This window comes from Rhinatrema bivittatum, chromosome 8 (genome assembly GCF_901001135.1).
Source record: "Rhinatrema bivittatum chromosome 8, aRhiBiv1.1, whole genome shotgun sequence".
Taxonomy (NCBI): domain Eukaryota; kingdom Metazoa; phylum Chordata; class Amphibia; order Gymnophiona; family Rhinatrematidae; genus Rhinatrema; species Rhinatrema bivittatum.
This window is the reverse complement of record NC_042622.1, coordinates 187,373,344-187,649,439: the sequence shown is the minus strand read 5'-3', so window position 1 is coordinate 187,649,439 and position 276,096 is coordinate 187,373,344. Positions and strand designations below refer to the sequence as shown.

Below are 276,096 nucleotides of genomic sequence, written 5' to 3'. Positions count from 1 at the left end.
CCCATCGCAATCAATTCTTGTCTATATAACAAAAACTCTCTTCTTCTTGCCTGTGTTGTAATTGATAAATCAGGGAAGATCTTTACCAAACTTTCATGGAACATGATAGGGTACTTGCCAAAGTATTGTTTCATAACATTATTAAGATCAGTTAAATTAAGAAAAGTTACCACTAGTGTTCCCCTATCTATTATCAAGTTATTAGTACTTTCAAGAAAATTTGTGAGGTTGCCTTGAAAAGGCATTTCCTCTGTTATTAAGTTTGGGTCTTTCTTGGGAAGAAAATAGCAATGACTAATAACTGGGATTTCATTTTCTAGAAAATTCACTGCTTCTATCAAAAACCTCCTTAACGTTTCCATCAATGTCTGCCCAACCACCCTAGGGAAATTGAGCAGACGAAGATTTAATCGTTTGCTATTGTTTTCAAAAATTTCAATTCTTGTAGATAGTGAATCTCTGTCCTTTGCTACCAAAGCTTGAAATTCCGAATTCTTTTTCTCCCTGTCTTCTAATAAGATTCTTTCCTCAGATTTTTTAACTATATCACGGATTTCCATAATATCCTGCTGACCTTTCCCTGCCATTGTGTCCACCTTCCTGTCTAACCCTTTTATATCTGTGGACATTTTAGTCATGATGTCCCAAAGCAGTTCCAATGTTACCACAGCAGGGGCGTTCAGGAGTCTCTATGGGGCCACCAACTGAGACTTGATCTCGTATCTCATTTCCAGTCCCTCCTATGATGTTCTCAATATGGGGTTGTGACTCAATTATATTGAGTTCCTCAGGTGAGTCCATTCTGAGACCCTCTGTTACCCTACACAAGGGTGGTCTATCCAGATTCGGGCTCAGTGATGCCTCCTCCATGGACTCTGATACTCCTCCCAAAGTACCTGAGCCAGCGGTATCCTTGGTCACTGGGGTTAATGCAGGTGCTGACAAAAAAGAACTATATCCTGTTGAATTGGTGACGGAGGGAAATTATACAAGGGGGAAGGGAGGGGAACACCCTTATTCTCCCCTTCCGTTTTGGCGGCATCTTAAAGAATCTTAAATTACTTTTACAACAGAAGGTTCGTTCTTTGGAACAATGTCAAAAAGTTACTTGCCTCTGTGGCAGCAGACACTCCGGCAGGGCTTCACCTCCAAACCTCTCAACACCGAACTAAGCCGAACAAAGCTGCGTGCCGGCGACGGTGGCGCGCCTAAAGAGACGCTGTTCTTATAGCGTCTCTCGGCCCCTCCCGATGACGTCGGGGTAGCTGCCAGTAAACCAGGAAATGGTAATAGAAGCTCTCCGGGTGCTTTTCCTCCACCGAAATCGCTGCAGCTCAGGTACCTCTGGACGCCGCTCTTATAGCGTCTCTCGGCCCCTCCCGATGATGTCGGGGTAGCTGCCAGTAAACCAGGAAATGGTAATAGAAGCTCTCCGGGTGCTTTTCCTCCACCGAAATCGCTGCAGCTCAGGTACCTCTGGACGCCGCTCTTATAGCGTCTCTCGGCCCCTCCTGATGACGTCGGGTAGCTGCCAGTAAACCAGGAAATGGTAATAGAAGCTCTCCGGGTGCTTTTCCTCCACCGAAATCGCTGCAGCTCAGGTACCTCTGGACGCCGCTCTTATAGCGTCTCTCGGCCCCTCCCGATGACGTCGGGGTAGCTGCCAGTAAACCAGGAAATGGTAATAGAAGCTCTCCGGGTGCTTTTCCTCCACCGAAATCGCTGCCGGTAGTTAAGATTTAATGCTAAAAAATGCAGAGGCATGCATTTAGGATGCAAAAACCCAAGGGACTCGGAGGGGCAATTACATTCCAGGGGGAGTGTACTCAGGGGGGCAGCGGCTGTGATGGAAGGGAGCCCAGGACAGGTAGCAGCAAAGGGTCTTTGTAGCCTCCATGTGGGAGGTTCAGCAGGTCTGGATACGGGTCCCAAGGCAGATCCCACCCCCAAATCTCAAACCCCTGGCTGAAAGCACCCGCATCAACTGGACCTGGATGAGAACTGCAGATTCCCAGCAGAGAGAACAGACAGGAAATGTCCAACACGTCCCCATGGGTAAAGTTTTGGAAAGATTGCCAACTTTTGAAAAAATATTGAAAGTCGTGAATGTCTTTAATTTATTTTTAAAAAATTTCTGAATCGGTCTTTTCCATTAAAAAAATTAATCGCTTCCTCTTTCCCTTAGGGAGGTGCACTTACATTCTAGGGGCAGTGTACTCAGGAGGGCAGCGGCTGCGATGGAAGGGGGCCCAGGACAGGTAGCAGCGAGAGGTCTATCTAGCCGCCATGTGGGAGGTTCAGCAGGGGACCCAAAGCAGATCCCACATCCCAACCCAAATTTCAAACAGGCTGAAAGCTGCCCTGCTGGGCGAGAACAATGGATGTCCCGACTCTGGACTTCCAAGGTTGGGACATCCATGTTGAGCACGTCCAACTCTCCCAGGAGGGCAGCTTTCAGCCTGTGGTTTGAAATTTGGAGTGGGATGTGGGATCTTCTTTGGGACCCCTATCCAGACCTGCTGAACCTCCCACATGGTGATTATAAAAGACCTCTCGCTGCTACCTGTCCTGGGCCCCCTTCCATCACAGCCGCTGCCCTCCTGAGTACACTGCCCCTAGAATGTAATTGCAGCACCCGAAGGGTACGAGGAAGCGATTTATTTTTAAATTGAAAAGACCGATTCAGAATTTTTTTTTAAAATAAATTAAAGACAGAGATTAAATGAAAAAGAACTTCAAAGTACAGTCTTCTGAGGAAAAAAAATCACTTACAAAAATGTGCACTACTTCGGTACCAGCCGAAATTACTTAGAAAGCCAGTCTAGGATGCAGTATATGGCATTATTTATCAATAAGAAAACAACTAGTAGGTCTCAGACCTGCATGCCTACAGCCCACCCATGTTAACCTTGTGCCCACCCAAAAAGCAATTCTGGTTACGCCACTGGGGGGTACGCGTGTATATTATGCACATACCCCTTTGAAAATCTGCCCCTAAGTGCCTTACCCTTTTTGCTGCTTTCCAAATTCGGGCATCTCAGCTTGATATCCCCTCTAACTTGTGTCAGCACTATTTGAAGGCTCAGGAGGAATTGTCTCTGTCTGATTTTACTAAGCCCGGTCCTTCCCAGCATGAAAAGGGAATGCAAAAAGAGCTACCAGAGGTTTTGCCTGAATTTGGGGCTCCCCTAACTAGTTTATCAGCAGGGGAAAGTAGTTCAGTGGGCGCAGAACAGATGCCCCCTGGTTTTGGCATGTGCCCCTCTGCCTTTTCTTGGGTGGAAAGGACTTTCTTCAAGCACAGCCGAAGGCCCTGGCCAATCTTAACAGTTCAGGATTGCAGGCTGTGGATTCCTGTGCACATGGTGTTGCAGATAAGCATCAGCATGCATCTAGACCTGCTGCGGGTCATGCCATTAGGGACCCAGATGGCAAGGAAGATGAAGCCAATCCTTACTCCTTGGAGGATGGGAAAATTCCTCTGGAGCTGGAACCATATAGAACTATGTTGTGTTTCTTTCCCAGAGATGAGTTTCAGGCTCTGATTTCCAAGACATTGAAGATGCTGGGAGTTACCGGGGTCTGATTCCATGTCTGAGCCACAGAAAGATCTCATTTTGATTTCTTTGCATAAAGCCTCATTTTTCTTCCCTGTTATGGAGGCTATTCAAGAATTGATTGATCTTGAATGAGGCGCCCCGGAAACTAAAATTAAAGAGGACGAGCCTTGGAAGGACTGTACCCCCTGGATCCGGCTGCAAGAGAGCAATTGCACTTTCCGAAAATGGATGTGCTTGTGTGTGCCATCACCAAATGGACGACTATCCCTGTAGAAGGGGGAGCGGCATTGAAGGATGCACAAGATAGATAGAATTAAGGCCATCCTTAAGAAGGCCTTTGAAGCGATGGAAATTAATTTGCAAATACCTTCTTGTTGCTCCCTGCTGGCTCGATGAGTCAGTGAGTCTGGGGTGAATTCCAGGGCAGTGATGGAACCGGCAGCCGCCTTTTTGGCAGATGCAAGCTATGAAAGGAAAAGGAAAGGAGGAAAGGAAAGGAAAGGAAAAGGAAAGGAGGAGCAGAGGAGATATGATACAGACTTTCAGATACTTGAAAGGTTTTAATGATCCAAAGGCAACGACAAACCTTTACCATAAGAAAAAAATCAGCAGAACCAGGGGTCACGATTTGAAGCTCCAGGGAGGAAGATTCAGAACCAATGTCAGGAAGTATTTCTTCACGGAGAGGGTGGTGGATGCCTGGAATGCCCTTCCGGAGGAAGTGGTGAAGACCAGAACTGTGAAGGACTTCAAAGGTGCGTGGGATAAACACTGTGGATCCATAAAGTCAAGAGGCCGCCAATGAAGAGTGGGTGACTCGCCAGAATGATGGCTACTGCCTGGACACAATACCCTTATTCAATAAACATACACATGGTTACTGTGACTCCAACATCACTCTAAGCTTCAACAGCAAGAGGAAATGTGGAAAAAAGGATTTGCACTCACAAAGCTGGGAGTAGCTGGCTTGTTACGGCGGTTACTACCCCAAACCAAATGTGCCTGATACTTCACTTTCGATGCACATCCAGCATAGCTCTCTGCTCCAACGGCAGGGGAAAAGAAAAACTGATACTTCACGCATACCCAGCATAGCTTCAACGGCAGGGGAGAAGAAAAAAGGATTCACACTCACAAAGCGGGGAGTAGCTGGCTTGTTACGGCGGTTACTACCCCAAACCAAATGTGCCTGATACTTCACTTTAGATGCATATCCAGCATAGCTCTCTGCTTCAACGGCAGGGGAGAAGAAAAACAACCAATAAGGGCTGTATAACATAGTCTGGGTTAAAACAAATAAGCATGGGTGTAGCTTGCTTATTGCGGCGGTTACTACCCCTACTACCCCCTAACTAATCAAGCTTGATATTTCACTTGGATGCAGCTCCATCACTGCTCTCTATATTAATGGTGGGGGAGGAAGGGAAATAGAACCAAGAGCTAAAAGAAACAGATAAGTATGAGAGAAAAAATGTGTGAAGCTTGCTGGGCAGACTGGATGGGCCGTTTGGTCTTCTTCTGCCGTCATTTCTATGTTTCTATGTTTCTATGATTTAGTTCACATTTCAGCCAGAGGGATGGCTTCGGTAATAGCGACCAGGTGTCAGCTTTGGCTCAGGAATTGGTCGGCCGATACAATTTCAAAGTCTAATCTTACAAAATTGGCTTTTAAAGGATCACTCTTGTTTGGGAGTGAGCTGGAAAAAAATGGGCAATAAGTGGGGTGAGGCCCAGGTTCCTCAGTTACCAGAGGATAAGAAGCAGACGCCATGCTCCTTCGGCATGAAAGGTCATGCTAAGGGATTCAGACGCTTTCAACCCTACAGAGGAGCGTCTTCTCAGATGACTTGGCTTTTGGGTAAGTCTCAGTCCTTTCATCCCAGGCAGCCCAGAAGGGGCGCAGGTTCGGGTAGTGGTGTCCCCCGAGCCTCTCAATGAAGGTGTATCAACCCACCCCTCAGGAACAGGAGATAGGGAATTGCCTGACTTTTTTTTTTTTTATTGGAGGTGGGTCAAGATCACGTCAGACCAGTGGGTTCTGGAGGTGATAAGGAATGGGTACGCTCTTCAGTTTCTCAGTGTCCCTCGGGACGTTTTCATGGTGTCTCCCTGCAACTCTCTGCAGAAGAGACAAACATTGTCAAGACTCCTCAGCCTGCAGACTGTAGGTCCAGTGCCTATGTCACAAGAAAATATGGGCTGATATTCCATTTATTTTGTTGTGCCCAAGAAGGAGAGCTCTTTTTGCCCTACCCTTCATCTCAAGGGAAAAAACAGTCATTTGCGGGTGACTCATTTTTGCATGGATAATGGCAGGACAGTTGGGGAAGTATCTGACATCTCTGGATTTGTTGGAGGCATACCTTCATATTCCCATCCGTCTGGAACATCAATGGTTTCTGCATTTTGCTGTTTTGGGGTGACATTGTCAGTTTTTGAGTGCTGCTTTTTAGGTTGGTGGTGGTTACGGCATTATTGAGAAAGGATGGCATTCCGGTTCACTCATACTTAGACAATTGGCTGATTTGGGCCAAGAATCTGGAAGAGATCTCATGCAAGTTAATCTCCTTGCTACAGGAACTAGGTTGGGTGGTAAACTTGGTCAAAAGCAATCTACAGCCATCTCAGACACTGGAATATCTCGGTGTGCAGTTCGACATAAAGCAAGGCAGGGTGTTCCTGCTGGAGGGCCGTATTCAGAAGCTGATGGTGCAGATGCAACTATTGACAGAAACAATATGCCTGACAGTGTGGTGTTATCTATAGGCGCTCAGGTTGATGGCGGCCACCCTAGAGGTGGTTCCATTGACAAGGGCTCATACGCATCCTTTTCAGTGCACTCTGCTACCTCGGAGTGCACAGTCTCAAGACTATTTGATACAGCTCCACCTACTGGCAGAGATCAGCATACAACTGCAGTGGTGGTTGCAAGCGGACCATCTAAGGAAGGAGGTTTCCCTACAATCACCGGACTGGCTGTTACTCTCGACGGATGTGAACCTCCAAGGTTGGGGGGGCTCACTGTTAGGAGTTGACAGCGCAGGGGTGTTGGAGTACAGAAGAGACTATCTAGAGCATCAATCGGCTGGAAGCCTGGGCTGGCTGGTTGGCATGCTTATGATTAGTCGACTGATTACAGGGTCAAGCGATCCAGATAATGTCAGTCAATGCAACGACAGTGGCTTATATCAATTGCCAGGGAGGAACCAAGAGCCAGCAAGAATGTCACAGGAAATAGCCCAACTCATGGAATGGGTGGAAGTGCTTCTTCAGGAGATATCATCCTCTTACACTGCAGGAAAAGACAATATAAGAGCTTACTTTCTTAGCAGACAGAGTATGGACCAAGGAGAATGGGAATTGTGAACGAAGTGTTCCAGTTCATAATGGATTGCTGGGGCCTCCCGTTTCCAGATCTGCTGGTGACATCTCACACTGTGAAAGTTCCTCACTTCTTCAGTCACAGGCAAGATCAAACGTCCTTGGGCATCAATGCCTTTGTGCAGGAGTGGCCGGAGGGCAAATTCCTATATGCTTTTCCCCCGTGGCCCATGATTTGGAGGATTGGGCCATGGGGGAAAACTTGTGCTTCTGGTGGCACAAATTTGGCCCAGGAGGCCATGGTATGCAGATTTGCGAAGGCTCCTGGTGGACTCTTCTATCCCATTCACAGGATTCTGCTCCAGCAGGATCCTGTTCTTCATGAAGATCCAACTCGATTTTGCCTCACAGTATGGCTCTTGAGAGGGCTCGGTTGCTGAAATGTGGATATTCTACTGGGGTGATTACCACCTTGCTACAAGCAAGAAAGTTCTCCACTTCCTTAGCTTATATGCAGGTTTGGCGAGTATTTGAGGCTTGTTGTGAGGATCGAGGGGTTCATCTTCATTCGGTTAAGATCCAGCTCATTTTGGAATTTTTGCAGGATGGATTGAGAAAAGGGTTGGCCCTTAATTCATTGAATTAAGGTGGTGGCTCCTGCCTGTTTCCAAGGTCAAGTGGATGGTGGACCCTTGTCAGCTCATCCAGATGTGGCTCGTTTCTTAAAAGGGGTGAAGCATCTTTGTCCTCCCCTGCAGTTGCCAGTGCCCATGTGGAGTCTTAATTTGGTTTTGGATTTTCTGGTGGGTCCCACTTTTCAACCACTGCGTAGACTTTCCTTGCAGTTACTTATCTTGAAAACAGTATTTCTTATGGCAAATTATTCTGCGTGTAGAGCTCCGAACTGCAGGCCTTGTCTTGCCAGAAACCATTCCTGCGAGGGATTAGAGAACAAAGCTAAGAATATTATTATGTCCTTGCATGGATCCATGGTGTGACCGAATCTTGAGAATTGTGTGCCATTCGAGCTGCCCCATCTCAAAAAGGACATAGCAAACATAGACAAGGTACAAAGAAGAGTGACAAAAATGATAAAGGGGATGGAAAGCTCATTAATGGAGAAAGGCTAAACAGATTCGGGCTCTTTAGCATGGAAAAGAGACAACTCAGAGGTGACATAATTGAAATTTATAAAATCATGAGTGGGGTGGAATGGGTAAATAGGAAACAGCTATTTACCCTTTTAAACAAATATTGGTTTTTTAATCAAACATTATAGTGTTTCTTTTTTATTTTGCTTTTTGTGTCTGGTCATCTGCATCCCCCCCCCCCCCCCCCCACCCCACCCAGTTGGCTTAGCCTACAGATGTGGATCAAGTCATCTGCCACTGCATCTTGTACTTACATTCACAGTTTTGCAGTTTTCTCCTGTCACTGCGGCTCCTCCCATTCCCTTGCTGCCGAGCACACCTCTGATCATTTCCTTATTTTTTTGCTTCCCTTTTTACAATTACATTCCCTTTTTACATTTTACATCCCTTTTTAACTGTACATTAGCAATAGATTTCTGTTCAATTTCAATACCAATGGCCTTGCTAGATTTGGAGACAACCTACCAGTACATCCTCAACCAGTATGCTTTTAATTAATTTATTTTTTGTGTAGGTTCTTCTTTTTTTTTTTTTTATATTGGGTGTAATTGTAGCACTCAAATATTAATGGTATTAGCCTTAGGTACAAATTTAATGAGCAGCAAACGTTCAGCTGTAGAATCCAGAAAACCAAAAGCAGAAAGTAAACAATGTAAAGCACTTTTAAGCCTCATTATTAAACAATCTGTGGTGAATTTTAAGCAAGATCGTGTTTTAAGAAATTGGGTATTAATTCTCAGGAGGACTTACCAGCTATTCTTGCCAAGTTATTAATAATATGATTTCATTGCATGCTATGGTTTGCCAGTTCAGATACATGCCTGCACCCACCTCTAGGACAGCTGATTTTTTCTATGATCAAAAAGGACAGCTGCCTTTGGCCCCCTGCATAACAAGGTATCCAAAACGCAAGCCACTTAATATAAGATCTTTTAAAAAAAAAAGGCAGGTACACATGCTGTATCTGTCCATCAAAAACAGACATTCAAATGATCAAATCCCACATGGGGTCGGCTGGCTTAATAGATCTCACTTCTACACATTTGACCTCATGGCTTTCATTATCAGTTGCTGTCAGCATTCTTTTTGGCCTCTGAAAGGTGAATAGTGTCAAAGATGCAAATCACAGCTATGTAAAAGCAGATATTGGGGAGGTATTTCACAGTAAAAAAAAAAAGAGAGAGAGAGATATCAAGAACATGGAGGAGGAGAAGCAATCATAAATGCACCATCATTGCCTTCTATGGCCATCCATCTCCATGTCTGCAAACACACACGTGAATGAGTTTGCACCTCCTTCACCAGGAGATCTTACATCCAACTATATTTACTCCAGCCTGAGATGGGCAGGTCCAGGCCAGAGCATTGCTGCAGGTAAACGGTTCCCCTCTTTCTTCCTATTGGGGCAATTTTAAAAACAATTTTACACTTTAAAACAAAAAAATTGGAAAGCTAGACTGAACAAAGCCTCTTCTTTTATTCAGCCCAATAACACACCCATATGAATAGTTTTTTTTAACAACTCTTCCCCTAAACACCGCCTAACTTTTGGCATTTAAAAGCTGCTTTTTAAGGACCAGTGCTGCTAGCCACTCTCATCCTAAAATAATTCTTACATTCACAACAGCGGTCTATGGGCCTAGCACTTGTTACACACCCTTTCTCACTAATTTTCTTCCAATTAATGTGGAACTAATATGAATCACTAAGGGGATTATGCATGCTTGGTTTCCCAAGAGGGTGGAATACAATGGAAGACGATGACAAAAGCTGTCTAGGATTTATTTATTTATTTATTTATTTATTGTTTTTGTTATACCGAGTTTCATGACAGGCATCACATCAACCCGGTTTACGGGCTATCTTGCAGATGGTTATGCTCTATGGCTAGCAGCTGGGACATATCCTTGCTAGGGTGGACAGGAATAAATAGGCAGACTGGGTGGGTCAGTTGGCTTTTTTTCTTCTGTCATCTACTATGCTGCAGTGTACATACTACACAATTTCTAAATGCATGCAGATCTGTGTGTACAAATCAGTCAATCCTCACACAGGTGAATTTTCAAAGGAGTTACCCATGTAAATGTAATATACTATCATAGCAATTTTCAAAAGTCATTTACCTAAATTATCGAGTAGATTTTTAAAAGCCTTATGCGCGCCGGGCAAATTTTTAAATGGGCCCGGCCACGCCTGTAAACCCTGGTAGGCGAATAAGTGCCGGGGCCTAAAAAGGAGGTGGTTCGGGGGGCGGGGAGGGGTGGATCTGGAGGCGGCCGGTACAGCAGCCATTTGCCGCTGTGCCAGGGAAGCGCGCACCAGCAGTTGGCCGGCGCGCACAAGTTGCTTCTGCTCCAATGAAACAAAAAAAAAAAAGAAAGGTAGGAGAACAGGTTTAGGGGGTGGGGAGGAGAGGAGAAGAGGGAGAGAGTATGGGTAAGGGGGTAGGGAAGTTCCCTCCCAGTGTATTCCTTAATTGGAGCAGACTGGGAGGGAACTTGGGGTGGCCCGATTGTGTCGCCGCGTGTAATCTTATAAAATTGGTGTCCCCCCCCCCCACATGCTGCCCGCACATGCATGCGCGGATTATAAAATCCCGTGCGCATATGCGCGCAGTCATGGGATTTTATAATATGCGCGTGTTGCGCGTGCATGTTATAAAATTGGAGCGTCCATCTGTGCGCGCTCTAGGAAGCGTGTGCACATGGACGCACACGCGCACCTTTTAAAATCTACCCCAAGTGCACTTAACGTAGGTAAAACCTATGGACAATTCAATGGCGTGTATTGTAGCAATTTTCAAAAGCCCACTTATACAGGTAAAGTGCATTTACAGTGCAAAATGCAGTTTTAAGTATGTAAATGCTTTTGAAAATCAGGCTTTATCCTTTCATAAATCAATGCTATGCATTGAAGTTAATTTGCATTTTAATTATCTCCTTCCCCCTCCCCATTTCCCATTGCATCCCTCCCTTCTTATGTTTTGAAGTTATAACATTCCTTGTAAAGCTTTTATGCTACATTTACTTTTTTATGTAAACCGATATGATCCCAACGAATGTCGGTCTAGAAAAACCTTAAATAAATAAATAAATAAATAAATAAATAAAATGTATACTCAGGACTGTAAGGAGCTCGCAAGACGCAGACAGTGCTAGCATCTGATCAACCACATTAGCAAGAGTAAGTAGGACTCATAGTACTAAATAGCACTGCTGCACAACTACATGTGCATCACACCATCCCTTGCACATGTATTTCACTCACACCACATGCCCACCTCCACCTGCAGGTCACCACTCATAACTCCTCTAGCATACAGAACACATATATAAAGTAACAATAGGCATGAATTTAACTAAAACCAAAAAATACAATATAAAAACCTTAAATATTAAATGAAAACTACTTCACTGCTGGCTCCAGGGAAGGATGATATAATTATCTGGGACTGGGCTCTTGATATACCCTGTCCAGCTCCCCACCCCTGCCTTATAGCCTATTGATTGCAATGGGATGGAGCTGGGATGCACAAGCACGTTGGAACCTATTTAAATGAGGCTGTTTGGTAACTAAAATGTTACATCAACATATGGGCAAACTCTTCCCTTCCTTTACCCAATTCCAGAGGTTGGTGATGCCTGGAAAACTGATAATGTATAGTTTAGTTCTAAATGGGGGTCAAACCCCTTCCAAAAAACTTTTTCTTGTTTTTCCTAAGATAATAAGGGCCTCCAAGACACATGTTTTTAAGATAGGACATAATTATTTTTATTTCAAAGGCAGCAAATAACTTTCTGCCGGAAATCTTTCCAAGTCACAAATTTCAGTGAATGGAGCACAGTGTTATTGTTAACTACTTAAAATCCCATAAAATTACTTCCCCAAGGGAAAATCAGAATTTGAAATGTCAATCCCAGGAGCTTTCTTGATGCATAGCTCAATGCCTGGCTACTAGAGAATGATAAGGGTTCATGCACAGCCTTGAGTAGTCTCCTTAATATACTAGAACATAATTTCATAAGGTTCTGTGGGATGATATTCAAAATGATGTAGCTGGCAGATTAAGATGTTAATGCACAAGGAAAGGGCGGAGTAAACAGCACACACATATAGGTAAATAACAACAAAATAATGTGTGGCAAAGAGTTATGCTGAGCAATAACAGTTAACAAAATGATTTTTTATTTTTACATATGCACACATCAATTATGCACAGTGTGAAAATCTACGGTATTATACAATATTATATAAACACGGGACCCCCAACACGGCCGTGTTTCGCATCAGGGTTGCGTCAGGGGGACCAGAATTTTCATGATTCTTTGTTGGGGTCCCGTGTTTATATAATATTGTATACCGTGGATTTTCACACTGTGCATAATTGATGTGTGCATATGTAAAAATAAAAAATCATTTTGTTAACTGTTATTGCTCAGCATAACTCTTTGCCACGCATTATTTTGTTGTTAGAGTAAGATGTTAGCCAGCTAGATTCCTGAGGTGAAAATTTCTCCACTGAATGGCCAAAAAGAGCCACCTGGCTTTATTATCGGGCTCCCATATTATTAAACAAAACACCATTACGCAGGTCTTTAGTTGCCAACAGTATATTAAACTTTTGCTCTTTCAGTCTCAGTTTAATTAAACCCAACATCGGTGATTTGCTGACCATCCAGGCAGCAGGCTGCAGCATAATCAGCTGGGCCTTCGCTGGAATAGGTGGCTGCAGCAGTATCGGCCGGGTCCGTGCAGAGAAAGGAGGAGGCTTCTGCATCAGTGGGAAGGTGAGATTGAAAAAAAAAACCGCTACTGCTGCCTGCACCTTGCATGTTCTGGTGAGAGACACGGACTTTGTGTATGTGTGAGAGACAGCATGTCTGTGTGTGAGAGGCAGAGCATGCGTACGCGTTTAACAGCATGTGTGTGTCTACATGTGTATGAGAAACAACATGTGTGCGTGTGTGTGTACGTGCATGTGACAGCGTGTGTATGTGAGACAGGCCATGTATAAACGTGTAGTGTATGTGTGATGATGTGTGTGAGTTAGAGAGAAATAGCATGTGTGTGATGCAAATTGTGTGCGTGAGACAGAGCATGAGTATGTGTGCGTGCATGAGAGAGAAGCTGCACGGACCAAGAAGGAAGCTGCTGTTGCCTGAATGCTCCAGGGAGAGAAGGAGTATGTGAAAGAGCATGTGCATGTGTGTATGAGACACGCTGTGTGGGCCCAAGCAGGAAGCTGCTGCTGCCTGTATGTTCCAGGAAAAGAGAGAGCATGTGTGTATGAGGAAGCATGTAAAGATGCATATGTGTGTATGTGTATTTGAGAGCACATATGGAGAGAGAGAGCATGTGTGTGTTGAAGAATGTGTATGTGAGAAAGAGACGAAAGTTAGTGCACACTTCCTCCTCCCCCCACCCCACACTAATCCATGACAATCTCAGGGTGACTGGAAATCAAACGTTCCCAGGTATGAAGAATGGGAAATTTATAATCCTTGTTTGTTTTCTTTATTGGGTATTATTTATTGTGTCTGCTATTTTGAAATATTTTATTGATGTTTGGGAAATTTTAAAATAATTCTATATCGGATATTCTTTTTTCATCTATTTACAAATATTTACTCTTGCTATGAGTATGGTTTTACTATTATGATGTTTTATATTTCTTGATTTCATTGTTTGATGTTTTATATGGAATGATGATATTTCTGTTTTTTCATAGTGTGAGCTACATAGAAAATCTGGCTTGTTGCAGTTTCAAGTTGAGTTTGTCTACGTTTCTATTTAGATTTTATAGTCTCTTTAGTCACAATGCATGAGATGAGAATACAGGAAGTGCTAGCACTGCAAGTGTTGAATTATCACGAGTGTTGAATTATCTTAGGGTCAGCATATGAGGAGAAGCTGCAGAACAGCTGCTCTTCACAAAGAAGGTGCAGACTGGGAGCAGCAGCAGTGTAGGAGGAATGACCCATGGACTATGACTGAATGGTTTGCATGAGTGTGTGAGTGAATGGGAGGCTGCCTGTGATGTGTGTGTGTGTGAATGGGAGCCTGCTTGGGATGGATGGGTGTATGAATGGCAGCCTGTCTGGGTTGCATATGAGTATGTGTGTGTGTGAATGGGAGGCTGCCTGCAATGGGTGTGTGAATGGGAGGCTACCTGGGATGGGTATGTGAATGGGAACCTGCCTGGGAGGGTGGGGGTGGAGGTGTGCTGTGTGTGTGTGTGTGTGCCCATGCATACATGGGAGTCTTCCTGGGATGGGCAGGGGGTGTGTGGTTAAGAATGGGAGCCTACCTGGGATTTGGGTGGATGTGAATAGGAGCCTGCGTGGGGTGTGTGGATGTAAATGGGAGCTTGTCTGGGGTGTGTGTGTGAGAGAGAATGGGAGCTTGGGTTGTGTGTGAGAGAGAATGGGAGCTTATCTGGATTGTGTGTATGAAAGAGAGTGAGAGAGAGAGAGTGTGTGTGTGTGTGTGTGTGTGAGACAGAGAGAATGGGTGCTACAGGTGGATTCCAACCTGCCAGCAGCTGAAATGAAGATGAGGGTCTAATGCTGCTGGTAGATCCCAACCAAAGAAGAGTGGAGACGCCTGTGGGGTTTTTCTGAGAAGGCATGTATGTGTATATGAGCTTGTGTGTGTGTGTGTGTGTGTGTATATATATATATATAAGAAAGAGAGGAGAAAGTTTATGCATCCCGTTCCCACTAATCCATGACAATCTCAGGGTGACTGTAAATCAAAAGTTCCCAGGTATGGAGAGCATGAATTTTTAAAATCCTTTTTCATTTTATTTGTCAGGTGTTATTTGATGTGTCTGCTGTTTTGAAATATTTTATTGGTATTTGGGACATTTTAAAAACTTGTGTATGAGTTTTTAATTATTTGATCTTTATTCATCAGCTTTTTTTTAAATAATATTATTAGTATGTTTTTAGCATTATGATTATGTATTTATTGTATTTAAGAACATAAGATCATAAGAAAATGCCATACTGGGTCAGACCAAGGGTCCATCAAGCCCAGCATCCTGTTTCCAACAGTGGCCAATTCAGGCCATAAGAACCTGCCAAGTACCCAAAAAATAAGTCTATTCCATGTTACCATTGCTAATGGCGGTGGCTATTCTCTAAGTGAACTTAATAGCAGGTAATGGACTTCTCCATTTCTTGATTTTATTGTTTGATGTTTGAGGAATAGTGATGGTTCTGTTTTTTCATTGTTGCACTGCATACAGTGTCTGGCTTCCTGCGGTTTCCAGTTCAGTTTTTGTCTGCATGTTTGTTTATCTATTTTATGGTTGCTCTATTCTGTATTTGATGAGGGTCTGTTTATGTTCTGCATGTGTGACTGAGGTGAGGCATTCTCCTAATAGGAAGTGTATTTGGACTTTCAGAGGGTCAAGTCTACACCCAACACACATCACAATAGGCCTAATACGTCCGGGTTCCCAGTGTCTTTTTTGCAGGGATTTCTGGTTGGCATCACAGCAGTGCATGCAAATATAATGTGATATTTTTACCTCTGAATACTGTACTTTGATATTTTTAATATATAATATAAATGCATAACTCTTAACTGTGTGTGTAGAATGGGGCAGGGTGTGTCTGTGCAAGGCTATAAGTTTCGCTTAGGGCACGATGATGTCAGTTTTTAAAGTTTGTATCACTGAAGGGAGCTAGGAGTTTTTTTGGTGGGCCCAGGACAGAGAATGAATGAACGGGGGGGGGGAGATGAGGGGGACAGCACAATAATTGTTTGCACAAAGCAGCAAAAAAGCTAGCGCCAGCCCTGTGCATGAAGGACCAAGTCGAGGTATTCTGCTAGCAGAGGGGTTCTCAACCCAGTCCTCAGGACACATCTAGCCAGTTAGGTTATTAGAATATTCACAATAAATATGCATGAGATACATTTGCATGCACTGCCTCCATTATATGCAGAACTATATCATGCATATTCATTGAAACCCTGACTGGCTAGGTATGTCCCGAGGAGTAGGTTGAGAATCACTGTCACTAGCGTGTAGGGATCTATAGCAACTTGGCTTGTTCTGTTTGCCTAATAGAAGGTATACTGATGTTTTAGGGCCTAGTATAATATTTGTAATGTTGCCTTTTCATAGGTAGGATTGAAACTATTGAGTGCTGTTTTGGTATGGAACATTTACTATATTGTAATTGTAATTCACTTTTTTTCAGAGGATCCATTGTCACTTTGTTTTTCAGCATCAAATTAAAGTCAGCACAATTTTTAGATCTCTACAGTAAATTAGCCCAAAGGCTGTACGAAAATGGCTGTATTCTGTGCTGTGCTGTGTCTGGGTCCCTCAGCAAGCTGTGAGTGCAACTTAAGAAGAGATCAGTGAAGGGTGAGGTTGATGGATGCACTCATATTTTCATTAACATTTGAAAAAAAGACCAGTGCACCCATAATACACATGTGCAGACACAATTAATGGAATGCATGCATCTATTACTCCTGGGGGAATTCAGCGCAAAAAAATTTAAAATTCTGCGCACAAAAACTGAAAATTCTGCGCACAAAAACTGAAAATTCTGCAAAATTCTGCAAACTTTATATTGGTCAAAATAATACAATTTATTGAAGCATCTACTAATTCAAGGTGCACCTTGAATTAGTAGATGCTTCAATAAAGTAAATTCTAGCACTTTAAAAAAAGAAAAAAAATATTTTTCAGAATGTTTGGAGCAAGAGACAATAAATGATTATATGAGAATTGCTCAGAATTGCAGGCGAGAGACAGCAGATTATAATTCTTTGAGCATGTGCTGATGATATTGTCTCTTGTCTTGAATTAAATTGTGGTAATAGGATTATATTCTATTTCCCTTTCTTTTCGCTTGTATTTTGAGTGATTACTACGAGAGGAGGTTGCTTCTGGTTTTGTGATTATAAGTCTTTAAGTAATTACATTTTAAATTATTAAAGAAAAAGGTTATTACTTAAAGTTGCAGAATTTTAAATATTTTGAGCAGAATTTCCCTAGACATTCACTGTGAGAGTGTACCTTCCACATACACACCCCCTCATATAGGCTCCCTCACTCTCTCGCACACACACATATCCCCTCATATAGGTTCCCTCTCTGAAACCTACACTCAAGCATCCCCCGCCCTCCCCCTCTTACCAACCAAGCTGTCTTTCGCACTCCCCCACACCCCCTCTCCTCTCTCACACACACATTCTCTCTCACCGGCATCCCCCCACCCCCAATCCCCTCTTACCAGCCATGCTCTCTGTCACCCCCCCCACCTCTCTCACACACACATTCTCTCTCACCGGCATCCCCTCCCCCATGCTCTCTCTCACACCTTCCTGCTCTCTCTCACACCTTCCTGCTCTCTCTCACCCTCCCCTCCCCGGCACACATTCTCTCTCACAAGCATGCTGCGGGACCTGCACTGTTCACGGTGAAGATGCAGGCCTGGCGCGCTATTCGCAGCACACGGGGGCCTTCCATTTTCGCCTTAAGCAGAAAATAGCAGCAGAGACCCCGGCATGCCGTGAACAGAACGCGTCCTGTGGCACATGCTCCATTCACGGCAAAGATGAAGGCCTGGGCACGCCGATCGCGGCACACGGGGGTCTTCCCTTTTTGCTGCGAACGGCACGCCGGGCCTTCATCTTCGCCGCGAACAGAGCGTGTGCTGCAGGATGCGCTCCGTTCGTGGCATGCCAGGATCTCCTCTGCTATTTTCTGCCTGTCCCACGATGGTCCCACGATCTAGCAACACCCCTGAACAGAGATAGCTGAAAAGGGGTCATCAGCTATCTCACACACAAAAAAAGACATTTATGTGTGCAGTGAAACTGTTTGTCTGGCATCCCTTTTCTCTCAAAAAGAAAGGAAATAGGAGGCCAAGATTTTTTTTAAGTTTAATTAGTATTGTTTAGTTTTTGTTGTTTATTTATTTTATGAGGCCACCATATTTCTTGGCTCTCCCACCCTGATAGCCAGGGTGGATGAAAGAGCATGGAAAGAGAAAATCCAGGCAGATATAAATGATGACACCTCTGTTCCTCAGCTGCAAGTCACCGAGCTGTTTACAAGGGTGCAACAGAATGGTGGTTCATTGGTCCCAGTAACCTTGATAGATGTCTCCCCCCCCCCCCCCCATTACTTTTACAGCATGAGCTGGGACCAGCAACTCAGTTCAGTGCTGCACGCTGCCATGCAAAAGGACCTGGGTTCGATTTCTGGCTCAGATCTTCTGCTTCCCAAATCAGCAAAGACCTGGGATGCCATGAAGGCAGCATTCACAGCCCCTAGAGTGGGAGGGAGACCTCAGTCATTGGAGTTAGGACCCATGGTTGTAGGGTTCCAGCAGGAGCCCTGGTGCATGCCCTCCCCTGGCTAGGAACTACTGCTGTGATGCTTGGACTAAAGTAAGTTGGGAGGAGATATAAAGCAGTGGCAAAAAAAAAACAAACTTCAGTTAGTTGCAGATAAAGGCTCCTGGCAACAGGTGCCAGCTCCAGTTCCAATTGAGCTGTGGGTATCAAGGAACAGATGGAGAAGGCTGGGTCACAAGAATCCCCATGTTCTGGATCAATCGCACTGACACTAGAAATGTTGAGCAAGGATTTTATTTACCTGGTTTGCTTCTTTCATACATAGGTTTCCATGCAAAGATTGCTTACTTAAAAATAATACTAATCGTGTATTTTAAAAACTAGTCATTTGCATACGTCCAGTGATAATGAAGACAAGGAAGAGGCATATCCTAACGCTGCACTCCAACATGCTTAATTCATTGGAAGCGTTTACTGAATTTCCGTGTTTATGGATCCAAAAACAATTCTCATTTAGAGTTGCAAAACATGCAGCCAGCTTGATCCCAAACAGATGGTGGCTAAATGAGGTTTAATTAAAGACTGAGTGCTCGGAATCAAACAAGTTGTACAAAATACATTGAAACATGAGAGAGATTGTGCATAAACAGCATCTGTGTTATTAGGAAACTCTGTTTAGGCTTAGCTGCTACTGTCATGCCTTATAGCGCATTTCAATGGAACTTTGAATTTAAGCTTTGGGGGATTTTCCTATCAATTTTGTCAGTCATGCATTTTAACAAGCAGGTCTTCAGCTGCATAAACTCCCCCCAGCGTCCCCCATCTTGCTGGCTGAGGCCTTCTTACCCACAGCTGGAATGCTCTCTTTGTGCCACGCATTTGCAAACTGTGCCCACAAGAGGGCGAATAGTACCAGACCCAGGACAGTGGCATTTGTGTTCAAGTTGCAATTTAAAAAGGCTCATTTTTGGCTCTGATTCTGACAGGATGGGCATCGGGTCACAGAGGACTTTTAAAAATGTGAGTTGGCAGTGGCTCCTCTGAACAATACGCTACCCATAAGGTTACCAGCAGGCAGAACCCAACTGTTGCAGCCATTGTGAAGTCGTATTAATTGGGACAACATTAATTGGAAAGGATTGTTTTTCTTTTCTTTCTTTTATATGACCGATGCAAAGAGTACTAATTAGTAACTGCAGTGAAAACTTAAGAGTATTAATATATGGCCAGGTAATCACTGCCTTGGAGAAGGGCTGGAACCTCATCTTAGGGATTTCTTTTGTTGCTTTGGGGGGGGGGGGGGGAGGGTCCTTTAAGATCTATTCTTTCATATCCCATATTTTAGTACGTATCCCCCTACTTTCAACACATTTAGGGATGTGGTGTGCTTTTAAAACCATAGGGAAACACAAAAAGTGTTTCATTTTGTGTCATTCTCAATCCAAAATGAAACAAAAGCATTTTATTTCGTCTTTGTTGTTTTAGTGTGCGCTAAAATGATTTGGTGTAGGCTCAAAACGACAACAATGAAATAAAAAGCCGAAACAAAAAAATCAAATGTAAAATAAATAAATAAATAAATTGTTCTCTACAAACGTTCGTTAGGCAACAATGTACAATTTAAAGTCAGATGTAATGGAGACAATAAAAGTGGCTTGTTACCAAGAAACTGAAAGTGCCATGATGCAGTGTAGGTGATCTACCTGTGTCCAGAATTAAAGGAGGAATGTCGAGCACAGGATAAGAAAGCCACGCTGATACTTTACTGGTGCAATAGATCACACTGAAATCTTGTAGATGGACAACTGGAGCTAAGTGGAAAGGCTGGGGGGGCTTGTCCAGCCAGCTGCCTTTAACGTAGCAGTGGGCAGGCAGCTCCTCGAGCGGAGAAACGGGGGGTGGGGGTGGTGTTTGAGGCAGGTTGCTTTGGCAACCTACATTTGAAATCTATTCCGGTGCCTGATTGGTCAGGCTTGTTTTTTGCTGTTTCGGCGGGCTTTATTTATTTCCACGTGACAGTTGCCTCACTTTTGGGGAAGGTAACTATCGGGTAGATTTTTTCTTCTCATTCCCCTGCTAATTCCTCTGTCGGGTGTCAACCCATGCTTTTTTCCTATGTCTTCCTTCAGATGTTCCCTGTCCTCCGGGCCCCCTCATCTGGTGGACCCACCGCCCGTCCCTCCCTTCCCCCTTTCCTTCAGCTATTTTCCCTTTGTCCCTCCCCCTTTCCGCTCCTCCTCTTGTCCCTTCCCCTCACCTCCATAGGCCGGATCTGCCGTCTGTGGCCCTTGCTATCCGACCTTCCGATACTGCGAATTCCAGCGGGGGCAAAGAATTTGAGGCTGCATCCTCCCCCGCTGCCTCAAGCAAACTGTCAATTTTTCCTCGTATTGCCCGGTCGTCTCCCAGCGACCCGTGCGATCTGTGTTCCAGCCGGGCCCTTCTCCGATCCAGCCCCTTCCTTCCCTTGCAGTGTGCCAGCTCCACCCCATCCCGGTCCTCCTAAACCGGCAGGTAAGCGTCGGGCTAAGATTGCGAGGTGTGCCAGCAGCCGCAGAAAGGCCTCCCAGCCGTCTTCCTCTCACTGTTCTGGCCCAGCTCATCCCGGCGCTGAGGCCTATGTACCTCCCCCCCACTGAGCCTATGGTCCCTTCTTCCACCTCTGAGACTTCTGTAGGTGACCCTTCCGCTGCCCTGTGGTGCAGTGGGTGCATGGGGCCAAGGGGGAATGAGTTCAATCTCGCGGGTTGGATGGCCGGTGGGTGGGGCCAGGATGTTGGCATCCAAGGTTCTCCTTTTGGGTGATATTTTTGGCATGGGAGCTGTTCCCCCCCGGAAAGGTGGGGGGTCTAGCATATTCAGTGTACCTTTCGGCTGGGATGGCTTTGGGTGGTTTTCAAAAGATAGGCCTGTTGGGATGAGAGGGTTTATGTAGACTGGAGACTTAGGAAATGATTGTCTGCGGGGTTTTCCTGGCTGTTGCGTCTGTCGGTCTCAGACGGTTTTCGACCCTTGTGCCTCACCTTTTTCTTTGCTCTCCCCGCTAGCCTTGGGAAGATGGCTACCGCCACGTCTGCAAGCCGCATTCTCCGGCGTCCCCGGAATGGCTATGGTAAAGCCTCACGCCATGTTTCTCCTAAGGGCCTCCTAGGGTGCACGCGTGTGCGCGCACGCTACACGTCACACCATCCAGGTATTTAGCCTACACTTGTTTGCTAGCTATTCAGTTAGCAAGGATTTGACTCGTCCAGTCTAAGCTACTCTGCCACTTCCGTGCTACCGCTGGAAGCTCTCTCTGCCCTTCGGGGTATTCTAACCTGGGTACCCGCTCCTCGGGGGCCCTCTGCTTTCTTTCAGATGCCTTACTAGGATCAGGTACTCACTCCACGAGGGCCTGCTCTCCCTGCCTCGGTGCCTGTTACCATCTACTTCTGCCTGATGGAATCGTCAACCTTACAGCTACCATCTAATGAGTAATCTAATTCTCAGTCTGTCTCATCTACAGCTCTGCCGTACTGGGAAACTTACACCTGGATCTTCATATACCATCTTGGTAAGACGGGTTCCCTCTGCCGAGGGTCCCTGGACTGCTACCTCTGGATCACCTCACTACTGCCACCTCTGGTGGTATACATCAGCTGTACAATAAAAGACAAAACTCTGTGTTTGTACATTCTGAGTCTAACCCAGTACTGTGGCTCCCCATGGGGCTCCTCTCTGAGAATAAATAAAATACATTTACTGAGGTTTTATTATTTGCAGATTTTTCTCATGGATAGTCATTGTGGATACCTGGTAAACCCAATTCACTGTGGGGATTACCAGGACAGGTTTTGCTCCTCGCTACGTTGGACCATTTCCAATCCTCCGACGTCTTAGCAACATCACTTGCAGTCTGAAGCTACCACCTGGACTAAACATCCACAATGCTTTTCACGTTTCACTCTTGAAACCTCTCATACTCAGTGAATTTTCTTCCAAGACTCAGGAACCACCTGCCATCAACACAGAAGATGACCTAGAATTTAAGTTTGAAGAGATTCTTGATGTCCGAAGACAAGGCAAAACACTTGAATACCTTCTCTCTTGGGAAGGTTTCGGCCCCGAAGAAAACTCTTGGGAGCCTCAGGCTAACATCCTTGATAAAGAGATGCTCTGTCAATTTCATCTCATGCATCCTTTGAAGCCTAAACCTGGTACCCGCAGAGGAGACCGCCCTTTGAAGGGGGGTACTGTTACGACTGTCGCTGCCTGACGTCTCCACTCCGCCCTCCTTACCTCTTTGGCAACTCCTCCCGCGGTTGATGGACATCTGGCTGCCGCGGTGTCTGCCTGCCGTCCTCTCCGGCGTCCCCAGTCCCGCTTGGGTTCTGCATCCCACCATGTTGTTCAGCTACCATAGGGCGCATGCGCCGCGCAACCCTGCTTCTTATTCCTTCTTTGGCGCGAACCTCAGGGGCGTCCCCCTGTGATGACATCACACATCCTGGATACAAAAGCCTACTCTATTGCTAGCTATTCGAGTTAGCATGGGGGTGATGGGACTCCTTACGGATGGGATTCGCTCTCCGTACCTAGCTACTCTGCCTCTCCTTAATTGGACTTACTCTATCGGGATACCCGCTCCTCGGGGGCCTCTCTCTTTTCTTTCTTGTCTCTGTCTGGAACCGGTACTCACTCCTTGAGGGCCCATGTTCCCAGACTCGCTGCCTGAGCTCACTTCTGCTTGAAGGAAACCGCTGCCTACACCATCAGTGAGTTACCATCTATACTCTCTCAGAACTGTTTCCTGGAACCTCGCTCCTCGAGGGTCTGCCTCTATTCCAGCTTCTGTGTTACCTTCCGGGAGAAACTGCTGTGTGAGCAATCTACCAACGAGGCTTTATACTAGAACCCTGTGTATGCTCCACTGTACTCACTATCTCAGTTTCTCTCCACTACAGCACAGCTATTGAGGGATCGCTGTTCCAGTGTCCTGAGGGACTACAAGCCCAGCCGGGCTTCATCTCTACTCACTACTGCGACCTCTGGTGGCTTCTCAACTCTGATTAATAAAAGATAATTCTGTATTGTTTCTCCTAAAGCTGAGCCTGACCTGTGGCCTCTCACGGGACTTCCCCCCGTGGGCGTGGTCATCTGCCATAGTGTCCAAGGGTCCACCCAAAACCTTCCAAACAATAACAGACTCCAAAAGTCGTGGTGCCATTTCTGGCCTTGCAAAGGATGATATGCATATTAGGAAGGGGTACAGTTTTGTATCACATGGTCGAAAGTCAATCAGTTGGGCAAAGGGTAGGTGGTGTGGCTGGGAAGGGTGGGGGAGGAATTGGTTTGCCCTGTTGAGGCTGCACTGGATTTCGTTAAGTTGCGGCCTCCAGTGAGTAGCCCTTTGCTAGTTCATGAGGATGGTTCCCCTTTGACGCGATTTCAGTTTGCATGAGTTCTTTCGCTGGTGATTTCAAGTTTGGGTTGGGATCCTAGGGTCTATAAGACCCATTCTTTTCGTATTGGAGCAGCCACCACAGCTGCTGAATATGGCATGGCAGTACGTGATATTAAACGTATTGGAAGATGGAAATCTGGAGCTTATGTTTCTTAAATTAGATGAGGGATGTGGTTTTGTGGGCTGTTTGGAACTGAAGGTCATTCTGCTGAGTTTCCAGGAAAGGACCAGTCTGGGTTTCTGGGGGTCTAACATTGTTTTCTATTTTTTGCAGACTCACGGGTGGGTGTTGTGGATTATGGGTGTGCCTGGGTAGTAGGCCACTCATTTATCCACTGGGCATATTGAAGGGCTCTTTCAAGGTCTTATGGAAGACATCTGGGCTTGGAAGCTGAGAATCGGCGACTCATCTGGATGGGTGTACGCGGTATGAAATGGGGGCAGTTACTTCTGATGGCTTACCACAAATCAGAGATGAGGCAGCAGCCGGAGCTACTGGTTATACATTTGGGTGGTAATGATGTGGGGAAAGGGTCATGTCGGGAATTCATTAAGGGGGTGAGGAAAGATTTAATTAGTTTGCTGAACTTATTTCATGTACTAAATTGGGTTGGTCTAATATCATTATTAGGGCTACGTTCAGTGAGTCACTCTTATGGAAACAAGGTGTTAAGGTCAATAAGCAGATAGGAGCATGGGTGGAAAATAATGGTGGTCATGGGACAGGTGTTCGGGGTTATTTAGGAATGTCGGGGTGCATTGGTCTGACGTGGGGATTGATCTTTTTAACAACTTGCTTCAGGAGGGTATTTAGTTGGCTTTTCAGTTAAGCCGATAGGAGGACAAGGATGCTTTGCATCCTTGTTGTGGCAGGTAACCCGAACCAAGGGTTTAAATGTATGGTACTTTTGATTGTGTGGGGGGAATTAAAGGGGGGTGAGCCTGTGTAATTGGAAGGCTGCCACATAGGCTATGTGATTGCAGTGAGGGTACTGCAGGAGTGGCCAGGGCTTTATAGATGGGACGTGGCCTAGGGACGTGTGCTGTTTGCGGAGGTCCACTGTTGGTGGGAGAGGCAGGTGATGTGGAGGTCAGCGTGGCCATATCTGGGGGGCATGGAGGGGTCAATACAATAGCTGACATTGAATGGGGGGGGGGGGTCGGGGGTAGATAATTGTGTTAGTTTGGCTCAGGATTGTTTGTTATTGTTCAATAAACTGCGGCCTTGTTTAAATCCAATTCTGGTGTGAAGTATATTTTGTTAAGGGAGTGAGGGTGAAATGCCACGGGAGTTCCATCTGCTCACATTAGAAAGGATTTAGATCCCAAGCAAGGGAGTACTGGGATATTGGTGGCATATTAACTTTTAAAAATCTTCATGATACGATTGCTCCAGAGAAAGTTGTTAAAAGAAAGCTTCATGCACATTATGGTGGACCCTTAAAGAAATAGTCGCTCTCAGGAAGAATAGGCATAGCTAGGAGAAGAAATGGTGTAGGTCGAAATCAGCTCAGGAAAGGGTCCATTAGAGACAACTCTGGCAGCATACATAATATGTGATGAAGAAGGATTCTTCTTCTTTGATAAAGACTGCCTTGAATAAACCTTTCAAATTGTTTTTGATTGTTAAAGGAGGTTTAGAATAAAAAAGGCAAGGTGTGTGACAAGTCGACTGTAAGTCTATTCTTAAAAGGCTCAGATGAGCACAGTAGAAACTTGTTGGAAGGATTTTTGTTAGAAGATTCAAATGAAAAGTCACAGATTCCATCCACAGTAAGTCTGCCAAAACTGTCCCTGTTTTGCCTAGGGCTGCATCGGGAGGAACAGCACGACCATCAAAGATCCCATGTAATTCTTCAGAGTTATCACACCCTAATGTGATCTATGACGACTTCTTAATGCTAACCTAAAAGTGGTGCTATTGTTAGACCTACTAGTGAAGAATTAGCAAGATTTTTTTTTTTTCATTAAAAAAGTCTTGACTTGCGAAAACACTGGTTACTAATCTACCTGGGGGCAGTGAGGCTGGTTCATCAAATCATTTTAGTACTAAATGGCATTGTTTTGATTTAATAACCACTAAAGGACTAGTTGATGTTATCTCACAGATTAAAATGAGCACGTGCAGTTTAGATTTTGGAATGCAAGAAATCTGGGATACTGGTGCAAGTTGATAAATCTTCAGCCTTTGACACTATTTGCCAGACTAAGAGATATCAAGATTGGGGGGGGGGGGGGGGGGGGGGGGTTGTACTGCAATGGTGTGTGAATCATTTTTAGAGGACAGAAAACAGCAAGCATGTCAAAGAGATAATTGTTCAGATTGGTATTTGAAGATAGTGGTTTGCCTCAAGGTTCAGATTGTCTGCTGCACTATTCAATGATTATATTCAGCCTTTAAGCAGGATCTTGGCTCGTTAGACTTCATGTGTAAATTGTAGGCTGATGATGTGCAATTTTATTTATTCCTAGTGAAGTTATATAGAGAAGTATCCAATGAGAAATTTTCAAGAATAATATTAACCTAATACAAAGATGGTTGGGAGAAGAAGGGTTGATCATCAGTTATGGTAAGACTACAATTCTGTGGTTGGGGAGAGATTTAACATTAGAGATGAAAGATGAGGCCCGTAACTTGGGAGTAATTATTGAATCAAAGCTTCCTTTAAAATCTCAGGTTAAAAAAGTGGCAAGGATGACTTTTTACAAACTTCGCTTCATTAGGCCTCTTAAAAGACTGTTACCAACTGAAGAATTTAGTCTGGTTGTACAAGCGATTGTTCTCAACCGGTGTGTCGCCACACTTCCTGGTCCTCTGCTGGCCCAACTGCTCCCCCTGCCCCAGCAAAATGGGAACACTCTTCCTCCGCCCAGGCTTAAAATGCTGATAGCCCAGCGGGGACGCGGCAGGAGAGCAGCACCAGCTTGGTCTCTTCTTCCCCCCCCCCCCCCAACCCAGAAGAGGAAGTGGTGTGCAGCACCCACACGCACGGGAAGAGACCATGCTAGGTAAAGTGCGAGCAGCATCGGCCAAAAGCAAAAAGAGGAGCAACGTTAACCCCTGCGGCTGATGGGACTCCTTTCTCGAGGACGCAAGGGCTGGAAGAGGAGAAGGTTGTTGCTGCTGCTAGTTGTTCATGGGGGGTAGGGGGAGAGTGAGTGAGCGAGCATGTGTTTGAGATCGTGTGTGTGTGTGTGAGACACAGCATGTATGTAAGTGAGTGACTGAGAGCCTGTGTGTGTGATTAAGAGCCTGTGTGTATAAAAGAGAGCATGTGTGTAATTGTGTGATTGACAGCCTATCTGAGAGAGAGAGAGCATATGTATATGTGTGTGATTGAGAGCCTGGGTGAGAGAGCTTGTGTGTGACAGCGAGAGGGAAAATATGCAAGCAACCTCCCCTCCCCAATTAACAATTCTCAGGGCACTTGGAAATCAAACGTTTGCAGATATAGAGAGCAGAACATTTTTTTATCATTATTTTTAATTACTGTATCTTCTGTTTTGAAATATTTTATTGGCATCTAGAAATTTGTTATGAGTTTTTAATTACTGAATATTCCATTCATCAGCTATTTTGAAATAATCTGTTCTTTTTATTAGTATGGTTTACTACTATTGATTTTATATTTCTTGCTTTATTTTATGAGGACTAGTGATTTCTCTTTTTCCTTTGTATGCAATGCATAGAGTCTCTTGGCTTTTTGCTTTATGGTCTCTTTATTCTTTGTTAGGTGAGGTTCTGAACATGTGACTGAGGTGAGATATTGTGCTGGCGTGTAGTTTCTGTGTAGGGCTCTATAAAGCAGCCTGGCTTGTTCCATTTTCCTAATAGGAGAAGTATTGGAGTTGTAAGGCCTGGTGTAATATTTTCATTGTTGCCTTTTATTAGGTAAGGTGGTTACTGTTTGAGTGCTGGAAGTTGGTCCTGTTCTGGTATGGGAAGTTTTCTATTTATATAATTTCTGGTCAGAGAGAGTACTCTTATCTTTCCCTTGTCTCATTCTTAACAATAAAAGTAATAAGGGGCCTTTTTTTTCCCACCATAGATTGTAATGAGCAATATGTCATACATGTGAGCATGGTCCGTCAGGTGTGTCATGAATTGTTAAAGGTTGAGAACCACTGATCTAAATTACCCAATTCTAGGTTTGCCAAAGTATTTGCAGTGTCTTTTGCAGCTAGTCCAAATGGCAGTGAGTGGATGATTTTTACATTGGGGAGCAAGTATCCAGCCACGCATGAAAGAGATTAATTGGTTACCCATCACACAGCGTTTACAGTGTTTCGTATAATGGACAAAGCCATTTATGCAGACTCCCACTGTTTGGCAGAGAGAATTAATAGGTATATACCTACTCACTCCCTTCGTTCATCATCTCAAATGCTGGTTAAGGTTCTGCCTATCAGTCATTTTCATTTTCAAGCTACTAGATTTAAAGCATTCTCAATAGCAGCCACCCAGTATTGTGGAGATCTGTAGAGAGGATGATTATTTAAAAATTCCACAGAAAGGTTAAGGCATTTTGTTCACATAAGCATTTGTTGAAGAGGGGAAGTGATATTGTACAGTTTAAGTAAGAATACTGTGAGAGGTGTATGGCTTAGCAAATTGTTTTATATAATATTTTATGTGTATTTTATCATGTTTTAATATCTTGTGTTTGTTTCTATTATGTACAGTATGTGTATTTATAATCAGTGTTGAACATATTACAGAATCATGGAATATAAAATGAATAAATAATTAAGAACATAAGAAATTGCCATACTGAATCAGACCAAGGGTCCACCAAGCCCAGCATCCTGTTTCCAATAGTGGCCAATCCTGGATACATATAACTGGCAAGAACCCAAACATTAAACAGATCCCATGCTACTAATGCCATTAATAAGCAGTGGCTATTCCCTAAGTCAACTTGACTAATAGTTTATGGACTTCTCCTCCAGGAACTTATCCAAACCTTTTTTAATATCCGATAAGTTAATTGCCTTAACCACATCCTCTGGCAATAAAGTCCAAGCTTAGCTATGCATTGAATGAAAAAGAATTTTCTTCAATTTGTCTTAAATGTGCTACTTGCTAATTTCATAGTGTGCCCCCTAATCCTTGTATTATCTGAAAGAGTAATTTACATTAATCTGTTCAAGTCCTCTCATGATTTTATAAACCTGTATCATATACCCCCCTTGGCCTTCTCTTCTCTAAACTGAACAACCCTAACCTCTTTGACCGTTCCCATCCCCTTTATCATTTTGGTCACCCTTCTCTGTACCTTCTCCAGTACATCGATATCTTTTTTGAGATGCGGCAACCAAAATTGTACACAGTACTCAAGGTGTGGTCTCACCATGGAGCGATACAGAGGCATTATGACTTTCTCCGTTTATTCACCATTCCCTTCCTAATAATTCTTAACATTCTATTTGCTTTTTAAACCATCACAGCACACTGAGCTATTTAAATATATTGTCCATTATGATCTTTTTCCTGGTTGGTAACTCCTAACATGAAATCTAACATTGTGTAACTACAACATGGATTATTTTACCCTATGTGCATCACCTTGCATTTGTCCACATTAAATTTCATATGCATTTGGTCATCCAATCTTCGTCTCCTCCTGCAATTTATCACTATTTGCCTGTGATTTAACTATTCTGAATAATTTTGTGTCATCTGCACACTCACTCGTCATTCCCCTTTCCACATCATTTATAAATATATTAGAAACCATCAGTCTAACTACAAATCCCTGAGGCATGCCACTATTTACCGGTACTTCTCTCCACTGAGAAAACTGATCATTTAATCCTGCTCTCTGTTTCCTGTCTTTTAAACAATTTGCAATCCACAAAAATACATTGCCTCCTATCTCATGACTTTTTAATTTTAGTAGAAGCCTCTCATAGGGGACTTTGTCAAACGTTTTCTGAAAATCCAAATAAACCACATCTATTCGCTCACTTTTATCCACCCCTTCAAAAAAATGTAGGAGATTTGTGAGGCAAGACTTCCCTTGGGTAAATCCATGCTGGTTGTGTTCCATTAAACCATGGCTATCTATATGTTCTGTGATTTTGATTTTTAGAATAGTTTCCACGATTTTTCCCAGCACTGAAGTCAGACTCATTGGTTTATAGTTTCCTGAATCACCCTGGGAGCCTTTTTTAAATATCAGGGTTACATTGACCACCTTCCAGTCTTCAGGTACAATGGACAATTTTAATGATAGGTTACAAATTACTAGTAATAGATCTGACATTTAATTTTTTAGTTTGTCAGCTTGACAAAAAATACCATCTGTCCAGGCGATTTGCTACTCTTGAGTTTGTCAATCTGGTTCACCGTGATTTGGTTCAGTTTATCTGAATCATCACCCTTGAAAACCATCTCTGGAATGGGTATCTCCCAAACATCTTCATTTGTAAACACTGAAGCAAAGAGTTAATTTAATCTTTCCCCGATGGTCTTATCTTCCTTAAGTGCTCCTTTATCTCCTTGATCATCTAATGGTCTAACCAACTCCCCTTGCAGGCTTCCTGCTTTGGATATATTTTAAGAAGTTTTTATTATGAGTTTTGGCTCTTTTCAAATTCTCTTTTAGCCTTTCTATCAGCTTTTTACATTTAACTTGCCAATGCTTATGCTTTTTCCTATTTTCTTCAAATGGATCCTTCTTCCAATTTTTGAAGGAATTTTTTTTGGCTACAATTGCCTCTTTCACTTCACCTTTTAACCAAGCTGGCAGGCTTTTGGCCTTCCTTCCATGTTTCTTAATGCGTGAAATACATCTGGTCTGCAATTCTAAGAATGTTTTTTTAAACAATGCCCACACTCGTTGTGTACTCTTACAAGTAAATTTTAGAAGCCCTGCACACGTGAATTATGGGGGTTACGCGTGTGGCTGGGCCGGCGCGCACATTTTTGGAAGGCCCCGGCCATGTGCATAGCCCCATTACATGCCGAAGTTCCGGGCCTTTCCAAAGGAGTGAGCTGGTGTCTTGGTGGGAGGGGCAGGGCGGGCTGGGACAGCGCCATTAGATGCTGCCCAGGGAAGTGCTTACCGGCAGCCAGCTGGCGCGCAGGGTTTACTTCTGCTCCTGGGGAGCAACAAGTATAAAAAAAAAAAAATTGTGGCTAGGTAAGGTTAGGTTATGGTTCAGGGAGGAGAGGGGAAGAGGTGAGGAAGGACAGGGTTAGGGAACTGGGGAAAAGGGCGACCGCGTCACTGTACATATTTTGAAAATCCCCCTCTGCGCGTGCAAATAACGGGCCGTCCGCACATGTGCACACAGATGTTAAAATCCGGCGCACTTGTGCACGCAGACATCCTATTTTATAACATGCGGGCAGCAAAGCGTGCATGTTATAAAATTGGTGTGTCCATGGCTCTTAAAATCGACTCCTTAACCTTTGTTGTTGCTCCTTTCATTTTCTTTCTAACTATCTTCCTCACTTTATCATTAATACTGCAATAAATTTTCCTATGCTGCTGCCAGTACAGGAATGACCAATTCTGCCTGTGCTGAACAATACTGCTTGGGCACAATTACATCACCGTGAGCTCTACCTGAAATAAAGTCAATCACAAATTAAGAGACAAAACACAAAATAATGGAAATACCTAGAAAAGATAGAAAGTCAGTGCAGAAGCAACCAAGCCATGCAAACTGAAAAAAAAAACAACCTGTCGTAAGACCATCCGCTCAGAAGGGGAGTGGTGATAAGGACAACACAAAGGGAGGAGAAAGGAAGCCTGACAAAGCAATACTGCAGATCACGGGTAGCTGGGTTGGTACCAGCAGTCTACAACCAGTGGCGACTGGGTACTCTCCAGCAAGGCCAAAAGGATCTTGGAAACCAGATGTTCAGGCAACAGCCTCACTAGTTTTGGTAATGGTTTAGAATATTCAGAGCTTGGCAGTAAAACATGGCCGAAGTGAGGGTGTGGGGAATTAGGGGTGGGAAATAAGGGTTGAGTATGGGATTAAGTATAGAATTATATGCTCCTCTACCCAAGGATATAGAGAACCAATGACGAAGAAAACAGACTTGGATAAAGAGCGATATCACACAAATATAAATTAAATAAATAAGTAGTCCAGTTTCTACAGCTGGCAACTGGGATATAGGCTTGCAGTGTGGAGAGGAATAACTGGGCAGATTGAATAGACCAATTGGTCATTTTCTGTCATCATTTAGTATATTACAATACTACTGTGTCACCATTTATAAAACTGGCACATGCCCTAAAGCAAGCTATCGCGTTCAAATATAAAGGATCCAGATTTTTCCTCACCATTTTGAGAAACTGCTGATGTCGATGAAATATTTTTGTCAAAAAATATGGTTGTTCAGTATATGACGATGGTAAACGAGCGTACGCCTGGCGCTAGCCTTATTCTAATTACTTCTACTGTAAATATGAACCTTTTTTTTTTGTAAGTATATATGATTCAATCATAATTGTAAGTTGACCTTGCAACTATTGTTATTGTACCATACTGCACCTGCAAACTTGTTTTAAATTTAAATGTAATCCGTCTTGCGTCCATTCTTGGAAAAAAGGCGGAATATCAGAGGTTTATCAATAAAATAAAAGCGTTACAAGTTTTTCATCTTGTTGACTATAAGATACAGTTCTGTATCATTACCTTGGTTGGCCCTGTGGTCTTCAATAATTAAACAAAATGATAAAGTATGTACACGGTAAGAGCAAGGCAACACATTTTATTCAAAAAGGCCTTGATGGCAGGAATATATAGTGTAAAAATCATTGGAAAAAAACTAAAAGGCATCGATACATATTGGAATATATTCTTTGTTTTGTTTTGTTTTTACATAAATTACATTTATTTTCTTTGAGGTTCTGAGTCTGCACTGAGGTTTAGTAGTTAATAGGTCCTGGGATCTGCACATTTACGCCACCGTAGTTCAACATGTACATTGGCCACTGCTGAAAGAGAACAGAAAAGTCCGGGTTAGAGTAGGACCATAGATAGAAGCTGCGGTCTGATTGGCTGATAAGCCTATACTCTTGCAACACTGCAAATCTTTCAAAGGAGATCAACCTCGGTATAGCATGAACCATGAGATGCCGACATGCACTTCCCTTTGCCCTTCCAAAGCTTCTCGAGCAGCTGAGTCATGCTGTCTTTGTCCTCTTATCTCACAGTACACCTGAGGTTACCAGGTAAGCTTTGTTAGGTTTTTTTTTTCTGTAGGTGAAAATTCAGGACACCACCTGTCTCGGATTAAGTATGACAGCATGACACCAGGGTTGGCATCCCAACACTTACCGAAAAAAAAAAAAAAAAAGGTCCCAAGAGATCTTTGCTATCCATAATGTAGGCAGCATCTCGGTCAGACATCTCATCTGACATACGGCACCCTTTGCCGCCACTTAATGCCATCTTAAGACGCTGGTTTAATACTGGTTGGGAATAAAGAGCCACCAGTACCACTTCCAATTACTGGGTCCAGGCTTCCCCGTGATAACATTTTGAGATCTCACAGGGCCAGAGCCCAGGACACTACAGCTGTGCATGCAAAGGCTCTCGTTTATTTGAGCTGAGGGCCAGGAGCTGCTCTTCCTGAATTAATATCCCAATATGCCAGAGGAAAAAAAGAATTTCCTAGAACCTGCACAGGGCATGGCACACACTGGTTAAGTCCTGCAGACTGGAAAAGGCTTGTTTGCCCACCCTGATGCAGAGGAATGGAAGACATTTCAATCAGTTTGCTCATTACCACAAGAGAAAGCTGGTTTGCTGACACGTTGGATTCCACATTTGAGGACGAGGAGGAGGAGGAGGATGAAGCTGAAGACAGAGAGTTCCCTTCACATACCCTCTTCCGCTTGCGTTTTGGCATGATGCTGTCTTTTGCTGCTGAGCACAAAATTGGCGTTAAAATAATTGTTATCGTGTATGAACCCCTCTGACTCTTCTCTCATCAGTTTACTTTCCAAAAAAAAAAAGAAGGGTTATCAGATCACTTTGCGCATCTGCCCCCTAATAACCTTTTCATATGCTGGCCTATCCATGCCAAATTTTCAGGACGGCTGACACACGGATCCATGCATGCATGGATACGCGAATATCCCAGAAAGGAGGGTCCTTTAGTTCTGGATGGAACTTCTTCTAAGGATTACACATCTAGAAGGTGTTAATTCCTGAAAATGACAGGGGGGGAGGGGGGGGCGGGGGAGTTTGGACCATATGATGGGGGAGGGTGTTTCTTACTCGGACTGGGATGCCATTTACAAGTGCGGGAATTGCTTTGGGCACGGATTTTGTCCATCTCTGGCACTACCGATGCAAAAAAACAGAGACAGAGACAGGGGGTAAGGCCAAGGGAGGGAAGATGACCAAAGCCAGAGGAAGGTCTGCAAGGAAAGTGGGCAAGGGCAACTGGGTGGGTCAAGTGGTCCTTCTCTGCTGCCAGCTATCATTGCTGCTAGGTTAACAAATACCCGGTACAGTGGTTGTGAAATTCACTAGGTGCAGCTGTAGCTACAGACCAAGCAAAGAAGAAACGTCACAGTATCCAGTGCTTGAAAGCTGTTATACATAAAGAACATTTTGCGAGAAAACTAAAGACGGCCTTGTCCTTCCATGCTTTGGATCAAGGAAAAGAGGCAAATTACCATATTAAAATGAGAAACAGGCATGAACTCCCTGCTGCTCAAGTTGCAGCACAAAAGGCGAGATGAGAATTCTCCAGCATTTTTGCTAGAATCTCCATTAGTTTGGCCCCCCCTTTACCCTCCTTTTTGCTCGAGGCCCCCCTACCTTTAGTACTTGGTGGCCAGCAAAAGCAACAGATCTCCAGTGCCCTCACTAAGAAGTCTCTAAGTGTGCCGTGAAGACCCCTTGGTGAGCATGAGCAAATGGTATTGGTGGGCACACAGCTACAGAAGGGGGGGAGGGAGAGAGAGGTGGACGCAAAATGCAGAGACCACCTCACAGCACAGCTACAAAGAATTGAACCCACGTGTTTCCTTTCTAAGGACATAACTGCACCTGCCCCTCGAGCTTGGCTGTCTGAGAACAAAACTCCCCCTCAAGAGCCTCTCTCATAGTTACCTGATTGCCCAGTCCCACAGCCTAGGGTTGGTCAATTCATCTCAAGTCAACCGAACAGACTGATCCCATGCTGGTTTTGCCCCGTTGCATGAATGGACTTGAAGCTTTGATTTTTTTTTCCCCTCCCCATCAATTTCCCTCAGAAAATCAGAAACTACAAATCCCTGCATGCAATGGGGCATATTTGGTTCATCTGGGGTGAGCTGGCAATTCTACCACAGCATGTGAACACACACACACGCACGCACGCACACATACACGACAAGGTGGAAAAGAGATGTACATCTTTCATTGGGGAGGGGGAGAGGGAGAAGAGTTGTTTCCTAAATCTATGCATGTAGCTTAAACTGTAAAAGGGATGTGGTGTGGGGTTTGGGAAATAATTTTCCAAACAAATCATGAGGATTGGACACCTCTGTATATTGTCCATCGATTGCTATCTAAAGAGTAGGCAAAAAGTGTCCTAGCACTGACTTACCCGTGTGTGAGACTTCGCTGCAGATCTCAGCAAGTGGTCTGCAAAACAAATTAAGCATCGATTAGAAGAAACCTCATGCCAGTGAGCCATAGGAGGAAGGGAAAATGGGCCAACTAGACGGGACTAATGGTCTTTGAGGGCAACGATGACACTGCCTGCGGGGCTTGCCGTCGACTACAAGATCATTTTCAAAATGGAAATGCCTCGCAGATTTTCCCTTTAGCAACGAGGGCCAAAGTGCGCACAACGCAGGCACTAAGTACCTGCTTCCTTTGCTTGTGCTACGTCAGAGCAGGTGCGGAGTGCACGTCGAGCACTGTAAAACTTGCAAAGCAATCAGAAAACGTAACCCCCACGTGTACTTTGACTCCCCTGACCTGTTTCCATCCCTTTTTCATGCGGGTGAGATTAGGCACGCTGCCGTCGTGTTCCATGGGAATCCGGCACAATCCTCGGCTTCTACGTATACTTAGGTGTACCACAATAAAACCATGCTGCTGACTTCAAAGCTGATGCTTTCAAGCTGATTAAATAGCCTTCAGAGTTTCTTCAAATTAACAAGGCCCAGAGTGGAAATCCTTCCAGGGGCACATCGCTGGCAAAGATGAAAATAAAACCAGCGCTACAGCTTAGTTGTATAATAACTGTACTACTGTACGAGCATAGTGGCAGTTACCAACTCAAGTCCTGAAAATATAATTCCTTACTTCTGTTGTTTCCTTTTTCGGTCTTATTCTTCAGTCTCCTCTTATCTTTTGTCTTTTGATTTTATATTGTATATTTTCACTCATTTTGGGAATACAACACAAGCACTGTTCATGTGAGCCGCACGCCTCTATTTTTTTTTAAAGGCTGATTTTGTGATGTATAGAAATACTCCCAAGGGATCAGGTCAGGAGCAAAAACTCATTCCACATGCTGCAGGCACAGATTGCTAATGGAGCTTTTAATTGCAACTTACTGTAATTGGCTTATAATAACCATCCGGATCTTCTCTCGAGCTTTCAGGATCTTTTCCAACCGGCTGATGTCGTAAGTGTTAGGGTTCCTAAAAGGGATGTCACTCGGCATCCCAGTGACTTCCATGGATTTTGGATTATCCCTGATGAGTTTGTACGGCACCAGCACTGGGCGGTTCAGACCCAAGGCCTCCCCTGCAGGAGTAAAGCACACGATCAAGCATCATATTTTATAGTTTCTCTTTGCTGACGGCTCTTAGATTTGAGTCCTAATAAGTTGGTCCTATATGTTTCAGGGACAAAACCAAAAACATGTGAAGATCTACAAGAAAACCATTTTGTAAGGGTGTTTGTTTTTTTTTAAGCAAAATCCTTTTGCACAAAAATATTTAAAGAAGACTTCAGCTGCCCTATAAGTACGCCTACCTCCCCCTCTCCCAATGTCATGTTAACAAAACAGTTCTTGAAATCTAACAGTCTGGTTGGCTGACTGTCTCTGTTACTTTACTGTAAAGCATATATAACAGCATTACATAATTAAATTGCATTTTATTCCATACTGTGAACTGGAAAACCCAATAGAACTGAATCCCAACAATGATTTTGCTCCAAATCTACATAGCAAAAACCAACCTACCATCACAGTGGTGTTGAGAGCTGTGAGAAGTAAGGCTAGGTAAGCACATTTGCATTAAATTAGAACATCTCCAAACTCAGGGGTGGGGATGGTTCCCTAAGAACTGAAATTATGCAACCTACAGTCAATCCTGACTAATAGTATTCAAAGTGAATCTGAACCTGTGTGGCCTATCACAGCTTGTCAAGTAATCTTAAGTCCTTGGTTGGATACTCTTTAAACATCTGACTTGCAATTCAGAATCAAGGAGTCTGGAACAGAGGTCAAATCAGAGCGGAATTTAGAAGGCGAGCATAAAATAACGACAACATAGACAGGCCATGCCAGCAGAAAACCAAGTTTGGAAAAGGCTTGCTTGTGCTATGTTCACGACTCCTGTTTGGATTAAAACGTCTGTGAAACGACCAATAACTTGGCTTTTCAGATGCTTTCAATTCTGCAATTTTGGTATTCCTGTCCAGGGGAGCAAGATTTCTAGGACACAGTAAACTTTGGAAGGAGTAGGGATCCCCAGCTCTCCTTTATAATCTTTGATGCTGGCTGCTATCCATGAAGATACCAACTCCATCTAGTATTTATTTATTTTGGTGGTGGAGGGGAGGGTTGCGACTAAAACTTTTCTAAAACATTTTTGAAAACTTTTAAAGGCCTTTGTCTCACCCCAAGGATTCGGTAGCTTTCAATGTTATTGGTACAGCTGGGCGCCAACACAAACTTTTCTTGCTCAGTAAGAATAAAAGCAGGATGGGAATACAACTGATCCCACCACATCCAGCGCCGTCAGAAGGAATTAACCAAGGAAGCAACATGGGACAACTATCCTGCTCTAACACTGGTTCAATTCATTTGATCTCTAAAATAAGGATGTAAAAAAGGAAATTATCAATGAATCTGAACAAACCGTATTTTTCGTTGAAAAGCTCTTTCACTTGCTCCCTGAGGATAACCTTTTCCCCAAGCCTGTTGGAGTCATCGTCATCTGAAAAGAGAGAAGGAAGCAGACTCCATATGAAAATCCAGATGCAATTGCGCACCTCTGGACATGCTTGTCATCTTCCACAGCCCCCGTCATTTGTCATGGGGCCAATTCACTAATAATGCGTGCTTTACAGGTTAACTCCCTTTAGTGACTAGGCCCAACATTTAGCCATAGAAATCACTTTGAAAATTGCCCTTATATTGCATTAAATCCTGACCTTGGTTCTGAAAAAATACCTGAGCCACATAAATTGCCAATTAATTTGGACATTTTTGTCCCGCGGGATGTTTCTCAGGTTGCTCAAGAGATATTTGTGCCAGTTCAAGAAAGGGAAGGGGGAAAGTATTGGGCTCTGTCTCGTGGATGTTTACACTGGTGCATGATTTCTTGCAAACCTGCAAGTTTAGCCAGAATGGAAGCCCCGGTCAAGACACAAACTGCCGATATCAACTGGTTGCCAAGAGTGACTGGGATCTGCTACTTTGATGGTACCACTAGAGATAGGTTGCAAGGTTTTCAGGAAATCATGCAAATAGTAATTCTGACAAAAACTCAATCATATTCTTTTCATTTTTACAGTAAAATAAGCAGATGGCATTATATAGAATGTGCCCTCTAAGCTTTAAAAATAAAAATCAGAGACAGGGTAATGATTCTCATTATTCTTAGAAATTTGCAAACAGGTGAATTTTCAAAAGAGTTTTGTATATATATTGTAACATACTATCTTAGCAATTTTCCCACATTAAGTACATTTAATGTGGGTAAAGCCTATTGACAATTCAATAGCATATATTGTTGCAATTTTCAAAAGCCCACTTACCCAGGTAAAGTGCATTTACAGATGTAAAACCCAGTTATACGCATGTAAATGCTTTTGAAAATCAGACCCATAATCTTTTAGCAACCAATAGTCATCTCTGGGATTCATGGTTGAAAGATCTTTGACTGTCCAGTTTTGGAAGCATATAACTATGTTAACCCCTGGATACAGGCACGCCTGCGGATCCAGAATGCAGGGCCACTGGCATGTGTAGGCTTGCAACAAGAGCCAATTCTGATGTCTACTTTCCAAAGATTGGCAATGTAGCAACAAAAGAAAAAGGACAAAGGCCCATCTACTTTTGCTTCTCTGTATCCTTCTCATCTTGTGGGCTCAGTAACCTACTCCAAAGCATCTGTAGATGGTAGCAGAGAGAGAGAGAGAGACAAACTCAAACCAGCTGTGTGTTTCGGGCATTAGCTTAACCTTGTGTTTGAAACTCTGAAGCTTGTCCTTCCAAAATGATGAAAAAGGAACAGTGTCTGTTGCTCTGGTGATGAAAGTAAGGCGGCTTGAATTTTACAAGTGAGACCAATCCAACCCCTTTCATTGGGAATGAGGCCATTTCAACTGAGCAAGCACAACAGCGAAGTCAAGACGCATGAAACACTAAAGTGGAGTCTGTTCTAAGTGAACTGGACCTAGTCAAGCCATAAATCAAGCTCCATTTTTCTCTTGCAAGTGTGTATACTGCTACACCCACACAATCTGTAGGACAAGTTCTCTATTCCAAAAAGACTATTAATAAGCAAGTTTCTGAGCTTCCTGAAGCAGCTTCTATAGATAAGGTAAAATGAATCAGCATTAAAGTTTACATATACACACACACACACACACACACACACACGTACCTACATCCTCAGAGATAGATGTTCTTTATAAACAAAGGATGTCTAGGGCCAAAAAAGTAACTAGTATTCTGCATAATGGCTAAGACCTATAATGATACTGAAAACTAAGACAGGCCCTGGTCTAGCCAGGAATACCAGGCTCATGCATGGTGTCTGCTGCACCCAAATTTCTTCAGTCGACTAATCCAGTTCTTGTTGGATCAGATCTTAATAGGGATTTTTGCTAAGATATCCCTAAGTGGAAAATGATTAAGGGTCTTATTCAATCTCCACAGCTGGTGTACCTCTCTTCCACAGAGGAGAATTATGCGCCAGGAAAAGCTGTCTCTGTATGTATCTCGCCTCCATGCAGGAGAAATATGTGCAGGTTGCAGGAGCTCTGATGAGTCTCCATGTGAATAAGACCCTTAGTGAACACTGACTGACCTAGGTTGATCTACCTGCTGAACACCACTACCAGCACCATCAAGGAGAGCAGCGGTTTGCCTCGCTCCGGGATCTATCAGCTTCCAAAATAGGCACAGAAGCATCCTCCAATAAAGAAGTATTGTAATATTTACTCAAATGAGCATGCTTGTTAAGTAGAGATACATCAAATGTTCAAATTTCCAGAGCACAAAACTCTAAATAAATGTAATGATAAATTACAATTAAACTGAAACCTTATCACCATACATGCTTCTAGGATTCTCTTCTTGCTTAATTCCCAGCCTCGAGGGAGAAGCAAAAGATCCCAGAGATGTTCCAAAGCCAATTTCCTGGCCATGCTAACATGCAACGAGCATTTCCTGTCTGCTACCACCTACAGGTTTTTTGCTGGAGTTACATACCATTCATGGCTGCGTAAGCTTTTTCCAGTGACGTTATCCGTCTAGGCGCTACATCGCAAACCAAAAGAGAGAGAAAAACAGCTGTAAGCACCAGCATCATTGTTTACTCTCTACATCGCTATAAAAAGTCCCCCCGTACACAAACATCATGCAGTCACGATAAGGTCTTCAAAGCAATGCATGTGACTTATTGCTGGAGAGACTGAAGGAAGGAGAGAAGAGATTCTGCTTTTAGTGAGAGGAATCACCCTGCCGATTTTTCTCTGACTTTTCTTATCCAGCTCATGTCAGCAGAAGTTAGGATACTATGTACAACCCAGTGTGATGTCCCAAGCCCATCTGGTTTTTGAAGGATAAGAGGTCCAAACCTATCCTAAAGATCACAGGAGATGTGGGTAGACAGGCTGCCTTTGAACTGGATCCTACTTATCAAAGAGATTCTCACATTTTATGCTTACCAGGCCCAAATTCAAAATTGAACCCATGCAGAGGTTACACCTTCAACTGCTGCTACATTAAACAACTGTTAATGGAGAGATTTCACACCTAATAACTCTTGAGTAGCATCTAAAATATATTTTCCTAGTGTGTAGCCAGATGGATTCAGTACCAATGGGTTATGTGCTCCCCTGCTAGGAGATGGAGTCGGAGTCAGGTTTCAAAGCTGAAGTCAACCTAGATATACCCCTGCAGAGCCATTCAGTATCTCTCCATCTCCTTGGATTGTGCCTTCCCTATCGGGAACACAGTAGTCTTTAGAAGAAGAAATTTTACCTTTAAATTTTGCCTTTAAATTGGAGAAAGATCAAGACCCGCTCTCCTGCGGTGATACCTAATGGTCCCTCTCCCAGTTGAGAATTCCTGAGGCAATTTCCGAGATCCCTCAGAGGTGTGCCTTGGACCGGTAGCTGGCTCCTGGCATGGCCTTTGCTGCTGAAGCAGCTGAAAGGCAGTGGGTGCAGGAAGCTGAGCGCAGCGGTGACAGCTTTAGCCCTCTACCCCTGCAGCCGGTGATCATCTCTTTACTCAGCCAGTAAGTGCTGAGCCCAGGTGGACCCGGTGGCCAAAGAATGCCTGCGTTTCCCGAAAGTGGACACCCTGTGTGCGCTATCTTAAAGCAAACAACTATCCCAGTAGGAGGAGCGGCCTTGAAGGATGCACACAATAGGCGGTTGGAGTCCATTCTTAAGCAAGCCTTTGACTCGACAGCAATGACACTGCAGATCGCTTCCTGTTGTGCCCTGGTGGTTCGTTCGTGTCTGCTTCTCTTGAGAGAGGCAGATAACTCAAGGATGCATCCCAGAGAGGCGATGGAGCCCGCCATGGCCTTCCTAGCGGATGCAAGCTCTGACCTAGTGTGTACCTTGGCCAGAGAAGTAGCCTCAGTGGTAACGGCCAGAAGACAGCTATGGCTGCGAAACTGGTCAGCGGACGTGACTTCTAAGGCAAACCTCACATTAATGTCCTTTAAGGGATCCCTTCTATTCGGAAGCAAATTGGAAAAGTTAGCCAGTAAGTGGGGTGAATATCCAGTGCTTCGGCTACCGGAAGATAAGAAAAAGAGGTTACAGTGCCCCTCGCCCATGAGAGGTCGGGCCAGGGCCTCCCAGCAATTCCGGCCCTATAGAAACTCGACATTTCAGACATCTTGGCCCTTGGGAAGGTCTCAGTCCTTTCGGAGCCGACAACCAAAAAGAAGAACTGGTTCGGGCTCAGGTTTGACCCGAACTTCCTAATGAAGTCGACCCATCCATGGGATGAGGAGATAGGGGGCTGACTATAGGTGGGTCGAGATCACGTCGGACAAATGGGTACTGGACATCATATGAGAAGGATACGCTCTAGAATTTTGCAGCATCCCTCGGGACATGTCCATAATATCACCTTGCCACTCCCAGCACAAAAAAACAGGCAGTGGAATCCACGTTGATAAGGCTCCTCAGTTTGAGGGCTATAACCCCGGTACCTACACCCCAGGAAAATACCGGGGGGGGGGGGGGGGGCGGAGGTATTCCATTTATTTCATTGTACCCAAGAAGGAGGGTTCATTTCAACCCATCCTGGATCTCAAGAGCATCGCTCATTATCTGTAGGTAATTCACTTCCGCATGGAAACTCTTCGCTCCGTCATAATGGCTGTACAACCAGGAGAGTTCTTAACATCCCTGGACTTCTTGGAGGCCTATCTTCATATCCCAATCCGTCAAGACCACGAGGTTTCCTATGCTTTGCAGTACTGGCTGCTATTATCAGTTCTGGGTATTGCCCTTCAGCCTGGCAATCGCCCCCAGAACATTCTCCAAAATTATGGTGGTCGTAGCGGCAGCACTGAGGAAAGAAGGGATCCTGATGCACCCTTACTTAGATGACTGGCTGATCTGAGTGAAGTTGTTGGAAGAGAGCCTCCAGCTGACCAGCAGCGTCAGGTTCCTGCTTCAGGAACCTGGTTGGGTCGTGAACATGGACAACAACAGTCTCAAACCCTCCCAGTCTTTACAGTACCTGGAAGTCTGGTTCGACACCAAGCAGGACAAGGTCTTCCTCCCTCCCGCGAGGATAAGGAAACTGATGTGCCAAGTGCGTGTGTGTGGAGCTATCTCCAGGTCCTCGGCCTGTTGGCGACAACTCTGGAGGTAGTACCGTGGGCGAGGGCACACATGCAGCTATTCCAACACTCCCTACTGTCACATTGGAACCCACTGTCTCAAGACTACTCGATTCGCCTCCACCTACTGATGGAAGTATGTTCTCGGCTCCAGTGGTGGCTACAGGAAGTGCATCATAGCAAGGGTGTAAGCCTGTCACCACTGAACTGGCTAGTCCTCATGACGGATGCAAGCCTTCGAGGGTGGGGAGCCTACTGTCAGGAACTGACAACCCAGTGGCAATGGACCAGGGAAGAGGCAAGCTGGAACATAAACCACCTGGTAGCCTGAGTTGTCAGATTAGCGTGTCTGCAATTCAGCCTCAGGCTCCAGGGACAAGCAGTAGGCTACAATTCAACCACAGGCTCCAGGGACAAGCAGTAGGCTACCATTGTTTCATTGGACAATGAAACAATGGTAGCCTATATCAACCGCCAGGGAGAAACCGAAAGCCATCAAGTGTCTCTGGAGATAGACCTCCTTATGGAATGGGAGGAGTTAAATCTAAAAGGGATCTCGGCCTCCCGTGTTGCTGGAAAAGACAACGTCAGAGCAGACTTTCTCAGCAGGAAGAGTCTGGATCCAGGGGAATGGGCGTTGTCGACCAGAGCCTTCCAGCTCCTAGTAGATCGACCTACTGGCCACATCTCACAATGCGAAGGCCCCCTGATTCTTCAGTCGCAGAAGAGATCAGCACTCCCAAGGGATCAAAGCCCTTTTCCAGACCTGGCAAGAGGAAAACTTTCTGTAGGCCTTCCCTCCGTGGCCTCTGCTGGGCAAGGTCATTCGCAAGATCGAACGCCACAGAGGATTAGTTCTTCTGGTGGCCCTGGATTGGCCCAGTCGCCCATGGTATGCAGACAAGAGGAGGCTTCTGGTGGCGAGCCCCCTATGCCTCCACTCACACAGGGACCTTCTCCAACAAGGTCAGATCCTTCTCAAGGACCCAACTCGGTTTTGTCTTATGGTCTAACCCTTGAGAGAGCTCGCCTGATGAAGCGTGGATATTCGGCGGCTGTAATCGCCACCTTGCTCTGAGCGCGGAAGTTCTTGACACCCCTGGCGTATGTGTAAATCTGGAGAATATTTGAGGCTTGGTGCGAGGAATGCAGGGTGCCCTCTTGGACGACCAAGATTCCCTTGATTCTGGAATTCTTACAGGACGGCCTGAACAAAGGACTGTCCCTCAACTTCTTGAAGGTCCAGGTGGCGGCTGTCTCCTGTTTCAGAGGCAAGGTGAACGGAGCCCACCTGTCAACATATCCAGACTTGGCCCGTTTCCAAAAAGGAGTTAAATGACTCCAACCACCCTTAAAGTGGCCGGTCCCTCTATGGAACCTCAATCTAGTATTGGACTTCTTAGCAGGGCCTTCCTTTCGGCCGCTGCCCGCTCTTCTCTACATCTGTTAATGCTGAAGACTATTCTTGGTGGCGATATGCTCGGCTCGTCGCATTTCTGAACTACAGGCACTGTCATGTTGGGAGCCGTTCCTCTGGTTGACTCCAGGAATGTTGCAGCTTTGCACTGTCTCTTCCTTCTTGTCAAAGGTAGTCTCGGAGTTTCACCTGAACCAGTTCATTTCCTTACCGCCCCTAGATAGACACAAGGACTCGGAAAACTACCACCTCCTACGCCACTTAAACATCAGTAGGCGGTTAGTAAGGTAACTGGAATGTATAGAACCGACGTGCAAGATGGACTGCTTGTTTGTTCTTCACGGTGGAAGGAAACAAGGTAAAGCAGCTTCGTGAGCTACCATAGCTTGCCGAATCAAGGAAGTGATCACGGGAGCTTATATAGAGGCAGGGAAGCCTTTACCCATTTGGGTTAAAGCTCATTCCACTAGGGCCCAGGCAGTATCCTGGGCGGAAACTAAGCTACTGGCTCCTGTCAATATCTGCTGAGCAGCGATGTGAAGATGCAGCCTTTGCAGGGGAAGTGCTAATTGGACCACAGGCAGCCTCCTGCCCCATTGGGGAGTAGCTTTTGTATATCCCATTGGTCCTGAGGCCATCTGGCTACATGCCAGGAAATGGAGAAATTACTTACCTGATAATTTTGTTTTCCTTAATGTAGACAGATGGACTCAGCATCCTACCCACGGCTGCCCATGAACAGTGCCAAGAAATCGCACATGAATCTCGATCCCAAAAAGATTTCGGGTAAGCCATTACCCTATCCCTTGATCTGGGCATCTGTAATATTGCTGGGATTCAAGCCTTTATGTTTGGTTGAGTACAGTTATGGTCACCAGTTTTAATCAAGTTATTAAAATGTATTCAAGTTTTTCAATAGTATGTCCACAATGGCTTTTGAAGAGAATACTGAATGGCTGAGGACACTGCAAGGGTATATCTAGGGTGACGTCAGCTTTGAAACCTGACTCCGTCTCCATCTGCTAGCAGGGGAGCACATAACCCAATGGACATGAGTCCATCTGTCTACACTAAAGAAAACAAAATTATCAGGTAAGTAATTTCTCCACTGTCTGTTTCTTTAAGCATTTCTTGTATTCTCCTTCTCTCTTTTGACCATCTTCTAATTGCTGAAAAGTCCATTTCAATTATAACTCTATTATCACAAAGGCTCCAATGGTCAGGGCAACTCCATAGCTCCATGTCCAGAGGGGACAAGCAGAGCCAAACTTGGTTTTACCCCACTGCAGGCAGGAAGATTTAGTTCTGATATTCCAAATGAATTCCCTAAGACAATCAGAAGTACATTTCCCCATGTGCATGCACTGGAAACAGAACCAACCTGGACACTGAACTACAGTGTCACCCTACGAATGGTGATGTCATGATGTATATGGAATTTTGTATCAATTCAAGGCTACTTTATCTTATTTGCGGTATTTTAATGCTTTGTTTTAAATTAAATGATTGGCACCTGTTATGGGCATACTCCTTCTCTTTTAAATAAAATGGGGAACTCATGTAATGAGTATAGCTACCTTATACTGTTTATTGCATGCGTTGTGCATGCCCTGCCAGGATTTCAAAAAGAAAACATTATTTTAGTGTAAAAATGGAGTTCTGAGAAGGAACAGCACAGTAGCTACTGGAATACCAGGGTTCATTCTAGTGGGAGTAGCTAATTAAGAATTTGCAAAACTTTGGAACATTAATATCTCCTCTGGAATGAAACAAAAATCCCAGAACAGGGGATCACCTTAATCATTTTTTAAAATTCTATAACCTGCCAATCTGCTTTAAAAAAAAATGCCCCCCCCCCCCCCTTGAGGATACAAAACGGAAGAAAGCTTTTAAGCAATGCAATCACCTACAATATATTATTGCCTTCAAGGCTTCCACCGGACCTCCGCCAAGAACCTTGCCTAGCAACTTTTAAAAAGAAGCTAAAGTCTTGGCCATTCACTCAAGCCTTCCCTGAAAGCTAAAACCTGATGAAGCGATAGACGGTATCCATACCACTGTACATACTCTCCCTGATTTTGTACCTTGTTTTTCAGTTATTCTTGTTTATGAATGTCTCCCTAAAAGTTCTTTGTCAACCTGTTCCAATGTATTCCACCCCTGAGGCGACAGTTCAGTTCCATGTAAACCGGTGCGATATGTATTGTATACAGGAACATCGGTATATAAAAATTAAAAATAAATAATAATAAATAAATAAAGGTCATTACTGTTTGCATGTAATGATTTATCTACACATCAATGATAAACAGGTTCCATTAAGATAACGTATATGCAATATTGAAAGCTAGGGCTTGGCCAATGGCTTAATAAACAGCAACACTATAGACTGCATGCAGGAAATCTTACTTCGATTTCAGGTCTGGGTTCCTGCAGAGGTGCTGTTCCTAGAATCACAGAGACAGTAGTCCCACCCATCGCAAAACAGCGACAGCTACTAGCTAGTTAAAGAGTTTATGTGCGCTGGGCTCTAGAAGGAATCCTGGTATATCGCTCTAACAGGCCGATACAGTAAAAATCGTGGGAGAGCGGGCGAGCACCCGCTCTCCCGGCATGCGCACAGGCCACTCTCCTGAGCGCGCAATTCAGAAAAAAAATTAGCGCGTCCCTAGTGCCTCTTTTTTGACAGGAATGGCAGCTGTCAGCAAGTTTGACAGCCGACGCTCAATTTTGCCGGCGTCGGTTCTCAAACCCGCTGACAGCCACGGGTTCGGAAACTGGGCGCCGGCAAAATTGAGCATCCAGTTTTCAACCCGCGAGCCGATTTAAAAATTTTTTTTTTAATTATTTTTAACTTTTGGGACTTCCGACTTAATATCACCATGATATTAAGTCGGAGGGTGCACAGAAAAGCAGTTTTTACTGCTTTTATGTGCACTTTCCTGGTGCCGGCAGAAATTAACGCCTACCTTGGACTTTCTCGAGCTGAAGATCTTCTCCATCTTATTGAGCCGAGCTCGATGTCCCTTATGGGTCATATGGGTACACATGCGGCAATCCCTGACTTCATGCGATGCCCTCAGGTAGAGGACACACACCTTGTAGGGGTCCAGGATGGACATGGTCCTCGGACACTGGGGGCACCGACGGAAACCGGATGAGGCCATGACAAACAAAAGAAAAAGGGAAAACGAAAGATGGTGACGGCGGGTGGTTGATGCCAGTGGGCACTGAGTGGGTACTGAGGCACTTCCTCCATGGGAGGGGGAACAGAACCTAAAAGAGACTTACCAAACCGCTGAAAAACCTGACTGGGGAAACTAGAGGGAACCAAGAGTGACACATGATCGGTGATTTTACACAAAAATCCAAAAAGGATGGTGAAAAGTTTTCTTAGTAAATTTCCAACAAGAAAAGCTCCGCAGAAAAAAAGAGACTGGAGAGGGACCCCACATGGACTAAGGAATGCTGGGCATGCTCAGTATGCTCAGTCAAAGCTCCAGAAACTCTGACATAGATTTCCGTGCCGGACTCCATCCGATGATGTCACCCATGTGCGAGGATTACCATCCTGCTTGTCCTAGGAGAATACTGCTTACAGGCCCATCCATAGCAGAAGTAAATTTATGCAGGAGTGGACCCTCACGCGCAGGCCCCGATGCCCACGATCTGCCCCTTTTTAGAAACAGTGGGAGATACGCATGTCCTCGGGCGGCTTTTAAAATCCGCTCAGTGCGCACCAGCCCAACTTGTGTGCATATCTCCCGGTTTTGGCATGCGCACAGCTTTTAAAATTCACCTTCCCTACTTTAATGTACAGAGTAGGAGGGATAATTAGTGAGGGCATCAGAGAGGGCTGCAATTGGAACAGATGAAGCTGGCATTCATTTAGAATGTAACAATGGAAGAATCAGGAGTCTAACGGGGAAAGGTTTGCAAGAAACCTGCACCGTCAGTGTACCAGACAGTATTTCAAAAAGTACATAAGCCACCTTCTATTCTCTGAAGTGTATCCTCTCATGTCATTCTTTTTTTTTTTTTTTTTTATTTAAACTGCTCCTGCTGATCCCCCTGGGAGCAATTTTGCCTGGAAGAGTATCACAAATCACTGTACATGGAACACTGCATGCCTATGTGTGTGTGATGTCATCAGTGATAAGACGATCCAGGGAATGTGAGGGGGACCTGTGATTGTTCTAACATGGCATCCCCCCCCCCCCCCACCAGGGGTTCAGAAGAATCCTGACAAATTTCCAAATCCAATGACTTATTAAACACTGCACAGTATATACAAAGGGTGCAGCTTTCCTTTAAGTAACAATACACCTTAGGCAAGAAGGGCTTAAAAAGGTAAATTTCTAGCGCCGAGTCTTTTGTTTTCTCTTTTTAATTTTACATCAAAGCTCAATCTTATTGTAAAAGGAATTCAACGTCTTTAAATACAGTGGGGCTGGAACGCAATCTGAGACTCAGCCAGCAGAGATTTACCTCAGTGTTTATCACAAGAGACTGCCCGGGGAATACTGAGCAGACAGAAAAGTTGAGTACTTGTGCAGCCCTATAGTGATCCCTGCTCCCCCCACACCGGAGACTCAAACTCAAGGATTTCCCTCATTAACAATGGATTCCGCTCGCCGGAAGGAGACTTTAGGGCCAGTCCTGGCCTTTGTGAGACCCTTTGCTGATGGATTTTAGTACATGTGACAGAAACAGCAGGACTACAAATCCCACAGTGCACTGGGACTATACATTTAAAAACCAGGAATGGTTAGAAGTCACATGGGTCACGTGGCAGTTCTGCTCTCTAGACTCACCGCTTCCCCTTCCCACATAAGAAATGGTCAAACAGGAATACTGTGGGCCTTTAAGGTCTTAACAGAGCAATCTAACTCACCGAGCCTCTGCACCTTCTTCATTCTCACTCTGTTCCATTCACATTGGGAGCAATTTGTAACTGCCGGGGAGGTTGCAGATCCAAAGGCACAAGACCTGCAAGCTCATTTTGAAAAAGAAACTCCCCGCAGTGTCTGGCCTTGAATTTTAGATTTGATTCCTTGCCCTTCCAAACACAAGCTGAAGGCGAGTTACATTTCCGGTAGGTCCCTGCCCCAGAGGGCTTCCAATCTAGCTGAGGAAATAGGATGAAGTGACTTGCCTGAGATCACAAGGCAAGGTGGGAGAAGTGGGATTTGAATCCACTGCTCTAACCACTGGGGCTGCTCTTCCTACAGACCAAGGGCTGAGTTTATCACTGCTCTAACCACTGGGGCTGCTCTTCCTATATAGACCAAGGGCTGAGTTTATCACTGCTCTAACCACTGGGGCTGCTCTTCCTATATAGACCAGGGGCTGAGTTTATCACTGCTCTAACCACTGGGGCTGCTCTTCCTATATAGACCAAGGGCTGAGTTTATCACTGCTCTAACCACTGGGGCTGCTCTTCCTACAGACCAAGGGTTTAGTTTATCACTGCTCTAACCACTGGGGCTGCTCTTCCTACAGACCAAGGGCTGAGTTTATCACTGCTCTAACCACTGGGGCTGCTCTTCCTATATAGACCAAGGGCTGAGTTTATCACTGCTCTAACCACTGGGGCTGCTCTTCCTACATAGACCAAGGGCTGAGTTTATCACTGCTCTAACCACTGGGGCTGCTCTTCCTACAGACCAAGGGCTGAGTTTATCACTGCTCTAACCACTGGGGCTGTTCTTCCTACAGACCAAGGGCTGAGTTTATCACTGCTCTAACCACTGGGGCTGCTCTTCCTATACAGACCAAGGGCTGAGTTTATCACTGCTCTAACCACTGGGGCTGCTCTTCCTATACAGACCAAGGGCTGAGTTTATCACTGCTCTAACCACTGGGGCTGCTCTTCCTATACAGACCAAGGGCTGAGTTTATCACTGCTTTAACCACTGGGGCTGCTCTTCCTACAGACCAAGGGCTGAGTTTATCACTGCTCTAACCACTGGGGCTGCTCTTCCTATACAGACCAAGGGCTGAGTTTATCACTGCTCTAACCACTGGGGCTGCTCTTCCTACAGACCAAGGGCTGAGTTTATCACTGCTCTAACCACTGGGGCTGCTCTTCCTACAGACCAAGGGCTGAGTTTATCACTGCTCTAACCACTGAGGCTGCTCTTCCTATAGACCAAGGGCTGAGTTTATCACTGCTCTAACCACTGGGGCTGCTCTTCCTATAGACCAAGGGCTGAGTTTATCACTGCTCTAACCACTGGGGCTGCTCTTCCTATACAGACCAAGGGCTGAGTTTATCACTGCTCTAACCACTGGGGCTGCTCTTCCTATAGACCAAGGGCTGAGTTTATCACTGCTCTAACCACTGGGGCTGCTCTTCCTACAGACCAAGGGCTGAGTTTATCACTGCTCTAACCACTGGGGCTGCTCTTCCTATACAGACCAAGGGCTGAGTTTATCACTGCTCTAACCACTGGGGCTGCTCTTCCTACAGACCAAGGGCTGAGTTTATCACTGCTCTAACCACTGGGGCTGCTCTTCCTATACAGACCAAGGGCTGAGTTTATCACTGCTCTAACCACTGGGGCTGCTCTTCCTATACAGACCAAGGGCTGAGTTTATCACTGCTCTAACCACTGGGGCTGCTCTTCCTATAGACCAAGGGCTGAGTTTATCACTGCTCTAACCACTGGGGCTGCTCTTCCTATACAGACCAAGGGCTGAGTTTATCACTGCTCTAACCACTGGGGCTGCTCTTCCTATATAGACCAAGGGCTGAGTTTATCACTGCTCTAACCACTGGGGCTGCTCTTCCTATATAGACCAAGGGCTGAGTTTATCACTGCTCTAACCACTGGGGCTGCTCTTCCTATATAGACCAAGGGCTGAGTTTATCACTGCTCTAACCACTGGGGCTGCTCTTCCTACAGACCAAGGGCTGAGTTTATCACTGCTCTAACCACTGGGACTGCTCTTCCTATATAGACCAAGGGCTGAGTTTATCACTGCTCTAACCACTGAGGCTGCTCTTCCTATAGACCAAGGGCTGAGTTTATCACTGCTCTAACCACTGGGGCTGCTCTTCCTATAGACCAAGGGCTGAGTTTATCACTGCTCTAACCACTGGGGCTGCTCTTCCTATACAGACCAAGGGCTGAGTTTATCACTGCTCTAACCACTGGGGCTGCTCTTCCTATACAGACCAAGGGCTGAGTTTATCACTGCTCTAACCACTGGGGCTGCTCTTCCTATACAGACCAAGGGCTGAGTTTATCACTGCTCTAACCACTGGGGCTGCTCTTCCTATACAGACCAAGGGCTGAGTTTATCACTGCTCTAACCACTGGGGCTGCTCTTCCTACAGACCAAGGGCTGAGTTTATCACTGCTCTAAACCACTGGGACTGCTCTTCCTATATAGACCAAGGGCTGAGTTTATCACTGCTCTAACCACTGAGGCTGCTCTTCCTATAGACCAAGGGCTGAGTTTATCACTGCTCTAACCACTGGGGCTGCTCTTCCTATAGACCAAGGGCTGAGTTTATCACTGCTCTAACCACTGGGACTGCTCTTCCTATATAGACCAAGGGCTGAGTTTATCACTGCTCTAACCACTGGGACTGCTCTTCCTATATAGACCAAGGGCTGAGTTTATCACTGCTCTAACCACTGGGGCTGCTCTTCCTATATAGACCAAGGGCTGAGTTTATCACTGCTCTAACCACTGGGGCTGCTCTTCCTATATAGACCAAGGGCTGAGTTTATCACTGCTCTAACCACTGGGGCTGCTCTTCCTATATAGACCAAGGGCTGAGTTTATCACTGCTCTAACCACTGGGGCTGCTCTTCCTATATAGACCAAGGGCTGAGTTTATCACTGCTCTAACCACTGGGACTGCTCTTCCTATATAGACCAAGGGCTGAGTTTATCACTGCTCTAACCACTGGGGCTGCTCTTCCTATAGACCAAGGGCTGAGTTTATCACTGCTCTAACCACTGGGGCTGCTCTTCCTATAGACCAAGGGCTGAGTTTATCACTGCTCTAACCACTGGGACTGTTCTTCCTATATAGACCAAGGGCTGAGTTTATCACTGCTCTAACCACTGGGGCTGCTCTTCCTATATAGACCAAGGGCTGAGTTTATCACTGCTCTAACCACTGGGACTGCTCTTCCTATATAGGACCAAGGGCTGAGTTTATCACTGCTCCAACCACTGGGGCTGCTCTCCTATATAGACCAAGGGCTGAGTTTATCATGCTCTAACCACTGGGGCTGCTCTTCCTATAGACCAAGGGCTGAGTTTATCACTGCTCTAACCACTGGGGCTGCTCTCCTATATAGACCAAGGGCTGAGTTTATCACTGCTCTAACCACTGGGGCTGCTCTTCCTATATAGACCAAGGGCTGAGTTTATCACTGCTCTAACCACTGGGGCTGCTCTTCCTATATAGACCAAGGGCTGGGTTTATCACTGCTCTAACCACTGGGGCTGCTCTTCCTATATAGACCAAGGGCTGGGTTTATCACTGCTCTAACCACTGGGGCTGCTCTTCCTATAGACCAAGGGCTGAGTTTATCACTGCTCTAACCACTGGGGCTGCTCTTCCTATATAGACCAAGGGCTGAGTTTATCACTGCTCTAACCACTGGGGCTGCTCTTCCTACAGACCAAGGGCTGAGTTTATCACTGCTCTAACCACTGGGGCTGCTCTTCCTATAGACCAAGGGCTGAGTTTATCACTGCTCTAACCACTGGGGCTGCTCTTCCTATAGACCAAGGGCTGAGTTTATCATTGGTTTCTTCCATTCTGTGCCCTCTGAAAACACAAGACAGCAGGAAAAGGACCTACATACTCTGCATCTGCTTCGAAGAGGATCCAGCGCATGCGCAAGAACTTCAAAATACCAACCCTGGGCGCACTTTCCCTCCTCCACCCTGATCCCGCCCACTTTTACCTCCACTAAGGGGGCAATATGGAAACGCCATTTTTACGCGCATAAACACTTTTGAATACTGATCCCTTCACATTTTCCGTCTCCCCGTTTCTCTCTTACTGGCAATCTTTTTTTTTTTTTTTTTTTTTAAATCTCTGGGGTCCTTCTTTCTAAAACTAAGGGCCTAGCCTTCCCATCCACTTAGGGCTGAGAGCAGTCCTGACTCAACTGGACATGTTTGTTGCTTAAAGGCTTCACAGATCCATGCCCAGCTGAGCATAGTTTCAGTATGTGAATGTGCACGTGATCCCTTGCATAAGATATGCAAACGAGTGCTTCTTCAACCTTGGGAATACGGCATCTCTGCCATCTGAAATCAAAATTATCACGGGATTTCTTCCCTCTTGCGCCCATGAGTGGGAAAATGTTTACTAAAGCAGCTCCCCCACCGCAATTCTGCGCCACTTGGACAAAGGACGCAACTGCCAATGCGAGGTTGGACCTCACCCGTATCTCTGGAGTGTGGCAAACACATACTGCTTCTTACCTGGCTTAGGGATAAGTCCTTGGAAAGGCCTGAAAGAACAACAGGACAAATATAGTAAAAATAAGGAAGAAATTAAACAGCATCTGTTTAGTTGATGACTTTATTACTTAAGGGATTTTTCAGACGTTTATCTATGAGAGAGAGAGGGGTCAATATTCACAGAGCCAGTGAGCGGAAACAATATCCAGGAAAAGTTCCCCACAACTTTTTCCGTATCTGCAGGGGGACTTAGGCGCCCAAGTTTCCCTTCGAATATATTCAGATAAAAATTAAGCATACAGCGCTAGTGGGTAAACTCACGAGCGTGATGGCTCTGACCAGTCTTGCACGTGTAATTTTAGCTGGGGAGCGCTCAATGTGTGCACTCATCTGCTAAAGTGTAGCGCCCCACGAAACACCTCCATCGACACCCCCTTTTTGTCCCGATAAATTCTGCAGGCATAAAAAGTTAGGCGTGCAGAATTTATGCGTTTGGCGGGAGGAAATATTGAAAGCTCGTTTACTGGTTAGGGTGTGCAATTTGAAAAATTACACGCATAAGGGCAGTGAATATCGACAGAGTGCGAGGTCGACATTCAGTGCTACTTAGCCAGATAAGTAACGACCAGTGGTTGCTACTTAACCAGATATCTAGTGGGTGGGATGTGGGCGTAACAGGAAGGCGCTACATATCCAGTTAACTTACAGGCCGATACAGTACAGTGCGCTCCGGAGGCACTGTTAACCCGCGTTTGGACGCGCTAGCTTTACCCCTTATTCAGTAAGGGGTAACAGCGCATCGAAAACGCTTGTCCAACCCCTTCCGAAACTAATAGCGCCCGCAACATGCAAATGCATGTTGCGGGCGCTATTAGGTATTCTTGTGCGATTCAGAAAGTAAAATGTGCGACCAAGCCACACATTTTACTTTCAGAAATTAGCGCCTACCCAAAGGTAGGCATTCATTTCTGCCGGCACAGGGAAGGTGCACAGAAAAGCAGAAAAAACTGCTTTTCTGTACATCCTCCAATTTAATATCATGGCGATATTAAGTCGGAGGTCCCAAAGTAAAAAATAATTAAACATTTAAAAAAAAAAAAAAAATTAAATCGGCTCGCGGGTTGAAAACCAGATGCTCAATTTTGCCGGCGTCCGGTTTCCGAACCCGTGTCTGTCAGCGGGTTTGAGAACCGATGCCGACAAAATTGTGCGTCGGCTGTCAAACTCGCTGACAGCCGCCACTCCTGTCAAAAAAGAGGCGCTAGGGACGCGCTAGTGCCCCTAGCGCCTCTTTTTACCACGGGCCCTCATTTAAATACTGAATCGCGTGCACAGCAGAGTGGCCTGGGCATTTGCCCGCAACGTTTACTGAATCGGCCTGTTAGACGGATAAGTGCTGATATTTGGACTTATCCGGTTAAGTTCACTGGATAAGTTAGACCTGCTCTACAGCAGGTCTAAGCTTAGCTGGATAAAACTTATCAGCTAAGTGGCTTTTTTTACTGGAATATTCAGCAGCATTGCTGTGGTTCTGAATATCCCAGGTAAGTTAGCCGGATAAGTCTTATCTGGCTAATTTACATAGGCGAATATTTCTGAATATTTATCTCCTTGTTGTGATTTATGAGTACAAGAAAAATCTGCATTCTGAATTCTGACAGCGATATTTATCATTATGTCTTTATTCTCTAATAAAAGTATTTTAAATAGTATATGAAGACAGAGGAAACAGACTACTGTAAATATTTTAATAATCATCAGAGTTAGCACGTGATTGTCCTTCTGTACTTGTTTGTAAAATGTGAAACTATCAAGGGAGCGATTTTAGAAACAGCCTGCCCCAGGAGTAAAGTCCACAGGTACCTCGCACCCCCAGGCTTCATAGATATTTTCAAAGTGAGAAATCCCTCAGAAAAATGCCCACAGATACAACTGGCATCGTGAACACTGCCCCTGTATCTCTGTGAGTTAGATCTGGCTGGGAAGCAGCAGGCTCATGTTTTGAAAATGCAATGCATGTGCGTTATTTCCCGATCCCACCCACCCCCTGGGAATGCCCCCCACTTTAATCTGGCCAAAGGTAAGTGCACTGGGGGAATCAGCACATGCACTTTTAGTCAGATTAAGGGTGGGTAATTTCCAGATGGCCCGGTATTTACCCAGGTAAACGGTCCCCTCAAAGAGAGCAAGTTTTCAGAGATTTCTGTGGGTGAAAAGTATTTTGCCCACATAAATCAGCTCTTTGGAAACTGACCTCCCTCCTTGAGGCTAAACGTCCTTAGCCACCTTGAGAGGCATTGTCGGGGACATATTTATGTTGGGGGGTGGCAGCGGAGGAAACGTAGGCGGTTTAATTGTATTTCCAAATCTACGCGCCTTCTTTTCCAGCCAAATTCTACCTGCACAAAACGGCAAGTGCAAAGTCCGCATGTGGTCTCTACCTGTGGCAGTTTTCAAAGTACATGCAGGCTTTCCCTTCGAAAACGAATGCAGGTAAAAAGTAAAATCGCTGACTTGCACCATTGCGGGCACCGTTTGAAAAGCAGCACAGGTCAGCGTCTACTGCAACCTACAGTGCAGACTGGTGCCCATCCCTCTCCAATCACCCCCAGTGATAAAGTACAAAAGGACACAGATCCCTCTGATTAAAGTCTTTGACCCTCAATTCCCCTCTCAATAACACTCACCATGCTTCCTAGACCAGCTTTATAGTCGAGGTTCCATACAGCCACATCAAAGTGTTTAGTATGGAATGAAACGCCATAGCAATTGAATATCTTTGTATGCCATGAAAACTTGTTAAATAAAGAGTTTAAAAAAAAAAAAAAAAGTGGGGCAGAATGGGAACCCACACGAAGGCCCAATGCTATCTGTTCAGTGACCGGTTATTCAGCAGTAGGACTGAAGTGTTTCTGTTTGGATACTGCATTGTGGAGTGGAAATCTCTGCCCAGGAAGTGCAGGTGAAGGAACTCAAACTTTGCTGCATGTCCAGCGCTAGGCCCTGCATTGGCCAATGGTGCTGAAACCAGCTCTACAGCCCAGATGCCTTGCCATTATCTCCAATACACGCACCTGTTTACCGTGAACTTGATCTTGTCTGCCACCGCTAATATTCGCTCCAGGTTCTGCGACCCAAAGGTGCATGGTTTTCTGAACGGTATTCCGGGAGGGAGTCCTTCGATAGTCACTGAGCCTGGGTTGCTCTTGATTCGTTTATAGGGCACTTGCACTGGGTATTTTATCCCCAGGGCCTCACCTGAAAGCAGAAACAACAAGCTTGTCTCTGGGGCTTGACAGTTCAAGCTGACACACTGCACCTGACCAGGTCTAATCTCAAAAGGATCTGCCTATCTGCCACTATCAAAACTCTGTCTCTTTTCTGTAACTCTCATTCCCTGAGAAGCAGTAATCAAGGAGAAGAACATTATATTCTGTTTCTGCCGTAACATCCATAAACTCTGACTCTGAACATTAGGAGGTGAAATGGAGAAATTACTTACCTGATAATTTTGTTTTCCTTAGTATAGACAGAACCAATTTTCCTTTTTCTAGCATGTAGCCAGATGGACTCAGGACCAATGGGTTATGCTCCCCTGCCAGCAGATGGAGACAGAGTCAGATTTCAAAGCTGACATCACCCTAGATATAACCCCTGCAGTGTCCTCAGTCCTTCAGTATTCTCTTCAAAAGCCACTGTGGACATACTACTGAAAAAACTTGATTAAAAATATAATTAAAAACGGATAACCGTAAGTGTACTCAACCAATCATAAACTCCAGTAAGAATATAGATGCCCTGATCTAGGGACTGGATGACGGCTTACCCGTAACCTCTTGGAATCTATAACCACTCCAAGGGCGAATCCTTGGCACCATTCTTGGTTGGCCGTAGGCGGAATGCTGAGTCCAATTGTCTACTCTAAGGAAAACAAAATTATCAGGTAAATAATTTCTCCATTTCCTAGGACCAATGGGATGTACAAAACCTACTCCCAATCGGGGCGGGAGGCTGCCCGTGGTCCGGTTAACACTGCCCTTGCAAAGGCTGCATTCTCTTGGGCCTGTACGTCCAGGCTTGGAGAAGGTATGCAAGGAGGACCATGTCGCTGCGATATCGACGGGAGACAGCAGTCTAGCTTCCGCCCACGAGACGAGAGCCCTAGGGGAATGAGCTTTAACCTGAGAAGGTAATGGCTTTCCTGCCTTCACATAAGCTCCTGTGACCACCTCCTTAATCCAGCAGGCTATGGTAGCCCCTGAAGCTGGTTTACCCTGCTTCCTTCCACCGTGAAGGACAAACAGGTGGTCCCGTCTTTTGGACCGGCACTAAAACTTGCAGAACAGGCATCAAAAGTCCTTGTGCTCATCTAGTGATGGCAACGAAATGGACTGATTCAAATGAAACTCCAAAACTACCTTGGATGGAATGGTATGAAGCTGTAATGCTCCTGGAGTCATCCGGAGGAACAGTTCCCGACACAATGCCTGCAGTTCAGAGATGCGACGTGCTGAGCATATAGCCATCAGGAACATCATTTTCAAGGTTAATAAACGCAAGGAAGACTGAGCGGTGGCCAAAAGGAGGGCCCTGCCAAAAATTCTAATACTAGACTAAGATTCCACAAGGGAACTGGCCAACGTAGGAGTGGCCAGAGGTGCTATTCTCAAGATCAAAATCGTAGAGCATATAGAAAGACACGGTTTAATGGGACACAGTCAACATGGATTTACCCAAGGGAAGTCTTGCCTAACAAATCTGCTTCATTTTTTTGAAGGGGTTAATAAACATGTGGATAAAGGTGAACCGGTAGATGTAGTGTATTTGGATTTTCAGAAGGCGTTTGACAAAGTTCCTCACAGGAGGCTTCTAGGAAAAGTAAAAAGTCATGGGATAGCTGGCGATGTCCTTTTGTGGATTACAAACTGGCTAAAAGACAGGAAACAGAGAGTAGAATTAAATGGACAGTTTTCTCAGTGGAAGGGAGTGGGCAGTGGAGTGCCTCAGGGATTTGTATTCGGACCCGTACTTTTCAATATATTTATAAATGATCTGGAAAGAAATATGACGAGTGAGGTAATCAAATTTGCAGATGGTACAAATTATTCAGAGTAGTTAAATCACAAGCGGATTGTGATACATTGCAGGAGGGCCTTGCAAGACTAGAAGATTGGGCATCCAAATGGCAGATGAAATTTAATGTGGACAAGTGCAAGGTGTTGCATTTAGGGAAAAATAAACCTTGCTGTAGTTACAGAATGTTAGCTCCTAATATGGAACCTACCACCCAGGAAAAAGATCTAGGCAACATAGTGGATAATACTTTGAAATCGTCGGCTCTGTGTGCTGCAGCAGTTAAAAAGCAAACAGAATGTTAGGAATTATTAGGAAGGGAATGGTTAATAAAACGGAAAATGTCATAATGCCTCTATATCGCTCCATGGTGAGACCGCACCTTGAATACTGTGTACAATTCTGGTCGCCGCATCTCAAAAAAGATATAGTTGCGATGGAGAAGGTACAGAGAAGGGCAACCAAAATGATATAGGGGATGGAACAACTCCCTTATGAGGAAAGGCTGAAGAGGTTAGGGCTGTTCAGCTTGGAGAAGAGATGGCTGAGGGGGGATATGATAAAGGTCTTTAAGATCATGAGAGGTCTTGAATGAGTAGATGTGAATCGGTTATTTACACTTTCGAATAATAGAAAGACTAGGGGGCATTCCATGAAGTTAGCAAGTAACACATTTAAGACTAATCGGAGAAAATTCTTTTTCACTCAACGCACAATTAAGCTCTGGAATTTGTTGCCAGAGGATGTGGTTAGTGCAGTTAGAGTAGCTGGGTTTAAAAAAGGTTTGGATAAGTTCTTGGAGAAGTCCATTAACAGCTATTAATCAAGTTTACTTAGGGAATAGCCACTGCTATTAATTGCATCAGTAGCATGGGATCTTCTTAGTGTTTGGGTTATTGCCAGGTTCTTGTGGCCTGGTTTGGCCTCTATTGGAAACAGGATACTGGGCTTGATGGACCCTTGGTCTGACCCAGCATGGCAATTTCTTATGTTCTTAATCAGAATGGGATTTGGTTTCGTCATAGAGTCTGCCTCAGGAACTCCTAACATCTTCAGGGTCTGGGAAACCAGGGTTGGCAATTAGTCTCTGTGGAAAAACCGTAACATGGTCCGATATGGTTCTAAGCCAGGGGGTGTTTCCCCATCTTCCAAGGGATCCATATCCTTCTCTTCGTCCATGCTGTCTGGGTCCCTGCCAGGGATACCCTTGGTGAGGCAGGGCATGCCTTGAGGTTTGGGAGAGGGAGAGCTTACCAGCTGAGGTTCCGTCAAGGCAGGGGCAAGTGAGGTAGCAGACTGCGCCTATACGAAGGCTTGAATGCCCTGTAAACATTCCATCCAAGAGAAGGCAGCTGGGGGGAGGAGGTGACGTCACTGTCAGCAATGGCCACATAAACCCTTAGCTCCTGACCCAGCCCCACTAAATCCCCCTGCATCGGGCTTCTGCAGAGCGGCGTTGACCGATTTTATCCTCCCGACAGCATTTCTTAGAGATGCGATGATGGCTCAGAGGAAAAAAATTGATTTGCAGAAATTCTCCTTCATGAGCGCTGCCGCTCTGTTGGACTCGGGTGCTGACAGTGGCAAGGAGGCCGACCATGCGTTCCCAGAAGTGAGCAGGAGTAGCAGCGCTGGAGCGGGGAATGTGCTCTGAGCCACATCGATTTTTTTTAATTGGTTCGGGGAGCTCTGCAGCGATATGGCAAGCTTGAAAAAAGAAATCTATGGGCTGCTAGCTGAATTGAAAGGGGACATGGCTGACATGGGGAGGCGGGTCGAAGAAACTGAGGTCCGTCTGGAAGACCAGACCTCTAAGCTTGCAAACTGCAAGTTGTCTCAACACAAGCTCCTGCAAACTAATACTGAATTATTAAACCATACTGAAGACCTGGAAAACAGGTCACGGAGAGCTAATTTGAGGTTCAGGGGGGTTTCTGAGAATCCTGAGTTTGCAGACTGTAGACAAGTGGTGTCTAGTATATGTGCACGAGTTCTGGGCTCAGAGTCGGAATCCCTTGAAGCACAGAAGGTGAAGCTAGGAAGGCCACATAGGGCCCTGGAAGCAGCACACAATAATCATCCTAGGAACATAATTGCCTGCTTTCATAGCTTTTCTCAAAATGAGAATATCATCATGGCAGCTAGAAAATTGAGGCCTGTGATTTGGAAGGAAAACAAAAAGGATAGATGCCTTGTGTCTTTTTCAATTCTTTATTGGAGTAGAGATGTGTTTAGTTAAAAAATACTGCCCGACTCAGGCCGAGTTTCGCAGCTCGCACAGCTGCTGCCTCAGGGGCTTGAACACTCCTAGATTCTGAAAAAATATTGTGTTTGAATTTTTGTTGGCTGGTTTTTGTAATCCACTATTGTTCGTGGGTTATCTCATTTGAAACCAATTACAACTCGATGAATTGAATAGTCTCTTTGAGCCTTGAACTGTACCATCGGATAACAGGTCTCTACTCTTGAGTAGAGACCTGTTATCCGATGGTACAGTTCAAGGCTCTTGAGTAGAGACCTGTTATCCGATGGCTAAGTGCCAGCAAACGTCTAGTCCTTATTTGGCCATTAGTTTTGATGCCGAAAGGCCTTTGATAGGGCGGAGTGGCACTATCTCTTTTCTGTATTGCAAAAGATGGGGTTCGAGGGTTTTTTCTTTCACGCCATCCAATTGTATCAAGCCCCGCAGGCTGCTATTACCGTGAATGGGGCGCAATCGGAGCCGTTTTTTTGTGTCGAGAGGAACTCGGCAGGGGTGCCCCTTGTCTCCTTTATTATTTATTTTGCAACTGAAGCCTCTTTTGCTCGCCATTCAATGCGAACCGGACATCCAAGGCATCTGCTTTGGCCCTAGTATTTTTAAATGTGTGGCCTTCGTGGATGATTTATTCATTTTCATTACTAATCCCCACTCCTCTTTGCCCTCGTTGTTGAGGTTGATGTGGAGCTTTGGGGATTTTTCAGGGTTGCGGTTGAATGAATCTAAGTCCTCTGCATTAGTATATCCCGAAACTTTGAAAGACCAATGGCCAGATCAGTTTCCCTTACAATGGGTGGGGGACAGTCTTCATTATCTGGGTGTGTTCATTCCCTCTGATCCAGAGCAGATCAATAAGGTGAATATCCCAAGGTTGCTTTGGAAGACTAAGGACACTTTAGCTAACTGAGGGTCCCTTCCTCTCTCATTAGGGGTATGAATCAATTTATTCAAAATGACCATTCTCCCGAAATGGCTTTACCTTCTGCAAAATATGTCGTTAATGGTGAAGCGGAGGGATTTAGCCCAATTGGAAAGCGCTCTTCGACGCTTTATTTGGCGGGGTGGGAAATCTAGGCTTCCCCTTTCCTGGTTAAAGGCATGCTGGGGGGAGGGGGTTCCAGATTTAGCCCTTTATAACTTAGCCTGTAATTTGATGATACTCCGGGATTGGCTCTTGTGCACATCATACTATGTTCCAATGGTAGCGGAATGTCCCTTAACGTTCCCGCTAGCCCTTTCGTACGTTGTGCAAGTGGGGTCCGCCCACCTCCCGTCTTTTCTAACACAAACAGAGCTTATTAGGCTTATTCGACAAACCTGGTTGCTGTTAACTCAGCTACTACGAGTCTCAAAATTATGCGCTAACTTTCTCCCTATAGTGGGGAATGTTGAGTTTCCCCCAGGGTCTCAGTCTGGTGCATTTCAAATGTGGGTATCTAAGGGAATCACTCTTTTGGGGCAGTTGCTAACACGGGATGGGGAAATCCTAGACTTTACTGAGTTTCGTGACCTCTATGACCTGGGGATCACTCTTACTTTCTCATATTTGCAGATTCGCCATTATATTGGTGTCCTGCCGGAAGCCTCTAAGCAACCTTCGGTGTTTTCAGCCTTGGATCAAGTGTTTTCCTTTGAACGTGCTAAGGTCCCTTCTTTGTCTGTTTACTGTAAAAAGGTACAACAGCGGGCACTGGTTGACACATGCTTGCTTTTGGTGGCCCATTGGAACCGCAGTTTATTTTACGGGTGTGTTTTAGGCGTATAGCATGTATTACCGGGAATTGTAATTTAAATTTTTATGACATGCGTATGTGTCTCCCCAAGTGGCACATCAATTGACTATAGCCTCTTTGGCTATTTGCCCCCACTGTAATAAAGCTGAAGGCACTCTGTTGCATGTTTTCTGGACCTGCCCGGGTGTCCATCAGTTTTGGCGCCGGGTGGCAGATTACATGGCAAATTTGCTTGATGTAGCCTTTCCAGTGCCCCCCTTCTGGCTTTTATTTGGGTGTATTTCCCCTATTCAGATCCAAGATCCTGGCTTGTGCTTGCTTTTACAAAAAGCCAGTCTAGTGGGGAAAAAAGTGATCTTATTGGTATGGCGGTCTTCAGACCCGCCGTCCTTCTGGGTCTGGAGGAACCACTTCCATGCTATGATGACCATGCAGGGTTTGGCGCTCCGAGGCTCTCCGCGCCAGAGACGAGAATTTCTTTCTGTTTGGAACCCCTATCTTCAACATCTCCTGCACCGAGCTCGCAGCCTCGCGATGAACGACTAGTTCAATGCTCCATCAACAAACCAAGAGTGGACATTGTGGACTACTGTCAGCTTCAAATACATTTCGCTTGCCAAGTTTATGGGAATGGGGGGAACGAGGGGGGGGGAGGGCTTACAATGGATGGGGAGGATTTAGGGAGGAATGTAGCTGGGGGAAAATTCTGTATGGTTACGGTATTATGAGGATGGTTCAGAAACCCACCTCCTCGTTGTTGGGTTTTTTTTTTTCTTGTTATCAGTGTGCAAAACCAATAAAAATTGTTTATACATTAAAAAGCCTTCGACCGCGTCTCCTGGCCCTTCATGTTTGCTGTGCCTCACCCATTTACATTTCCCCGAAGTTTTCATATCTTGCATCAGGGCGTTATATACAGGACAAGGGTGCGGGTGTTATCTGGAGGGATGGTTTCTGATTCTTTTGGTATTGAGAGGGGCACGAGAAAGGAGTGTTCCCTCTCACCAACACTTTTTGATTTAGTGGTAGAACCTCTAGTGCAGCAGTTCAGATACCCCAGCAAATACATGGTTTTACGACGGGTGGGGGACCATAAAATATCTTTGTATGCTGATGACACCTTTTTTTTTTTTTTGACAGATGTATCAAGCTCTATTGCAGCTCTGCGTCAGCTAACAGATTTATATGGTTCTCTGTCAGGTTACACGGTTAATTATTCCAAATCCAAGATAATGCTTATTGCAATGGAAAATCAAAATGTACAGGGCATTGATCTCCTGCAGAGAGCCCACAACGGGTTCCAATACCTGGATATATGGATCTCTAAGAATTTTTCCAGTCTGTATAAGGACAACTATGCTCCAAGATTGGCTACGATCCGCAAAGGTTTAGAACATTGGAGGCAACTGCCTATATCCTTACTAGGCAGAGTAAATGTTGTAAAAATGGCAGTCCTGCCCTGTGATATTCCTCCCTCCGTATTTTGCACCCTTAAAAGTGCCTTAGTGAGTTTCTGCTGGCAGGGGAAAATCACCTCAGTTAAAGTGTTCAGAATTGATTAAACAGAGGAATATGGGAGGACTAGGCCTACCGGAGTTTAAGTGGTATTACTGGGCCTGCCGTCTGGTCTGCTTATGGAAATGGGGAGGGGTTGACCCTTCGCCAGCATGGTTAGATTTGGAAAAGCAGGCTGCCAAAGAGAGTAGTCTGGCGTCTCTTCTGTATATGCCTCCCACCTCGAATACCCTCAGGTCTGCTGTGCGAGATAATAACATTGTGGCACATACTTTACGGGTTTGGAGGCTTGTTCAACGCCTCATAAAACTGCCAACAGGCTCTCACTCATATATGATTCCACTATGGGATAATCCACAGCTTTCACAGTGTACATTCTCTCCTGATATGACTGAATGGGGCACGAAAGGTTTAAAATACCTAGGTCAATTGGTGGAAGATGGACAGCTAAAATCTTTTACAGACTTGGTGGAGGAGTTTCAAATACCACCCTCTACCAGGTATTTATATATGCAGTTATGTAAAGATATTTTTAAAAAACTAAAGGTCAGAGCAATTCCGGAGGAGTGTAACGAGGTAGAAGGTGTGGTATGTTGTAAATTGCGGGCAAGGCACTTAATATCTGTCCTATATGTTTCAATACGGGCTGGGTCTGGAGTGCATGAGATATCGAATGTTCTAATCCAGACCTGGAACGCTGAATTGGGAGTGACCTGGGAGAGTAGAGATTGGAAAATAATTTAGAAAAGATCTCGCAAGATAACCATATGTGGGAAGGGTCAAGTACTATTATTTAAATTATTACACTGGCTATATTACACTCCTATGCGTTTAGCCCAATTCAGTGCTGTGGGAAAAGAATGTTGGAGCGGGTGTGGTCGCGATGGAACGTACATGCATATGTGGTGGGAGTGCAGCCAGGTCCAATCTTTTTGGGCAGAGATTCAGTCCCATATTGAACGTATTTGTCATCAGCGATTAGTTTTGACTCCCACCTTGGGGTTAATAGGTTGGTGAGCCAATAGATCTGACATGCGTGGACGTGTAAGTTGCACACAGCTCGCCTTATTATAGCCCAATTCTGGAAACGATCACTAGTGGTAGAGGGTTGGAAAACGAAGGCAGCGGAGATTGCAGACCTTGAGAAACTGACTAGTAATTTAAATGATAGAATGGATCACTATGATACGGTCTGTAAACCTTATTGGGATTGGAGAACTCAGGATGTCATGGCTGGGTAAAAGGGATGTAATATTTATGTACTCTGGTTCATACTTGCTGTATATATTGGCGGATGGTCATACTGTCTGCATGTTACAATATTTTGTTGTATTAATCCTTTACTGTGTACACTTGTGCAATTCTAAATAAACAGTTTTTAAAAAAATCATAGAAATATAGAAACATAGAAATTGATGGCAGAAAAAGACCAAAAGGCCCATCCAGTCTGCCCAGCAATCTTATTTTGTATTGGATCCACAGAAATTTAGTCCAGCCCCATTATTTTGTCGCTAGGGTTCCAGTTCCCCCCCCCCCCCCCCCCCTGTTCTGTTGATGAAGATAGTATTGCTAGGAATCGGATGTTGTATATTCTGTAACTGTTTTATATTTTATATTTACCAGACTATACATTCTCATCCAGTAAACCCCAATGACTCTTGGATTTAGCTCCCAATTGTTGTTATTAACTCCCATGGCTCTTAGATTTAGCTCATTAGGGATCCACAGAGTCCTGAGGTAAAGGATTTGTTTGGACTTAACGATCTCCCTTTACTTTCTAGTATACAAAAAGATTTAGATAGATGGGCTGTGGAGGGGGGAGTGGGGGGGTCATGGTTTGGGAGCATAGCTATTTTCAAAATGAATGTGTTACCCCGTTTTTATTTTTTTCCAGACTTTGCTGGTGTACGTGCCTGACTCTTTGCTGACTCTATGACAGCGTTTCATCTGGAAACGCAGGCCGCCTAGAGTCACTAGATCACTCCTCTATCAGGATAAAATAAGGGGGGGGGAGGCTGCGGGTTCCCCATTTTGCTGCGCCCCAACTAAGTGCGTTTATACATTGGCATAAAGAGGGAGAACTGAAGCCCTGGGCTCGCACTGCTACACAGGGTGTGGGTGAAACCCCTGTTACATATCAGGGCTTGGCAAAAAGGAGGAGCTTCTCTTCCTGGTCTTTCACCTTTCTCAAGATTGATTTTGAAGGTATGGGGGGAAATGGAGGTCTAGGTTGGTGGGTGATAAATATGCCTATCATCTGACATCTTTCCTTTTTGATAGATCCTTCCCCTCCTGGGACAAATCTGAGGGGGACTGACCGTTGGAGGGGGGAGAGGTTTGCATAAATGGAAACAACTGTGGGATAGCAAGAAACGTATATCCTTTACCGAACTGCAACACCTACATCAGATTCCTGATCTTTTTGCTTACAACCAGGCCCTCCATTTTTACTTCTCCTCGAGAGCTGGGCTGGAGCTTAAAAAAGGCAGATCTCTCTTTTTTTTTTTAATTTAAACTTTTATTGATTATTATAACGTTTACATCGAAATGATATATTTAAGGAATCCAAATAAGGAAAATCAAATTAGACAACAAAGCATATCTATGTATAACACTCCCTAACTTTTGGATATCTAGCCCACATCCAGGGAGAGAAGAAGAAACAAATTGGACACAGGCTCACTTATCTTTGCAGCCCTAACTCTGAAACAGCACTTTCAATTACTAATCAGAGTTTTATCCCTTAGGAATCGTTCCAAATGTAAAGGACCAGTAAATACAAACTTGTTATTTTGAAACATTATCTGGCATTTGCAGGGGAATTTAAGGAAAAAATGTGCCCCTATATCCAGAGCAGATTGCTTACATGTCAAAAATTGTTTTCTACCTGCCTGCGCGGCCCGCGACACGCCAGGAAAGACCTGCACTTTTTGTCCGCAAAAATTTAGATCTTTCATTTGAAAGTATTTAGAAAAGAATTGGTATTTCTCCTGTTTTAATGAAAATGATATAAGCAACGTTGCTCTGGAAAGAATATTGTCCATTGAGTCCTCTAAAAAAAAGTAGAGACCTCAGGACTTTCCAACAAATCTATGGCCCCTGGTTGTGCCAATAATGTTCTTCTCTTAGGCAAATAGTATATCTTGGAAATAGCTGGGATTTTCTCAGTTTCAAATCTCAACTGCATATTTTTTATACAATTCAAAAGCTGACATTAGTCTTGATATAGGGAAACTTAATAATCGAAGGTTAAATGAGCGTACTTCATTTTCAAGTAATTCAATCTTATTATGCAGTGTGATGTTATCCTTGATGAAGGATATATTTGAAGCCTGCAAATTAGTAACTAATGGATTTAGATTCATCACTACCTGTTCGATTTTATTTGTTCTACTTTCCAAGTCTGCAAACTTTTCTCTGGTTTCTACAGAGAAAGTATGTATCTTGGAAATAGAACTAGACACTTTCTTATCGATTTTAACATTCAGTCTCCAGACATCTAATAGAGATACATTCACTGGTTCCACTTCAGTATCTACTTCTACATTAACAGGTTCAAAAATCACAGTTGGACATTGAATTTTCCTATCATTAGTAGTGGTCACATTTTCCATATTATTTGTACTTGAAATAATATTCCCCTCTGATATGTTCTCCCCCAAAAGTATACTAGGGGGCACATTTATAGAGGAGTCTATAATCACATTGACTTCAAGAATTCCTTCCCTTGGCTGTACAGGGTGTTGCGAGGACCTGGGACGTAAGGAAACTCCCAATAGGGAGCTACCTTCTAAATTGTCCCTAACATTGGACTCACCAATATGAACTATAAGGGAGTCCATGGGTCCTATCCTTCTCTGCGTTGGAGTCACAGGCGATGTGGTATAGTTTTTAGATTTTCGCTTCCTACCCATGATGGGGAAAAAATTACCTAAGGGCGAGCCCCTTTGGTGCGCGGCTTTGGCTGCACGCCGCAGGTCCCTTGATTTTATGCTGTCCCGAGGGTGCCTACCGATGATGTCACTGTAGGAACTGCCCCCTCAGTTCGGGGCTCGTCGCTCCTCGTCCAGGAGTAAGTTCTCTTTCTCTGTAGCTTTTCAGCACTGGAACCGAGAGTCTCCAAGCACTCCAACTGCTTCCTCCTCTCCTCCGGCAGATCTCTTTTTGAAAACTACTGCACCCAAGCCGATAAGCTCACTAAATCTATCACTAAGATTACTGCTTTGCTAAACAGAGAGTCCCAGGGGAAGTTGGCTTTTCAAATCGCCTGGTAGCGGGATTTAGGGGATGCTTTTGAGAACAGAGAATGGGATCAATCTTTCTTTGCTGTTAGTAGATGCTCTGTTTCCTCCACTATAAAAAAAAATGGGTATAAGGTGGTATCTTACTCCTGACAGGCCTAGCAAGATGTATAAGGGGTCGAGTGACCTTTGTTGGAAGGGTTGTGAAGCTAGAGGTACCTTTCTGTACTTATGGTGGGAATATCCGAGAATTGGGAAGTCATGGGAGGCTGTGCTGGATTTTATTTGCTTACTGAACAGTACTTGAGTGCCCAAAGATCCCAAGGTTTGCCTTTTATGTGTTCCGCCTGCTGTGGGGTGTGTGTTTTTTCAGCGTTGGGTCCAGCAAATGGTATCAGCTGTCAAATGTGAAACTGCTTATTGGTGGCGCAGTCCCACTGTTCCTTCCCTATCTGATGTGAAATCTAGACTGGATAGAGTGTATTATTTGGGGAAATTAACGGCCATACGTAATGAATGGGTAGCCAGTTTTGAAAAAATTGGGAATTGTCACTATAGTCCTTTTGCCTTCTTTGGGCAGTTTCCGAGCCTCATTAATGGCATTTCTGATGCAGACTCTATTTCTGGATTGTCTACTTATTCTTCATTACCCCTTGAAGACTATGGATTTTCCCTGTTTGCTGTTTTTAAAGCGCATACCCCTTCTTTAGTCACTTATGCAGGCTTGTCCATGTTTTTGCCTTGTTTCACCAAATGCTAGAATGGGGGAAGGGGGAGGGTTGGGAATGGGGTACAAAATGAAGAAGTTCACACAAGTTTTGTAAAATTTTCTTTATTGCAGTACTTTCTAGGTATTGTTATACGGCCTTGCTATATTAAGGCTTTTTACATTGTTTTTTGTGGTATGGTTCTTCTCTTGTGACTAATAAACTTTAAATTACAAAAAAAAAAAAAAAAAGGAGGCAGCTGGGTCCATGCCTAGCCCAGGAGGTACTAGGTTAGCTGCCGCTGAAGTTTCCTCTCCCATGGATGACCCAGTCCCGGGGTTACTCAGATCCGGGGTACTTCCAGTTAAGGCTGTGGCTGCCCCATCCTCTGAATGGGAGGAGTCGGGCTTAGCAAAGTCTGGTGAGGCCAACTCTCCCTGGGCTTCCTCACAGTGCTGACATAAGCAGGAATCCAGGTCAGACTGTGATACCCTAATATGACAAGCAGCGCAGAGAGAAAGGCGCTTATGTTTCTTGGCTGCCGAAGCCATTGAAGACGGTAACTGTGCGTTCTGTCGGCTCGCACTTAAAATTTTATGTGCACAAATTTCGGGCGCCTAGGCAGGCTGCAGTGAGGTGCATGCACAGTCCATGCGCCCGGCTTTACCTGGATTCTGCACTTAGCAGGTTGTGCGCATATGTACGCGTGCAATGATATGTTTGCAGCACCGACACACTGTGCATACCGACGTTCGATGGAGGGCAATATGGCACACACAAAAACACGCGCAAGATGGTGCCACTGCAGCGTACCACGTGGTGTGCCGACCAAGTCTAAAGCGGGGCCTAGCCCACTGGAGGAGGCAGGGGCACTCAACCCGCTTGGATGCCCACTTCCCCTTACCCCAATGGGATCGGGAACAATGTCTGTATGGTGCGCCAAGCAAGGAGACCAGAGGAAGTCTTACCGAAACCCCTCCAAATATCTCTGAATCGGGAGGTAAATCTTCTCTTTTTTTTTTTTTTAACTTACCTGGGCTCAGCGTGTACTGGCTGAGTACAGAGACTGTCTCCGGCTGTGGGTGGAGAGGGCTCTGGCAGTCACTACCGCACTCAGCTTCCTGCACCTGCTGCCTTTCAGCTGCTTAAGCAGTAAAGTCTACACTGGGAACCAGCTACCAGACCAAGGCACACCTCTGAGGGATCTCGGAAATTACCACAGGAATTCTCAACTGGGGGAGGGACCTTTAGGTATCACCGCAGGAGAGCAGGGCTCAATCTTTTCACCAATTTAAATGTAGAATTTCTCCTTCCAAAAAGTACAGCAATCCCCATAAGGAGAGGTACAACCACCATCTGCTGGAGATGGAGAAATACTAAAGGGCTGAGGTCACTGCAGGGGTGTATCTGGGGTGACATCAGCTTTTAAAACCTGACTCCGTCTCCATCTGCTGGCAGGGGAGCATAACTCATTGGTCCTGAGTCCATCTGACTACACGCTAGGAAACATTTCCTACCTCCAAATGGGAAACATTTTGAATGCTTGTATGTTCCAGTGTTTTTGACGCCCTAAGTGAGACAGCAGCCAGTAAAAGATGGGCCAACAAGCCACAGTGACAGCGCAATGACTTCAGCTCGATGTCACATTTGTTCCTACAGCCTATGCTGAGTTTTTCGTAGTACTGGAGGTGTGAATCTTTGGAGTTCATAACTGACAGTCCAAATGAAAGCAGGTCTGTGCAGGTCAATTGTAGAATTAGGGACTACCATGAGGCATGCATGTATAAACTATAACCAAAACACGCCAGGAGTAGTGGGTCTCTTTAGAATACATATATTTTGACTTTCCTCAAATCTAACCAAGGCAAAAACAAGGAAAAAAATTCTCTCATACTTTCTTACCATATTTTTTATTAAACATGTCCTGGACTTGCTCCCGTAAGGTGTTAGCGATATCTATTCTGGACAGCCTGGCATCAAAAGTTTCTGAAACAGAAGCAAACATTATTCATTAAATGAAGCAATACTGCTTTCGTGATTCTCCTGCTAGATTTATGCTTCTGATGTAATTTACAAAACTATTCAAAGTTTAAAAAAAAACAAAAAAGGAGCATTATTCTTTTATTTTATTTTTTTTCAATAACATGGGATCTCCTGAGTGGGTCATGCATTCTCTTATGAAAAAATATTTCTAAGTTTGATAGAGAGCTTTCTAGTATGATCCAGCAATCCTATACATTTTGCTGTGCGAACTTAATATTGATTACGCTGTTAACTAAACTAGAAACAGAAAATGCTATCTCTGAGAGCTTGAGAGCTCTTCCACATTGTGCCAGTTCTAGCACCTTCAACTGGGAGAAAGGGAAAACCGCATTTATGCAGGGATTCTCTAGCACTTTCCAATTTTGATCCGATCACAAATGAGCCCATCCTTACCTGATCAAGATTATTTTCACTAGAGCAGGTGACCCCTTTCCTCTCGCCTCACCCGGGTTTGGGCTCAATTGGTGAATTTCTGCAGACATTATCTTGGACTCCCCCTGCCCCCCCCACCCACCCCACCCCAGACAGACGAATGGATCGAATCACTGCTATAGAACTTTCAGCCCTGATGATAAAAAGGGCTGAAAAAAAAAAAAGTCTATAAATATGTGAGTCCTTCAGGATAACAGGAATTCCCCGTGGAAAGGAATGTGAATGCAAAAGCATAAATAATAAAAAAACGCAAGACTGGAAAGGGGAAGGTGGCCTTCCATTGCCATCTGATCCTTTTACGAGGGTGCAGAACGACAGGTCACCTCGAGTTAAGGTCAAACCTTCATCTGAAATCTCTGGCACACTACTTTCAGTTGGCGATGCGGCCACATCTCTATCCCCACCCTACATGGAAGAGCAAGCTCTTTATTTGATAACTGTGGCAACGCAATAGGCAGGTACAAAAGAGAAGACTGGATAGACCAACTGGTCCTCCTTGGCCAACATGCGCTCTGTCTTGGCATTCTGGTGCAAAGCCGATACCCAATACTAAGTGTGTTCTTCTCGTGGTGTAGGCCTGGATCACCCAGCCATCTAACACACTCTTCCAAGAAGTGCCAATGTGTACATGATAAGACTCAGCCTGCCATGCTTTCTTACCTTGAAAGCCAGGTCTCTTCACCGTTTCATCCATTAGCAAATCATGGGACTCTTTATCACTGGCTATTGCAAAGGCAAGAAAAACACAAAGATAGCATTATCGCCACTCTACGAACTGTCAAGAAAATAAAAGGCAGAGGGGAAGTTTTGAAAACTGTTCTTTCACAATAGAGATTCCCTCCTCCTCTGATTTAAGTGTCAGAATCATTACCTAAAGCTCCTAGGGTGTCTGTGCCAGAATCTTTCACTCCTTCGGCAAGAAGAGCTGGTCTGAAAGCCATTCAAAGTGAGAGAAACATTAGAGAGAATACCTTCCAATCAGCGGTTAAAACCTTCCACCTAAACTGTCATCTTCTAGTTCAGTGATGTCCAAATCTGTCCTCAAATCCCAAGCTAGTTGGGTTTTCAGTGGAATAAGTACATGCAGCTGTATCTTATGCATATTCATTGTGGATAACCTGAAAATTCAACATTTTGGTAGTCCTCGAGGAAAGGTTTGGAAATCACCATTATAGGTTGATGCTTTTTCATTAGTGCATGATTTCCCAAGCTTGGTCCTTGGAAAACAGGATCTCCATAATAAATATTCACAAAAGGAAAATTTGTTCTTACCTGATAATTTTCGTTCCTGTAGTACCACAGATCAGTTCAGACAAGTGGGTTTATGCATCCCTACCAGCAGATGGAGGCAGAGAACAAAACTTTGGGGCACTGCTACTTATCCGAGTCCCTCAGTATTTCTCTGTCTCCAGCAAATGGTAGAGGCGCAAAACCTGCAGTCTGGAATTAATAGGAAATCAGGAAAGGGAAGAAAGAAGGCATGGGGCTGGCAAGCACAGGGATCACCAACCCTCTGCCCTCCTTGCTCTACCTGAGGGATGGCCCACAAAGGAACCTAACACCTCGGGGAGCCATATTATTTGGGAATCTTCTTTCTTCCCTTTCCTGATTTCCTATTATCTCCAGACTGCAGGTTTTGCACCTCTACCATCTGCTGGAGACAGAAAAATACTGAGTGACTGCAGGTGGCACTCTCAGATATATAGCAATGTCTCAAAGTTTTGTTCTCTGCCTCCACCTGCTGGTAGGGATGCATAAACCCAATTGTCTGGACTGATCTGGGGTACGAACAGGATCTATATTCGCATGTGACATAACACTTACCATACTGGATCAGACCAAGAGTCCATCAAGCCCAGTATCCTGTTTCCAACAGTGACCAATCCAGGCATGGTTTGTCTAAGAACCAGTTTAGTTTACGTCTTTTGATTATCTTGAAACCCAGACCTAGTCAAAGGTCCTGGGGACCCAAGGTTGGAACATCTTCATTATTTTACCAGGTAAACATTTCTTGAAGAAAAGGCAGTTTTATAAGTCTCTTTTTCTAGGCAGAGGAAAATAAACATTTTAACTTGGTCAACTCATAAGCTGGATAGTAGATATATCCACCCTCCAGATGCATAGTGCTAAAATAGAGTGCCTCTAAGAAGAAGGTAAAGTTATCATTTTGGGTTTTCTATACACAAAGATAATTCTTATTTAAAAGTACAGACACCTCTTTCTATTGTCTAGAGCAGGGGTGGGAAATTCCAGTCCTCGAGGGCCACAAACCTGTCGAGGTTTTAGGATATCCTAATGAATATGCATGACATAGATTTGCATACAACTGAGGCAGAGTGCATGCAAATCTCTCTCATGCATATTCATTAGGGATATCCTGAAAACCAGACTGGTTTGTGGCCCTCGAGGACCGGAACTGGCCACCCCTGGTCTAGAGGGTTTTTTTTTTTATCCTGCCATGTCATTTTTTTTTTAAATATATTTTTAATATTTTAAACTGCTCCTCCTGATACCGTCAGAGAGACGATTGATCCCAATGCAGATCTCCAATAGGCTTGAAGGGAAGGACTAATTAAATGTGCGACATTAATGGAAAAATTAATTACCTGATAATTTCATTTTCCTTAGTGTAGACAGATGGACTCAGAACCAATGGGCTTTGCTCCCCTGCCAACAGATGGAGACGGGGTCAGATTGCAAAGTTGACATCACCCAAGATATACCCCTGCAGTGACTTCAGCCGTTCATTATTCTCTTTAAAAGCTACTGTGGACATACTGTTGAAAAAACTTGATATAAAATATGATTAAAAACAGAAAACCTTAACTGTACTCAACCACTCAAACACTGAACCCCAGTAAGAATATAGATGTCGTGATCTAGGGACTGGATGACGGTTTACCCGTAATCTCTTGGAATCGATATCCACTCCACGGGCGAATCCTTGGCACCGTTCTTAGGCAGCCAGGGTCGGGATGCTGAGGTTATGTGTCGACACTAAGGAAAATTAAATTATCAGGTAAGTAATTTCTCCATTTCCTAGCATGTAGCTAGATGGACTCAGGACCAATGGGATGTACAAAAGCTACTCCCAATTGGAGTGGATGGCTGCTCGCGGTCCGGTTAACACTGCCCTTGCAAAGGCTGCATCCTCTCGGGCCTGAATGTCCAGGCGATAGAACCTGGAGAAGGTGTCCAAGAAGAACCATGTCACCACTCGGCAGATATCGACAAGTGACAGCAGTCTAGCTTCCACCCATGAGACCGCTTGAGCCCTAGTGGAATGAGCTTTAACCCGAGAAGGTAATGGCTTTCCTGCCTCCACATAAGCTCCCGGGATAACCTCCTTAATCCAGCAAGCTATGGTAGCCCGCGAAGCTGGTTCACCCAGCTTCCTTCCACTGTGCAGGACAAACAGGTGGTCAGTCTTTTGGACCGGTTCTGAAACTTCGAGATACCGCACTAAAAGTCTACTGACATTCAAATGACGGAGGAGATGGTATTCTTCTGCGTCCTTATGCTTATCTAGGGAAGACAACGAAATGGACTGATTCAAATGAAACTCCGAGACTACATTGGGCAAGAAGGATGGAACAGTACGAAGCTGTAATGCTACCAGAATCATCCAGAGGAACGGTTCCCGACAGGACAATGGCTGTAGTTCAGAGTTGCAACGTGCCAAGAATATAGCCAACAGGAACACAGTTTTCAAGGTTAATAAACGCAAGAAAAGACTGTGCAGCGGTCAAAAGGAGGACCCTGCCAAAAATTCTAATACTAGATTAAGATTCCACAAGGGAATAGGCCACTGTAGGGGTGGCTGGAGATGCTTCATCCCTTTCAGAAAATGGGCCAAGTCCAGATGAGCCGAAAGCCGGGTTCCATTCACCTCGCCCCTGAACAGGAGAGAGTTGCTACCTGGACCTTCAAGGAGTTAAGGGTTAAACCTTTATTCAAGCCATCCTGCAAAATTCCAGAATTAGTGGGATTTTGACCGCCCAAGAGGGGACATCGTGTTCCTCACACCAAATACTCTCCGACCCGCACATACGCTAGGGACATAGAGAACTTCCGCACACTGAGTAAGGTGGCAATTAGTGCCGCAGAATATCCTAGCTTCATCAGGCGAGCCCTCTCAAGGGCCAGTCCGTAAGACAGAATTGAGTCGGATGCTAGTGAAGGTCCTGTCCCTGTACAGTGGGAGGCACAGGGGGTCTCCACCAGGAGAAGAGACGGCTGAGGGGGGATATGATAGAGGTCTTTAAGATCATGAGAGGTCTTGAACGAGTAGATGTGACTCGGTTATTTACACTTTCGAATAATAGAAGGACTAGGGGGCATTCCATGAAGTTAGCAAGTAACACATTTAAGACTAATTGGAGAAAATTCTTTTTCACTCAACGCACAATAAAGCTCTGGAATTTGTTGCCAGAGGAGTTGGTTAGGGCAGTTAGTGTAGCTGGGTTCAAAAAAGGTTTGGATAAGTTCTTGGAGGAGAAGTCCATTAATGGCTATTAATCAATTATACTTAGGGAATAGACACTGCTATTAATTGCATCAGTAGCATGGGTTCTTCTTAGTGTTTGGGTAATTGCCAGGTTCTTGTGGCCTGGTTTTGGCCTCTGTTGGAAACAGGATGCTGGGCTTGATGGACCCTTGGTCTGACCCAGCATGGCAATTTCTTATGTTCTTATGTCTCCGCATGTCCACATACTGAGGATGCCTGGGCCAATCTGGAGCTACTAATAGGACTAATCCCCTGTGGTGCTCGATTCAGTGAATGACCTTGCCCAACAAGGGCCACGGAGGAAAGGCCTATAGCATGTCTACTTCCAGCCAGGTCTGAACGAGAACATCAATCCCCAAGGACCACGGATCTCTTTTACGACTGAAGAACTGGGGAAACTTCACATTGTGAGATGCAGCCTGCAGGTCGATGGACGGGAGACCCCAGCGATCTACTATCAGCTGAAACGCTTTGGTTGACAACGCCCACTCTCCTGTATCCAGACTCTCCCTGCTTAGAAAGTCTGCTCTGATTTTATCTTTTCCTGAAATGTGGGAGGTTGAGATCATCTGTAGATGTTTTTCCACCCATTCCATTAGGCAATCTATCTCCTGTGATATTTGCTGACTACTGGTTCCAACCTGGTGGTTGATGTAGGCTACCGTTGATGCATTGTCAGACATTACATGGACCACTTGCCCCTGGAGTCTGTGGCTAAACTGTAGACACGCCAATCTGACTGTCCGGGCTTCCAGGCAGTTGATGTCTCAGAGGGCCCTCGGTCCAACGTCCTTGGGCTGTCCAGCCCCGGAGGCTTGCATCTGTTGTGAGGACCAGCCATTTCAGAGAGGACAGGGGTACACCCCTGCTCAGATGATCTTCCTGTAGCCACAACTGGAGCCAAGAGCATACTCCCATCAAGTGGAGGCAAATCGAATAGTCTTGAGACTGCAGGTTCCAACGTGACAGAGTGAGCGGTGAAGTGGTCGGATATGTGCCCTCACCAATGGCACTACCTGCAAGGTTACAGACATCAAACAGAGAACTTGGAGATAGCTCCAAACAGTCGAGCGTATCGTACTCATCAACTGACGCACTTGGGACATCAACTTCCTTATCCACGTGGTCGGAAGGAAGACCTTGCCCTGCTTGGTGTCGAACTGTACTCCCAAATATTCCAAGGATTGGGAGGACTTGAGACTGCTTTTGTCCAGATTTACAACCCAACTGATTTCCTGAAGCAAGGAGGTCACCCTGTTGGTCACCAGAAGATTCTCTTCCACGGACTTGGCCTGGCTCAACCAGTTGTCCAACTACGGGAGCACCAGGATTCCCTCTTTTCTCAATGCTGTTGCTACGACCACCATAATCTTGGAAAATGTTCTGGGGGCAATGGCTAGGCCAAGGGGCAGTGCCTGGAACTGATAATGGTGACCCAGTACCGCAAAGCGTACGAAACCCTGTTCTTGACGGATTGGACTAAGTAGGTAAGCATTGGATAGGTCCAGGGAGATTAAGAACTCTCCCGATTGTACGGCCATTATCACAGAGCATAGGGTTTCCATGCAGAAATGATTCATTTGTAGATGTCGGTTGATGCTCTTGAGGTCCAGGATGGGGCGAAAGGAACCTTTCTTCTAGGGTACAATGAAATAGATGGAATAACGCCCCATATTTTCCGGGGGCACAGGTACTGGGATTATAGCCTTCACCCTGAGGAGTCTTAAAAAAAAGTAGTCTCCATTGCTTGCTTCTTGTGCTGGTTGTGGCCAGGAGACATCATGAATATGTCCCAAGGTATGCTGTGAAATTCCAGCACATATCCTTCTCATATGACCTCCAGTACTCATTTGTATGAAGTGATCTCGACCCCCTATCTCCTCGTTCTGAGGGTGGGTCGGCAAAATTTCATTGGGGAGGTCGGGACGAACCTGAACCAATCCTCTCCCTCTCTTGGGCTGTCGACTACAAAAGGACTGAGACCTCCCAAAGGGTTGAGATCTCTGAAATGTCGAGTTTCTGTAGGGGTGAAAATGTTGGGAGCTATTGGATCAACCCCTCTGGTAGCTGGGGAACTGGAAATTCACCCCATTTACTGGCCAGCTTTTCCAATTTGCTTCCAAAAAAGAGTGATTCTTTAAATGGCATCTTTGTAAGATTTGTCTTGGAGGTTGCATCTGCTGACCAATTCCGCAGCCATAGTTGTCTTCTGGCCACCATAACTGAGGCCAATCCTCTTGGCAGAAGTACGGACTATATCTGAGCCCGTGTCAGCTAAAAAGGCGACAGCAGGTTCCATAACCACTCTGGAATTCACCCCTGTGTCATCCACCTCCTGAGAGTGGAGTAGGCATGCACGAGCTACCAGGGTACAACAAGAAGCAATCTGTAAGTCATTGCTACTGCATCAAAGGCCTGTTTAAGGATAGACTCCATCAGTCTGTCATGTGCTTCCTTTAAGGTCACTCTGTAACATGGTCTGATATAGTTCTAAACCAGGGGGAATTATCCCATCTTCCAAGCAATCTGTATCCTCCTCTTCGTCCGTGCCGTCTGAGTCCCTGTCAGGGATACCCTTGGTGAGACAGGGCATGTCTCGATGTCTGGGAGATGGAGAGCTTACTGACTGAGGTTCCGTCCAGACAGGGGCAGGTGAGGTAGCAGACTGCGCCTGTATGAAGGCTTGAAGGCCCTGGAAAAATTCCACCCAAGAGAAGGCAGCCGGGTCCATGCCTAGTCCAGGAAATACTGGTGTAGGTGCCGCTGAATTTCCCTCTCCCATGGATGACCCAGCCCGGAGGTACTCAGATCTAGGGTACTTCCAGTTAAGGCTGTGGCTAACCCATCCTCTGAATGGGAGGAGCAGGGTTTAGCAAAGTCTGGGGAGGCCAACTTTCCCTGGGCTTCCTCACAGTGCTGACATAAGTTGGAATCCAGGTCAGACTGTGCAACCCTAATATGAAAAGCAGCACAGAGATAAAATCGCTTATGTTTCTTGGCTGCTGGAGCCATTGGCGGTGGTAACTGTGTGATCAGTGGACTCACACTTAAAATTTTATGCGCACAGATTTTGGGCGCCTAGGCGTGATGTAGTGTGATGCACACATAGCCCATGCACCCGGCTTTACCTGTATTCTACACTTAGGTTGTATGCATATGTATGCACGTGATGTTATGTGCACAGCGCATTTGCAGAGACAACTCGCTGCTCATACCAACATTCTATGGAGGGCAATACAGCACGCACAAAGATGCGCACAAGATGGCTCTGCTGCGGCCTACCTCGCGGTGTGCTGACCAAGCCAAACGTAGGGCCTAGCCCACCGGGGGCCGCTCAACCCACTCGGAAGCCCATTTCCCCTTACCCCAACGGGATCGAGAACGAAGTCAATATGGTGCGCAGAGCAAGGAGACCTGAGGAAGTCTTACCGAAACCCCTCTTCTCTGAAGATAAATATTCTTCCTTTTTTTTTTTCCTTTGTAAACTTACCTGAGCACGCCGTTTACCAGCTAAGTACAGAGACAGTTTCCGGCTGCGAGGGGAAAGGGCTTTGGCCGTCACCGCCATGCTCGGCTTCCTGCACCCGCTGCCTTTCAGCTGCTTAAGCAGCAAAGTCCACGCCAGGAACCGGCTACCGGACCAAGGCACACCTCTGAGAGGTCTCGGAAATCGCCTCAGGAATTCTAAACTAGGGGAGGGACCTTTAGGTATCACCGCAGGAGAGCGGGGCTCAATTTTTTTCTCCAATTTAAATGTAGAATTTCTCCTTCCAAAAAGTACAGGAATCCTCATAAGGAGAGGAACATACACCATCTGCTGGAGACAGAGAACTACTGAAGGGCTGAGGTCACTACAGGGGTCTATCTACGATGACGTCAGCCTTGAAATCTGACTCAGTCTTTATCTGCTGGCAGGGTAGCATATTCCATGGTCCTGAGTCCATCTGGCTACACACTAGGAAACTTAAATTTGATCCTCCCACTCTACCAGAAGCCAATCTAAACTAAGACTGGAGTGATGTGTTCTCTGAGTGGGGTTTTGGCAATAAGGCAAGCGGTTGTATTCTGAATCGGCTGAAGAGGTTTTAAGGTGCAATAGGATAGACCTATTAAAAGGGCATTGCAATAGTCCACTGGGGTTATTGCTAATGCCTGTATAACAGTTCTGAGTCAATAAGGAATGGTTTCAAGTTCCGAAGGAGATGAAGCTTCCAAAAATAATTTCTTACTAAGTTCTTGATACAAGATCGCAGAGACAATGAGGAATCAAAGATGACCCTTAAGTTGCAACCCTGGCAAGAAATTAGAATCTGTGACCCCTTAAATGAGAACGTTGTGGGCACATCAATGTTTGGAAGATGGGCAAGTAGCATAATTTCAATCCAACATATCTGGTTAACTTAGGTGGATAGTAGTTGAATATCACCACTTATCCGCCTAAGTTAGCCAGATAAGTAGCACCTCCAGGGAATGCCCACCCTTCTGCCCACCACTTAGGTGGCTGGCTAACACCCAGATAAATAATTATCCAGCTAAGCGGCACTAAATATTGATCCCATTAAAATTTATAAAAATAGCACAGACTGGCGAGTCTTCTTCCCACCATCAGTGGAAGATAAACAGAAGCAGTGCAATATAATCATTTATCAACCACTCTTGCTGTTGTGACCCTAGCAGAGGCATCTTGCAGGTTGGTCTTCAGGCTGAGACCAGCATTATGAGATCCCGTTCATCCCTCCTGAGGGGTCTAGGTCCCCCTCTCCCTGCTCATCCATGCCCCCCCCCCCCCAGGCTCCTCGGGGCTGGAATTAGCCGCCGACAGCATTGGAGGGAATTTCCCTCCCTCAGCTGGTCTCTCCTCCACGCACATGAAAGAATACAAAATGGCCGCCGTTCCCGTGCTCAACAGGAATGGGTCGGCTGCGATGGAGGGAGCAGATCTAACCAGTCGTGGCTTCCGCTGCTGAAAAAGTGCCCCCGCAGTTCCCTGTGAAGAGCCCTCCCCACCAGGAAGGCAGCGGGAACAAGAGTCGGCCCGTGAAAAAGTCGCAAGGAAACCTCCCCACAGGCAAGGCAGCGGCTGGGACACGGCATGGCCGAATACCCAAGAGAACTGTGGGGCTAGTACCAAGAATAGGAGCAAAGGAACCTCCTGGACCTGTCTTCACCACTATCTGCCGGTCGGGAAACGTCTGATGCCCGGGAGAGCAGAGAACACGATCGGGTCATCTCTTTCCTATTTCTTGAAAAAGTTACTGTAAATTGGTTATTTACTCTTTCAGATAATAGAAGGACTAGGGGGGACACTCCATGAAGTTAGCAAGTAGCTCATTTAAAACAAATCGAAGAAAATTGTTTTTCACTCAGCACATAGTTAAGCTCTGGAATTCATTGTCAGAGGATGTGGTTGCAGCAGTTAGTGTAACTGGGTTTAAAAAAGGTTTGGATAAGTTCCTAGAGGAAAATCCATAAACTGCTATTAATTAATAAGCAACAGTAGCTTGAGATTTATTTATGTTAGGAAACTCGCCAGGTACTTGTGATTTGAATTGGCCACTGTTGGAAACTGGATACTGGGCTTGATGGACCTTTGGTCTGACCCAGTATGGCAACTTTTATGTCCTTATGTTCTTTTTTTTTTTTTTTAAACAATTTTAACCTCTACAAAAAAGACAAACAGGCTATGCTTCCCTGAAGTGGAATGGAAGAGGCTTTGAAGAGGTTGTGCTGGAAGCAGAGGGAGCCAGTCCACTGGTTATCACCCCCGGTGCACCAGCCCGAGCAATTTTGGTGTCCCCAACCCCTGCTCGCTCCAGCCTTCTACCAGAAGTGATGGTTCCCCCAGGACCTGCCAACCTCCTGGGTAGCACAGTGCTCTCCTAAAACTGAAACTCCTAAAATAAATCTCCTGTCCTTTTTTTTGGTCCAGAACTGCAGGTTTTGCACCACCTCCATCTGCTGGAGACAGAGAAATACTGAGGAGTTGCAGGTGACACACCAGGTTAAGAGGTGACGCTTGCAAAACTTTCTCCGTCTCCATCTGTTAGAAGTGAAGCAAAACCCAGGAGTCTGGACTGATCTGGGTACGTACAGGGAAAAATAGTTATCCAGCAAAGTGGCATTAAATATTGAGCCCATTAAAATGTACAAAAATAGCACAGACTGGTGAGTCTTCTTCCCACCATCGGTGGAAGATAGACAGAAGTAGTGCAATATAATCATTCATCCACCACTCTTGCTGTTGCGACCCTAGCAGAGGCATCATGCAGGTTGGTCTTCAGGCTAAGACCAGCATTATGAGAAAACGGTAACCCAAGACCAGGCTGTGAAAAACAGAAACCCCCCCCCCAATCATCTCACATAAGCAGGGATTAAGAATTAACATGCTGAAATGCCGCCATTGTCCCACAAAACTTTACCCACCAGCGATTCTAAGTTATTCTTCCTCCCTGCAAATGGTAACAAAATGTCACCTCTTTGATCAGCAAGTCTTGGAACCAAACCAGAGCTCACTACGAAGAGCAGATCAAAGAGAGAGAGAGACAAAGTGGACTGGGAGGTTGGCTGGAGGCCGAACGTCCTGGAGTTCTAACCAGGAGAACTGTCGACTTTTCTCTTTCGGGTTACCTCTTAATGATAAACTGGATGCTACCGCTGGCTTCCAGGATTTTCTTCAGTTTCACAATGCCAAAGCAGTTGGGACGGCGCAGCGAGATCCCTTCTGGCAGACCCAACACGTAGAGGTCTTCTGGGTACATCAGGAACTTGGAGTATGGCACTTTGACAGGCTCCGACAGCCCTATGGCTTTAGCTAGGCAACAATGAGAACCTCATTATTTCATAGCCAGGGCCTAACACATGTACCAACCCACCCACCCTAATGCAATATATAAAAATAATGCTATATATATATATAATGCAATATATAAAAAATATCTTATATAAAATATAAATATCAATATATAAAAAAATATCTTATATAAAAAAATGCTTATAAAGGGCCCATATTGTTTCCGAGGTATATGGGCACTTTCAGACATTTCTCTTTGAAAATCAGCAGCCACAAAAACAAAGGCTTCAAGCAGAGGAAAGTTGAAGGCTCTACTGGTCAGTATGCACTCACCATATTTTGTGCTGAAGAGATTTTCAACTTGTTTCCTCAAGTGTCGAATAACATCGCCTATTTCGTCTGTAAAACAACGAGACATCATTTCGTAAGGAAACCAGACGAGAAAATCCTTGTGCTGGCGGACAAGTACATTCCTTGTTAAACCACTCCCACCCTTTGCCCCTCTGAGATGCACGCAGAGGCCTATCTGCTAGTTTCAGTCCACACCTGGGCTCTTACAGAAGGCAAATTCCCAAAGCCACTTAAACAGGTAAAAAGAAATTTACATGCGCACATTGGCTGTCAGGCAACCGCTGGCCAGGTCATCACTTTTTAGCAAGCCAGAAAGTGTTGCTATCCCCCATGCAAATCAGTCCAAAGTGAAACATAAGGCTAGCTATGGAGATTTCTTCCCCCAGTTAGAATCAACTGAAAATGTGGCTAAAATTAAACAGATATTTTCGCCACTCGGTGAATCATTGAAAATTGGCCCCTTGGTGTTTTCCAGCTGGAAAGTTTCCGGTTCTTCAGTAGAAAGCATACGGTGCTACTTAGCAGTTGGATGTTTCCCAGGTGTGGACACTAAGCTGCTTTAACCACATCTGAGATTATAAAGTCATCCAATCACCACAATAAAATCTTACCACCCTGTTTGTCCTCATGTCTTGTGTTCTCCTTTGCTCCTTTCTCTGGCCCTGTGGAACAGAGAGAGATTTTAGCTGTTCTGTGAGTGGGCTCTGGCAGGTTGTGTCATCTCAGTGGGGTGATGGAGGAGAGGGGTGCTGAGCTGCGATTAAGATACTCTTTATTGCCATAACCATACAGCTGGACCACTGCCTGGAAAGTATTTAATTTCCAAAGCCAGTCAAGGTCATTTTAATATCAGGATAAAACACAGTAAGCAAATGAACCTGATCACGTTGTATGTCCAAGCCAGCAAACCTTTGTGCAACTTGTTGAATATATCTCTGCCTGGTTGTCTGTCCTTGGAAGGCATGGCACCAGATGGACACTGAGCCATGAGCATCCAAAAACTGATATCCCACAAGCTATAAGTCAAAACTGTAGCCACCACAATCTTCACTTAAGCAATTTCAGACTTGCTAAGCTTCCCTCAACAGAGGAATAGTAGGAACAATTAGCTTGTGTGACCCAAAGGGTAACCTTTCTTCTAGCTCCTCTCTCCCGAAAGATCAATGGGGAACAAAGGCCCTCTTGCTATCTGCCCTCAGGTCTTCCCTCTATCAATGGGATTCTTTGCAGGTTGCGAAACCTTTTTCTGGATCCACATTGTGCATGATCCAGAGATGAACATCAGCTTTCCAGAAGAATCTCCTTCCCGGAGCCCTCTCTTGAGATATTCACACTGCCTTCCTTTTGGGGTGATATCTGCATGAGGTTCTGATAAGGCTCAGCACATCTCCCTTTGATTATTTTTTTTATTACAAAAAGTGACTAAGCACTCTCCTTAGGAATGAAATATAAACCAGAACATGATGGAATATATATATATATTTTTTTAACTGCCAGCTGACTTCCTTTAATAAATTTAGCTAGTGCTGCTACTTTAAGAGACTTTCCTTAATTACCTAGCATGGTTTCCATCCTGTAGCTGGAATCATCGGAAGCCGTGTGGTTCAGCACAGAGTCGTGAATATCATCTGAGCTGAGAGAGGGATCTGGGAATACAAAAATCCTTGAGACTATAGGTACAGGAGATGCTCTCCTCCACATATGAGCCCTGGAGTCCCAGGATTCCTTGTAACTCAGCAGAGTCATGAGTAATAATGCAGTATGGCCATGCATTACTGAATGCAATCTCTATACGCCGCATCGACAGTTATGAGACAGTTTACTATGTTTACATTATCCATGCTGATGAATTCTGCAGTGCTGTCACGAAAGTCAATGAATTTTTTTCACAATTATTGTGCCCGTTAATGCAGGGCCCCATTGCATCTGCTATGGAAGGCATCGCCATGATCGGTGAACCCTTTGGAGGAGTTGCACATAATCCGAGGAGATGCCAAAAGCACAGATGAAGGTGGTCAATGCCTTTTGCTTTGAAGATGGTACATAAGTGCCCCAATGTTTTGAGATGCAGAATAAAAATCCCTGAAATAAGGTTTGGCTGAATCAAGGCTAAAGCCGACGGCAACACCATCCACTGGCACAGCATGGATTTTTTAAATCTCAAAACATTTAAGCACAGACACCGAGAATACGACAGTACATAAAGACTTTTAAGACCCATCTAGTCTGCCCAATTTACTTCCTTTTTGACTGCCACAGACCAACAGTTCCCATCCCTGTCCTGAAGGTACAACACAGAATATATATCATGAAAATCTTCCCAGAAAAGTAAGCAGATGCCAAAAAAAAAAAAAGTGACTTCTGAAGACTGTTCTCTCTTCTCCCTCCCCTCCTTTCAATAAGCAGAAAAAAAAATGAGACAGAAGTGGCATTTTTCTGTTGAATTTCCTGCCTGCTGTGTGGGAGAAAGATTGGCAGGTTCTCTAACTACCATAAAAAAGGAAACTAGAAGGGACTTCTCATAGTAAAAAAAAAAAAAAAGGGAGAAAAGACAGACTGTGCTGCTTCCGAGATCTGACGCAGATGTTACGGCTCAGTTTTCAAGGATCCACAGAGCTGAGAAATAACCTGCTAAACGTCAGCCGGTTATCTTTCAGGTGGATTTTTAGCCAAACTTTACTGGCTAGATTTAGGGCAGCTCTTTGTGCCGCTGGGGGTCGCCCACCTGACAATCAGCACTAATTGCATAAACCCCCCTTTTTTGCCCGGTTAAATTTGGCTTCTTTGTGAATTTAGGTCAAATGTAACTGCTCAGTGGGGGTGGGGGCATTTTTAAAAGCAGAGGTTCAATTGGTTAAAATCCAAAGTTTTGCCAGTTAAACTGTTCGAAAATTGACACCCCCTCCCCAGCCCCTGAGATCTTGTTTCTAGGGTCTCACCCTGTGCGATCAGCTTCCACCTGCATTCAAAATTGTGCATCCTAACCAATAAAGTCATTCCACTTGTTTATATGTGATTGCATAACAATGCCAAGGATATGCTCCTTTTACCTCATATCTGAGGTGGAATTCAATTGGTTTTGCAGGGACTTTTCTTAGGGAAACCAAAGCTACAAATCCATGTTGACAGTGTGGTAAAGCCAGGACTGGATCAGCCTATTTGGTAACCCTACCCGGAGAGGGTCCTCTCCACCTGCTCAGCTGAAAGCACTCTTTTGGGAAAGAACAGCTTCTACCTAATAAGATCTGAACACAATTCAGTTCATTTTACTCCCATGCACAACCTCAAAAAGAGTAATTTCTACCTGGAACAGTGACTTGAATTATGTCCAGATCTTCCAGTTCTAGTTTGATAGGTTTTATCCCACTCAGCTCGCCAGAAGTCCCTGTAAAATATTAGGAAAAAAAAATTGTTAGGACCAAAGTTTATGAATAAAAATACAAAGATCCTCTTCAGATCTTATCCAGTAAGAAATTTGTGTACCATTTGCAAAAACAACCAGGAGGGTCTCAGCAGTGTAATACTCTTTCCACTACAAAAAACCTAGGGTGGCTTATCAACAAAACAGAATTTAAATTTATTTTGTTAAGTTTCTAACGCACTTGACGTAGGAAAGCTCCCCCGTGTTACTTAAAAAGAGCATCGGTGAAGAAGAATCAGAAATATTAAAGTTGAGCTAAAGAAAATGTGCCTGAACTTTGCCAGCCAAAAACAAGGCCAGCTAGATTTAGGCCTGACATCTGGCTGCTGGGATTTTCGGCACCTAAACTTAGCTGGCCAGAGCTAGAAATCAAGGCTAACAAGGTAGGTCATCTCCTCTTTCCGGGTATGCCTCAGAGGCAGCCCGCATTTCGAGCAGCTAAACTTAACCACCTAGCGATCCGAGACGGCCTCCGTTAATCTTCAAACTGCCTGATCTAGTTTCCTAACTCCCACAGTTAGCTGGCTAAACCCCTTTGAAAACTGACTCTCTACTGAATTCTCCTTAATTATTACAGAGAGGTTAGTCTGTACACCACGCAACCCACCTACTGTGTATCAGAATGGTCATCACGCTATATTAGAAAGTGTCAATAAAGTGAAATTAACCAGAATCAGACACTGCTTTGTAAGGAGATTCCCAGCCAACACGTCCCAGGATATTAAGCCTAAGGTGTGATTCCATTCCGCTCTGGGCAGCAGCGCGCTACCAATTTCTGATCGAGGGGATTCTCCCCAGCTTCGCTCCACTGGGTGAGCTGCGCTTTCTTTTCGTACAATAATTTAACGAAGGGTGCCTGCGAGCCCTCCACCCCACCACATCATTAGTTCTGAGATGTATTACACCTGCCATGTGTTCAGACTAACAGAATCTTTACCGCCTTTCCCTTCGGAAAGGAAACTGCTCTTTAAGTCCCTCATGCGCAATTTACCTGGCTCACACTCTTCGGATGCGCTGCCGCTGTCAGACCTAAAGGAACAGAAATGACATCCCTTGTGACTTGGCACAGACATGTCAGATTGAAAAGTCCAGGTGATCAAGGTCACAAAAAAAATGTAATTCCAGATGTTAAATTACTTTTAACAATTACTAACAGGAAAGGAAAAGAAAATATCTCAGAAAGGGAATGGTACAGCCCAATGACTCAGTGACAGTGCTAGAGCTGTCATGCAGACTGGGGTTTAGTTTCTGGGCAAGGGCTAATGCTTCTTTGATCGACCGGGCCTTGGGGATGCTATATGAATACCGGCCCAGTTCAGCATGAACGTGTAGTGTCACAGTCTCTGGCCAAGGACTATCATTGCGATGGTTGGGATGAGACAAAAGAGCAAGCGAGAAGATTTAAAATGAAGAAAAATCCAGGAAATTGCACAGGAAGGATTATGGCGTCATTATCTCGGGAGGTGCCAATTCTGATTAAGTGAGAAACCCAAAAGGAATAGAAGGATGTAAAATCCCAGTAGAATGGTGCCACGGTTTCTTGAAAGGTAAAATTCAACCTGATTTTTTTTTTTTCTATTTATTCCCTTTTTGATTCCTTCATCTGTCTTCCTCTGAAAGATACTCCAGCAGAGAATTAAAATAGCTGATGCCACTGCAACTTTTGTAAAGTGCCCTAGAACCGGTTTCTGCGACCTGGGAGTCTCACCTGCTGGTGTGCGACGATGGCCCCACCAGATCCAAGACCGCCATCTTCTGAAGTTCCACGCAGCTCTCTTCTCCAGGGCTGGCCGTTTCTGACTTCATGGTTTCTTTGGTAAATTTAGTGCCTAGTTATGGTTATGTAGCAAGTTTTTAAGTAATTAAATGCACACCACAGACAGCAGCTTTTAAAGGAACAACACCGGCAAGGCAAAACCTTTGGGGCAAGCTTACAAAGCCATGCCTGCTTTGCAAATCAGGGCTCTCCATGTACAAAGAAATACTTTTAAGGCTACAAGGCTACCATCTGCATGCAGCTCGGCACAGACCATTGCCAGTTTGGCTACCTTGAATAGAATGGAGGTCAGAGCCACCTGGGAACAAGGTCAGTGAACCTCCGTGAAAAATGCAAGTCAAGTCCTGAGGTAACTCAAGATTTCGGGGAGCGGGGCCATGCCAATGCAGAGTAATTGGATCTGTATTATTTCACCCCTCCCCCTTTTTTGTCCCATCTGGCACAGGAGGGGTTTCGGATATTATTGGAACCAGCTTGCCCATCTCTATTGCAAACCAAAAGTCGCCAAACACACACAGCAAACACAAACAGACTGATGCAATACCGTGTGCTGGCTGCAGCGCACAGCTCAATGCGCGATTGGACACGTGTCCATAACCCTGGATGGAAAGCAGGCATTCATTTTGGAGGAGCCCAAACGTTTTACAGAAAAGCAGAAAATACTGCTTTTTTGTACTTCCTTGACTTGATAGCGTAGCAATATTAAGTTGGAGAAACTAAAATATTAGAAATGTCCCCCCACCCCTCCAAAAAAAAACCCCAAACAAAACCAGGATGCCAGTGGTCAGGTTAGGAAAAGGGATGTTCAATTAAAGAGCATCCATTTTCCTACTTTGGCTGTGCACAGGTTAGGAAAATGGACACTAAAATTGAGTGTCCATTTTTCTAACCGGCTGACAGCCACATCTTCCGGGCACCCGCTGCCAAGGCTCTAGGGGCACGCAAATTCCCCTAATGCCTCCTTTTTACCACGGCATCTGATTTAAATATTAAATTGGGCACCCGGGAGAGGTGGATCGGCACGCGGTACGGGACAGGGCGCTCAATCATGAGCATCCGTTTAACGTGCGCTGATATTGCATTGGCCTGAAAATCAGTGCAGAAAGAACCAGGTTTGCAGCAGTCAGTCAGTCACTGGACCAAGGCTTTCTCTACATAAAAACATAGGAAGGGTGCTTTTCAAAAGGGCTGCTGCGGGTAGAACGCTGTTTCACATGCGGAAATGGGCCTTTTACAAAGCTGCCTCACCCGATATGCGGGTAAACTTTGGCGCAAGCGACACATTTGCAAGCAAGTTTACGTGGCCTGAGCAGAGGGGTTCCTGGATGGGGGTGGAGCTGGGGAAGGACTTGGACTTCTGTGCATGCTTTTCTTTTAAAATACAAAAGCATGACTGTAACTTTCACAATCCGGCACGTGGGCTCACATTTACGTGCATACGTCAGCCTGCGCCCAAGGACACTGCCATTTTATAGCACGTATGCGCATGTGCATGCGTTATAAAATAGCCTGGCCACGTGCACCAAATTTTAAGGGGGTCCGCGCCTGTGTGCGCAAATACCACTTCTGCCGCATAAATCGGGATTTTTAAAGGGGCGCATACTGACGCTATCCCCAGTTTTACCAGTTCATCCCAGTTAAGAGATAAGTCCTTCAAACACCCCCCCCCCCTAGTTTAATAGCCTGTACTCCCCCCAGTTCTGCCTATTTTTATTTTTTAACTTACATGTTAGCAGAAGTACAGTTTCATGGCGGGGGGGGTCTCGGCTCGCGCTGGATCGCTTAAGTATTTACGCACACATCTCAGGTTCACGGCCTGAAATGCCCATGCCCCCTTTTTGTAAACTTTCAAAGATATGTGCGCTCTGAGAGATATGTGTGTATCTCAGCGGCTTTTACAATCCACTTGGCACGCAGGAGTCCGACATATTCGCAGATCCCATAATTAATGCGTGCGTCGGGCTTTTAAAATACACTTTTTTTGCGTGTAAATTGTCCAGACAAATCTGTGCAGCTGATTTAGCAGGTGTAACTGGTGGGGAGTAGGGCTGACAGGGTGACTTTCAAAAGCGGCCTCATGCAGGGATGTTACAAAATTACCCTCTGACTGGCGTGCAGAAGAAATTAAGTAGTCCAACAATGCTTATACATACCTGTAAAAATTCTCTCATCAAACATCCTATAAAAAGTTAAAAACAAAACAAGGCGTGACGTTAATACAAGACACCATTTTTAACAGATGTAGAGTCCTTCCTACCTTTCTTTTTCCATATTCCTGTGCTGGCCGCACAGACCGATACTTGACCTGACAAGTACAAACCCCAGGATTCATTCACAGGGCAGGCGATTATGGGGGAAAACACGGGGCTTAGCTCGGGGAAATGGGCTTTTAGAGGATTGCCTGCCCCATACGCAAGCGAAAGGGATGTGCGCAAAGCTTCTGTGTGTCTGCTTTTACCCTCGGTTGGGGGTGGAGAGACGTTCCTGGGAGCGGGCTCTGGAATCATGCGCGCGCTTTTACATTTTTCAAAGGAATGCGGCATAGCTTTTGCCGGGAACAGTAACCCATACAAATTAACTGGGGCCAATGTGCATCGAGGCTCACCTTGAAAAGGCCTGCAGAGTCCCACAGGTAGGTATGCGCAAGCTTTGCACACATGTGGACAGCAGGGCTCGATGGCAGTGCCACGCATGGGCCAGAAATTCGGGTTCAAGGTATTTGTAGGGCGGGGTTGGGGGGGGAGGTCAGGAACTGGAGTGAGGCTGGCAATAAATGAAACCTCTTGCGCTCTTAAACTTTCAGTTACAGTGCTTCTGACACAGAACTTCAGGTTTTTAAATAAAATTAACGATAAAACAGATCATTTTTAAAATGGCAATAAAGCATTCCGGTGCACCCACAATGACCACTCGTTTTTTTACACATACCCAGCACACAGTCCTCTCCATAGCTGTGGTATATAACTGGGGGCCCAGAACACTACAGAATGTTTTGGGGCACATTTTGGGGGAAATTTTATAACTGCCCGCATGGGTATCAAGTATGCGGTTATTTTACCTGCATGCTTGGCATTCATTTTCACATGGAAAGTGCATGCCTGTTCCTTTTTTTTGCAAATAATCACAGAAAGACTACCCGCACATGTTTACACCCGCCAATGTGCACGTGTAGGCTTTGTGTTTTTCGCGAAGGGAGAAAACATGCATGGACTTTTCAAAATACGAAATCATGGGTATATTTCCAAACCCTGCCCATGAGAACGAATTGCACCGAGAAGCTCTCCGTGCGTCCTTTCACCTGCGTATTGGGAGGACAATTTTGCAAAAGGCCATTTCTGTGAGTCAAGAGCTATTTTACCTGTGGAAATAGCTTGGAAAATTACCCCTTTTTAAGGTAAAAACAGATCATTGCACTCTCACCACAGAATGGAGACATTACTTACCTGATAATTTTGTTTTCCTTAGTGTAGACAGATGGACTCAGGATCAATGGGTTATGCTCCCCTGCTAGCAGATGGAGTCAGGTTTTAAAGCTGATGTCACCCTAGATACACCCCTGCAGTGACCTCAGCTCTCCAGTATTCTCTTCAGAAGCCACTGTGGACATACTATAGAAAAAACTTGATTTAAAATATGATTAAAAATGGATAACCGTAAGTGTACTCAACCAATCATAAACACTGAACCCCAGTAAGAATACAGATGCCCTGATCTAGGAATTGGATGACAGCTCACCCGTAATCTCTTGGAACTGATATCCACTCCATGGGCGAATCCTTGGCACCGTTCTTGGGCAGCCATGGGCGGGATGCTGAGTCCATCTGTCTACACTAAGGAAAACAAAATTATCAGGCAAGTAATTTCTTCATTTCCTAGCGTGTAGCCAGATGGACTCAGGTCCAATGGGATGTACAAAAGTTACTCCGGTTTGGGGCAGGAGGCTGCCCACAGTCCGGTTAACACCGCCCTTGTAAAGGCTGTGTCCTCTCAGGCCTGAACGTCCAGGCGACAGAACCTGGAGAAGGTGTACAAGGAGGACCACGTCGCCGCTTGGCAGATATCGATGGAAGACAGCAGTCTAACTTCCACCCATGAGACCACCTGAGCCCTAGTGGAATGAGCTTTAACCTGAGATGGTAATGGCTTTCCTGCCTTCACATAAGCTCCCGTGACCACCTCCTTAATCCAGTGAGCTATGTTAGCCCGTGAAGCTGGTTCGCCCTGCTTCCTTCCACCATGAATTACAAACAGGCGGTCCATCCATCAGACCGGTTCTGAAACTTCCAGAACAGGCATCAAAAGTCTACTGACATTCAAATGACGGAGGAGGCAGTATTCTTCCGCGTCCTTGTGCTTATCTAGTGATGACAACAAAATGGACTGATACAAATGAAACTCCGAGACTAACTTGGGCAAGAATGATGGAACAGGATGAAGCTGTAACGTTCCTGGAGTCATCCGGAGGAACGGTTCCCGACACAACAATGCCTGTAGTTCAGAAATGCGACATACTGAGCATATAGCCACTAGGAACACTGTTTTCAAGGTTAATAAACTAAAGGAAAGCCTGCGCAGTAGCCAAAATGAGGGCCCTGCCAAAAATTCTAATACTAGATTAAGATTCCACAAGGGAACCGGCCACCGTAGGGGTGGCCAGAGGTGCTTCACCCCTTTCAGAAAATGGGCCATGTCCGGATGAGCCGACAGGTGGGTTCCGTTCACTTCGCCGCTGAAACAGGAGAGAGCCACTACCTGGATCTTCAAGCAGTTAAGGGTCAAACCTTTATTCAAGTCGTCTTGCAAAAATTCCAGAATTAGTGGGATTTTGACCGCCTGAGGGAGGACAACGCGTTCCCTACACCAGGCCACAAATATTCCCCAGACCCACACATATGCTAGGGACGTAGAGAACTTTCGAGCGTGGAGTAAGCTGGCAATTACTACCATATAATATACTTGCTTCATCAGGCGAGCCCTCTCAAGAGCCAGACTGTAAGACAGAATAGAGTCAGATCCTCGTGAAGGACTGGTCCCTGCTGTAGCAGGTCCCTGTGCAGTGGGAGGCACAGGAGGGTCTCCACCAGGATTCTCCAATGTCCACATTCCATTGACACTTGGGTCAATCTGGAGTTACTAGTAGGACTAATCCCTTGTGGTGCTCGAATCTGCAAATGACCCTGCCCAGCAGGGGCCAGGGAGGAAGGCGTATAGCAACTCTTCTTCCGGCCAGGTGTGAACGAGAGCATCGATCCTCAGAGACCACGGATCTAGTCTGTGATTGAAGAATTGGGGAACCTTTGCATTGTGAGATGCGGCCAGCAGGTCGATGGACAGGAGGCCCCAGTGATCTACTATCAGTTGAAATGCTTTGGCCGACAACACCCACTCTCCTGGATGCAGAATCTCCCTGCTTAGAAAGTCTGCTGTGATGTTGTCTTTTCCTGCGATGTGGGAGGCTGAGATCACCTGTAGATGTATTTCCACCCATTCCATAAGACGATCTATCTCCTGTGACACCTGCTGGCTCTTGGCTCTACCCTGGAAGTTGATATAGGTTACCGTTGTTGAGTTGTGCGACATTACATTGACTGCTTGACCCCGGAGTCTGTGGCTGAATTGTAGACATGCCAATTTGACTGCCCAGGCTGTTCCAGAGGGCTTCTTCCTCGGTCCAACGTCCCTGCACCGTGAGTTCCTGACAGTGAGTTCCCCAGCCCCAGAAGCTCATGTTTGTTGTGAAGACCAGCCAGTTTGAGGAGGACAGGGGTACACCCCTGCTCAGATGATCTTCCTGCAGGGACCACTAGAGCCGAGAGCATACTCCCATCAGTAAGTGGAGGTGAACTGAATAGTCTTGAGACTGTGGGTTCCAACGTGACAGCAGTGAGTGTTGGTGGTCGCATGTGTGCCCTCACCCAGGGCACTACCTCCAGGATTCCTGCCATTAAACCGAGAATTTGAAGATAGCACCACACTTTCGGGTATATCATGCTCATCAACTGACACACTTGGGACATCAGCTTCCTTATCCACGTGGTCAGAAGGAAGACCTTGCCTGCTTGGTGTCAAACTGGACTCCCAGATATTCCAAGGACTTGGAGTGCTAGAGACTGCTTTTGTCCAGGTTTACAACCTAACCGAGTTCCTGAAGCAAGGAGGTCACACTGTTGATCATAGACTTGGCCCGGATCAACCAATCATCCAAGTACAGGTGCACCAGGATTCCCTCTTTTCTCAATGCTGCTGCTACGACTAGCATAATCTTAGAAAATGTTCTGGGGGGGGGAGGGGGCTAAGCCAAAGGGCAGTGCCAGGAAAAGTTGGTGTTCTTGACAGATTGGAATATGCAGGTAGGCCTCGGATAGGTCCAGGGAGTTTAAGAACTTTCCTGATTGTACGGCCATTATCATGGAGCGTAGGGTTTCCATGTGTAAATGATGCACTCGTAGATGTGGGTTGACACTCTTGAGGTCCAAGATGGGGTGAAAGGAACCTTCCTTCTTGGGTACGATGAAATAGATGGAATAACGCCCTGTATTTTCCTGGGGTGCAGGTAGTGGAATTATAGCTCTCATCCTGAGGAGCCTTAAAATAGTAGTCTCTATTGCCTGCTTCTTGTGCTGGGAGTGGCAAGGAGACATCATGAATATGTCCCCAGGAGTGCTGTGAAATTCCAGCACATATCCTTCTCATATGACCTGCAGTACCCATTTGTCCGAAGTGATCTCGACCCACTTCTGGAAGAAGAGGGACAGTCGACCCCCTATCTCCTCATTCCGAAGTTGGGTCGGCAAATTTTCACTTGGGGGTTTGGGACGAACCTGAACCTGAGTCTGTCTCTCTCTTGGGCTGTTGACTACAAAAGGACTGAGACATCCCAAAGGGCTGAGACCTCTGAAATGTCGAGTTTCTAAAGGGGTGAAAGTGTTGGGAGCCCCTGGATCGACCCCTCATAGGCTAAGGGCATTATAACTGCTTTCTCTTATCTTCTGGTAGCCGGGGAACTGGAGATTCACCCTGTTTATTGACCAGCTTTTCCAATTCGCTTCTGAAAAGGAGTGATCCTTTAAAGGGAATCTTTGTAAGATTTGCCTTGAGGTTGCATGAAGTTAGCAAGTAACACATTTAAGAATAATCGGAGAAAATTCTTTTTCACTCAACGCACAATAAAGCTCTGGAATTTGTTGCCAGAGGAGGTGGTTAGTGCAGTTAGTGTAGCTGGGTTCAAAAAAGGTTTGGATAAGTTCTTGGAGGAGAAGTCCATTAATGGCTATTAATCAATTATACTTAGGGAATAGTCACTGCTATTAATTGCATCAGTAGCATGGGTTCTTCTTAGTGTTTGGGTAATTGCAAGGTTCTTGTGGCCTGGTTTTGGCCTCTGTTGGAAATAGGATACTGGGCTTGATGGACCCTTGGTCTGACCCAGCATGGCAATTTCTTATGTTCTTATGTTCTTATTGCATCTCCTGACCAATTCCGCAGCCATAGCTGGTCTTCTGGCCACCACCACTGAGGCCACTCCTCTGGCTGAAGTATGGACTAGATCCGAGCCCATGTCTGCTAAAAAGGTGGCGGCAGGTTCCATAACCGCTCTGGAATTCACCCCCGAGTCATCCACCTCCTGAGAGAGGAGTAGGCACGAACGAGCTACCGGGGCTCAACAAAAAGCAATCTGTAAGGTCAAGGCCTGTTTAAGGATGGATTCCATCCATCTATTGTATGCATCCTTTAAGGCTGCTCCTCCCTCCACTGGGATAGTTGTTCGCTTAGAGATGGCACAGACCAGCGATTCCACTTTAGAGAAATGCAAACGCTCTGTCACCGCTGGATCCAGTGGGTATAGAGCTTCTAATGCTCGTCCCCCTTTAAAACTTGCTTCTGGGACATCCCACTGCAGGTCAATCAACTCCTGGATGTCTTCCAGTACTGGAAAGTAGCAAGAGACTTTCTGTAGAGAAATCAGAATGGGGTTCTTCTTTGGATCCATCATAGAGTCCAACCCAGGAACTTCCAGCATCTTCAGGGTCTGGGAAACCAGGGCTGGCATTTCATCTCTATAGAAAAACCATAACATAGTCTGATACAGTTCTAAACCAGGGGGAATTTCCCCATCTTCCAAGGAATCTGTATCCTCCTTTTCGTCCGTACCTTCCGGGTCCCTGCCAGGAATACCCTTGGTGAGGTGAGGCATGCCTCGAGGTCTGCCGACAGGACTGAAAGAGGGAGGACTTACCAGCTGAGGTTCTATCTTGACGGGGCAAATGAGGTAGCAGACTGCACCTGTATGAAAGTTTGAATTCCTTGGAAAAATTCCAACCAAGAGAAGGCAGCCGGGTCCATGCCTAGCCCAGGTGGTACTGGGGTAGATGCCACTGAATTTCCCTCTCCCATGGATGACCCAGTCCCAGGGGTACTCAGATATGGGGTACTTCCAGTTAAGACTGTGGCTGCCCCATCCTCTGAATGGTAGGAGCCAGGCTTAGCAAAGTCCGGGGAGGCCAACTCTCCCTGGGCTTCCTCACAGTGCTGACATAAGCTGGAATCCAGGTCAGACTGTGAAGCCCTAATATGAAAAGAAGCAAACAGAGAAAGGCGCTTATGTTTCTTGGCTGCCGGAGCTATTGGCGGCGGCGGTAACTGTGTGTTCTGTCAGCTCGCACTTAAAATTTTATGCACACAGATTTGAGCGCCTAGGTGGGTCGTGGTGAGGTGCACGCACAGCCCGTTCACCCGGTTTTACCTGGATTCTGCGCTTAGTAGGCTCTGCACGTATGCACGCACGCAACATTATGCGTGCAGAGCCGACGCACTGCGTGTACCAATGTTCTATGGAGGGCAATACGAAATGTACAAAGAAGCGCACAAGATGGCACCGCCACGGCCTACCACGGGTTCGCCGACCAAGTCTAAAGCGGGGTCTAGCCCACTGGGGGGGCCACTCAACCCACTTGGAAGCCCACTTCCCCTTCCCCAACGAGATCGGGAACGTCAGTACGGCACACCAAACTAGGAGAACGGAGGAAGTCTTACCAAAACTCCTGCAAATGTCTCTGTATCGGGAGGTAAATCTTTTCTCTCTTTTTGTTTTTTTTACTTACTCGGGCTCAGCGTTTACCGGCTGAATACAGAAACAGTCCCCGGCAGCGGCGGGAGGGGGGGGGAGGGCTTTCGCCGTCACTGCTGTGCTCAGCTTCCTGCAGCCACTGCCTTTCAGCTGCTTAAGCAGCAAAGTCCACGTCAGGAACTGGCTACAGGACCAAGGCACACCTCTGAGGGAACTCGGAAATTGCATCAGGAATTCTCAACTAGGGGAGGGACCTTTAGGTATTATCGCAGGAGACCAGGGCTCAATTTTTTCTCCAATTTAAATGTAGAATTTCTCCTTCCAAAACGTACAGCAATCCCCATAGGGAGAGGTATGTCCTCCATCTGCAGGGGACAGAGAAATACTGAAAGGCTGAGGTCACTGCAGGGGTGTATCTAGAGTGACGTCAGCTTTGAAATCTGACTCCGTCTCCATCTGCTAGTAGGGGAGCATATAACCCATTGGTCCTGAGTCCATTTGGCTACACGCTAGGAAAAGGAAAATTGGTTCTTACCTGCTAATTTTCGTTCCTGTAGTACCATGGATCAGCCCCGAATCCTGGGTTTTACCTCCCCTCCAGCAGGCGGAGACAGACCAATTTCTGTGGACTCTGTCGTATACCCCTGAGGTGCCACCTAGAGTCTGTCAATATTCCACTGTACCCAAGCAGAACAATAACAAAGATTCACAACTTTCACTGAACAACCTCCCCCCGAAGAGCAGAGGAAATGAAGAACTCGTAACTGAAACTCCAAAACAATGCCCTATAATTCTGACCCTGAACAGGGGGGCATATGAAACTTACAACCAGAAATAATGAACTACCAGCCGAGCGGACTCTCCCTGGGTGGGACTCTGGGCTGATCCGTGGTACTACAGGAATGAAAATTAGCAGGTAAGAACCAATGTTCCTTTCCCTGTATTTACCCGGATCAGCCCAGACTCCTGGGAAGTACCCAAGCTTCCCTAACCAGGGTGGGACTGCGAGAGTCCCGCTCGGAGAACACTGGCTCCGAACTCCCCAGGCTCAGGTGCCCGGACATCAAGTCTATAGTGTCTTGCGAAAGTATGAGTGGACTTCTAGGTAGCCGCCCTAAAAATCTCTTGCGGCGCCACCTGTTGACATTCTGCCCACGAAGTTGATTGCGAGCGCGTAGAATGAGCCTTAAGCCCGACCGCAATCGACCGAACCTGTACAAAGTATGCCGACACGATAGCCTCCTTCAGCCATCGGGCGATAATTGCCTTGGAAGCTTTCTGACCCCTTCTGGGTCCACTCCATAAGACGAAAAGATGATCCATCAGACGAAAACTATTCGTGACCTCCAGGTAACGCAACAGTACCCGCTTCACATCCAGCTTTCGCAAATCTTTGGCCTCTGACGAAGAGGAATCTAAACCTGCAAAGGAAGGAAGCTCTACAGACTGGTTTAAATGAAAAGCAGAAACCACCTTCGGGAGAAAGGATGGAACCGTGCGCAATGAAACATCCGCGTCCGAAATCCTTAAGAAAGGCTCTCTCCAAGATAACGCCTGGAGCTCTGAAATGCGCCTCGCCGAAACAATAGCGACCAAAAACACCATTTTCAAAGTGAGTTCCTTCAGGGTCGCCCGCTTCAAAGGCTCAAAGGGGGCCGAGCAAAGGGCGCGGAGGACCAAATTAAGTTTCCAGGAAGGACAGGGATTCCGAACTGGAGGGCGCAAGTGCTTAACCCCTTTCAGGAACCTAGCCACAACGGGATGCGAAGCAAGCGCCACCCCATGCACCTTACCTCGAAAACAATCTAACGCCGCTACTTGGACTCTTAAGGAATTAAAGGCCAGACCCTTGGACAAGCCCGCCTGAAGGAAATCCAGAACTTCCGGGACTGAGACCTTGTCAGGACGAATGCTACATTCCACACACCAGGACTCAAACATCCCCCAGACCCTAACATAGGCTCTGAAAGGAGAGGTTTTATGGGAGTGTAAGAACGTGGTGATAATCGCAGGCGAATAACCCCTCGAACTTAACCTCTACCTTTCAAAAGCCATGCCGCTAGACAGAAGTGATCGACCTCGCCGAAATAGACGGGCCCCTGGCGCAGTAGAGTCGGGGACAGAGAAAACCGCAGCGGACCGTCGACGGCTAGAGTCAGAAGATCCGCAAACCACGGATGCCGTGGCCATTCCGGAGCCACGAGAATCACTGTATCCGGGTGAACTTCTATTCGGCGCAACACTTTTCCGACCAACGGCCACGGAGGAAAGACTTACAACAGAACGTCCCTTGGCCAGGGCAGAACCAGAGCATCTACTCCCTCCGCTCCCGTCGCCGACTGAAGAACGAGGAACCTTGGCATTGCGGTACGTTGCCATGAGGTCCATCGATGGCCTGGTCCAACGCTGGCACAGAAGACGAAAGGCCTCGTCTGAGAGTTCCCACTCCCCTGGATCCATCTGGTTTCGATTGAGAAAGTCTGCCTGCACGTTGTCAACCCCAGCGATGTGGGAGGCCACAATCTTGTAAAGTTGCCGTTCCGCCTAGGCGATCAGCAGCTGTGCCTCCGTCACCACAGGACGGCTCCTGGTTCCTCCTTGACAATTGATGTAAGCTACTGCTGTGGCATTGTCGGACAGTATCCTCACCGACCGCCCTTCTACTAAAGGAAGAAGGACCTGCATCGCCAGCCGAACAGCCCTGGTCTCCAAGCGATTGATGGACAAGGAGGACTCAGTCTTCATCCATTGGCCCTGCACCACCGCTCCCCGACACACCGCCCCCCATCCGGAGAGGCTGGCGTCAGTTGTAACCACGATCCACGTGGAAATCTCCAAGTCCTCTCCCCGATGCAAGTTGTCGGGACACAGCCACCAATGTAGACTGGCACGCGCCACGTCTGTCAGCGGTAATTGAAGCTGGAACTGCTGGGAAAGTGGACTCCAGCGGGAGAGCAACGCAGACTGCAGAGGACGCATATGAGCAAAGGCCCACGGAACGAGCTCGAGAGTGGAAGCCATCGACTCCAGGACCTGCAAATAATCCCAGGCCGTGGGCGGAAGCATGGAACTGAATAAATCCATCTGGGAAATCAACTTGGAAAGTCTCTCTTCTGTAAGAAACATCTTGCCTGAGGCCGTATCGAATCTGGCTCCCAGAAACTCCAAGGTCTGAGAAGGAATCAGATGGCTCTTGTCGGGGTTTACCACCCAACCTAAGGAAGTCAACCTCCGGAGGACCCGCTGGTCCGTGGTCCTGCACAATTCCTCCGACTTTGCACAAATCAGCCAATCGTCCAGGTAGGGATGAACCAATACTCCCTCACGCCGCAGGGCTGCTGCTACCACCACCATCACCTTGGTAAAGACCCTTGGCGCTGTCACAAGGCCGAACAGGAGTGCACAAAACTGGAAATGTTGGCCGAGAATCGCGAACCGTAGGTACTTCTGATGATCCGGATGGATGGGAATGTGCAGATAAGCCTCCGTCAGGTCCAACGACGCCAGAAACTCTCCCTTATGGATGGATGCTATCATGGAGCACAGTTTCAATCCGAAAACGAGGCACCTTCAGCTTCCAATTGACCTGTTTCAGATCGAGGATGGGGCGAAATGTTCCTTCCTTTTTCGGCACAATGAAACAGATCGAGTAACGCCCGCGCCTGAGTTCTCCGGCTGGAACCGGAACTATCGCGCCGAGGTCTTGAAAGCGGAGTAGGGTCTCGTGTACTGCTTGTATCTTTTGACGGCACGCGCATGGGGAAACCATGAAGCGGTCGTGGATTGGCCGTGCAAAATCTAAAGCGTAGCCGTGTTCAATAATGCTTAGGACCCATTGATCCGACATTACCGTGGTCCACTCCTCCAGGAATAAGGACAGCCTGCCCCCAATCTTTGGAACCGAGGAGTGAACCAGCCGCCCTTCATTGTGAGGGCTTGAGGCCCCATGAGACTGAGGGGCTCCTTCTCTGGAAGGCCGCCGGCCTCGAAAGGACTGGGGCCATGTATTTTGACGGCTTTGTCCCTGATGAAACGAGGAGCCTGTGGATCGGGAGGAGCGAAAATGTCGATTCCCCCGAAATCTTGCTCTTTGAGGAAAAGAGCCTCTCGCCCTGGGCCTGTCCTCCGGCAGCTTGTGGACTTTGTTCTCCCCGAGTGACTTGATCATATCGTCTAATTGCTGTCCGAACAACAATCTGCCCTTGAAGGGCAGAGAACTCAAATGCGACTTGGAGGAGACATCTGCCGACCAATTCCGCAACCATAGGAGGCGACGCGCCGAAACTGCTGAAACCATCACCTTTCCTGAGGTCCTCAAAAGATCATACAGTGCATCCGCACTGTAGGCCACTGCAGACTCCAGTCTCCCAACCTGTTGTGCCTTGGCCTCTGTAAGTTCCATGGATGCTTGGAAATCCTGGATCCAGCAGAGACTGGCCCGCTGTGCGAAGCTGCTGCAGATGGCAGCCCAAACTCCCAGAGCTGACACCTCAAAGATTTTCTTGAGATGTACCTCCAACTTGCGGTCCTGCAGATCCTTCAAGGTTGCGGCTCCTGTCACTGGAATAGTCGACTTCTTCGTCACCGCTGAAACCGCCGCATCTACCTTAGGCACCCTGAGAAGATCCAGCGTGTCCTCTGGGAGCGGGTATAACTTATCCATGGCCCTGCTCACCTTTAACCCCAGATCAGGACTGTCCCACTCCTTAAATAAAAGGTCAGACACTGAAAAGTGGAACGGGAACGAATGCGCTGGACCTCGGAGTCCCAGCACTACCGGATCCATAGTAGCCCCCAACCTGGAATTCTCCTGAGGGGCATCAATTCTCAGTTCGCCTAAGATGACCAGAATAAGGGGACCCAGTTCATCCTTTCGGAATAAGCGAACCACCTTGGGGTCAACCCCATCCACCGGAAGGGATCCCATGTGCTTGGACGGAGGAGCCTGGGCATCTGGTTCTACATCCTGACCTTGATCAGGAACCGGGCGCGGAGAGTCCTCCTGATCTGAAGAATCCGAGGATGTGCTGTCCCTCGGACAGACCATGGAACGAAGCGGACGTTTCTCCTTGGGCGCTCCACCAGCCCTCGGCGGCTGAACCCTCTTTCGGGCCTCAGAGGAACCTCCCCCTGGCCCTGCCGACACGTGTGCTCTGCGAGCTACCTTGTGCCCCTGCACCTTACCAGCCCTGCAGGCCTTAAACGCCTTGTGCATTAAAAGCACAAAATCTGAGGTGAACGACGAAGAAGACCCTTCAGAATCCTCCCCTTCATCATCCTCCTTCGCAGCGCTAGCCAAACCGGCCCCTCCAGGTGCACTAGGCTGCGGCGACAACGGGGAAGGCACAAGCCCATCTCCCATAGCAGCTTTTTCTTTCTCCCGCATGGTCCTCAAAATGGCTTCCGTTCCCGCACTGAGCAGGAACGGATCCGGGGCCTGACGAAGCAAAATCGGGATGCTGACCCCCCCAACACGGTCGTGAATCACTCCCCCCCACCGATTTCGCCAGAGCCGCGATCCCCGAAGAGCCGTCTCCCTCTGAGAGGCACTCCGTGCAAATGCCTGCACGGGAGAGCCGCGCGTGCACTGCCGCACAGGCCACACCACGCGGCATAAGCAGCGGCTTAAATTTAGCCCAGCCGGAGAGAGGAGCAGCAAAAAATCAAAGGCCTACACAACGGAGCTGTCCGCAGTCTGAATCAAACACCCGCGGAGAGCAAGCTAGGCCGGCAGAGCAGGAGAATTTAAAGACGCAGGGACCAATTTTTTTTTTTTTAAACTGTACAGGGAGCTAACTGAAAGTGAGAGCCCGAGACCCCGGGATCACCTTCAGTGGGCAGCTACAGGGTCCTCAACCCTCTGCTCCTGAGCCTCAAATACCAGGGGGGATGGTCCCACCAGGACCTGACAAACCCCTGGGAGGCTAAAAGGGGAACTAGCCTAAGATCAAAAACCTGATCCCCATAACTAGCCAGCCGTATGAAAATACAGACTAAACCAAAAAACCACTAAAATCCTTAACCAAATACCAGTCTCCAGGGAAGCACCTCTTCCACCTGCTGGAGACAGAAGAATACTGACAGACTCTAGGTGGCACCTCAGGGGTATACGACAGAGTCCACAGAAATTGGTCTGTCTCCGCCTGCTGGAGGGGAGGTAAAACCCAGGAGTCTGGGCTGATCCGGGTATGTACAGGGAACCCAGGTTTGTTGCTTTTGTCAAGTTCTTTGAGGACTATCCCTACCATGAAGCTTGATGGACAACAAGCGGAGGGGACAGGACACCACAGCGATTTATATAATAAAAGCTGCAACGCAGTCTCCAGCTACGGACCTTTTGATCACAAAGTGAATGTTGTGCCGTTCTTCCAGGATCCGTTTGAGCTTGGGGACACCATAGGTGCAAGGTCGCTTGAAAGGAATTTTATCTGGGATGCCAATTATTTCCACCGCTTCAGGGTCGCAGGCAATCTTCCGGTAGGGTACGGGAACCATGTGGTCGAGACCTAAAGCTTCAGCTTAAAAGGGGAGAATGGACGTCAGGTGGTTTTTAAAGCACAGGGGAAATGGGGAGGAGGGGATGTTGGTGAAAAGGGATGGGAGAATAAATCAGATAGAAAAAGAACAAACGTTCACCCTGAGCTAGGACAGCAACAGATTTCTGAACAATCATTGTGTAGAGCTCGAACAGCCGTGCTGGTTTTAGAGAAACTGTGATCATGATAGGCTGTGCTACATTGAAGGGGGATTATTTTGTGACTGCCCGTATTCGGGTACTTTCCCTTTGTACATTATCCCACCAAATCTACCCATACACGTTTCTGCCTGCTAAGTGTGCGTGCATAGATTTTTGCAGAAAAAAAGGAGATTCTTTGTAAAGCAAACACCTTCCTAGCCCCGTAATCAGGAACACTCTCTTCTTGCTGCGGTCCCTATGTAGCAGGCAAGCCCTACAGGAGCGCTTTCATGCTTTCACCCACGTATATGGTGGGCAATTTTCTTAAAAAAAAAAACCAAAAACATTTTTGCAGATAAAGCACCGTTTTACCCATTGGAAATGGCTTTGGGACTTCTGCAGGCGAAAGGTGAAATTACTTCTTACCTGATAATTTCCTTTCCTCAAAGCAGGGTAAACCAGTGGGTTGTGCACTACAACCAGCAGATGGAGACGGAGAACAACGACTTGCTGATGTCACCATCATATAGCTCAGCTCAGACAGCCAGCCAGCCAGTATTTTCTTCAAATGCAAACCGTGGACACTAACCAATAAGCATTAACAAGAAATATTGCATCCTACAAACACTCAGCCGGATTTTAAAAGGGTTTTGCATAGGCTCGGCGGTGCGCGCAAGCCCCTGGATGCGCGTAAGTCCCGGGGCTTCGCAAGGGAGGCATGGTGGGGGCGTGGCGGGTGGGCGGAGCGATTTGCGGGGCATGGTGGGGGCATGGTGCCGGCTCTGGGGCGTGGTCGAGGACTCCAGACCAGCCCCAGGGTCGGGTGATGGCGCGCCAGCAGCCTGCTGGTGTGCGCAGAGTTACGCCGGCCAGAGGCCGGCGTAACTTTGCCAACAAAGGTAGGGGGAAGGGTTAGATAGGGCCGGTGGGGTGGGTTAGGTAGGGGAAGGGAGGGGAAGGTGCAGGGGGGTAGAAGGAAAGTTCCCTCCGAGGCCGATTTCGGAGCGGCCTCGGGTGGAACGGGCAGCGCACGCAGGGCTTGGCGCGCGCAAGTTGCACAAATGTGCACCCCCTTGCACGCGCCGACCCTGGATTTTATAAGATACGCGCGTACTTTTGTTCGCTCCTGGTGCGTGAACAAAAGTACGCGCGCGTAGATTTAGAAAATCTACCCCACTGTTGGAAATTAATCTTGTGTTTATTGTAAATTTTTTTTTTTAAATAAATAATGGAAACACTGGACTCAACTCCACTAACGATAGCCATCTATAACAATAACAAAACATTAGTATCCTAGAAATGGGACTCACCTACCCGGTTATGTGCTAGTCCATGTCCATGGGAGATCCATGAATCACATTCTTTCCCTGACAAGGATTTTGCAAGACAGAAGAAAGTCGACTGCTCAAAGGCAGCCCAGGGCAGGATGGTGGACTACTACTTCAAGGAAAGGAAAGGCTTGCCCTACTTCAAGGAAAGGAAATTATCAGGTAAGAAGTAATTTCACCTTCCTCTTCATCCGGGCAAACCACTCCACACCAGTGGGATGTACCAAAGCTGCTCCCCAGAAGAGCAGGAGGCTGCCGAGGTCCAAGCAGCACTGCCCTGGCAAACAGTGACCAGAAACACCATCTTCAGGGTCAGCAAATGCAAAGAAATGCCCCAAAAAGGATGAAAGGTAGGACCCAACAGAAAGGAGAGGACCAGATTCAAATCCCACAAAGGTACTGGGAAACGCAAAGGGGGCCTAAGGTGTTTCACTCCCCTCAAGAACCTAGACATGTCTGGTTGTGAAGAGAGAGGCCTCCCCTGCATGGGGCTCCAATAATACAATATAGCAGTCACCTGCACCTTCAGCGTGTTCAAGGTTAACCCCATACTCAGACCTTCCTGTAAAAAATCCAAGATTAAGGGAAAGATGCTGAAGTGAGAACACAAGCGTGATCCTGGCACCCATGCTCAAAAAACCACCAGACCCAGATACAGGCCAACAAGGTGGAAAACTTACACACTCTCAGAAGAGTTTCCACCACTGCTCCTGAGTAACCTAGCTTTAACAACTGAATCCTCTCAAGGGCCAAACCATAAGACAAAACTGACCCGAACTGTCGTGAAATATTGGGCCTTGCCACAACAGCTCCCTGAGAAGAGGGAGCTACCATGGATTCCCCATCACAAGATGACGCAGATCCATGTACCACGGCCAGCGCAGCCAATCTGGAGCCACCAGAAGCACTATGCTTGGATGTTGCGCTATCTTCTACAGTAATCAGCCAATCATGGGCCACAGTGGAAATGTATAGAGTAACTTTCCCTGTGGCCAAGACTGAACTAGCACATCCACTCCAAGTTCTTGAACATCCCTTGTCCAACTGTAAAATCTCTCCAATTTTGCATTCCTGCGACTCGGCATCAGATCCAGAAAGGGACAACGCCAGCAATCCACAATGTGGTGAAAGACCTTGAGAACCAATTCCCATTCTCCTGGTTCCAACTCGTGACGACAGATAATCCACCCGCATGTTGTCGACTCCTGCAATATGCGAGGCTGACAGTGCCTGCGAAAGATGTTCTGCTCACGGAAGAAAGGCATCCATTTCTAGAGAGACTTGTTGACTTCAAGTCCCCCCTTGATGATTTATGTAGACCTTGTGCTGTCTGACGTAATTCTCACCGCTTTTCCTTCCAACTGGTCCACAAACCGCAGGAAAGCTAGCTGGATCATTCAGGCTTCTAGCCTGTTGATGGACAAAGACACCTCTTCGGGAACTCACTGTCCTTGCATCACCAACTCCTGACAGTGAGTTCCCCAACCCTGGAAACTTACATCTTTTGTGACCACCAACCAGTCAGGAGCCTCCAAATCCTTTTCTTTTTCGAGATGCTCCCTTCGTAATCACCAGTACAACTTTCTTCTCACCTCCAGTGGTAAGGTCAATATCACATTGTACTCCTAAGTCTGGGGATGCCATCAAGTCAGGAGGGTCTGCTGCAGAGGACACATATGAGCGCGTGCCCAAGGTACAACCTCTATCATTTCAGCCATTGATCCCAACATCTGCAGGTACAACTAGACAATGGACCGAGCGCCGACCACAGGATCTGGACCTAACCCCAGATCTTCCGGATATGAGACTCTGGAAGAAACACCTTGCCATGAGCTGTATCGAACAAGACGCACAGATACTCCAGAACCTGAGATGGCTACAGGCTGCTCTTGGCTAAATTCACTACCAATCCCAGGTGCTGTAACAACTGATCCACCCTGCGACACCACCCAGCTCTCCACTATCAACTTGGCTCTGATTAGCCAGTGGTCCAAGTCCGGATAATGAGAATGCTCTCCTTTCTGAGGGCCGCAGCCACGACTATCATCATCTTGGAAAAGATCCTGGGTGCCATGGCCAAGCCAAAGGGCAATGCTTGAAACTGGCAGTGCCAACCTAATACTGCTAAACGCAAATAGCGCTGATGCTGCTTGCGAATCAGAATATGCAGATAAGCCTCCAAGAAGTCCAGAGAAGTGAGAAATTCTCCCTTCTGCACCGCCATGAACACCAATCTTAATGTTTCCATCTGAGAATGCGTAACCTGAAGGGTTCAACTGACTCCTTTGAGATCTAGAATAGGTTGAAACGAGCTCTCTTTCTTGGGAACCACAAAGTAAATAGAATAGCATCCTGTGCCTTCCTGATCCTTTGGAACTGGAACAATGGCCTTCAGAGCAAGCAGATGTTGCAATGTGGACTGGACCACTAACCTCTTTTCAACGAAGTTGCAAGGGAAAACCATAAAAGTATCTGAGAGAGGATGAATATATTCCAAGGCGTACCCGTCACGCAATACTTCTAAAACCCACTGGTTGGAAGTGATGTGGGTCCATCTCCGATAAAACTGAGACAGGCACTCGTCTATCTCCAGAACTGGAGGATGAACCCCAAAACTTCATTGGGAAGATCGAAGAGTTCTGGATCCAGAGGTGCCATCCTTACCTATCTTCTTTGCCTAAAAGGACTGAGACTTTCCGAATATACAGGACCTAAGACTACCCGAACCTCTGGTAGAGTAAAAATGATGAAAGCTCCGAAATCATCCATTCACCTGAGAAAACCTGGGAGTTGACTTCCTATCCTCTGGTAACTTCCCCTATCAATCTGCCACCTTCTCTAACTCCTCCCCAAACAACAAGCGCCCCTTAAAAAGCAACTTGGTAAGGTTCAACTTCGAAATAGTATCAGCAGACCAGTTCCGCAGCCAAAGGAGTCTTCGGGCTGCAACCACTGAAGCCACCCATGAGCCGCTGTACATGCCAAATCATAGCCTGCATCCGCCAGGATGGCAGCTCCTGGCTCCTTGGGCCAACTGTAACCCAGCCCTTGCCACCATACAACAGCAAGTGGAGATTTGGAGATTCATGGCCACCGCTTCAAACTGCCTCAGTCTTCTGATCCTGAGCATCCTTTAAAGCCACACCTCCTATCAGAATGGTGGTCCGTGTCATCACCACAGATCAGGGCATCCACTTTGGGAAACTGGAGCTGCTCCCTAGCTTTAGGATGCATCGGATACAATTCTGCTAAAGAGAGACCTCCTTTAAAATTAGCCTCAGGGGCACTCCATTCCAAATCTATCAGCTCCTGGACAGCATCGTACAGAGGAAAAACCAGGATGCCTTGCGAAAGCTTACCATCACAGGGTTCTTCTTAGGATACTTAGCTGCTGCTGGCAAGGACTCCTCACAACCAAGGGCCTTCAAGGTCTGCAAAATTAAACCAGACATCTCACCATGTGAAAAAGCTGAAGCATCGTCCTATAATGCTCAGAATCTGGGGGAATCTCTCCCTTTTCCAAGAATGGCTCATCGGAATCCCCCACCAAGGATCCCGACTCTCCACCTAAGTCTCCAGAAGGATCTCCGTCTTCACCTTCTCCTCCTTCAGTCTGTCTCCTTCTATTCTTCCCCCTTCTGAGAGGGGACAAAGACTCCTTGGATCACTTCCTAAGACCCGAGGAGGGAGCCTCAGAAATGGGCTATCCCTAGCTTCCTCCCGGGGTCCTTCCTGTCCCTGACAGAAAACCTGAAGGCCCTTAAAAAATTCCACCATGAAATGGTGGAAAGATCCATCCCAGAGATAGGCAAAACCCTCTCTGAGCCCACTCCTAAGGGAATTGGTAGGAGAGGCAACGGAGAAGACTCCTCACCCTCCCTGATAGGAGCAGCCACCATACCTTCCTCCTGTGAAGTGAGAGCTCCTGAAGTCCCTGCAGGGACAAATTCCCCTCAGGAGACATCTCCCTGAGCCTCCACACTCTTCTGGCGAACACTGAAGGACTTTCTGGGACTAAGGACTCTCATATGGCAGGCAGAGCAAATACGGAGCTTCTTCCCTTGCTGTTCCCACTGTTCCCCTGACGTCATCTCTCTCTCTCTCTCTCCCCCGATACAGCTGAGCAAATGTCTTCAACCACATTTTCAGAAGCTCATGCAAACACCCAAAATGGCGCCTGCCGCAAGTTCCCTGCACTGCCTCGCTGATCTCCCAGCCCGCTCCAAAAATAGCCCTGCAGCACTTTCTAACCATGTGGCTCGACATAGCTGCGATCACAACTGCATCTCTCGCTCCTGGTCGACCATGTAAGTACTGCATTGGCACCCTATCTCAGCGCTGCCCAATGTGTATACTTTTTTTTTTTTACATTCTTCCACCCAGCTGCACTGAATAAACTAAACTGGCCCACATCAGCAAGAAAACACAGAGCAGAGAGCAGGGTAAAGACTGAAGGACCACATAGAGAAGAGGTCTAAGTAGCAGGGCTGAGCCAAGGTCTCCTTACCCTACCAGAGCTTTTACCCTGTCAGGAGGAGGGCTAGAACAACTCCTGTATTGAATTTTTTTCAGCCACTCAACTGAGGGAGAGAGAGGAAAATTGGTTCTTACCTGCTAATTTTCGTTCCTGTAGTACCACGGATCAGTCCAGAAAGTGGGTTGAGCCTCCTTTCCAGCAGGTGGAGACAGAGAAAAACTCAAAACGTATCCTATATCAGGACAGTGCTCCCCCTGTGTCCCTTCAGTATAATCGTTATCAAAGCAGGATAAAATTGTAAACTATAATCTTAACCAGAGAAAGATCAAGCAAGTAAAACCTGTAACCTCCAAATTGGAACTGGAAATGTGAAACAATGCAAAAAAGTGCTCTTACATATAATGGTCAGATACTTCCGGTGCCTTATAGCTCAGATATGCGTTGCTCTGATAAGCTTAGGAGATACTCCCAAAATCTGTAAATGAAAGAAACTTTGAGCGGTTGTTTCCAAGAAACGTCAGAATGCAAGAAGGGCGGGCGTCTGGACTGATCCATGGTACTACAGGAATGAAAATTAGCAGGTAAGAATCAATTTTCCTTTCCCTGTACATACCCGGATCAGTCCAGACTGTGGGATGTACCAAAGCTTCCCTAAGTAGGGTGGGACCAAGATAGTCCCGCTCGAAACACCTGTCTGCCGAAGGAACCAAAAACTGGTGCCTGTACATCGAGGCGATAATGACAAAAAAAGGTATGAAGAGATTTCCAAGTAGCTGCTCTGCATATTTCTTGTGGGGAGACTAACTGGCTCTCCGCCCAAGAGGTAGCCTGTGAATACAACGAATGGGCCTTTAAGCCCTCCGGAACCGGCAGGCCCCGACAGATATACACCAACGCAATCGCCTCCTTTAGCCAGCGAGCGATGGTAGCCTTAGAAGCCTTGTTCCCCTTATTGGTTCCGCTCCATAAGACAAAGAGATGATCAGAGACCCGAAACTCATTTGTGACTTCTAAGTATTGCAGTAGCACTCTTTTTACATCAAGGCGCCTTAGGTCTCTGCCAGGTGTGCTTGCAATATCGTCTGGAGAAAAGGCAGGTAGCTCCACTGACTGATTTAAGTGAAAAGAGGTCACGACCTTTGGTTAAAAGGATGGTACTGTCTTGAGGGAAACACCTGAATCAGAAAAGCGAAGAAATGGTTCCCTACAAGACAAGGCTTGGAGCTCGGACACTCTCCTGGCCGAGCAGATAGAGACCAGAAATAATGTCTTAAGAGTCAGGTCTTTGAGAGTGGCCCCGCCTGAGGGGTTCGAAAAGGCACCCCGCAGAGAACTTGAAATATCAGATTAAGGCTCCACGACGGACAAGTAGCCCAGACAGGCGGGTTCAAATGCTTAGCCCCCTTGAAGAACCGCACGACATTCGTGTGGGCCGCCACCGAGTAACCAATCGACCGCCCAAAGAGGGAACCGAGAGCCGAAACTTGAACCCGCAGGGAATTGAAAGACAAACCTTTGGAGAGGCCATCCTGTAAGAAAGATAGGACCTGGGACACTGGAGCCTTGCGCGCCAGTACTCCTGAGTCAGCACACATTGTCTCAAACACTCTCCATACCCGAACGTAAGCGAGAGAGGTTGAAGTCTTACGCGCACACAAGGTGGAAACAACCTCCTCCTTATAACCCTTCTTCCTCAGTCTGCGCCTCTCAAAAGCCAGGCCGCTAGACAAAAGCGATCCGCCTGATCGAAAAATACGGGACCCTGCCGCAGTAGGTTTGGAGGGTGACCAAGGCGAAGAGGACCGCCTGGCCCCTTGTGAAGCTCTATTCTTCTGAGCCCTTTTCCCACCAGAGGCCAGGGTGAGAACACGGAGAGGAGGATGTCGCAAGGTCAGGGTAGCACCAAGGCATCCACCCCTTCTGAGCAGTGCTCCGGTCTGCGGTTGAAGAATCTGGGAGCCTTCGCATTTTTCAGAGTGGCCATCAGGTCTAGGTGGGGGGCTCCCCACTTGCGCACGACAAGATCCATCGCTTCTTCAGACAATTCCCACTCTCCAGGATCTAGGTGTTGACGACTTACGAAGTCGGCCTGAATATTCTCCTTCCAATCGAGCCAGATGGCGCTCCGCCCAGGAGCACAGCTTGCGGGCTTCCAGGGCTACCAGTGCCACCCTGGTGATTGTTGTAAGCTACTGTGGTGGCATTGTCGGAGAGAACTCGCACCGCTTTGCGACGGACCAAGGGCAGGAACGTCTTGAGCATCAGGTGAACCGCTCTGGCCTCCAGGCGATTGATGTGCCATTGAGATTGGACTGGAGACCATTGCCCTTGGGTAGACTGATTCTGGCATACCTCTCCCCAGCCTGAGAGGCTGGCATCTGTCGTAACTATGATCCACTGAGGTGTTTCCAGGCACATCCCCTTCAACAGGTGAGCGAGTGAGAGCCACCGCTGCATGCTGGTGATGGTAAATTCGGAGAGCGGTAGAGGTGTCTGCGAGCGGGAGAGAGAGAAAACTGCTCTCCGCGCCTTACCCCATAAGCTGCCGGTCCTTGTACAAGGTACTGATTAATAAAAAGTAAAAACCTTTCCTCTTTTATTTTTTCAGACAGCTTAAAGTGACAGAGGAATTTTACTTCGCTGACAACAACAGACCCAAGGCATGAAACTTCTCAGGGGTCTCAATGGGGGAGGGACTGAACCACCAGTATCACCCCAGAGCCAGGCAAGAGGCTACCGGGAAAAGGGTCCTAGACTGAATAAATCAAGGGGACAGGACCCCCCCTAGGCCCAAGCAAGAGCGAGAAGTCAGAACAAAACTGCCCCTGATGACTAAACTTTTTTTTTTTTTTACTTCTTAAACACTGGGAATTAAACCAATACTTGCTTGATCCTTTATAACTAGAGAAGAAGGAAGAAGAACTTCCGCAAACCAAAAACTGCTACAAAGAAAGGGAACCACAGGTTCTGCTATCTGCATCTGCTGGAGACAGAGAAATAGTGAAGGGACACAGGGGGAGCACTGTCCTGATATAGGATACCTTTTGAGTTTTTCTCTGTCTCCATCTGCTGGAAAGGAGGCTCAACCCACTGGCTGGACTGATCTGGGTACGTACAGGGAAATAATGCTATCACCACAGGAGGTCAAAATGGCCTATTCAATCTTGGCAGGTCGCAATCCACAAGCAAGGATACATGTCCACCATCTGCTGGAGACGGAGAAACACTGACTGGCTGATGTCTGAGCTGAACTATACGAGGGTGACATCTGCGAGTCATTGCTCTCTGTCTCCAACTGCTGATTGGAGTGCACAACCCACTGGTGTGGACTGGCTTGCCTGGATGAAGAGAAATATTGTGTTACCTGCAGAAATGGAACCTGGAGAAAAATGCACAACTGTTCCGTGCATACAACTATGCATGCACAGTGTGCACACACATTCATTTCCGGGCAGAAGGGGAGAGGCTTTCCGGGGACTGGGGTCAGGTGGGGGTTTGTTTTGACTTTAAAAAGCATGTGTGCAGCAAAGAGTCGGTGTAACTGTGTGCGCAGAATCATTTTCAAAGCAGACTTAGCCACATGAATTCATTTTCAAAACTGGTGCCACAGGTGGGAAGTGATGCAAAATAAAACAAGTTTCATTACTTCCCTCTTATCTTATAAAGAAAGCACATCTCTAGTTTAGATTCTGCAAAGAATCAACTTGCTTGGTCCTTTTCCTCAATCTTTATTTATTTAGAAGTCCATATTCAGACATTGCCCAGATAGCAAAGTTGGCCAGATAAACTTATCCAACTTACTTTGGGGTTTATTCAGTAGTGAGTACAACAAACAAGAAGACCTCAATTTCATGAACACAGCTACAATGTAAATTGATGTGATATTCTATATTGAACAGCTACATTGGTTTTTATATACCGGTGTTCAATATAGAATATCACATGTGATATTCTATATTGTATCTGTGATATTCTATATTGAACCCCGGTATATAAAAACCAATAAATAAATAAATAGTGCAGCTGGCTAAGTTTAGGACAGCTCTTTCACCCGACCAGACTTAGCTGGCTAAGGAACAAAAACCTTCTACTCACCATATCTACTGTTAAACAGAATTTGCACGCATTCCCTAAGGGTGTTGATATCTTCTGTCTCCTTTAGGAAACTGTCCCATTTCTCTATCAAAAAAGAAAGCAGAAAGGAGGCATCAGAAGGAGAAATCAGAAAGAAGGCATTTCTGGAGAGCAGGCCTGCTTCCCCTCATGCCACTAAGGGTTGTCCATTGAGGGACAAGACTAGACCATCTTGTATCATTAAAAAGTTGGGTTTGCCTCTCTCCATGCCTTCGTTAATAGACTTGTTTGAAGTAGGCCCTGGCAAATGCAGAAGAGGACGGTATTAGATGGGCACATGATGTGAAAGGCCACAACTGACAATAGATGCCCAAACTAACTGATTCAACAAGACGAGAGGACCTCATGAGCCCCAGTTCATTACAATGGATCTTATTTTAGTTGTTACTTCTAAACTGACAAATTAATCTTGATTAAAAATGCATTAATCTTAATAGAAAGCCAGTTGGTGTAGGGCTCAGCTTACTATAACACAATCATTACTACCAGTCTCCTTTTTTCTTCAAAAGCTGTGGCCTGGCTTTTTTTAAAACTTCCAAAATATTTCTGAAACTAAATTCCCAAATAATCTTGGGCTTCCAAAACATAAAATGTAACAACGGGCCCTGTTTCCTGAATAATGCACCAGTGTAATGCATGCTATTTCAAGCTGGATTTCCTAACCCATGGTAAATGATCACCACAGTTTAGCAAACCTCACATTCCTTAAACCAATAATGCATGGATATCACCAGTAGTGGTAATGTCGTGCTTCACCAGATGCAGGCATGCATGTGTGATGCCCCTCACCCCTCCCTCTCTAGAGAGGGCAGGTAGTCTTGTTCCAGTCCATCACCCCGAGGAATAAAACACTCTTCCAAACCTCCACAGAGTCAACTCCCTGCCCATATTTAAGTCTTTTCATTATTTAGCTGCTCGGCATGCATTTCCATGCAGTACAAGCCATTAACTTTTGTTGTGCATTCCACCAAATTCACCAGATTTTCAATGACGTTCATGCAAACATTACCAATAATACACATTAACATGTTATTGTACTTTAAATGCTGAATTCCACATTTAACTGTGTTAACACTGCTTAGTAAACAGGGTCCTCTATGAGGTCAGAAGCAATGTAAGGGAGCATATATGCCATTCCTGAATTTTGGGCAGCTGGCCACTAAAGAGCACGACAGAAGGCATTGGAAGCCGGATAGGAGATGATATTACTCCTGGGCAAAGCTTGCCGGGTGTGGTAGTCTCAAGGAAATCTAGACTTGTGGGGGCCAGGTACAAATAAAAAGGCAAGGGAAAAAAGAATGGAGGAAAACAGAGAGCTGGCAGAGAAGCAATCAGAGAGAAACAGGGGCTGGGAAGCCATCGGGAAGACAGAAGGAAGACTCCGGACCAGATAGCCTGCGAGCCAAAAGGCTGGTAGGAAATTTACATTTAGGAAACCTGAGCCGCCTGCTGCTAGGAGATTTTGGCGGTTTGTCAGTGCTTAGAGGTAAAGGTTGCTTTCTGACTGCATGGATTTATGCTGGTTTGTATTTAACCCCTTATATGCGTGCCTTGATGACTTGGGCCATGGAGCTGACTTGTGAGCTGTAAATAATAGAATTTTGCGTGGAAACAGAGCGAGCCACCATGCCTGTATTTCACACCCCACCCAGAAGAGCTTACTGGGGAGTCCACTATTTCACAGGAGTATGTCCTAATACTGCCCACTAAAGCGGACCAGTATGGTCTCTAGAAGCATTCCACATTGTATCTGAAAGAGGGAGCTTATAGGTTTGTTCGGACAGCTGCATTGTGACAGCAGATCAGCTTCTCCTGCTACCTCTGCTAATTCAGTGGCAGAGTGCTCTGCTGTGTAGCTGGAAGTATCGTAGGCTCAAATCCAGAGGTCCCCAGCTGAAGAACAGACTGTGGGGCCTTCACACGTACCCTACCTGTTTTCTCATGCACTATCGAGAAGAGAACCCGCTTGGAGGCATGAACATTCTGTATGAGGGGGCTGCCAGGCGTCGTCAATTTCTGACCTGGGAGAAGCAAAAAAAAAAAACCCCATGAGAAAAATAGGAAGAAACCAGATTTAAAAAATGCATCAAACAGTAGTTAAGAAAGCAAGGCCATCAGGGGTCTGGTCACCAAGCCTTTCCATCTTCTGGGCAGTATGCATGCAGTTACAGAGCAAAGATGAGGGAAGGGGGGTTTGTAATTGAGCGGTCCTTCCTCGTAAGCTCTTTGGTGTAGGATCTCCCTTCCCCAGACACGAGACATAGGCACGGTCTAGGCTCTCGTCTCCCTTAAAAGTCCAAATTTCACAATTCACTATTCAATTCAGTAGTTTTGGTCAGCAGGCATTCCGGTCAGACAGATACAAATATAAGTACAGGCTAATCTGGCTTCCAGCAGTGAAACCCAGCCTTACTTTCCTAATCTGCCCAGTTATCCAGCTTCCTTCTCAGCAGGCAGTATCCAGCTATCCTTGCTAAACATGACACCAAAACACTCATCCACTCTATTATCACCTCTCCCATAGTAAACTACTGCGACTTCATGGGCCTCCCATTAAACCATCTTCCTCCGCTGCAGTCTATTCAAAATTTAGCTGCACAAATTATCTTCCTTCAACTTCACTGTGACCCCTCTTCCCAATTTCTACATCGGCTCCCATCCACCTCTGCATACAGTTCAAGCTTCTCTTACTTGCCCACAAATACATTGTCTACAGATCCTCATTATCAGGCCGATACAGTACAGTGCGCTCCGACGGAGCGCACTGTTAGCCTGCCCTTGGACACGCGTTTTCCCTTACCCCTTATTCAGTAAGGGGCGGAAAACGCGCATCCAACCCGCGGCACCTAATAGCGCCCTCAACATGCAAATGCATGTTGACGGCCCTATGTTATGCCCGCGCGATACAGAAAGTAAAATATGTAGCCAAGCCGCACATTTTACTTTAAGGCGCTAGTTTCTGCCGGCACCGGGAAAGTGCACAGAAAAGCAGTAAAAACTGCTTTTCTGTGCACCCTCCGACTTAATATCATGGCGATATTAAGTCGGAGGTCCCGAAGGGTAAAAAAAGTAAAAAGAAAAATGGGCTGGCGGCTGTCGGGCCGAAAACTGGACGCTCAATTTTGCTGTCGTCCGGTTTCCGAGCCCGTGGCTGTCAGCGGGTTTGAGAACCGTCGACAGCTAAATTGAGCGTCGGCTCTCAAACCCGCTGACAGCTGCCGCTCCGGGTCAAAAGGAGGCGCTAAAGACGCGCTAGTGTCCCTAGCGCCTCCTTTTGCCCGTTTCTACTGCACCACCTAATTTAAATACAGAATCGCGCGCACAGGCCACTCGCCGGGAGAGCGGGCGTTCGTCTGCTCTCCCACGGACTTTACTGAATCGGCCCGTATGTATCTTTGCTTCTTTCTCCCTACTCCCCTCCATGTGGTCTCCACCCATCAGGTAAATTGCTCATCTGTGTCCTCTTTCTCCACCTCCAAATCCCGACTCCATGTTTTCCACTAGCGATGTGCAGGGGGACATTTTCATTTTGGTTTGTATATGTTTTGGTTTGGAGGGGGTTTTTTTCCAGGTTTTGGATTGTTTAATGTTTATTTCAGTTCATTTGTTGAACTGAAATAAACATTAAATTTAAAAAAAGGATAAAAAAAAAAACAGAGCCTCCCCTGGCCCCAGTTCTTCTGCCGCAGTGCCCGGGACCTCACTGAGTCCCTTCATTCCCCCCCCCCCCCCCCAATCCTGGCAATAAGCTGGGGCTGCCCTGGGCTGGTCTGAGCTAAACCAAGCCAAGGTCTCCCCAGACCCCTTCGTCACCTCCCTGGCCCTCACCTACTCCTTCCCTGGGGGTCTTCAGTGTAGAAAGGAGCAGGAGCAATCCCCTTGTCACTCCTGCTCCTCTGGCCTCAACTAGCCCCGAGATCAGTGCCACTGTCTGACATACAACAAAATGGCACCGTCTCAGAGCCAGTTGACGCCATTTTGTCGCATGGCTGTACAACAAAACTGCGCCTGCCTGCGGGGCACTAAAACAGCAGTGGAGGTGGGGGCCTGTTTTCAAAACAAACCGAAAATATCCAAACATTTTCAGATTTTTTTGGCTAAGTCTAGTTTCACTTCATTCCACTCGGAAGAAACCGAAAATAGATTTTTTCATTATGAAAAATGTATTTGTTCTAAATGAATGCACATCCTGACTTTCCACCTTGCTGTGCCATTTGCCTGGAATGGACTTCCTGATTCGGTGCAATGTGCTCCCTCTCTGGCCATATTCAGGTCCAAAAACTCACCTTTCTGCCTAAAAACTCATCTTTCTGAGTCTGTTGTATACTTTTAAGTCCCAAACACTTCTCTACAATAAACACACTCCTCGCAGGCTCTTGTCATTTATGTTCGTCTTGAGGGGGTGCCTTTTCAGTTTTTTCTCTGACTCCACCTGCTGGAAGGGAGGCATAACCCAGCGGTCTGGACTGATCCTGGTACGTACAGGGAACTGGGTTTTACATGTGTCTGTACCGTGCTGCATATGTCTAATAGCGCTTTCAAAATGATAAGCAGCAATAGCAGCTCCCTTTAAATAAACACAATCCTAACGGTGAAAAAACTCCTTGAAAAGCCATCGCCACAGCCAAACTCAAAACCCTGCCTGAATGATTTTTTTCCGGCACTCCTCTGCATCTCTCCAACTTTTTTTTTTTACAGTTTGGCTTTTTTTTTTAATCCGACTGCCATTATCCATAATCACCCTTAGCTGACTCCTTAGCTCAGGATGCCTGAGGACTGCAACTGCTCACCCCCCCCCCCCCCCCCAATCCTGAATACATTTCCTCTAGAGCTCCCGCTAAAGGCCACATGCCGGAACTTCAGGCCAGGCAATACTTAGTTCCTTCACAGGGCTATATGATTTAATTTTGAATGTTAGAGATCGATGGTTCTCAACCTTTTTTCTGTCGGGGCCCACCTGATAGATAGTTCCCACATGCGTGAGGCACTGAACATATGACAATCACAAGACTAACCCCACCCCCGACCCTCAGCAATGGGTATAAAGCAGAACTAGAACAATCCCCGTACAACTCACCATACAAAAAAAAGATATTCTGGTGTTATCTCAGTAACAGCAACACAAACTGCCTCTACCACCAGACGCAATAGCCCTACTTATAAAAAGCAGTTCAACACCAATGCATGTCCTACTGAGAAAACACAACAAATAAGGTGAGGTATTTAACTAGCCTACGTGCTAGTTAAATACCTCACCTCGGTCATACACACAAGATCAACCTTCACCAAGTACAAAAAGACCACAAATTACAAATATGGAGACAGAAACTGGAATGGAAACCCAAAAAAGCCACTCTGCATGAAGTACAAAACTGGAGAAATGGAAATAGAAATATAGCACCTAACATAATACCAGGATCTGCAATATTTTATTTATTTATTTAAGCGTTTTATATACAGTCGTTCCAAAAAAAGATCACAACAGTTTATATTATTAGCATTCAAATTCTAGGTTAACAATCACATACCATGAGTCAACATTCACATTCTAGGTTAACACCATAACAAATACATAATCTAGTTCATATTCATACATTTGTAGGTCAACACAGCAGTAAATACCAATTCTGATTCTGCTAATATTACACTTTACATCAAACATTATTTGATGTTCTCTCCACAGCTATTGTCTCTGGTACTGACATTGGAAATATCGGCATATTGGTATTTTACGCATTTCTAAAGAGCCAAGTTTTCAGTTCTCGCTTGAAACTCCTTCTTTATCTGACATAAAGACTCTAGGAGAGAGTTCCACAACTTGGGTCTCTTATTTGCATTAGGTGTGTGTTCCGAGTAGAAGGCACTGTTAGAAGTCCTTTGTTTTGTGATCGTAGGGCTCTTTGTGGTGTGTATTGTTGAAGTATCACTCCTAATAAACATAGGTTAAAATTGTTGATAATGCACACAAAGTAATCCATACAAAGTTACACCTGCATTATGGCACAACCCTACCTATAAAAATGGAGCAACCCTACCTATAAAAAGGCAACACAACAAATATTAAACCAGGCCCTAAACACCAATACACCTCCAATTAGGAAAACAGAAAAAGCCAAGCTGCTAGATTCCCACACACTAAATAATTATAAAACTATATGAATAAATGTTTCAAAACAGCTGATGGACAGAACAACAGCTAACAATTAAAAACTCTTAAACATTATTAAAAATTCTCCAAACAGCAATAAAATATTTCGAAACAGCAGACATAATACCCAATAATTAAAATGACAATCAAGAAAAATGAACTAAAAAAGCCACCTTTACTTACCCTCTCCAGCAGTTCTCCTACTCCTTTCCCTTGGAGGCCACACCAGAAGCAGCAGTAGCTGCTGAAGCTGCCCTCACAGTCCTCTTCCTTAGGGACCACAACCAGTCTCTTCTCTCTCTCACAGAAACACCAGTCACAACTTCAGGACCAGTTTCTGTCTTTCACACACCAATTATCTCCCCAACCAGTCTCTCTCTCTCACACTCACACACACACACACCAGTCACCTCCCTGATCAGTCTTTCTCACACATACACACGTCATCTCGGTCTAGTCTCTCTCAATCACACACAATGCTCTCTCTCTCTCTTACTTACACACAAGCTCTCAATCACACATATGTTCTCTCTATCTCACTTACAAACAGGCTCTCAATCACACACACATGACCCCTCTCTCTCTCACAGCCACAGCCAGCCAGAAACATGCTCCATCTTTCTCACGCACACATACACAAGCACCTCCCCCTTCCACATATACACCACACACACAAGCACCCCTCCCCCTCCCACATACACACCACACACACAAGCACCCTCCCCCTCCCACATACACACTACACACACATACACTCCTCCCCTCCCATATACACACCACACACACTCTCCTCCCACATACACACCACACACCCTCCCCTCCCCTATATACACCACACACACACACACAAGTACCCTCCCTGTCTCACATACATACCACACACACACACACACACACACAAGCACATTCCCTGTCTCACATACACACACACCCCCTGGCCCCCAGCTGAACAGCTCGTCTTTTCAGCCCCGCTGGCCTGGTCTCAGGCAGCAGCAGCAGCCAATGGCTCCAATGTTCGGTCCCACCAGTCAGGCCTCCAGCGGTGGCCAACAGCTCTGATCTTCAGGATTTTGGCCCCTCTGGCCTGGTCTCTGGCAGCGGCCAGCAGCTCTGATCTTCGGGTCTTCGGCCCTACCAGCTTGGTCTCTGGCAGTGGCCAGCAGCTCCAATCTTCGGGTCTTCGGCCCTGCCGACTTGGTCTCTGGTGGTGGCCAGCAGCTCCAATCTTCAGATCTTCGGACCCGCCAGCCTAGGCACCAGCAGCGGCCAGAAGCTCTGATCTTCAGGTATTCGGCTCTACCAGCCTGGTCGCTGGCAGCTCCAATCTTCAGGTCTTCAGCCCCGCTGGCTGTGGGAAGCATGCAACTCACCTGCCGGTGCATGGCAACACACTGGTGTGTCATAATACCTCGGTTGAATAAACCTACAGCGAAATAAACCATTACAAGAATATTAAAAAGGCCCTGCACCAAGATAGGTATCCTTTCCAGACAAACTCTGGATCATAGAAGTACTGTAATGAATATTCCTTGCAACATCTGTAGCCCCATAACAATGATGTTCTTTTTCTTGACAATGTAGGTCACTTGTATCTACGGAAATTTACTTTTTATTTCACTGATCCAGTCTTCCATTGGTGGGAAGCAGTCCACTTCCCAAGGTTTCCAAAGAGGTTGTTTGGTAAATAGTAATGTAACGTCAACCAAGGTGGAATGATAGTTTCTCAAGCTTGTTGTTGTATTAATCTGTCACCATACTTGCTTTCTAACATTCAAGGAGGCTGCTGCTCACGCTGCCATACCTTTCACCAGACTTTGTCAAGAAGCTGTTGGGACACATACTTTTAAGAGCACAGGTCATCATCCAGGTCCCCCTCCTTCAGATGTGACTTCAAGCCATGAAGGATGACATAGGATGATGATTCCATCTCAGCTAGGCCTGCCAATGGAGCTCCAAATATTTGAAAATAGCCCTACCTGGCTCAGTAAGCTTGTCAAATGGACACAATGAAAAGAATTAAATGGTTGCGTTGTCTTACTTTGTTTGGCCCGGCTGTTCCCTCCTGCTCTTTCTGGATGCCATCTCTAGTGAGTTAAAAAGCCACAATGACTCTGCATTCACAACTCGCTGGTATTTTCCACTATCCTTTCATTTTTTGGCTGAGTGCCTATTGCTTTTGCCATGCCGTCTCTCTGTTCATCTGTATGCATAGACCCTCCCCATGCATCGATATTCCTGATATTTTGCAGGCACCGTGTATTCCGGCATTTCCAGCACACCTGACACATTATAAAGTAAGATTTTTGCACAGAAGGGCACCCAATAGCTGTTCCAGGAGAGTGATGCCAAGACCATTCTGAAACACAGCTCAATGATCGGCAGCAGAAGCATGGTGCTCCAAGCAAGGGTTGCTGTGGGTGCCCCCTCCTCATGGTATTTACCCTCCCCAGCTGGCTGCGAAGTTCCTGTGGCCCATCCCACTTTGGGATAGGCTAATCGGGTACTGGCCAACTCAGAGAGAGTGCAGCTTGTCCTAATTACCTGCATCCTCCGGCTCTACCTGACTTATGGGCCGATACAGTACAGTGCGCTCTGACGGAGCACACTGTTAACCCGCCATTGGACGCACATTTTCCCTTACCCCTTATTCAGTAAGAGGCCGAAAACGCGCGTCCAACCCGCCGAACCTAATAGCGCCCTCAACATGCAAATGTATGTTGATGGCCCTATTAGGTATACCCACGCGATTCAGAAAACAAAATGTGCAGCCAAGCTGCACATTTTGCTTTCAGAAATTAGCGCCTACCCAAAGGTAGGTGCTAATTTCTTTGGGCACCGGGAAAGTGCACAGAAAAGCAGTAAAAGCTGCTTTTCTGTGCACCCTCCGACTTAATATCATGGCGATATTAAGTCAGAGGTCCCGAAGGGTAAAAAAAGTAAAAAAAAAAAAATTTTAAATGGGCCGGCGGCTGTCAGGTCGAAAACCGGATGCTCAATTTTGCCGGCATCCGGTTTTCGAGCCCGTGGCTCTCAGCGGGCTCAAGAACCAACGCCGGCAAAATTGAATTTCGGCTGTCAAACCCACTGACAGCCGCCACCTCCTTTTGCCTGTTTCTACTGCCGGGCCTCATTTAAATACTGAATCGCGCGCACAGGCGATTGGCCTGTGCGCGTGCCGGGAGAGCGGGCATTTGCCTGCTCTCTCGCGGACTTTACTGAATCGGCCTGTTAGTGCCCTAGGCAGCTGTCCATTTTGCCTGCCTGCATCGCTGGCTCTGTGAACCTCCCTTGTGTTATACTAGAAGCATGCACTTGTCCCACTTGTTTTAACTTCTTTTCTCCCCATTTAACTCAATCGTAACATAAATTTGTTAATGAACATATCCTTCAGAAACCTGTCCAAAGTTTCTTTAAACTTAGGTGTACTGCTAGCCTGGGCCCTGTTCTCGGACAACAAATTCCATAACTTAATTGTGCAGTGACTGAAAATAAACACTCTCTTAAATATGATTTCAGGGAGTTATCCCCTAGGCGAGTGCTATTTGAAAGTTTGAATGACCATCCGCTCTTAACATATTCCACCCCACTCATGATTTTACAAATCTCCATCCTATTCCTTCTCAATCTTCTCTTTGGGCTCAGGAATCAAATCCAGATGTCTGTCGCCGCCGCACACTACATTGTCGCCATGTCATTGGAAGAGCCTTTGTTATGTTTTATTTCAAATGGAACAGAGCAAAAAAAAAAAAAAAAAATCCTGTTATTTTCCAGAGTCTTGCAACTGTGAGAATGGCGTACGCAGGCTGATTTCACTCAAGACTCATTACGTCTTTCCTCTTAAGGTGTAGTCCCTTCAAACTTCTGCCAAGAGTTAATGTCTCACTGTCACGGCTCCTGGCTGCAATTCCTGACCCAGCCAGCATGGCCAAAAATTACAGTGCAGGTTTCAAGATCAGATCGACCTTCATAATCAGCTCCCGATAGGATAGGAAGTATCTGCAGTGGCAAGCTGAAACCGTCATTCATTTCATTAATACCCGACAAGTTTTTACTTTACCGAAAGCAAGTCACATGATTTCCTTTAAATATTATTAGTTATCACCCCTCCCCCCCCCCCCCCCCCCCCCCACCAAGTCAGTTCTTGGTAGTGGCAAGGGCTGAAATGGAAACCCAACTGGGACTCACATGGTCTATTTAATCACTTCAGTGCTATCACAAAGCATGCGCTCCTGAGAGTTCCAGTTAGGGCATAATGCAGGTGATGCTTTACAACATTCTCTCTCTACGTGGACAATGGACATAGAGAACGGTCTGTGAAGCATGAACACACTGCCCGATGTAGAGAGAGAGCAGACATGATGGCAACATGTACGGAAAGCGAGTTCATAGAGAGCATAGGAAAGTGCCCTGCCCATGTATATCCAGTGCATGCAGAGACTGGGTGCTCAGTATGAAGAACAGAGCCTCCCACACATACTACACAGACAGCGCAAACAGCATCTGTTCAGCATAAAAAGTGGATAGAACAACATCATTACCAAAACAATCCGTGAAATCTAGCAAGGCAGAGCCCTTCTGTTCTCCCAGCGGCCTGGAGATCAGCATCTCGCTAGCAGCGTTCACGCCATGGAGGTTGCCAGGCACCTCCTGCTTTAAGTCTGGAGGGATCTGGGTGGGCAGCGAGATGCTATAGACAAAGTTTGTCACAGATGGCGTGGTTGAGGGTTCCCGAGTTGCTGATTTATGAACAGAGGAATTTGAATCCCGATGGCCTTTGGGTGTTAGAGGGGCACACGTGGCATCTACTCCGGGCTTCGGTTCTCTACCGAGTTCTTCTATTGGCCTGCATGGAGACAAAATCGAGTTTATGCATCTGGGTTGGAATTCACATACATAACCGGGCTAAGTCCATACACGCACCCAAAAGGAAGGCGACTTACGTAAATCAGCACTAAGCTACTCCTCCCACTGTTACTGCTGCTCGGCATTTCTGTAGTGCAACTAAACATTCGTAGCATTATGCTCACACCTGAACTATGCTGGGTAGCCATGTATCTGCTCATTTCTTTGCAGGAAGCATCCTTAAGGTTTGACAGTCAAAATTATAGTAGCCCTATGCTCATTACAAAAAAAAAAAAGGCCAAACTTCAGAAGACTTTTACTCTTACTCTCATCTACTGTGCTACCTATCGCAGCCTCCAGAGCAGGGCTTCGCAAAGCTGTCCAGTGAGTTGGATTTCCAAACTCTCCACTTTGAATATGCATGAGATTAATCTGCATAAATTGCAGGCCCATGAGGAGGGTAATTTTCAGGGCTCTTTACACCCCCTGCCTCCACCCCCACCTCAGAGCAGGTGGGTGTTGGAAAAAGGGTTGGAGAATACCTCTGAGGATTTCATTTTGAAATCCCAGCACATACTTTTCATCTGCTTCAAAAAGGTACAAAGAACCCATGCATAGTTTAGAAACTGCCTCCCGCCCCCATCTGCAAATTTACCTCAAGCACACGCATATGGACATCCTGAAAACCTAACTGGCTGTGGAGCCACCAGGACAAGTTTGGGGGTAGAGTTCCCAACTGGCTCCCGATTTTCAGGACAGGCTGATCCTCCCGCTCCTGGTTTTACCCCCGCTGTAGGCAGGGACTTGTGGTCTTGTTTTTCTCAGGGAATGTAATGAGGGAATCAGAACTAAGTCCCATCATGCAATGGGAGGGGAGGTCAGTAAAAGCAGGACTGGAACCAGCTGGCAACCCTATTTAGGATGCCCTGTTCTGGACGCCAAAACACCCCGACTGCTACTCCCTTGTTGGGTGGATTTCATGCAGAAAATATCTCCCATTCCTGAAAAAGAATGCCCTCCCCCCACCCGTCCCCTCCCTCAGTATGACCTCTCCGTGTGTGTGAATAGCAAGCAGCTGCTGCCTCCCTGATTTATAATCCCGGCATGGCGAGGGAAGAAGCCAAACATGGGATTCATTCAGGGGCTCTGCCTTTTGTGAGTCGGATGCAGAGCTCTGCCTTGGATCCCTAAGTATTTTCTTAAGTCTTATTCAATTAATTAATATGGTGCTTAAACACCCCCTCCCCCACCCCTCCTTAAGTTTATGAAGTGCTGCAACAAAAGAAGAAGAAAAAAAAAAAAAAGTTCAGTCATGGCATTTGTAATCCATTTTATTTTTTTGAGAAAGAAAAAGATCCTAGAGAGGCAAAGCCAGGCCAGATAGTTGGGACACAGAACAAAGCAAACTAATTTCAGTGCCTCCAAAAGAAAACATTTTTATTAATAAAAAAAAAAACCCAAAAACTCTGCAGGAGGTTTGTGGCACCGAATGCAAGACTGCCCCTGTAGGACTGAAAGATGTGCGCGCGCAGGACAATCAGCGCGGGAGATGGGGGGAGAATCTCAGCGAGAGAAATCCAGGGGAGGGAGTGATCCAGGTGGCCACATCCTGGGCCCTCTTTGGGGAGCAGCCCGGCAAGTATGCGAAGGAAAACGTAGCTTCCCTGCCTATACCAACGCGTGTGGAAAATGTTAGGCACTTCCCTCGCCCCCTCCTTTGGGTTTTCAGCTCAGTCGGACCCAGATCTGGGATCTGGTGCCAGAAGCCTTCCTTCACAACTACCCAGGGGACTATTTTTCACCTTCAGTCGCCCCTCTCCCATTCCCACCCCCACCCCCACCCCCAACATGCCTGGCCTGTTCACTGCCTCAAGGGTCCTCAGCATCAGGGCTCCCTCCAGAACACCGCAATCACGGGCCTGAATCTGGCCACCATGACCCTGACTGCCTCCCCCCTACAGGGGCTATGAGCGCAGCCTCCCCAACTCCAGCTGACCCAGGGAGAAGAAGACCCAAATCAAGGCCCCCCAACCACGGACCATCCGCAAGGCAGAGCCACTGAACCGTCGAGCCCGGCTCACCCCTCCACAGTTTTAACAAGAAAAGGCTAAGGACCACTTTTTTTTTTTTTTACAGCTCAGGTGTTTTAGCTCTCCAAGTACCTTTGGACATCAAACACTCCAAAGTATCCCATGAGGTCTGACACCACAGTAATCGGGGTTTCAGCTGGGGGGAGCCAAAACTAGCACCCCCCCTCTCCCAACTTCAAACCCATACGAATGCACTGTAAGTGCTCTGGTTTCCCTGTAGGCCTGGGGGTCTTCAATTCATTGTCCTTCTTGCTCCTGTGTTGGTGCCACAGCCCTGCACTGCCCCCCCCCCCCCCCCTTTTGTCCTCTGAATATCCCTGGTGCATTCAGACACCAAACCCTCACACCATGACTGAGAGGAGATCTGCCTTTAGGAAATGCAACACTGCACCTTTGTGAGCTAGGAGCCGCGTAAGGCATTAATAGCAACTCTGAATTTATTTTTCTTTTAGCATGCATACAGTTTCTCTCTCTCTCTCTTTTTTTTTTTATATCTTGCCTCCCAAATCGAGTTGCCTCTAACGTAAGGGAACCAGCAGCCCCCCAATATTTGTTCTCTAATCCTGAATCAAATCTATGTCCTCCTCCAGGCCCTCTCCATAGGGGGACTCTAAAGTCCGGTATGTCCCATCTCCACCCCTGCCGCCACCCCCCCCCCCCCCCCCCTCCCAACCACAGCAGGGAGTCTTTCTGTCCTCTCTCTTTTATTCGGGTAGAGATGTTTTCCAGGAAGGACTTCCCTGTCGTATGGGATACGAGAGCGGAAACCGAGCTTCCTGGCAGGCTGATCCAGTCCTGGTTTTCTCGTGTGCTGTACTCCTGGCACCTATAGTCTGGATTTCCCTAAGAAAAACAGGGCTACGATTCCATGCACACAGCAGGGTAAAAACCAGAACCGAATTAGTCGCAGTCACAAAAAAAAAAAAATAGGAGCCAACTGGCAGCCCTCACTAGAGCTCCAGTTAGTTTATGCTTCTCATAGCCTTCATGTGGCAGAACACGAAAATCTACGCAAAAACCTACAAAATTAGAGGGTGCAAGGGTCTGCTTTTCTGAAATTCATGAGAGTACTTCCAATCTGGACGCTGGATTGCTAACCAGGTGCCCTGATGACACAGTCTGTCTGTAGCACTGTCAGTGCTAAGGACTAGTACTGTGCACAGGGTGCGGACTGCATAAAACCCAGATGCTCGGAATCAGAAAAGCAAGATAATCTCGAAATGGTCTGACGGCACTTTAAATAGGTAAGGAAAAGTGCCAAAGCAACAATGGCAGGAGGGGAGAGAAAGCAAACCTCCAGAGGCTCTAGCTCACTCACTCTCTCTCTCTCTCTCTCTCCAGCTGTAACCTACGACTGGCTTCATACAAAATGACATCTTTAAGGGCAGCACGCAGGGAACTCTGGTCTTCCATCAGCCCATCCATAGCAATCAGAGAGACAGAGTCTGTCTCGCTCCCCATGCATCTTCGAGAAACGTCAGCCTTCGCCAGCAGCTGCTTTGTCTACATTTCAAGGTTCAGCAGAGCTGCCAGGGCGTGGAGCACTACACACTACTTAAGGCACATCTGCACATCTCGGATGCAGGCAGAGATACAGTACGTGATCATTAGAGAGAGGACGGAGCTGCTAATTAACTTATCCAGGGCGTTCTCAGAGCTGATGCTGAACGAGTTGCTGAGAGCCGTCCCATCTCACCGGTCTGTGTCTTGTCTGCTCAAGCGCCAGGAAACATTGAAAGCCTTGCTGCACCTCCGTTTTCAGGTTTCCATGCACAGGTAGTTCCTTTCACCCCCAACACAATCTATGCATAGCCTTCCCAGGAGAATCCCATCTCCCTGCCCCACGCGCACAGTAAAGGCCCAGGCTGCATGGATCGCTTCGGGCTGGGAAGGACAAGGCTTGTTAGTGAGGACCCAGTAGTAAAGTTCGGGAATGCCACTAGAGGCGCTGTACTCTCCGAGGAGCCCCACATCTACCATATGGTTTGGTAGAGGACCCTCCTGTCCACAGAAATGGACAAACTGTGACCTAACTGAACGTGCACTTTTAAACCAGCAAGAGGTGGACCCACTGGTGTAGATTCTGTCCAAGCGGCCCTGGCAGTCCAAGGGGTACACATGGAAGAAGGGAGCCTCCTTGCAGCTGCGCTCCCCCGCCCCTACCTCTACTCTGGAGATCCTTCCAAAATTATCGCTTGGGGAATCATTGACACCAACTGAGCCTTGTCCCCACCATTTCCAAACCATGAATCCTTCCATAAAGCACGAGGCTGCCCCGTCTTCCCTGAGATGCTCACCTTCTTGGCTTCAATCGAATTCTATGACTCTGCTCTAAGATGGCCATCAAGCTTTTCACGTCATAGTCGGAGGGTTTTCGGAAGCTGAGCCCCTCAGGCAGGCCATGCACCGCCAGACAGCTGGGATCCTTCAGGATCTTTTCGTACGGCACCGGTACCACGTTGGTTTTCCCCAGTGCCTCACCTGGGACAAGCAGAGAATTAGGAAGACACTACATGAATGAACTTGAATGTTTTACCCTTCATATCGTTTTCCCACAAATAGGAATGCACCACCAGATGCCAGGCATGAAATCACGTGCAATTCCCTTAGCAATAAGTGGCCTAGTGGTTAGAGCAGCAAACTAAGAACCAGGAATCCCCCCCCCCACCCACTGAAATGCCTTGTGACAACTTATCATTAGTCTAAAAGTTAGCCAGATTACACAGTGGCGTAAACTTATCTAGCTAGCTTTATGATAGCCGGCTATGTTCAATAGTGCGTCGACACCTCTGAATATCCCTGCAAAGTTAAGTGGATAATTTTATCTGGCTAACTTTGCAATCCGACCAGTGACTGAATAGCATCCCCTAAATTCCAGTTTTGACCCTGTCCCTGAGCCCCCCTAAGCTCATCAGCTAAAATGTTTTTTAGCAGCTAAATTTAGCTGCTGAGTGGGGAGATTCCCCAACAAGCTTCGATTCTTCTGATCATGCCACAGCTTCCATTTACCATTCAATTCAGGTGGGTGGAGCACAGGCTTGGCAGGTGTCGTAAATCTTTCAACATTCATTATTGCTCATCATACTTTCTCTGTTCCTAAGCACTCTCTAAACAGAGGCAAACTCAACCACTGTAAACAACTGGAAAGCCATGATGGTATTCAACCAATAGGATTGTTAGTTTGTTGCAAGACAAGGGGTAGGTCACTGCGGTCCTTGAGTGCCACAAACAGGTCTGATCTTCAGAACATATACAATGAATATGTATGAGATATATTTGCATACAACGGAGGCAGTGCAGACAAATATATCATATGCATATTTATTATGGACATTCAGGTTTTAGGAGCCTAAAGTAGGGGGTTAGGTCCTAAAACAGCCCCTCTGGAAAGTTACTGGGGCTGAGCCCCTAAATTTAAGGACCTAAAAAGTAGGTGGATTTTAAAGCAGGAGGGAGGGGGGAGTTAAGCACCTAAATTTAGGAAAATAATTTGCAGTCCCAAATTTAGGTCCCTAAACCTAGCAAACTGGATTGCAGGCTTGATTTTCGTCTCCTAGATGTCCATATTCAGCAGGCTGGGGAGCAGCTACCCAGATATTCAGTGAAACATAAGCTGGATAAGTTACGCCGCTGAACATGCCCGGAAACTTTAGGATGGGTATTTTTCCGACCAGACTTACTCAGGTAGTGCCAAAAACCAGCGCTCACTGGTTAAGATTTCACCACGGCCCCCGAGACGCCTCCATCGCCACCTCTTTTTATTCTGCTAAATTCTATGCAGTTAATGACCTTCGTGGACAAAACGTAACCAGGGAGCAGCGAGAAATATTGAAACCTCAGGTAATGTTCGGGCAGCTCAGAAAGCTACCCAGAGAAATGCTTTGCATATTACCCTCCCAGGTTTTAAGTGCCTAAATTTAGCAGACTCTTCAGCTGACAACATAGGATCCTGAAAATTTTCCAAATTTAGACACCTAAGAGCAGCACTGAGCATTTTTTTTAAAACTGACCCCAAGCTTCTACTACAGAACAAAACTGCCTCTGACTTCCTGTTTCTTATGTTTCCTGTGTCTTCAATCCCATTAGTCACTACTGACTGCAGCTCACTGCGTGTTTTGAGACACAGACGCCACTGTCCTGAAGAAACCTGGTTCAGAACCAGAAAATTGGCCTGGAGATTCTTGATTTGTGTTTTGCTTACAGATGTATGACAAATGCGTCAACTAATCAGCTAACTCTGTCACTCTTGAGCAAGTGGTCCTCTTATTTCTCCAAGGTTTTGTCATCCACAGCCTTCCACTACTTAGAAGAGAAACCTTCAAGGAGACATGAAGGCTCTTACTATAAAGTACATCAAACACCTCTTCCACCATCTTCCTGAGCAGGTAAACATCGGATCCAGGAGACGGGGAGACTCTGTGGGAATTCCTCCCACAGTCTTTCACTTTCTTCTGGCTGTCTACATCCTGTTCTTTCCTTTGTCGGTTTGCTGCAGGAAAATGAAAGGGAGGAGCAGGGCATGAGCACAACCTTTTGGTTTCTTTCAACCCAGGTGTCCTGGACTGATCCTGGTACGTACAGGGAATAAGCATTAAGGCAAAAAAAAAAGAGGAAGGCAATGCCAGAACACTGCCACAGGCTTTGGGTATGATGTGTTGCATCAGACTGCAGACACACTGACTGATCCACCAATCAGAGCCCTTCTTCTTGTAGCTTCTGTAAGGGATTTATGGGACCAACGGGAAGAATTTCTCTCCTTATCAAAGTGGGGCTTCATGAGGACTCACTCTGGACTAGCACATTAAGGAATAGGCTAATCCAGTCCTGGTTCTGCTGAGACTTGTAGTTCCAATTCTCCCACTGATTTCCTCCCAAGTCCCTGCATGCACTGAGGGTAAACCCAGGGCTGGATTATCCCATTTCTTACCACATGGAGCCAGTAGGAATCCCTTTTCAGGAGCCATCCCTCTGACAACAAGGGAGATACTCCATTTTTGGCTGGGGGGGTAGGGAAGGACAGTTCTGAAATTGCCTGGGGAACTTGCAGGTCTGTGGGTGCAAGCATTTGTGAGTCAATTATCAAAGGGAAACTCCCTGCAGAGTTTCCCTTTGAAAATTCAAGTTAGCCAGAGACAGCGGGTACAGAAGTAACTGCGGCCTCTCTGCACCTGCCTTCCCTTACCCGGCCCCCCTCCTTTTCAACACGGGCACAAGAACGCAGATCATGAAACAATATGCAAGCTTCTGGTCACACTGAAAGCAGGGGTTGGGGGAAGAGAATTTTTATATGGAGGAATCTTGTCACGTTAATCATTATTGACATGGTTAGATGCCTTCGACAACTGTCTTTTATTATGGGCTTATTACCATGCAACAGAATATTTCAGTGCATGCAATCATAAAAACACTGATAAAATGTACAAAATAATGCATTTAAGCAAAAAGATTTCTCTGCAGTTTCTTCTTTGCTCAAGTTGCTATTCCAACTTAAACTGCACAGATATGAAGACTTTGTTTCTTTTCATAAGAATTTCTAGCTGGCAGTGATATTAAACCAGAATGCACAAGCCACCATCTATTAAAGAGTGTGCGCAGAATTTGAATGCATGAAGCATTTTAGTTAGTTAGCAGTGTCCCACTGCCTTATGGTCTGTCCCAACGGAGGAGGACAACACCGGCATGAGGTGGGACTAGTAACTTCATCTACCTATCACACTGCAGGTTCGGGGGTCCAACGTCCGAAGACCAGTACGTCGCATCAAAGCCTGCGGTGTTCACCTACCGCAGAATTTTTGGAAATCCGACTGCAGCTCTTTCCTCGTGTTGACGAAGATCCTCCCCTTCTCCGTCCCAACCACAAAGGTGCTCTCATCGTGCACAGCGATGCAGGCCACCTCGGCGTTCAGTTTGGAAAGTGCTGAACACTGAGGGGGAAGGGGGAAGAGAAAAGAGCAGTTTGTCACAAGAAAAATGAACCGCCCGTCAGCTTTCAGAGCATTATCCATCAATTTCTTAACAGGAAGACCACCCAAACGTTCTAACCCAGGGCTTCCCAGGCTTGACCTGGAGATACCTGCCAATGTATCTCATGCATACTCATGTCAGGTGTCCTGACAGCCCAACTGGTTGTCAGGGTCAGCAGGACAGGTTTGGCAAGCCCTGCTCTAACCATTTTCTCAGACAGTGTGATTGTTATTCAGGAATCAAGGATTATTTTGATACAAAACTGTCACTGAGGCTGAGGTTTTTTTTTTTCCATAATATCTTTTTATTATTTTATGCCAGACAAAAAAGATACAAATAACATGTACAATACCTGTTCAGTGAAAAACAAAATAAATAAACTACAAACTGAACAAGCTCAGAACAAACAGCATTAACTATCTGAACCAAGAAAGAACCACATATACTGCAGAATGAGGCAATGCCACCTACCCACCCCCCCCTCCCTTTCCTCCCCTAACACCCCCCCCCCCCCCCCCCCCCCGCCCCTATCCAATCAGCAAGGCTCTTACTAGAACATTACTAGAAGTTGAAAAGACCTAGAATCCTACATTCACGGAAAGGAAATTTAGACTTCACCTCCTGGGGCAAGCTCTCAATAAATGCCCCCCCACACACTGGGGAAATGTTTGTTAATCTTGTCCCTTAGACCCATGCGCCTTGATCCATGGACAACAATGCCACCACTTCTGCAAGCCAAAATATCTTCGTGGGTGCCCCCCCCATCAACCCAACAGGCAAGTATGCATTTTCTGGCAACACATAACCATTTACACAAAAATATTAGCTCAGTATTGAAACAAACCACCTCGACTAGGAAAAGACCCAAAATACACTGTCCGGCTTGTGTGCTCGTATAAAAGTAAAAATCTCTTGCCAGAATTGCTGTAGAGGTGGGCATGACCACAACCCACGTGTTAAGGTGTTATTCTCTTCCGGGCACCTCCTGCACTTAGGGGTCTCAGTTAAATGCATCAGACGAGCACACGACACACCAGACGCCACTAATCCATGAATATAATTCTCATTTGTTGTTCCCGGAGTAAATCGGAGGGTATGCTATTGTGAAGCAGATCAATGCAGTCTGAGATATCTTCTTCCTCCACATCCTGATTCAAGCCTTTGGCCCATACCTTAGCTAAAATGGATAAAGCCTGATATTTAGTAGTAGAATGAACATTGTCAGGGGATGTTTCCTGCCTAAGTATAATGCTAATAATCTCTGAAAAGGTCCCAATGTAAGGGAACTACCTAAACCAAGTGAACTGATTATGAGCAAAACTCCTAAGCTGCAGATATGCCAGAAAAGCCTTTGCCTGAAGTTGGAACAACGCCTTACGGTGTTGAAAGGAGTAGATCTTATTAGCCGGCTGTTCCAGAAAGTCAATGAAACAAGCTTTGCCTGATTTATAATAATGACCATAGTGGTCTACTAGAATTCCCTGCCAAAAACCGCGGGTTGCCACAAATAGGTTATGCCAATTGAGACCTAAGCTACGCCTTAACTCTCTCCACCCAAATGGCATATATTCAATTAAAATATTAGTAGCTAGCTCGGGAGGCATTTCACTCCGTTTGGCATGTGACACAAATCAGAGATCAAGAGGGTGTACCATAGCTAGTTTCCATTCCAACACCTGCAAAGGTGGTGCTCCCAAATAACCAATCTCCTAATGCTCGCAAGGAACAGGCCAAATTGTAATATCGTATATTAGGAAACCCCCACCACCCCCCTTCAGTCCTCGGTCCCATGAATTTGTGTATGAATCCTTGGGCTCTCCTACCAGGCCAAATTGTAATATCGTATATTAGGAAACCCCCACCACCCCCCTTCAGTCCTAGGTACCATGAATTTGTGTATGGATCCTTGGGCTCTCCTACCAGGCCATACAAAATTACTACAAACCCGTGATGCTTTGATACCCTGCCTGCGTGAAATTAAGGTCAGCACTTGTAAAGGATATAACAACTTTGGCAGGAGAGACGTTTTCATTCGTGCGATCCTCCCCCACCACCGAGAGGGGAAAGTTCATCCAGCCCTGCGTCTTAACTTTAAACTCCTGAAGAACCTTAGGGATATTTGCAAAAATATCATAGAGCTGGATCCCTGTGCAAAAAGGTTTCCCCAGGTACTTAATTTTCTTCTCCCACTTTAACGGGATCGGGCTCCACTGCCCATGTAAATGGACAAGAATATCTAAAACCTCCAATTTCTCTAAATTCAACTTCAGGCCCAAAAAAAAAAAAAGTTTCACACACGTGAAATATTTTGTGAAGCAGAGTCTCAGTGCGCCTGGCATTGGTTGGGCACACTCCTTAGTTCCTGCCCCCAAATCCCTGGAGTGTCTGATGCCGGCCCTGTGCGAGCCACCTGGCTTCTGTATGTATGTATGTATGTATTTATTTATTTATTTAGCGACCAAGCACCCTGACCAAATCCCATTCCTCTTGCCATTTTTCCCCTTTCACTACTCCTGAGCGGCCGAAGGGGGGCCTGCCACACACCCTTCAAGATTTTTGAGCACAGTAACTCTTTCCCAGGTCCTGTTCCCGACCGAGATCACAAGGCCCTCTTTTGACCTGTTCTGAAAGCTTTTTTGAATTCATCGGTAATGAAGCTAAACACAGTTCTGGAAGGGCTACTAAAAGAGTGAGCTGGGGGGTTTCCCCCATCGCCAACCAGCATTCTTCTCCCTTGTTATTGAACTCACACTGCCCCCCTTATAGCTTGCCAGCTGGAATCTTAGCCACACTACAAAACCGAAAATGTGCAGCAGGCCTCAGCACTCCCCAACTGCCACTGTCAGCCTGCTTACAGCCGTCCCGTCTTCTGCACAGAGGATGCACTCACTTTTCTGGCTGGCTTGGTTTACCTGCACTGTTCCTGTTCTGCAGTCCTAACTACTGGAGAATATGCTAAAGGCAGAAGACTGCAGTTATCACTACAGCCAAAAAAAACTCAACAACCCCCAAACAACTGCATAGTTAAAAAGGGAGAAATCATGCAAAAGGGAGAAGCTCCAGGAACAAGATCACTAGGAAGAGGAGCAGAGTCAAAACAGCCAACGTGATACAACTAGCTGGCATAGTGCAGTCCCTTTAAACATTTCTTCTCTGTTCAGTAATAGTCTCATGTCGGGATTTTGTTGGGTCGTGAAGAAATCTCCACCAGCACTTGCCATCCAAGCAGACCAGATGAAAATTTATGTGCAGAGATACAGAAGAGCGCTCTGTGATCACTGCGCCCCTTCTCATTTTCTCCTCCACCCAAGAATCTTCCAGCAGAAGATCTGGCCCTGTTGGGGTGTGGGAACCTCAGGAATCCTGTTTATTTTATTGCGAGTATAACTGACTCCCAACACTTCCATTAATCAAAAACCTGCTGTTAAAAAAAACAAAACAAAACAACCTTATTCACCAAGCGGGTCAAATTTAAAAGCATTGTTCGTGCTAAAAGGCCCATATACATATCTGGGCCATGCGTGAGCAAAGGGTATTTTAAAAACCGGAAATTACGCACATATATACGCCTGTGCGAGAGAAAAAAAAAAAGCAGGGCAGAGCTAGGACGTGTCAGGGCATTTTGGGGTGGACCCACTGCGAGCGTCAATCCATATTTTAAATCTGGTGGCTGCAGTGCACGGCGGCTTGTTAGCCGCTCTTTTTAAAGTTACTGTCTAAGGTCTCTGGTCTGAAAAATTTAAAGGGGTTCCAAAATGTAAGCACTGGAGTCAGTTTTGGTGGGACAGAGTCGAATAGCCCCTCACTTTCCCATCCCTATCCCAAAATACCATTTTCTGCAGCATGAGAATAAATGATACACAGGTATTCACAGGGCTCAGGAACCTTGCACAAAAGAGGCCTACAAATTGTCAATATGCATATTCTAGATTTTATGGAACTTTTTGGGAACGCTTGCATTCTGATTGGTTCGCCATCTGGCCTCACCATCCTTACAACAGAATGTTCATTGCGCAGTCTGCTCCGGGAACTGAATGTTCTTCTAATATATTGATTTCTGAGATAACAATCAACAGTGCTAATCCCTCAGTTAGGGCACATCGCCTTCTCTTGTGGTTCCTGCCGATAGCATCATGAAATCAGTGGGCTCACGCCACAAGAACTGTGTGCCTGGCATGCAAAGGCCAACCCTGTACAGCCCTGTGCCAAGCATGCCTTTACACGAACCATAAATAACCAAACGCAAATAGGGAAAAGGGCCAAGAATCCACTCTGCTCTTCACCCAACATTTAATAGACTTTATTATTAATCCTTTGTAGGACCCTACTTTCTTCATTCATTGTACATCACCATAAATTTTCCTTACGACTACTACTAGATGCATGCAGCACCATACAAACCCACATAAGAGGGAGAGTCCCTGGTATGTAGTGTAGATCTTACAATCCGTTGTACAGCGCTTTTAGGCTTAAGTGATGGAAAGACACTAAAATTGTTTTAAATAGAAATCAAATATAAAAATCTAGTCAAGGCTCAAATACAAGATGCATAATGAGACCAAAGTCCTCAAACCAAAGCTAAAAATGTCATCCTTGGGTCGTGCATGGGAAAAACTCTCATTTCATTTGTGCTTTTCATTCATTATTTTTCCTCATTGGTTTTGTGTCTGCATTTTAGCTCATATTAAATTGTTTTAGCGTGGGCTAAAATGCAGAGTTTTGCTGGTACTTTATTTCATTTCAGTTGGGAAACGACATAAAATGAAACAAATGTTTAAAAAAAACGACAGCACAACCCTAGTTCTGAACCCTCGATGTCATGTCTAGATGAGAGAAGCACTGGCATGAAATGTTCCCATTTATTCGCCATTAAGTCTAAAAACCTTTTGGTTTTCTTCCATTTCTGCTGAGTTATAGCTTGGCTTTTTGCTCTCTCAGGTGTTTCTCAGCAGGGAAAGAGGCCATACAGGCCCGTTCTCTTACATATGTTCCTGTGAGGGTCGTTCTGCCAAGTCGCTAACTGCTGACTGCCATGTGTCTGCTCAGACGCAAAAGTGGCTGGTCCATCTGGACGCTAAGCAGTAGTCACGGTAGCCAAGAAGAGCATTCAGTAGTAGGGAAGTGGTAGAGTTTGCTCCCCCTGAGGGGAGGAGTTAGCAATCTGTTGGAGTTTGGACTGCGGAGTTAGCAATCTGTTTTGAGCGAGCTCCCCTGGGGGGAGGAGCTAGCAATCTGTTATGGGTTTGCTCCCCCAGAGGGGAGGAGTTAGCACTCTGTTATAATCTCCATGCTGAGTTGCAATCTGTTATGGTTCTGATGTCTGATGGGCGGAGACATTAGATGAGAGCTAGCACTCTATTATGTGCTCACTCCTCCTGAAGTGGGAGGAGTAAGCACACTGTAATAAATAGGTGAATCCTTGGGCCAATGGCAGATGACAGCGCCCCCAGGAGGATATCCTGAAAGGGACCACCGGCTAGGCTTGAGTATGGAGACAGACACAGATAATTCTTTTATTAGACAGGTTAGTAGAACCACCAGAGGTGGCCGTAGTGAGCTGATATGCCTGGCAGGGCTGAAGTCCCTCAGATACTGGAACTGCGATCCCAGGGTTGCTGAGCTGTAGAGAGACTATAAGTAGTGAGTAGACAGGGTATGCTGTATATATAGCCAGTAGTAGATGACAATCTCACATAGAATCTTAAAGAGGCTCAGTAGCTGGAAAGAGTTAGGCCCTTGAGGAACGAGTACCTGGTTCCAGGGACAGCTCTGAGAAAGCGGTGGCAACTCACGATTGTCTGTATCTGTAATAGCTTCTAGGCAGTAGAGAATCTTCAGTGTGTCCAGGAACATGAGCCCTCGAGGCGAGTACAGATTCCTATCTGTAATCTGAAATAGTAACTCACAAATGTCTGTACCTGTGATAGCTTCTAGACAGTAGAGAATCTTCAGAGTCTTCAGGAACATGGGCCCTCGAGGAGCGAGTACCGGTTCCTATTGGCAATCTGAAATAGAGAAAAGAGAGCGAGGCCCCCGAGGAGCGGGTACCCCTGGTAATTCCGAGGAGGCAGAGTAGCTTGGACAAATCTGTAGTCCTTGACCGAGTTCGATTCGTTGTCCGTCCGTCCTTGCTAACTCGAATAGTAAGCGCAAATGAAGACCTTTTATGTTGGAAGCGGATGACGTCGATACAGGGGGACGCCCCTGAGGTTCGCGCCCTTGCTGGTACATACTTCGGAGAATGCGCATGCCCTATGTCATCAGGAACATGGCGGGTCCGCAGCGTCGAGCCGGTCCGGGGACGCCGGGGAGAAGCGGCATGAAGACGCCACGGCAGCAAGCCATCCATCAGACATGGAGGGAGTCGCCAAAGAGGTAGAGAGGGTGGAGCGAGGGCGAAGAGCAGGCCCGAACGCAACAAGAAGTGCATTCGTTTTTCCTGAATTATGGTATGGTTCGGGAGAACCGAAAAACGAATTAATTTTTTCTGAAATTTCGGGACAAATTTATTTTTTGGGTTAGTGCGCGTTAGCTCCCGTTAGCACGCACTAACTCTGACACGTTAGTGCGCACTATCAGGAGTTAGCGCACTAACCTGAAAATCGAAAAACCCGAACCGTGGGAAAAACGAAATTCCCATGGCGGGGGGGAGCCCTGAAACGAAGCCCAACACGATAGTAAAACCCGAAGCACATCTCTTTTCAATGGGACTCAGGCGTACAACATATATTTCAATATTTGTTCCACACCAAATTGCTTTATTACTACTGGAAGCATAATGCAAGCTAATGGAGGTTCTTATTCACCAAGGCCCCAGTACAATACTTACACAGTAACAGCAGACAGCAGATAAAGATCCAAATGGCCCAGCAAAGTCTGCCCAACAGAGATTCATTCAATTTAGGTATTACAGACAAAATTCCAACACCAATTTCCTCCTTCTCTGAAGACTTTTACCTGTCTTCTCAACCCCTTTTCCCCCACCCCTGTCCTAAGCATGCCCAAAATCTGCCAGAGTGATGGCCCCCACCTTTTTTGCTAGTAGGCCATTTCTGGCCTTGCCATGCCAGTACCTTGTACCTTAAGTGGTCAAATATTTCAGCTGGCATTTAGCAGAAAAGGAGTGAGAAGACGTGGTGAATTCAACCCTAGAGATGTAAGGCACTCAGTGTCGTTACTAACCATTGAATCTAAGGCAGATACTAGGCTGGTGACAATTTCATCTTTTCCTGGAAAAACTGGAATCCACTGATCATGCCTGGAGTTATTTGACGTTCCTTCCGAGTGCTTCGCTGGTAGGGCCATGGCCACCTAGAACAAAGCACAAAGGCATTAAGTCAGTTCCCATGCCATACCACTTTCTGCAAAGTCATCTGCAGCCCTGTAACACTTGTGGTTCATTTCAGGTTTGTGCGTCCATCCATTTCAATGTTTGATTTCTTTTTTTTTTTTTTTTACGGTCACCTGACTCCCCACTTTTTCTCTTCTACCATACCTGGGAAATCTTCCAGCACTGGAGACAGGAAGCTTTGCAGCCTCACACATTCCTTTAAGTAGGTCACAATTCTCATTCTGGAGTGGAGCACTACAGGGAGAACAGGCTGCCATCAATCACAGTGCTCCATCTGACAGCTCCAAAACCTGCTGCGGGAAGGGGCAGGCGCTACTGCAGGAGCCACTGGAATTTCAATGCCACCACAAGACTGGCAGACTTCCCAAAAAGGACTGGGTCATCCTGCAGGGAAGCGCTTCGTCCCTCGCTTGCCTGCCTAGCTGGGTTTTGTTCAGCCTATTTATGGCAGCATCCCCAATTCCCCCCACCCCTGCCTTTCGCTCCTCGGGGAAACAAGCAGTTATAGTGGGGAGACCTTGCACCTTGAGACACAATCTCTGCATAATGTACGCTTGCTACAGAGCTGTCTGAAAACCTCTGGTCAGAACAGCAGGAAGTCGGCTTGTCCTGAGCGAGTGATCAGATTAAATGCAATGCGATTCTTAATTGTGCTCTACACAGACAGCAGGATTCTTAATTGTGCTCTACACAGACAGCAGGAAGAGATTTCAGCTGGACGTTCAGAGCCAAAACAGGTTCAATAGTTAAAATAGTTAACTTGGTTGAAAGTCCGCCTCAATCCATCAGACTCCACTGTCCTCCAATGACCACATTTAGGTAACTGTTAACAAGAGAAGCCCTGAAAAAGTTGTATAAAAATGTTAAAAGAACAAGCCCCCCCCCCCCTGCTGAAACGCTGTTTGTTAAAAAAAAAAAAGAAATCACAAATTTGAAGACTTGCACTGGTCTATAATTGAGCAAGTGGTGAAGTCAGAAAAGGGAGGAGATTAGATATCATTGCTGAATTATAAAAAAAACAACACTGGATATTTGTGCTTAACACTATGCAACCCAATAGTATGAAAGAAACCATTGAATGGTTCAGTGTGATCTAATTTCTTCTTGTGACGTCTCCTTGATGTCTTCAGTGATAGATTTTTCAAGCCCCATATGATATATTTATATAGAAAATGGCCCCCGCTTATTGCAGGGATCCAGTTCTGTGGGAGCATGCCGACTCGTGATTACGTACCCCTGAAGCAGTTTGCGAAACACAGGGCCTGTGGCAGGTGGATAAAGTTGGGGCAGGGCTTATTTATAATAAATATTCTATTATTTTTGTGGAATTTTATGTGCAGAAAGTTTTCTAAAAAAAATATTGGACTGTTTTGTCAAGACCAATGATCATAAAGAGAGAGAGAGAGAGAGAGAAAGAGAGAGCACTGCATTACATGACATTGAAGCTCAATGATGTGAGGGTCTCTATATCATTTATCTAGTGTCTCCCTTTTTTGGGTAGTTCTGACGCTGTTATTTGTCATACTGACACCAAGAGTGGGTTATTTTGTTTTAAGGATTACCAGCAAGACCCTACCTAGATCAGGCCATCCCTCCAAACTGAATGATCAAGCAAGGAGACTAATCAGGGAAGCAACCAAGAGGCCAATGGCAACTTTGAAAGAGCTAGAGGCTTTCATAGCCAAGACTGGTCCAAGTGTACCTAACAACAAGATTCCAAGCACTCCACAAATCTGGCCTATATGGTAGGCAAGAAGGAAGCCCACCTTGAATCCCATTTTGAAGTATACAGAGAAAGACTCGGGAGACACACTGCATGCCATGTGAAAAAAAAAGGTCTATGGTCTGATGAAACTAAAACAGAACTTTTTGGCTTGTATGCAAAAGGATTACATTTGGCACAACAAAGCACATCTCCCAAAGATGTTTGGTTTTAGCATATTATGGGAACGTTTCTTTCCAAGGACTGAAGCACTTGTCAGGATAAGAAGGGACAATGAACAGAGAAAAAGTACAGAAACGTTCTTGAAGAAAACCTGCTGAGGAGGCAGAATTCACAGCCCCTTTGGGGGACAGGGGGATTGGAGAAGGTCAGGGAGCCATAGTCATTATGCCACAGCATCACCTAGTGGCTGGACTTAGCCCATGCTTGTAGGATTCTGGAAGACATCCTGGTGTGAAACCCTGGCTGAAGACTGCCTCTGCAAAGACCAGGAGAGGATATAAAATAGAGGGCAAAATCCTTGGGTAGTTACGAATGGGCACCGTAGCCCTATAGACGCCAGTTCCAAACGAGCTGAAAATGGAAACCTGAATGAGCAGGCGGAAAATGAAGGGATAGTTTGTATTCCCTGGACTTGCAATAAGAAAAGTGATTTAGAAGAAGAAAGAAAAGTGAAATTTTAAAGCTAGGTATTGCATCTTAATCAGAAGACACACACATCGCCCAGAAAATTAAGATATCATGCAGAACAGTGTTCAACAAGATTCTTTTTTAGATCAGAACATGGGAGCCTGAAAAAAAACAACAAAACAAAACATGCCACCAGCAGTTCTACTCAATTTTTCAGGTCTCACTTTACTGGGCATGAACTTCTGGGGTCTTCTATGACAGCGATTCTCAACCAGTGTGTCACCAAGCACCGGCAGGTGTGTCGCGGCTCCCTCTGTCCCACTGCCCTGGTTGTGCTTCCCCTTTCCCTGCCCCCGCGGGCCAATAGCAAGCCTCCCCCATTCTTCCTGCCCCCGCACAGGCCAATCTGAAGCCTCCTCCCTTCTACCTGCCAGTGGGAGTAGGAAGAAGGGAGGAAGCCACTGATTGGCCAGTGAGGGAGGAAGAAGGGACATAGCATAGGCCAGGGTTGGGAGGAGTGGCAGTGTCGAAGCGAGGCCGCCACGGGAGCTCATCCCCGTGGCAGTGAAGAAGAAACCCGACCCCGATGAAGCAAGGCCACCAAGGGAGCTCATCCCTGTGGCAGTGAAGAAGAAACCCGACCCCGATGAAGCAAGGCCGCCACGGGATCCCATCCCCATGGTGGCGAAGAGGAAGCCTTACCCTGGCCAAGCAAGACCGCCACGGGATCCCATCCCCGTGGCAGCAAAGAGGAAGCCCTATCCCGTCTAAGCAAGCCTGCCACGGGAGTCCATCTCCGTGGTGGCAAAAAAGAAGTCCCGCTGGAGTAAAGCCGGGGTGGAACTGGAGCTTATCCCTGCAGCGAAGGAAGAAGAGCTTTGGCGGTGAGGCCCAGTGCATGCATGTGAAAAATGGGAGTGTGGGTGTGAATGGGTGTGGGTGTGAATGGGTGCCTGGGTGAGGACTGGTGTGTGTGTGTGGGGGGGGGTGTGAATGGGTGCGAGAGCATTTGTGTGTGATTTGAACTTGTATATAAGAGAGAGAATGTGTGTGGTTGAGAGAGTGACTGGTCAGGGAGGTGATGCGTTTCTGGGTGAGAGAGAGACTGGTCATGGGGTCTAATTTGGGGTATGTGTGTGTGAGTGAGTGACTGGTTGTGGGCCTTGAGAAGAGGATCGTGAGGACAGAGCTTCAGTAGCCTCTGCTGCTTCTGGTGTGTGCTTTTGGCCTGCAAGAGAAAGGAGTAGGAGAGTTGCTGGAGAGGGTAAGTAAAGGTGGCTTTTTAAGTTTATTTTTCTTGATTGACTGCCATTTTAATTATTGGGTATTATGTAATCTGTATGTTTTGAAATATGTAATTGGTATTTGGACAATTTTTAAATAATTGTTATGAGTTTTTAATTGTTGGATGTTATTCTGTTCATCAGCTGTTTTGAAACATTTATTAGTATAGTTTTACAATTATTTCTGCGTGGGGTTCTATAGCAGCTTGGCTTATTCTGTTTTCCTAATAGGAAGGGTATTGGTGTTTAGGGCCTGGTTTAATATTTGTAGTGATACCTTTTCATAGATAGGGTTGTTACTGTTGGAGTGCATGCCATAATGCAGATTAGTTTGTGTGCATTATTGCAGATCCTGGGACTATGTTAGATGCTATATTTCTCTTTCCATTTCTCCAGGTTCGCACTGCATGCAGAGTGGCTCTTTTGGTTTTCCATTCCAGTTTCTGTCTCCATATTTATAATTTGTGGTCTTTCTGTAATTGGTGGTCAGTTCTGGGTGTGTGACCAAGGTGAGGTATTTTACTAGCATGTCTTATTTGTTGTGTTTTCTCAATAGGATATGCATTAGTGGTAAATTAGTGCTTTTCATAAGGAAGGCGATTGTACCTGGTAGTAAAGGGAGTTTGTTTTGCTTTTACTGAGATGTCACCAGAACCAGAATATCTTTTTTGTATAGTGAGTTGTATGGGTAATGACCTAGTTCTGTTCTGACCCATTGTCGGGGGTCGAGGGGGTTCCTGTGGATGCAGAGTGTATGTTTACATATAGCCCCGTGACAGTCACATGTTCAGTGTGTCACGCATGTGAGACTCATCTGTCAAGTGTGTCCCAGCCGAAAAAAGGTTAAGAACCACTGTTCTATGATATGTTAACAGCTTCAATAACACTTTGCTATGTGTCTGGCAGTCACAAAATTATGAGGAAGAAAATTAGGTTCTAGAAACTTCACTGCCATTTGCATCACACTTCTGAGTCAAGGTCAAAGGGAACCTTGTTCCTCCACCCCCCCCAACCAGGTCTAGTTTTCAGTATTACCAAAATATAAATGCTGACCTATTACAGCAGATGTGTGCATGTCCCCCGCTTGTGAATACTCCTTGGGGATATGCTGGATCTTTAACAATCAGAGTTGAGAACCACTAGGGTTGGTCCAAAAACAGTACCGGTATCATGAGTCTAAAGAAAATCATTTGCAGTCTTGGAAAGCTATGACCCCAAAACATCCTGGTTTTTCTTGACCCTGAGCATGTCTTATGTCTTGGAAATGTGGCACTTGACATTCACTGCTATTGCTACTGCTAATAGGTCATTTTATAATAAAATCCATCTTACTTATTGGCTCAACATATGTCCCTTTACACGTATGATGGGCCACGTGGGACAGCTGGATTCGGTATTTCTGAACCCTGGACTTCTGTAGGAACAAACGCAGAGGTGGATCACCCATTCAGCCCACCTGTAGTGATGTCTAAATGTAACCACAGCCCTGCCACTCGGTTTAGGATTGCCACTGTGATGGCCAGACAAGGAGGTGAGGGAGGACAAATAACGGCAATAACTGTGAATGAAAATTCACAACAACACATGGAAACTGCCCAAACTAGAAAAACCCAAGAACTGAGCAGCAGCGGAGTTGCCAGGGTAGAAACACAATCATTAAAATACTTTGTAAAGGTTGTTCTGGATCCCAAAAGTGTCCAACCAGATTGTTTGTTCATCTTCGTACTATGAGTCTTTTTGCAGTAGAAATTAACTGGCTCTTGCTTAACTTTGACTTTTTTACTTTTATTTCAATAGCTGCAAACTAAACAAAACAAAATAATCTACAAATTCTGTAGCACAAAGCACGTATAATGAGTGGAGTGTAACGGGTAAACGCGAATCAGTTGTTTATGCTTTCAAAGAATATAAAGACTAGGAGACATGCAATGAAGTTACTGGGTAATACATTTAAGACAAATAGGAGAAAATATTGCCAGAGGATGTGGTGAAAGCTATTGGTGTAGCTGCATTTAAAAAAAGGCTTGCACACGTTCCTGGAGGAAAAGTCCATTAACCATCATTAAGGAAGTTGTAGAAATCCACTGCTTATTCTTGGGATCAGCAGCTTGGAATCTCTGTACCCCATGGGATCCTACCTGGTACTTGTGACCTGGATTGGCCACTGTTGGAAACAGGATACTGGGGTTGATGGACCCTTGGTATGGCTCAGCATGGCAAAACTTATGTTCTTGTAAAGGTTTAGTGTCTGGTAACTTCACCAGCTAGAGGATTTCTAAGTGAGCAACAAGCAGGTGAACAACAGTTTTTCCTTCTATCTCTGAGCCTCCAGATTATTAACTGGAGTTTCTAGTAAGTTCCCACTATTCACTCTGATCCCCCAGGTGCACAGCAACACCCTAACCAATAGTTAAAGGTTCCCTATCTCTCTGAAGCAGCTGAATACCAATCCCAGGTTTTAAACCACAATCCCTAAACCCAGCACCCCCCTTAAAGGTGTACACTCCCATTTATACAAAGCACAGGATGTTGAAATAATAAAAATGGCTCCATAACAAACGTCAGATTTAAAATGGCAACTGATTTGACCTTAATGAATGCCGGCTCATAGTTCCAAAGTCAAGAGTCAAAAAAGATAAAAGAAAACATTGAGGAAATTCAACGTATCTGCCAAAAACATTTTTTTCACCGCAACATGATGAATAAAAAGACACGTTCTGTGGGGACAAAGCCTATTATATCACAATAATATCTTATGTACCGACACGGAGGTGTCAACTCCCCTTCTTTGGAAAGAAGGGGAGACTCCTTTACTGATCCAGAAAATGGTACCAGTTCTCTAGCGTCTCCTTCCTGAACATGCATTTCTTCTCAAGTACTGCTGTGTGAGACAAAGACGTCATTCTCATGACTCTCCCTCTTAAAACCACCAGCTTAAGAAGTACAGAACTTCACGGACAGATAGAGCGCACACCCTGGCAACAGCACTGAAGCAGCAGTCTCATTATTCTGAGTAATGTTTCTCCAGCCAGGAAAAGTAATACATAACCCAGTTAACTCAAACAGCAACCTGCCGTGAAAACGATACGCTTGAGGTTCAGGCCCTCCTCGCAGGATGGAAGAGAGCTTTCAATTTCCAAATAAGGGGTGGCAAAATTAGACTAATGATTCTGGGATGTTCAAGACAGGATATAAATCCTACGCCAGACGCGTCAAGCTCAGAAAAAGCTCAGTGAAGATCTGATGAGCGAGATCAGAACGCCAAGCAAGAGGCCGAGGGCCTGGCTGGAAAACAAGCACGAAGCCGGCCAGGCTTAACTTGATTAGCCACCCCCAGAAATAACCACAAAAGGAAGAAACCTAATGATGTGAAGGCAGAATGAATGAAAGTGTTTTACTGAAAGGGATACCAGATCTATGCCCCTGAAAGCAAACTCAATTACCAACAAAGGAAGACCTGCCCAAAAGCATGGGAGGGATGATGTTAGAGAGACTCTGCTCTGCTGTTTCATCAGGACTGGAATTCATTTAGACTGTTTAAAAACGGTTGGACAAGTCCATAAACCATTATTAAGGCAGAGTTGCAGAAATTCACTGCTTAATCTTGGAATAAGCAGTTTGGAATCTATCTACCCCTTAGGATCCTGCCTAGTACTTGTGACCTAGATTGGCCACTGTTGGAAACAGGATATTGGGCTTGATGGATCCTTGGTCTGACCTAGTATGGCAAATAATAAGAACGTAAGATATGCCATACTGGGTCAGATCAAGGGTACATCAAGCCCAGTATCCTGTTTCCAACAGTGGCCAATCTGAGTCACAAGTACCTGACAAGTAGCCAAACATGCTACTAATGTCGGCAACAAGCAGTGGCTATTCCTTCTTGATTAATAACAGTTTAAGGACTTCTCCTCCAGGAATGTGTACAAACCTTTTTTAAACCCAGATACACTAACTACCTTAACCACATCCTCTGGCAATGAATTCCAGAGCTTAATTGTGCACTGAGTGAAAAAGAATTTTCTCCGATTTGTTATAAATGTGCTAGCAGCTTGCTAACTTAATGGAGTGCTCCCTAGTTTTTGTATTATCCGAAAGAGTAAATAACCGATTCACATTTACCCATTCAAGTCCTTTCATGATTTTGTAGACTTCTATCATATCCCCCCCTCAGCCGTCTCTCCTCCAAGCTGAACAGCCTTAACCTCTTCAGCCTTTCCTCATAGGGGAGCCATTCCATGCCCTTTTTCATTTTGGTTGCCTTTCTCTGCACTTTCTCCATCGCAACTATATCTTTTTTGAGATGAAGTGACCAGAATTGTACACAGTATTCAAGGTGCAGTCTCACCATGGAGCGATCCAGAGGCATTATGACATCCTCTGTTTTATTTACCATTCCCTTCCTAATAATTCCTAACATTTTGTTTGCTTTTTCACCTCCACAGCACACTGAACCGACTATTTCACTGTAATATCAACTATGATGCCCAGAATTTTTCCTGGGTGGTAGCTCCTAATATGAAACCTAACATCGTGTAACTACAGCATGGATTAGCCTTCCCTAAATGCATCACCTTGCACTTGTCCACATTATATTTCATCTGCCTTATGAACACCCAATCTTCCAGTCTCGCAAGGTCCTCCTGCAATTTATCACAATCCGCTTGTGATTTAACCACTCTGAATAATTTTGTCATCTGCAAAGCTGATCACTTCACTCGTCATACCCCTTTCCAGATCATTTATAAATATATTAAAAAGCACCGGTCCAAGAACAGATCCCTGAGGCACTCCACTGTTTACCTTATGTCTTAGGCTGAAGTGAGTCGAATGGCCTTGGCTCAGATGATTCCCAGTCCCTATGAAAAACCCACCCAAAGGGAATTTCAGCCAGCCAGGTTGCTCAGCTGCCTTAATACTGCTCTACTGTAGCTCTTTCTCCATGTAGTTTGCTATGAAGCCCTAAAAGGTCCGATAGTAAACCTGGGAGCGGGGAGGGGAGATTATACACTTATCATTAGAAAGGAGGAAGGGTTCTAAGCAACTAAAAGCCTGATTTCTTAAAGCTTTCCCTGCTATTCTGTGAGTAGGGGGAAATAGCTTAGTAAATCCAGCCTCAAAGACAGACAAGCTTTGTGGTTGTCTCCAGGGAAAATGCTCAGACATTTTACACCCAGGAACTTCAAGGGCAACACCTATCAATTCATAAAACAAGGTCTTGATGATGCACTTTTCCTTCCAGTCCTTCTCAGAACAGGACACATCTAACCACTGCCCTCCACCCCCTCCTCACGTGGGCAGCATGCTCTTCTCCTATTTCTAAATTCTGGGTCCTGTCAAAAAGACCCAAAAACCTAGACTCTGCAGGGTCCGCCAGTAACAACAGCAGGGGGCGTGGCTGCACCATGCCAAGAGGTCGCGATTCCAGCTAGTAAAAGACATAATAATAAGAAAACGCTTGGTCGTCAAATGCTTCCTCCCATTTTGTGCCTTGACAACACCCACTGTGGACCAAATTCAAACATAAGCCAAGCAGAGTGAGTCATTTGGCACGAGGCATGAGCCTGCACGACTTTGACCCTCCAAACTGACTCATTTGGGATTTATGCACATGCAAAGCACCCTTCATGGCCTATGACTTAAATATGAATCAGGTCACTAGAGCACTGGACTCCAAATGGGAAGGTCAAAAGATGCCAGTGCAAGGGCCCTCAGCATACAGCTCCAGAAGGCGATGGCTGCTTAGAGGCGACGTTGCGTGACCGGATTCAGGGCCTCTGACTGTAGGGCTCTGGAAGGAGCTCTGGTCATTGGGGCCCAGGACTGTCACTGCATTGAACAGACTAGTAAAGTGGGTGGGGAGGCAGAGGTTCTGTTGCCTAGACGGTTTTGCATTGTTCAAGACCCAGTTTTATTATTCTGAGGTCCCCGACACATATTTTCCGCAGTCCCCATCTTTCTTTGTAATCAGCCTTGTGCCTTTCCTAGGAAAAAGAAAAAAAAAAAGAAAATTCTTCAGGCGGCTGATAAAAAAAAAAGGCTCGTGGGGCCAAATCCCGGCCCTGGTTCCGGTCAAGCTGGAAGGAGGAAGGAGGAGGAAACTGTCGGGTCAAAGGAAAGAAAAATAAATTCCGAGATTTACAATCCTGTTGAAGGCTCTGGGGTGGGGGGCAGGGGATGATGTCACTCTCAGGGAAAGGACAAGATGAGAGATAACGCTGAGCTGTCCACAGATAAGGAACAAGAGGGCTCAGCCTTTTATAGTGAGTGCTGTCAAATGCAAACAAAACTGCTCATCTGTAGCTCCATACATTGATATGCTGGCCTCAAAAAATGACAGGAAAACAGTGAGATTGGTTGGTTCATTTTGTATCATTTCATATCGAAAAGGACACCACAAGAACAACAAAATTTCGTTTCTATTTTTTTTTTCATTTTAGTGCATGCTAAAATGAGAGAGACACAAGAACAAATGATCAAAAAAAAATACAAAACAAAACAAAAATATTTTCCTGCACACCCAGGGATGAATTTAGGGTTTTGCTGCCCCTAGGCACTTTTGGTGCTTTCATCCTCCTACCTCCTGTAAGGATCCTTTACAGAGATTCAGCAGAGTTGGAAGGCAGCAAATCTTAAGTTAGTCTGCTTCCCCTAAATGTTTGCCACCCTAAGCACAGGCATAATGGGTGCCTATTGACAAATCCAGGACTGTGCACCCCCAAGCCCAGTATAATGCACTAGTACACAAGGAGATCAATTTTCGGCTGCTCTGCGGCTCGGCTAGTTAGCCAGACTAACCCATCCGGCTATCTTTAGGACTGCCCTATGGGCCAACCAGAGTTAGCCGCATAGGTTAGGTGGCTAACTACGAATATCGGAGCTGGCCACATAACCTATGCGGCTAACTCTGCTCTGCCCAGAAGCACCTCCCACCCACCCCTGGGATGCCTCTTATGTATGCGGCTAAATTCTAGAATTCCAGAATTTAGCCGCATACAGCTTTGAAAATAGCTGGGTAGCCATTTAGACAGATAATATTTCAGTTATCCATCTGAATGGCTTTTGAATGTCGACCTCAAGGTGTCTAGGTTCCAGCTCCTGTTGCATTTGTCAACGGAGATTAGGCAGGCTGCGGAGTCCTTGTGAGAAAGAGAGAAAGAGTGTTTCAAGCAGGTAAGCAAGATCGGAGACATCCTGGTAAGGTGAAGAAATGAAAATATGCTGGTAATACATACGCTGGCAGTGTACCAAAAATGTGGCGTGTTTCATAGTCCGCCTACAGGGAAACTAAACCTCCTGATGCATTTACGCAGGGTTAGTTTAGCCTTTGCTTGTTTCAAGAGTCTCCCAAAACACATTTCAGCCAAATCCATTCAGCCAGAGCCTCCCCGATACATTACCTAAAACAGACGGACAAACAGCGATCCTACAAGGTGCTTTTACTTCAGTATGAAAGGTTCCTAAAAAAAAAAAAATAAATGTGGTGACAAGGCAGTGTCAATACACAGAAAAAGAAGGAAGTAAAATTCATAGCAACAGATACTTAACCGACAGAGAGTCTACCTATTAGAATGATGCTGAACTAGAATTAATAAATATGTACTTAGCTCTATAAATATTGACCATTAAGACTACCAAGGCAAACAAGCCCAGGATGTGCTGGCATTCCTTTATTTCATCACAGATTTTAATTGCAAAAATTCCTTGCACATTTTTTTGTTCAGAGCTGTAGAGCTTCCTACAACAAAAGATCTCCTCAAAGGACCTTGTCAGAAGAAAGACCTGGAGGAAAACAGGTAAAACTAACAGAAGGGAGCAAAAATTATCCATTGATGGGCTCTGCATCACTGCTATGAAGCTGCAGAAAGGAAGTGGTGCTACTTGAGATTGGGTGTCACTTGAGTGCATTGGGAGCACAAGGGATGATATTCGCAGGTCTGGATTGCTGGTTCAAAGCACAGCAGGGAGGGCCGGCATCAGCAGCTCGGCAGTGGCAGCAATGAGCATTGCCCTGCATGAGACCTGAGCTTGATTACTGAAATTGATTGCAAAAACTGATTGCAGTAATCCAAAGGAAGTGAGATATCGATGGCCATAAGGCAGGAAAGAAACCTCGGGGTGATTATAGCCATTGATTTTAAGGTAGTGCAACAGTGAAACAAAGCGGCAGTCAGAGCCGTAGGGATGCTAGGCTGCACAGGGAGATACATAACCAGTGAGACATAAGGAAGCGAGGATGCTGTTATACAGGTGGTTGGTAGTATTATGTCCATTTCTGGAGGCTGTACTCCTGGAAGGACACAGTGGACCCAGTGCAAAGTAGGACTACCAAAATGGTGACAGGTCTGCACCAGTGCCCTAGGACAGTGGTTTTCTAACCTGTCATGGAAGACCCCCCCCCAGCCAGTCCGGTTTTCAGGATATCCACAATGAATATGCTTGAGATAGATTTGCATTCTGTGGAGGCAGCATCCTGTTTCCAACAGTGGCCAATCCAGGCTACAAAAACCTGGCAAGTACCCAAACACCAAGAAGACCCCATGCTATTGATGCAATTAATAGCAGTGGCTATTACCTAAGTAAACTTGATTAATAGCAGTTAATGGACTTCTCCTCCAAGAACTTATCCAATCCTTTTTTGAACCCAGCTACACTCACTGCACTAACCACATCCTCTGGCAACAAATTCCAGAGTTTAATTGTACACTGAGTGAAAAAGAATTTTCTCCGATTAGTCTTAAATGTGCTACTTGCTAATTTCATGGAGTGCCCCCTAGTCCTTCTATTATTCGAAAGTGTAAATAACCGATTCACATCTACTCGTTCAAGACCTCTCATGATCTTAAAGCCCTCTATCATATCCTCCCTCAGCCGTCTCTTCTCCAAGCTGAACAGCCCTAACCTCTTCAGCCTTTCCTCTTAGGGGAGCTGTTCCATCCCCTTTATCATTTTGGTCGCCCTTCTCTGTACCTTCACCATCACAACTATATCTTTTTTGAGATGTGGCGACCAGAATTGTACACAGTATTCAAGGTGCGGTCTCACCATGGAGTGATATAGAGGCATTATGACATTTTCCATTTTATTAACCATTCCTTTCCTAATAATTCCTAACATTCTGTTTGCTTTTTTGACTGCTGCAGCACACTGAGCCGACAATTTCAAATAATTATCCACTATGATGCCTAGATCTTTTTCCTGGGTGGTAGCTCCTAATATGGAACCTAACATCGTGTAACTACAGCAAGGGTTATTTTTCCCTATATGTAATACCTTGCACTTGTCTACATTAAATTTCATCTGTCATTTGGATGCCCAATCTTCCAGTCTTGCAAGGTCCTCCTGTAATGTATCACAATCCGTTTGTGATTTAACTACTCTGAATAATTTTGTATCATCCACAAATTTGATAACCTCGCTCATCGTATTCCTTTCCAGATCATTTATAAATATATTGAAAAGCACTGGTCCAAGTACAGATCCCTGAAGCACTCCACGGATTACTCTTTTCCACTGAGAAAATTGTCCATTTAATCCTACTTTGTTTCCTATCTTTTAACCGGTTTGTAATCCACGAAAGGACATCGCCACCTATCCCATGACTTTTTAGTTTTCTTAGAAGCCTCTCATAAAGGACCTTTCTCATCAAGTGCCTTCTGAAAATCCAAATACACTACATCTTCTGGTTCACCTTTATCCACATGTTATTAACTCCTTCAAAAAAATGAAGCAGATTTATTAGGCAAGACTTCCCTTGGGTAAATTCATGTTGACTGTGTTCCATTATATCATGTCTTTCTATATGCTCTACGATTTTTATCTTTAGAATAGTTTCCACTATTTTTCCCGGCACTGAAGTCAGGCTCACTGGTCTGTAGTTTCCCGGATCACCCCTGGAGCCCTTTTTAAATATTGGGGTTACATTGGCCACCCTCCAGTCTTCAGGTACTATGGATGATTTTAATGCTAGGTTACAAATTTTAACTAACAATTCTGAAATTTCATTTTTGAGTTCCTTCAGTACCCTAGGATACATACCATCTGGGCCAGGTGATTTGCTACTCTTTAGTTTGTCAATCTGGCCTACTACATCTTCCAGGTTCAGTGATTTGGTACAGTTCATCTGACTCATCACCCTTGAAAACCATCTCCGGAACTGGTATCTCCCCAACATCCTCATTAAACAACTTGCATTGCACCAATCCACAAATCTTGGTGGATAACAATACATACACAAGCATAAATAAGCAAACCAACACATGTAAATACAATTACAAAATATTAAAGACACAGTAAAAGAAACCATAGGGATGCAACCAAATCCTGTTTCTGATTACAGCCACAGAGACAGACATTGCCAAACCACCCTCAAGAGTCACTGCCTCCCTGAGGGAATTTAAGAGGGAATTTAAGAGGGGAAAAGTCAGAGAAAAGAAACAGGCTTTGAGCTTTTTTCTAAAGCACATCAGGTCTGTTTCTTCCCTTTAACTCTTCCAGTAAGCTATTCCACAGAGTAAGGCCTGCAATTCTAAGCATCTTAATTCTAGATTCAGAGAGAGATGTAACCATTAAAGAAGGGATTTCTAAGAGATATTGAGAAGATGACCGGAGTGTCCAGCCTGGTTAGTAATTGTGTATTGTGGATGTAGTACAAGGCAGGGCCTGATTGTGCTGGGATTTAAAAACCAGGGCAGTGCTTTCAATATAATCCACAATTGGACAGGTAGCCAATCCAGGGTGCCTAAAGCAGGAGAAAAATATTCCCGAGGGGCTACCCCACTGATCAAACTAGCATCAGAATTTTGTATCAGCGGAAGATATTTCAAATATGAAGAAGGAAGCCCCCCCAAAAAGAACATTACAGTAACTGAGAGTAGATAGAATCCAGGCTTGTGTAACAGTACGGAAATCAGCCTGTTAGGATTCACAGCTCGTGGGTAGGCCCTGCAAACCGCGGCATTCACTCCAGGATGCCAACACATTTGTCACGGCTTGCATGCTGCTGCCGGACACTGCCAGCAGCAAGGCCCAGGATGCAGCCCCATGCGGCATGGGACACAGCTGACCTCTGCTCCTCCCAGCCTCCCATAGGTATGCGCATGCCCGGCAACCCCATATTTAAAGGACCTGCAGTGGGAACTTGGCCGCGGCGCCCTCTGATGACATCATGGCCTCCTCTGCATATAAGGCTCCCCTGGAAGAGCATCAAACGCCTCAGCAATGAGTCTCCTGCTTGCAGTATGTGTTGCTACTTCCTGTGTTCCTAGTTTCTGCCTTCCAGCCTTGCCTTGTGTCCCTTACTCATCTAATCCAGTGTCTTTGTCCACCCTGGGCTTGCCTGGATCTGACCACAATTACTTGCTGCCTGGATCTGACCCCTTGCCTGTCCCTGACTATTCTTGCTAGCAGCTTGCCCCAACCTTGGCCCGTCTCTGACTCTGTTAGCCTGCTGTCTGCCCCGATCCTGGTGTGTCTCTGAACTTTAGCTATCACCACCGCCCTGGGGACCCGCCTGCCGGCCACCAGAACTCAAGGGCTCAACCTGTGGGGGAGGCAGCTAGTAAAGGTGAAGCTCCAGACTGTCCCGCTGCAGGATGCGTTCGCCAGCTGCCAGCATAGGCCTTGGGGGTTCTCCCGCAAGGCTGCATCAGCTACACCGCAGCACTAAGGGCCCACACACCCACTACCTTTCACACAGCCTGATTAAGAAGAGAGAGTTTATAATAAGATACCTGGACTGAAGAGTTGAAGTGTGACTGTAAAGTCAATCAGGAGTGCACAAGAATCGCCAAATCACGTGCATGGTTTCTGATAGGTATAGAAACACCGTCAAGTGAAACACCAAGAGAAGCAATATCGGTTTCCGTTCACGACAGAAGGAAAACGTCTGTGTTCCTCACGTTCAACAGCAGCTTGTTCTCAGCCGAGTACCAATTTCTGATCTGGGATACACAGGACAATATTTTCTCCAGAGCCAGATCCACAGAAGAAGAAATAGGAAAGAAGAACTGGATATCATCTGCATATCATTTAAAAGAGAAAGAAGTGAGCAGAGAGGAGTTAAGTAGATGCTGCAAAAGAACAGGCAAACGCGAAGACCTTTGAGGAACATCCGTGGATAGAGGAAACAGAAAGGCACCATCCATTGTCACCCTACAAGACTGCTCCAATAGAAAAGAGGAGAACCAGGCGTGAACAGTGGCCCCCATACCCAGAATTTTCATGTGGTCCCCCAAGAATTCATGATTTAGGGTATTGAAGGCTGAAGATATGCCAAGCATTACCAGAAAAAAAATGTATAACTAGGGGGCAACAGAAAAAATGCTAATTTCCAACACTCTGTGGTACCCTCTTCCCTTGGTGCCCTATGCACAGGCATTCACACAGCCGGGTCTGTTTGACAGGCTATGCAGGGGACCTGAAAGCTGGATGCTCGGGCAATGGCCAGGCTGCTAAGAGAGTAAATGAAATAACAGCAAATAAAGGCCAAAAAAAGCCCATCCCTTTTGACCAACAAGATGTTTAGGTTTGTAACTGCCGATCCGTGCAGGTTAAGAGCAATAAGAAGTTGTCATACTGGGTCAGACTGAGGGTCTATCAAGCCCAGCATCCTGTTCCCAACAGAGGCCTATCCAGGATGCAGGTATCTGGCAAACACCCAAACATTAAATAGATCCCAAACTACTAATGCCAGTAATAAGCAATGGCTATTCCCTAAGTCAACTTGTTTAATAGCAATTTATGGACTTCCCCAGGAACTTGTCCAAACCTTTTTTAAACCCAGCTAAGTTAACATCCTTAACCACACCCTCTGACAGCAAATTCCAGAGCTTAATTATGTGTTGAGTGAAAAATAATTTTCTTTGATTTCTTTTAGATGTGCTACTTGCTAACTTCATGGAGTGCCCTCTAGTCCTCCTATTATCTAAATAACCAATTCACATTTACCCATTCTAGTCCTCTTGATTTTGCAGATCTCTACCTTATCCTTGCTCAGACTTCTCCAAGCCCTAACCTCTTTAGCCTTTCTTCAAGGGGGAGCCGTTCCTTCCCCTTTATCATTTTAGTCACCCCCATTTGGTTAGCCCTCTCCTCTTCACTTTAGGTTTGTAACTGCTCTCCATGCAGGTTAACTCCCTGCAGAAATATTTACCAGAGATTACTTCAGTGCTTCATTTCCATTTTTTGCCACTAGGGATCCTCTTCGTTTATCCCACACCCTTTTGAATTCCAACATTTTTTTTTTTACTCTGCCACCTCCTGCAGAGAGGACATTCCAGGCATCTGCCACTCATTCCATGACAAAAATATTTCCCCGACGTTGTTCCTGAGTCTATTCTCCTGGAGATTCTTACCACGACTCCTAGTTCTACAGGTTACATTCCACCGGAAAAGGTTTTTTTTTTTTTGGGTGGTTTTTTTCATACCTGTCAGGTATTTAAAAGTCTATATCATATCCTCCCTATCTCTCCTCTAGGTATACATATAACAGTGCTATATTCTTTGCTTCCCTTAGGGGGTCAAGCCTGCAGACTACTACTCGCAGGATTGCTTTTTCTATAATGGGGCTGACTTTGGAAGGTACTGCCAATTAACTTGCAAGAGACTATAGATTTGAAACTATTTTGTAGCAAGTAGAAGCATTACTTTTTTGTTCAAGCTTTTGGTTAACTTTATTGTTTTAAATGAAGCTGGTCTGTTACATTTATTTTAATGTGCTTAACTTACTGTGTGGTCTATATTATAATGTATTTGTACTAATGTTCCCTGCTTACTATAGCTAGTTGTCTAGATAGGTGGGCTACAAGAATTCTGAAATAATAAATATTTAGGTCCTTCAGTCTCATCTCAGATGGCTTTTGATGCAGACCCTGCACCAGTTTGGTTGCCTTTCTCTGGACTGCTTCTATCCTCTCTCTATTGTTTGCGATACGGCCCCCAGAACAGAACACGGGTGAGGCCTCAATAACCTGAACAAGGGACATTTTCTCCTCCTTTTCCCAACTGGTTATGCCTCTCTCTATGCAGCCCAGCATCCCTCTGGCCCTAATCGCCACCTTGTCACACTGCTTCACTACCTTCAGGTTAAGAGACACTATCATACCGAGGCCTCTCTCCCAGTCCATGCACATCAGTCCCTTGACCCACATCGTGCCCAGTTCCTCTGGATTTGTGCATGGTCATCACTGAATCTTAACTACCAAGCATTCAACCACTCAGGTTTCTTAGATCACTTCTCATTCTGTCTAGTCCTTCAGGGGTGTCCACTCTGTTACAGATCTTCGTGTCAGCCACAAAAAAGGACAGACTTCTCCTTCTAATCCCTCTGCAATATCTCTCACAAAGATTCTGAACAGAACCGATTCCTGAAGCATTCCACTAATCACCTTTCTCTCCTCAGAGTGAACGCCATTTCCGTCATCTGTCAACCCAGCTTCTTATCCCAGTCCATCACAGTCCCAGGCTGCTCAGTTTCCTCATGCGGGACAGTATCAAGAAGCATTGCTGAAATCCTAGTAAGCCACATCTGATGCATGCCCTTGATGGTCTTATAGATGATTTTAAAGCCCTGTAGACAGTCGTGGGAAAGGAAAAGATGTAGGGGGTGAACCAAGCGAAAGAGCGTGAGCAACCCATCTTCCTGTGTCCCCATCTTTGGATGGCTCCTGACCACCGAGGAGATAATAAAAGAATTTAAGTCTCTTTGGGGCTGGAACCACTCTTGACTAGCTCTTTCCCCAGGGTCTGGATTCTTTGCTGGTGGGCAGAAAGAAACCTCCTTTCAGGACCCGGAGTGACTTCTTGTAACTTCTTTTCCCTGGGAGAGGGGCATCTGTCCTTCGCTGTGCGTGCTGTAAGTGCCAAATAATATACAATGGAGCCACCGACATAGTGTCCAAAAATAAAGTCTTTACTGATAGGTAATCAGCTTGAATAGTAGCACAAATAAAGTCCTCAGCATCACAGATGATCCTTTCTCTCTTACAGTCTATCCTCTCTGTCTGTGCATGGGTTTCACATACCAGGCCACGGAACACATTCCCCCTCCAGGGCTTGGCCAAGTGAGGTCCCCAAGATGGCCAGGGATAGGAAAACCCCTCCAGAGCTGGCAAAACTTAGATAACACACCGTCTCTGCATAGAGCCAAAATCCTCTTCCCCAGGGCTAGAAGGCTCCGAATTAGAGTCCTCCGATTTCCAGATGTTTTTACTCACCGTCTGTTCTTTCTCTCTCTCTCTCTCTCTCTCTCTCTTCCTTGCTCGGAACACACAGCTCTCCGTCTCCCTGTCTCCAAGGCAGGAAGGGGAGCCACTCTCTTCCTCCTTGGCAGCAAAACTACAAAGTCTCTTTTCCCCAAAATAGATTCAAACACCAGATGATGCTAGAGTGGGTCACCACCAATCCTCTACTTCCTGAACAGGCAAGGCAGGTCTTCACCACCCCAGGCCTCTCGAGAAGAGGCTTCCCCATGACCTCTCCCTGAGCAAACACCCTGGGGTCAATCACAGCCTTCCTACCCCAAAAATGCTAAATTTCCCAAAACAGTCCCAGGACAAACCACCCTGCACCTAAGGGGTGGTATACAGAAGTGGAATCCCCGACCTAATCCAAGGACCACAGGCGAGATGGAGCCCAGGCCCCAGGTAGGCCAAAAAAACCACCACAAATGGAAAAACCTCCACATATTTCTTCCAAACTTGTAACTCAACCTCACTGACTCCAGAGCTCTCAGGAGAGAACTGCTCATAAACCCACAGAGGAGACAGCCATGCCAGCGTCCTCAGAGAGAGGGGCTGTTACAAATGGCATCTCCCCTCACCATTTCACTCTATACTGGCCTAAGCTAAAAGGGCAATAATGGTAATGAGCCCAGAGGGGCCACTGCATTCCTAAGATGGACGAGGAAGACAAGGGAGCTATCCCACAGACAGGCACGCTCTACGGCTGGCAGCTGGGGTATACACTGCAGAGGCACGAGTCCACAGCCCACTGGGAAGAAGAGATTCTTAGCCAATGTCAAATAGCAACGTCTGCTGGGTGCCAATGAAGCTTCATGGTGCTGCAGCCTGGGTAGGGGTTTGGTTCTGACTGAGCCAGAAGTCCAAAAGGGAACAGGAGAAGCTGTTGGTACATAGAAAAAAAAGGAAACAAATATTTCCCAATAATTTACCAAATTTTCACTGCAACCAGACCAAGGATTCAGAATTTTTCATGCCAAACATATACATTTTAGAAATCCTGAGTAAAGTCCTTCATCGGGGTGCGTTCTGTCACCTTAGCTCTCCGTCTTGTGAAGACTGTACTCGTTCACTCTTGCACTGCTGATGTTGCAGAATACACACTGTGAATTGGAGACGCCTTATCACAGCAAGGTATTGCGAAGGATGGGCCATGTACAATCTTCAGCCAGAAGCATCCCTCTGGTAAGGGTCTGAGTGCACACAGTCTCAACTCCAGAGCACCAAATTGGCAGGGATTGGCACAGAGGCTGACACAGAAGTCTGTACTATACCACTCGCCAAAAAAAAAAAAACCAAACCAGACTTATTGGGACAGTGGCAGTGCTGGCAGCTACAATGTGGAGCAACTGAGTTCGATTCCTGGGTCAGATCTTCTGCTCCTCAGGCCGACCATGGCTGGGGATTATGTGGAGGCTGTGTCCACAGCCCCTGGAGGGGAGGGAGTCCTAGTCATTATAAAACAGCTACACCTGGTGGGTCAGATTTAGGACCCATCATTGCAGGGTTCCGGAAGGTGCCCTGGAGCATGATCTTGTGGCTGAGGACTATCGCTGTGATGACTAGGCAAAAGTTGGGAGGGGGATACACAATAGAGGAGAAATCCCCCGGCAGCTGCAAATAAAGGCTCATGGCACCAGCTCCTAGCTCTGATTCCAACTAAACTGGCAGCCCAAAGAAGCAGAAGAAAATTGGCAGGCCCACTTCCCTGCTTCCCAAAAAAGAACTCATTAAAGACAGCTGGAATGACAGTTGTAACTTGACCATCATGAGTAGTTCAGTCACATTAACTATAACCAAGCTTGTGAATACCAAGCTAAGGAGGCCATAATCAACCTATCTGCTAACGTCTCACAATCTCAGCAGTCATATTGTCTTGGCTGTCGCGCAGAGAATTGATAGCACATTACTCAGTGACCAAGCTCTGTTTAGGGCATAGGAAATTCACCTCAGTTGGCCAGTAAGACAAGTCAATACTACAATGGCAAAGGCCAACTCTAACAAGCCATATCATTTGGAAGGGAATCTTAATATTCTATTTTCTTCTACTGCTTAAATGATATAGCCATTGACATACCATCTTCCCAGACACCTGCTTCGGTTATCACATTTGCATTTGACTCTGCTCTCAGCTTATGCCCTCCCATTCCTCCTCTTGCCAAAATCTAAATACCTTCTCCCATACAACATAGCCAAGATCTATCCATTCTATCTTTTGCCATTCACCTTCCCCTTCCCTCACCTTTCTTCTTCCAACAGATCCAAAATACAGCAGTGTGAATCATCTTCCTTTCTTGCACATCTCTCATCTACTTGAGTATCTCAAACCCCTTCCTATCCCCTATTCCCCCCACCCTTCCTCTTCAAAATCTGCTTTTCTCTGAAGGGCCCTGAGCATTCACCACAGAAGCAAGAATACTTCCAGGAAGCCACTGTCTTCTCAATCAATGCCAAGAGATCTTAGCCACAAAGTCCAGATAGCAGCAGTGTTCAATGTTTCATTTGAGACATCTGCTTCTTTTCTCATACAAAGCTCAGTGCATGGAGTCCTATACCAACAAATGCACATGTTAAGGCTTTTAGGCAGTGTGCATGAGAAGAACCAAGTGATTGCCTAATTGGTGGTTTACATTATGTTCAGACCATAATGCCAATTTGCCACATGATACACAAATCTGCTCATGCTGCCCTTGGCAGTCTACTCTAGTACCACCTCCTCGGCTGAAAGTCAGGCAGCTGAAGTGGTCCAAGAGGAGAGCCCCAGCCACTGAGAATCTTATAAGTATTCAAAACTCATTCCAAGTAAAGTGGAGGATCCTGTTTTGAGCTCCCTTAGAAAAAAGGGTCAGCAAATTCACCAAATATATAAATAAATAAAAGGTAAATCATTGTAAGACACTTTTTGACCTTGGAGTACCTATTTTTTTATTTTTTTTTGGATAAGGGGGAACCTCCCTGTAACCTGCCCCTGCCTCCCCACTGCCAAGCTGAGCAGAAGCACTCAACTTGGTAGAGTGCTGACGCATAGTTGGGGAGGGAACGAGAGTTCCATATCGTAGAGAAAATAACTTTCGTTGATAGTTTTTTTGTTCCTTTCAAAGGTGTGTAGTGCTACACACTTGTTAAAGGAAAAGGAGTATTTAAATGTGTCCATTATTTGAGTCAACCAAGTTTAAGTCAGCTTCAAAAGGGTTTGCCATAAGCACAAAATGGGACAACAGCCTAGAAATCCATGAGATTAAAAAAAATATAAATATAATAATAGCCTAGGACCTCCAGAATATGCTCTAAGGGAATTCTGTTCAACATTGTCTTAAAACAGGAACACAGGGCATGTAAAACGTGGCAAGCAGCAGTGGCACGTGTGCCTATTTGTGCAGGCCCATGGAAGTACAGCTTATGCATGGGGTAAAGAAAGATCAAGCTGACAAGCATTTTACCTTGTGGTTTCCTAATCAGTCTGCAGTGCAGCAACATCTGTACCAGAGGGGCAGGAAGAACCAACCGCCATCCGACTCAACTGCCCGCAGCTTCAACGGAATCCCATGCCAGGGAAGGGGGGCACAAGCCATCACAGGAACTCTTCCAGTCACGTGAGCGAGAGCGTGGCAGCATGAACAGCACCAGCGACGCTCTGCTTCGCTACTCGATTCAGCCATCTCTGTTTACTCCAGGGATGAAAATGGAGAATCTAACCAGATCGGTCAAGCCTGGACTCGCACAGTATTTCTTAGAACCCGAAAATCCAGGAGATCAGAATTACTTGCCCAGTTTCAAGAGTTTATTTCAATAGAAAATGTTGACCTTTTTTTTTTTTTTAAATACTGCTTGCCTCAATAGAATTATGGATTTCCCAGAGATGTGTTTCTTATCCAGGGTTCTCCTCCATTAAGTGTCACTTTCCTTTGATAAAATAATCTAATAAGGGGTTTCTGGGCAGCTCCTCACTGGTCTTTCCCGTTTCTTAAGGATTGTAGAGTTCAGAAATCAACTTTTAATCAATGGTTTCTGGAGCAAGTAGGTAACATAACAACCGTTGAGAGGTTTTCCATGCCTTCTACTCCTCTTACCACACCATCCTAGAGCCGCCATCCTGCCAAGGCCAAGACCAGCCAAGATTATGGCATAGGCAGCTGCCTGTGACACCAGATTTTGAAGATACGATGCCACCATCCGGGCCTGCTACTGGCTGTCATCCTCAGCCAGTGCCCACAGCAGCAAGACCAACTTGAAGAAAAGTCAGCACCGGCCCCGTCGGCCAGCATGCACTCGCAGGTCCTGTGGCAGCCCTGCCCCCCTTGCATGGGTTTCCATGGTAACAGCCAGTGTGGGAGGAGGGGCGGGGCTGCCACGGGGCCCGTGAGCACGTGCCATCTCACGGGATCTGCGCCCATTTTTCTCTGGTTGGTGCTGCTGCTGCTGCTGTAGGCGCCGGCTCAAGATCTTCCAAGGTGAAGGGAGACAAAACACAAAAGGGGAGGGGGGCGCAGACCTCCTGAATACTCCCCTCCCTCCCTCTTCCCCATTGTGCCTGTGGGTATCCCTATTTCGAATCCAGCCCTGAATGCCACGTCCCGCTCCTCTTCTTTGCACAACTTTGGAACAGCACTGCAAGCATTAGTAAGCCCGACGCTATGCAGCTGACTAAAACATGGACCCCCGAGGGTGAGCACAACATCCGGAATGAAGAAGTCTTTAGTCAAGGGACATATGTGCTGTCAGATTCTATGTTTCTGCCACAGAAATTCCATCAACAATAAAACAGATTTGTAACTGAGATTTCCGGGATACTTGCCCTGTGCTTATGATGATACCTGTATCAGCAGAGCTCAGTGAGGAGGATCAAACTGACAACCGGATGTTGGGCCAGCCGGTGGCACTGCCACTGCCTCGTCCTGCTATGTGGAGGGACCTAGGTTTGATTCCTGACTCAGGTCTTCCATTTTTTGGGGGGGTCAACCGGAGCTGAAGAATCTGCAGAGGCTGCACTCACAGCCCCCTTGGGGAGAGGTCACTGCACAGTGGTGACATCTAGTAACCGGATTTAGAGCCCCTGACTGCAGGGTTCCCAAAAGCGTCCCAGTGCATGGCCCCCGGACAAGGCCTGCTGTTTCAACGACTGGACGGGAAGTAAGTTGGGAGGGGATGTAAATTAAGGGAGCAAATCCCTGGGTAGTTATGAACGAAGACCCCCTTGGCGCTAGATCCCAGCCTTGGTTCCGAGTAAACTGGAAATACAAAAAAAAAGGAGTGGGATGACACAGATGAGTCTCAAAAAAAAAAAAGTGATGCTTATTTTATTTACAGTGCCTGGAGACACTCAAGAAATCCCCAGGCAGTATCCTGGTTCTGAAATATGCTGCATACTTCTTAAATAAACCTGGGACGTCTCCAGCAGTTACACCAGTGTAGCAATATATGTGTGGAAACATCTTAGACTCTCGCAGAGCAAGGCACTTAAAACAGGCATGCTGGGAGAAACACAGAAAGTTTGAACACAGATTAAATATTCCCATTCTCCTCTCCCTATTTTATTTTTTTATTGCTCTGATCACTATTTAAAATTCCTCGAAAAAAATGGCTGAAGGTTCCCCGCTGCCACTACCCTGGTCCTCTCAGGCAGACATCGCAGATACACAAAAAGAATGGATGCAGCATGAACTGCTGAAGGAAATTTAAAAAGAAAACCACACAAAACAGCAGGCAAAGGCATAATAAAAGGTGCATGACTTTTATTCTTAAAAAAAAAAAAAAAAATACAAAAATAATTTATACTGGGACAAAAAAGAATGGAGAATTCTAGGGAAGAAGAGAATCTGATGGCAGACCATGCCCATTATGCCCATCTAGTCTGCCCAATTTCATCCCTAAGGTCACGCCATGGATCCCAGCTGATCTCTGGCTTGCCTTTCACTTCTATGCAATTTAGAATCCTCCTGGCTCATCCTAGACCCCACTCCCTAGAACTCTGTAACTACCTTTACTTCCACTGGGAGGCAGCAGGGACACTTCTTCCATTAGACAAACTCAAGGGCCAAAATTTGGGGGGGACAGCAAAATCCAGCCAGCACAAGGCCCAGAGAAGTGCTGTAAAGAAGTCAATACGAAAAAAAGGGAGCACTGTGCTGCAGCCAATGCCACCGATAGGAAGCACTGCTGCCAACAAGTAAGTTGGGGGAGGGAGGTGCATGACTGAAGGTTTGCTTAGGGAACCAAATACTCTTGCACCAGCCCTGGGAGGCCGCTTCATGCATCTACCACCCCCCTCCATGAAAAAATAACCTTCAAAGTGGACAAAGCCATGGGGATCAAATGAGATAGATTCCAGGACACTAAGACAGCTCAGAGAGGTGCTGGCAAGTCCCCTGAAGGACATCTTCAGTAGATCATTGGTAACGGGAGTGACAACTCAAGATAGAAGGGCGCGTGTGGCCTCTCACTTAAGAACATAAAAACATAAGAACATAAGAACTTCACAAAAGTGGTAGCAGAAAGGAGGCTGGAAACTACAGGCCGATTCGCTTGACCTCGGGATTGGAAACCATAACAGAGACTCTGCTGAAGGAAATGATCGTGAACTGTCTACAATCCAGTGGGGAGCAGGACCTGAGGCAATGTGGGATTACCAGAGGAAGGTCCTGTCAAACAAATCTGATTGATATTTTTTTGACTGGATGACTAAAGAATTAATTCAAGGATGGGCACCTGACACAGTTTGCTTGGCTTTCAGCAAAGCTTTCCATACTGTCCTGCATACAAGGCTCAGAAATAAAATGAGACGCCAAGGAGTGAGCCCCAAGGTGGCAAAATATATTAGAATTTGGTTGACTGATGGACAACAGCAGGAAGTGTAAAATGGAACCTACTCTGAGGAGAGAAGGGCGACTAGAGTAGAGCCTCAGGGATCAGTTCTGGGGCTGGCTCTGTTCAATATTTTTACGCGCGGTATTGCCTTGATGGTCAGACGGAAACATTTGGTCTCTTTGCGGAGGGCACTACGATCTGCAGCAGCGCGGACGCCTCTGATGGAGCAGAGAGAATGAGACGTGATCTAAGAAAAGCTTGAGGAGCAGCTGAAGGCTTGGCGGCTGAGATGCAATGCAAAGACGCGCAAAAGCCCTGCATCTGGGGTGCGGTAGCCCAAAGGAGCCGCCCATGATGCGGAGGCGAAAGACTGACGTGCACCGATCGAGAGAAAGTCCTTGGGGGGTGACAGTGTCTGAAGATCTGAAGGTAGCGAAGCAGAGGGCTGCTGGGGGCCTTATCTCAAAAAAGGATAGAGAAGTTAGAAGGTGTCCAGAGATGGCGCGGGCTCTGCACCAAAGGATGTGCGAGATCAGACTTGAGGACTTAAATATTTATGCCCTAGAAGAAAAGAGAGACAGGGGGGGATGACACAGACTTAAATACCTGAAAGGTATTAATAATGCACAAGTATCAAACCTTTTCCAGTGGAAAGAAAGCTGTAAATATGAAGCTGCAAGGGGGGTAGACTCAGCAAGATCATCAAGAATTATGTTTTCATGAAAAGGTTGGTGGATGCCTGCGATGCCCTTCCCAGAAGAAATGGTGAAGACAAGAACGGTGATGGAATTCAAAAAGGTGTGGGATAAACACAGAGGATCCCTAGCGACTAGAGGATGGTAATTAAGAACTGGGGTAACCCGTGGTAACTTGTGGTGTAACATTTCTGCATGGGGTGACCTGTACCAAGCTGCAGTTACAACCATAAATACCTTGCTGGACAGCACTGGATGGCCATTTTATCCGAAGTCATTTTCTATGTTACTATGCAACGTGAAGCCTGGGTCTATTCCCCCTTGTTAAGGAACATAGGGGAACAATACATAAAGCCTAGGGCCATTTTGTTTTAATCAGTTATTTAATAATTAGACAATGCTGCTGTTTTAATTTTTTTTTTTTATAGATTCATAGTTATTAATACATTTCTTTGATCCCGGCCTCTTGACCGGAACCTTACTTGTTGGCACACATTTAGGTAGCTATAATTAAAAGCCAGGGCTGGCCTGCAAAAACTGATCTCCTAGCCTCAGTCAGGCTACGTGACCTCAGGCTGCATATATTTCTTGCCACCGAAACATGGTCTGAGGCTGCAGCCCAAAAGGAGCAGCGTCCATGTGAAGGACCCAGCCACAGCGAGCCATCTTCAGCCAGCCAGGCCGAGGCTGGCGATCCCAACAGGGGGTGTTGTGGCCCCGTGAACCTGGAGACAGCTCGGCAAGGGAAAAAAAAAAAAAAGAGGGCGAACCACTCCAAAGAACCCAATGGGCTCTCAGCACCTGGGGAAACCACTGGCACGCAGCAATAATGCACCTGGGGAACAGTTTCTTGCTCCCCCACTGCACTCGCAGAACGAGATGTATCCTGCCCGCTTTCTGGAGAGGAACGGGCAAACACCCCAGGGCTGGCCTCCGTCAAAAGCTGCTTCCTCGAACAGTTCAGTTACCGTCTGCGTGATCAGGATGAAAAATTCACAATCCTAATTCCTGCCCACCCCAAACCTGGTGCCTATGGCAACTCATATTCGTCTCCTTGGAAACTAATCTCGTGGTATTTGAACAATGCAACAAGGGCCTTTTAATCTGCCAAACACGGCACGTCTTTATTCCAGGCAAAAAAAAAAACAGCACCAGCCGGCAAACGCCTGAATGCGCTCCTTGCAGCGCAGATCCAAAAGCAGGGGTTTTGTTCTCGAGAGAAAGAGATGGTTTTAGGCCCTGCTGCTAATTAGTCACTCCTCTGCCGCTGCCCCCCCCCCCCCCCTCCAATAGGCCAAGCCCAGAGTCAGAACTACAGGGGGAAATGCGGCAAAGAGGAAAAGGGTTTTCTTTTGATTTGTTCTAACCAAGATGATTTCATTAACGGTAGTAGGTAATAAAGGCAGCAATGCTACAGGGCTAGGCAGCAAAACTCTACACTTCATCCTGTGAATGCTTAAAGGGCCCTCAGATAGGGAAAAATCCTCCTAGAGTCTTGAAATGTGCAACGCTGGGGAAAGGGAGCCGCAAAGAAAGTTGAGGCCAGGACCAGACATAGGGATGGGGTTGGTGCAAATCCATCCTGGCACCAATTAAAAGCCCAAACGTAGCATTGCAACAGGAGAGATATCAAGAGGCCCAGCCTCTAGGCGGAGGGCTGCAGGTCAACGGTATGCTCTGACCCTGGTGGAAACTGGACTTTTGTTTTGTTTTTTTGGTTTGTTTGTTTTGTTTTTTTTTTACAGATTTCGGCACTGACCTGAGGAAGGGAGTATTGCTCTCTAAAGCGAGTCACAAAAATATAAGTTTCGTCCAGTAAAAAAAAAATTTTTTTAATTGTCACCTGCAGCTTGCTGGCTGACCCCTTATTATGGGGACATAATAAGTAGTTTTCAAAAAAAGACAATACTGTGTGTGGGAAACTAGATACTTCAAAGGAAGTCCTGTGGTACAGCCAATAATGGAGAAATTACTTACCTGAAAATTTCGTTTTCCTTAGGGTAGACAGATGGACTCAGGACCAATGGTATAGTGTACTCCTGTTAGCAGTTGGAGACGGATCAGATTTCAATCTGACGTCAGCCCTAGTACATATACCCCTGCAGGACGCCATGCTCTTCAGTATTCTCTTCAAAAAGCAATTGTGGATATATGTGTGACTAAATAACTTGCATAACTTGGTTAACTTGATTAACTTGAACTGGTTGATGTGTTTATAGCTGGAGACCGACAGTGCACTCAACCGAGAAACGCAGACACCCGGTAGGTAAGGGTGTCCTAATTAGAGGGAAGCTTGGCTTACCCATGTTTGTCTTGCTCTCGGGGATTGTCCCCTGAGGTTTCCGTGATTGTTGGCAGCCGTGGGCGGGATGCTGAGTCCATCTGTCTACACTAAGGAAAACAAAATTATCAGGTAAGTCATTTCTCCATTTCCTAGCGTGTAGCAGATGGGCTCAGGCCCAATGGGATGTACAAAAGCTACTCCCGAACCGGGTGGGAGGCTGCCCATAGCCCACTTAGTACTCCCTTGCGAATGTTGTGTCCTCCCAAGCCTGAACATCCAGGCAGTAGAACCTAGAGAAGGTGTGGATGGAGGACCATGTCGTCGCCCGACAGATCTCGGCGGGTGACATCCACTTGGTTTCCGCCCAGGACACTGCCTGGGCTCTAGTGGAATGGGCCTTGACTTGTAGAGGTGGTGGCTTGCCTGCCTCTACGGAGGCCGCCTTGATTACTTCTTTGATCCAGCGGGCTATGGTTGTCCGCGAGGCCACTTCCCCTTGTTTCTTCCCGCTATGAAGGACGAATAGGTGGTCTGTCTTTCGTACAGATTCCGTCCTTTTCAGGTATCGGACTAGGAGCCTGCCAACGTTAAGGAGGCGAAGGCGGCCAGATTCTTCCAAGTCCTTATGCTCGTCTGGCGATGGCAGGAAGATGGTTTGGTTTAGATGGAAATGAGAAACCACTTTTGGGAGGAAAGAGGGGACCGTGCGTAGCTATATGGATCCCGGTGTGAACATGAGGAACGGTTCTCGACAGGACAGTGCTTGAAGCTCGGAGATGCGAAGGGCCAAACAGACTGCCACTAGAAATGCAGTCTTCAATGTTTGTAGTCAGAGGGACAGACCGCGGATGAGTCTGAAGGAGGCTCCCGCTAGGAAGTCTAGGACTAGATTGAGATTCCATAGAGGCACCGGCCACTTTAGGGTGGTCGGATCTGTTTGACCCCTTTCAGGAAGCGGGAGACGTCCTGGTGAGAGGCTAGGCTGCCACCCTCCACCTTGGCTCTGTAGCATGCCAACGCGGCCACCTGCACCTTGATGGAGTTGAGAGACAACCCCTTCTGTAAGCCGAGGTGACGCCGGAGGAGGACGGCCTGGAGACGCCGCAGCTGAATTCTGTAGGAATTCCAGAATCGTGGGAATTTTGACTGCCCGCTGGAGGATGTCGCGGTCTTCACACCAGGCTTTGAATAATCTCTATATCCTTATGTATGTTAGAGATGTGGAAAACTTGCATGCTCGGAGCAGGGTGTCAATCACTGCTCCCGAGTATCCGCTCTTCTTCAGGCGAGTCATCTCAATGGCCAGACTGTAAGAGAGAATCGAGTTGGGTCTTCTTGGAGGATCGGGCCTTGTTGGAGCAGATCCCTGTGCGGAGGTAGAGGGAGAGGGCTCCCTGTCAGTAGTCTTCGCATGTCTGCATACCAGGGCCTTCTTGGCCAGTCCGGGGCCACTAGAAGTACTGGTCCCCTTTGGTGTTCTATCTTGCGGATGATCCCGCCCAGTAGCTGTTCTATCTTGCAGATGATCCCGCCCAGTAGCGGCCATGGAGGGAAAACGTATAGCAGGGTTTCCTGTGGCCAGGCCTGGATGAGGGCATCGATCCCTTGGTATTGTGGTTCCCGTCTGCGACTGAAGAAGTTGGGAATTTGAGTGTTGGACCGGATTGCCAGGAGGTCCATGGCTGGTGTTCCCCAGCAGTTTACTATCAACTGGAAAGCTGTGGCCGACAGCCTCCATTCCCCTGGGGCTAGACTTTCTCTGCTGAGGTAGTCTGCAGTGATGTTGTCTTTTCCTGCAATGTGGGCAGCTGAGATCTCTTGTAGGTTTAATTCCGCCCACGCCATTAGGGGGTCTATTTCCAGGGACACCTGTTGGCTCCTGGTTCCTCCCTGGCGATTGACGTAGGCCACTGTTGTGGCGTTGTCCGACATGACTCTGACCAATTCGCCCCAGAGTCTGTGACTAAACCGTAGGCAAGCTAGCCTGACTGCCCGTGCTTCCAGTCAGTTGATGTTCCATCCCAACTCTTCCTTGTCCCATTGCCCCTGGGCGGTCAGTTCCTGGCAGTGGGCTCCCCACCCTCGTAGGCTCGCATCTGTGGTGAGAAGGATCCAGGTCGGTGGGGATAGCCTTACTCCCTTGCTCAGATGGTCTTCTTGTAGCCACCATTGTAGCTGAGTTCGAACTTCCTCCGGGAGCTGGAGGCGAACAGAGTAGTTCTGGTACATCGGATTCCATCATGACAATAGGGAACGCTGTAGGGGTCGCATGTGAGCTCTTGCCCATGGAATCACTTCCAGTGTGGATGACATGAGGCCGAGGACTTGGAGGTAGTCCCACACCTTGGGGCAAAGACTGTTTAACAGGTTTTGCAATTGGTTCATCAGTTTTGTTCTCCTTGTAGGAGTCACAATGACCTTGTCTTGTCTGGTGTCGAACTGGACTCCCAGGTATTCCAGAGATTGGGAGGGCTGCAGACAGCTCTTGTTCGTTTGACCACCCACCTGAGGTTCTCCAATAGACTTTTGACTCTGTTGGTCGCCTGATGACTTTCCTCTGGGGATTTTGCCCTGATTAGCCAATCGTCCAGATATGGGTGTACGAGGATTCCTTCTTTCCTCAGTGTCGCCGCCACTACCACCATGATTTTGGTGAATGTTCGGGACACTTGTGCCTGGGATAGCGAGCTCTTTCAAGCTGTGCGCCACGAGGTCTGAAAGCTCGTCTTTGGTGAAGAGCCATCTCATGGTTCGGTAAGGTTCTGTTCCTGGAAGGATTTCTCCTTCCTCCAGGGAGTCTTGATCCTCGTCCGAGGTGTCCGTACCCCCAATGTTGGGGCTTTTGGGCGGGAGAGGCACTTCTCTGGGTTTAGAGGGTCCCGAGATGTTAGGGTCCTCTGGGTGTGCCGGTGTTGTGTCCATCGCTGTCCGACGTCTCTGCTCCGCCCACCTTACCTCCTTGGCGACTCCCTTCGGGGTTGATGGAAGGCTAGCTGCTGCGGCGTCTCCAGGCCGTCCTCCTCCGGCGTTCCCGGACCGGCTTGACGCTGCAAGCCGCCATGTTGACCAGATGCCTAAGGGCGCGCGCGGCCCGACTGATATACCAGTGTTGGCGCGAACCTCGGGGGCGTCCCCCTGAGATGACGTCACCAGCTCCAGATATTTAAGGTCTCAGTTTTTGCTAACAAGACGAGTTAGTAAGGGGTTCGCTTCCTCCTGGTTGCTGCGGATGGGATTTGCTCTCCGCGACCCTAGCTACTCTGCCTCCTCGGACTTCACTAGAGGTACCTGCTCCTCGGGGGCCTTGCTCTCTCGTTATCTTTGCAGGTCGCAGTCCAGAACCGGTACTCGCTCCTCGAGGGCCCACGTCCCGGACTTGCTCCTGCATACTACTTCTGCTAAGAAGTCATCGCTGCTGACAACATTGTGAGTTTCCATCTATCTCTCAGAGCTTCCCTGGGTACAGGTACTCACTCCTCGAGGGCCTAATGTATACCATCTCCTGGGCTGCCATAAGAGATGATTGTGTGAGTGTTACCATTAAGGACTTGTTCCAGTACTCTGCATACACTGCCTACACTGCCTACTCACTGTCTTAGTTTCTCTACAGCTCAGCCACCCTGGGATCGCTGTTCCAATACCTGAGGGACTACAGCCCAGCCGGGCGCTTCCAGCTCACTACTGCCACCTTTGGCGGTTTGATAAATTGCTTCTAAGAAGTCTTGTTGCTTAACATCAGTGAGTTGTATCTATCTCTCAGAGTGTTCCCTGGAACCAGGTACTTGCTCCTCTAGGGCCTAATTCATTGCAACTCCTGGGCTGCTTTAAGAGACTATTGTGTGAGTGTTACCATCAAGGACTTGTTCCAGAACTCTGCATGTACTGCCTGCTCACTGTCTTAATTTCTCTACAGCTCAGCCACCCTGAGATCGCTGTTCCAATACCTGAGGGACTACAGCCCAGCCGGGCGCTTCCAGCTCACTACTGCCACCTCTGGTGGTTTACCATATTGTCTAATAAAAGAACTAGAGTGTGTCTGTCTCCTACTCTAAGTCTGACCAGTGGTCCCTCTCGGGAATTCCCCCGAGGGCGTGGTCACCTGCCACTGGTCCAAGGATCCACCCACAACTATTCTAAATAACTACAGTTTGCTAACTCCCAGCTTTCTCTATAGAGCTTTGACAACAGATTGCTGACTCTGCACGGAGAACACATCAGATTTCTATCTCCTCATGGAGATCACAGCAGATTCACATCAGATTGCTAACTCCGTACAGAGAACGCTGACATATTGCTAACTCCGTACGGAGAACGCTGACAGATTGCTAACTACCAGCTTTAACAACAGAGCTTTCTGACAGCGGGTTGCATCTGGGCAAAGGTATTTATTTTTGTTTGTGCAGTTTTTTTTATATACCGTTCCCCAGAACACAAGGTTCTATCTTAACGGCTTTTGAAGAATTCTACCCAGGAGAAAGATGCTAGGTCTAAATTGAGAGGCGCTGCGGCCCCGGGGAGCCCCGTTTGAAGGAGGCTCCCGCTGGGGGTAGCGAGGTCCGGTGTATTGTCGGTGGACCCGGATCCCAGTACCAGCTGGGGAGGACCTTGATCTGGTTCACCCAGAGTCTCCTCGCACTGTAGGCACAGGGCTGTGGCCTCTTCGTGCTGCGCAGCTCTAATGTGGCAGGCTGGGCAGAGGACCTGAGCCTTAAGCTTCTTGTCCAGTGGTGCCATGGTTTGTGCGCGTAGGATTGCTGAAACCTTTGGTTTGTACGTTCAAGTCTACGTCGGGAGGCTTAGTTATGCGCTCCAGGTGCGGCGAAGTTATGCGTGTAGGTCGAATGCGCGCTCAATAAGATGTGTGCGCCGCTGTGCACACGGGGTTTACTTATGTGCCCAGCTCAGTTGAGCGTGTGGCTGTGTGCCTGGCGCCTCGTGCGAGTCGCTGTGCGCACTGCAATTATGCGCGCACCGGTGTGCGCACAAGTGATTTTGTGCGCACGGCTCGCCTCTGTGCGCATGGATCAAATCGGCGGACAGGGCAGCAATCAAGCGAAAATGGCGATGGTAACCACGCGAGCAATATGGTGACCACCTCGGAGGGTCTCCACGTGGGAGGACCCTAGTTTCGGACCGGAGTCTAGCCGGCTGGCGATCTGTGCGGCCCTTCGAGCCTCGGAGAACGGAGACTTTTAGGAAGTTTTCTACCTTACCTTGTCTCAGCATTTCCCGGTCTCATTCCGGGTGGTCTCCAGCTGTAGGGGGAGAGGGAAAGGTACCTTCACCGCCGCGCTCAAAGTTGCACCTGCTGCCTCTCAGCCACGCCCGATGTCGGGGGCTAAGTCCACGCCGGTAACTGGCTGCCGGACCCAGGCCAACCTCTGAGGGATCGCGGAAATCACCTCAGGAATTCTCAACTGGGGGAGGGACCCGTAGGTATCACCGCAGGAGAGCGGGGCTCGTCTGTAGAGGTTAGATTTCTTCTTTTTTTGGATTTCTTTGGTTAGAATACTCTAACGCTGTGCAAGCGTGTACAGAGTCCCGAACTGCTATGGAGACGGAAAATACTCAAGAGCATGGCGTCTTTCAGGGGTATATGTACTAGGGCTGACGTCAGGCTGAAATCTGATCCGCAACTGCTATCAGGAGCACACTATACCCCTTGGTCCTGAGTCCATCTGCTACACGCTAGGAAATCACAGTGATTTCATTCAATAATTTATAAGTAGTTCCTTCTGCTGTGGGCTACTCCACAGTCTGTGAGAGAAGTCGCGCTCCTCAGTGCCGAGACCACCAATCTGAGTGCCGGCGATGCCATCGATTAAATCCACCTGGCATCTCAGATTGCCCTCTTGCTCCCGAAAGGCAGTCTCTCTGGGGCACAATTCAGGTTCACTGACGGGGACAGCCTAAAACAGATCCCAATTCAAAGCTCACATGACAGCTCCCATGCTCTGACAGGCTGCTGGGGCCTTTTCCACCCTTAGGGGGTGCAAGTGGACAATTCCAACTCCCAAACCAGAGTTGTGTTTTTAAAAAAAAAATAAAAATAAATTCAATAGACGGATTCTTTGGGTATTGGGGGACCATGAAGGAGGGGGGGGGGGGGAGGGTAAGATACAGAAGAGGAAAAATGTAATTACTGTAATTAACATTCGACAGTGCATGTAGTGTTTTGACAGGTTACATGGCCAATGTGCGTTGATATTTTTTTTATGCGTTTGCAAGCAGAATAGAAATAAAAATGTTGAACAGAAAAATCTCTTCACCTAGGCTTTGCAGCTCTCTTCTTTACAATAAACCTTGGCAGCTAACAGTGATCCAGCACGGGAAAGCATTTTGCAAGGAGCAGCAGGAGTGCGAGGACATCACTGGAAAGGAAAGGAGTCCAAGGCACATGCTCAAAAAGTTTACGTTTTTACGTCAAAGTTATTTCCTCTCGCTGGATATGGGGGGGTGGAACACTTATAAGGCCAGATTTCAGCACCACACACCACCTGGAGCGTATTTCGGTCACTGTGCCGGTCTCTTTAAAGGGGCACCGTTATCCTTCTCCCTTTAAGGTTTATTTTTGTTATAAAAATTCAGATTCCTCTTGGCTTGCGCCTCCATTTTTATTCCCTAAGTCCCGCAATATCCCGAGCCAACATTTCCCCAGTCAGCTGTTCCTCCTGCTCCTGGCAGCCGGGCCTCTTCCTACAGCCACAGTAAGCGGCCACTTGAATAACATCCCCTGAAAGAGTGAGCGGCCTGACTCAGAGCAGAGAGCCAGGTGACATCCTGCTGGCGCGCAGAGTCCAAATGTTATGACAGCTCAGCAACAATCAGATCAGGCCACCTGCAGAGCCGACTCCCGGCTGCAGCGGGGCACGCACGCTGTCAGGGCTTAAGACGAGATCCAGCGATCAAGGGGACAGGAGCTTGCCGAGGAGCCTCAGCACCGGGACTTTCTGTCTCCTCCTTGAATGCTACTGGGCTCTAAAAATTAGGAGCCTAGAATGGAAACCAGCCAAAACAGAGAGGAAGGTGAGGAGCTGTCCACCTCAAAGGCAGGAGCCCTCCTATCCCAAACGTCTTCCCACCACTTCCCCCTAAAACAGGGCTTAAACTGCAAAGAGAAAATTAGAGGAACAAACCCTTATCCACTCACAGACAAAAGATCCCGAGCTACTGAGTGCTACAGGCTATGTGATGCTGTTTGTGGGTGGGGCAAAGGGCATCAGACACCCTAAGTGACCCTTCCACCTTGCGCCTGCTCGGAGGCTTCCCTGGTACTACTGGCAGCTCCAGCTCAGTGTTCCCTTCTTTGGCGGCCCTCCCTCTCCCTCTTCGGCTACCGGCGGGAAGGGGTTCGCTGGTGGCCCCAGTCCCCGGCCTCTCATTCCCGTTGGCTGCCAGCAGGATGGGGCTCCGATGGCATCCTCAGTCCCAGGCCTCTCATTTCTTTTCGGCTGCCGATGGGATGGGCTCCAACAGAAGACCTGGCCCCCGAGCCTCTCATTTCTCTTCGGCTCTTCAGCTGCTGGTGGGATGAATCTGCCGGTGCACCAGGCCTCTCTCTCATCGTCGGCCATCACTGGGACGGGCCCCCACTAGCAGCTCTAATCTCCCGTTTCTCTTCTGCTGCCAGTGGGATGGGCGCCACTGGTGACACCGGTCCCTTCATTTCTCTTTGGCTGCTGGTGGGATGGGCGCCACTGGTGGCCCCGGTCTCTATAGCCTCTTATGTCTCTTTAGCTGCCGGTGGAATGGGCTCTGACAGCAGCCCCAGTCCCAATTCTCTCATTTCTCTTCGGCCGCAGGTGGGATGGGCTCCACTGGTGGTCCTGGGGCTTTACAGTGGCAGGATTTTGCCAACCCCCACCTCCCCATGTTTGGCACTCTAAGCAATTGCCTAGTTTGCCTAGTGCAAATGCCGGCCGTGTGTGGGTAGCTTAGTGCACTTTGGAGGGTCTGTGTGGGAACGAGCAGTGACTCCCACAGGCCAAGAGGCAGAAATTCAGTTTGACTCCAGCCTTTCTTAAAAAACATACAGGTCGATCCAGTAAAGTGTGCTCCGTCGGAGCGCACTATCACCCTGCTCTGGACGCGTGTTTTCCCTTACCCCTTATTCAGTAAGGGGAGGAAAACACGCGGCCCACCCGCGGCACCTAATAGCGCCCTCAACATGCAAATGCATGTTGATGGCCCTATTAGGTATTCCCGAGCGATCCAGTAAGTAAAATGTGCAGCCAAGCCGCACATTTTACTCTAAGAAATTAGCGCCGCCCAAAGGTCGGCGCTAATTTCTTCCGGCGCCAGGGAAGTGCACAGAAAAGCAGTAAAAACTGCTTTTCTGTGCACCCTCCGACTTAATATCATAGCGATATTAAGTCGGAGGTCCCCAAAAGTAAAAAAAAGTAAAAAAAAAAAAAAAAATTTTGAATTCGGCCCGCAGCTGTCGGGCCGAAAACCGGACGCTCAATTTTGCCGGTGTCCGGTTTCCGAGCCCGTGGCTGTCAGCGGGCTCGAGAACCGACGCCGGCAAAATTGAGCGTCGGCTGTCAAACCCGCTGACAGCCGCCGCTCCAGGCCAAAAGGAGGCGCTAGGGACGCGCTAGTGTCCCTAGCGCCTCCTTTTCCTCGTTTGCACCGCGTCGCCTCATTTAAATACTGGATCGCGCGCACCGGCGAGGGGCCGGTGCGCGCGCCGGGAGAGCGGGCGTTAGTCCGCTCTCCCACGGACTTTACTGCATCGGGCTGTTTGTCTTCAATCATATACACAACAGTAGACTGCCTTTACCTTCGGACAGTGTACTCTCTACTCAGTTTGTGCTTCTTCGTCTCAGTTCAGTGTTTGTGCAGTGTTACGTTACAGGAGCTGCCTTCCTGCCAGTGCCCTCAGGCCTGGTCTGGTTATCCCCACCTGGATCCCAGCTCTTATTCCTCAGTCTCTGGTCACACCCTCTGCACCTCACTTGCCCCGCAGGATCCCGCCCATATAGCATACTCTCCTTAAGGTATTTAAGCTGGATCAGGCATCTAGCCTGGTCCTGCACCCGTAAGTCTGGATTGATATTTTGGCAGTTCAATTCCCCTTACAATCTAGGTATTGACCCACAAATCAAATACATTCATAAGGAACAGACAGTGCCACTTTTGAAGCCATCTTGGTCCTGGAGAAAACTGGATTCTTAGTAGGCTGTGAGACCTTTTAAAGGACCAACAAAAAATATGTTGTAGTAGGTGGGTTTTCAAAACCTCCTTGGTCCCTTCTTTGGATGTGACCATAGACTGCAAGGACACTCATGTCTAGAAGATGTTCTGGAACATACCTGTGGTACTCACTCTATCTTATCTGTTTTGGCGCTTAAAGGCAACTTTAAAAATACACAAGAAAGGAGGAGATGGAACCGAAACATTCCTCTATAAGATTACAATAATAATAGACTGAACCAAGACCCTGAACCCATGACACTTAATGAGAGCATAAAACTTCTTCTTCCAATGTTCAGTGACTGCACTCTCCTTCTTGGCTAGCTCTTACCCCTTTCTTCAGGAACTTAGGGACAATGGAGATGTGAAGGCTGGCCCTCTGCAATACTGAATATGTGAAGATAAGAAGCAGTGGTTCCCAAATCCAGTCCTCGAGAACCCCCCCAGTGGGACTGGTTTCTAGGGCAGCTTGCAGATATATGCCTCTTCATGGCAGATCTTCAGAAAACCCGACCTATAGGAGGTTCTCGAGGACTGAATTTGAACATCAGGGCTCTCTGGTTCACAGCAGATGGGATGCAGTGAGAGAGCGATGAGAACAGGGCTCATCAGCTTGGAGCTGGCTGAGGGGGAGATATGATGGAGCTCTATAAAATCATGAGTGGAGTGGAACGATTAAATGCAAATCGGTTGTTCATGCTTTCAAAAAGTACAAAAACTAGGGGACAAGCATCAAAGGTACTAGGTAACATATCTGACATGTGATGTATTGTGTTGCTTTTAGTCTAGGCATTTATGCTGTTTTATGTATTTTATTGGATTAAGTACGTTACTTTCTGAGCTGTAGCCAGTCTATTTGGCATCTATGGCCAAGTAAAAAAAGGCACCTTCAACCTGAACATAACACATGATCCCACATTTTCATTTTATTTTGATCCAGCAGTTTCTTCCTGCCCCTATGGGCTTTCAGCTCAATTGGAACCAATACAGGGATCCTGGCACCATAAGCCTACAATTCAAAAACTGAACTGGAAACCCCAAGAAACCAGATTCTGCATGCCATGCAACACCAAAGAAAGAGAAACAAAAATACATTTCCTCCTGTGTTGTGCAAAATAAGATATCATGAACTGCACAGTCACAAAGTCGACAGAGTTCATCCACTAAACTGAATATAAAATGCTTTTTTCTACTCTGGCTGTCTGGACTTTTATTTTTCTAATCACTTTGGTCCTCATCTCTTTATTCTGCTTTCCTCTTCTTGGTCTCCTAACTCCTTTCCAAGGTCTCCTGTTCATGATCTGTTTCAGTTCTCTCCTGTCTCTTCAGTACATCCCCACACCTCTGTCTAATATTGATCTTTCCCTTTCCTTCTCCTTTTTCTTCATTCTCTTTATCTCTGTTTCTCTATTCACTCATCTAGATTTCATCCCCCCTTCTCTCCCTCCAGTTCTCTATGCCAATCCTACACCTCCCCAAATCTCCCCTCTATTGCCCCCTCTAAGTCCTCCATCTTCCCCTTAGTTGTTCCTTTTACCATCTCCAGCTCCCCTTGTCCTTGACAGCTGCATCCTTTCTTGTTCTCTTGAAACCCCCTCATCTCCAAATCCTCCTCTTCCCCTCCCCACTCTCACATCTTCCACAGCATCTTCCAACCAATCATACCTTCCCCTCTTCCCCAGGCTTGTGTATAGGTATTAAGCACCCTAGATGAACCTTACAGCCTTGCACTCACCTCCTCCACGGTTGCACCCTCCCCAAACACAATTCAAAATTATGCATTTATAATAACAGATTTTACATGAGAAAGGGCTTTGAGGTAAAAACAATCACTTATAGGATGTATATTATATGCACATATACTGCTGGGCTGCCAACCAGAAACCTTGAAAAAAAAATAAAAAAAAAGACACTTGGAACCCATATGGTATTAGGCCTATCGTTCTGCATGTTGGTTGTGGGTTTAGCCCTGGGAAAGCCTTGTACTGAACTGCAATTACAATATTGTAAACCTCCCATTTCAAAACAGCCCTAACTGCCAGCAAACAGTAAAGGCAACACTGTAAATATTATACCAGGTCTTAAAACATCAATATATCTCCTATTAGGAAAGCAACAGCCAGGCTGCTATAGATCCCTCCACAGAAAATACAAGCTTGCAGAATACCTCACTTCTGTCACATGTACAGAACATAGACAGGCCCTCATAAATACAAAATAAAGAGACCATAAATAGAAATGTGCAGACAAATGCCAACAGAGACATTTCCATTCCTCATAAAATATTAAATAATAAAATTAAAAAATATAAAATATCAATCATAATAGTAAAACCATACTTATAAAAAGAAATATTTCAAAACAGCTGACAAACAGAACGGTATTCATTAATTAAAATCTCATATAAAACTTTTCCATATGACAATAAAATATTTCAAAACAGAGATACATTAAATAATACCCAATAATTATAACTAACAGGGATTAATAAATCCCTTGCTTTCCATATCTGGGAACTTTTGATTTCCAGATGCTCTAAGATTGTCGTGGATTAGCAGGGTGGTGGGGGGGGGGCGCTGATTGTTGCACACAAATGTTCTCCCCTCTCTCTAACACACACATGCTCACTTACTCTTTCACTCACATGCTCAATCATACACACACACACTCATTTGCTCTCATATACTCAATCATATACAAACACACACGCTTGTTCACTCTCACATATTCAATTATACATACACATGCTCGGTCATACATACGTACACAGTCGCTTGTGCTCTCTCACATGCTCATACACACACAAACTCTTTACTCTGTTTCTCATATGCTCAATTATATACACACACACACACATTCGCTCTTTCACATACACAATCACACACACATGCTCGCTCACTCTCTCTCAAATGCACATTTATACACACACAAACATTCGCTCAATCTCTCACATGCAAAATCATGCATACGCTTGTTTTCTCTTTTACATATACAATTATACACACACAAATATATCCTTGTTTGCTCTCACACATTCTCAATCTTACACAAATATATCCTTATTTGCTCTCACACATGCTCAATCATACATACACACTCATTTGCTCTCACATGCTCAGTCATACGCACACGCACATATATATGCTCATTCGCTCACTCTCACATATACACACATGCTCCTCTGCTGTCTCTCTCTCATAAACACATGATCAACCATACATACACACAAGCTCATTTGCTCTCTCTCACACATACTTAGTCACAAACACACATACAAGGTCCTTTGTTCTCTCTCACACACACACACAGACACACACACACACATATATGCTCCTTCTTTCTCTCTCTTTCTCTTTGCAGGCATGCTTCTTCTGATTTCAGGGGCAGAATGGGAGGCCTTTGGGTTTTTTTCGTTTTGGTCTGCGAGCCACACTCTTCTTAAACGCGGGGGAGACGAAGGAGGCCCATGTTACTTCATGGGCTGGCTCTTCCTGACTTCCAGGGGTGAGAGGTGGATACTGCTTTTGTTGCTCTGTGGGCCATGCTCATTCTGACTGCTGAGGCAGGGTGGGAAGCCAATGCAGCTCCAAGGGCAGTACTTTACTCAATGTATAATTAAACTCTAGAATTTTCTGCCAGAGAATATGGTAAAAGCTGTTAGTGTAGCTGGGTTTAAAAATGGTTTGACAAGTTCCAGGACAAAAACTCCATAAACAATTAAGGTGGACTTGGGGAACTCCAGTTTATCCCTGGGATAAAGCAGCTTGGAATCTCTCTACCCCTTGGGATCCTGCCAGGTACCTGTGACCTGCATTGGCCACCTTGGAAACAGGATACTGGGCTTGATGGACTTTTGGTCTGACCCAGTACAGCATATTTTATATTCTTAAGGTTGGGAAAATCCCAGAAGCAAGGTTACTCAGAGACCTCAAGTCTGGCACTTAGTGCTAATATTCAGAAAATACAAAAAAAATGGAAAAGAAAAGAAGAAAAGAATATAAAAGGCTAAACTACAAAAGAGCAGAATAAAGAAAAAAGCCAAACAAAAAGTGAAAAAAAAATAGGAAAACTGCTTGACTGGCTCCTAAGTTTTCTAAACATATTTCCACCCTGGCTTACAGTGACGTGATCACCGTAGAAGATCTGCAGACAGACAGCCCGGGAGGCTGAATGCATTCTTCTTAAATCGGTTGCATTAGAGAGGGTGGTAAGCTATCCATCAAGTTTGTCTCACCTGTCAGCAGAGCTGCTAAGCCGATTTCAGACTCAAGCAGACACCCTAGAGAGAGCTGCTGGGGAGCCTTCGCTAGGCTCTTCAGATGCACCAGAGCTTCCAAGATGATAAAGCATCAAGCTACTCTATAATGCCAGACTAAAGATTTAAAGAGACGCAAATTCTGTTTGCCCCTTACCAGTATTTAAATGTACTAATGGACAAGATAACCTGCAACTCTTTCTCTCGGCTTGGACATCAAACTAGACCCAGACCACAGAGTTAATTTCTGGATGGCGCTACTATTTTTCAGCCGGTGCTCCTTACCAAGAGTCCTAATCATAGATATGGCTTAGCTATAAATCAGCAGAGCAAAATTCCTAATTTACGATGATATATTAAAGCACAGCTCTTACTATATCAAGGGTGAAGAACTACTGGGGAGGATATTCTGAAAGATTCTGCTTTGGGGGAAAAAGTCAAATTCCTGGGCTGACCCTGCGGTGCGCAGTGGTACAGGAAACGTGGGCTCGAGTCGCCTGTTTCACGGGCCGGTGGGGGTGTGGCGCCTCATGCAGTAAAGGAGGGGGAAAGCCGGCTGCCACACCTATGACGACCCCTGCTGGAAGAAGAATGGCACTGAGAGATTTAGTCTCCGAGGAGACATCTTTTTGAGTACTCGCCCAGCGAGAGGGTTTAAGCCACTGGAAGGGGCAGTGGGGGAGAAGGAATTTCAGTGGGAGATCATTCAACAGGAACCAGGGTTTTATCCTAGGATTAGCTAAGAACCAAGAAAATGGCCAATCAGCTTGTGGTCTCCCTATTCCTCTTCTCCGCATCACTGCGCAGACAGCCAATGGCATGAGGTTAGAATACCTTCCAACCAATGGCCTAGGCCCAGGCAACAACAAATAGCCGAGGAAAGCCAAGGGGCCCACTGACCATTTTCTCAGTCCTAGGAACATTCAACTGGAACCACATTTTCTTCCGTAACAACCCAGATATTCTTCAAACTTACTCCAGTACGAGGTGCGCTGTAAGCAAGAGGCACCGCTGGTTTAATCAGCACCTTTGCAGGTTGCAATAGCAACATAAAAGACATAAGCAAAAGAGGATGAGCTTTTGAGATCATGTAGGTCCCTTCTTAAGAACGGCCCTATAAGACCGTGGAAACTTCTACATAAAACTTTGTTAATTGATTCTTACGTTGGTCACATAAACAGTATCACAATTTGCAGGTTGTCTAGTTTTTCTCCAAGGACCAAACGTGGTTATTAGAACTGCGCACTGCTCTTAAGTGCTAAACGTATGTACTTTCAAGGAGAAAAGGTGAGCCAAAGCTAGGGTGCAGGACGACGAAGCACCTTACTGCAGGTCACACAGGGTCAGCGGCAATGCGAAGATTTCATGAAAGCAGAACTGTAGCTCAGCCGACTCAAGACAGCCAAGATAGAAAGCTCCCTGTATACAGTACTAAAATATAAATATTACACACCCTCAGGAGAAAACAAAAAGGTACATTAACCCTTAAACGTCTTTATTTGTGGCTTGGTACACGTCAAAGGTTCCTTCCCCAGCCGTTTTCCAAACCTCCATTCAGTGTGACAGGGTTCAGAGAAGGGGTGCGAGGTCTTCACCCAAACACATGTGAGCTTTGAGGACTTAAATGTGCAGGGGTAGGCAGCTCTGGTTCTGGATTGCCACCAACAGCTCTGGTTCCTGGTTTCAGGATATCCACAATGAATATGTTTGAGCTACATTTGCAGGCACTGCCTACGTCGTATGCAAATATAGCTCATCCACTTTCATTGTGGATATCCTGAAAACCAGACCCGTTCGTGGCACTCTGAGCTTGGAGTTGCCTATCCCTGCCCTGGCGCAGAGCTTCCCAAACCTATCTTGGTGACTCTGTCACCATTTGGGTTTGCAAGATATCCACAAGGAATATGCAGGAGATATATTTGCATAGATGAGGTCTCCAGTCGATGCAGATGTATCACATGCATATTCAATGCGCTGTTGGGCCACCAGGACAGGTTTGAGAGACTGGCGTAGAGGAGAGTCGAGACACTTTAAATACCTTAAGGGTATTAAAAATGCACAAGAAACAAACATTTTTCAGGGAAAAAGAAGCTGTAGAACTAAGGAAACCAGGGAAGAACAAAAGCCTCTCCTTCTCCTGGAAGTCAATGCTATGCATTCAAGATGCATTTGGCAGAACATGTGCTGACAAGCACTACAATGAGTCAATGGCCCCTACGCTAAGGGTCCAGCTACCGAAAGAGCAACTGAGAATTTCTTTTCTCTGAGAAAGCCATGGCAAAACGTATATTAAGAGAGAAAAATCGGAGGCATGGTTATTCTCATTTCATCTAGCCGCTGTACAGTAAAGGATTGTACTAATCTGAGCATATCTAATTGAGTCCCTGGAGCGAGAAGGAAGCCTGCATAGCAAAGCCCAGGAGTCTCTCACCCCAAGAATGCAGGTGAAATTCCTTAGTTAGAAATTAATGCCCACAGGGGAAGTACTAAGAAAGAAAAGATCAAACAAGCACACTGCAGAAGACAGTACCCAAGCTTCTTTTGGCATTTCCATACTTCCTGAGTCCCCTAATCATCAGTAAACTGTGACATGCACTTTCCTTTAGTTACAATAATTTACAGTATGCCTTATTACCAACCAAACTCTTCCAGGCCGATATCAATGGTTTTAACTAAAAACGAGTCTCAAAGCGCCTTTACCTGTGTAAGGGGCCAATGTAATAAGCCCCACTCAACTTGCCGTTGCTTTTTATACGGGTAATTGCACGCGTTTCCCTGCGCTGACCTTACGCGAATATGTAATACTGTGTTCAGCGGGGTAAAAATGCACGCACAAACCTGTGCTAAAAACCCATGGCAGGTTTTGTGCGAGTAGATGCAAACGGCATGTACAGAGGCAATTATCCATTCACAGGCTGTGCAGGGAGCCACGCTAGCAGGGAGAATGGTTAGTGTGGGGTTTGTAGTGCCTGGGTCAGGGCAAAAGTTAAGTTAAAGCGCCTGTCAGACAGAACATTTTTCTCATTGCTGGCATTGATTTGGGTGTGTCCAGGCAGCTCTAGTGTAGTCATGTATTGCGTTCACTTTTTCATAAGAACATAAGAAATTGCCATGCTGGGTCAGACCAAGGGTCCATCAAGCCCAGCATCCTGTTTCCAACAGAGGCCAAACCAGGCCACAAGAACCTGGCAAGTACCCAAACACCAAGAAGATCCCATGCCACTGATGCAGTTAATAGCAGTAGCTATTAGCTAAGTAAACTTGATTAATAGCAGTTAATGGACTTCTCCTCCAAGAACTTATCCAAACATTTTTTGAACCCAGCTATACTGACTGCACTAACCAAGTCCTCTGGCAACAAATTCCAAAGCTTAATTGTGCTTTGAGTGAAAAAGAATTTTCTCCGATTAGTCTTAAATGTGCTACTTGCTAACTTCATGGAATGTCCCCTAGTCTTTCTATTATTCGAAAGAGTAAATAACTGAATCACATCTATTCGTTCAAGACCTCTCATGATCTTAAAGACCTCTATCATATCCCCCCTCAGCCGTCTCTTCTCCAAGCTGAACAGCCCCAACTTCTTCAGCCTTTCCTCATAGGGGAGCTGTTCCATCCCCTTTATCATTTTGGTTGCCCTTCTCTGTACTTTCTCCTCGCAACTATATCTTTTTTGAAATGCGGTGACCAGAATTGTACACAGTATTCAAGGTGCGGTCTCACCATGGAGCGATATAGAGGCATTATGACACTTTCCGTTTTATTAACCATTCCCTTCCTAATAATTCCTAACATTCTGTTTGCTTTTTTGACTGCTGCAGCACACTGAGCCGACGATTTTAAAGTATTATCCACTATGAAGCCTAGATCTTTTTCCTGGGTGGTAGCTCCTAATATGGAACCTAACATTGTGTAACTGTAGCATGGGTTATTTTTCCCTATATGCAACACCTTGCACTTGTCCACATTAAATTTCATCTGCCATTTGGATGCTCAATCTTCTAGTCTTGCAAGGTCCTCCTGTTATGGTTCTACCCGTGGTGAGCTGCGGGCAGTCCCTCCACTCACCTGCTTCAGTTTCGCGGCAGTCTGCCGCTGCTGCCGTCCCCTGGGGCCCAGAGGCAGCAGCAATTCCTGCCCTGCTCGGCAGGGCCGGTCCCGCCGGGCCTCTGCTTCTGACTCCATCGTCACGGCCTAATGCCGCAGCTGACTTGTCTCCACGGCATGGAGCCAGGATGCCATTGCTGGGGTCCTCACCGGATGGCAGGAAGCTGTCCCAGCTGTTGCCTGCTCCTCCGCCGTCTTCATCGGGCCCTTCCTGTGGCCTGGAGGCCGCCCCAAAGCCTGCCTGCTCTTCTCTGCATCTCTGCGTGGCGGGGCGCCGCTGTCCATGGTCCTGCCTTCCTCCAGGGCCCTCCTCTAGGTGCCGGTGCGCACGTCTTCTAAGATATTTAAAGGGCCAGTGGTGGGAAATGCCTGAGGCCCTACAGGAAGTCTTCTTCAGATGGTTTCCTGTGTCTGCCCTATAAAAGGGCTCCTCTTCAGTCACTCCTGGCCTTCGGATCGGGTTCCACAGTTGCCTGTGCTTCATGACCGGTCCAGGTCCTCCATGGTCTTCTCCTGCTTTGATGGCTTGTCTTCATGTTCCTGATGTCCGGTGTCTCTTCGTCCGTACCTCCAGATGTCTTCTTGTTCCTGATGTTCGATGTCCCTCCCTGACATCTTCAATCTTTGTCTCTGCCTCCAGTTCCTTGGTGTTGCAACCGTCGCTGCCCAACGTCTCCATTACGCCCACCTTACCTCTTTGGCGACTCCCTCTTTGCCTATTGGAAGTTTGGCTGCTGCAGCGTCATCGTGCCGTTCTCCTCCGGCATCCCCGGACCGGCTAGACGCCGCACTCCGCCATATTTCCCAGCAGCCTAAGGGCGCGCACGCGGCCCCGACTCAAGTACCAGCAGTGGCACAAACCTCAGGGGCGTCCCCCTGAGGTGATGTCATCTCCACCGGATATTTAAGGTCTCTGAAATCGTTAACTAATCGAGTTAGCAAGGAATGGAGTTGGAACGGAATGTTTTTCTTATGCTCCTAGCTACTCCTCCTCCTCGGACATACCAGGGGTACCCGCTCCTCGGGGTTTCTCTTTGCCTTTCAGGTCGCAGTCTGGAACTGGTACTCACTCCTCGAGGGCCCACATTGGCAACTCTCCAGTCTCTGATGCTTGGTACATTTTGCGGGTCAGCCAAACAGCGGCAGAAGCATTACAGCATGGCAGAAGGTCGGAGAGAGAAAGAAGAGTTGCTTACCTGTAACAGGTGTTCTCCGAGTTCAGCGGGATGTTAGTCCTCACACATGGTGACATCATCGGATGGAGCCTGGCACGGAACTTTGATCTCAAAGAATACAGAGCTTTCAGCATGCCCGTGCAGCTGTAGGCATCACCCTGCCCTGCAGGAAGAGTCCTTCAGTCCATAATATAGCTAATACATGGAGAAACCAACTTCTAGGGAAGGTGTGTGGAGGGGGGGGGTTCGTGAGGACTAACATCCTGCTGTCCTCGAAGAATACCTGTTACAGGTAAGCAACTCTGTTTTCTCCGAGGACAAGCAGGATGGTAGTCCTCACACATGGGTGAACCCCAGCTATAGGCTGTCCGAACAGAACAGATCCCTGAAGGCTAGAGTGGCAGACCTGGAGGAGCTGAAGCAGACAGAGAGGTATATAGATGAGACCTTCAGGGACATAGTAGCCAAGTCCCAACTTCAGACTGACAGACCTGGTGCTGCCTTGGAAGAAGAAGGTCTCATGATTGGAGAGCATCAACCTGGTGCAGCAGGAAAGGATCCTGTACCAAGGACCTGCTCTCCAGGTGATGCACTGTCCTTTCGCACCGAGGATATCTCCCCAAGGCCTACTGCCCAGTAGGGAAGGGTTAGGTCGGCCTTCATAATTGGTGATTCGATTATTAGGAATGTAGATAGCTGGGTAGCTGGTGGGCGTGAGGATCGCCTGGTAACATGCCTACCTGGTGCGAAGGTGGCGGACCTCACGCGTCACCTAGATAGGATTTTAGACAGTGCTGGGGAGGAGCCGGCTGTCGTGGTACTTGTAGGCACCAACGACATAGGAAAATGTGGGAGGGAGGTTCTGGAAGCCAAATTTAGGCTCTTAGGTGGAAAGCTTAAATCCAGATCCTCCCGGTAGCATTCTCTGAAATGCTCCCTGTTCCAAGCGCAAGTCCCCAGAGGCAGGCAGAGCTCCGGAGTCTCAATGCGTGGATGAGACGATGGTGCAAGGAAGATAGATTCAGTTTTGTAAGGAACTGGGGAACCTTTTGGGGAAGAGGGAGTCTCTTCTGAAGGGATGGGCTCCACCTTAACCAGAGTGGAACCAGACTGCTGGCACTAACCTTTAAAAAGGAGATAGAGCAGCTTTTAAACGAGAACAAAGGGGAAAGCCGAAAGTCCATCAGCAGCGCATGGTTTGGAGGGAGGTATCTTCAAAGGATACTAATGATGCATTAGAATTAGGGCATCCCAACAGTGACGTTCCAATAATAAGAAAAGTAGTCCAAGTGCCTGTAACTAAAAACTCACCGGAGCAAAATATTGTAACTTATCCCTATCAATTAAAAAGCAGAATGAAAATACAAACAAAAAGCAAACTTTGAAATGTTTGTGTGCTAATGCCAGAAGTCTAAGAAGTGAGATGGGAGAATTAGAATATATAGCAGTGAGTGATGACATAGACTTAATTGGCATCTCAGAAACATGGTGGAAGGAGGATAACCCATGGGACAGTGCTATACCGTGGTACAAATTATATCGCAATGACAGAGAGGAGCACCCGGGAGGCAGTGTGGTGCTTTATGTTCGGGAACAGGATAAACATCCTGCATGAGACTAAATGCACAATCAAATCTTTATGGATAGAAATCCCTTGTGTGTTGGTGAAGACTATAGTGATAGGAGTATTCTACCGTCCACCTGGTCAAGATGGTGAGACAGACAGTGAAATGCTAAGAGAAATTAGGGAAGCTAACCTAAATCGGCAGTGCAGTAATAATGGGAGATTTAAATTACCCCAATATTGACTAGTTAAATATATCATCGGTAAAGCTAGAGAGAGAAAAGTTCCTGTATGGAATAAATTACAGTTTTATGGAGCAATTGGTTCAGGAACAGACAAGAGAGGGTGCAATTTTAGATCTATTCTCAGTGGAGCACAGGATTTGGTGAAAGAGGTAACGATACCCCAAACCAAATATGCCTGATACTTCACTTTCAATGCATATACAGCATAGCTCTCTGCTTCAATGACAGGGGAGAAGAATAACTGATACTTCACACATCCAGCAGAGCTCTCTGCTACAACGGCAAGGGAGAAGAAAAAGGGTTCGCACTCAAAAAGCGGGGAGTAGCTGGCTTGTTACGGCGGTTACTACCCCAAACCAAATGTGCCTGATACTTCACTTTCCATGCATATCCAGCATGGTTCTCTGCTTCATCGGCATGGGAGAAAGACTGTTACATCACGCATTTCCAGCATAGCTCTCTGCTTCAACGGCAGGGGGAAAAAAAAAAACCCAAAAACAAAAAACTGATGCTTCACGCATATCCTGCATAGCTTCAACGACAGGGGTGAAGAAAAAAAGGATTCGCAATCACAAAGCGAGGAGTAGCTGGCTTGTTACGGCGGTTACTACCCCAAACCAAATGTGCCTGATACTTCACTTTCAATGCATATCCAGCATGGCTCTCTGCTTCAACGGCAGGGGAGAAGAAAAAAACTGATACTTCACGCATATCCAGCATAGCTCCCGGCTTCAACGGCAGGGGAGAAGATAAACAACCAATAAGGGCTGTATAACATAATCTGGGTAAAAACAAATAAGCATGGGTGTAGCTTGCTTATCGCGGCGGTTACTGCCCCTACTACCCCTAACTAATCAAGCTAGATATTTCACTTGGATGCAGCTCCATCACTGCTCTCTACATTAATGGTGGGGGTGGAAGGGGAATAGAACAAAGAGCTAAGAGAAACAGATAAGAATGAGAGAAAAAATGTGTGAGGCTTGCTGGGCAGACTGGATGGGCCATTCGGTCTTCTTCTGCCGTCATTTCTATGTTTCTATGTTTCTATGATAGTAGGGCCGCTTGACAATAGTGATCATAATATGATCAAATTTGAATTAATAACTGGAAGGGGGAAAGTAAGCAAATCCACAGCTCTCGTGCTAAACTTTCAAAAGGGAAACTTTAATAAAATGAGAAAAATAGAAAAAAAACTGAAAGGAGCAGCTACAAAGGTAAAAGAGGCATGGTCATTGTTAAAAAAAAGTACTATCCTAGAAGCAGAGTCCAGATGTATTAAGAAAGGTGGAAAGAAGGCAAAATGATTACCAGCATGGTTAAAAGGGGAGGTGAAAGAAGCTATTTTAGCCAAAAGATCTTCATTCAAAAATTGGAAGAAAGATCCAACAGAAGAAAATAGGATAATGCATAAACGTTGGCAAGTTAAATGTAAGACACTGATAAGACGGCTAAGAGGGAATTTGAAAAGAAGTTGGCCGTAGAGGCAAAAACTCACAGTAAAAACTTTTTAAAATATATCCGAAGCAGAAAGCCTGTGAGGGAGTCAGTTGGACCGTTAGATGATCGAGGGGTTAAAGGGGCACTTAGAGAAGATAACTCCATCGCGGAAAGATTAAATGATTTCTTTGCTTCGGTGTTTACTGAAGAGGATGTTTGGGAGGTACCCGTACTGGAGAAGGTTTTCATTGTTAATGATTCAAACGGACTGAACCAAATCACAGTGAACCTAGATGTGGTAGGCCTGACTGACAAACTAAAGAGCAGTAAATCACCTGGACCGGATGGTATACACCCCAGGGTTCTGAAGGAACTAAAAAATGAAATTTCAGACCTATTAGTAAAAATTTCTAACCTATCATTAAAATCATCCATTGTACCTGAAGACTGGAGGGTAGCTAATGTAACCCCAATATTTAAAAAGGGCTCCAGGGGCAATACGGGAAACTACAGACCAGTTAGCCTGACTTCAGTGCCAGGAAAAATAGTGGAAAGTGTTCTAAATATCAAAATCACAGAACATATAGAAAGACATGGTTTAATGGAACAAAGTCAGCATGGTTTTACCCAAGGCAAGTCTTGCCTCACAAATCTGCTTCACTTTTTTGAAGGCGTTAATAAACATGTAGATAAAGGTGAACCGGTAGATGTAGTGTATTTGGATTTTCAGAAGGCGTTTGACAAAGTTCCTTATGGGAGGCTTCTAGGAAAAGTAAAAAGTCATGGGATAGGAGGCGATGTCCTTTCGTGGATTACCAACTGGCTTAAAGACAGGAAACAGAGAGTAGGATTAAGTGGACAACTTTCTCAGTGGAAGGGAGTGGGCAGTGGAGTGCCTCAGGGATCTGTATTGGGACCCTTACTGTTCAATATATTTATAAATGATCTGGAAAGAAATACGACGAATGAGGTAATCAAATTTGCAGATGATACAAAATTGTTCATAGTAGTTAAATCACAAGCAGATTGTGATAAATTGCAGGAAGACCTTGTGAGACTGGAAAATTGGGCATCGAAATGGCAGATAAAATTTAATGTGGATAAGTGCAAGGTGATGCATATAGGGAAAAATAACCCATGCTATAGTTACACAATGTTAGGTTCCATATTAGGAGCTAGCACCCAAGAAAGAGATCTAGGCGTCATAGTGGATAACACATTGAAATCGTAGGTTGAGTTTGCTGCAGCAGTCAAAAAAGCAAACAGAATGTTGGGAATTATTAGAAAGGGAATGGTGAATAAAACGGAAAATGTTATAATGCCTCTGTATCGTTCCATGGTGAGACTGTACCTTGAATACTGTGTACAATTCTGCCCGCCGCATCTCAAAAAAGATATAGTTGTGATGGAGAAGGTACAGAGAAGGGCAACCAAAATGATAAAGGGAATGGAACAGCTCCCCTATGAGGAAAGACTAAAGAGGTTAGGACTTTTCAGCTTGGAGAAGAGATGACTGAGGGGGATATGATAGAGGTGTTTAAAATCATGAGGTCTAGAACGGGTAAATGTGACTCGGTTATTTACTCTTTCGGATAATAAAAGGACTAGGGGAAACTCCATGAAGTTAGCATGTGGCACATTTAACACTAATCGGAGAAAGTTCTTTTTCACTCAACGCACAATTAAACTCTGGAATTTGTTGCCAGAGGATATGGTTAGTGCAGTTAATGTAGCTGGGTTTAAAAAAGGATCAGATAAGTTCCTGGAGGAGAAGTCCATTACCTGCTATTAATTAAGTTGACTTAGAAAATAGCCACTGCTATTACTAGCAACAGTAGCATGGGATAGACTTAGTTTTTGGGTCCTTGCCAGGTTCTTATGGCCTGGATTGGCCACTGTTGGAAACAGGATGCTGGGCTTGATGGGCCCTTGGTCTGACCCAGTATGGCATGTTCTTATGTTCTTTAAAAATAAACCACACCATGCTGAAAATATCACCTCTCTCCCTTTTGCCTGTGAGACAGTCGACCCACAAAAGGGGTCTAGGTGGGGAAAGAGTTGGGTTCTACAAAGAGAAAATCATAGAAAACACCGAGACACAAAACCACGATGCACAGCAGAGGCGCCTAAGGCAGGGGAGTGATTCAAGTGCCAGCAAGAAACATACTCCGCATCACGGAAAACATTACAAACATTTCGGATCCGAAAACCCCAACAACAGGTCTAGAACTACCTGGATACAGGAAAAAGTCTATAGATGTAAATAAGAGAAGGACTCTTGGACAAAGACCGCACAGTTTGCTTTAGTGTTACAAGACAACTGAAAAACCAACTGGGGTTCGAGAACTACCTTGAAAGAAACTTCTGTCCACTGACATCCAAAGGACAGAATGTCTCTGCAGAAGTGTGCCCATGTTTGGCTAATAGGCAGAAAAACAAAGCAACGCCTGAAAGAATAAATCAGCAACAATGGGAGGTACTGTGACAGATCCTACATGCTGACATAGCTGACCAACAGGAAAGCATTAAGAGTTTCAGGGGATGAAAGGCAATCCCCGAATGGGATCACTAGCCCAAACCCCTGAGCAGGGAGATATGTTAGGCCTGAATCTCAGCCACACTGCACCCTGACAAGGGCAGGCTATTCATCCTGTCTACAGAATAGTTCAGGTGAGCAGGAAAACACTTTGGGCAACCTAGTGAAGTGAGAAAACCTAAAGGCAGTATTGGCCAGATCTTGGCAAAAATATAGGGGAAAAGTGGTGTATATCTTTCCCTGCAGGTATACACTAAGATATACAGGGGTAGATTTTCAAACCGCGCGATTTGGCGTACTTTTGCTGGCGCATTAGGCGCAAGCAAAAGTACGCGGTATTTTAGTAGATACGCGCGTAGCCGCGCGTATCCGCTAAAATCCTGGATCGGCGCGCGCAAGGCTATCAATTCCGTATAGCCGGCGCGCGCCGAGCCACGCAGCCTACCCCCGTTCCCTCCGAGGCCGCTCCGAAATCGGAGCGGCCTCGGAGGGAACTTTCTTTTGCCCTCCCCTCACCTTCCCCTCCCTTCCCCTACCTAACCCACCCGCCCGGCCCTGTCTAAACCCCCCCCTTACCTTTGTCGGAGGATTTACGCCTCCTGGAGGGAGACGTAAATCCCCGCGCGCCAGCGGGCCGCTAGCGCGCCGGGACGCAACCTGGGGGCGGGTCCGGAGGGCGTGGCCACGCCCCCGGGCCCGCCCCCGGAACGCTCCCGACATGCCCCGAAAACGCCACGCGGTTCGTGCCCGCCCCCCGACACGCCCCCCTCAGAAAACCCCGGGACTTACGCGAGTCCCGGGGCTCTGCGCGCGCCGGTGGGCCTATGTAAAATAGGCTCACCGGCGCGCAGGGCCCTGCTCGCCTAAATCCGCCCGGATTTGGGCGGATTTAGGCGAGCAGGGCTCTTAAAATCCGCCCCACAATGAATGCCCTAGCTTTTCCTCCTCTCTCTCCGACATTCCAACTGGAAGTCCAAAGGAGCAAAGAACACAAGGAGGCAGACCAGTGGACCGCAGGGGTAAGAACAAGTCGCTAGGTTATATAACTCAACCCAAGCAAACAACTCACTGCTGATTCCAGTAGGGAGTTACCCACCGAGATAGAGCCCTCAGCCTGCTTGGAACAACTGAAACTTAGAGCAAATTCCAGGAAAGAAATCCAGAAACACTCCACTGAGAGACAGGAAGCCGGGGTGCCACAAGTGCAAACCCCTTCTGAACAGGATTTCTTCACCGGCCTGGAAATTCTAAGGGTACAAGGGCAGGGCAAGTGCGATCTCGGAACAGACTGCCCTGAACCTGGCTTAGGTATTAATACCTCAGCCATGATAGCATATACTTCCCCCAAGGAAAGACGCTGTCCAGTAAATGGAACAATTGTTGTATGAACCAGAAACCACCCCTATCCACAGAGAGGGTTATCCCTAAAATGGGGAAGTATACCTTGCAAGCCACTGCAACCAAAGAGCTGCACCTCTGCTGCAGGGTCCCTTTTCCTCCAACTCCCTCAGCAATGGATATGATGATAGGTTGAAAGGCATACTTGCCAATTAGATGGATTAGAACACTCGTCACTGAGGTAGGAACCCACAGGCGAGAATGACTGGCAATAGTTCTCCTTATCAAAAAACTCCCACTGAGCTCAGCAGGTATGAAAGGCGACTCCTGGACGGGTAAACCCCTTAATCTTCATCTGGGAGCTACTCTGGTATGGCTCCCTCGCAAAATAGACCTGCTGTGCCTTAGGACGACCTAAGGAGAGCGCTACCACTCAACCGGCTCTTGGATCCCACAAAGAACAAAGAGCAACCACCAGTCAGAAGCAGTGACATGCTTTCTCTGAGAAACGGAGAAGAAGGGACACCCCTTGTAGGGGTGGACAACCAGGTACCCAGAGGGAAACCCATAAGAGGTGCCCTGGAACCCAGACGAATCCCCTCTTCCTGAAGGGGCAGGAAAGCAATGAGAATCAGGGCCTCCCAATCATGAAAAACTGTCAACTTTCCACTTGAGAGTTGAAACACAAATCACCAATTGCTGAGGTTCAAAAGTGACCAATCTGCCAACGGCAGCCACCCTGATATGAGGAAGGCCACCACGGTAATCAACGAAAAGGCCCCAGCAAAAATGGTCATATAACCACCATTGCCGTCCCCCAGCCCTGGCCTACAAGGAGATGCACCCATTCAAAGAATCATGGCTCTGGTTCAGCAATAAGCCTGCCAGAGATGGAGCCCTAGGGGCTTCCCCACAAAGGGGATTTGTGACTCAGAAGGGGGTCAAAAGATATGTTCCTCTTCTGAGAAGGAGAAGACTCCCGACACTACCCTCCTGGTGTCTACACCCCTGAGGGTTCGACCAGGAGTACAGTCCTAGGTCAGCGCTGTGGCTGCGGCTCACAATCCGTTATGCTGACCACGAGGGAAACACATACACACACACACACACACAATACAGTAGAGAGCAAGTGGAGAATAGAGACTTCCACATGCTGACCAGTACTCATACAGTGGTATCCCATCCTATGGACAGCAGTACACCTATGATACCACTTGCCGTAATTGTGGGTAGAATCCCACAGCACAACAAGGACTGAGCACCACTTGCTAGAATTGGTGGCTGCGTGCTGCGAAAAGGCAAATCACAGAGTGTGTGATGACGCCTTTTCACCAGTGCTCCCAAGTACTTTGTGGGGCAGAACTGACAACATAAGAACATAAGAAATTGCCATATTGGGTTAGACCAAGGGTCCATCAAGCCCAGCATCCTGTTTCCAACAGTGGCCAATCCAGGCTACAAGTACTTGGCTGATACCTTGATGCGATGATGGCAGATACTTGGCATGGCTGAGTACTGCACAAACAGGGAGAATGCTGCCTGCCATCGCCCAAGGTGCTTGGAGTAGATGCCTTGTTGTACCCAACCATGTATGCTGCGCTCCACTGTCTCCCTAACTCCCAGTGGTGTGCACAGGAACAGTGTGATGACGGCATCCCCGGTACCACTGGGGATTTGAGTATGACATGGCGGTGGGTGGTGTTCGATGGTGTCGCCCTCTCCAGTATCTGATAACACACTCTATGAGGCTGGACACAGCCCTTGAAACTGTGTCGGGAATGGCTCTCCGCCATTTCCCTCATGGAATGAAGCAGTAAAATCCATGGTGACCAACGGTGCCCATGGTGCTCTGCGGTCATGTCCTGCAGCATCAGACCGTGTCCTCTGGTGCCCACAGTGGTGATGGTGCCCGAAATGCTTTCGAGCTCACCAACGATGGATTGCATCAAGGGCACCAAACGACGCTGCACCCAGGGCTTCGATGGCACAGGACTGAATCTTGATCAGTTCGATATATAGTGCCATCCCCAGCGCCACAGGTGCCTGCAGACCTCAACAGCCCGGCAGCACCAGCCTGAAGTTCTTTTTCACTCAACGCACAATTAAACTCTGGAATTTGTTTCCAGAGGATGTGGTTAGTGCAGTTAGTGTAGCTGTGTTTAAAAAAGGATTGGATAAGTTCTTGGAGAAGTCCATTACCTGCTATTGGTTAAGTTGACTTGGAGAATAGTCACTGCTATTACTGGCGACAGTGGCATGGGATGGACTTGGTTTTTGGGTGCTTGCCAAGGTTTTTGTGGCCTGGATTGGCCGCTGTTGGAGGTGGGATGCTGGGCTTGATGGACCCTAGGTCTGACCCAGTGTGGCATGTTCTTATGTTCTTCTTATGTTCTTATGATGGACTGATGGTACCAAGGATGCCAGGGATGCCTGCAGGCAGAGGCTCTGCAGCTCCGACACAGTCTCGACAAGCCCCATCGGTGCCCAGAGGAACTGATGACTGCCAGCGCCATCGAGTGTTCCCCTAGGCTTTCCTATCCATCCTAAGACGTCAAAGCTATGAGCTTGATGGCATCCCTTGCCAGCGGCTATGGCTGACAATAATGAATAGAAGCGAGGTTAAACACCAATGATGCATGAATCCAGGCAGGCTCCGATGCCCCCCCTGATCCCAGTGGCTCAGGGCCCCTGAGATCATTGGCATTCATGGTGCCTGATAGCTCTAGGCCTTTGATGGGACAGCACAATGCCCCTCAGTGCCCTGTTGGAACACTGCCAAGGAGCCTCGAAGGTACCACACCACTGTGCCTGGATGCCTCGGCATACCAGGGTGCCTTGAGTGAATGGCGACCCCAGCGCTTGATCCGTTAAAGGCTGAAATCCCTGTCACTCGCAGGCTTCAGTGGCACTCGAGGGCTCTCAAAAGCTCCAGCAGTGGACGGCCTTGGGGGTTGACCAGGGCATCAATGGCGATACCAGTGCCTCACTGGTGGTGGTGCTTAACATTGATGAGAGTGGCAACAAAAGACATCGGTGGCCACACACCCGATGACATCCATGGCAGCCCCGCACCTCGATGGCAGAGGACATTGATGGTATAAGGGCAGCTCTGCACCACAATGGCATCAATGTCACACACTGCGATGACCCCCAAGGGAGGCCACAGCATCGAGGCCATGCACCTTGACAGCATCAAGAGTGGCCATTCACGCACTCGATGGGACCGAAAGCATCGAATGGCACCAATGGCATTGGTGGCACCAAGGCACTGATAGCATCGACATCGAGAGCAGCTCCGATGGCATCAAAGCAGTGCCGTGGGTCTCCATGGCAGACATGGGCCGCCGCCCCTCCCCCTCAACACTAGAGGTTGATGTCGCTACTCCACTGCAACGAGGTCCAAGGTGCTCGATGACTTTGGTGCATCGAGGCTTCACATGCACAGATACTTAACGCATAGAAGACCCTTGCGGCATCGAGGGTGGGCATGCTGGTCACAAATGGTACACGGGCAACCGTTACTGGGCATGGCACCAAAGGTGCAGCAGCAAGCTGCTTGCTCAAGTTCCTGCTCAACCTCTTTCCACAAGGAGACTTCACCGCCATCACATTTCAGACGCACTGAAAAGCATTAAACATATGTAATCTTTATGAAATTACATACTGCTTTGGCTGAAAGAGCAGCATGGCTACCAATCGGAGGGCTCGATGAAATAAGGTGAGTTCAGGACAGTACACAGGTTTACCCGCAGTTGTGCATACATTTTTTGCACTGAAAACTTTACTTCTGATGCAGCAAGTTTCACTCACAAAAGAAAATGTGTGCCCAGAACTGTACACACTGCTTAGCACCCTCACACTGCAATCCCACGCAAACGATGGCATTAGCTGTTACCCTCCAATGCAGAGAGGTGCACTGGCTTAACTCGCAGTTTCTTGGCACTGGAAATGTTACTCCTGGTCTGAGGTGGAGTAAAGCTTCCAGTGCTAGTGTCAGACCATAGACATTTATTTTATTTATTTATTTATTTAACAGTTTTATATACCGACCTTCATAGTAAATAACCATATCGGATCGGTTTACAATTAACAAGAATATAACTGGGGTAACAATTCAAGTAAACGAAAGGTAAACAATAGGTAGGAATGAGTCGAAGTTACAATCAACAGGGTAAGAGAACTTGGAAGCTTGCAACAAGCTGGAAAGAAGATAAGGCAGGAAATAAATATAAAGTGATACCATAGAGCATATGGGTTAAAGCTAAATGGTGCTTTAACCTGGAAGAGTCAGAGTCCATTCGTGAGTATAATTGCCATAACGGGTTAGCGTGAAGGACAGTTAGGGGTAGATTTTAAAAAGCATTTACTCGAGCAAAACTGGTTTTTGCTCGAGTAAATACACTTTACTCAAGTAAGTGGGCTTTTCAAAATTGCTACAATATATGCCATTGAATTGTCCATAGGATTTACTCAAGTAAGTGCACTTTACTCGAGTAAATAGCTTTTGAAAATTGCTACGATAGTATGTCACATTTACATGTGTAACTCCTATGAAAATGACCCCCTTAGTGATTGTCTGGTGGGTCAGCGAAGGCTTGGTGAAAGAGCCAGGTTTTAAGTCTTTTTCTAAAAGTTAACAGACAAGGCTCCACTCTGAGATTTGATGGGATGCTATTCCAGATAGATGGGCCAGCTATCGAAAAAGCTCTGTCTTTGGTCATCGAGAGGAGTGAGGCTTTAGTAGGGGGAAATTTCAGAGTGCCTTTGAGAATATCCCTAGTTGGTCTGTTGGAGGAGTGGAGTTTGAATGGGATTTCCAGGTCAAGTTGAAGATGATGATGGATAGTTTTATGAATTACGGTGATTGATTTGTATAGAATTCTGAAATTAACTGGTAACCAGTGTAGGTTCCTGAGGATGGGTGAGATGTGTTCGCTGCGGCTGGTACTGGTCAGCAATCTCGCAGCCGCATTTTGTATCATCTGCAGTGGTTTGGTAGTGGATTTGGGGAGGCCTAGGAAAAGGGCGCTGCAGTAGTCTATTTTGGCGAACAGTAGCGCTTGGAGGATTGTCCTGAAGTCGTGGAAGAAAAAGAGTGGTTTAAGTCGTTTTAGAACCTGTAATCTGAAGAAACAGTCTTTGGAGGTTGTGTTGACCATTTTCTTAAGGTTTAGTCGATTGTCTAGTATTACCCCAAGGTCTCTAACCTGCTTGCAGGTAATGTGAGAGATGTGTGGTGATGGTGGGGAGATATTGATTTCATTTGAGGAGATGAGGAGCAGCTCTGTCTTAGAGGCATTGAGAACCAGGTTTAAACTGTTGAGTAGATTAGTGATGGATAGAAGGCAGTTATTCCAATGGGTGAGCGCTTTTGAAATTGATTCTGTTATCGGGATTAGAATCTGCACGTCGTCTGCGTACAGATAATGTATTAGGTTGAGGTCTGTTAACAGTTGGCAGAGGGGGAGGAGGTAAATGTTAAAGAGGGTTGGAGATAAGGAGGAACCCTGAGGTACGCCAAGAGTTGATTTGGTTAGTGGTGACTCTTTGTTGTTGATTTTGACTTTGAAAGTCCTATTGCTGAGGAAGGACTTGAACCAGTTGTGGGCAGATCTGGAGATGCCGATATCTGTTAGGCGATCCAGCAGGATGGTATGGTTGACAGTGTCAAATGCCGCTGAGATGTCTAACAGGACTAACAAAAAGGAGTGTCCTTTGTCTAACCCCATGATAATATGGTCAGTAAGTGAAATGAGAAGGGTTTCCGTGTTGTGTGATTTACGGAAACCATATTGCGAGGGGTATAGGATCTTGTGGTCTTCAAGATATTCAGAGAGTTGGGTGTTTACCAGTTTCTCCGTTAGTTTGGCAACGAATGGGAGGTTAGAGATGGGTCTGAAATTAGCTAGTACATTAGGGTCTAAGTTGTGTTTCTTGAGGAGGGGCTTGAGTGAGGCGGTTTTTAGACTGTCTGGGTAGCTTCCTTGCGTTAGAAGGCTGTTTATGATACCGGTCAGAGGTCCTGAGATCGCATTTGGGATGAGAAGCAGGAGTCTCGTTGGGATATTATCAGCCGGATGGCTTGATGGTTTCTGCCTTTTTAGAAGGGATTCAATCTCTCTAGCGGAAATTGACTCAAAACTATCAAATTTTGGTCTAGTAAGAGACTGGGGATTCTCGCATGACTTGGGAGGTGTAGTATTTGGAGGCAGGAGGGCGAGGGTATTTAAGATCTTCTGTTGAAAGAAAGTAGCAAGCTCATTAGCCTTGGAGAGAGCTTGTTCATCTGGAATAGGTGGGGGGGTAGATTTGGTGATTTGTGTCACATAGGCGAATAGGGCCTGGGCATCATATTGGAAATGGTGTATTTTGTTTGCATAGTATTCCTTTTTTTTCTGTAGAATGGCGGTCCTGTAGTGATGTAAGAATCCCTTGTAAGTAGAAAGGGTAGAAGTGTTAGGGGTTTTGCGCCATCTATTTTCTTTATGGCGTAAGGTCTGTTTCATTTGTTTAAGTTCAGCGCTGAACCAGGGTTGATTTCCCTTTTTTGTTGGGTTGATAGATTTGGAGACTATAGGGCACCATTTGTTTGCAACAGCTTCTGTAATCTTTTGCCAGGAGGATAGGGCTGAGTCGGGGTTAGCTAGGTCTAAGTTAGAGAGTTCTTTGGAGAGCTGATCGCTGAGTGTATCAGATGGACATGCTTTCCGGAATTGAATGGTAGAAAGGTGTGGGGCGGTGTGTGTGTCTGTTTGTGTGTGGAGAAGGAAGATTCTATCAGGAAATGATCTGACCTAGGGATTGGGGTACAGGAAGGTTCTACTGTGCAGGTGAAATTGGAGTTGATGAATATTTGATCCAGAGTGTGTCCAGCTTTATGTGTGGGGCTGTTGATGGTCTGAGTAAATCCCATAGCGCCGAGGGTGGTGAGGAGGGCTTCGCAGTTCGCAGAAAGAGGTGTTGCGTTTGTATGGAGGTTGAAATCCCCCATGATCATTGTTGGAAGGTCTGAGTTAATATGTTTCACGATGGATTCTATAAGGGGTGACGGGTCCGTTTCTAGAACTCCCGGGGGAGCGTAGACTAAGAGTATTTGTAGATGTTTTGACTTGACTAGACCCATTTCCAATTTGGACTCTGTCTTGATTGAAAGAGCGGTCAGTCTGAGTTCTTTCTTGGAGGCTAGACATAAGCAAGAGTTCCGGTGCCCGGACGGGTAGTCACTATTTTAGATGCAGAAAGCATGCTTTGTACACATACACCATATTTTCTGTGCATAAAATATGATCTATGTGCAGAAATCATGTTTTTCAGTGTGCTAAGCCTTTTCTTTACACATAAACCATATTTTCTGTGCATAAAATATGATCTATGTGCAGAAATCATGTTTTTCAGTGTGCTAAGCCTTTTCTTTGCACACATTTTCTTTTTCTATGGTTTGTTTTTTTTAATTCCCGATGCATTAGCATGCCATTAGCTTACTGTATCAGGAGTTAAAAAAAAAATTAGCCTTTTCATCAAGAAATTGTGAACTGAATTTCAGCACATGGTTTTAGCACTCAGCTAATTACATAGGCCCCTGAGATAAGAGGTTACAGAAAATCCCCAAGAAAAACTTCAGGGAAAACAGTTTATTTCTATTTTTTTCTCAGGCCCAGAAATTTAATTCAGGCCCCTGGGCTCTATTACTAATTATAATAATTCTGTTGTAAGCAGACTTACAAATGGCTTAACATAACAGAAGCTATCCATTACTCTTTGTGCTCAGCCTTACTTCAGCACCATTTTCTTACGTTGAAACCAGCACCAAAGGAAATAAACTTGGTCCAAAACTGTTATTGATTCTATGGGAATCGGAGAAAAAAGTGGCCTTCTTAGAAAGGCAGCCATGAAATCGGCCTTCGCTTCTCCCATTTAATGATGTTGGAGGCAACCCTGAAAAAACTACAAAACTCCCCACCACAAAACACAGCTGAATCGGTCAGTCGGCCTTCTTGGTCGCAGCCAAGCCATAGGGTCCCAGCATAATAGAAACAGAAATGACGGCAGAAAAGGACCAACCAATCTACCCAGTCTGCCCAGCAAGCTTATGCTTTTGCCAGTATCTGCTGCCCTGTGCAGGTTAACCCCCTGACTTATCAGTTTACCAGACTGTAAAAGTCAGAGCCCCTGGGACGGATGCTGTTTGAATCCAATTTCCCTTTACCCCTGCCGTGAAAGCAGAGAGCAATGTTGGAGTTGCATCAAAAGTACCGGGCTTAGTGATTATGGGTAGTAACCTCCGCATCAGCAAGTTACCCTCATGTTTATTTGTTCCCCAAACCATAAAAGTCAGGGCCCTCGTTGATTACTGTCTGAATCCTGTTCCCCTTTCCCCACTGCCGTTGAAGCAGAGAGCAATGATGGAGCTGCATTAAGCCTTGATACTGTTATTTGTTAAGGGTAGCGACTGCCACACCAGCAAGTTACCCCCAGTTACCCCCATGCACTCTTTTCTTCATTTCCATCCTCTCGCCTTTAGGGATCCACAGGTTTTATCCCACACCCCTTTGAATTCCTTCACTGTTTTTGTCCCCTGAAACCAGGAAGGAAATTAACACATGGAATTAGGGTGGTCTATAACATGGCCACAGACGGAAGGGGCCAGCTAGAGCCACTATAGGTAAAGTGCTGGAGAAAATCTCTCATGATACAAAACACCCCAAAAAAAACTAGAAACAAAGCTGTTATTAAAAGCCTCTCTAGATCTCCTTTATGTTTGGCCTGCTCAGCACTTGTCTTTTGCTTTCTTAGAGAGGGTAATTTTATAACTATGTAGACTTTACCCTGAATTTTCAAACCACACCTATCCACATAAGCTTGCTTTGAAAAGTCCTGCATGAGTTGGGCTGGGATGCACACAAGCTGGCACGCACAGAGATACTCCTGCTCCATCGAGGGCACAACTTGTGCGGGCGAGCTTCCACGTATACTTTTTTTTTTTCTAAATACAAAAGTGCGTGCCTAAGTCCCAACCCCATCCCTGGAGCCCCTCCCCGCAAGCACGCATTAAAAGTGCACACAAAAACAAATCGGGTTACGCGCGCAATAAGCCCGAGGCAATTTTATAACATAAAACCACGGTTTTGTGCACATAAAAGGCTTTGAAAATACAGCCCTAAAAAGCTTGCAAGAAGCGCCAATAGATTCTGTAACAGCAGATACCTAAGCTCGCTCTCATCTGATGATGGGAGCATTAAGAACAACTCCCTTGTGAACTGTCTCCTCCACAGCTGCAGGAGCAGCAGCAGCAGCAGCTTGACTGTAATCTCTTTCACCTTTCTCGCTAACCCGCCCACCTTCCTACTGGATTTTTCTTACCAACAGTTAGGCTCACACATTGGCTCCTTTCCCTCAGCCCATCCAGCTTCCAGTAACCATAAGCACAGCTAGGAAATACCTCCTTTTTTTTTTTTCCCCTGTATTGGCTGAGTCACCTCACAAGGTCATGACCTTGGGAGGATTTTTTTTTTTTTTTTGTAAATTCAGCCTAAGCCTCCAAGGACTGGAAAGAAGCCTACTATAAGAATGGGAGGTCCTAGGCTCAGTCTAATGCAATGTGGCGAGCAAGCAATTGGTAAACAAGAATGGATAGCAACCCTTGTTCTGAATACGCACCACCGATTCCACAAGTAATCTTTCCATGGTGAAAGGCAATGCATGCAAAGTCATCTTGCTAAGGGCATGCCCTCTGAATAATACTGAAATTCATTAAACCTCCATCTGCTCCCACCAAATGATTTATTGCTGCAATGTTTCATTCTCTTCATTGTATGATGAAGCATACTTTGTTATGGTGTAGCAGGAAGGTGGGCGCCAACGTCCCAATGCTCATCTAGAACATGGAAAGCTAGGCCATGGAAGCACACAGCACTAGAAAAGTCCATGTACGCGAGTGCAAATCCACTTTCATTCATTTTTTTTTTTTTACAACCCTTCCAGCCCCGCTATCTTTCATCCTAGGAAGGGAACATAACAAGAAACATAAAATCATTAACATTAACATATAGACATTAAAACAACTTTTTTTCCGTGCCAATTCTTAAGCATCCTCAGCCAAGTTAAGCTGCATCTACAGAATAAAATGAGCCAGAACTTTTTCCTGCAGGTTGTGAGGTGCATCTTCTGCCACAGTTCCTCTGGTAAATTAAATTCCAGAGCGCTAAGGCCTATACCTGCGAGCATACGCTCCCTGGTTTCACAAAGTCGGAACTGGTTGAAGGAAGGAAGCAACCCCCTGCGATCTCAGCGGACCAGTCAGCATGTGCATTTTTTGGGGTGGTGCTAAGGCAGAGCGCAACCTCACCAAGCAGCACCTTACAAGCTAGTGGCAAGATTTTGAGTTTCACCCACCTCAGGAGCCAGTGCAAAAATTTCAAGATAGAAGAAATATTACTATGGCAAGAAGCACCAACCAATATTCTGATGCTGCATTACAGACTACTTGCAAAACTTTTAGAGTACAAATTGGCAGGCCGATATACAGAATATTGAATCATAGTAATCAAGGCCACCTACAACAAGTGCCCTGAACCAAGCTATGAAAATCATCAAAATGTAATATTGGTTTTAGTCTGCACAGTTCATGTACTTTATAAAAGGAACTCTGCACAATTTTCTTAACCTGAGGATGTAATGACAGGGTGGTGTCAAAAAATTACCCCAACTTTCTTATGTGGATCGAGATTGGAAACTGTCTTCCCTCGATCTCAGAGAAAGGTACGCCATCCCCAGTAAATCTGGCCAAGAACATTATTTTGATCTTAATAATATTTAAGCCTAATCGTTTGTCTGTAACCATTGCCTAATGGTCATATTAGCCATTTTGACCTGTTTTAATGTCTCATCCACTGCAGTAATGCAAACTGAATATCATAAGCAGAGCCTTGGGGTACTACACTGTATGGACCTGTTGATGGCATCCACCTAGATATGTTCTAAAATAGTTCTCATCCTTAAATATCTAATCTCTAAATATCCCCCTGTGCCTCTGGGATCCAGTTGAAAACAAGTCGGGGTGGACTTAGTCTGGCTTCCCCAGGCCACAATCAAAAATAAATAAATACATCCTCCCTCTCTCAGAGGACAGCTCCCAGGTCAGCTCCAGGAAGGGAAGCAGTGGGGCCTAGGGAATTGAAACAGGAAGGAAACTGAACAGATCAGATGGGCCTTACTTTCTCCTCTGCTGTCACATTCTGTGCTTCTGCGACCATCAAACTGGACTGCAATTCTCAGACTCCTAAACCTAAAAGCCAGTGTCTCCCAGAGCACTCTGGGGGCCGGCAGAAGATGGATGGTGCACAAAAGCTTTCAACTTAATTGTGCATGGTGAATCCCATTTAGAAGGCACCTGAAAAAGAGGTAGTGTTAGCCTTTGGAGGGTTTTTTTGGGGGGGTTTTTTAACCACAGACCTCCGAGTTATAACCAATCATTTACCACACAATTAACATGATCAGTTTTGAGCACAGCCTCACCGCAAGGGATTGTTCTGAAGCACGATGCAAGGATTCGGGCATTGGTGGCAGGCAGAGCTCGGCTTCTGCAAAACTCAACGGTGCGGTGAGCAGGCAGCAGCGAGGGAGGAAAAATATTTACCAAATGCCAGCCGAGAATCTTTAGTAGCCAAGGGAATCCTTTTACGCTTCCTTTTTTTTTTTTGGTCAATTTTTGTCTTATTTCACATTTTCCTTACTTTTTGCTTTCTCCTTTTCTTCCCTCCCCGCAGTTCCTTTCTTCTCCCCTCCCTTCAGCCACTAGCCCCTGCCTTCAGCCCCTAGCCCCTCCCTTCCTTCAGCCACTAGCCCTCCCCTCCCTTCAGCCCCTAGCCCCTCCCTTCCTTCAGGCCCTAGCCCTCCCCTGCCTTCAGCCACTAGCCCTCCCCTGCCTTCAGCCACTAGCCCCTGCCTTCAGCCCCTAGCCCCCCCTTCCTTTAGCCACTAGCCCTCCCCTGCCTTCAGCCACTAGCCCTCCCCTACCTTCAGCCACTAGCCCTCCCCTACCTTCAGCCACTAGCCCCTGCCTTCCATCTGTTCTACTCGCTCCCAGTGTCTTCCCTCAGCTTCCAACTGGTCTCTCCTTGACCTAAGCCGACAACAGCTTTCCCAGGCCCATCTGAAGCAGTGGCAGCTCTCCATGACCCCAGACGTGCTTGCAGTAGTGGTGGTTAGCTAAGCCCAGGGCTGGCTGCATCAGCTCTTCTGCCCAGGCCTGCAGCAGTTGCTGAATTCTAGGTGCCCAGACAACCTGGCAGCTAGGAATGATCCAGCCCTGGTGGGAGGCTTACACAATTAGGCCTATTTTTGTCCCTTAGAAGGTAGCGCCCCCGCCCTTCACTTGCATGAAAACAGTGGCTTCAGCTGGTCCGAGTGCCCTCAGAGCAACAGAAGACCTTGCCTTCCTGTGAAGTCAGTGTAGTGTCAGAGGGGACTGTACCACCCCCCACTCGGAGAGGGTTCTCAGAGGGTATAAACCCCCACTGAACCCCCTGGTGCCGGGGAGGAATCTGAGGAGTCCTGGGAGCCGGAGCCGCCTCTTCACAAATGGCACAACCTGGGCCTCTGCCTTCAAAGGGAAGATTCAGGGGAGTTTGAAGAAAAGGATTCCATGTGTGGAGGTGCTGGGAGTCCAGTGCTGGACAGTAAATAGATTCCTGCTGAAAATCAGAGCTCTCTGGGGAAACCCAAGGGAGAAAGGGAATCCATCAGAGGCACGGAGGAGATGCCAGAGGAGAGGCAGCCTGCCTGGGAAAATTCAGCCAGAGACTCCACAAACAGAGAAAGAGGAACCCAGAAATACCCCAAGGGTACCTGCCCCTAAAAGCCTACCTGTTTGGGAGGAGTGCGAGGAGAGATGAGAGTTATTGCTTCCATATTGCAGACTTGTGTTCCTGTCATGGTGCATTGTTCTGAAGTGTGCCAGAATGGTTTTTGATTTTCCACCCATCCATTTATTTAAGTAAAGACTTTATTTTTGAATAGCACAGGTGTGAAGAATGGGGGGGTGGGGTGCTAAGTGCTTGGAGCTGATGTAGAGCCGAGCCCCAGAGAGGAAGAAACCCCAAGGGCCTTGAAAGGACTGTATTTTTTGCTCCCTGTGCAGGAAACCCGGGAGACCATGAGGCCTTGCATGGCCTGTGGCCGTGGCCCTGGCCCTCCCCCCCGTGTGCGGACCAGAATGGGACAGGTGCTACAAAATACCGCGTCCCCTATTGGGCACCACGTTTACGACCTCCCAGGGTTCCCCTATGGATTTTTACCTCTTCGGGGCTCTTCTGCACACCACAAACTACACTTCACTCCAACGCGGGGCATTCAAAAATAAAGTCTTTACAAAATAAACTGGTGGCAGGAAAAATCACAGTCCAAACCTCTGGCACACCACCAAGTCATAATGTATATATGTTAAATGCTATAATTTTAATTTTATTTTTTCCATGTATATCTGTTATAATTGTTACCACGTTATAATTGTTATCATGTTATAATGTAAAATAGGGCGGACCTCGCCCTATTCCCTCAGTTACCTGTAAACCGATGTGATATATCTATCGAATGTCGGTATATAAAAGAAAATAAATAAATAAATAAAATAAATAAGCCAGTGCACCAAATCCACAATGAAAGAATGTGTCCCCTCCCCGCCCTAGAAATATTCTACTCTATATTATATTATAGAGTATATACCTATATTCACACTTTGTATCGATAGTGCAATACCTGTTCTTAATGTAATACCCATGTTTCTGTAATATTCGGTTATTCTTATAGTCCGGTTATATAGTTACTGTTCTTACATGGTTTAAACTTAGTTCTTTGTAAAGCCTTTTTTAAGCTGCATTTTATGTTCCTTGTAAACCGATGTGATGTTCCCTACGAATGTCTGTCTAGAAAACCTTTAAATAAATAAATAAATAAATAAATCCCAGTCCCTGCCAAACACGTAGGTTCAGAGGGGCAGGTAGCCTTCCACACTGGGCCCTCCCGGGACCTGTAGGGTATTGCCAATCTTTTTTTCTCTTCTCCGTTCTTCATTCTCAGTTTCTCTTTGGAGTCTATGGCTGAATTGGGTTTTATCAGTCTTTGATTCTGTGGATTCTCCTAGGCAGAATACCTCTCCTCTGGTACCTCCCAGGACACTTGTCCCTTAGCTCTCAGAGGAATCCCTTTCTCCTCTAGGCTCCTCAGGATCTGCTGCCATTGAGGAACACTTTGTCCTTCATCCTTATGGGTAATTAAGCCAAATCTAGAATACATTTAAAGGAATTGCCAAGTTGTGTAACTGTCAACTTTGATGGGAGAGCTATCTGCCATTTGCTCAATGGCTGCATATAGTCAGCACAGTGTTCTAAAAGGGCGAGGGCTTTGTGACGTCTCGAGATACCCATTCTCTCATTCATCAATTTGAAAGAATTCTTCTACCTTTATCCTAAAATCATCAGTTAAGTACGCTTTAGTCAATGAGTGCAAATAATAGCGCAATTGTAGATAAGCATATACATGTTCTGGTTCCAAATCAAACTGAGTGACAAAATTTTGGAGTATAGAAACCTTCCCAGTTTTGGGAACCACATGTGCAACATGATGAATCCCTTTAGCTGCCTACACAGCAACATCTCTGGATTGCATACCAGGCGTGAAATCTGAAATTGCCCTGTATAGGTAATAACAGCAATTCTAGGGAGTTATGTTGTAGCTTCTCACAGAAATAATTCCATGCTCTTAGAATAGGGATACACGACGGCAACATGGACGGGCCAGTATGAAGAAAACATAGTTGAAGAGGAGAGATCAATCGCTGTTTGAAAGCAAGTGGAGTAACATGAGATGAATCAAATAGCCAATCCTTTAGATGTGGCAAAAGACATACTAGATTGTAGTCTTCCAAGACAGGAATATCCAGACCCCCATCTTGCAAAGAACCCACCATCTGGTGGATTGGGATTTGTGCTTTCTTGCTCAGCCGCAAAAAGCATGATAACATAGCATATACCAAGTTGATATCTTTTTTCTTTAACTACAGTGGCAGGATTTGAAATACATACAATCACTGAAACCACAGTATCATTTTCAAAAGATTCACCTTCCCAATCACTGATAGAGATAGCAGAGTTGCTTACCACCTGTAACAGGTGTTTCCCGAGGACTGCAGGACATTAGTTCTCACACATAGGTGACATCATTAGCTGGAGCCCCAATGCGGAAAACTTATGTCAAAGTTTCTAAAACTTTGACTAGGCACACTGAGCATCTTCAGCATGCCCTATACCACACGTCCACGCGGGGTCCATCTTCAGTCTCGTAACACAGAATTACAATTAAAATAAAATAACAGGAGAAACCGAACTCCATGGAGTGGCAGGCGGGTTTCATGAGGACTAACATCCTGCTGTCCTCGGAGAAGACTTGTTACAGGTAAGCAACTCTGCTTTCTCCGAGGACAAGCAGCATGGTGCTGTTGGTAACAGAGGGGAAGACAGCCTAAACCCAATCAATGGGCCCTGGTTTGGGAGAGTTGGGTTCTACACCTCGAACAGGTTCCGAAGGATAGATTGGCCGAACCTACTGTTTCATCGGCCATCACTATCCAGACAGTAATGGGATGTGAATGTGTGGAGAGAACGCCACATCGCAGCCTTGCAGATCTCCTCCATGGGAACTGCTTGCAAGTGGGCCACCAATGCTGCCATGGATCTAACAGAAAGAGATGTAATCCACTAGCCAATTGGATATTGTCTGTTTAGCAACGGCAACGCCCAACCTATTCCTATCAAAACAAAATCAAAAAAAGTTGGGTGGACTGTCTATGGGCTTCTGTCCACTCCAGATAGAAGGCTAAGGCTCACTTGCAGTCCAAACCATGCAATGCTTGTTCACCTTGATGCGAATGGAGCCTGGGAAAGAATACTGGCAGGACAAATGACTGGTTAAGATGGAAATCCATCACCACCTTAGGCAGGAACTTAGGATTCATACGCAAGACCACCCTGTCATGATAAAACTCAGTATAAGGTGGATAAGCCACTTTGCTGACCCTGTGAACAGTGACCGCCACCAAAAATATGACTTTCCAGGTCAGGTACTTTAGGTCACAGGTGCGCAGCAATTCAAAAGGAGCTTTCATCAGCTGAGGTAACATCATGTTGAGGTCCCAAGACACAGCGTACCATCCACACTATAGTGGTATGCGCCAATTGCACTCAGATGAACTCTAACAGAGTTGATTTTCAAGCCAACCTCCGATAAGTGTAGAAGGTAATCAAGCAGTTTTTGAGTGGGGCAGGAGAACGGAACATCACACGGAAAACCTCCTCCACTTCAGTCCGTAGGACTTTCTAGTGAAAGGCTTTCTAGAAGCCACCAGGACCCAAGACACATCTTCTGAAAGATCAAGTGGCTGCAGAATCAACCTCTCAACATCCAAGCTGTGAGCGACAGGGCCTGGAGGCTGGGATGCCGTGGCCTACCCTGATCTTGAGTGATGACATCTGAGGAAGTCCCCAGACTGATCGGTTTCCAGATGGACAACTCCCGCAGGAGTGGAATCCAGACCTGTCTCAGCCAATGAGGAGCTATGAGGATCATAGTCCCTTTGTCCTCGCGAAGCATCAAGAGAGCCTTTGCCACTAAGGGAATCGGAGGATACGCATACAGAATACCCTTGCCCCAATGACAGGCAAGAGCATCTGATGCTAGCTTGCCATCTGACCTGTACAAGGGCAGAACCAAGGCACCTTCCTGTTGCAGGGGGACACAAACAGATCTACATCTGGGCTCCCCCAGAGGCAGAATATCTGATTTGCTACCTCCTGGTTCAGGGACCACTCGTGGGTTCTGAAGGCTCGACTCAACCTGTCTGCTTCCTCATTCTCCATCCCGGCCAGGTACATGGCCCTGAGCACCATCCCGAAGAACAGGGCCCATGACCAGATCTGGACCATTTTCTGACACAGAAAGTGTGATGCTGTGCCTCCCTGCTTGACATACCACATGGCTACCTCGTTGTTGGTCTGAACGAGGACAACTTTGTTGGACAGCCGATCTCTGAAAACTCAGAGCGTACCAGATCGCCCGAAGCTCCAGCAAATTGATTTAACAAGAACATTCCTGAGTTCCCCACCCCAGGGCAGATTCATCCATGGTTAGAACAATTGGAGTGGGGGGACTCTGAAATGAGATCCCCTGTTCTAACTTGTAAAGTACCTGCCACCAGGACAATGAGTCCCTGAGAAACAGGTGACTCGGATTCAATCCTGGAGGCTCTGAGTGGCCTGGGACCACTGTGATTTCAGGGTCCATTGGGCTCCTTGCATGTGTAACTGTGCCAGGGGAGTAACATGGACAGTTGCAGCCATATGGCCCAACAGCCTCAACATGTGCCAGGCTGATACCCGCTGACTCTATTGAATCTCTGCCACCATGGATGCATGGATCTGATGTCCCCTGCCTGAAATGGGCTATTGACCAGCCAATCGTCCAGATACAGGAAGACATGCACTCCCAGACTGCGGAGGTGCACCGCCACCATGGCCAGACAATTTGTGAAGACTCGTGGGGCAGATGCCAGCCCGAATGGCAACACTTGGTACTGGTAGTGCTGTGTTTCCACCACAAATCAGAACATAAGAACATAAGAAAATGCCATACTGGGTCAGACCAAGGGTCCATCAAGCCCAGCATCCTGTTTCCAACAATGGCCAATCCAGGCCATAAGAACCTGGCAAGTACCCAAAAACTAAGTCTATTCCATGTTACCATTGCTAATGGCAGTGGCTATTCTCTAAGTGAACTTAATAGCAGGTAATGGACTTCTCCTCCAAGAACTTATCCAATCCTTTTTTAAACACAGCTATACTAACTGCACTAACCACATCCTCTGGCAACAAATTCCAGAGTTTAATTGTGCATTCAGTAAAAAAGAACTTTCTCCGATTAGTTTTAAATGTGCCCCATGCTAACTTCATGGAGTGCCCCCTAATCTTTCTATTATCCAAAAGAGTAAATAACCGATTCACATCTACCCGTTCTAGACCTCTCATGATTTTAAACATCTCTATCATATCCCCCCTTAGCCGTCTCTTCTCCAAGCTGAAAAGTCCTAACCTCTTTAGTTTTTCCTCATAGGGGAGCTGTTCCATTCCCCTTATCATTTTGGTAGCCCTTCTCTGTACCTTCTCCGTCGCAATTATATCTTTTTTGAAATGCGGTGACCAGAATTGTACACAGTATTCAAGGTGCGGTCTCACCATGGAGCGATACAGAGGCATTATGATATTTTCCGTTTTATTCACCATTCCCTTTCTAATAATTCCCAACATTCTGTTTGCTTTTTTGACTGCCACAGCACACTGAACCGACGATTTCAATGTGTTATCCACTATGACGCCTAGATCTCTTTCTTGGGTTGTAGCACCTAATATGGAACCCAACATTGTGTAATTATAGCATGGGTTATTTTTCCCTATATGCATCACCTTGCACTTATCCATATTAAATTTCATCTTCCATTTGGATGCCCAATTTTCCAGTCTCACAAGGTCTTCCTGCAATTTATCACAATCTGCTTATGATTTAACTACTCTGAACAATTTTGTGTCATCTGCAAATTTGATTTTCTCACTCATCGTATTTCTTTCCAGATCATTTATAAATATATTGAAAAGTAAGGGTCCCAATACAGATCCCTGAGGCACTCCACTGTCCACTCCCTTCCACTGAGAAAATTGTCCATTTAATCCTACTCTCTGTTTGCTGTCTTTTAGCCAGTTTGCAATCCACGAAAGGACATCGCCACCTATCCCATGACTTTTTACTTTTCCTAGAAGCCTCTCATGAGGAACTTTGTCAAACGCCTTCTGAAAATCCAAGTATACTACATCTACCGGTTCACCTTTATCCACATGTTTATTAACTCCTTCAAAAAAGTGAAGCAGATTTGTGAGGCAAGACTTGCCTTGGGTAAAACCATGCTGACTTTGTTCCATTAAACCATGTCTTTCTATATGTTCTGTGATTTTGATGTTTAGAACACTTTCCACTATTTTTCCTGGCACTGAAGTCAGGCTAACCGGTCTGTAGTTTCCCGGATCGCCCCTGGAGCCCTCTTTAAATATTGGGGTTACATTTGCTATCCTCCAGTCTTCAGGTACAATGGATGATTTTAATGATAGGTTACAAATTTTTACTAATAGGTCTGAAATTTCATTTTTTAGTTCCTTCAGAACTTTGGGGTGTATACCATCCGGTCCAGGTGATTTACTACTCTTCAGTTTGTCAATCAGGTCTACCACATCTTCTAGGTTCACCGTGATTTGATTCAGTCCATCTGAATCATTACCCATGAAAACCTTCTCCATTACGGGTACCTCCCCAACATCCTCTTCAGTAAACACCGAAGCAAAGAAATCATTTAATCTTTCTGCGATGGCCTTATCTTCTCTAAGTGCCCCTTTAACCCCTCGATCATCTAACGGTCCAACTGACTCCCTCACAGGCTTTCTGCTTCTGATATATTTAAAAATGTTTTCACTGTGAGTTTTTGCCTCTACAGCCAACTTCATTTCAAATTCTCTCTTAGCCTGTCTTATCAATGTCTTACATTTAGCTTGCCAACGTTTATACTTTATCCTATTTTCTTCTGTTGGATCCTTCTTCCAATTTTTGAATGAAGATCTTCCCCAGTCACAGGAAGTAAGTGTATGTGTCCTTTAGACCAAAGGAACAAAGCCAGTCCTCTTTTGCAAAAGGGTAATCAAGGTGCCCAAGGAAACCATCTTGAACTTTTCTCCTTTTAGAAACTTGTTCAAGATCCTTAGGTCTAGCATGAAACGGAGTCCTCCTGTTCTCTTTGGAATCAGGAAGTACCTAGATTAGAATCCCTGCCTTCTTTGCCCTAGTGGTACGGGCCAGACCGCTCTGGCCATTAAGAGGGAGGAGAGCTCCATTTGTAGTACCTCCTGATGCGCTACTGGCCCCCAATGTGGGCACGGAGGCCAATTTGGTGGAACACCCAATAGATTTAATCAGTACACATGACAGATGATGGACAAAGCCTTCTGGTCTGAGGTTACACTGGGCCACTGGTTTGCGAAGAATCGCAGCCTGCTCCCAATTGGTGAGTCCATCATCCCGGGTACGGGCAACTGGATTATGCTCCTTGCGGCCCAGTCAAAACCCTGTCCCTGGAGTTGATGGAGGAGCCGACTGGGGCTTGGAAGCTCTCTGCTGCCTGGAATGGCCATGGGAGCTCTGATGGTGCTGATGGGATTGAGGAGGCAGAGGATAGTACTTCCTTTGGTGAAAGAAAGAATCCTGCACCCCTGTCTCGACAGCCTCCTAGGTGAGGAGGATGGGTCCGGAGTATTAGCTGAGAGTTGTTGGAGGGTTTCATGGTGGTCCCAAAGCTGAGCCACAGCATCCCTCACCTATCTCTGAAGAGATTCTCTCCAGTGCATGGCACATCAGCAAGTTTTTCCTGTACCAGATCTCAGTCGGAGATTCGAGTCCCACAACCGTGCCATTCTGCGGGCGCCAATTCCTGCTGCAGAGACTCTCGATGCCATCTCAAAAACATTGTAGGTCGCAAGGATCTCGTGTTTCCCGCACTCCAGACCTTAGTGCACCAATGAAATGAGGGTGTTTTGCTGCTGTAGAGGCAGCTGCTTGGCCACCTCCTGCACCTGCTTCCAGAAGTCCCGCAAATACTGGCTCATGCAGAACTGGTAGGTGGCGATGCAAGTAATAAGCATGGCGCCTTGGCACACCTTCCTCCCAAGAGCGTACATCACACTGTGGGCTCTCCCCTGGGGCACTAACGAATGGGTCAGAGAGTGATTGGTCCTCTTGAGAGCGGATTCAGCCACCTCTGACTGGTGAGGCAGCTTATCGAATCCGGCAGCCTTCTGGACAAGGTAGATCCTGTCTGCCTTCTTGTTAACAGGAGGCACTGTGAAGGGGTGTTCCCATATCCTCAGCAATACCTCCTTAAGGATCTCGTGTACCTGGACCGCCACAATTTACTTAGAAGGCTCTATGAACTGGAGGATCTCAAACATTTTGTGCCTGGCATCTTCCTCTGTCTAAAGCTGGAATGGGATGGCCTCCGTCATCATCCTCACAAACCCTGCAAAGATTAAGTCCTCAGGTGGAGACTTCCTTCGCTCATCTGGAGGAGAAGGGTCTGACAGGAGACCATCAGAGGAGGTCTCCATCGGATCATCCCCCAGGGGTCATAGGGATCCTCATTCTCACTATATGCTAAGGGGCTGGGGTCCTTGGTGCTCGGCCAATGTCCAGAGGTGCAGGCACCAGAAGAACTGGATGGGGGGCTGCAGGCCTCGGCATCTCTGCCGGCCTCGGTGGAGCTTCTTCCTCAGAGGAACTGGAAAAGGCACCTTTGGGGTGGTAGAACAAGGATTTTCTGACTGTGAGTTAGGTATTGTAGCTTGCGCTGATGCTATTTGTAAATTGCAGTCACATGTGCCAGGTATTCCAATTATATTACATACTTCTCATGCAGTTAAAACACTTATGGGAGATACCCATATTTCTTTTACTGCTTCCAGGCTTGGGAAATATTCAGCCATATTATTGACTTCTACAGTGTTACATAGGACTATTACAGGGGAGGCCTCAGTGCTCCACCAGGCACTGAAGACAGCTGGGTCGGTAACGCACAGATAAGAACATTGAGCTTCTCCAGAAGCGGTATGAGGACAGCTGTGCCGTCGGTGCCACAGGACTGAAACCTTCCAGTACCCGCTCCACCACCAGCTGAACTCGGCACTCCAGCTCCTCCTCAAACATTGCCGATGCCAACACAGACAGGGAGGAAAGGGGGATGGCCAGATATTCCTCAGCCCTGCGAGGATTGGCGACTGGCATCAGGACCGGTGGAGACTGTCATGAACCCCGGGCATCGATAGAGGATGGGTGCTCCTTGCTTTGGGGACATCGCAGCAAAAGGTAGTGCATCCCCGCACCCAGCAACATGCATCGACAGGAACTGGTGTCAATGCTTCTTAGGCTTCCCTTGATGCTTGACCCAGTCTTTCCCCAGTGCGAGATCAAAGATGATGAACCCAGCATCCTTGGCCCAGAAGAGATAGTCAACGGTCAGTCTTGGCACCCCTATCCACCGGCAACATCGACGGAACCAATAATCCCACTGATGTTGATAGTGTGGTGTTCATCGGTGCAGTTCAGAGTTCCTTCGATGCCGATGGCTCAGACTCCCTCAACCCAAAGAGCTGATCCATCTTGTTGAATCAAAGCAGACATCCCTTTGGGGTCATCTGAGCATACAAGTGGCAACCCCGTTCGTAATGCGATGCCTCCAGCCAGAGGATGCACACCGGATGAGGATCAGTGATAGACATGATCCTCGGGCACTGGGTGCATCAGTGAAAACAGGACATGGCCATGTCGAGGCAAAACTAAAGGACCGTAAGTCGAAAGTGATGGCAGCCACCATGGGAGGAATCAACCATGACAGGAAACTTACCCAAAACACCAAAAGCCCTAACTGGGGACAGTATGAGAAGGTACCAAGAGGCATTCAGCAACAGTTCGAAGAGAAAACTGTGAAAAAAAGCGAAGAACAAAAGTTTTCCACAAGGCAAAAAAGCCAAAGTGGGCTCAATCACACCGCGAGGCTTACAGCTCCGCGGAAAAAAAGTGACTGAAAAGGGACCTCGCGTGGACGCTTAGTATAGGGCACGCTCAGTATGCCTAGTCAAAGTTCTAGAAACTTTGACATACGTTTTCCGCATCGGGGCTCCATCTGATGATGTCACTCATGCATGAGGACTACATCCTGCTTGTCCTCAGTGTAAAATGGTTCCAAAGCGGGAGTTTATTTTACATATTAACAATTAAGGGGTAAATTTTCAAATCATAGCTCTGTAAGAGTAGCCGGAAGAAAGACATCTAAATATTTAAATGATTTGTGTGCCCATGAAAGGGGAAACTCTTTGCCCCACAATTTTTCTAGATAAGGCGATGACACCAGGGCTTCTGATTTCCCAAGATTTAATTTAAACCCAGAAAAGGAACCAAGACTAGAAAATTCAGTTAGGAATTCCCTCAAAGACTGACAAGGTTTAGCGAGGTGAACAAGACAGTCATCTGCAAACGTCACTATTTTAAAATCTCAGTCCCCTACCCGAACCCTGGAAATGGTCCGCAGCAAGGGTTCCAATAAATGACAAACTTATTTGCAAAAGCAGAACAAATTCAGCATTCTAGGATTTACTCAAGGGCTGTCTATAATTTAGTCCAGAGCTGGAACAAAGCATTTTAGCACCCAGGGCAGGCAAACGTATTTATGCCCCTGCTCCCCACTCCTCTCTCCTTGCTCTCTTCACCCCCTCCACTCTGATTCCCAATCATGCTTGCTCTCTCCTCTCTTCCCCCATCCCCAACCTAGACGCTAAGAAGAGAGCAGCATTCTTCCTGGCTTTTCATCTGCCCCGCTTGCATTTTGGTCATTTTTCCACCCTCGAGGTTTTGCGCCCCAGGTGGCTGCCCGCTTCGCCCACCCCTAGGTCCGGCCCTGATTGAGTTACAAGAAAGCAAACCTATGATTAAACGTCACCTTCTGCAATACTCCTAAAGTATGCACGTCATTCTCAGTGATTCTTTACAATCAAGGCCAATTTATAACTTTGTCACAAGATTATCTTTGTCTGTCCTGATCATGACTGGACTCTTCCGCCTTGGTTCATGAAAGAGCACCAGGTGGAACAAGCGAGGCATGCTTTTCTAAATTCAGAATGTAGACATGGCTCTTTCCTACTCTCTGGATGCGTTCCATGTTTTAAAACATGCAAGGCTTTTTTCTCCTAATCCTGCCCAAGCTCTGTCGACCTTGAGGCCTCCACTGCCAGCACGCTAGCTGGCAGCTAGCGTGCTGGCCAACTCCCAAGCATGGTTTCAGTGTGTTTGGCAGATGCATGAGCTTGGCGGTTGCACGAATATGTTTTGCCAACTGTAAGGGGCAGCTCAAATGCCAAGGCTTGCTCTTGGATGAGTCTGGGGGTGGGGGGATGGGGAAGGGACACAATTTTAGCTTACACAATGCAAGAGAGGGTGACAGGATTGGAGACAGAGGAATTTTTTGGGGGAGGGGGGGGGAGTGTCTACCCCATATCCCACTGCTTTGAGGGGGAGAGAATTCATTCTCTCACTGTCTACTCATTAAATTGTGTCCTGACAATTTTTTAATTAGTTATTACGTATAAGGTATGGGTAAAGACAAATCACAATGTTTGACACTTAAAGCAATACTGCAGATAAATAAAACACCTAGAAAACAGCAATAAACTATATTTGACCAATTTTTATGGGGGGGAGGGGAACACAGTTTTCAAATGCTAGTTTTTTCCTGCTAATAGCAAGGTCAGCCAGATACGACAGCCCCCACACGTCGTCTCCCCACTGACTGCTGGCCTTCTCCAGGTGCACAGGTCAAGTCAGAGCCCATAGCACTGCAGTGTGCCGCTGAAAAACGGACAAGGTGCTGGGATTGTGTTAGCAACTAAAACCAAAAAGCTGGTAAAAGATGGCCGGTTTGATATCAATTCTGATCTTTGTGTTCGAGAAGAGAAGCAGTGAGTGGACCACCAGCCAATTTTGTCGAATGACCCAAGCAGAGTTCTTGGTGCTAATCCCACGGAAGGGCGCAAAGCATGGAATACCTAGATTGCTGAAAACAAGTCCACTTGTCTGTTTTCTTGGTCAGTCTTATTCCTAGGTCTCCTTTTTTTGTCCCGATACATTTTCTTCCTTATCTTTTACATGCGGCTGTGGATTCACCTTTTATTAAGGTCAATGCACCAGGTTTTTTGGGAAAACTCCACCCTGAGGTCATTCTTTTTTGCTATTCTTGCTGCATTGGGTACTTCAGGTTCAGGCATATCAGAGTGAGATCCTCTTGGGGGTGAGAGGAGGCAAGGGGTGGAGAAAGGGGAGTGGCGTCTGAAACAGATCAGCACAATAGGGCCCAAATGTACTCAGCTTCATCCTACTGGGAGAGGCAACGCAGCAGGAGTTCTGAAATCCTTTCAACACTGGAATGAACTAAATATTAGAATGGGAACGAGGGCTCTGGGATTTTATCTTCCAAAAAATCTATTTTCAGAGGGATTTTTTTTTTAATTTTTTTTTTTTTACTGGCCTTTCACACATTATTTTGCAGTTTCAACCGAATACTGTCCAAACCGACTTAGCACTCCAGACTTAAAAACAGAAAAACAATGATAATCTAGGTTTGTAATCCAGTGCAGCCGACGCAGGTGTGTGCTTCTCCTTCCGGTCCAATCTTCAGAGGACTTTCATCCGAAAATGCACTATACCACCCAGTCTGAACCACAGCAATATCAAGAGTGCAAATCTTCCGAGGGACAGGTCACAGCTGTGAAACCCGCACATGGCTCCGATGCAACTTGTATTTGAGACGACCAGATGATACTTTATTTATTTATTTAGGTGTTTTATATACCTTCGTTCCAAAAGAAGATCACAACGGTTTACAAAGTCAGCGTTAGAATTCTTGGTCAGCATTCACATCTTTCTCGGCTTTCATATTCTGGGTCATCACAACAGCAAAATCATATTCTCGTTCATATTTATACATATTCTGGGTCAACGCATCAGGAAATATATAATCTAATCTAGTACATATTCATTCATTTTCTAGATTGACACAACAGCAACTACAGATTCTGAATCTAATAACAATACATTTTAGGTCATTTGGTCTTTATTGCTCGCCCCCACAAACATAGTCTCTGGTACTGACATTGCAGTAATCAGCATTTTGGGATTTTACCTTAAATCGTATGCCTTTCTAAAGAGCCATGTTTTTAGCTCACGCCTGAAACTCTTTCTTTCAGTATTTGACGTACTGACTCTGGAAGACAGGTCCATAACTTGGGGCCTGCTACGGAGAACATTTGTTCTCTTATTTGCATTTGGCGTGTATTCCCAACTGACGGCACCTTTAGAAGTCCTTTGTTAGGTTAAAAACTGTACCAGGCACTAGGAAATCAGAGGCATGGAGGGAGGCATGTAACAGCCACACAGAGCCAATGAGAAAGCTTCCATGGTAAAGTCAAAAATAAGTCCCAAAGCAAAGAACATCAAGCAGCTTTGTCTGAATTATCAAGCAGGTTCCTCACCCAGTGAAAATATTGCTAGCAGTAATTTATGGGTTTGACAGTTGCTTGGTTTTGATTGTAAATTTTACTACCCTTATCATAAGGCTTGGAGGTATCCTGCATGGAGCGACAGATGATACCATAAGAAGCTTGCTGGGCAGACTGGATGGGCCATTTGGTCCTTTTCTGCCGTCATTACTATGTTAGGACATAATTCAGTTTCACTTCTAATTTTTTTTTTTTTAAGAACATAGTTCAGAAACTGTTAAATAAAATAAATAAATGACCATTCTTCCGGGCATGAGTTATACTTAATGTGGGTTTAGGATCTATCAACACTGTAATGACACACTTCCGGACTTGTCATTAACAAGAGAGGTACAGCGCAACAAATACCAAAGCTGTTTTATTTACAGAAGCCAAGCGAGAGCAACTGAACACCTCTGATTTGGGAACACCTAAAACAATTCCAAGCATTAACTAAAAAAAAGCCTGGACGTTGTGTTCAGCAGGGTTGGAAAAATCCCAGGGGACGGGTCACCTAAAATTTGGCACCTAGTGCCTAAAATTCAGAAAAAAATAAATAAAAAGGGAAAAGAAGCAAACTTAAAAATTAAAAAAGAAATTAAAAAGTCAAGCAAAAGAACAATATCAAAAAAAGAACAGAAAAGCAAGAAAAAAGTCAGGAAAAATGTTCCCCAGCTCTTACAAATTTAGGAAAGGCCCCTAAGTTTTCTAAATATCAGGTGTTTGACTACATTTCTGAACCACATTTTTTCTTTAATCACAGGAGGTTGAAACCTCCTGCTTTAGTCATAATATTATCCTGATCTCAAAGGGGGTAGGTGGCAGGGCATTATCACCCCACTTCCTCCACCTTCGCCCCCTCTACCCCTACCCTACCCTATCCCCAACACTGTACAACTTTTTCATCTCAGTCAAAAGGCCAAGAAGGGCCAGTTGGCTCAGGCCTTTTTACCATCTTAGCCAAAGGGTCAAGAAGCTTCTAGAACCCCCAAGATAGAGCGACCAGCCAAGGAATGGCATAGATATCAAGGCCAGGATCCCTCTGCTGCTCTCACCAATTATTTTACACTTACACAATGTTTTTGACTCAAACTAAAATGGACAACAGTGATGTGTCAGCAACTTGTGTTTTATTAATAGATAGCACAAGACGCTCTTTATCTTTCAATACCAATCACAGCCTTGGTAAACCCAGCCCTCATTCATAGGAGGTAAGAATATCTGTAAACCAGACAGCGAATAAATAAAATTAATGAAAGCTATCGATTAAGACCACACTGGATACAGAGGTTCCCAAACCTGTCCAATTTTCTCTCATGCATTTTCACTGAAAACTCGACGGGATGGGGGACCTCCAGGGCAGGTTTGGGAATCTCTACATTTCAGGGGTTATCTGTCCAGGATCCCAAGTTTTATCCTGGTTAGTTTAGATTCTCAAACTTTTCACTGAAGACTCCCACTTTCAAACTATACAAATAAAAAAAACCCTAAAACCTAAAATAAACTTAAAAACGAGACAACCTTGAGTATTGTTCTGAGAATAAACCGCCAAAACCTCAGGACACAGTGAGTCTTGTCTGGACTACTAATTTAGAACATGAAGGGGGAGAGTCAAAATCCAAAGCAGTATCAGAACTTGTCAAACTGATATCTGTGGTCAGATATCCGGGCAGGCCAGCCCTTGTATGCACAGCATGGCCTCCACGCTATGGAATTCAGAGGTGGGCGCAAAATTACACACAGGACAGAGCTCGATATCCCCGAGCCGGCCCGAATACACTTTTTGGGAGGATGAGAGAGAAAAAAAAAGTGGAAAGCCTCATGGTATCCAGCTGTTTATGAGACTCATAAGTTCTGTACTTCCAACTTCTCTGGCTACATAGTCTTTACATGTCCAGGTCATAGGGAAATAAAAATAATAATAATAATAATAATGCAGACCATTCAGAGCCATGGCTGAAGGCATACTGATATTTTTTGCTTCTCTTGCACCGGGTAAACAAACCACGAAGTGTGTTTATTGGTTTTGTGATTCATTACCCCAAAACTTTAATAAAATATAGTTATTAAAAATGTGGTTTGGGCAATGAGCCGTTTTAATTAGTAGATATGTTGAACCAGAAGGTGGCCTCCAGCAGTAGTTAAATACAATTGGAAGCACAATAACGGACTTTGTTATATCACCAGTTAAGACAGGCCTGCTGAGGGCAGAGGGCCATAAGCAGAGAAGAATATTACAAATGTATGAAAAAAAAAATGTTAAGGCAGGCCCTTGCTGTCTCCCCTCTGATTTTGTGCAAAAGCAGTCCCTACCTGAGGGTGATTGAAAAACAGATCCTTTGAACTCCAGTATCAGACTCGCTGCCCTTGCATCAGGGCATGAAAACGCTGCCATTTCCTTATGATGAAGGGGGCTGTCCCCCTAATACATAAGTCACAAAGCAAGGGGGAAAATAAGCACTGCAGTTTCCAGACTACCTTTCCTAAGCTTTTACCCCATAGACCGAGAAGGGGAAAAAAGCCATAGTAGAGCAGGCTTCGAGTGAGGAAACTGTAACAATACGAATCTAATCTGCAGGTAAAGTGTTTTCAGTAGAAATGTTTCATACGATTATTAATTGACCTCCCCCCCCCCCATGTATACCAACAGAATTCACCTCCTTCCTTCCTGGCTGCAAAAAAAAATTCTTCACCAAAGCCACTGGCTTTATTTTCCGAAATATCAATGTTTCTGTTTCTTGGCTCAACTGCTTCCTCTTTAGCTCTTATAACATTAGGTCTCCTTTCTTTTTTGTCCAAATAGACTTATTTCTTATGTTTTGTTTTGGGTTTTTTTTTTACAATGGTCTGCATAATTTCTATCCCCAAAGCCATTCAATTATTTATGCTTTACAACTGGTTCCCAGACCCGCGCTTAGGTGCCAAATGGATTTCAGGATATTCTCCCATGAGGTCTGTTTGTATATCATATGCAAATACCTATCTCATCAATACTTGGTGGTTACTCCCCCTACCAAGACCAGTTTGCGAACTCCTAAGCCCGTGCCAGTGTGAGACATATATGGGGTTCTGATTAGCACTTTGCACAGCAGCCCCTAATGCAAAGTACTGGAAGTGACAAAATGTACGTAAAAATCAGAATGCAAAAGGAAAATCCAAATACCGTTCCTCCCTGAATAAATGTACAAATGTTTACCGATACTGAAAATGTAATGATCTGTTTAGAATTCACTTTGGTTACACCCTCAAGACCCTGCCTACTGAACTCGGATCGTGCATTTCATTTGCAGGTTTTCAATGGCATGGCGATATTTACAGCAGTGCCAGCTACTGTTACACATCCTGTTCAAATATCCGTATTTAATCTCATGCGCCCTAACTTTACATCTGATTTTTCCCACACCAAGAACAAGCAAACAACAGGAATGCCCCCCTTGAAAAGGAGGTTCCCCCCTCCAGAGATCAAGCAGCTGATAAGGGCTCTCCAAGCTTCTAGCCAGTGTCTGACCCTGTGTGAGGCGAGGGGTCACGTCGGTGCCAACAACAACAAAAAAAAAAAAATCCAACTAGAGCATAGGCCAAAACAACACTTCAAAGCCACTTTCCGCCCTCCCCGACGCGAACTGTAAGTCAGCGATTCCGAAACAAACAAGAAAGTGGCCTGGAGCAGTAACTGTCACGGGTGGGAGGGGAGAGGTCCACACCGTAAATCATCCTAGACGCCCGAGAGAACATCCGTCTCAGTCCGTCCAAGATCTTAATCGGCGGCGAGAATTCACGGATACGGATCCCGATCCCGCGCCCCCCATCAAGGGCACCAAAAGAAAAGCGCCCTCCGCCCCTCCCCCCTCCCGATCTAATCCGGGATCAGGTCAGAGAGGCGAGCCGTAACCTTTCCAGACACGTGGATCCCTTCATCAAACCTCCAGCCATCGAAAGGGAGAAAAACATCGGGGTAACATTGCATCGCCATCAAAAGAAACAAAGAAAGGTGGGGGCGGGAAGCAAGAAAAGGAGAAAAGTTTCTCTTACCGAAGGGATCCCCCGGCACTTGCACCAACCTCCTCCCGTCCAGATCGGAGGCTCCTTCCTTGAATTAAAACGGGAGAAGAGAAAAGAAGGCAAAACAAGAAAGGGATGGAGGGGGAATGGTGGTAATAATTTCTTCCCGGGTCAGCGGCGATTCGTTTCGCATGCCCCCCATCCGCAGTCCAAGCCACGGACCTTGAATTTCCCGAACGATCGGGGGGGACCCCCCTCCGCTCTTTTCCGCAGACCACCGGGGAGATCGCGGAGGGGGGCGAGGGTATTACTTCTCCCAAAAAAAAAAGACCTCCCCCCTCCTTTTTTTTTGTGTGTTGCAGCGTCTCTTTGTTCTGTAATCCCAGTAAGATTGAAAGCCATTCGCCCCGTCTCTAATCCCAGCCCAGCTCAACAACTGCATCTATTGGCTGTAATTTACATACAGGATTAACAAACCAGCTTGGAGGGGAGCGGAAAAACCCAAGAGGGAGGACAAGACATTGCCATTCTGAGGAGGGAGGGAGATGGGGGGTTCTCGCTAAATCTGAAATTCAAATCACTAGATTATTGGGAGGGGGGGGGGAGGAGGGCGTCTGGAATCCGGAGTGAGCAGGAGCTCAAAGGTTCTTTTGAAACAGGAAGCAGCAAAATGTGGCGTAATGGATTGTTTTGTTTTGTTTTGTTTTTTTCAAATGCAAGTAAAGGATCCGTCAGCATCTCGGGATTTTATTTTCAGATTAGAGATTACGCAGGGGTGACAGCAAAACCAACCATCAAAAAAAGGCAGAAGGGAGGAACGGAGGATTAAAGGAATGCAAGGATCGGGGAAGGGGGGATGCGGGGGGGCGGCCCCGAGCAAGGGGACCGGGAGCTCAGGCTCTGCGACCCCGGTGGGCGTTTATGTTGCTTTCTCTCAGGTTGGGTGTGGGACGGGCTGGAATTTTTTTTCCGGGTGGGGGGAGGGGCTAAGGTTGACTGAGGGAACCTTGCACTGTTCCCCCCCCCCCCCCCCCCCCCCCGTGGGGTGGGGAGTAATCGAGGATTGGAGCCTCCTGCGGCTTCCTTTCCCTTTTCCTGCCTGGGCGGTGAGAGCAGCCTGTCACTCAGGGGAAGATCAAGGGCTACGGCGGCAGGTAGGCAGCCCGGGAAGGAGGGAGCTCCTCCAGCCACACCGACTAAACCTCAGGAGCTGATGGGAGGAGCTGAGCAATCATCTGCCTGCCAAAATAATGAGCCTTTTCTTTGATGTGCCCCTTCTCATCCCGCCACGCTTTGCAAGTGTGACATCTTAGGAAACACTGCACAAGCGGCCAGTCCTGGGACGGATGGGCTAGTGGTATATTTCGTGGCCTAGGAGAGCATCCCCTGGCCTTGCTGCCTTAACTCAAAGCGATTTATATGCTTTTTTTTTTGTCTGTTTGTCTTGACTAGATTGTAAACTTTATGGAGTAGGGACTGTCCATTAGGGGATAGCTTCTCAGGTTCTTATGGCCTGGATTGGCCACTGTTGGAAACAGGATGCTGGGCTTGATGGACCCTTGGTCTGACCCAGTATGGCATTTTCTTATGTTCTTATGTTCTTAAATGCTGACTTTAGAATATTTTGGGCACTTATCTGGCTACATTTTAGTTGGATAATATAGGAGTGTTCCAGTGTGGAGTTAAGATAGCCAGTAAATTATCCTTATGACTCCAATATTCAGAATTAGCCAGATAACTTATCCAGCTAACTCTGGTCGTGCCATAAAGTAGTCTAAAACTTAACCTGATAAAGTTATCCAGATAGTCCGGTATATTCAGTGGCGCAGCTTCAGTGCTGAATGTCTCACCAGAGTTAACTAGTTAGTTTTGCCAGCCAGTTTGCAAACCGGCCAGAGGCTGAATATCACTTATTAGGAGTTTCTGTGCAGCGCTGTGCAGATATGGCATGTGCTACACAAATTATGATAATAATAACATTGAGCGCATCTAAAGGCTTGGGAAAAGGGGCAGCATTGTTATTCCTTAATTACTGCTGCTTAAGCAAAGGGATAATTTGTGTTCAAGGTCGGAGAGAAAGTCCCACTTTCCAACCTCCAGATTCAGCAATGATGAAGATTTGCTTAATTTTTTTTCGGTCAGAAGGATGCACATTCCTAGGAATATTCTATAGGAGTGAAGAGAGGTCCATGGAGGCAGTAGAAGGGAGAACAAGGAGCCCTGAGACTATCGCAAGGAGAATTGATAGGTACTAGACTCTTTCTCTCTCTTATGTAATCCATATCCCAGCTAAACTTTCTCTTTAATCCATCACATATTTTTCTGGCAGGTCAAGATGTTTTTCACTCTGTTCACCAAATCCAAGGGTTTTCAATTGCTGGCACATCAGTAGGAGCATTCCTAAAATAGGCCTTTCTCAAAAAAAAAATCTTTTTCTGCTCCTATTCTTTGACTAAAGAAAAAAAAATATTTTATCCAATAAGGTGCTAACCTCTGAACCACCTTCCTAAAACTTCTGCAGTTTGTCTTCAAAAATTATATTACAAGGGATTCCAAGTAATAGGTCAGTCCAGCTGGGCAAAAGGGTTTAAATTATCCACATGCCTTCTTACATGTTAATATTCCCAAAAGTCTGGCTACAAAAGATCATTTCTACTCTTTACTTTTTCTACTGAAATATGTTTTCAGCACCACATATCATGACTGGCTGTACCCAGTGAAATTATTTGTTTGAGGGGCAGTAAACGCGGACTAGGTCTGCATAGGGTGCTAGCAGCCTACCCTAAAATCTAGTGTAAAGCACTGACCTTGAACTGTGTGGCAGGAGCCAGACCGGGTCTCTAGTAAAGAGTTAAAACTGAAACGTGAATGTGTGCACTTTTTGTCGATTCTAGAATCATCTTCTAATACTTTAATAAAAAGAAAGATTAAAAAATATATATTTAACTTCCCTGTTATCAGAAATGCAGTAATGGATATAGGTCCGGTCCCCATGACTTGGGTGTAACTGTGTTGTGGCAGGGGTCTTGGGTCTCCTAGCCTACATGGGCAGAGGCCTTCCTGCGCAAGAGCTCTCAACCCAGTCTTCAGGACACACCTAGCCAGTCAAGAGGAGGAGTAGACTAGTGGTTAGAGCAGTGAACTTTGACCCAGGGATCAAATCCCAGTGTTGCTCCTTGGGAAAGTCACTTTATCTTCCATTGTCTCAGGTACAAAATTAGATTACAAGCCCCCCCTGGGGATAGGGAAATACCTCCAGTACCTGAATATAATCCGTTTTGAAGTGCTGAAAAGCAGAATATAAAAATCTAAAATAAAACAAATCTCCAAAATGAATATGCATGAGATAATTTGTATGCACTGCCTCCAATGTATGCAAGCCTAATGGTTGAGAACCCCCTGCTCCAGCGCACCACAGTGGTGATGGGATAGAAAAGGCATTTGCACAACCCCTTCTTGCGTAGGGCTGATGCGTCAACCGGGCAGCAATTATCATTGTACATGGAGATGTTGAAGCCTGCTGATTGCTCCAGGGATATCTGAATTAATCTCTCCTTCATAATTATGAATTCAGGATTATTAAATGCTCCACGATCTGTTTCCAATAGTCACAATCATACCATGCTGAAAGTCTTAATTTCAATTTAAGCATAAAGTAGCCACATCTAGAGTGGCCTGTACAAATACGATTTAGAGAGGTCCATAGCCCAAGTGGAAGGATCCATCTATGTCAGGTCTTCTACAAGATGCTTATTTAAAAACTCCTGCAAATCTCTGTGCACCTCTCCAGGCTTCAGCAATGTTACATAAGATTTGCCCTACAGGGTCAGACCAAAGTTCCATCAAGCCCGGTATCCTGTTTCCAGTAGTGGCCAATCCAGGTCACAGGTACCTGGCAGGATCCCAAGGGATAGAGAGATTCCAAGCTGCTTGTCCCAAGAATAAGCAGTGGATTTCTGCAACTCCACCTGCGTCAACGGCAGTTGGGAAAAGGGGAATTGGATTCAGACAGCAGCCAACAAGGGCCCCCGACATTTACAGTTTGGGGAACGAATAAACATGAGGCTAACTTACTGATGCATCTTTTACTACCCTTAATTACTAAGCCTGGTACTTTTGATGCAGCTCCATCATAGCTCTCTGCTTCCACGGCAAGGGTTAATGGAAATTGGATTCAAACGGCATCCGAGGGACCCTGACTTTTAAGGTCTCGAAAACTGATAAGCAAGGGGGTGACTTGCACAGTGCAGCAGATACTGGCATAAGCATAAGCTTGCTGGGCAGACAGGGTGTCATTTCTATGTTTCTGTGTTTATGGGCCTTTCTTTCAGGAGCTTGTCCAAACCTTTTTTAAACACAGGTACACTAATAACTTTCACATTTAATTCCAGAGCTTAATTATGTGTTGAGTAAAAAAAAATATTTTCTCTTATTAGTTTTAAACGTATTACCCAGTATCTTCATTGTGTGCCCCTGGTCTTTGTACTTTTTGAAAGAGTAAACAACCGACTGTTTACTTGTCCACACCCCTCAATATTTTATGGACCGCTGTCATATCTCCCCTCAGCCTTCTCTTCTCCAAGCTGAAGAGTCCTAACCTATTTAGTCTTTCTTCATAGGGGAATCATTCCATCCCTTTTATCATCTTAGAGAATAGCCACTGCCATTAGCAATGGTTACATGGAATAGACTTAGTTTTTGGGTACTTGCCAGGTTCTTATGGCCTGGATTGGCCACTGTTGGAAACAGGATGCTGGGCTTGATGGACCCTTGGTCTGACCCAGTATGGCATTTTCTTATGTTCTTATGTTCTTTTCTAACTCTGCTATATCTTTCTTGAGATGTGGTGACCAGAACTGCACACAATACTCAAGATGAGATCACACCATGGAGCGATACAGAAGCATTATGATATTCTTTCTTTTATTCTCCATTCCTTTCCTAATAATCCCTAGCAATCTATTTGCTTTCTTACCTGCTGCTGCACACTGAGCAGAAGATTTCAATGTATTTTCAACGATGCTTAGATCCTTTTCCTGAATGGGGACTCCTAATGTGGAACCTTGCATTGTGTAGCTATAATTGGGTTTCTCTTCCCTAAGTGCATCACTTTGCAGTTGTTCAGATTCAATTTCATTTGCTGTTTACATGCCCAGTCTCCTAGTTTTGCAAGGTCTTCTCGCAATTTCTCACAATCCTCTTGTGATTTAACAACTTGGAATAATTTTGTGTCATCTGCAAATTTGACCACCTTGTTCGTTGTTCCCATTTCCAGGTCATTTATAAATATATCAAAAAGCAGTGGTCCTAGAACAGATCCCTGAGGCACTCCACTATTCACCTTTCTCCATTGGGAAAATTTACTATTTAGCCCTACTCTGTCTTCTATCTTTTAACCAGTTCCCAATCCACAATAGGACACTGCCCCCTATCCCATGACTTTTTGATTTCCTAAGAAGTCACTCATGACTTCTTTGCTTTCCGGAAATCCAGATACACTATATTAACTGGCTCACCTTTATCCACATGTTTATTTATGCCATCAAAAAAATGTTGCAAATTGGTGAGGCAAGACTTCCCTTGGCCATGCTGGCTTTGTCCCATTAAACTATGCTCATCTATGTGTTCTGTAATTTTGTTCTTTATGATAGTTTCTACCATTTTGCCTGGCACAGACATTAGACTCACTGGTCTGTAGTTCCTGGACCCCCCCTTGATCCCTTTTTAAAAATTGGCATTACACTGGCAACCCTCCCATCTTCAGGTACCATGGATGATGCTAATGATAGTTTACAAATTTCCAATAGCAGATCCGCAATTTCATTTCTCAGTTCTTTCAGCACTCTGGGATGTATACCATTCGGTCTATTTTGAATCGACCATGCTCAGAGCATCTACTGAGCCCTGTACTGGAAGAGGAGGTGCCAGCAGCACCAACACGAGAAGCCAGTAAGAAGCTCTGGTTGCTGCCTACACTTTCTATACCGGTCCTTGGAGGAGGGAGAAGAAGCTCCAGGGTTTCCGCCTTTCATCTCTGGGCTGCTCCATGGATGTCTGGCATGAGCTGGGCTGACCCTGTGCAGCAGGGGCCAAAGGAGGTGCTTGTGGAGATGCTAACCTGGATCCTGCCCCCAGCTCAGGAAGTGTGGGTACCTGCCAAATAAGTGCTGGAGGTGACAAGGTGAGTGCCAGGGCCTACTGTTTGGATTTGGATTTTACATTTAAATACTCGCCTTTTCCAAATCTGAGCTCAAGGGGAGATACAATTCAGATACTGTAGCTATTTCTACTTCAGACCTGGCTGCTGGGAAGGTTCAAGCCAGAAACCGGGAAAACCCAGTGAGACTTTGACCAGGGAGACTGGGAGTTGTAGAGTGTGCATCTTCTCCATCCTAGGGAAGGGGAGGGCATCAATGTGTGCATCCTCCATCCTGGAAGTGAGGGTTGAGGGAGGAATCAGCAAAGTGTGCATTCAGACTGGAGAGAGAGAGAGAGTCCCTGGGAGTGGGAAGTAGAAGAAGCAACTTAAACTCTGGGTGGGGGTGGCTTGGAAGTGGGGGAACTTGAGAGAAAAGGGCTGGGGGATGGGGAGAGTGGGGACTCTGGGATTAGGTGGAGACTGAGATGGGGCATGAGCAGAGGCTTAAGGATTGGGCGGGAGAGCATAGAACCATAGATTGGATGAGGAATGAGTAGGAGAGTGGGACAAAGATCGTATGGAGGAATCGAGACTTGTTGGAAGAGAGAGTGCGGGACTCGGGCACTGGGGGCCAGTGAGGGTTTGGTGAGTGGGTGGGGAGGTTAAGAAAGGGTACAGAAGGATAGGATGGGGTAAAAAATGGTGTGAAGGGGCTGGAGAAGGGGTGAAAGGTGCTGGGAAGAAAGGGGTAATGGGAGGCTAGAAAGGGGTTGGGGGCAGGGGGAGGAGTGACAGGGAAGGAGCTGGGGCTGGTGAGGGGATGAGAGGCAGAGGAAAGAAGTTGGAGTGGGGGTGAGCACAGAGGGTGGAACAGGAGACTAGGGAGTGGATGAAAAGGGGAATGGGCTGGGGAAGCAGCGGGGGACGGGGAATGCAAGGGCTGGAGGAGGGAGATGGAAATCTAATAGGAGAGGGGACGAGAAAGGGTGGATAGAGTCTGTAGTCTCTTCCTGTAGCAGCGCTACCTTTTCATAGTGTTGATGTTTGAATCCTGGGATTTAGTGCCGTTGTGCTGTATGTAGGTTCTGAGTATCTTTTTGGCAAGGTTTTGTGTTACGTTACACTGTGTCTAGTAGTGGAAGGGGAGTTTGTGCTGCTGTTACTGAGATGACAGCAGAATTTGAACATACCGTATATTTTGTATGGTCATTTGTAAGGGTAAGACTTCCTAATTCTGTTCTGCATCAGTTGTACAGCAGCTAATCATGCCATGGGGACAGAGCTGGCCTGACCAGGAACATCAGGATTGCCCTCCCCCACCACCCAGATCTTAACAGCAGAAGTGAGCAAAAGTAAAAAAAACAAAAAACAAAAAGCCATCTGCATGGGACCTGTAAACCAGCAGGTGCTCAAAGGCCCTGCGGTGACCCCACGCCCTCTTCCCTCGGGACTTCCTGATACCTAGAAAACCAATGTGAAGCATGTGAGCATGTAGCATCACACAGGCCCCACATGATTTGTTTACTTTTGCTTGATGCCTAAGATCTCCTAGGGGAAGCAATCTGCCCCATTCCATCATATATCTCCCACATCTACAAGGGAGACCAAGTCCTTCTTTCCCCCCCCCCCCCCCCCCCGCCTCATTCAAAAGATCCCCCAGGTTGCCATGTATGAAAGAACCACCTTGGCTTGTCCTGTCCCCTCTCCATGCCCAGTCTGCCCCCCACCCAAATACTTCTGTTTAGAGATGCCACCATGTCCCCAGAAGTCTAACCACTAAGCCACTCCTTCGGCTGTGGAGTCCTAGAATGGAAAAACACCAGTGGCAATATTGGTGCCTATCTCTGCGTAGTTACTGTCTGGTCCAGTGACTGAGACCCTGGGAAACATTGCTCGGATCGGAGGCGTTGGTGGAAATCTGGAAAGTCATCTCTTGGATGGCAGGTATTCCGTGTGGTTGCATTGTTCAGCTTTGCTCGTTTGCTAAAGATATTGCAGCTACCTTTGAGGTTGAAGATATGACTCTGAAGGGTTTTACTGGAAATTCCTAGGCAAATGTATTATTAAATATAAAGGAAATTGTTTTTTGTTTTTTTTTAGTTTCAGCTCATTTATTTATTTGAAAATTCTGATTAACTGCCTTCCCGATCCAAATAGGCCATCCAAAGCAGTGGACAAGAAAGTAAAAATTATGGAGCAGAGAACAAAATCTACAAATGAATGCAGTCACAAAATCCTGCCAATAAGGGCAATCCATTGCCTTCGTGCCAACCTCATACTCCCTCCAAGGCAGCTTCTTCTTGTCAGATGTGCCTGCTGGCTTCAGTTCTGTGCTGGCCGCTTCTGTGGGGTGATTTATTGGACTGCGCCCATCATATCCTTGGATTGACAGGTGGTTGCTTCTATTTACCTGTTTGGTTTTCCTCTCATTCACACTCCCCAACATATTGAGAGCTGGATACAACTTTCTTGTGTTTCTTTTTCTTTCTTTTTCTAATTTTTTTGTATTTTCTTTACGTTTTAGTGGCAGATTCTGATTGTAAGCAACTCAGTGCCTCTGTTCATGAAAGTGTATTGTAATCTTCCCTGAGACCAACCTTGGGAAAAGGCAGGATATCAGCTCTACATAAGTAAATATTTGAAAGTATTTGGATTGTGTCAGTAAACAATGTGCAGACATAAGGGGTCCTCAAACAAAAACTTGTAAAAGGTGACTAACTTAGTACATTTTTTGACTAGCTTTCAAAACTAGAATGAGCAGGTCAAGGTCACCTGAATATACAAGTGAACCACAGATTGCACTACAGTGTTGGGTGAAGGGGGATGGAAGGAGGTGGTGTTGGGGATGCAGGGTGGGAACGTGTTAGCTGAGTGGTGAGAAGACTGACAATGGAGATAGGATTATATCTGAGAATGGGTGAGGAAACCCAGGTCCGTGGCAAATCCTTTTTGTGTTTAGCCTAAAATGTCTGATCACTTTCGTTTCCAGTGCTTTACATTCTTGGAGAGCCCCGAATGTCCCTTTTGGTAGCCTGATCACAAGTTCCGGGGGTCATCCTTCAGGCCACGTGCTTCCGGGGTGGGGGGGGGGGGTGTGCTGCGCTGCCATGGTAGCCCCACCACGGATGTCTGAGATCAGGTAGGAGGGGGCAGCGCCGGACAGCCAGGTCGGAAAGGACAGTTTCCCTGCCCCTGCTGCTCACTATTGTAAACCTGGATAGGAGGCTCCATGAATGGGCCTGCCCCCCGCCACTTAGCAACCACTGCTGATAGGCTGTGCTTCACCGCCCCTCTCAGGCTCCCGGCTGCTGCTGCTGCTGCTGCTAATGCTGCAGGCATGGAGCAGAGACGCCAGCTCCTGCAGCCTCATCCCTGGTGAGTCTGTATACACACAGATGGGAGGGAGGGAGGGGCGATGTAGGACACAGAACCCCAGGATGGCATCAGAGGGGGAACTAGAGAAATGAAGAAAGACAGGCTTGAACTGTAAGTGTTTATTTATTTATTTATTTAGCACTTTTCTATACCGACCTTCATGGTTGAGGACCATATCAGATCGGTTTACATCGAAAGGGGGAACTGTAACAAGAACCATAGGTAAATAGGAAGAACAAAGTTACATTTAACAGGGGTAGTAAACTTGGAAGCAAAGACTGCTAGAAGGCAAAAAAAGTTTAAGGAATAAGTGTGCTGACTTATTGTGGTATTTAGAGGCGTTTAGGCATTGTCAGTGTTAGAGGCAGGAGAGGATGAAGCACTGCAGGTGGGGGGGCGGGAACTCTGTAGGGCAGAGGAGATAGAGGAATCACAGGCTGGGAGTTGGTGGGAGAACATCCCAGTGAAGAGGCTGGTAACAGGACCAGGAGGTGCATCTAAAGCCAGGCAAGGCCAGTGCTCTCTGCCCATCGGTGCCTGAGCACCACCACAAGTGAATCAGTGTGCTGTGAGGCAGCCGCTACCCGCTGGACCAAGCCCGCGTCTCCGGTGCTGTGGGGAAGTGCAGCAATGAGAAACCCAAGGGCCCCGCGGTTTTGGGGAGCCCCAGAACCAAGACTGTGAATTTCAGGCCCCGCCTGCAGCATTCCTGCTGGTTGTGAAACTGTGTATACATAAAAAAAAGTTGTTGGAGCCAGGGTGACCCCCTCTTTTGTCACATGCAGCCAACGAATCTATGGTCTCAAGGGCAAGAAGGAAGAGAAACCCCAGCAGGAGGATCTCCTCTTCCCCCCTCCCCCCTGCTCTTCAGGCTTTTGGGAGGGGGATGGGCACTCCGGCTCATTCGCCCTTTGGCCCTGCCCCTCCCGTAGTGTCAAAGACTGATGGAGTGGTCTGATCCCAAAACATTATTCCCTACTGAGGTGTTGTCTTCCTCTTCTCTGCGATGCGTTATCTTATGTCTGTGTAGGTTTATTCTTGTCCATACTGTTTTATTTATTTATTTATTATTTTGTTATACCGACTTTCATGACAGGAATCATATCAAACCGGTTTACAATTAACAATAATAAAAATTAATAAAAAGGTTTTAAAATAGAAAAAAAAAACCCCACCCCCTAACGTAATTCACTTCTGGGAAAGCTGAATCTATGCAGAAAAGGTGTTAAAGTGCTGGAAATGGTTTTAAACTTACTAACCCAAGTTTTAGAAGGCTAGTTAGCAGATGTCATTTTACAGATCGGGCACACCACAGAAGGTGTGAGCAGAAGAAAGACTGTGGAAAGAATGAGAACCACTGTGAGACCTCAGCACGTGCATTCAGCTGTACTCCATGTTTTTCTTCGGTGCGCGTGTGGAGTTAATCAATTTTCCTTTTTTTTAAAATATTTTCGCTTCTGTTATAAGAAGGCCTACCCAAGGATCTGTGACCTCTACACAAGGGCTGTACACAAGCTCGGCCCTGGAAAGTTGGGGGAAAGGAATTGTGTCCCTGTCATTGCGTTGGCTGAGGTGAAAGCTCTTAGCATTTCTTTAGGCTTTAGGGAAAACCAGATTCTCAGCCAGCTCCAAAACCTTTTCAAGGGCCAAACAGAAAGATGATCCAAAAACAATGTTGCACACAAGTTCATTTTCAGATTTATTTAATTTTTTTTTTATTTAACCATATGTGATTTCTTGCCATTCAGACTACCATCCTGGTGAAGTACAATAAATACCCAATACAATAATAAAATGATTAATCAATACAATACAATAAAATAATAACACTCCCTTAAAAATCATCAGAATTCTAACTCCAGACAACTATGTACTGCTGATCCTAAGTGACCAGTTTTAGTTACTACATATGTTACACTGTCATTGCACAGAAAACAGAACTGGGATAACCACAGAGATTAGTTCCAATACCTCTCCTTGTTATCACCTACACTTTTTTATGTGTAGTGGGTCCCCTGTTTTGGTGTTTTATCCTTGATTAGGGGTTTTATGGGTCTGGATTCAGGTCTGGACCGGGAGGAAGATTTCTCTTCTGGGGCCCCTAGCACTGTCGATCGTTATCTGAGTAACCACATCACACTCTAGATCAATTATTTCCAGGAGGTGCCAGACAGGAAAAAGTAAGAGCAGGGAAGTCAAAATTAACTCCACAGGGAGAAACCAGGAGTCAGAAAAGGGTCCTTCCGTCCCTAGCAAATCCACACTGGGGTGCACTCAAGGAGAACACTGGAGTCCATGGTTGGCATTCAAATAAAAGGTCGTCTTTACTGTAACTTAAAAAAAAAAAAGGATCCAAACCAAGATTACAACAATAAGAATCAGCCTACATCCAGAAAGCAGATGGTTTCTCTGTCCATTCTTCTCCTAACCATTCCCATTCCTGCTCTTGCCCCTTCATCCTAAGAAAAGATAATCCTCACAGTGTATCTCCAACATCCACCAAACCGTAGTGAAAGACTTAATCCCCATGCCCTGAAGCAATAGCAAACTCCTCTGTAATCCAAAACTTCAACAATTGCCTTGCTCTTCACACTCGCAGATGCTTGGGCAAACAAACTTTAACCCAAGTCTTCAGGGAGAAAAAAGGGGTAACCTTTCCCTTTAGATAACATCCAACAGAAAATCTCCAAAAAGTCAACACTTCTCCTCAGCAAAGTCTCTGGACGGATCCCCAAACAGCTCTCCAAAAATTCTTCTTTCTCAGACTCCACTGGCTTAAGATCAAGGGGTGATCGGTAGGTGTCCACGCTCTCTCTTCAGCCCAACCTGTTTAAGATCAGGGGGCGATCCCCTGCTGCTCTCCAATATCTGTCTCCAAGCTGCTTGAGACCTAGGGGGAATCTCTAGCTCTCCAGCCCACTCACTCACTGGGCATGTTCTCAGTTGCCTTTCCCCCCAAAAGGTGGGGGAATTCCAAAAGCCAACACTCCTACTGCCCCTGGCTTGGGAAAATATTAGTGATGGGCAAGGCCCCCGTCACATATGTTTCTATATATGCCTTTTTATCTGTAAAAAAAAATAAAACTTTTCTAACGAATGCGGTGTTCCTGTAAGCAAGGTGTCAGTTTTGCAGCTCTAGCGTGTTATGTTATTTTATTATTTTTGTGCCACTTATGTCTGAGACCCTAAGCAGTTCAAAATAGAACATACACAGTTAAGAAAATATATTTAAAACAGGCAAGAATAAAAATTACATAATACAACAAAATTAAAACTATTACAGTTAGATCAGATTAAGCTCTATTAAGTGGTGTCATGGCAACTTGGATTTCTTTTTTTGAATGTCTGACTTTCAGGAAGTCCTTACTGGATGTGTTACGCTACATTTATAGACCCCTTTCTTTAAATAAAGTTCAACCCAAGTAGTTTATAGCAAAAATAATACAATAAATACAATAGGTACAAAAAACATTACATCGTAGTAAAATAAAACATCAATAAAATTACATACACTCAATAAAATACAAAATACATTGCCAGAGCACAGTTCTCACTAGGGAAGCCTAGCTATTCTGGTGATGCTGTGGACATGGGGTTCAGTTTCTGAATTCTCTTCTGAGAGTGGTAGTCTGTTGGTCCCTGTCCATCATGTCTGAACATAGTTAAACCTCATGACGTCTTGGGCAACGGTGAATTGTATGATAGGGAGCTAGGGGGAAGGTTGAAAGTTCCATTCTGTGGATAGCTGAGTTGGTTTCCAGGTTTGTTGTATATGGATGCCTCTTGTTATGAAAATTATAACGTCTAGGAATTTAATTTGTGGACTTGTTTTAAGGTAACAGGAGATCAAGTGTCTTGTCCAAGGTCACACATATTTAGAGGAAGAAGAGAGACTGAAACTTGCATTGTAGGAATATTTTTTAGATTTGTAATCACTAGACCTCCCCTTCTGCCATTGAATTTATGGTCACTTTAGAAGAAGAGAGACCAGGAGGAAACAGGTTTGATTTCAGAGTCAGGTTTTCTGCTCTCTGGGTCATCCAAGGCTGGGGATGCTGCAAAGGCAACATTTATATCTTTTTTGGGGTGGGGTGGGCAGGAGTCCCAGTCATTGTGTAACAGTGATGCCTAGTGGTCATATTTGGGACTCATGAATGCAAGGTCAGCAAGGAGCCCTGGTATGAGGCCCCCAGATGAAGACTGTTGCTGCAATGTCTGGGCTGGCTGAGTTGGGAAGGGGCTATAAAATGGGGGAAACATCCCCAGATAGCGGTAAATGATCCCAGCCCCAGTTCTGATTGAGCTAGAAGCCCAAGGAAACAGGAGGGAGCTACCAACCCCACCAAAAAGGAGGAGCATGGCCAAATGTTTGAAAGACCTAGAAATATTTTGGGTATGTGTATGCTGGGTTGAATTCTATGGGCGACGAAACATTTCTGAATTCATATACAGTGAGGAAAAGCTGAAAAGACGTCATCATTTGGCTGACTCAGTCAAGGGCTAAATCCGTTTTCAGTTTGTCTTCCATCAGGAATTAAAGCTGACGTTAATAATGTAGCCCGAAGCTGCCAGAATGCTGTTTGGATGTTAAAGTTTGGGATTTCTTGTCCTTTCTGCCCTAGACACTTCATGCATTCGTCTCACTGAACAAATCAGCCAGCTGGCACCGGGGCCTGCTTACCAATCTGTAGCTTTCAAAAAGGATTAGTGGAGCTTAACATGTTTAATGTTTGTTTGTTATTTTCTTTTGCAAAGTGATACAGTATGATACTGGCGGTTAATGTGAGCCAGGTCTGTCTGGGTTAGAAATCTCATCTGCAGGCAGACACTCAATGCAGTTTGTAACTGTGTGAAAATAAAGGGCAATAAACAATCAAACAAAATATATAAATATTTAAATATAACTTCTAAGAATTTGTATACTGGGTAGGACCAAGGATCCATCAAGCCCAGCATCCTGTTTCCAATAATAGCAATCCAAGTCACAAGAACATGGCAAGATCCCAAACAGTAGAGAGATCCCATGCTGCTACTGGCAGTACTAAGGCGTGGCTATTCCCTAAGGGCCTGCTTTTCAAAAGCATTTACACATATAAAACTGGGCTTTACATGTGTAAATGCACTTTACCCATGTAAGTGGGCTTTTGAAAATTGCTATAATATGTCATTGAATTGTCCATTGTATTTGCTCGAGTAAATGCACTTTTGAAAATTGCTATAATGGTATGTTACATTTATGCGTGCAATTCTTTGAAAATTCACTTGTAAGTCTACTTGGCTAATAACGATTTGGGAGCTTTTCCTCCAGGAACTTGTCCAAATGTTTTTTAAACCCAGCTAAACTAACTGTTTTAACCACATACTCCTGCCAATTTGTTGCTGCCATGTGACCGACCCTCTAAACTGCCTCTCCAGCCTGAGGTCATCAACAAAGGGCAGGCCTGAAATGTGTGCTTTGAAAGGCTAAAATGCACAACATTGAACCAATCTGGGGGAGGTAGTTCAGACTGTCAGCAGCCCAGAGCAGGAGCAGAGCTTTACTTCATCAGTAATTGGGGCCAGCAATCAGGAATGGTTCAAGGCAATCTGCTGCCTGAGGCAAGGGATGGGATGAGACGGCTCTACCCCCTCACCCCTGCTAAGGTACCCAAAAGAAATACACTTGCCAAGAGACAGGCCCTCAACAACTCACTATACAAAAAAATACTTGAATTCTAGTGTCACTTCAGTAATAGCCACAAAAACACCTTCTACTGCTAGAAAATCTGTGAAGTAATACAAAACCCTTCAAAAAAGACACACAGAATCTATATAGAAACCTGCCAAACCATAACAAACTAACTCGCAGGACTCAAACAGCAGCAGCTGTACTGAGAAGAGGCAGCACTGCACATATTACTATAGGCCCTAGAACACGAATACACTTTCTACTGGAAAAACAGAACAAGCAAGATAATACATGCCAGCAGAATCCCTCACCTCATTCACATACACAGAATACAAACTGACTCTTACCAAATACAAAATAAGAGACGACAAATTAAGAACAGAAAAATGCAGACATAAGCTGAAATGAAAATCCTAACAAGCTTGACTATGCATGCAGTGCAACACCAGAAAAAAAGAAATAGAAATGCATTTCCTCCTGAAGTGAACAAAATGCAAAGATATAAGAAATGCACATTCTCAAAGTTGACATATTTCACACTCTAAAAACTGAAAATAAAATATTTTCTACCTTTTTTGTCTGGGCATTTTATTTTTGTGATTGAGTTGGTCCTGGTCTCTCACTTCTTTATTTCATTTTCCATTTTTTTTCTCCTCCTGTCTTCTCCCCTTCCTTACCTACATCTGTCTCAGACATTGATCTTTCCCTTTCCCTTTCATCTTTTTCTCCATTTCTATCTTCTTTGCCTATCTCATAGTTTGCCCTTCTTCTGCCCTCTCAGTCTTCCTCTTTTCACCTTTTATCTACCATTTTTCCATCTCTTACCCCAGTCTTCTCTAGCCCTCCCATTTCTTCACTTATTCCTTTTCCAGTATCCTATTCCCCTTTGTCTTTCAGCTTTCTTTTCAGATAGCCGCGCGTATCTTATAAAATCCGGGGTCGGCGCGCGCTGCCTGTTCCCTCCACGTCCCCTCACCTTCCCCTCCCTTCCCCTACCTAACCGACCCCCCCGGCCCTATCTAAACCCCCCCCCCCCCCGCCACCTTTGTTGGCAGATTTACGCCTGCCAAAAGCAGGCGTAAATCTGCGCGCGCCAGCTGGCTGCTGGTGCGCCATCACCCAATCCGGGGGCTGGTCCAGAGGCCTCGACCACGCCCCCGGGCCGGCGTTACGCCCCCGACACGCCTCCCGCCCTGAAATTTGTACCACCCACCCGACACACCCCCTTTGCAAAGCCCCGGGACTTACGCGCGTCCCGGGGCTTGCGCGCGCCGCCGAGCCTATCCAAAATAGGCTTGGCGCGCGCAGGGGGGGTTGGGGTAGGTTTTCCGGGGGTACTCGCGTATCCCTTTGAATATCGACCCCTGCGTGTTCCTCTTTCCAGATCATTTATAAATGTATTGAAAAGCACCAGTATTATGGAATCCACTATGATGTTGCCATATAAAATAATCCTATTCTGTAACTTGTTTTGAACTTCCAGGATGGAAAAGCGAGTCATAAATTGACAATGAAGATGATACATTTCTTGACTAGCTTTTGGGAGTTACGCTCCCTTGTTCAAAATAACGAGAACAATTTGCAGATTGCCCGTATAGTGGTGAAGTCACCGTTAACGTGATCACTGGCTGCGCATACTTTACACCCATTAGTGCGCTGTGAAAGCAGAGAGTAACTGGCCAACTATGAGCCCACATTATCCCACGCAAACTTAACGTCTGCTCTGAGCAGGGCGTGACTTATGCCTGGTAACTTAGGCACTAAGAGGTGAATTTTCAAATGTTACACGTGTACAAATTAGCATGTGCTTGTGCAAGTAGCCTCTTTGTGTGGTCCATGTTTTATGACATACACGTGTATGTTCACTTTTGTACGCACATATACAGCCATAAAAAAGGGGCGCTCTAGGGGCCAGTTACACACGTAAGTTTCTATTTTAAGAGACACCTGTGGCTTTGCGTAATTACCCGCCTGCTAATTATCTTGCGTAATTGATCTTAAACTTGTTTATTGGGTACTGTTGGCTGGGCGGGAGGTCTGGGGGAACTGAAAGGAGTTCAGGCTGAAGAACCAGGAGGGTCTCGATAAATCGAGAAGGACTGGGCAATTTGGTGGACCAATTAGTCAACTGCTAATTTCCTTGATGCGCACATATTTTAAAATACACCAGCTTGTGTGCATAAATCCCCATTTTCTCAACTTAAGTCCTTTATTTTAGCACATAACATATATACGCGGATATTTTTGAATTAGGTAGGAAAGGTACGTGGTTTCAATGCATTGCGTGTATTCGCGTGTAGTTCTACGTATGTGCGCATGTTGTGGGGTAGAGATCATACGCACAGGTTAGAAAACACTAGCGTACATCTGCTCGCAGCTAGACGTGCACATACACGCCGCCGCGTGCATTTGTGTGAAAGTTATCTGCCCTCTTTTAAAATAAAAAAAGTAGGTGTGCACATCTCAACGCTGCCTCAATTCCACTCCCACCCCTGAAATGCAAATAAAAGTATGCGCAAACCAAGGACCTGATTCACTAAGGGGCAGATTTTCAAAGCCCTGTGCGCATAGGGCCTATTTTAAAAAGGCCCAGTGACGCGCATAAAGCCCCGGGACGCATGTAAGTCCCGGGGCTTGCAAAAAAGGGGCAGTCCAAGAGTGAGGCCAGAGGCCTCCGTCACAGCGGCCACGTGCCAACAGGCTGCCGGCGCGCTCAAGTTACGCTTGCCCAGAGGCAGGCGCAAAAGGTACGATAAAACTTTCGGGGGGTTAGAGTAGGGCTGGGGGGGAAAGGTTAGGGGGAAGGGAATGGGGGAAGGCAGCGCTGCTCGGCACGTGTAAGGTGCACTGCGCATGCCGACTCGATTTTATAACTTGCACGAGCAAGTTATAAAATCAGGTGTACATGTGCGCGCGCCGGGTAGCGCGCGCACATGTACGCCGCGCACGCATGTTATAAATCTACCCCTAAGGCTTTTTTGCATCCTGTGTCTATGGGGAAAATAGCTTAGTGAGTCAGGCCCCAAGTTTCATGCACAGATGGGATTTTGAAAATCACCCCACCCTAAAAAAAACCCAAATGTTTATTGGCTTTTGTTTCCAGGTGGCCTGATGTCATAGCCACCCTGCTTTTGTCCAGTCTGGAAGAAGAAGAAGCCGTAAGCCTTTATTCTGAAAAGCAGGCCATGAATGGAAATGTATTCGAAAGGGACCCTTGATAGCAGAAAAAGGAAAGCAAGCTGTTCCTTTTCCTCCTTTAGGCCCGGAAGTTTCTTCTTCTCCCTTTGGCCTTCCAGCTCAGCTACAGGTCCAGGAATTTGCTATTCATGACTACCAGAGGATTTTCCCCGTTTTTAAAATTCTTGCCCTCCTCTTGTTTAACCAAGGCCTCATGGCAACAATCCTTGACCTGGGGGCACAGTCTGCAGCTCCCCGTAGGATCGGGTGTTTTTACACATTCAAGCAAACTCTTTCTCATCGTGTCCTTGTCGTAAGACAGTAAAGAAGCTGATAGGAGCCACCGATATGAATGCTTTGGCGATGGCCCCTGGACTGGACTGAGACTCTCTCATTTCCATACCTGGGAACTTTTGATTTTCAGTCACCCTGAGATTGTCGTGGCTTGGGGGAGCAGGGAACACACACACCTAGCTCTTTTGCTGTCCTGTACAAACAATTACTGTGCTGGCCCCTCCTCATTCTGTTGTTTTTTTTTTAAACATTTAATTTGGTTTTCTTTTTCTAATCAGGGCCAGTGCATCCTAAGTGAATCTTACAGCTTTGTGCCCGGCCTTCCTCCCCACCCACTCTGTACATACAATTTAAAATTATGCATTTATAATAAAAGACTTTACATAAAAAATGACACTCAAAGTACAGTCTTTTAAAGTAAAAGTATCACAGCAGTGCGTATATTATTTATTTTATTTATTTAAGGTTTTTTTTATACCGGCATTCAAGAACTCGTTCTCATCATGTCGGTTTACAGAAAACGGGGGTGCAAAAATATAACCAAAAACATAGATAAACATGGAGAAGAGAAGCAGTTACAATTAACAAGGGTTCATGACTGGGACTATAAGAAATAAAAGAGATAGATGAGGATAATTATATTATATTTACATGCATTGCATGCATTACAATGCATGTAAATATTATATTTACATGCATTGCTGTGATAGCAACCAGAAAACCCTGCATAAAAGCTAAAAGACACTTGGAATACATATGGTATTAGGACTATTGTAATGCATGTTGGATGTGGGCTTTTTGCATCTGCCGTGAAGCGAGGTTGCCTATTAGCAGCCATGACTAATCCCGGTTCATGCCATGCCGTGGTGTAAGATCCCACACCCGCGCTGGGGCCTGTCCTCAGGTTCACATCTCGATTTTCCAGATCGGCACCAAGGGTTCATTCATTGCGGAGGAGACCTGCCCTTAACCACTTTTGCCTATGTCTTGCACTGGAGAAAGATTTGTTTGCAGTTATTTTCTGCCCAGGGAAATAAAATTATTAGGGAGCAGGGTCTCCGCAGTGGCTGACTGGAAATATATGCGGGTGTATACAGAAGTAGAACAAAGGGGAAAGTTGCCACAGAGAGAGAGAGAGAGAGAGATTATAACAACAACGATCGTCTTTATAGCACTGCTGGACAGATGCTGCCCTGTACAGTGGTGATTAGGTGTGGGCAGCAAATATTATTTTGTTTTGTTTCTTTGAAAGACAAAAGGAAAAAGAGAAACTGTCAGAACTGGTCCCCATTCCTTTCCTTCCCATCAAAGTTACATTAAAAGCCGCCTTGGGCTGAGTGCCAGCCCTTCCCATTCCCGCACCCCCACCTCTTACTGGGGATTGCTGGTCCCATTTCAAACCTTGGAAAAAATAAGGGATGGGATGGAAGGGGCTGGGGTTGGAATTTGAATGCTGACTTGCCTGGTTCTCAGCCCATTAATCTACCCCTGTGCCTTCCAAACCTGTCCCGGGGACCCCGCAGCCCGTCGGGTTCTCAGAATATTCACCATGAACACTACACGAGATAAATCTGCCTATGCTGGAGACCCAGCATACGCAAACTGATCTAGGTATTCATTGTGCATATCCTGAAAACCCCGGGCGGGCTGTGGGGTCCCCGGGACAGGTTTGGGAAGCCCTGGGCTAACCACTCGGCCACTCCTGCTTCCAAAGCAGCAGACGGGGTACCATGATCAGTAAAGCAGGCGGAAGGAGGTGGGGACCCCAGGAAGGCCTGAAGGCTGTTTTCTTGGATCCCAGGGATTTGGGCTGGAAATGATTGTGTGCGTGGGAGGGAATGGGAGCGTTCACTCACGGAACCTTTAAATCGTTGGCATGTGCTGAAAGCACTAGGATGAGAACATCTGGAAAAGTGCCGCGTTTGCAGCCCAGTTTCAAACTCATTAATATAAGACATGATTTGGGTTATTAGTCCCTCACCTTCATTATGAGAAAGAAAATCAATTAAAAAAAAACAAACCAACAACCCAATTACCTATGGAGTTGAGTAGGACTCTCTTTGGGGACCACTCTCTGCCTTTGTCTCTCTCTCTCTCTCTCCTTTGTTTGATCACATACTTATAGGCGCAAATCAGCCAAGGTTACCAGAGGATTTTAATTGTTATTCTTACGGGTACCTCTGTACTACAGCACACGCTCGTCCTGTGAATGCATTAGCTGGGTTTGGTAATTAATGCCCCTGCCATCATGCATTAAAACAAGATACCTGCATGTGATTGGAGTGTTAATTGACCCATACTCCCCGGGCATTACCTTGCCCCTTTCTCCCTGCCATAAATGCTAGCATAAATTAGAAACCGAGCAGCACCTGCACATTCGTAAAGGACATAAACATATGGGTAAGGAAGAAGAAAGCCGCGGCAGTCACCAGCACCTACAGCGCATCTCCGTGACGGGGTGGGCTAGCAAGCTGGCAATACATAATTATAAATAAACGTTATCTTATGTAATTTACAGTTCTAGGCTGCCTTCCGTGTACCAAATCCGTTTACCAAATAAATAAACATACTTCCCAAATAGCATTGTATTTTCATTGTAAATAACCCTAATACCCTGTATTTAAATTCCCGTTACGTTCAACTACCCTGTCCCCCACATCTATCATTCAGACACTTAGGCATATACCCTGTTAACTTGTTTTATATTTACCTGTCCTCTTGTTACCTGTCAAGCACATATCATGTGCAGTTTTTAAGTTTATTTTAAACTGATGTGATATCCCAGATGAATGTCAGTATATAAAACCCCCCAAATAAATAAGTAAATAAAAATAAAAATAGTCTAGTAATCCATCAGTCAAAGAAATGAATATAAAAGACTTAATCTATGAAAAAATACAAATAAAGAATTTGAGGCTACACGAGAATGTAAATTATGGGAAGGGTCTGTGCTGGAGTTAGCTTGCCATCCTGATCAGGGGTAGGTTATTGCTGGGGTGTGCGGAGATCTTGCAAGGAAATTCAGGACAAACGGACCAATGAAAACCAAAGCACTCTTCAGCTGAAGATGGGAGCGATTTGTTCCTCCCCTGGTTCGTTTTCACAGTGTTGGAGCACAGTTTTGGTTTCGGTACGACTGAGATGGGGAAATTGTTTTCCTGTCCTGTGTAGACGTTAGGCGAACATTTTTCACTGGGACATTGGACTGAATTCTCAAGTTAGCAGCGCATTCCTAATCAGAATTATTAGAATTATTCCACAAATTGTGGAACTGACACTCATTTTCATCTTCTAGAACGTGTGCAGGAGTGATCTTGGTACACTTGAGTACAGAGAGGATAAATCTCAAACAGCCCGCAAAGTGGTTAAAATCTGCCTGGATAATGTCCAGGCAGACTTTACTGAGTATTTTCCAAAGCAGACTTAATGCACGCCGCTCCTCGGGTAATGGGCAGAGTACACGCGCGCATATTCACTGGCGTAAAAGTTATACCTGCACACATACCCTTATCCACACACTTTCTAAAATACAAAAAAAATATGCTGGTAAACTTTCATGCCAGCGCGCAGGCACACATTGGTGCACGGGTACCGGCACACGCCCAGGTACACAGCCATTTTATAACTTGCGTGTGTACATGCGCGCATGTTATAAAATATCCTGTCCACACGCATATGGGCACCCAGTTGTAAGTGGGTGCGCGCCTGTGCGCATAAATCCCACTTCTACCCCGCTAGTCGGGGAATTTTAAAAGGGGGCGTGCATTCACGCCACTGCCAGTTTCAGCAGTTCATCCACCAGGTCGCCCAGTTAGGAGCCAGGTCCCCCAAACCCCGCCCTGGTTGAATAGCTTACACTCCCCTTCCCCCCCCAGTTATACCAGACCTTTAAAACCCCTCGGGTTTGGCTAGTTTTGTATTTTTTTAAACTTACACCTCGTCCCCTCAGCAGGGGATCTGGGCATGCACCCAGGCTCCTAAGTATTTACATGCACAGGTCTTGGCCACGCCCTGACCCCACCCCTTTTAAACAGCTTTTGAGATTTGTGCACAGCAGAAAATACACACATCTGGGCGGCTTTTAAAATTCGATGGGTGCGCCCGAGCCCGACTTGTGCATGAATCTCCCGATTGTGGCGCCTGCCAGGCTTTTAAAATCTACCTCTCTGCCCATAAGTGCTGCCTCAGCCCCCTAGAATGCCTCGGCTCAGTTTATTCGTAAACATTCTCACGTAACTGGGGTTTCGTGTGTACGTTTGCACGCAGACAGCCCTGGGCTATTTTAATGCAGCCATTTCCATGCATGAAATATTGTTTCATGCACGTAAATGGCTTTGAAAAATGACTCTCTCCCAAAACGCCCTGTGTATTCCAGCCTCAGCGGCCTGCAGTATTCCCCTCAAGAGGGATTTCAGTTTGGAAAAGGCTAAAATAGGCCACCGGGGAGCAGGATCCGGGTTCGGAAATCAAACCAGAAAGTCCCGGGTAGTAATCCATCAGGCCAGCTCCATCATTTTATCCCAGCCCATTGTATTCAGCAAGTCAAAACACAGAAACCTAATTAGGTTAGGACTGCACTATCATCCGATGAGGACATGGGGCAGAACTGGCAACAGTGCACCTGTTCCAGTAGTTTTTTCAATTGAGCTACGCCACCAGCTTCTTAAATATGAATTTTGGTCTGTGCCACTTAATGCTCCACTGGTTTTCTCCCCATTTGTGGTATTTGCAATGATAAAAGCCTTTAATTAGTCTGGCCCAGCAATCACAAGAGAACTCATCTTCATCTTCCACAAGGTACAAGCTGTGACCCTGAGAAACTATAATAACGCAGCCACAAACTATCAAATAACCATTACCCACAAAAATCTAATGCGCTAATGACTTTACCATCTAGGCACCTCTGCCACAGACACAGAATGAAGGTTATCTCTGCAATACTGGCTGTAGGATAAGCAGCGGTGACTAGCCTAGACGCAGAAAAAAGTATCGAAACACTGGGTCTGTGCCGCTTGCACTTGGATCTTGTACTGAGACATTTATTGCAAGCGATAAGTCCCTGGACACTGCATGCCTATGAGAACATTTGATTACAAAAGAAAATAATAAAAAGAAGACTAAATTCAGACCGATGATTATATTGGAATACAGTTGCTGTAAGTCAGCAGCTAGATAGAGAAACTGGTATCAAAACAGAGATTGTTTGAGAGGGATTTGAGTAATAAGGTGACTCTGTTGTATATGCGTAGGAAATGTATTACATTGCTTTGTAAATGCACTCTCTCTCTCTCCTTAACCTGCTGTACTGTGCTTACAAGACTCTATTCTAAGTCCAGGCCCGAATAAGAGATCGGCTTCAACAACTGCAGTCCAGCTGCATTTCTAAGCACTGATGTTTGCCTTCTGATGCCATTCTTGATTACATCTTCTGAAGACTTTGATTGCAAATTTTCCTATTAGGATGATTACTATCATGCCAGAATGTGGGGCTCTGAAATTCATTTAGTTCATTCTTTGTTCTTAAAGAAGATTGACTAGTTCTGCATCTCCTCCAGAGAGGCTCCATTTTTTTTTTTTATGTGGGCTAAATGTGATTTGCAATTAAGAAAATTGGAAAAATGATAACCTCCACCCAAGAAACAGATTTTTAATGAGGTGAAAAACTGGCCAGCTTTGTGCTGATAAAGCTGTACATTAATGAAATTCTGTGTATCCTGTGACGGTTTTTATCATTTAGACACCTGAAGTAGCATGTTTCAGTACTTCAATTTACAGCAACTAGCATTTGCTTCTGTAACTTTTTATGTTATACAGAATGAAGAACACAAGAAATGTCTTCAATATTTGGAAGCTCTTTCATAAAATGTTAACCTAAAATTAGACCTGAATTAAAAAAAATTAATCCAGAAGTCAAATTACTTGTGCTTGCATTGAAATTTCCTATAATCTTTTGGCAATAAACAGTAGCATTGCAAGGCTGATTGATTCCAGCTTATATCCCACTGCGGTTATGGATTGGATCCTGCTTTTCTTAGGGAAATCAGAACGGCATTGGAGGAAAATTGGGGCTGCAGCAGTCTGTCCTGAAAAAAAAATGGAGCCAGCTGGGAGTCCTAGCAAAAAACCCAAATTGAGGTTAACTGATTGCACCTTAACTAAGACTGTTGCTTGGAAACCCTGAGGTGAACTGATTGACTCTTCAGTTTAGCATAGCTGGGTTCTGGACTCGTTCTTGGAGGAGCAAGAGAGAGAGAGAGAGAAACGCTTTATAAGACTCTCTTATTAGCCAACTATTCATACCACTCTAGGAGGGTCATCTAGTAACTCAAGGTGAGGGTTTGGTGGTGGGTCTAGAGTTGTGGGGCCAGTTTTACATGCACTGGCAGACGTATGAACAGCACAGTACACATCAGTGAAGATTTGATGTGATTTGGAATGAGGAAAGGTTCACAAAGATGAGATTTCTGCCATGTCCTCTTGGCCTAGCTCGATGCACTCTCTACCTGGGTGCTATCAAGCTAGGGCGAAAGTAAACCTCACCTCTTTCATTTGGAAATTCTCTGTTTGAGTTATAAAAAAAATGATCAGATTCTGTACGTTGCCTCTCTGCTTACCTCTATATGGAGCTCCTGTTACTTCTAAAACATCTTCCCAAATCACTAATTATAGGAAGTAAAAAAATGAATTCCTTTGAGAACAATTATACTTTGAGAACAGTTAATACTTTGATTTTCAAAAGCACAAGAATTCTTCAGAATGGACACAGTTGCACTATTGTTTTGGGCATGCACATAGGAAATATATTCCTGTGCAAGAAGAGGTCCAAGGCAGTCCCTGAGGACTTCAGATACAGAATCGAGAAGACAGTGTCGCCTGAGAAAGTCAAGCATGGTCTACGGTTCTAAAATTACTACATTGTTCATTTCTTTCTTTTTTTTTCATTTGAGGGAGGCCGGCAGCGAAGGGGGGTATAATGGCTCATCCTGCAGGTTTAGAGTCTGGCTCAGAACCATCTTCGGGGAAGGTTTCAAGCTAGGTCTAGGAACACCTGGTGAGGTGGGAAACGGCTGCTTGTACGGCTTTGTTCCTTTCCTTTGGTGTCTGTGCCAGCCATGTTGGATGGCTGCTTCAAAGAATGGGCGACCTGCTTTGAGTTGAACCACTAAAGCCTTTTGACTTGGCATCCAACGGCAGGCTTGGAACGCGATGAGTCGCAAGGGGCATTACAAAGGTAAAGGCAGAGAAAGAGCGGCTGCCAACCGACATTTCCTGAGACTTTGGTTAATTCCACAAAATGAAATGTTTTCCCCTTCCCCAAGCCCGAAAACATTTTTATTGCCCCCTGCTTCCCCGTAATCACTGATGCTCATGCAACTTTAACGTTTTCAGCAAGTACTGACTGTTGATTACAGCTCAATGGTTTAGTTGCATTTTTCTTTCTTTAGAGTAGCTCCTGCCTTTTCAGTAGTAGCTCAAGGCGAGTTCCATTCAGGTACTGCAGGTATTTCCCTGTCCCCAAAGAGCTTACCACATAAATTTGTACCTGAGGCAACAGAGGGTGAATTGACTTGCCCAAGATCACAAGCAGCATCAGTGGGATTTAAACCCTGGCTTCTCTCGGTCTCATCCTGCTGCTCTAACACCTAGACTACTCCCATTTTATTTTGAATGACTTATTCATCTGCCCATTATATTTAATGTGCCATTCTCTTTCCCTAAATCCTGACTAGAAACCAGATTTCATTGCCCTTATCTGCTTGTTGAATAAAACAGGGTAAGTCACTTCAATGATATAATCTGAATTTTAAAGAAGCCCTAGCAAGATAATAAAAGTCTCCAATGCTATAAAAAAAAATGGGAAAGAGACTGGAGTTTGATAGTATCAGAAGACTGGGAAAATATATGGACAGCGCTAAGACATTCTTTGTCTACATTTAGACGGCAACTTTCAAACTGGCGCACGGGCACTCATGTGGGTCAGCACACACCCAGATGTACGGCCATTTTGTAACTTGTGCACCTATGTTATAAAATAGCCTGATCTTGCGCACATGTGCGCTCAATTTTAAGTGGACGCACGCCTATGCATGCAAATCCTTCTTCTACCGTCTAAGTCTGGAAAATTTAAAAGGGACGCGCGTCCACGCCATTGCCGGTTTCACCAGTTCATCCACCAGTTCCCCAAGTTAACAACTGGGTCCTCCAAACTCCCTGGTTGGATCACCGGGCAACAAATTTTCACAAAAGTCATGTTACGGAAATGAAATTAGTCAATTCTTATAAATTTCCATGTGCTAAACACGAATGTGACTGTGAAAATGCAAAATTGGCTCTCGTTTTTTTGTAATATGCAATAATATAATTACATCTTGAATTGTATGCCAATAGTAGGAGACCTACGGTTAATACCGTTTGAAAAATGAAGTCATAGACTATGTCTTAGATTTCTTTGCTTGTCTCTTGTACACCTGTTCGGGAGCATCTCTGCGGAGTGTCCAGGAGTAGTCAGCCAGCATGAATATTTAAAATGCTCACCCTTTCTGACTGGGCTTCATATAGTACACTGCTGACGTCAGCTTACTCGGCAGCAGCATGGCAGTAGAACTGCATTGCATCAGAAAATGATGTAATAAACTCTGGATGATGTGTGCATGATGGTATTATGCAATATGATGCAATATTACATCATTCTAGGCTTATTTACAGTCCTACTGGATAAATTTACATGACTAAACATAGAAAGTGAACTATATTAAATATCTTCAAAACGAGAGCCAATAAAAACTTTTCATGGTCATATTCGTGTTCAGCACATCAAGATACTACAGAGTAGGACCTTTTTAGGTCAGTAACACTTTCATTGTTGCCCAGTGTATAGTCTGCACTGCCCCCAGTTACCACAGACTCTTTAAACCCCTGAGAAATGACTCTTTCTTTTTATTTTTTAACTTGCACCTCGTCCCTAGCAGAAAGACTTGCAGCCGAATTTTAAAAGAACCACGTGTGTAAAAAAACGGGGGTTGCATGCGCATTTTCAAAGGGGCACGTCCATGCGCATAATCCCCGTTACGCGCAGAAGTTCCAGGCCCAGAGAAAGAGGCGGTCTGGGGGGCGGGGCTGGAGGCAGCTGAAGAGGAGCAAGAGGTAAAATAAAAAATTTGGGGTTAGATAGGATAGGGATAGGGAGCAGGGAAGAGGGAGGAAGGTCAGTCAGGTGGGTTGAAAAGTTCCCTCCCAGTCTGCTCCTTAATTGGAGCAGACTGGGAGGGAACTGGGAGAGGCCCGATCTCGTCGCCGCGCGTACTTTTACAAAATTAGGGCCCCCCCCCCGTGTGTGCCACCCGCACATGCACACGCGGATTATAAAATCCAGCGCACGTGTGCACACGGCCCATGGATTTTGTATCATGTTATAAAATCGGCGTGTCCATGTGTGCACGCCAGGAAGCGCGCACACATTATAAAATCTACCCCTTAGGCAGCAGGGGATCTGAGTGTGTGCCCAGGTGCGTAACAATTTATGTGCACATTTCTTGGCTACGCCCTGACATGCCCAGGCCGTGCCCCTTTTTGAAAACTTTTGAGATGTGTGCGCAGTGGGAGATACACGGGCATCTGGGAGGTTTTAAAATTCGCTGTCTGCGCAAGCCCGACTTGTACGTATAACTCCTGATTTTGGCATGTGCCGGGCTTTTAAAATTCACCTCCAATGCAACTGCCAAGGGCACCAAATTTTGAAAGCACAAATACCTTGGCCAAAAGAGCCTATTCTCATTTGATTTAAGACAACGTACGGGCACCTCTTCAAAGAGGCACTACTTGTTACACACCCCGTCCGCACCCGGCTCGTGCACGGGCCTGCTCACCTCGCTAGCTCCTCTGCAGGTCACAGGTTGGCCTCTCCAGCGGCAGCAGCGAGCTCCTCCAGGCCTCGGCGTCCTGTGGCGGCGGTCGCCAGGCCTTTCATTGTGCACCAGGCCTCACGCCGGAGTTCGGCGTCTCCAGTGGTGTTGGCCACACCCCTACGCACGCGCGGACCGCCCAGCCTCTTGTAGGGCCAGGGGCGGGTCATAGCTCCGAGGCGCGCCCTGATTGAACATTCAATAAGGAAGTCCCTGCCTGCACTTCCTTGCCTTGGCAATTGGGTCGGCACTGCATGTGTACTAGTTTGCCTCCGCGTTCACAGTCTTGTTCCAGTTTTTTCCAGTCTTGTTCCAGCGTCTTACTGTTCCAGCCTTGTCCAACATCCTTCTGTTCCAGTGTCTGTCTGTCCTGTCTCCACAGGTAGTATCCTCGGACTGTCTCTCTGGTACTGACCTCGGCCTGCTCCTTGACCATTCTGTCTGCTGCCTGGATCCTGACCTCTGCCTGCCTTGTGACCTCGTCTGACCTCCAGAACCTGACCCCTGCCTTGTTGACTACTCCTCGGACTGATCCTCGGATTCTGACCTCGGCTGCCATTGACCTTGTCTCCTGATTCTGGCTCTGTTCCTTGCCTTGTCATTGCCTACGCTGTTCTGGTCTTCCTTGCTCCACCATACCTACAGCCTAGAGTCTGACCGCGCTCCCTTGCTGTTCGTGGGCACGCTTCTCTGCTACCTCTCCGGGAGATCCTGTGAGGCCCACCTAAGTCCAAGCGGCCTGGGACTCTACGGGCTCCACCCAGGGGGACCGCAGGCTTCCAGTGGTGAAGCTCATCCTAGCCTCTGTCTCCTCCTGTGCTCCACCCCCTGGGGGCAGGTGCTTCCTGGTCCCTACCAGTGAGCCGTTCTCCACTGCTCCAGGACAAGGGTCCATCTCCAAGCGCAACACTACTGTGTCACTCTGTCTATGAGTGCCAAAATCTTAAATCCTACTCTACATGATTGAAACTGGTTATAAACTTATAGGGAGGTGGTGGATGACACCTAAGAGATTGACAAAGGTGGTTCAATTTTATTTATTTATTTAAAACTATTTATTAATCGTTTTACAGATTTCAATAAATTGCCCAAAGTGATGTACAAAATTAAAACATCAAATTTCAGTACATAAAAACTATATAAAATTAAAACATAATTCTACAACATAAAACACCACCACCACTGGACCATCCAGTCTTCATCAATAAAATATTCTCAGTCATCTAAATCATCCCCATCCAAACCATAAAATGTCTGTTCCCCAATATACTCCGACTCCCCAGAAATCAGCAACCAGGTTTTTAATTTCCTACGAAGCTCCATCAATCCTTTCTCTTCCCTGATTTTAATCGACATCTCATTCTTCCATACTGGGACTAGTGAATTAAAAAAAAAAAATTTTGCACTCTAATATGGTGGAAACCCTCACCAGAGGGAGCTGCAACATAAATTGCCAACTCGATCTTAAAGGGCGATTAGAACATCTCCAGCTCAACCAGTTAGATAACTGCTGAGAACAAACCCTTCTCGGAATCTTTAAGGCCAAAAAGCAAAAATTTAAACTTACAGCATGATTTAATTGGCAGCCAATGTAGCCTCCTCAAAAGGGGAGCTACAGCCTCCCTCCTAGGTCTCCCACACAAAATTGTGGCGGCTGTATTTTGTATTACCTGCAGCTTCCTTCACACCCTCCCAGGGAAACCCAAGTAAAGAGCATTGCAGTAATCTATCAACAATAAGACTAATGCAAACACCACCGATCTGAACACTTTAAATTCCAGCAATGGTTCCAACTACCTCACCCATTTCAATCTTAAGTAAGCAATAGACGCTACCTGCTGCACCTGCTTTTCCATAGTCTGAGCACAATCTAATCTGACTCCTCAAGATTTCACTTCCTCCATCGCAACTACCTCCACTCCTCCGGTACTTAAGCTACGTTTGTTAAACAAGCTGCAATGCCTCAGTTTTATTTAGGTGCAGTACTAACTTATGTTCTGTCAATTAGCCCCCAACTGCCTATAAACAAGCATTTAGATGCCCAATCATTTCATTTCTATCATGTCCTGATGGGACCACCACCTGAATGTTGTCTGCATATACAAATGGAATAAAGCCAAAGGTACAAATCAACTTCCCCAAAGGAGCTAAATAAACATTAAAAAGAAGTGGTGATCCCTGAGGCACACTATACTTTCTTTAAGGAGGAATAGGATCCTTGAAAATGAACCATTTCCAGATGCCCTTGTAAGAAAGTCGTAATCCAGCCCAAGACCCGCTCATCTATTTCTACTTTCCTACAATGGGCTAACAATATCTCATGGTCCACTAAGTCAAACACACTGAATAAATCAAGTGACACCTCCAAAACCATCTGATCAACATCTAACTGGGGTAGTACTTCCTCCATCAAAGCTCTCATGATGATTTCCATACTAGAACCCCCATCTAAATCCAGCTTGCGCCTAATCCAACTAACAAGTATTTTCCAAAAAAATTGGAAATCTGAACTGTAACAATCTTCTCCAACAGTTTTGCTACCAAGAGTAAATTAGACCCAGGTCTATAGTTTTTACAATCTCTTGGATCCAATTTACTATCCTTTATCATAGGCGTAATCACCACTGTCTTTAGCAATCCAGGGACCAGCCCCTCACGAAAAGAATTAACTCATTTCAAAAACCCCAATAACTCCTTATCAGGTAACCATTAATCAAATAGGAAGGACATGGATCCAAAGGAAAATAAGATTTCCAAATTATCTTCAGATACTACTTTAAATACATAAAAGTCACAGGAGCAAATTCTTCTATTTTTTCCTGACCCCTCTAGCATCATATGAGACACAACCAACTCCCTATCTATCCCCAAATTATCATTTACAGTCGTACTTCTCTCAATTTCCTCCTTCAATCACGCAACGTTTTCCACAAAAAAAGGTAGCTATAGTCTCACAGTCAGGCAAATGCTTCCCTACATCATGTCCTAGCAAAGCTTTTTCCAAATTATTATTATTAGGATTATTATCTGCCAATATTTCATTTTCACCTGCACAATCTGTCTAAAATAGGTCATAGCAGCACTACGCCAGATCAACCTATCATCCACCTTCACTCCAGCTTACACAATCCGCGTTTCTTATCTGCCAATTCTGGTATAAACTAAAGGGAGATATTCTTCTTATATGTACATTTCATCGATTTGACTCCCTCCCAGTAACTTCAACCAAACCTGTTTTAACAGATCAGACTACTTATCCATCAATGACTGTACATCTTCTCTTCCTTAATTCCATCCAATTCTCCCCACCCAACTACCCATAAAAGCTCCCCTGCCCCCGCCGGCGAAGGTGAATGAATGCAATTAGGGCGCTCAAGGCAGCGCATTACCGAACGCCGACGTCACACGCCGTGACACCAAACGTTGTGACGTCACGCCTTGAGTGCCCCAATTGCACAGGCGTATACAGGCGTGCATTCATTCACCGCCAGTGGGGGCTGTTGGAGGCCGCTTTCGCCGCCGGCTCCCTCCACCTCAGTGAATGCGCGCCCGCCGGCTCCCGCCTCGAAGAATGCGCGCCCGCCGGCTCCCACCTTGAAGAATGCGCGCCCGCCGGCTCCCGCCTCGACAAATGCGCGCCCGCCGGCTCCCACCAGTAAGTTTACTTTTATCACACTTTATTCCCTTTTGTTTTAACCCGGCTTCACACAAGGAACAGAAGTTGCAATTGTTCCTGCCGTTAAGAAACGCGTTTGCAAGAAGAAAGGAAACTTTTTTTTTTTGCAAGACTGGGGCAGAGCTGGGTTGCAGCTCCGGAGAGCCCGGGGGGATTGGCCCGTCAATTTGAGAGGACTGGGGCTGCCCCGGAGACCGGCACCCATGGACGCGGCCAGGGCAGGTGAGCGGGGGCTGGGGGAAAGTTTGCCACCTACCCTTACCCCTGCCTCTAACGCAGGGGTAAGGGTAGGCGGTAAGTTAGCAGGTTAAACGCACGGGAAAAGTGCAGGTTTAAAAAGCGATAATCGGGGCGCGCGTTACTGTATGGGAGGGAATAGCTAATCTGATCGTTTACATCTCATATACATGCCGCGGGTGGAAAGGGTTACCCGTTGAGTTAAAGAGGCGGTAAGGATGGGTTAAAGGGGATAGTGAATAGCAGGTTGGGCTAACGCGGGTTAGAAGCAGGGTAACCGCAGGTTAGAAGCAGGGTAACCGTGGCCGCACTTTACTGTATTGGCCTGAAAGAGAGGTTTCATTCAAATACCAAAAGCTTATATATACTACAAACTGACTTGTTCACGTTACACTCTCAGAACCCACAAATTGCAATTTCCCTTCACACTGAACCATAATAGATGCAAATATTGGGGTAGATTTAAGAGATACGCACGGGCGTACATGTGCGTGCACTAACCGGCGCGCACCCATGTACGCCCGATTTTATAACATGCGCGCATGTTATAAAATCGGGGTCAACTTGCGCAACGGGGTGCATGACTGTGCACTTTGCGCGCGCCGAGCCGCGTTGCCTTCCCCCGTTCCCTCCCAGGCCCCTCCAAAATCAGAGTGGCCTCAGAGGGACCTTCCCTACTCCCCCACCCCACCTTCCCTTCCCTTCCCCTACCTCCCCCTACCCTTTCCTCCTACCTTTTTCTTTTTTTGTTGTTGTTATTGTAAGACTTCCTTCAGCCTGGGGCTGAAGTAAGTTGCGCGCGCCGGCACACAGCCTCAAATGGCTGCTGGGCTGGGAACCTCTGACCCCACCCCTGCCCCCGGACCACCCCACCCCTTTTTGCAAGCCCTGGGACTTATACGCCTCCCGGGGCTTTATGCGCGTCGCCGGGCCTTTTGAAAGGTAAGGACTCTTTAAAAATCACAGCTACCCCTCCACCCCTTTTACTCACACAACTATGCATAATCAATTTACAATATTTTGGGCACACCTTCAAAATCGCTATAGCTCTTTCCTGGATCAGCCAGGTCTCTATGATATATACCACATCAACATACTTTTCCCACAATTAAATCATGTATATTAAGCCAATTCTTTTGAATGGACCTAGCATTTAATAGCATACATCTTAATTGCCCTTTCTCTCTAATCCCTTTATCCATGCCTGACTCCACCAACTGATCAGGAATAACCTTCCCTTCCCACTACTCCCCCCTTATCTTCCCATACCTTCCCTAATCCTCCTGTTCCTTACCTCCCTCTTCCCATTACTGGAAGAATTAAAATACTCCCTTCCATGACAAAAACAATCTCCCCATTGTGGTCAAACTGGAAGTTGAAGCCATACATGGTTGGAATGTCTAGAGATAAAAAAATATATATTTTGGAAAGTTTTCAGAGAACATATTAGGCAAATAATGCAGCTAGGGATTGAAGTTGCATCTGGAAGTTTCTTCTTGTAGGAATGTCAGTTCATGGATTGTATTTGTAGACTCCCCCCCCCCCCCCCCCCCACCTTGGGTGACTTCCAGAATGCAGGAGCATACAACAGTCCTCGGGGCCACATCTTCCCGGACCTCTGATCCTTCCCCTCACCTACACAGTCTCCTGGCCACCAGGGTGCCGAGGTTCTTTCAGCGGGAAGGAGGACAAGCCTCCAGGGCCCTGGGCACGTGGAGGCAGAGACCCTTAAAGAGGTCTCTCAAGATCTCTGCAGTCGCTCTCACAAAAGTACTCATTCCTCGATGTCCTGACAGGCGCATCAGGAGACTTGAAAGAACCAGTCTGGACACTTGGGAGTACTGTTCAAAAATAAATATTTACTGCAGCCTCGGAAAAGATGATTAAAGTCCAAATTACAAAAACTTCAAACTCTCTTGATCCAATGAAACAAAACTCAAGTGCCTTATTCTTCTCACTCCAACCACAGAGTCAGTGTCCCTTGCTGATTAACAGATAAGTCTAAATAATTCTCTCCTCCTTTGTGTGGATAGAAAATTGGTAGTAAACGTTTTCCACCCCAAAAAATGGAAAAATCAACTCCTCTCACTCACGTCTATCTTCTGGGCAACTGCAATTCCCTTTAGATCGGCAGCAGGGCAGAGCAGCGCCCTAGGCTGTTTCTCTCAGACAGGGATGTCTTCCCTCCTGAACTTGTTGCGATGCTGTCGAAGTCAGCTCACAAGTGGCCTCTCACCTTCCCTGCTGGCAGGACACTGGTTCTGCTGTCTCCCAGCAATGAGGGGCTATAGATGCCACTAGCTCCCAGTGCAGCCCGAGGTGCAGCTGTGCGTTGGCGGGGCCGCTGATGCCGATGCTTCCTGCTCTTTGTGCTCAAGCCACCGCCGATCTCTTCTGATTTTCTCAGCCTGAATGCTGCCAGCGTTGACTTCCTTCGTGGCCGAACCCCGCTGCCGACTTTCTCTTTCGTCCGACGTTCCCCTAGGCGCGTGTGCCTCTGCCTGTGATTTAAAGGGCCTGTGGTAGGAAAAGCCCATGGCCCTTCTTGATGACATCATTGCCTCGTCACTCCCACAGCCCTATAAAAGGGATTCCCTGACAGTCCAGCTTTGCCTTCGCAAAGATCTTCATAATCGTTCATGGTGTCTTCATCCTTTAAGGTCTTCCGTGGTCATGTTCCTGTCTTGATGGTCTTCAAGTTCTTTCTTGGATGATCCTGGCCTTCATGTTCCTGCTCCATGTTCCTGGTCTCTCGTCGGTTCTTTGTCCAAGTCTTTGGAGTCTCCACCTCGTCCAAGTCTTCTGGATCTTCACTTATTCCTGGTGTTCCTTCTTCTGGATCTTCAGTCAAGTTCATGATGTTCCTGTCTTCATTCCAAAGTCTGCCTTCCAGATTCTCTCTCGTCCCTCCTCTGGGCTTGCCAGTGACGTGGTTCATGACTGCTCATGGCAGATTGAGCAGGGTGCTCCTGGCACAAGGCCTGTCTCCATCTTCGCTGAATCAAGTCCTCAGAGTCCTTTCTTGTTTTGAATTTCTAAGTCACATGATTCAAGTTCTGAGTTCCAAGTTCCTAGTCATATTTCTAGTTTCGATCTTGTGGAATTTGTCCAGCCAGCGGATCTCCTTGTTTCTTGTTCCAAGCCATGTTCCTCATTCCAAGTCATGTTCTAAGTAATGTCTAGCTTCTGTCCATGTCTGAATCTCAGTCCAGAGCCCGTGGTGGGTTGTGTAGGGCACACACCAGGACAGAGTGGTCTGCGACCAGCCCTCGGGCTATGTAGGGTACGCTGCGGCGCAGACTTTGGTTGAACCTGAACCTAAGTCTTCATCCAAGTTCAAGTCTTCAGCATCTTTGTCCAAGTTTCATGTCGTCGTCCAAATTCTACGTCATGCCAAGTCTTGCCTCCAGCCTCGTCTGTCCTGACGCACACGCTATTCCCAATTGGCAGGTCTGAAAGTGCTATCAGGTGACCGGAAGGCTACCCCAGAGATCAGCTTGAGTGCTTCACATCTCCGTGCCTGGATATGTTTGCCTCCCACAGCGTTTACCTTGGAGCTCCGCCCTGAATTTGTGCTGTGGTCCAAGGGCTCACTCTCTCAAACAAGCGACCACACTCTCCTGTGCTCACAACAGAACTGAACAGGTCAAAGAAAACAACTCTCTCTCTGTCTCTAAAAAGGGCAAAAAGTACCCTCTTCTCATCAAGAATCAAGCCCTCCTAGGTCAAGGAGGGCAAAGATCTTTTTAATCCTATGGTGTAGAATGTGGGGTCTATTCTAAGAATCAAAACAACAACTACAGGTGTTCAGCCAGGTTATATAGTCAGAGCTTGACCAATCCCAGCACCGAGGGCAAATGAAAACATTAAGGGGCAGATTTTTAAAGGAGTGCGCGCAGGGTACATTTGTGCGTGCTATCTGGCGCACACAAATGTACACATGATTTTATAACATGTGTGTGCTGCTGCACGCATGTTATAAAAATCCGGGGTCGGCGCACATAAGGGGGTGCACACTTGTGCACCTTGCACGCGCCTTGCCCTAGGGGAGCCCCAATGGCTTTCCCCATTCCCTCCAAGGCCGCTCCAAAATTGGAGCGGCTTCAGAAGGAACTTTTCTTTCGCTACCCCCCACCTTCCCCTCCCTTCCCCTAACTAACCCACCCCCCAGCCCTACCTAAATCCCCCCTATCTTATTTGAAGGAGTTATGCCTGCCTCTGGCAGGCATAAGTTGCGCGCACTGGCCGGCTGCCGGCGCGCGAACCTCCGGCACGGCCGCTGTGCTGGAGGCCTCGGTCCCGCCCCTGGATTGGCGCCCCACCCCTTCCCACCCCTTTTTCAAAGCCCCGGGACATATGCGCATCCCGGGGCTTGTGCGCGCTGCCAAGCCTATGCAAAATTGGCTCGGCGCGCGCAGGGGCAGGTTTTCAGGGTTACACGCGTAACCCTTTGAAAATCTACCTCTAAGGATGGTCAGCAAAGTGCCAACGTTCTCTCTAGACTTAAGCAAGAGAAATATAAATATTAAGGGAGTGGAGTACTCCTTCCATATTCATTAAGAGATAAATCGCAGATATTCATGTTGGTCGGAGCTAGACTTAAAGTAGCAACCACATGGAAGAGTTTATTAATGCCAAATGTAGAAGACTGGTGTGTAAAATCTGAGGGAAAACAATGAAAAAATAAACTTGAAAAAAGTGAGAAAAGTTATCGCTTTTGGGATATATTTGGAAACCATTTTCAGACTGTGTGGAAAGAGAGAGAAAAGGCGGATGGTAAGTTTGGGGGTAACTTATACAACTATGCATTTTGGTGCAAAGTCCCCGGTACTTTAACCCATGGGCTTTGCATCAGTTTTCAAAGGAAAAGTACACCCGTGTTTTCCCTTTAAAAACCGCCCAAGGAAAAAGGACCCAGAGAGATTTGCATTTTCTCTTTACTGGCCACAAAAATATGGGTGGTTTTGAAGATGCACTGAGAGGAGAAGATCACCTTGCTGGTGGCTGAAAAGAATCAGTAAGTACTGCTTGGGGACATTTTTAAAACTTAAAAGTATTGGGGAGAAGTAAAACTATTGGGGTTTATTATTTAGTGTGTTTGTGTGTCTGACTGAATAGTTAGTTAGAGGGCAGGCAAAAACCAGGAGTTTTGTGTGTTTTGTATTAAATAGGTAGTGAGAACAGCAGGCAAAAACCAGGAGTTTATGTGTTTTGTATTAAATAGGTAGTCAGAAAGGCAGGCAAAAAAACAGAAGTTTGTGTGGTTTGTATTTCCCAACCCTCCCATCCCTCTCCCACCCACCCCTAGCTCATCCTTTAATTTATAGGCAGGTGACACTTTCATGCTCAAAAAAAATAAAAATAAAAATAAAAATTAATCAGCCTTTTAACTTAAATTCTGAAATTCCCCACACCTTATCAAGAGTTTAATCATGCCCTTGTAGGTCACTACCATATATATAGGGCTGGATTTTAAAAGGGTTATGCGCATAAGGTACACACGTAACCCTTCTAAAACGGCCCTGCGCGCGCCGAGCCTATATTGCATAGGCTTCTGGTGCGCGCAAAGCCCCGGGACGCACGTAAGTCCCGGGGCTTTCTTGGGGTGGCCGTGTTGGGAGGCGTGACGCGATCGGCGCGTCATCCGGGGGCGTGTCGGGGGGCGTGACGCGGTCGGCGCATCATCCGGGGCGGTGCTGCGGGCGTGGTTTCGGCCCTATGTTTTAAAATGTACCCCAGCGTGAATACACTAATACATTTAAAGGACCCTAATTGTATGCAGTGCTACTCCCATAGCAACCTAAACTTTAACTAGGAACTGAACAAATTTAAGATGAAGGCAGCAGTCCAGCAGCAAGAGCAGGGCCTCCCAGTCTTCTGCATTGAGTATCACATGTATAATTTTTTACCCAATGTGAAAAATTGTATATGTACATCCGATGCAAAGAGCTCCTGTCTCTCAGAGAACGAGTCCTATCTCTGGAGGCTAGAGTGAGAGACCTATAGGAGATGAGGCAGACAGAGAGGTATATAGATGAGACCTTCAGGGACATTGTAGCCAAGTTCCAATGCCAGTCTGGCAGCCCTGTTGCTGCCTTGGAGGAGGAAGGTCTCATGATCAGAAAGCATCAACCTGGTACAGCAGGAAATGATCATGTAACAAGGACCTGCTCTCCAGGTGGTGCATTGCCCTCTTGCACAGCGGATGAGTCTCCCAGGGCTACTGCCCAGGAGGGAAGGGTTAGGTCGGCCATCATAGTTGGTGATTCAATTATTAGGAATGTAGATAGCTGGGTGGCTGGGCATGAGGATCTCCTGTAACATGCCTACCTGATGAGAAGGTAGGAGACCTCACGCATCGCCTAGATAGGATTTTAGACAGTGCTGGGGAGGAGCCGGCTGTCGTGGTACATGTGGGCATCAGTGACATAGGAAAATGTGGGAGGGAGGTTCTGGAAGCCAAATTTAGGCTCTTAGGTAGAAAGCTGAAATCCAGAACCTCCAGGGTAGCCTTCTCTGAAATGCTCCCTGTTCTATGTGCAGGTCCCCAGAGGCAGGCAGAGCTCCGGAGTCTCAATGCGTGGATGAGATGATGGTGCAAGGAAGAGGGATTCAGTTTTGTAAGGAACTGGGGAACCTTTTGGGGAAGGGGGAATCTTTTCCAAAGGGATAGACTCCACCTTAACCAGGGCAGAACCAGGCTGCTGGCACTAACCTTTAAAAAGCAGATAGAGCAGCTTTTAAACTAAATCAAATGGGAAAGCATACAGTCATGATTTGGCGAGAGGTATCTTCAAAGGATACTAATGAAGCATTAGAGTTAGGGCATCCCAACAGAGAGGTTTCAATAATAAGAAATGTAGTCCAAGGGCCTAAAATTTTAAAACTCACCTGAGCTAAAAGTTTCTAATTTATCCTTGTCAACTGAAAAGCAGAATGTTAATACAAACAGAAAACACACTTTGAAATGTTTGTATGCTAATACCAGAAGTCTAAGAAGTAAGATGGGAAAATTAGTGTATAGCAGTGAATGATGACATAGGCTTAATTGGCATCTCAGAAACATGGTGGAAAAAGGATAACCAATGGGATAGTGCTATACCAGGTTAAAAATTATATTGCAATGATGGAGAGGAGCAACTTGATGGCGGGATGGCACTTTATGTCCAAGATGGCATAGAGTCCAACAGAATAAAGATTGTGCATGATACTAAATGCATAATTGAATCTTTATGGGTAGAAATCCCTTGCGTGATGGGGAAGAGTATAGTGATAGGAGTATACTACCGTCCACCTGGCCAAGATGATGAACAGACAATGAAATGCTAAGAGAAATTAGGGAAGCTAACCAAATTGGTAGTGCAGTAATAATGGAAGATTTCAATTACCCAAATATTAACTGGGTAAATGTAACATCAGGACTTGCTAGAGACATAAAGTTCCTGGATGGAATAAATGACAGTTTTATGGAGCAATTGGTTCAGGAATGAATGAGAGAGGGAGCAATTTTAAATCTAATTCTCAGTGGAATGCAGGATTTGCAGAGAGAGGAAACTTGGTGGGGCTGCTTGGCAATAGTGATCATAATATGATAAAATTTGAATTAATGTCTGGAAAGGGAACAGTAAGTAAATCCATGGCTGTAGCACTAAGCTTTCAAAAGGGAAACTGATAAAATGAGAAAAATAGTTAAAAAAAAATTGAAAGGTGCAGCTACAAAGGTAAAAAGTGTGCATCAGGCATGGACATTGTTAAAAAATACCATCCTAGGAGGACAGTCCATATGTATTCCTTGCATTAAGAAAGCAGGAAGAAAGGTCAAATGATTGCCAGCATGGCTAAAAAAGTGAAGTGAAAGAAGCTATTTTAGCCAAAAGATCTTCATTCAAAAATTGGAAGAAAGAGCCATCAGAAGAAAATTGGATTAAGCATAATTGTTAAGACTCAGTTACTCAAATTGTTAATATGTAATTTCTCTTCATTTTTCAACTGTTCACTGTAAACCGATGTAATGTGCAAACGAATGTCGGTATATAAAAAACGTTAAGTAAATAAATAAATAAATAAGCACTGGCAACGCAAGTTTAATGTAAGACATTGATAAGACAGGCTAAGTGAGAATTTGAAAAGAAATTGACCACCAAGGCAAAAACTCACAATAAAAACGTTTTAAAATATATCTGAAGCAGGAAACCTGCGAGGGAGTCATTTGGACTGTTAGATGATCAAGGGATTAAAGGGACACTTATGGAAGATAAGGCTATGGCTGAAAGATTAAACAATTTCTTTGATTCAGTGTTTACTGAAGAGGATGTTGGGGAGATACCTGTTCCGGAGATGGTTTTCAAGGGTGATGATTCAGATGAACTGAACCAAATCACGGTGAACCTGGAAGATGTGGTAGGCCAGATTGACAAAATGAAGAGTAGTAAATAACCTGGACCGGATGGCATGCACCCCAGGGTTCTGAAAGAACTAAAAAAATCAAATTTCAGACCTATTTCAATGAATTTGTAACCTATCGTTAAAATCATCCATTATACTTGAAGATTGGAAGATGGTCAATGTAACCCCCGATATTTAAAATGGGCTCCAGGGGTGATCTGGGAAACTATAGATTGGTGAGCCTGACTTCAGTGCTGGGAAAAATTGTGGAAACTGTTATAAAGAATAAAATTACAAAACATTTAGATAGACATGGTTTAATGAGACACAGCCAGCATGAATTTACCCAAGGGAAGTCTTGCCTCACAAATATCCTACATTTTTTTGAAGGGGTGAATAAACATCTGGGCAAAGGTGAACCGGTAGATGTGGTGTATTTGGATTTTCAGAAGGCGTTCAACAAAGTCCCACATGGGAGGCTTCTAAGAAAACTAAAAAGTCATGGGATAGGAGCCAATGACCTTTTGTGGATTGCAAGTTGGTTAAAAGACAGGAAGCAGAGAGTAGGATTAAATGATCTGTTTTCACAGTGGAAAAAGATAAACAGCAGAGTACCTCAGGGATCTGTACTTGGACCGGTGCTTTTTAATCAACCTAATAAATGAAGCTTGACCGACGTGCCGCAAATGCGCAGTAGAGAGCAGCTCTACTACGCATGTGCGGGTGAGCACGTTGGTCACAGCAGAGCGTCAGCTGTTTGAAAACATGGCGGCGGCAGCGAGGAGCTGTAGCGGCGGTAGAGGCGGCGGCGGCATCGGCGAGGGGCGGTAGAGGCGGCGGCATCGGCGAGGGGCGGTAGAGGCAGCGGTGAGCAGAAGCGGCCTCGGCGAGAAGCAGCGAACCCGGTGGTGAGGGAGGAGAGAGTGAGAGTGAGGAGAGGTGGGAGAGGGTGGGAGGGATGGTGAAAGTGAGGGGAGGGGTGGGAGGGAGAGAGAGGGAGGGTGGGAGAGATGGGAGGGTGAGAGTGGGAGGGGTGGGAGGGAGGGTGAGTGAGAGGGGTGAGTGGGTGGGAGGGAGGAGGGTGAGAGGGAGGGGTGAAATGGAGGAGAGAGTGAGAGGGAGGGGTGGGAGGGTCAGAGTAGCCCTTTGTTACGGGCTGTGAGCGTCAGCTGGATATCAACATGGCGGTGACGAGGAGCGGCAGCCAGTAGCGTCAGCGAGGAGCAGCGAACTCGGTGGGAGGGATGAGAGAGTGAGAGGAGTGGGAGGGAGGGAGGAGAGAGGGAGGGAAGAGAGTGGTGGGAGAGGGGAGGGAGGTAGGTGGTAGAGAGGGGAGGGAGGTAGGGGGTGGGAGAGAGGGGAGAGGTGGGGAGGAGTGAGGGGAGAGGGAGAATGAGGGGGAGGTGAGAGACAGAGGAATGTGAGTAAGTGGAAGGGTAAGAAGTTGTGGAGCAGAGAAAAAGGGAGTGGAGGAGGGCTGAGGGAGAGGGGATGGGATTGAGAGAGGGTGGGGAGTGACTGAGGGAAGGGGAGGGAGGTGAGAGTGAGGGGAGGGAGGCAGTGGGAGACAGAGGGTGAGTAAGACTGAGTGGAGGGAAGAGGGTGAGTGAACGAGGGGAAGGGGGAGTGAGGGAGAAAAAGTGTAGAAGGGTGCTGTGTTCGAAAATGGACTGAAAAAAAAATTTAATGTAGCCTGTTTTAACGGGCTTAACGGCTTGTATATTTATACATGATCTGTAAAGGGGTACGAAGAGTGAGGTGATCACATTTGCAGTTGACACAAAATTATGCAGAGTAGTTAAATCTCAACCGGATCATGATAAATTGCAGGAGGACTTTGTGAGACTGGAATGCTGGATTTCCAAATGGCAGATTAAATTTAACGTGGACAAATGCAAGGTGATGCATATAGGGAAAAATAACTCTTGCTGTAGTTACACAATGTTAGGTTCTATCTTAGGATTTAGCACCTAGGAAAGAGATCTAGGCATCATAGTGGATAATACATTGAAATTGTCAGCTCAGTGTGCTGTGGCGATCAAAAAAGCAAACAATTTAGAAATTATTAAGAAGGGAATGGCAAATCAAACAATGGATGTCATAATGCCTCTATATTGCTCCATGGTGGGACCACTTCTTGAATACTGTATGCAATTCTGGTTGCTGCATCTCAGAAAAAATATAGTTGCACTGGAGAAAGTGCAGAGAAGGTCAACCAAAATGATAAATGGCATGGAATGGCTACCCTAAGAGGTAAAGCTAAGGAAGTTAGGGCTGTTCAGTTTGGGAAAAGAGGACTGAGGGGGGATATGATAGAGGTCTACAAAATCATGAAAGGATTTGAAAAAGTTATTTACTCTCTCATTATAGAAGGACTAAGGGGCATTCAATGAAGTTAGCAAGTAGCTCATTTAACACAAATCAAAGAAAATTCTTTTTTGTTGGAAACAGGATACTGGGATTGATGGACCCTTGGTCTGACCCAGTATGGCAATTTTTTTTTTTCTTATGAGAGTAGTTACCTCCCCTGGCCTAACCTTGCCCTAGGACTGCCTGCACTAAAACGAAAACACAAATTTACCCACACACAGGGTTGATAAGCTTTACCAGGATAAATAGATAGTCAACCAGCGAAAAGGGCTTTTGGTAAACTGGCCTTTTTCATCTTTAAATATATGAGCAGCATTCTTGCCTTGCAAACTGGTGCAATATTCCTGCGTTTTAAGATAAAGTCTAGAAATTTTTTATCTTAAATTAGATATGAGATGTTTTCTTTCTGAAATCAATGTACAATGATGCGTAATGCACGTAAGTTAATGTAAGTCTTGTTGATGCTTGCCTTGTTTTGTTACAAACAAAATTGAAAAGAAAGAGAACATTAGAACAAAGAAACAATAGCAAATGGTTATAAAATTGGAATAATTTGTACATGGGTAGAAAAACCACCTGGGATCAAAACCAGGCTGAAAGAGAGCAAAAAAATAAAATAAAAAGTACATTTGCAAATGTTCTGGAAGTACCAGGTTTTCGAGTGGCAAGACTGACCTCCAGTGGCTGTGCAGGCAAGTATCTAGAACATTTGGCATTCAAATTAATGATTAAACAGGACAAAAGTTGTTAAGAGTTCTTCCTTATTATTAAGCGTCAGTGGGCACTGAGCTAATCTGAAGGAGCAGTGTCTTTTGTCAAAGGTGACCTTTCATCTACAGTAGCGCGTTTTTCTGTTTTGTGGATGACCGTGAAGCAGGCATCTTTGCCACAGCCTTAATCTATGATGTTTCAATTGACTTTGTCTTTTTTTTGTACTGTGGTGGGATTAGTTTATACAGCTGACTTTTGATCAAAATGCTGGCATCAGAACCCTCACCAGAATCTGCTGCCGCCACAAGAAGAACCAGATCAGGGTCGTCACTGAGGTCTGCCCTCGGATTAGGAGCACGTAATCATCAGCAGGTCCCTATCAAGCACAAGAAAGAAAAAAATATTTCCTATCAAAGGTTAACAGTCTTCTTTAAACAAGTACCAAAGAGAGAAAGAGTATGCACATGGTCGGGCCTGAGGAGTCAAGGCTTGTAGCCTAATTTGTAGATGCAAAGGGCGCCAGCCTCTCTTTTCCAGGCAGCCACTTCAGCGGGGACGTCTGCAAGCAAACATTTTATTTCTTGGCATGGCTGCATATTCGGTCTTATCCTGATTTTGTTTTCTGAAAAGGAAGAGAAATACTTAAACTACTGCTGGTTACATTTCTGGAGAAAGGAGATGGATCCATATTCTGGAGAAATGCTGTGCATCGTGTTCTGCTGATGGAACTGATGATTGGCAAGCAGAGTTGCCTGAGAGCGAAACAGAAAATACTAAACATTTGGCTCCCATTTATGGATTCCTTTGCGATACAAAGAGCTCCTGGCTGTCAGAGAACGAGTCCGATCTCTGGAGGCTAGAGTGGCAGACCTGGAGGAGCTGAGGCAGACAGAGAGGTATATAGATGAGGATGTTGGGGAGATACCAGTTCCAGAGATGGTTTTCAGGAGTGATGACTCAGACGAACTGAACGAAATCACTGTGAACCTGGAAGATGTAGTAGGCCAGATTGACAAACTAAAGAGTAACAAATCACCTGGACCGGATGGTATGCATCCTAGGGTTCTGAAGGAACTAAAAAATGAAATTTCTGATCTATTAGTTAAAATTTGTAACCTATCATTAAAATCATCCATTGTACCTGAAGACTGGAGGGTGGCCAATGTAACCCCAATATTTAAAAAAGGGCTCCAGGGGCGATCCGGGTAACTATAGACCAGTGAGCCTGACTTCAGTGCCGGGAAAAATAGTGGAAACTATTCTCAAGATCAAAATCGTAGAGCATATAGAAAGACATGATTTAATGGGACACAGTCAACATGGATTTACCCAATGGAAGTCTTGCCTAACAAATCTGCTTCATTTTTTTGAAGGGGTTAATAAACATGTGGATAAAGGTGAACCGGTAGATGTAGTGTATTTGGATTTTCAGAAGGCGTTTGACAAAGTCCCTCATGAGAGGCTTCTATGAAAACTAAAAAGTCATGGGATAGGAGGCGATGTCCTTTTGTGGATTACAAACTGGTTAAAAGAAGGGAAACAGAGAGTAGGATTAAATGGTCAATTTTCTCAGTGGAAAAGGGTAAACAGTGGAGTGCCTCAGGGATCTGTACTTGGACCGGTGCTTTTCAATATATATATAAATGATCTGGAAAGGAATACGACGAGCGAGGTTATCAAATTTGCGGATGATACAAAATTATTCAGAGTAGTTAAATCACAAGCAGACTGTGATACATTACAGGAGGACCTTGCAAGACTGGAAGATTGGGCATCCAAATGGCAGATGAAATTTGATGTGGACAAGTGCAAGGTGTTGCATATAGGGAAAAATATCCTAGTTACATGATGTTAAGTTCCATATTAGGAGCTACCACCCAGGAAAAAGATCTAGGCATCATAGTGGATAATACTTTAAAATCGTCGGCTCAGTGTGCTGCAGCAGTCAAAAAAGAAAATAGAATGTTAGGAATTATTAGGAAGGGAATGGTTAATAGAACGGAAAATGTCATAATGCCTCTGTATCGCTCCATGGTGAGACCGCACCTTGAATACTGTGTACAATTCTGGTCGCAGCATCTCAAAAAAGATATAGTTGTGATGGAGAAGGTACAGAGAAGGGCAACCAAAATGATAAAGGGGATGGAACAGCTCCCCTATGAGGAAAGGCTGAAGAGGTTGGGGCTGTTCAGCTTGGAGAAGAGACGGCTGAGGGGGGATATGATAGAGGTCTGTCTTTAAGATCATGAGAGGTCTTGAATGAGTAGATGTGACTCAGTTATTTAGACTTTTGAATAATAGAAGGACTAGGGCCATTCCATGAAGTTAGCAAGTAACACATTTAAGACAAATCGGAGAAAATTCTTTTTCACTCAACGCACAATAAAGCTCTGGAATTTGTTGCCAGAGGAGGTGGTTAGTGCAGTTAGTGTAGCTGGGTTCAAAAAAGGTTTGGATAAGTTCTTGGAGGAGAAGTCCATTAATGGCTATTAATCAATTATACTTAGGGAATAGCCACTGCTATTAATTGCATCAGTAGCATGGGTTCTTCTTATTGTTTGGGTAATTGCCAGGTTCTTGTGGCCTGGTTTTGCCCTCTGTTGGAAACAGGATGCTGGGCTTGATTGACCCTTGGTCTGACCCAGCATGGCAATTTCTTATGTTCTTATAGTAGTCAAGTCCCAACTTCAGACTGGCAGCCCTGGTGCTGCCTTGGAGGAAGAGGGTCTCATGATGGGAGAGCTTCAACTAGGTGCAGCAGGAAAGGATCCTGTAGCAAGGACCTGCTCTCCAGGTGATGCATTGTCCTTTCGCACTGAGGATATCTCCCCAAGGCCTACTGCCCAGGAAGGAAGGGTTAGGTCGGCCATCATAGTTGGTGATTCAATTATTAGGAATGTAGATAGCTGGGTGGCTGGTGGGTGGGCATGAGGATCGCCTGGTAACATGCCTACCTGGTGCGAAGGTGGCGGACCTCTCGCGTCACCTAGATAGGATTTTAGACAGTGCTGAGGAGGAGCCGGCTGTCGTGGTACATGTGGGCACCGACGACATAGGAAAATGTGGGAGGGAGGTTCTGGAAGCCAAATTTAGGCTCTTAGGTAGAAAGCTTAAATCCAGAACCTCCAGGGTAGCATTCTCTGAAATGGTCCCTGTTCCACGCGCAGGTCACCAGAGGCAGGCAGAGCTCCGGAGTCTCAATGCGTGGATGAGACGATGGTGCAAGGAAGAGGGATTCAGTTTTGTTAGGAACTGGGGAACCTTTTGGGGAACGGGGAGTCTCTTCGAAAGGGATGGGCTCCACCTTAACCAGGGTGGAACCAGACTGCTGGCGCTAACCTTTAAAAAGGAGATAGAGCAGCTTTTAAACTAGAACAAAGGGGAAAGCCAACAGTCGCTCAGCAGCGCATGGTTCGGAGAGAGGTATCTTCAAAGGATATTAATGATGCATTAGAATTAGGGCATCCCAATAGTGAGGTTCCAATAATTAGAAAAATAGTCCAAGTGCCTGTAATTAAAAACTCACCTGAGCTAAAAAATTCTAACTTATCCCTATCAATTAAAAAGCAGAATGAAAATACAAACAAAAAACAAACTTTGAAATTTCTGTATGCTAATGCCAGAAGTCTAAGAAGTAAGATGGGAGAATTAGAATGTATAGCAGTGAATGATGACATAGACTTAATTGGCATCTCAGAGACATGGTGGAAAGAGGATAACCAATGGGACAGTGCTATACCGGGGTACAAATTATATCACAATGACAGAGAGGAGCACTCGGGAGGAGGTGTGGCACTTTATGTCCGGGATGCATAGAGTCCAACAGGATAAACATCCTGCATGAGACTAAATACAAAATTTAATTTTTATGGGTAGAAATCCCTTGTGTGTTGGGGAAGACTATAGTGTTAGGGGTATACTACCGTCCACCTGGTCAAGATGGTGAGACGGACAGTGAAATGGTAAGAGAAATTAGGGAAGCTAACCAAATTGGTAGTGCAGTAATAATGGGAGACTTCAATTACCCCAATTTTGACTGGGTAAATGTATCATCGGGACACGCTAGAGAGATAACGTTCCTGGATGGAATAATGATAGCTTTATGGAGCAATTGGTTCAGGAACCGACGAGAGAGGGAGCAATTTTAGATCTAATTCTCAGTGGAGCACAGGACTTGGTGAGGGAGGTAACGGTGGTGGGGCCGCTTGGCAATAGTGATCATAATATGATCAAATTTGATTTAATGACTGGAAGAGGAACAGTGTGCAAATCCAAGGCTCTCGTGCTAAACTTTCAAAAGGGAAACTTTGATAAAATGAGAAAAATTGTTAAAATAAAACCTGAAAGGAGCAGCTACAAAAGTAAAAAATGTCCAAGAGGCGTGGTCATTGTTAAAAAATACCATTCTAGAAGCACAGTCTAGATGTATTCCACACATTAAGAAAGGTGGAAAGAAGGCAAAACGATTACCGGCATGGTTAAAAGGGGAGGTGAAAGAAGCTATTTTAGCCAAAAGATCTTCATTCAAAAATTGGAAGAAGGAACCAACAGAAGAAAATAGGATAAAGCATAAACGTTGGCAAGCTAAATGTAAGACATTGATAAGACAGGCTAAGAGAGAATTTGAAAAGAAGTTGGCTGTAGAGGCAAAAACTCACAGTAAAAACTTTTTTATATATATCCGAAGCAGAAAGCCTGTGAGGGAGTCAGTTGGACAGTTAGATGATCGAGGGGTTAAAGGGGCACTTAGAGAAGATAAGGCCATCGTGGAAAGATTAAATGATTTCTTTGCTTCGGTGTTTACTGAAGAGGATGTTGGGGAGGTACCCATAATGGAGAAGGTTTTCATGGGTAATGATTCAGATGGACTGAATCAAATCACAGTGAACCTAGAAGATGTGGTAGGCCTGATTGACAAACTGAAGAGTAGTAAATCACCTGGACCTGATGGTATACACCCCAGAGTTCTGAAGGAACTAAAAAATGAAATTTCAGACCTATTAGTAAAAATTTGTAACCTATCATTAAAATCATCCATTGTACCTGAAGACTGGAGGATAGCAAATGTAACCCCAATATTTAAAAAGGGCTCCAGGGGCGATCCGGGAAACTACAGACCGGTTAGCCTGACTTCAGTGCCAGGAAAAATAGTGGAAAGTGTTCTAAACATCAAAATCACAGAACATATAGAAAGACATGGTTTAATGGAACAAAGTCAGCATGGTTTTACCCAAGGCAAGTCTTGCCTCACAAATCTGCTTCACTTTTTTGAACCGGTAGATGTAGTATACTTGGATTTTCAGAAGGCATTTGACAAAGTTCCTCATGAGAGGCTTCTAGGAAAAGTAAAAAGTCATGGGATAGGTGGTGATGTCCTTTCGTGGATTGCAAACTGGCTAAAAGACAGGAAACAGAGAGTAGGATAAAATGGACAATTTTCTCAGTGGAAGGGAGTGGACAGTGGAGTGCCTCAGGGATCTGTATTGCGACCCTTACTTCTCAATATATTTATAAATGTTCTGGAAAGAAATACGACGAGTGAGATAATCAAATTTGCAGATGACACAAAATTGTTCAGAGTAGTTAAATCACAAGCAGATTGTGATAAATTGCAGGAAGACCTTGTGAGACTGGAAAATTGGGCATCCAAATGGCAGTTTGGATGTCCAGGGGGTTTTGTCATGCTTGCTTTGTAATGATTTACTGTGGGCCTGGTGAGCTAAGGAACAAATCCGCCAGGACATATTTGCATTTTATATTAAGTAATAATGATAATAATAAAAGCATATTTAAACAAACTGCTGGTGGTACGGTAACGGTAATAGTAGGAGTTGTCATTGCCTTCCCTAGCTGTGGTTGGTTTTGTTCTGTTCTGCTCTTTTTAGTTTCCCCTCTAACAATAGTTCCTGTTACAGATTCTGGTGCAGATTCCACTTTGACTTAGCCGTCAGATCATGGGTGAAGGGGAAGTGGAAGAGAGAGAGGAGATTCTGGTAAAAAAAAAAAATAATTCTTGACTACACTCTTCCTACTGGAGCCACATTGGCACGCACCTCAGCTCAGCTAGCCGAAGCAAATAGCCCTAGCCTAGCTGCATCCCTCCCCGGACCCTCGGCCACAGCCAGCCCGCCGATTATTCTCTCCCAGACTGCAGAAGGCACAGATCCCCCCATCCAGTAACGCAGCCCTGTTCTCGGTGTCCCCCAGCTCACAGGGGTCTCAGTGAAGAAAAGCTCAGGAGCCATCCCCTGCTGGCTCTGGGTTAAACATGGCACCAGCACCCTTTTGTTTTACGGCTGTAAAGCCTTGTGAAGGCGCCTGTGCTATTGTCGGGGTGCGGCCTGCAGGGTAAGAGCACCTGGGGATTGCTCATTTCCCTTTCTTCATTGGAGAGCCCCTGCAGAAGGAGAGAGCCTGGTCCAGGGGGGGAGAGCGGAGGGGGCTGTTTATTTATTTATTTTATTTTGAGGGTTTAAAAAAAAATTTTTGGATGTTTATTTTGTTCAGCAAATGAACCGAACTGAAATAAACATTAAACAATCCGAAACCTGAAATAAACATTAAACAATCAGAAACATTAAACAATCAGAATAAC

General features: G+C 45.9%; 1 protein-coding gene and 1 long non-coding RNA gene across 10 annotated transcripts; one reads left to right on the top strand and one right to left on the bottom strand.

Moving 5' to 3' along the window:
* Positions 1-32,508: 32,508 nt before the first annotated feature.
* GTF2IRD1 (GTF2I repeat domain containing 1) lies at positions 32,509-226,396 on the bottom strand. Of its 9 annotated transcripts, XM_029612145.1 has the most exons (29): positions 225,598-226,394; positions 151,876-151,935; positions 140,671-140,799; positions 133,307-133,448; positions 131,867-132,013; positions 129,822-130,005; positions 125,131-125,435; positions 116,376-116,465; positions 114,406-114,489; positions 104,164-104,347; positions 90,916-90,941; positions 88,694-88,814; positions 87,977-88,014; positions 86,869-86,949; positions 85,121-85,210; positions 84,176-84,226; positions 83,547-83,612; positions 83,051-83,234; positions 72,788-72,846; positions 72,577-72,639; positions 71,344-71,427; positions 56,987-57,170; positions 53,934-53,962; positions 40,450-40,497; positions 37,868-37,945; positions 36,332-36,524; positions 35,371-35,408; positions 33,556-33,695; positions 32,509-32,761 (listed from the first exon to the last, which is right to left on the bottom strand). In XM_029612145.1, the coding sequence occupies exons 3-29, from the start codon at positions 140,791-140,793 to the stop codon at positions 32,693-32,695; spliced, it is 2,901 nt and encodes a 966-aa protein (XP_029468005.1). In that variant the 5' UTR covers positions 140,794-140,799; positions 151,876-151,935; positions 225,598-226,394; the 3' UTR covers positions 32,509-32,692. The 9 variants fall into 9 exon arrangements, with proteins under 9 accessions (XP_029468005.1, XP_029468004.1, XP_029468009.1 ...); XM_029612144.1 differs by lacking the exon at positions 151,876-151,935 and having other exon boundaries at positions 225,598-226,393; XM_029612149.1 differs by lacking the exon at positions 151,876-151,935 and having other exon boundaries at positions 88,694-88,796; positions 225,598-226,392.
* Positions 226,397-231,355: 4,959 nt separating this feature from the next.
* LOC115097676 lies at positions 231,356-234,320 on the top strand. The gene is made up of 3 exons (XR_003858313.1): positions 231,356-231,748; positions 233,864-234,098; positions 234,231-234,320. It is a non-coding gene; the product is annotated as an uncharacterized LOC115097676 (long non-coding RNA).
* The last annotated feature ends 41,776 nt before the right edge of the window (positions 234,321-276,096 follow it).

Coding starts and splice junctions, on each gene's coding strand:
- GTF2IRD1 (XM_029612145.1), bottom strand. CDS start 140,793: ATGGCCCTACCAGCGAAGCACTCGGAAGGAACGTCAAATAACTCCAGG. Junction 90,942..104,163: donor ATTCACTTTGTGATCAAAAG/GTCCGTAGCTGG, acceptor AACTTTTTATAG/GATGTTTGATGAGAGAATTT. Junction 57,171..71,343: donor CATGTTTAATAAAAAATATG/GTAAGAAAGTAT, acceptor TTCTGCTTTCAG/GTGAGGCCCTGGGGATAAAA.